The 231816-nt window shown below is 39.4% G+C and overlaps 1 protein-coding gene and 1 long non-coding RNA gene across 3 annotated transcripts; one reads left to right on the top strand and one right to left on the bottom strand.

Moving 5' to 3' along the window:
* Positions 1 to 53275: 53275 nt before the first annotated feature.
* LOC148153483 (uncharacterized) lies at positions 53276 to 57798 on the top strand. Its single transcript, XR_015761615.1, has 4 exons — positions 53276 to 53400; positions 55785 to 55868; positions 56459 to 56551; positions 57420 to 57798. It is a non-coding gene; the product is annotated as an uncharacterized LOC148153483 (long non-coding RNA).
* A 7011-nt stretch (positions 57799 to 64809) lies between these two features.
* On the bottom strand, positions 64810 to 195493 carry cdh11 (cadherin 11, type 2, OB-cadherin (osteoblast)). 2 transcript variants are annotated; one of them, XM_088001544.1, is made up of 16 exons: positions 194835 to 195493; positions 139540 to 139591; positions 107488 to 107859; positions 105314 to 105453; positions 103642 to 103936; positions 101522 to 101641; positions 95462 to 95629; positions 89592 to 89779; positions 77298 to 77411; positions 77000 to 77139; positions 76697 to 76830; positions 74195 to 74316; positions 73965 to 74082; positions 69282 to 69533; positions 67932 to 68083; positions 64810 to 67843 (listed from the first exon to the last, which is right to left on the bottom strand). In XM_088001544.1, the coding sequence occupies exons 3-16, from the start codon at positions 107636 to 107638 to the stop codon at positions 67478 to 67480; spliced, it is 2460 nt and encodes an 819-aa protein (XP_087857670.1). In that variant the 5' UTR covers positions 107639 to 107859; positions 139540 to 139591; positions 194835 to 195493; the 3' UTR covers positions 64810 to 67477. The 2 variants fall into 2 exon arrangements, with proteins under 2 accessions (XP_087857670.1, XP_087857671.1); XM_088001545.1 differs by lacking the exon at positions 139540 to 139591.
* Between the last annotated feature and the right edge of the window lie 36323 nt (positions 195494 to 231816).

Raw genomic sequence — 231816 nt, 5'->3', positions numbered from 1 at the left:
AGGAAAAAGTTTGGGGACCCCTGCTCAAAAGCCATAAAGCTTTCAGTAAGGGTATTTAGACTGTTTGGAAGTAAGTGAAAGCAAAAGGGTATGCTGTTGATGACTGTTTCCCTCAGAAAATTTTTTTTTTTGATTCAGCTAGGTGGTTAATGAAACAAAAGATGTCTGATGGCTTAAGAAACTCGTCTCCTCTTTTCATAATGACGTTGACCGGAAGGGAGAATGGGGCAGAAATGTTGTTCTGCGTCATAAAACCTCACTAAGTGCTGGAGCAGCAATTCTTTTCTAAATAAAGTTTCTTTAATTTTCTACAGAAACCAAAGATTTCATATCTGGAAGATTGTTGAAAAACATTAGGTATGAAAACATAAAGTTAACCGTATTAAATATGTACGCTCCAGTCATTTCAAATCAATGATGTGTTTTTTGTTGTTTTTTGTTTGTTTTATTTTAGAACAATTAGTACGTTTGCAATTGAGTTGTGAATGAACACATGATTTTAGGGCGGGACGTTGATGATTTATGTTGGGTACCAGTTTGTGGGGGTTAGTTTGTTTTCCTTTTCAGTTCCACCGTTTGTCCACCAGAGGGTGCCGTCCGGCTGTGTTTTTGTGGAGGGCTTGCCGGTAGGTCCTACTTCCACACCTGTGAAGAATCATCATCAACCCCACAGGAGTATTTGAGCAGCAGACTGCCAGCATCTCTTTGCTAGAGTGTTTGCTTGTTTTTGGTACACCAGTCCCCCCCGTTGTTTTGCTAAGCTTTTCTCTTGTCATCGTTTCAAGTTTTTTTGTGTACCAACCTCTCTCTTGTGAATCTTCTTCAGGACGCCTTCAAGTTCCTCCGGAATATTCTCAAGTCCTCCAAGTTCTGGATGAAATTCTCTCGTGATGCCGTGAGTTGTACTCATTGGTTGCCCAAGCTCCAGCAACCCTCTCCTCCGTGCAATAACCTTCAGCCAATCTCCAGCTGGCAGTCAGCTCCGCTGTTCCTCTGTGCCGTCGGAAAACTTACCTGTCCGCCCTCCAACGCCTCAACCATCTCCGACCAACCAACGCCTTCAGTTTCCCCCACAATCTGGCACCGTGCCCCTTCCTCCACCCTGAGTCAGCGATCCCCAAGTAAGAACCAAGCAGATCTCTTATCTGAATTATTTCCCACCGACATTGAACTCGCCACCTCTCTCTCTCTGTGTGCAGTTTCACCTGGATTCCTGGCCAAAGTTCCCCACCAAGTTGTATTGTTTTTTTTGTGTGTGCTCAATTGTTAAATATTCTCACTTTTTCAGACTTTCCGTGAGTGTTTCTGTATGTGGGCTAATAATATAAAACCCAACATGACAATTTAGATGGATAATTTGGAGCCACTCGTATATCTGAGAAGGATATTGAAAGATATTGTGACTTATAATGAGGTTTATATGTGTAGTTCTAAACATGGAAAAAGTAGGCCATATTAGTTGGCTCACTCTAAAGAGAATTACATGGATTTATTTACATAACTTGATCATATCTGGGAACCATTTTGAGAATGTTTCATTAAACTTTATTTTTAATTTTGGCTTTTTGTATGATAAAAGCAGAGAAGGGCAAAATGAGTTTTGGTTTTGGTCTAGCAAAGATGGCAATTAACATGAATAGATAAGATTAATCATTTTCCATGAACCTTTTTAATTTATTCCTCTCTCTTATTCTCCCGTTTCATATAGGTACATCCCTGTAATAATGATTTAAGCTATTTTTTATTTTTGCCAAAATCATTTTTGGCAAAAAATTACTTAAGCCATTATTTTAGGAAGATGACTGTCCACTAAGATACACATTCAACATATCCACTGTTTTCTTAAAAACGCATAATGCAGTGGTTTCCAAACATTTTCCTGCGCCCCCCCCTATGGATTACAAATGGCTGTCTGGTTGAAATGACGCGTGTGACGGGGGGATCGACTTTTTTAGGGGAAAAATGAATGTACGTAGCTGAAAATGGACACCAACATCAGTAGCCTACAAGGTACTTGGTAAGCTTAAGGTTCTGTATTGATTAGAGGTGTGCCGATCGATCGGTAACCGATCATAATCGGGCCGATTTTCGTGAAAAAGTGCATGATCGGTGATCGGCGATCATTGGCTCTTGTTGCCGATACCGATCATCTCAATTCGCAGCCTGCCTGTGCAGCTGGTCTCCTCTTTCCTTCACTCTGCGCAAACGCGCAGCAACAAATCCTAAGCGATGTGGAACTATAACGCACTGAGTGAATGGGGAAGTTTGCGTGTTGCGGCGGAAAATTGAAGCAGGTCAAAATGCATCAACACAACGAAGCTAATACGACATAAAACAATGAGATACTTGACATAAAACAATGAGATACTTGACGGAGTTTGGCTACATCGAGGCTCACTGCAGTAAAAAAGACATACGGAGGATCAGACAGCAGGTAAAGCAGCGCACAGCTACAAACACTCACCTGGATTAGCATGACTGTCAGAAAGCTAAACAAATAACCCGGAAAATTATTTAAGTCTTCGAGCTGCGATGTCAGACGCTGGTTCTGCTCTCCTGTTGAACCGCTGCTACGCTACAGGTAGTAATATCTGACAGACGGAGCTTCGCTTCTGCTCCACCTGGTAGTGACTCTCACACCGAACCTCTGCTTAAAGCTGCAGCATCTAACTTAAAAAAATAAATTTTACATGCGTATTAAAACTTTCGTTGTCCTAACATGAGACAGATAATCTCTAAAAAAATAATCCATCTCCTCCCTGATCTGCATAATTACTCCGCTGAGTCAGAAACAGCCAATCAGAACTAGCAGTAATCAGCTAGCCGCCATGCTAACAGGAAGTTTTCATTCAGTAACTCTGGATTGTTTATTGTAATGGATCCTGTTTTTGCCTTTGAATGTTAAGTTTTATACTTGAATTTTTTTGGCAATGTTGAGAGGTTTTATTTTGGCTCTTTGCATTATTTAGTCTCTTCAGAGCCTTCATATGTTATCAGTCTGTTAAAGATAGTATTATCAATAGCAGTGCAATTTGCACAATGCCTGTTTTGTTTAGTTTTCTTCTTGAAAAAAGTTATTAAAAACAAGTTTTTGTCTAAATTAAGGTGAATTCATGATTCCTTTTTCCACATAATGTAACCAGTAGTGTTTATGATAAAAAAATAAAAAAAATAATGTGATCGGTATCGGTGATCGGCCCTCATGGGTGATCGGTATCGGTACCGGGAGGAAAAAACCTGATCGGCACATCTCTAGTATTGATATTAGCTAGTCATCTGTTAGCTAACATGACCTGCATCCAGCAGCTTTACTCAACTCAGTCGGTTAGTTTGGAGGGAAAAACTGTGAAAAGTTCTGCTGTTCACGGCAGCAAAAGTGCGTTTTGCTGCCGTGATCCTAACACACCTGTAGCTCCGCCCAGCAGCAGCAGGTCTCCTTCACAGGTGGAAACCAGCGCGAGCGTCGTAGCGCTCATGTTGCGTTTAAAGGCGGCTCGGAAAAACAGGTTACAACATGTTAACGGATTAAACAGTTTTAACTGCTGATAAATGTGACAGAGGACACAAATATGTGAAGTGTGGAAGCCTCTACTGCAGGGGTCCCCAAACTACGGCCCGCGGGCCGGATCCGGCCCGCCACGTCATTTGGTCCGGCCCCCTGAACAATGCCAGATCCGGCCCGCCTGCTCATACCAGAGAGCATTCAGTGTTTTTTTTCATATATTGTATTTTCTGGTTTATATGTGGATTTTTCTTCAACCACCAGGGGGCTTGAGCAGATGTGAAACTAACTTTCCCTCAATGGAATATATACTAGTCAGTCCCAGTCACCGTTTCACTCACGGTTTTTTCCATTTGCATTCTGGGTAAAAATCTATCAAAGCGCGAATGTGTCGTTGCCCCCCACCCCCACCCCCCCCCAAAGACAGAACAGCCCTTCTCCTCCAAACCCCCCACCCCCCATCAACAAGAATTTTCTAAGGTCTCTTTCTCCAAAAACTAAGACCGGCCCCCAACCAGAGAAACGAACAGCTATGTGGCCCTCGCAGGAAAAGGTTTGGGGACCCCTGCTCTACTGTATCAAATTGACAGAGGAATAACAGAGAGTTGGCCATTCTAAGGTAAAAACCCAGCGCAGTGTTCATGTTTTGTTTTTTTTCATCCAGACGGCTTCCCGCGCCCCCCCTAGGGGGCGCGCCCCACAGTTTGGGAACCTCTGGCATAATGGATGTTACTGTGGATGTTTTAAAATCGGTACAATTTAGCAGTCTCAGTCCTGTCACCAAGACCTATGTTACTATTAAGCTGTCATTTTGTCAGACTGCATCAGTAAGAAGCAGAAATGAAAAATACAGATGGGAAATTGGTTGCCTTTTTCAAGATCAAGAAACCTCTAAGCAAAACAGAAAGGAGACACAAGGAAAATGTTAATATACAATTATAGGGATTGGTTTTATTATCAAATTGTTACTTTATTTTATTCATGTGGGGTTCAGGATATGTTGTACTATTCAATAATTTTGAATACTCATTCAAATGAGCATCATTTGAATAGATGTACTTTTTGTAAATAAAAATCCCCACTATTACTTTATCTGGTTTTGTTCCATTCATTGCAATCTCAACTTTATAAACGTTGCTTTATTTTTTTTTTTTACCTGGACCTGTTAAACCTGCAAATTGGACCCCGTCACAAAAATGTCTAAAATATGAGTTGGTAAAATTTTTACTTTTTCACTATTAAGCCCACAAACATGTATAATGAATATTTTTTTTATAATTCAGAATACCTCTTTACAATTACTTACAAAAGGTTGAGAGGTTACTAGATTATTTATGCCACTCCAAAAGCAGTTTCTGTCATCCACCAAACAAACGGACACCATAGCACTTCTGTGGTGTCATACCTTTTATTGTCCACCAGGAGGCAGTGTTTGCATTTGTCTGCCTTTGGTGGTGTTTCGTGCAGGATCTGTGTCTGTGGGAATTCCCACAGAAACGCAATTAGCCTTCCTGCTCTGTTAAACACCTGCCTTGTTCAGGCTGAAATCCGCTCCTCCATGGAGTCTCTGGCTCATGTCACGGTGCTAGATACAGCCATTTGTTGTGGGAGTGTTCAGAAAGTGCAGCAACAAGGTCCATCCCACAACTGGTGTTGGACATAGAATCTCTCACAGATTGATGCCTCAATCCATCTTGATCCCTCACCGCTCTGATCTACCTGAGACCTGATTTTACTGTTTTAGGCTGAGAGTTTTTGTTCTTCCTCTGGGACATCTTGGATGTTCTCCCTGCCTTTCCACTTGCTCCAATCTTCATTCTTGATAAGCCCATGAACAATTTGGGGGTGGCAATTATCCAGTTCCACGACATCAGTTTTATCACTGATCTAAGGTGTAGCAGAACAAATCATGTCCATTTGTCTCCTTTCTAACATCTTCCTCTGTATTATTAAGGTGGGTTCTTCAAGGTATCTATTGGAACCAGTCTGTTGACATCGCTATGGGTAGAAATGGCAAAGAAATATTTTTTCAGTCGTTCTTAGTAGATGGGGTGACATTTAAGAAATGTAGATCAGAAGACCAAAAAATATGCATATCTTTCACTTCTGTGCTCTAGTTACTTGTTTTTTGCTGCATTTGTTGTTGGTTGTGTCACTGGAAAAAAAAATATGAAAAAATTCTTTGGACGAAGGGATGATGGTCAGTTAATATTCCTGGCACACCTCCATTGTCCTCTTCTCTCTTCCAGGTTTCTCAGTGGGGTGTAGCACTGCTGCCTGACCCAGTGGAGGCCTGTACCAGACGTGCCACACCATTCCTCCACCCTGCCACAACCTCATCACAACCCCTCCATCTAGATGACAACTGACTGAACCGCCACATCATTGTCAGATTTCTCTCAGTCTGCCTCAGACTCTGTGACTCCCCTTCATCATCAGCACCACTCTGCTTCGCATCACTACAAATTAGAACTTTGTGAATTTTCCTTGAAAACAACTTTGAGTAAAAATATTAAACAACTTGATGAAAATGTGGAACAGGGAACTGCCTGTAAGAGATTTCTCCAAATCTGTTGAAAAACATTCAACCCACTGTGAAGTTAATAAGTCTGGAGACAAGTCCTATGATGAATATTAAGTGATCACTGTTCAGCCTTGTTCAGGCTGAAATCAGCTCCTCCATGACATATTCAGTTATTACAGAAAACCTCAGATTCCACAAAAGTAACCAAGAGGACAGTAAATCTGAAAAAATAGTTTGCATATTTGGAATATGAAGTTGTATTGTAGGTTGTCACAACAATGAAATACCAAAGCAGACTGAATGCTGCACCACATGTTCATGTTGTATTATCATCTTGTACACCAGACTGAAAGGCAACACTGAAAATCAAGCAACCTAGCAAAGTATAGTAAACGGATTCAGTTTTGTTTAGTTATATATATATTTTTTTATTACATGGAGGATTTTCTGTGTTTGAGACATGCTTGGGCTCTGGCAGCGAAAAGCAATAAATCGGTGGCTGGGCATGTTGCGCTGATATCCTGGTTGCAAAACGCCACTGCGCTGCGCTCCTTCTCTTCCTCGTTCTGCGAGTGTGTGTGTTTGTGGATCGGCAGGTCCCCCACAGTTGGACCATTGCTGCTCTGCTCTGTTTACATTAGTCTCCCGGATTTCTGCACAATCGTTTTAAAGTCGGACTGCGGCGGCGTCATCCACCTTCATTGAAGCGTGTTTGGGGCGTGGCAAGAGGGCCATGCCTGGTCCTGATGTTTTAACTTGTATTGTCTATTGTTAATTTCTATTTCGTTACTTATTTTGTTTACAGCCCTTTTTGTTCTTTATTTAGTCGGGCTGATATTGTTTTCTTTTATTAGGTTTAAGGTTGTTATATTGGTTAACTGTTTTTGTTTGTTTGCAGTTGCTGAGGTCCGGTGTTGGTGTGGTGACGGTGTCTTCCTCTTCTGCGTGCTGTGATTCTGGAGTTTGGGTTTTCTCACTGCGTCTGGTGTTAAAGGTTTTTTTTTTTTGTTTGCTGTGTTTGGTGGATGTCGTCCCCATAGCGCCCCCTCCGGCCGGTAACCTCAGCTACTGCAGCTCTTCTACTTTATTTGACTTCCTTTGTTTTTCATTCTTAAACTGGTTTTAAAAATAACATTTAAAAGAAAATTAATAAATGGTTTTTGTAAACTTTAAACCGTCTCAGATGTTTCAATCCTTCGCATAACTGAACCTGTGTGCCTTAAACAAAAGGTCATTCTCTGGGTGAAATTCCCGGGGTGGTGTTGTTGAGCAATCTATTAAAACTAAAATTCCACAAAATCTGAGTTCCATCTAGTGTCGCCACAGGCAGATAGTGCTGAAAAACTTCTTTTACAGAAAAAGACTACCGGAGTAATGTGCGGTATGATGTCAGGCTTTTCCTCCATCCAGCTGATAAGCGACACTTTGCTGTTGAAGCTTCTAACCTGGCAGCTTTACGCTCTTATAAAAATACTATTAGACAACATCTGAAAACGAAGTTAAAGCTTCAGTCTGAGGATCTCTGCCGCAGTCTGCATGTTGGTTCATCCCGCAAAAAGAGCCGCTGTTGAGTCAGCGGAGCGTCCTGATGCGCATCGGGATGGAGGAGCAGCAGGAGGCAGCGCTGAATTTAACAGTAACTAAACGGGATCCGTTCATAAAAAGTTTGATTTGTGATGCACAAACCAAAAGCACCATTGTGTCTCTGGTCACTGTGATAATTTGACTATATGCAGCTGTCCAGCATATCATGAGTAGCCGGTGTTTGAGGGAAAAAACAGTCACACCTGATTTGGTGCAACTTTTCAGACTTTAATCCGCTGAAGAAGTCTGGGATGATGTTCTGTTTCTTATACGTTTATTCCTGCTTAATAGACATAAAGCGATTTTTTTGTCAATATTTGCTGTGAATATAATACAGCCTGTAAGTTGCTATGAAGTTCGCTTACGTTTCTATGACATCACTGTGAGGAGTCGACTTCTACTCGACTTTTATAATTTTATAGTCCACCTTAAAATATATGAAGTTTATCAACCATAATAACGCCCCTTTAACATTTCCGCCTGCCCCCTCAGGTATCCATGGCTAGAACCGGCCCGGCCTGAAGTATAATTTGGTTCCAAAGAAAAAAAGATGGAACCCTTCCACCATCAATCTCCCCACTGTGTGAGGACTGAATGGCTTGTTTTAATGGGTAATATTAAAGTTTGGATATTATTTTAAAGTTAGACGGGCGGCATGTTGAAAATTGAAAATGGTTTATATTACTTATTCCTTTACTGAGAAGAAAAACAATAGAAACTGCATCCCCCATAACCACTCATTGGTATATACTCACTCCAGAACTGTTTCCAGTACATGATGACCAAACTGCAACACTGTATGTCTGTATTTGTATAAGCTCTCTGCTCTGGTGTTTTCATCCTTCAATGGCTGGCTCTTAACAGCATTCTGTCATGTTGTTTGCCTTCTGTTTTATTTTTTCAAAGTGATTCTCTCCCTAATAAAGAATGAAAGGGCAGCTCCTACCTGTCCTCTCTGATCTCAAGTGTCTTTTTCATGTATAGCAGAGTAATTGGACAACACACACATAGTCATGCACACAAAGGGCAGTCAGATCAAAGGTCTGACGTCCAGCTTATTTATCAAACCCAACTTCAATCAGTCATGTGCCGGCAGAACAAATATGGGTGAGAATTTTAATAGAAAATTTAAATATGGCAAGACCAGGGGAAAAAAAAAAAGATTTACTCCATCTGGGTTTTGATCTGCAGAAAATATTAATATGTAGAAAGTCCAGTTGAGTTAATTGCAGGGTGTGTAATTAATTGCAGTTAATGACATTTTAATCGAAAACCTATACAAAATAAGCAACATTTTCAATACAAAAACCATTTTTGCAGCTAAGTTATTCATAAACAGACATAAAAAACCCCAACAAAGATATGTATTGTTTTTAATCTGCTATTTAGGTTATTAAACCATCAGATTGGTGCAAAGTGATTCATTAACTTCTTTGAAAAGATCTTTATTTAGAAGTCTGGACTGTTGACGCAAACGTTGCTGCTGCTACATATTTAGCATTGAGATGCTAAGTTTAGGCATGAATAGCTTTGCTGATTGGCTAACTCCTAGTAGTACAACTTTAACACGACAGTCTTATCCTGTCATGATTTGCAGTTGACGGTGAGGACAAACACAAGGCAGTCCCAGGTTGAAGATGATAAAATGATGATGATTTAATGACGAATCCACAAGTAACTCCAGCATACAGAGTTACTTGACAATAGACAAGGACCCGACCAAGAACAAAGACAACAGGTGGACTTAAATACACAAGGAGGGTAATCACAGGAACGAGACACACCTGAGAAACCATCAGGACAGGAAGTCACAGAGACTCACAGGAGAACAGAACTAAATAAGCTCAGAAAAAACCTAGAAATAAACACACAGAAAGCACAGATCTCAACATATCCAGTGTCCCTTCAGATTGTTTTTGAAGCAAAAATGAATCCCTAGTGGGCCAATAGAAGCAACTTTTTCATGTGTGTATGTCGCTTGTATGTCTGATTTTTGGGTGTACCAGAAACACTAAGATTCTGGCTCAGGACTTTTATATGTGGAAAAAAAAAACGAAAAAAAAAACGTGATTAATTGAATTCAAATTTTGAATTTATTAAAAAATCTTGGCCTTAGAGTATATTTCTCTGGTCAGTAAATGCAACTTGTCCGAAATGGTTTATATTCTTTAAAAAATATTTTCAATTTAAGGAAGTTGTGTGGCGGACTTGATGTTTAAACTTCAGATAGTTATTTATGCTTTCATTTTCTCTCCTCTCTCTGTTGTGATTCCATTTTCACATGCACCAGTGAAGAAGTACTTTATCATTTTCAATTGGTCCAAAACTCTGCAGAAGGTTTCACATGACTACTGTTTCTATTAAAATTCTCAACCATATTTGTTATTTTATTTATTTGCCTGTTTATTGTATAATTCATTTTGAAGTCCTGACAAACTTTGAAGGCCTTCAATGCCAAGATTCTTCCTGTATGAATGATTTACTACGTCAACATTCCTCAAATCGAGCCCTCAGGTCCTTAACCCTTGTGCGCGCGAGGACTGAGGCAAATGATACAAGTTTTACTTGTGTGGACCCCATTTCTACATAAAAGGGTTAAAAAAGTGCTTTGTAAGGCATTTTTTTTCAGCCGTGAAATATTCTGTTTTGTGACTTGAATCCATGAACGATGGATCAGCAGCAAGCACTGATTCGACTGATTCGACTCAGTTCTGTTTACTGAGGTTCAATGTTTGATTCAGCAGGAAAAACGGTTTAATATGATGACATAAATTAGGAAGACTGAAGGAAAAATGTTACCCATATAAATGTAGCATAATAAATGTCGTCATTGTGTGGTGGCATACTCACCTTTGTATTTCAACTCATTTTTAGATTCAACAGCCATATTGTTAGATAAAAATAATTCCCAATAAAAATGATAAAATGATACCTCCCTTCTTGAGATTGAGCCGCACATCTTGATACCTTTTTTGTGGGAGTGCACATAGCGGTATAAGCCACATTAAAGGTAACGGTATTAAAACAAATAAATATGTCAATAAAGAGACATTCTGTTAGGTGTAGGATAACAGGTGCCTTCCATGCATTGCATAGGAGGGAGCACAGAGCAACACATTGCACTGCTCTCCTATGCATTGCTATGGCAGGCCCCCTCCAAAAAAGTACTTTACAGTAACTGCAAAATTTAAACATAAATAAATTTGCTGTCAAATCATGTATCACTTTTAGGGAACACCAACTCTTTAAAAAAAAAAAGAAAAGAAAAAAAACATTTTCTGGACTTGGTTTGAGGGGCTCTGGACGTCTCCCAATAGTCAAGATGGCGGTTTTCTCCACAGACTGTTGTCTCCTGTTTCCCAACTAATTGTCAGGGACAGCCTGGCAATTTGGCAGGTAATAGCAGAACAGCCTTTCACTAATGGATTCCTGACCAGAAAATGAGACTTTGGAATCGTAGTGACAAGATGACTGACAGCTAAATCAGTGTGCAGACGGAAGGAGGAAAGGTACGTGTATGAAACAGAGACCGTGGACACTGATAGCCCACCGTGAGAAGATTAGATGAACAAGAGTCCACAGGACATATTTGAAATGAAGCAGGCGCATCAAATGCCAATGCAAGTGATGTGTTGGTACTAAGTAAAAAGGTATTCTCCATCAGTTTTGCTTCTATATACCAGTTTTACAGCTGCTTACAGATTCCCTTTATTTTATTCCCCAGCAGGTATTCCGGTTTCAGTGTGTTTGTGTTAGTCTCTTCTGAATTTAACTTTGACCTTTTTTAAATTAGACAACGTACAACTAAAAGATAAATATCACCACTTGATGAGCTATACCAGATTACAGCTATTAGGTCATTAAAATCTGCAATGACTTTTAAGTCACTTAAGAACAGTTATGGATTGAGACAAGAATAATTATAAAATGTACAAATGGAGGAGAAAAGAAAAACTCCACCAATTTCTGGACAATTGTAATTTTTGTTGTGTTTTGTTCTTTTCTCCAAACATATACTAGATAATGAAGAAACAACCCAATGCTTAGAGGCTTTGAGGTTTTAAAATGGCAGACTTTGTGTTTGAATTTAACTTATTTACAGAGTAAATCTGAGCTGACAGCACCACATCACTCTAACCCACAGTGCTACACACAGATACTAGATGCAGTGGGCTCCTACTTTTGCCATGGGACGTTACAATTTTTTTTAAACTTTGAGGTCTGTTTCCTCTCTAATTCTATTCTCAGAGCACCAACATTCAAATGGCCTTTTTTTTTTTTAAATCTTTTTTTAAGTTTATTGCTGTGTTTGACGATTATTAGAAACCTTACCATCCACACTTTCAGAATCTGTAAATATCTCAAATTTTCCTCAGGAAGACTTGTTCCTTGTTCCAGTCACAAATACTTTCTTGAATTGATAAGAGTTTTGAAAGCTTTACCTTCATGCTTTCCTTTGTAAGAGAACGTGCTTTGTTCCTATAACACTTAAATGCAAAATAATACATTTAAGGACTTTGAGTTTGTTTTTGCTGTTTTTAATACAACATCAGTGCAGTCAGAATTGGCTGTCATGACAAGTCAAATACAAACAACAAATGGAGAAAATCAATTTGTCCACTCTGTGAATTTCTTTTCTGTATGATTTCAGCATTGTCATGGTAAAAATGGCTGTTTTTTGCATTACCTGTTCAAATAATTTAAAGAAGATATAGGTGAGGTAGTGATGAGGCTCACTTCACCTCTGGCGACGCTGTGTCACACACACACACTGACCGATGCAGGCAGTCTTTAGTCACATTTAATTACACATGTTGACGTCACGTTCCACAGTCTAATATATTGACTGAATGTGTGTGCGACAAATTTAGTCTTCCTAGTCAGCAAAAAATGTGCAGGGTGAAGCAGAAAGTACCGCGTCCCACAGATGACTGAGCCCAGGACGACTCTACACCTCAGTAATTAACGCCGTTGAAGCAATTAGACTCAAAAATGAAGGCAAACAAGGACAATTTTTACAACAATGATGGAAATATTTGAGGAAAAGGATGGACTTCACATACAAATAAATTATACACAAGTTTAATAATACAAAGAAAGGTCAGCTAAAAGAAAAAAGAATGAATAAAAAAAATAACAATTTGACCTTATATGATGTACTCTTATTTTCTTGCTATTGTATTAAGGAGTTGATGAAAGCACCTTAATGTTTTCAACAAGGTGAAGATAGAAATATAAGCTTCATTTCATCTGACCACATCACTGCACACAGCATATGAACAGAAGTACCCACCAAGTCCAATGAGACCCTCTGACTCCACTGGATACAATCAGAATCGATACACTGAAAGACGACTCAAAGGAAAGTCTGAACTAAGTTAATCAACGTTAGCATTAAAATCCAGTGAAACAGCCAAAAAATCAAAACAAAAATGTGATATAATGCTGTTTATTACCAATTTAAACCAATTTATTACTAAGTTGCTTTGCTGTTTGCTGTGACATAACATGTTTTCAGTGATTTATTTTCTGTTTAAGGTTGTCATACTTCCTAGCCACATCTTTTGACAGAACACGGCGAACCCTAACCCTACAAGGAGGCAGAAATGCTTTAGCAAACCACGGGGGGTGAACGCCGTTGCTGCTGGGCCGTCATTCAGACAGCAGCAGATGGAACACATATTACAATAAGTCTCACTACAAGCATCGACTGATGTAGGTGTGTTGTAACCATGATTGGGCCCTGATTGCTTTCTTTCGCCCACAGCAAAGGAAATGACGGCTAGAAGCAGCAGAACACTTTACAGAGGAATCAAGCGTGTTGCTTCCAGATGAAATCCTTGCCCAGAAGGTTATTTTACAGAAATTTACAGGCAAACATGAAAAACCTTCAACTATCATCTTCTGAGTAAATTGGATTTGCTTTGCCAATTTAGCATTCTTCTGCAACACAGAAAATAATCCTGTTTTTTATTTTTTATTTTTGGTCAATATAAAAAAAACATGAATCCTAAATGCTGTATTTGTTTCTAATCATCTCTCTTTTTTGGAACCTTCCTCTTATTTTATCTCATGTTTTTCTGCTGTCTTGTTCCACAGAGAACTGAGTCACACAATTGACTGGTTGTTTTCTAAGACTCATTCAGATCTTGTTCAGACCCAAATCCACAAGCATCTGCTCATACAGATTACATCAAGATTTGTTTTTACATGTAAGTGGATTTACTAAAAAAAAAAAGTTGAATAACCAGATTTCAAAACTGCTCTTAGTATAACCATGAACCCTCTATGTGGCTGCAAGGCTTTCTTTCATCTAAATATTTAGTCATGTTGCAGCCAGAAACGTCAGCATATTTCAGCAGGATTTAATTTAGGACTTACAGTTCCAGTTGTCCAGTTCCTGATCATGATGTTCAGGTTCTGTGTCCCAGAGATGATTGTGTTCTGGTCCAAAATGTGCAGATTGATACCAGAACAGAAGTTAAAGCTGTTGTGTAGACAGCATCATCGTCCACAGTGAAGCGTGTCCTGCACCGACACGCCAAGCGAAGAGGAAGCCATTACTCCAAAAGAAACATTAAAAAGCCAGATTGCAGTTTGCAAAAGCTTTTTTCATCAATCAATCAACGTTTTTCACAGTTCTTTAATCCAGTTACAAAAAATAAAAAAAATAATAAGCTGATATATAGGGATTAAAAAATATTAATTGTTCACAAAGATAAAATAAAAAAAACGTTTGGGCGCTGGTTCCATATAACTTATATCATCTACTTAAACTTAACAGGACACATACATTTCTTAAAGCTGTGCCATAAAAATATACATCACTTAGAAATTATGCTGTGTCTATGTGTTAAGTGATGATTTTTCTGGATTCTAAAAGTGGCAGTGCTCTTTTCTTCACCAAGTATTTAATATTCTGCGTTGGGTTTTTTTTATGGCAGCAAAGATCAGGTAGTATGTTGCATGTAGACTTTGTTTCCCATTTCTTAGTCTATTTTTAGTTGCAGCACTTATTCTGCCCTTCATCCCTGCTTTTCCTGTACTAAGACTAAAAGATCACTCTAATCTGCCACTTTTTTCTTTTCGATTCTTTGCCACATGCTGTTAATCTGACAGCCTGGGTCAAACGTACTGACCCAAAGCGCATTGCTAATTTGCCCCAAGGGAATCTGTTAAATTACTCCAACTGCAGGAGGTTGAAGATGTACATAACTGTGGTCTCAAACTCTTCAAGGTTACCCACTACTTAGCTCTACGGCTTCCAGCTGTTAACAAAAGACGTTCTGCCAGACAGGCAGTTGCCAACATGGCCAACCATGTGACGTGTGCATGAGGTCAAAGGTTACGGCTACCTGAAACCGTGATCCTGGAGTCTCGGAAGAAAACGACGGCTGTTTGCTTGCCAACAACTTTTAAAAAGAGTCTTCATTTAAAGGTTGTATAAGAACTCGGTGCAGTTGCTAGCTAACATTTAAAGCTAATCATTTATCTGACATTCTTTTTGTTACTAAAAAAGTTTTTCCCAGAGCTAACAAAGTGTTAACAAATCATCTCAAATCTTAGACCACATCTGAGTACATATTGAAATAGAGTGACTATGTGCTTTAGAGACTAAAGTTTACACCTTAGCTTGCCGACACAATAAAGACAGAGACTTGCTGACATGCTGCTGAGCAGAAAAAGATCAACAGATCGACAGAGAAGAGCCCTTGGGAGACGTGTCGAGGCGAGTTTGTACAACGTGAAACATAAAAACACCTCTTCAGTCTGATTCCTTACCTATGTGTCTCTGAGGATCTTTAGTAAAATTTCGCGCTGTCCGTCTCGGTCTGGAATGTGTTGGTTTTGAAATCTGAAAATAGCAGGTAAGTGCTTTTCTGTGTCATCCAAGGTGGTTGATGTTTTACCACTTTCTTTTCACTCTTGTAGCTCGACGGTTTCATTTAAGACACACATGGTTCAGTGTAAAAAGCAGCAAGGTGAACAAGTTGTTGTACCTTAAAGGGACAGTATTCTGTAAACTTGACTTTTTTACCAGTGTGAAAAACTGATATAAATTTTGTTAAAGAATTAATACAGAAGCAATGTTGTGAGGACTTCCTCATGAAGATGAGTTTAAGAAAGAGTAGGCATTTTTAAAGGGACAAAGGTCCAATTTCAAGGTGTTAAATCAAATAGTAAAATTTATTTTAAGTCATGGATCATATACATTTTTATAACAACTGAAAGTAACATAGTTACTCTATTATGCTATAAAATGGTTAGATGTGCCTGGAAAATGCATAATGCTGTCCCTTTAAAAGAGCTTAAGCTTGGAGGAAAATTTTTCTAGTCCTTACCAACAAGGAAGCATTAAAGGTTGAAAAATGAAAGACAGTAATAAAAAATTGATAAAATTATGAATATTTAAAATATTGAGAAATGAAAACATGAAGCATCTTTTCATAATTCCATCCGAGAGTCCACTGCACTGAACCCCACTGAAGCCTCCTGGTTATCCCACCAAATATTGATTTCTGAACTCTTCCTGAGTTCAAACAGTATTGTTGTTTCTAAATGAATATCAACTTGTTTTCTTTGCACTGCATCTTTTTCCTTATTTTGACCTGCAAAAAAAATACTACATTTTTGCTTGGAATTTCAGAGACATGTTGTCAGGAGTTCATAGAATAAAAGATCAATGTTCATTTTACTCAAACATATACCTGGAAGAAGTAAAATCAGAGAAACTCATCATTTTAAGTGGTCTTGTTACTCTAATGTGAGTGAAACTCAACCTCGGACAAAACATGAGTGTATAAAGAAGTTGTAGGAAATGTTTATTAGAATTATTAGTTATAAGATGAGTTAATAACTTGCCTATACTTTTATCGGACAACACTAAAGATATGACGCATGCAACCCTACTCTGTTTAAATTTAAAGTTCAAAAATTAGGTTAGAATAAAATGTATTCTATAAAGGTTTATTTCTGAAATAATTAACAAATTATCAGTTACTCTGAGTTGACATATTAATTACTAGCAAAATCAAAAGCATCACTTTGTCCACTAAAAATCAGTCCCAGTTGTATTACTGTCAGAACTTTTGTTGACAATAACCACTGTCTTCCTGTCATAAATCATCGATTTGACACATTTTGTCATTTGGAGTAAAAAAGATGTAAGTTTGCAAGCCAGAAAAACATCCCAACTTTAAAGTAAGGGGATGGTAGCTGCATGTTGTCAGGTATTTTGCTGCAGGAGAGCCTGGAATCATAAAACAGAAAACATTGAACTGTTTTAACTTCCCATAATGGGACAATTTCTCCACTTTATCAGGTGTTTATTGGGATTTATCCAAAATCCCCACATCTATCAAGGAAACTGTGTAACCAACTGCAGAGTGGTGATTAGGAGCACCAGGTCATCTGCTCATGGTCTGTTAACCATAAAGAAAAAAACATATTCATTTTCCTAAAATAAATCCAACATTTCCAAACGGGACCGACCAATAATCACTCAGTATGAGTACATTGTTTGTCTACCCCAGCTCCTCTGTGACAAGGCTTGGTTTTTAATATCTGACTTTTGTTTGTCCGTGTAATGCCATCTAAGCTCATTGTGGGAACCCCAGATTAATTTCTGGGCCTGAGATGAGTGTGGAATTATACCAGAGGAACAGAAGCAGAGATAAAGAGAGAAGGGAGGAGGGGGCTTTGGGTGTGAAGCTGACACAAACAAATAAAGAGACAGACAGGCCAGAGGACAGAGACAGGCACTATCAGGGGAGAATTACTGTACGTCATAAGCTTACAGGCACAAGGCTCTGACAACTCTGGTTATTGATAGAACAACAAACTCCACTGTGTGCCAAAAAGAAAAGGTCACAGTATTCAACTTATGGTTCAGGAGGCGTATATGTCACCTCCTAAAGCGCGTTGAAAAGGGTAAGTAATCACTCCTATCTCACTGCTTTCACAGCCAGTACTTCCACAGAACTCACTGTGAGCGGAAAACAGAGCTCAACCACACTCAAGGAGAAAACCTTGAAAAAAAAAAATCTAAAAAAAAAAACAAGCACTGATATGTTTGCTAATTCTGAAGGACTCCAGTGTCGGCTGGCTGGTCGGCGAACACCAACTAAATGAAGCAGATTCAGTTGCATTTTAAATGTCACAATTCCTCTCTGCATTTTTCCAGTACAACAAATATCACAGAGAGCAATTGAGGAGAAAGAATCAGAGGGGAATGTTAGGAGCCTCATGAACTCAGCAAAATCTTATGTTAACTAAAGTCTGATTTAATCCTACAGATATATATTTTTCTACTTCTGGAGAATGTCAGTTATTTTACTTTGTATTGTCAGGTTGGAAAAGGTTTTCGTGCGGACGTGGTTGTGATACTCGTTCTAGCAAGGTGCGAGGTAGGGACTTACTGGCATTGTCTAACAGGCAGAGTTCACAGCAGCTAACAGTTTAGGTCAACAAGAGCATCTTCAGTTGCTGCTGCCCTCTAATGAAATACGTTTAACCTAATATGAGCTCTGAATAGGAAGCTGAAGACTTTAAGATGGACTCCATGTCTTACTTTGAAGCTAGAAAGGAAGTAGTTTAGAATTGCTTTCTTCTGTTACAGGGTCGTCTTACGGAGACCTGTGGCTACGCTCTTTTCACTGTGAATATAAAACATCAGTCTAACAATTAGCAATTCGTTAACATTTTCTTCAAAGCCTCCAAATCAAAGGGATTTGTAAGTATTTCCTCAGAAAATCTCAAATGTTCTATAGTCAAGTTTGTCTGGAAAGTGTTTTAATAATTCACACTCTCTGTGGCAATAAATGCAGTTTCAGACACAGTAATCCATCATTTGCCCTTTGGATGCAAAGCAAAAGCAAACATTATTTTCTTGGTTAGACCACCTAGTTTTAATATTTATATTCAAGTGCTGACTTTTTCAGATATGAAAATCCTGATGGTGTTTACTCCTCCACAGCATGGCTGAAGCTGATGGAGAAAGCTCAAAAACTTCCTATGTGTAGATAAAAACTCCAAAGTTCTGGAAAAGTAAAGGAAAATTGACTTGTGCTGTCATGGTTTGATCTTCTCATCACATGCATGACTGCTTTTTGTTTGAAGGTGTGTCCCACAGTATTGGATCATGGTAGAATTACCTGGGGAACTGACTGCAGGGAAACAAGTCAAAGGCCACACTGAAAGATGTACTTGAATTTTCTCCAGTTCTTAAATATTCCAGGTTGCTTGCATAATTTGTAGAGTGTTATGTGGAATCTGCCTCCAAATGTGTAGAGGTCCTCAGACTTTGTTAAAGTATCAACAATGAAAATGACTCTTAGAATGGAGAGAGGTGTCAGTGACTCATGACCTCATTGACACAAGACCTCATTTCCACCGAGCGGTTTGATACGACCTAGTTCAACCCAACCCATACTGCACAATTTCTGGACTCCCTTCAGTGGTAGGTCCAAAAGTCAATGGTACGGTTAGGATGGAGATATTGGCGTCACACAACACAGTCTGTTGATTGGTGGGGCATAAAAATGTCACTGCTTGCGATGAATTTGTTGTCACACTGCCATGATGCCACATTAACCATTTGCCCAGTGAGAATCCAAGGTTACATTCACACTGTAGATCCAAATCCGAGTTTCTTTTCTTGCTCTTATGCAACCTGTATCTGAACAGTCTGAGCTACACAGATTTTCCAGGCCACTTAGATATGTGGTCCTAATTCCAATGCATATCTGATCTTTACAAAGAGTAAAGAAAAGATCATCTTAAAGACTGAATTTTATGATCCATGTTTAGAAATTAAGAGGTCTATATCAAATGAGAAAAGTTCAGCAAAAAGATATATCTACTCGAACACTTTCCATTTTCTGGCTAGTTATACTTTGCTTTTACAACAAGGTTTCTCTATAAGCAGACCAGATAGTCTGCTGTGTTTCTATAGTTGTGTAAGCTTATCTGAAATCTGGCGAAAACCAAACGAGCTACCATGGGTCCCCTCAAAAACTTGGCTCTCAGTTGATGTGAAGGTGAACCCTGGTTTGCTGGGTGAACACTGGGAACACATCAGAAGAAAGAGAAAACATGTGGTCTCTTATAAATATGATTTACAGATACGTGTAGTATCTGAAAACACATAAATCCTCTGTGAAACCAAATCGCCACCTCATAGTTTCTCGTTGTTTCCTGTACAGCTGCATTTGTATCATTTACATAGAGCAACAGGCTGGTCCCAGAGGGCGGCTTTGTATGATGGCACCTCTAACAACCAGCTGCTGCGACTGCATGACAATGTCCAGGCAGTTTGGTACATCCAGTCCAAACGCAGCGACTATCCTAGTGTGAAAGTTTTTCACTCTACGGTCTTCTTACACAGAAAACACGTAATATAACTCGTCCAATAGTTGAAAACCTACTATATATATATATATATATATATATATATATATATATATGATAGTTGACTACATTTGTGGCTTGATATTCTTCTGTTATTACCAACAGATTTTCCATCTATACCCTCAGTAGTCATCCAAAAGAGGCAACATAAATAAGAACAGCACCCTGTTACTTTTTGATTCCCTTTCCTGAACATGCACAGAAATGACCAAAGGGAGAGAAGATGAATTGCCCACCCTGAAATGTCCACATATTGTGTCTGTGAACGCTCCATTTATATCAAATATAACATACAAAGGTTTGAGCTTGGCTAGATCGAGTCATTTGATGAGTTCCAATCTATCTGCGGGGCTCTTCATCGGAATCAGACAGCTTGCTTTAAAGTGATGGATGACTCTGTTATTTTACCTATAGATCTTAATACAGCTGTTGACGGTGTTGATCATGCTCTCCCACTCGTCTCAAGCAAAGCATCAAAGCTGACTCAGCATGTGGAATACTTCTCTGCTGTGCCAACCTTCTCTCATCATCTTCATTATCCAGTTGATTGAATGCTTAGTGATGAGAATAAAAACACGTATGCAGATTCTAATTTCATTTTGCTTTGCTGCACCTAATGATCAGCGATTGGCCAGATTTACAAAGTGACTGCTCTTCTGTCACATCCACTTACTTCTGTACTGATCCTGTACATTCTGCAAGACAGTTCAGTGCACTGCACTGATAAATGCATGTAAAAAGTCTGAAAAATGAGTTCATCTTTGAAGCATCATCTCACACTGAAGCATTTGAGAGAGAGACAGAGAGAGAGAGAGAGAGAAATATCCATTAACAGAAAACATATGCATCTATAGATAGATAGATATCTTTGGTATGGTGAACAAACTCCTCACACAGGCACGCCCACTAGAAGGAAACAAACACACCAAGTGTAAAACATTAATTCTTTTGGCTGAGAGGTTCCCAGGCATTTTTGTTTCAAATGTGAGCAGAAAATAATTTGCAAGAAGAAGAAAAGCATTAAGTCCTGATTTCAAACTGAAAACGTAAGCACAAGTATTAAAGGATTTGAGAACAAAAGACGAAATCCTGCTTTCAGACAGAAAATGTGTGCTCTCGACTTATGGCAGGAAAATTTCCCCATACATTTATTCTTATTTACAGTTATTGTGCTTTATGTTTCATTCATACTCAAAAATGGACGTTGTACACTTCTACTTATTCTGTCACTAAAGGGACAGGAAACAAGGACAGAAGGAGCCACACAGCAAGGTCTCGTGATCAGAAATCGAGCCCACCGTTACCCATGGTAACCTGCTAATCACGTGAGGCCCCCAGATTGTGCTTTTCAAACATTTTATGGTGTCATTACGTAGCACCATGGGTAGACAAAACATTGTGGCAGTGGAGCATCTTCAGGTCCAGCCCATGAAAATTTTAGTTTAGTTTCTAACAAATCTTACAGGGCCCACCAGGGGGCTCTTCCTGGTTACAGCCACAATGTCTCTGGACAATTGAATAGAATAATTAACTTGTACTTTTTTCATAAATAAAATTTTCTAGTAAAATTTACACCATGTTGCATCAAGGCAATAATAGTAAATATTCAGAAGTCCTATTTCTACTTTTTTGTGTGTTTATGGGAAGAAACATCAATTTCCATGTATAAATATGCCTCCTTTTTGAATGTCTGTGTTAACAAGCATCATCGTCATCATTGTTATCATCATCACCGTCATCATCATCATCATCATCATCAAATTAGGCATCGTTGAGAAGGATTACTAAAACAAGAATGCATACATTTCTGCTGGCAGCAGTCTGGTTAACTTCACCATGCTTCCCCAGAAAGCTGAGGAAGCTCCAGCTGTGAGTCTACAGAGATCACCCTGTGGTCTCAACAACATGCATTTAGCTCAGCCTTCTCGTGCTCAACAGCTGAAACACTCTCATCCTCTCCCAGAAAGCCTCCCACGAATGACAGCTAGCAGGAGACGGCAAAGATCAAAATTAGCTCCTCTAACAGTCGAGGTCCATGCTGTCATCATAACAACAGTAATGTCACAGGCAATACTCTGAAGGTTTCATGAGTAGGCAAATAAATCAGTTGTTTCCTCTATACTTCAGAATGAATTTTTAAAGTGTGGGTATATAAATGATACACTAATCTGGATCTATGATACAAAGAGAATACAACTGACATTATGTCAGGATACCAAATCTTCATTTGCTCAACAAATCATTTCCTTAGCATGAAACCTTTGTAGACTAGCCTCATTAGAAACAGCCCATTGTTCTGCTCTTTGCTTCCCACAGAGGGGCTTTTGAGAAATGATTGCTTGCTGGAGGTATGAATTCGACTGAAGTTTGAAATGACTTGATTGATTTTACCCAGCCACTGAGATTCATTGAAATTGCCTCAAAACTTTCAACTCGGCCAAGTTGCCTGTTGATGCATACTCTACACATGTAATGTTCTTATGGCACAACGTTTGCCGCCATCTAGTGGTTAGAGTGTGAATTACAGTCAGTTGCAATATAGATGAATTATGCTAGTTTGAATGACTGTGATCATGGACCAGAATAATTTGTACCAGAATGTATTTCATTTTAAAGTCTTAATTAATATAGTGCTAGTTTGTAAAATTCAACTTCTACTTAAAGTGGAACTTACAAATACACGCAAGGGGGTTTCGTCACAGGCCTCAGGGAAAATACGTTACACTGGTTAATTGAGAAATAGAATAAAAAAAAACAACCATCCAATATAAGTTTTGTTGATGTTTAGCAACAGTGATTTATTACAGGAACCACCAACTAAGAAATAATAATAGTTAGTTTGATACAGATCAAATAACCCAAAAAATCCTTCAAAAATGAGGTTAGTTTCTCTTTAATTCACTCAGTCCATGTAAATGTCCAAACTTTTCCGTCCCTTTCTTAATGTGATTATTGTCCACAATCGAGTTCCATATGCGGGGAGAATTTCTCCGCTTTAATTCATAGCCCCAATCCAAACGAAATCCAGCTCGTCAACCCCCGCCCCCCAAAATGAGAAATAAGAATGTGGTACCACCAAAAAATCCCCAAAAAGAAAAGTAAAGTCCAGATCTCACCGGGAAATCTTTCCTTTCCCTCCCCGGTGGCGTCTTCTCGCACCGTCGGCGTCCTCCGGCAAATTGGCGTCCACTTGCAGCTGGCGGCAGTTTCTGAGTACAAGCTCCAATTTAGCTCCGACAGCGCACGATCCGTGGCGCTGGGGCGACTTCTGATTGCTGTTATCTTATTTTCCTTTGATCGATCACTTATCCAAACTTTTAAATCACATCAAGTCTCCCGCTGCACGGACTGACGGTGAGCGTCTTCCTCTCTGATTGCGCCGCCCCGCGCCGACGCACACGCCCCCTTTTATACGCCAAATCTCAGTCACACCTAAAATCAGCATGACCTGCCCAAAAAATCAGTTTTACAAGTGGAAATATGGAATAATTTTTATACAGAAATAACAGCAACTGTTATCCAAATCACCGTTACATTTTCTCTTAAATGTATTTTATATAGAAAAAAACAAACATAGTGGTTATGTTACAAGTTAAACATCTTTCATAAATGTATATACACCAAATGTTCTATATTCAATTGACATATCTTTACTTATTTTAGCATCAGTTTGACAGTAGGAATTAAACAGTGTTTTTTTTTAAATTTTTTACTGAAACTGAAATCATGGGGGTAACTACGGTGGCCCACAGGTGCAAGTGTGCAACAAAAGGAAATAATAGCTACAAAACCATGAATGATGCAAACTCCAAGACATAAAAACAAGGAACACATGAAACAAAAAGCTACAAACAAAAAATGCTGCAACCACGGGAAAGAGAAGCAAAATGAAAATGACCATGAAGAGCAAAAAAGAACAGCAAATATGAAATATGATTATGATATCTGCATTCAACAACATTCTCACTTGTAACCTATTAGTACCAGTATTTTATTGAAAATTTCTCCTAAAATTTCTCCTCTGTCTTCCAGAGCTAATAAGTCAGATAAAAGAAACTGAGATCCTCCCCCACCCCCCACCTTTTTTTTGAACATCGTGGATGTTTGTTTTACACTCCTGGCAACGACTTTAAAAAGCCACAGTGGAGAGCCTGACATGCTGTTAGAGGGAGGGAGCTTAAATTCAATGCTTGTGTCAGAAATATTCCATTTGCATGTATTTGAACCAACACTAAAAAAAGAAAGGTGAGGGGGCAGGCAGAAAGAAACGGCTGAGGAAGAGAATTTGCACGTGGGCTTTTGAGTTAAGGCTTGTGTGTGTGAGCAGAGGAGATGAAATGGGTTTGGTTGTAATTAAAAGCGCAGAAGGAAAAAGTCGCATTCCTACTTTTGACAAGAGCAAAAAGCGTCATATAGTCTGGGGCCACACACCAGGCTTGTTAAGTCACAGTTCATATCATAGAAGCAAGAAGAAGAAAACTGAACGAAACTAATGGAAATGGAATAGAAATATTTCCCTGTAATATAGTTTTAAAGGGGCAGTAATATGTATTTTCCAGGCACAAATTGCCATTTCATAGCACAACCAAGTACCGATGTAAATTTAGTTCAATCTGGAAACTCAGATGGAGAAAAGAACGATTAAAAGATTTAATGACAAAATTAATAACAGTTCTTTGGCACCTGGGGACCTGCAGAAGATTTGAGCTGTGATTTGCAGTGAACTCGGGTGAACATCCCTGAAGTCATCACATCACTCCTCTGTTAACCTTTTAACGTGTTTACCAGCGTTGCACTGAGAAGAAGCTCCTATGATAAGCTCAGTACATTATAGCAATTAGCAAAAAAAAAATGTTTGCTCATTTCTGCTGGCTAGTCTGAAGGAGCTGAGTGGTGGGGAGTGATGGGGGAGGGCTGCTCTGTGGGGCAGAAGGTTAGAAACTGAAGCAAGGCAACATTCCAGGTATTTTTTTGACGAGAGATTAACATCATAAAATGATGGAAAGCTCAAAGCTGATTTTACATAATGCTGCCCCTTTAACCAAAACCAAACCATACGTATAATCCTAACTCCTAACCTTTAAAGACCCAGCATAAAGTCTATCGGTCTTCAGAAGATTAGAATTACCCTTTTACCATCTAAATAGGCTACATAAATGAGTACACTCACGCATACAGAGTACAGTACAGATGTCAACGTGATGAGGTGAAATATGTCCGTCTGTTTGATGTTTCATGGTTCAACCAGATGGGAGAGTGTTGGAAGTGATCAAACAAATGATAAATGGAGGGAGTGTGAGGGGACAAAACAGCATGATGAAGGGTAGTTGTTGAGGGAGAGATCAATGGAGAAGATGGAGAGAAGAAAATCTCTAATACATCATCTGTTTGGGGATTTAGTAGACTTGTTAACATTCTTAAGATGGGAATAAAAGCATGCGAGGAGCATCAGGGATATAAAACATATGGAAGATAAATGTGTTTGGAGAACAAAGGGAGCGTGGTGGGAGGGACGGGCCTCCTTCAGAGCTGGCTGCTCTGTGCTTAAGAAAAGTCATAAACCCATCCCAGTTTTTATTTAAAGCATATATATATATATATATATATATATATATATATATATATATATATATATATATATATATATATATATAAAACCTTTGTGAACCAATAACTACTAAAAAAAAGCCTGCTACATTTGCTAGTTTTACAGATTTTATTAAGTTGTTTTCTTTGATTATTTTCTGAAAGTCATTTTCAGTTGACATCTTTGTCTATACTGCAATGATAAAAAGGGTTGATCCTCTTTCAGTTTTAGATTTTTACAAATATAGACCTAATACAAAGGATCTGATTTTCAACAAGTTATGAAATTCTTTCAATCAAACCAAAATGAAAAAAATGCCTTTAGTATACTTGATGTTTCCATTGGATTTACAGTGGGGAAAATAAGTATTTGATACACAACCAATGTTTCAAGTTCCCAGTTTCCAAGGAATGGAGAGGTCTGTCATTTTCATGGTAGTTACACCTCAACTATAAGAGACAGAAACATTCTTCAAATAAGTACTTGACATAATAGAAGATATAACTTAATATTTGGTACAGAAACATTTGTTTACAATTCCAGAGGTGAGAAGTTTCCTTTAGTTCTTGAGCAGGTACATAGGTCTGTCACGATAACGAATTTTGCTGGATGATAAATTGTCGCAGCAAATATTGCGATAAACAATAATATTATTGTTTTGAAGTCATTTTCAAGTATTAGTGATGGTATAATATCACAAGTTCACCCTGTCAAAGATCAATAAACTAGAAGTAGAAGATATTTTAAATATCCAAACTAAAACACCAACCAAAAATAACAAATAAAATGGAAATAAAAATCACACAACCACAATCATCAATTAAATGAATTATAATGTCTCTATAAAAATGGTGGTTTTATTTAGGGCTGTTGTAAACGAATATTTTAGTAATCGAGTAATCTATCGATTATTCTTACGATTAATCGAGTAATCGGATAAAAAAATTCTAAAATGAAATATTGGTAAATCTGGCATAATACCGGTGTTACTATCAGATATCAATATCAGTCCAATTTTTCATATTTGAGCATCCCTAACAGTTGCTTTTTTGTAGTTTAGAAAACTAACCTGTAACAATAATAGCTCACTTTCTAAGTTAACCAGAAGAAAAGTTATAGAAAAATCTGAAATTATATTGAATTTAATAACAAAGAGGCAGGCTCACAAATATGCTTATAAAAAATGTCTACAATCCAGCTTTTAGTTTATGTATTCATCTTCAGTGAGTTTAATAGATTAATTAAACTCACCTTGCCACCTAACCTGTCACGCTTTGGGTTTGAAAATACGGGAAATGCCGCCTGGAGTGGGAGGAGAGGGCGAATGAACGAACATGGGGTGGAGGGGAGGAAATAGACCAGCGGACTGACGAACCGTTAGACCGGGGGACGAACACGGGGGGAAGCAATACGGGATATTTACGACACCTTCACTGGTCACACTCAGAAACTCATCTACCAGCCATGTACGATGCGCTCCGCCACCCGTTTCTTCTGACCGGGATATGAAATTTATTGTGCGGTTCGTCGGTAAAGCTACATTTACACGGTAAGCATCAGCTACTCAGCCGCCCGCCCTGTTCAGTCTATCCGCTCACCTCAGCGCTCTTCCCGCCGTTCGCGTTCAACCAGCAGCCCCGGAGGAGAAATGCTGCCGTACTCCAGGCATCCCCCCAGTCATCTTAAGGATGCTTATTGGTTCCCCAAAAACGATAAAAAGTCGGGCATTATCATCAATCCATAAAATCTCCACGGGCCAATCTTGAAGATTGGACTTTATGCCGCTGAGACTTAGCTTTTGTCAACAACTCAGAGGCGGAAATGAGAGCTCCGCGCAACGCAAATGAAGTCCCGGCCGTTTCAGCCCTAGTTTTATTTAACTATGGGGTGGAACTAGTTTTTTTACACAGTGTTTACAGTATTGATTATGGCCATATTCAGTAAATGACAATGTGAGCATTAATCAGGCTTTTATTATATTCACATGTCTGTATCTGATCAAATATTCCAATCATAAAAGTGTTTTCATTTGCTATAAGTAGACTATCATACTTAAGAAGAAAAAATGGCTTGAAAAAACATCACTCTGAATAAAATTAATCTACATAATGTTTCATTGAATGAAACTGAATAATATTTTAGTTCATGACAGTGTAAAATCTGTTGTTTTTACACTTATCCCAGCAGGATTTCATTTTAAGCTCAGAACAATTATAACAGAAACTTATAGGTATAGGTTAAGAAAATAAATTTAAAATATTCTAGTTTTAAAACTTAACATGTCTTGATTGAAATAGCCTAATTATAGTTTTAAAATTAGTAACTTATTCTGGCCTATTGACCTTTATGTTACCTGTAGTCACAGCAGATGGTTTGCTAGGATCGTTTGAACTGCCCTTTGTCTGTGTGGGAAACAATCAGGAGAAGTTCCAGCTTTTCACACTAATTTGTGAAAAGCCATAAAACAGCAGGAGTTCATGAGAGTCTCTGCTTCCATTTTGTTTAGATAATGGGGACAAAAGGCCTTAGATCGTGACTTGAAGGGAGTTTTAGAGAGGATCAGAGGCAGCTTCTGGTTGGATGACCAGAGGTACGCCTTATTTGAATACATTAAAGACAAAAATATGCCTTTACTATAAAACTTTGTACACAGGAGTAACAAATCAGATTTTGCTCTTTGCCACTTCTCCAAAGACGTCTTTGCTTTCTGTTTGTTGTTTCCATCTTTTGTCTTTTTCCCTCTCTCAGGTAAATTCATGAGTTGTTTGTGCTCTGAGTTTTCTGATGTTTTGTGATGTGCTTTTGTGGTGATAGTCTGTCTTGAATAAATGCTGATTAATGTGACGCTGTTATCTCTGTGTGATCTCAATCTTTGCGCACAGCATTTTCTGAATCTGGGCATAAGAGAGGATATAACGAGTCAAAACGTTTTAAAAAGGGTTAATAAGTTTTAGAATTTTTTCCCTCTCTTAATAGTAGACATTTTTTTAATCATCAAACCTACTGTACTTAGTAGGTATGACATTTCCTCAATAGGTCAGAAGAAATTTTAGAATTGAATATTTCTGTAACTGAAGAAAAGTTAAGTAAAATTAAAGTTAAAAGGAAAGTTTTGTTTATTCAATGAAATCAGTTCAATAAGTTTTTTTTTCTCATGCAAGAAGCCTCAACATGTGTTTATGGTAAACTGTGAGCAACAGGATGTGAACGTCACTGACCCGTTGAGACCCGGACAGAGCTCACAAAGTGATCTGATACAGTACCAGAATCATCTGAAATTATTTTATACATTCAGAGCTCATTCAAAATGGAGTAAAAATTCAAGTCTAAAATACTTTATTGACAATCTTGTCCGGTTCCTTGTGTGAACCCAGACATTAATATGATCAAACCTGAGCTGGATCATTTTACACTGATTATAAATTTATACATTCATTAAAACACAGTTTGAGGTTCATGAAATTTTATCCATGAACCAAAAAAGAGGGCATTCATATTTTATAATTTATTTTTGCCATTATGACCTACTTATAATAGCAAGACAAAAAATCTAAGACAAATAAACTAATTGTGGATTTGAATATACTACCATGATAAAAAAAAAACATTTTGTGGTTTGTGAGGCCTATGCTCTATTTGTGCAAACAAACAACATGTCTGCGATATCATTGTTGCACCTCTAATCTACAGTAATTCTAATAATTGGGTCTTAAACAACAACAACAAAAAAACTAACAATATTCAGCTATTTAGGTTATTTAAAAGTTAAAAGGACTCTTACAATATCTGTTACTATCACATCAATTATTAAAAAAAAAATAAAAAAGTTTGATGTTTCATCGTGGTACATGTGCCTATGGATAATTAGGTAGAGCCTTGAGTTAATTAACCTCATTTATGGTGTTGAATCTGTGACTTAAGAAAGTTGTAATTGGAAGGAAACAGAGTTCAGCTGCTATTAGGAATCCAGACTTCAGAGAGAGATTGACTTCTTTAGAGGTGATTTCATCTGGCTTGGGACCAATAATATATTAAAGGCACAGACCTCTTTCTGTCTGCACAACAATAGTTCTGCTTTAATGAGCCCAGCTCCCTGAGGTGTCTCAAGGAAAGATATTAAGGTGTGTAATATATATCTGGAATACAGAATGAGTAATTGATTTAATGATTCAGTCACAGCCTACATTAAGCTATTAAACACTTGTTGATGTTAATGGGACCTTGTGCTCACTCTGACGACCCTGACGTGTTGTTTGAGATATTTTCACTTTTACTTTGGAATGGAGATTGAATATGTTACTACATGGATATACAGTATTGATGTCATTGGCCATCATCAATACTGTCACAAGCCAAAACCAGGTGATGTTAGATTTAATTTCACTCAGACTGAATTTTGAATTATCTAGACTGAGACACTAATTGGCGTTTTTTGAAAGTTTAAACTAAAATGCCACGGTCTAAATGCACTTTTTGTAGCATGTACTGTCTCTTAGTTTCAATAAACAATGAGAGTCCAGGGAAAGTTGTTTAAGTAACTGATGGATATTTCTATCTTTTGGATTATGGCAGAAAAATTCCCCTGTTCTTCCCCTTTGTTTCGGTCACCTCCCTTTCTGGTTGGTGACACGTCACATTCAACAGGTTGAGGGGACCCATCGGACCAAGACAATCCAACACACTTAATGCCACAGATCTCCTCAGAAGGACTGCTCCGACGTCCTTGTAAGAAGACCAGATCACTCAGTAGAAATATGTCGTGAGGCTATCTTTAGAGCCATCATGATAATCAGGGTAACCTTAGATTGTCAAAAACTAAACATTAGGTGGAAAATTGACATATTTATCTTGCTGTATCTCTTTAACCTCTAAGAGGAATATTGTGGTACAGCTGACCTGAAAACAATTACCACAGCTGTGGGAATGTTACTCTGTCCTAAAAGGGTTTGCTCTAATGGTCATACCAAACAAGTTCTTTGTCTTCATTTACTCCTAATACTGAGGATTGGATGTTCAATTTAGTGCATGAAGCTGCAGGTACACTCCCACCTTTTCATTTATCTTTTAACAGAAGAATCAAAATGTCCATTTTTAATCCTGACTTTGGCGACTGAAACCTCACTACACAGGATCTTACTGCCTTCTGTTGTCCTTTCTGTCTTCATGTTTTAAGCAATTAACTATTTATTGCTTCAATAGGTTGTAGTGAATACTTTCCTTTCTTTTTCTCATTTCTATAATTTTTTCATGTTACATAAAGGCATTGAGACACTGGAATTAAACTACAACATTCCAGTAACCTCTTTTTTTTTTGGAGAATATGCGTTAATGAATTAGATGTTTTGTTAATGCTTGTTTTAATAAATGTGTAGTTTTGCTGTTGTGCAAAGTCAGTTTTAACTCGACGAGTTCTCAAAGCAAAGGCTCATGACTACCAAGGGCATCGCTGCCTCTGGATAAACAACGCTCCTCAATTTTTCATGAGGACGGTGTTGGTATTAGAATGAATGGTTGTGATTTACAGCCTGTGATTAGCTGATAAATGGGGAGCATGGCTGCAGAACTAAAAGCCCTCCAGCTATCTGGAAGAGTTGGTATAATCACATATGCTTGGCGGTTTAATATCAATACAGTGACTGGGAATTTTCTCATTCCAGGAAACAAACAGAAATAATGAATAAACGGCAGAATAATTGTTAGAGGTGTTAAATGATAGTGCTGAATAATTCAAAGTTTCTCTCAAAGCCAGAGTCTCAGAAATTGATGCTGTCATACAATTAGTCACATTACCTGTGTTTTATTATTGCACTTGGAAATTTACACAGTTTTAATGCTGTGTGTAGGATCCTCTCTGGAAACTAATATGTCTTCAAAATGCTTTCTTTGCACAAATGATTGTTTTCTCAGTGGCTTTTAATAAAACGGATTATGTCAGGAAACTCAGGGTTGTAAGTATTTGAAGATTATACATTTTGTACTTGATGACATTTATGTAGCAACAGTCATTTCAATAATAGAATTTCTCATATTTTGCTCTAAGATCAGACATAGTGCTTTTCTGTTTTCTTACAGCTGAAAGTGTCACCACAGTTTCTACAAATATACATAAATAAAGCGTAGATTTCACTCTAACAGTATTTTTCCCTGAGAAGAATCTCTGGAGGAGATTCACTCTTTTTGTCCTTGATACTAATTTAGGAATTGGCATTTGCCAATAATTTAGTTTTTCAAAACGGAAATGAATTTCAAGCCACATTTTATATACATTTTAACACATTGGTATTACATATTGCAGATTAACAGAAGTACCTATTTTAACCTAAAAGCCTCTTTCTTGCAGAGAATTATCAACATTCTTGTTTTGCGTCTCTAGCCTGCATGGGCACATCAACAGGTACAAGCTTGAAATTTCACATGACTGAATAAAGCCGGTCAATTGGCTGGATGAGGACAAACAATTTTCACCTTATCGCACAAATTCATAAGAAAAGAATGGAGAACGACGTTTCTAAATTAACACTTAAAACAAATTGGCTTCCTTTAAAACTGAGAATCGTTAGACATGTTTGGTTTGAGACAACAAAACATTTTTAGAAAAAGTGCATACCTTGACGGGTTTTGATATTGGGGTATATGGGCGGGTGCCCAGGGCAGCATCAGAAAGAAGTGTGACACGCAACAACTACAAAATAAAATATATCTTATCTGCCAGTGGTTCCCTGAACAAATTTGCCAGTACTTGTATGCTTATGGAATGGAGTAGGTTCCCTTTGGTTGCTGTTGTGCACTGGGAGACTGCATTCCCTACTTTCTGCTACAAAAACAGAAAAACAAATCAGGTAATTGCTTCTATTTTAATTGGTTGGAGTGCAGTAGAAGGAGGGCTTGTCCAGAGAACCATTCCTGCAGTAGGGATGAGTGTGTAAAGAAAATGAATGGATGGAATTTGAGATCATTGCATGTAGGTAACGTAATGTACGTGGAGCAATTTAATGCACAAGGCCATAATATGTAGCATAGCAAAGATATCTCAATTAACAGTGTACACCCAACCACAGATAGGATGTTTTGCAGTTCACACCTGATTAGCAAAGAATCCTACATCCTATAGATCAGGGGTGGGCAATCCTGGTCCTGGAGGGCCGGTGTCCTGCAACTCTTAGATGTCTTCCTGGTCCAACACACTTGAATCCAACAGCTGAGTCTCCTCCTCAGTACAGTCAGGTTCTCCAGAGTCCTGCTAACAACCTCATTATTTGACTCAGGTGTGTTGAAGTAGAGATGGATCTAAAAGTTGCAGGAGACCCTCCAGGCTTGGAGTTGCCCACCCCTGCTATAGGCCAAAAACATGTCAAGCTCGGTCCTGTTGTCCCATTGCATTCACGTCATCAGGTTGGGTTCATTCCCTCCTAAAACATTCTCTGTCGACTAAATTCTTTCCATAATGTGCCGACAGATCAGCCATCATTATTTTGTGGATCATGTTTAAACAGAACTTTCAGAGTCCAGAGGGATTGTCCACACCTCTGAGTGGACACCTGATGTAGAACAGTCTCAAAAGCTTCTACACCATCTGGAAGCAGAGCAGAAAGATCACAACTCAGGAATGGAAGCTAACTGAACAAAAGAGATCCTTCCACTGGAGAAAAAAAGCTTGAATGCCTCTGGATATAAAAACATCAGTATTCTATAGGAACACTGAAAAATGTGAAGAACAAAGGTGTACTTCTTAATTAGTCTGCAACAGTGACTGAGGGTAACAGGCACTAATTAGACAGCAATCAACACATAAAGTCTTATATGATTAAATTTGATCTTTTTTATGATTGAAGGGGCTATATGTTTTAATTAGCTTGCATTAAAAGATTGGGGATATATGTTTTAATTAGTCCCGTCTCCTGTGGCCCAGGGCCTCTGGGTTTAAACATTAGGTACAGTGTTAATCAAACCTGCAGAAATGAGATAATTGTTTTCATACAGCAACTCTCTTGTGGTAAGACAGAAATAATCTTTTCACTTCTTACACTTTTTGTGTTTTTCTGTTCGGAAGTCAGCGTGAGCTACAAGTGAGAGTTTGCTGTCCTACTTTGGAGCAGACACTCCAAAGTTGACTTCTGAGTTTCAGCAGGTATGCACACCGTACACACTATGCAAGTCTGAGACTGCTATTTCAGAGTTTGAGCTCCACTTGAACTGAAAAAAAAAAAACATACAAGAATATTTTTCTGGTACCTTCAATGGCGTGGATGTGTTGAAGTTACTGACTCAATTCAACCAGGGGCGCTGCCAGAAATATTGGCCCCCCTGACAAAAATTAGATTGGGCCCCCTGTGCAGTTGCTGTTACAATTTTTTGAGTCTATTTGACCCATAAAAGCGTCACAATTTTAAAGGCTTGCATCTGCCTTGCTTTCTTTGGTTCAATACTGATAATTAGCACAATGTTTACTGCTCATGAATTTAACATCCAACAGTCCACATCCAGTATGCAAGTAAACCTACTTGCTTAATTTTTTTCTATTAGTTTTAGATACTGAAATGTCTCCCCACGAGCAACAGTCTACGGCAACGTGCAACTACACATAAACAATCTAGACTTCTAAAAATGCTATGTAGTTGCATTTTATTCAAGCTGCAGTACATAACTTTAATAAAAAATATGTTTTCTCCATATTTGTGAAAGTTGTCAAGATGTCGTAGCAGTTTGTTATGAGACAGATAATCTGTGAAAACAATCAATCTCCTCCATCTCCTTCCTGAATTACTGGTTAAAGTAATGCACCATTCTGACCAAAACAACCAATCAGAACAAGTAGGACACTCTTAGCGCTGTCAATTAGCCTCATTCACTCACTGCTAAATGTGCTGATGGTGCAGAAACAACTTATCATTACAAGAAACTGCTTATCTGCCATCATTGGTAACTATGGTAACTAAACTGAGCATTCACAGTTTGAATCTGCACAGCTCTGTGCTATGCTAGCTACAGCACAGCACAAATTGAGGGGGAGGAAGGATGAGCAGCACCACAGGAGATTGTGATTGACAGCACTAAACCTCTCCTGACACTGACTGGTTGTTTCTAGCACTGGGAGAAAGCAGAGGAAATAGATTTTTCACAGATTACCTCTCATACCATGCTGTCACAACATAATGACAGTTTTAACAAATATGTGAAAAAAATATTGTTACATACTGGAGCTTCAATTTCACCCAGGAGAGGACGGGTCAGGAGGGACGTGGGTTAGAGCTGCTGCTGACTGAGTCATTTGTTAAGTGGTAAAAGGCACAGGGAACAAGTTAAATATATGAATATGTTGGTAATTTTTTTCATTAAAACATTAAATGCTAGTGAAATGGAGGCAAACAGTAGCCTGTAGCTAAGCTAATTATGCTACAGTTACAATTATGCTAATTTTTCTCTCTTGGAGAAAAACTGGGTTATAAATTAACACTCTTGCCTTTTTCTCTCTCTCCCTCTATTTTGTTTTTGAAACCCTGATTCTATAACTTTTCTTAGCAGCATAGTAACTGCTACAGTCGCCGCTGTATTCAGCTGCAGCTTCTACCAACTGTAGCTGCATACGTCACTGTTAAGCTCCAAGCAGGAACGAACCATTTAACGCAGACATGAGGGTTCAGGGCAAATATGGATGTGTGTTTTTTGGTCTGGGAGGGGTAACATTAAACTTTTACTGCTAAAAACAATCTTTGAAAATACAATATGGTTAATTTTGTATTTGACAGGACCCGTATTTTTTATTTTATTTTATGTCTATGAACAAAATAGAAATGATTAAATTGTGGAGGGCCCCAGGCTGGTCAGGGCCCCTAGAATCGTCATCAATTTTCACCTCTTTACCGCGCCCCTTCATTCAAACTCCGGATAAATCGGAATGCCGATTTATCGTTTCAGACCTGTTTGAAAATGTAAAACATAAAAAGTCTTTAAAATAAGAATTGAAGGTATGTTTTTTTTTCTTTCAGCTTGAAAAAAGCTTTAAATCAGTTCAGTCTGGACTGAGTGCTTCAAGAGTCACTGCTAACCTAGCTAAGTTTCTCCTTTTGTCAAACTACTTTTTGCATGCATTAATCTAGATTAACATTTTTGATGTAAAATGACAAAGTCAAATAAAGCCCTGTCGCTACACTACCTGAGGCTTTTACTAAGGCTTTGTTAACCAGTAGATTACTACAACTACATCTACACATGATGGCTGTCAATAAACAGTTAAGCCCAAAATCATTTATACATTTAATAGTATGAGATTTAAAATATTTTTCACACAATCAGTTACTTTGTCTCTGACAAAAACATTTATCAGAAGAAAAAGACTATAAGAGGAGTAGCAATAATGGGGAAAAAAACCTTTGAAGAAGACACTGAGTGCAACGTCCTTCACAAAAGAACAAAAAAAACAATGGAAATGTCAATGGAGTAGCATCTGCCTTTAGGATCTCTGTTTTGCCTTCAGAAAGAGACCACAAGACATTTCTTCTGCTAGCGGTAGACTCACTCATTTGTTTTTGGTTATTTTTACCCAGATTACCTTGCGCTATAGTCGCTTCCCCCTTGGAGCGGTCTCCGGTCTGCCTGGCGCTCACATTTGCATCCAAACCAGTTTGGTTTGGTTCAGTTTACTCCAACCAAACCAGCCTAGGTTTGTAGACGGACCAGAGCTCACTTTTTGGGTCAGAGTTCAACTTCACATTCTCACCTCCCCAAATGATCCGAACTTTGTAGATCTAGACTTTGATTAAAGCGGTCCAAGCAAGGCGGTGTGAATGCCTTCCAAGATGTGCCTGATCATTAACCTAGAGAGCATAATAAGTTTGATAAGGACATAGATTGGTCATGTGAGTTCTGCTTTCCCAAAATAGAGTGGGAAAATGTCCAAGTCAAGCTGTAGGATAGTGATACACTGAATGGTGAGACTGACTCAAAAAGTGCTTCACTAAAAGGTGAACAGTTGAACAATCATATTGTTAAGTATGTTTTCCTTCTAAAGCAACAGATTTCATTTTTCTAAGAGTTTCAAAAGAATTTATCTTGTCCTTGGCTTTTAGGGGTGTGAACACTTTTTGGAGCTATAGTATATTAAAAAAACACCTGTTATGTAGAATAACATGGCTGTATGAAATGCATACAATGTCCAGTACTGGAATTATCAGTGCTGCTAATGACCATAATTTGAGTAAGAGAAAACATATGCCTGATTGCTCATTAATAGCAGACTAAAATGATCATAAATGATGGTTGTGGTATTATCCATCTCCACAATTTCTGTTGCTCTGCTCAGGATATAATAGAAGGGGATAATGGCTCCTCAATTATTCATATTGCCCCAATGCTCTGTGGAGGATACTGTCACATGGCCACTATATGTCTTGATCTAATTAGCTGGAGGAGAAATGGAGTGAGCATGATGAAGAGATTAGAGATCAACAGGCTTGAGATGAGCCTGTGTGAGAAAAGGGATGGAAATGATCAGGAAATTGAAGTCAGAATTAATGTTTTGCCTGGAAACCTTCTGAAGACTTTTCAAACACTGGTTGCTTTAAAGTTATGTGCTCTCTGAATCCACAGAGTTATACAGATCGTATTTGTCTGTGTATATGTCTAACAGTAAATTAGATTACTTTTCTGGTTAATGAAGCAACTTGCAATGAGTACGCCACAATCACATCAATCAAATCATTTCAGCAAGAAAGGGCAATGGCTCCTGTCTCAAGTCCTCCTTAAGTTTAAGGTATTAAGACCTTAAACTTATTGAGACCTTAACCCTGTTGTTACAGTCTCAACAGGTTTGAGACCTTAATACCAGGAATCACACCTGTTATTAAGCTTAATAATAACAGGTTTACTGATGTCAGGTCCTGGTAAACTACTAAGATCTTAAACATCCTGGTAGCATATGATTTTTTAAGGGTTTTCATTTACCTCGTGAACATCAGTAACATGTTGATAATGTAAATATGTTGCGGGTTTTTACATTGTCACCACCTACTGGCATTGGATAGGTATTGCATTTGAAGTAGTGTCACCATATTCTATTTTATTCTATTCTATTCTATTCTATGCTCCCTGACTGTCCTGATAAATGAAATAGCCAGTCAGGTTATGTTAATCGATGTCTCCTGCTTTTGCTTCCTTCCTCTCCTCTCCATAGTTCAATTACATTCATCCACTGCCATCCATCACTGGAATGAAGCTGGCTGTGGGGCAAAATTAAATGTGTCAATTTCAATTAGCCAGTGTGAGCCAGCACAGGGGACAGAGGTGACTATGGTGGAAATTGGTTAGTGGAGAGGAGAGATTCAGAAGTAAAGGCGGGAGGCGCCAGCGGCTTTCTGGACTTCAGATCCTTTGCCAATCTGGTGCAGTTCCTTCCTAAAAGGGTTAACATTCCTCAGACTATTTCATATTTTGTCATTATAAGTTCCAACTTGAACGTGTTTTAGTGGGACTTCATGTGATAGGCCAGTGGTTTCTAAACATTTTCTGGGCCCCTCATATGGAGAGTTGGACTCCTGCTCTCTAGTTGAACGATGTTTCTAAGCGCTGGGTGGGGGGGGAGGGGCTTCCGGTTATACGATTTGTGTCAAACTCAAACACCCCACAGCGCATACAGCGTTCATCGTTTATTTTTTTTTTGTTTTGTTTTTTTCATTCATCCATACCGCTTCCCGCGCCGCCCCCCCTGCAATGGCATGGCGCTCCTCTAGAGGGCGTGTCCCACAGTTTGGGAACCTCTGTGATAGGCAATGGTAAAGTAGTGCGTGTTAGAAATAAAAGGAAATACAATTTTTATAAATCTGAAAAATGTGGTGAACATTTGTAAGTATTTTGTCCTGGTGAGAAGTTAGTTTCCAATTGTGCAATTTAACAGTTGAAAAATAAATCCTCCTAAGGGAGACATTTAGAAAAAAAACACAAAAAAAAACAACAACTTGTCATTTGATTTAAAAGTTTGATGTGTTTTTTATTTGTTTTTTTATTTGTTTTTTTTTTTAGCAAAACTGCAATGGAAACACTTTTTCATGCATCACATGAGTCACATGATCAACAACTGAATGTTGCCATTGGTGAAAACTGCGATGAGGAAGTGAGGAAGACAACAACAGGAAGTAGTAGGAGGATCTCTGTCTTGTAGAAGATCTACAAGACAGAGAGAAACCATTTAAAAGTTTGGAGTCGCTTCTCCGTAAAGTATCAGTCTGTTTCGGTTTAAAGGGATGTATATATATATACGCGCCAGTGTATATATATACACTGGCGCGCATATATATATAAAAAAAAAAAAAAAATTCCCCTCTCACCCTCCGTGGGTGGTCTCTTTCATCCTCTGAGCTCGGGTCCTCTACCAGAGGCCTGGGAGCTTGAGGGTTCTGCGCAGTATCTTGGCTGTGCCTAGAACTGCACATTTCTGGACTGAGATGTCTGATGTTGTTCCTGGGATCTGTTTGAGCCACTGCTCCAGTTTGGGGGTGACTGCCCCGAGGGCCCCGATGACCACAGGCACCACTGTGGTCTTCACCTTCCAGGCCTTCTCCAGTTCCTCTCTGAGGCCCTGGTATTTCTCCAGTTTCTCATGCTCCTTTTTCCTGATGTTGTGGTCACTTGGTATTGCTACATCCACCACAACGGCTTTCCTCTGTTCTTTATCCACCACCACAATGTCCGGTTGGTTCGACATTACCATCTTGTCTGTCTGGATCTGGAAGTCCCACAGGATCTTAGCTCGGTCATTCTCCACCACCTTTGGGGGTGTCCCCCATTTTGACCTCGGGGCTTCCAGTCCATATTCTGCACAGATGTTCCTGTACACTATGCCCGCCACTTGGTTATGTCGTTCCATGTACGCTTTCCCTGCCAGCATCTTGCACCCTGCTGTTATGTGCTGGACTGTCTCAGAGGCCTCCTTGCACAACCTACACCTTGGGTCTTGTCTGGTGTGGTAGATCTGAGCTTCTATTGCTCTGGTGTTTAGGGCCTGTTCCTGGGCGGCCAGGATGAGGGCCTCCGTGCTGTCCTTGAGTCCAGCTTTCTCCAGCCATTGGTAGGATTTCCTGATATCAGCCACTTCAGTTATTTGTCGGTGGTACATCCCATGTAGGGGCTTGTCTTCCCATGATGGTTCCTCCAGCACCTCGTCCTCTGTTCCCCATTGCCTGAGACATTCGCTGAGCACATCGTCCGTTGAGGCTTTGTCCTTGATGTATTTATGGATCTTAGATGTTTCATCCTGGACAGTGGCTCTCACACTCACTAGTCCTCTGCCTCCTTCCTTACGGCTCGTGTACAGTCTCAGGGTGCTGGATTTGGGGTGGAACCCTCCATGCATGGTTAGTAGCTTCCGAGTCTTAACATCCGTGGCCTTCATCTCTTCCATTGGCCAGCTAATTATTCCGGCAGGGTATCTGATTACTGGTAAGGCATAGCTGTTTATTGCACGGATCTTGTTCTTGCCATTGAGCTGGCTTCTCAGGACTTGCCTTATTCGTTGGAGGTATTTGGCTGTGGCTCCTTTCCTTGTGACCTCATCGAGGTTGCCATTTGCTTGTGGTATTCCCAGGTACTTGTAGCTGTGCTCTATGTCTGCTATCGTTCCCTCTGGGAGTGAGACCCCTTCTGTGCGGACGACCTTCCCTCTCTTTGTAACCATCCGGCCACACTTCTCTAGTCCGAATGACATCCCAATGTCAGTGCTGTAGATCCTGGTGGTGTGGATCAGTGAGTCGATGTCTCGCTCGCTCTTGGCGTACAGCTTGATGTCATCCATGTAGAGGAGGTGACTGATTGTGGCCCCATTCTTAAGTCGGTATCCGTAGCCAGTCTTGTTGATGATTTGGCTGAGGGGGTTCAGGCCTATGCAGAACAGCAGTGGGGACAGAGCATCTCCTTGGTATATGCCACATTTGATGGACACTTGTGCAAGTGGTTTGCAGTTGGCTTCAAGGGTGGTTTTCCACAGCCCCATCGAGTTTGCAATGAAGGCTCTTAGAGTCCTATTGATGTTGTACATCTCTAAGCATTCAATGATCCAGGTGTGTGGCATTGAGTCATAGGCTTTCTTGTAATCAATCCAAGCGGTGCACAGGTTGGTGTGTCGGGTTTTGCAGTCTCGGGCGACTGTGTGGTCTACAAGGAGTTGGTGTTTGGCTCCTCTACTATTTATGCCGATGCCCTTCTGTGCCGTGCTCATGTATTTATCCATGTGTCCGCTTATCTTAGCCGCTATGATGCCTGACATGAGCTTCCATGTTGTAGAGAGACAGGTTATTGGCCGATAGTTGGATGGGACTGAACCCTTTGAGGGATCCTTCTGGATCAGGATTGTGCGCCCTTCAGTTAACCATTCAGGGTGAGTCCCATTCTGTAGCAGCTGGTTCAGTTGAGCTGCCAGTCGCTCATGGAGGGCAGTGAGTTTCTTTAGCCAGTAGGCATGGATCATGTCAGGCCCTGGTGCTGTCCAGTTTTTCATACCCGAGACTCTTTCTTGGACATCTGCCACAGTGATGGTTACCGGGGCTTGTTCAGGGAGGTTGCTGTGGTCCTCTCGTAGAGAGGTTAGCCACTGTGCCTTGCTGTTGTGGGACGCCTCCCTTTCCCATATGCCTTTCCAGTATTGTTCAGTCTCCAGCCTTGGTGGGTCTGCTCTGTTGTTAGTACCCTGCCATTGAGAGTACACTTTAGCTGGTTGGGTGGAGAAGAGCCGGTTGATCCTCCTGGCTTCATTCTCTCTTGTGTATCTCTTTAGGCGGCTGGCCAAGGCTTGGAGCCTTTGTTTGGCAGTTTCGAGTGCTTCAGGTATGGGCATCTGGCTGTACTTCTTGGGTACTGATCTTTTCATTGCACCCCTTAGGAGCTCTGACAGCTGGCTCACTTCCCTCCTTGTTATCTTGATCTTAGCCTCTAACCGTCTTTTCCATGATGGATATTGGGTCTCATGGTTGCTCTTATAGCCGAGCATTTCAAGGATCACTGATGCTGAGTTGTATATCAGCTCATTGGTTTCTGTTATGGTGTTGGTAGGGATTGTTCTCAATGCTGCATTCACATCTTCAATGAGACTTTCTGATGGTACTTCACTCAGCCGTTGTAATTGGCGTCGGGGTTGCCTGGTGTTCATTCGGGCCACGATTCTCTCTCTCAGGTCAGTTGCTGTCTCGTTCAGCTTTGATAGTTCGTTCATTACTGGGGCTGCATACCCAGTCTCGGGGTGGGGAGTAGTTAACTCCCCCCTGACCTTACCTTTGGGCTCCTCCCTTATGCCGTAGCATTTGTGTTGTACCTCGTCAATCTCAAGTTGTGATAGCAGTTGCCGTTTGCGGATGTTGGAGCACTGAGCTACTAGTTGTTTGGCAGTCATTGTAGACTGTGGGTGTCGAAGTAACCATTCCACCCTCAGTCTTTGCATGTAACCCCTCTGACTAGGGTTACTTGAGTAGTAGCACTCCAACAGATCCATGTTTTCGTCTCTCGCCCATTTCCGTCTTGTTCCAGTAGCCCATTTTTCATCAAGGTGCTCTGGTTCCCCAGCACCTGACGCAGACCTTGTTTGGCCGGGCGACGTCTGAGCCGGCATGTCATGCTTATCAGTGTCTCTCATTGTATGAGGTAGGCTATATAGCTCCAAGGGTCTTGCCTAGGGACCCACACTGCATAGCTCAATTGCACTGTTGTAACTTGCCCCAACCTGGATTCGAACCCCGGTCTCCCGGGTGGCAGACTGGTGTCCTACCCACTGAGCTATACAGTCAGCTATATATATATATATATATATATATATATATATATATATATATATATATATATATATATATATATATCGCGCTGCCTCCCCTCCATTTTATGTGCTCCATTATCGCAGCAGATCCTTTAACAAGCGGCCTTCCAGAAGTGGTTCGCCGTTATCGGCCCGGGTATTAAAGCAATGGCAGTGCGACAAGAGCCTCAGCAGCTTCACTCAGCACCGCTCATGTGGCAACAGAACTCTCCTGGCAAATAGACGAGAACAGCTGATAAATAATCTGGCCTTCATAGAGGACTGGTGGGGGAAAATAATACTAATTTCAGCCCACTTTTCTCTCAGGAGCCTCTTGAGCAGACCGGGTTTAGCCGCCTGCTGCCCCCTCCTCTCACCCCGGTCCTCCCTTCTTTAAACCGAAACAGACTGATACTTTACGGAGAAGCGACTCCAAACTTTTAAATGGTTTCTCTCTGTCTTGTAGATCTTCTAATTGTTATTCATAGCTGTGTCAGGAGAGGTGGAGGAGAGGAGAGAGCGGCGAATGAGAAGGGGACGATGGAGGAGATGGAAACGAAGCGCAGACGGGCAGACAGGACAGGCGGATGATGGGGAAAATTTAAGGAGTTTAAATTAAAACGACGATCTCAGACCATCAAAAGAAATTAATCAGGAAAAGAAAAGAAAAACAGAAATTGATGAGACTGGGAATGAGAATTTACCCTGATCTAAGTCAGCCTAATGCTCACCTGTCACTTTGTCTTTCTTCTTTAAATGCTGCAGTTTTCTGATTCAAACTGACTTTTGTGTTTAGATGATATCAGAACAAACTTAGAACACGGATCAAAATAAAAACTGAACGGGGCATCAAGATGACATTTAAGCAAACTCATTTACAATACAGTAACATTTTCTGCTTTTATAAATAAAAATACTAAGAATGCCTGGATCTTATTTGCTCGTGTTGACGGGTAGATGAACCAATCAACATGTGTCTCTGCTGAACTCTTTTCCATCAAATCCTGAAACGGCCTTGAAGATTTTTTCAAAGCCAACATTTAGACAATCAGACAAGCGGATTGTTGCTTCGGCTCTGACAGCCTCCTGTGCTACATTATTACTGCAGCATCTGAATGAGTTTAATAAACTCATGAATGTCTTGAACCTAGAAGAACAACTTTCTGTCTTGACAAGTTTGTTGCCAACAAAAGGGTTTTTATACCCACAAATATTGCAGATAAGCAATGATTGTAAAAACATGAACATTTGTTGTGTTCTGTGTTTAGTCCTGTTCCTGTCCTGTCTTCCCTGTTGATTCCTTCCCAGGTGTCTAGTTACCTAATTTCCCTCCCTGTGTATTTAAGTTCACCTTTTGTCTTTGTCTCTTGTCGGATCCTCGTCAAGTCTTGTTGTTAGTCTCCCTAGTGTCACGTCTCTGTTTCCCCCGAGCTGCTTGCATCTGGACTGTTGCAAGCTGTCTCTACGTTAAACCTTCATCTTCGTCTTCTTCAACCTGGGTCTCAGCGTTCTTTCTCACCGCAATCAACTACAAATCATGACAAAATTGTCTTGATCAAACCTCTTTTAGAAAAATTAAAGATGAATGCTTAAATAATGTGGATAGGCCAATATTAAGATTTTTAGCAAAGTTTACTGAAAAATAAACAGTTTATTAAGAAATTGGCCTCTTTCTGTGCTTTCCAGTCAGACTTTAGATCACACCACAGCCCCAAAACTGTAATGGTAAAAGTTAAGCCATGACAAGTCTTGAACTTTTGTTTTTGTGCTATTTAATCTCAATTCCAATTTTTACACGAGTGATCATCACATACTGATTGAAAGACTGAGTTTTTGAGAATTTATTGTTTCATTTAACTTGGATGTCTTAAATTGTAGTTTCATCCACAGAGAAAAAACTTTCAGTTGTTAGATTTTGTTTGACAAGAGAAATCCGAACTGGCTAAGTTCAGTTACGCAAGTTGGATACAAATTCGGTCCCTGAACATCTGATAAGTTTATCTCTGGTTTATAAAGTGGAACTAAAATGATGCAAAGTGATTACCAGACGGCAAAGCACCAAAAATTGGAAGTGGTTTGATTGATATCATTTTCTATGTGTTGGCAGCTGAAATCTGTGAATACTTGAGAATTTTTAAAAGTGCCTCTTTTAAGTTTTCAAACCCCAAATGTACCTTAATATGAATCAATAGCATCTTCACACTATTGCAGAAAACAATATTTACAATCTTTCTTATCTCAGGTTTTGGATATACAGCCAATCAGTGCCAAGGAAACTGAATGAGGCTTCTAGATTGGCTGTTTTGCAAATTCTGACCAATAGAATGTAAAGTGCAGTGTTGTGTTCAAGACCACCTAACCCGAGACCAAGACAAGACCAAGACTTTTAGGGTCCAAGACCAAGTCGAGACCAAGACCGAGGGGAGTCGAGACCGAGTCAAGACCAAGACCAGCGCCCCACGCTACATGATACTATAAAATATGACATATGATCAAAATTACTTCTCAAATTGATCTGAAAGATCCATATTCACATAAAAACACCTAGATATTAAATACTTAATAAAATTAATCAATATTAATTTTGCTTCCATCTCTGTGCTACAATCCGCGGTGGTCTCGTGCAATCCTTAAAAAGATAACGCCCTGGGTGTTTGTCCATGTTGCTCATGTCAGAAACCACCACTGTCTGCACCATTAAACATAGCAATTGAGGCAATGCCCTGACGGTAAATAACGCTCAACTATGAACACTGACCAAGGAGCAACAAGCAAGAAGTAACCACTCACAAGACGCTCACCGTAACTGTTCTCACCCTCTCTCCCACTACATGAAACCAGGTAGTCTGACACCATGGCAGACTACCATTACAGCTGCCACTTTGACCGAAAACAATCAAAGAGCAATGTGCATGCTCTGCGTGCTCTTTCGTTCTTGTTTTATTTATTTGTTAATTAAAAAATATCAATGTACATAATTAAATAAAATAATGATAGCTGCTGCAGTGTACGCAGGGGATTACAAGAACAAAGAAGAGTGTTCTGTCAGGTCAGCATATGCTGTCAGATCGTCATACGCTTAGCACAAACTCACGGCTATATCTGTCAGACACGTCTTTACTATATAATTTATTTAATTAGCAACATAGAATCATGACGTAGATCATCATACACTTTATTAACAGTTGAATGGCATCTTGACTTAGCGGTTAAGTAGGTTAATGAGTTTTACATGGGGCGTGTGTTGTAGCTGACTCCAGCTGCAACCAGACCCTGCTTTAAATACAATTTGAAAAAACAATGCATGTATATCTATATAGTTATCATGGAAAACAATTTAATGACTTATTTTCATCATAACTTGTGTATGGTGAGCTGACAACTCCTCTGACTGTCGGACTTCTTAATGCGCAGGCATGGTACTCACTGCATGTATGCTATTCTGGCAGCGTATGGTAATCTAATGGGCTCTTTGCACCTACGGCGTTGACGTTACATCTCCAGGAGCTAATGCGGCTCACTTGTTTCCGCTTTGAGTTACCATGACTTGTAGAAAAGACTAAGTCGTATTTCAGATGCAAAAAACGCAACACTATGAACGTTGTTGTCTTCCTAATATGAGCTTTTAAGTTTTCATTAATTTCCAAGCGATCCTGAATTAAGAAGATGGTGGCTTGTAAATATTTGTCACTACCAGTTAAAGCTAACGCTGCACAACACAAAGTTTGCAGCCTTCACTTCACTCCGGATCAGCCTAAAAATACCAGGGATACGGATGATAAATAAAGGAGCCTCTCTGAGTTATTTCCATGGAATCACTTCTGTATTCAGCCTGAAAAAGTGAGTTTATGGGAACGAGAGAGCAGACCAGAGCCAGACAGCCAAGCAACTGATCCGCCTGTACATCCTGCTGTAAACACCGTCCTATCTGAGCTCTTCACAAGAAACATGCAAAGGTAATAAAACGAAATAACACGGAGACATGAAGCAACGCGGTCATATTTTTCTAAAAGCAGCAACTTTGAACCTGAACAGCTGAACCAGATCTCTGACACCAGAGCTGCGCTACTGTTAAACTATGAGGCTTGTTGAGCTTCGTCGTGCTTCAGAAGTAAAAAGCCCGAACCGTAACCGAACCCCTTTAGTCTCACACTAACGACAATAAACACACAGTAAAAATATTGTCCGTTAGAATGTTTAGATACTTAAATAGCACATTTTTACAAGAACAATGTCCGAGAATATTGCCTACTAGCATCAGCTAGTAGGCAATATTCTAGCTATTTGTTAGCCACAAAGTTTAAGTAAAACTCACCTTCGTATCACTAAATGTATAACGAGGCATACATCTTAAAACCTTTCTCCAGCTTACTTGTTGGGGCTTCGGATTGATGTACAAACCTTGGCCAAGCCCTGAAAGCACCTATTGTAAAAGGCCATTTTCAATAGATCGGAAACAATCGAGCCGCTTTTCCCCAAACGCGGAAGCTGAGGTGCAAAGAGTCCATAGAACGACTCTCAGTGACACTCCAGTCCTATCTAATAAGCACAGAGACGAGCAGATGAATCGTACTGTTCCTGAATGTCACATCACTATATTGCAGACTTTTGGACACAGCGTTGTCCCAGATATGCAACAAGTCAGTCAACACCTCCGCACAATAATTCAGCGCAGTGAGTGACAACTTTTTTCATCACAAATGCTTATGTGTCTCTGTACAGCTAGCTTTGCTAACATCACGTCAACGGAGCTTACCTTTCTTTGAGCTAATTTTCTAAGTGACGAAAAAAGGAAGACGTTGTCCCCACCGTCTGTGAAACTGCCTGGATGTTGAGCTAGCTGTGGCCATCGGATTTCTTATGATTTATGCAGCGCTATTATATTACTGACGATTAAACATCTTATGCCGCTGAGAGGAAACCACTGCGCCTGTCTCAGAGCGCCGCGTGCAAGTGAAAGGTGGGGAGGGGGAGGGGAGAGAAACAGAAACACGTATTTGGCAAGTCACATTATTGGTTGGATTTTAATCGGTGTGTTTTGCATCCACTGAAAACAAAGATGTTAACAAATAAACTAGATAGTGTGCTGTATGTTTAGTGATATTTTAACAGTTGCGTCTCGACTGGTCTTGAAATAAAATGCCGAGTCCTCAGCGTCCGAGACCGAGACAAGACCGAGACCAAATGCGGTCGAGTCCGAGAAGAGACCGAGACCATCAAAAAATGGTCTCGAGACCGGTATCGAGACCAAGACCGTTCTCGAGTACTACAACACTGGTAAAGTGGCCTTAGGCCTGGGTCAGAGCTTCTGAGATTCAATTTTTTGTTTCTTTTTTAAAATTGGACATAAAGAAAAAACAATCGTCAAATAGGCATTCTGAAACACATAAAGGTGGGAAGTCGGAGGGGAAATATGTTTTATCTTACAGACACATATTGTGATTCTAAAATATCATGTGTATGTAAAGCAGAAGTCGGTTTCTTATTCCATTCAAGTCACATTTTACAACAAAATCTAAATTAAATGACCACCAACTGTATGTTACACATCTTGAATGATTTTCAATGTTGGTTCTTTTGGCCTGTTTAAAACTCACATGAACCAAACAGGAACCATCCTGCCACACAGTGAATACAAAAACAAAATTCAGGAGGAATCTGTTGACATTTGCTGTTGTGCTTTGTGGTGTGCACTGTCTCTGGTTTGCAATAAACCTTGACTAAATTATTTTACCATCTGGATGACTGATTGAAATTACTGTCGGGTTCAGGCACAACCAAACTGCCAGCCTCCCCTGATGGAAGTAACACCAAGAGGGTTTCAGCTGGGGCGTTTGTGTACCAAACACAAATAGAAGAACTTCAAGGATGGGTACATTCAGCGCTTATCTTAGTGAATCTAATGAATAAAATGTCAACACATTAAAATGATAAAGTGCCAGCATAATGACGTGAGGATTTGACTCAAAGAAGCAACACGTTTGGAAAAATAAAAAAACACACAAAACAAAAAGGTGCTGAAAAGGGTCAGTATTGAAAGCAGTTTGATTGTCTCTGTGCGGCTGCCTGGTTGGCTGCTTGGAGTTCTTTAATCTGCTTAGGGTCTAATTGTGAGTAATGATGCTATTGGCTGATATGGTATGCAGCTCAGCCAGCCCCTCTGTGCCTAGCCTCCGTATCCAACCCATCTGTGAGTCGTGCACAGGAACGGCAGAGCCAGTACCAGCACACACACGCACACACACACACACACACACACACACACACACACACACACACACACACACAGACACACACACACACACAAGGAGCGATTGGTCCCCACAACGTAGTATATGTCAGGAAAATCGTCCCCACAAGGTATTACAAACAAACGCGCACACACACACACACACGCAAACAACTGGCTCACACCAACATTCAACATTTATATCACTGCAGTAATCTCCTCTTTATTCATACACACACAAATACTCACCTTGGTAACTGTTAGATTTGGCTAATGGTAAAGCTAACATGAGCCAACATATTGCTTTACCTTTGAATCTAAAATGCAGATTCCAAGGACTTTAGTTCATTGAAAAAAGCCTGAAATATGAAGGAATGTTTCTGAGTACTGGTAATGAGGTGGTGGAGGTGGAGAATGCTTCATCTTCACCCCCTCATCTCAACAAACAGAGCTCCATCAGCTAACCCTCCACCCCCTTTTTCCAGTCGGAAAAATTTGTCAACAGGAAAACAATTTGTTGAAGACTCCACAAATCCTGTTGTCATGGAAGAGTGGCAAGAAAAAGCCATTGTTAAAAGAAAGCCTTAAGAAGGTTTCACTCAAAATTTCACAGAAGCCATACAAACATGTGGAAAAGGATCAGATCAGACCAGAGTGTTAGGACCAGACTAAGACATTCCTTTTTTTAATTAGGAAAACGGTCATAATATTGCAACAAAATAGAGACATAAATTTACCAGAAGAAAGTTGTACAATTTAGAGAAAATAGTAACTTTGAAGAGAAATGAGGTTATCAGTATCTGAGGTGACCAGCTCAACAAGTCCATGTGGTTCTTTCAAAGTCCTGCTACTGATAATAATTAGATGCCATTGATGAAGTTCAACGTAGTTCCTTATTTTTAAAACCAAGTTTAACTTCACAAGATGCTCAACATTTCTTTTTTCGACACAGTTTCATGTGCACTCAAAAAAATGAACTTAGGGGGTTATTACATTAATAAAAGAATATCATGTACTTTTAACACAATAATTTCATGTTTTAAACAAAAATGTGATAAAATCATGTTGAACAAACAAGAAATTCATCAACTTAACGTTTATGAAATTGAATCATGTTGAGATAACACGATTCATTATAGTCAGACTGATCTTGTGCTGGAGGCGACGAGCGAGATCACGGCAGGTCCCGCGAGATCATGGGAAATCACACGAGGCCCTGCGAGATGATTGTTTTTCGTGCCAGGAAAATGCCAGCTGCAGTTTAGAGAATACTAAATAGCAAGCTATGGTAAGGAGAATAATTAAGAATGCTAAAAGAGAATACTGGAGAAATTTTTGTAGCACAATAGGGAAGGAAACAAAAATAGAAAAAATTTGGAGAATGATTAGAAGAATGAATGGCATTAAAAGAGAATTTGAATATCCTATATTAAAAGTAGATAATATAAATATAATTAAAGATGATGATAAAGTAGAAATATTGGCAAGAGCATTCAGTAAAATCCACAGTTCAGACAATATTAGTGAGGAGGGTAGAAAAGGAAGAGAAAATACAAAACTCAAATATAAAGATGTGTTGCGGAATGAAGAAGAAGCAAATAACTTGTTAAATGTTGAATTCACAAAAGCTGAATTGAACTCTACATTTACAAAACTTAAAAATACAGCACCAGGTAAAGATAAAATATGGTATAGAATGATAAGTCAGCTCAGTGAAAAATCTAAAGAGATAATATTGAAATTATATAATAAAATTTGGGAGGAGGGGAAATTACCAATGGAATGGAAAGAATCAATTATAGTACCAATAGCAAAACCAGGGAAAGATAAATCAATACCAGAAAATTATAGACCAATAGCTTTAACATCAAATTTGTGTAAAATAATGGAAAAAATGATTAACAATAGACTAGTATATTATTTAAATAGCAAGGGGTATATAGTAAATTATCAAAGTGGATTTCGAAAAGGGAGGAGTACTAATGATCCAACATTATGTCTAGAGCATGAAATTAGAAAGGCACAAGTAAATAAAGAAAATGTGGTGGCAATATTTTTTGATATAGAAAAAGCGTATGATATGATGTGGGTAGAGGGATTATTAATTGAATTATATAGGTTGGGCATTAAAGGAAAGATATATCAATGGATTAGAGACTTTTTAATAAATAGGAAAATTCAAGTTAGAATCGGTGAAGTAACATCAGGAGTATATAGAGTAGAGAATGGTACACCACAGGGGAGTATAATAAGTCCGTTATTGTTCTCTATTATGATAAATGATATTTTTAAAGGTATTGATAAAGAAATGGGATGTTCACTCTTTGCGGATGATGGAGCGGTTTGGAAAAGAGGGAAGAATTTAGATTTCATTGTTAAAAAATTACAAGATGTTATTAATGAGCTAGAGAGATGGGCATGGCAATGGGGAGTTAAGTTTTCGGTTGAAAAAACAAAAGTAATGGTATTTACTAGGAAAAAAATAAACAGGGAAGTAAAATTAAAATTATATAGTCAAGAGTTAGAGCAAGTAAAATGTATTAAGTTTCTAGGATTATGGTTTGATGATAAACTAAAATGGAATGTACATATTCAGAAAGTTGTTGATAAAAGTAAGAAAATTTTAAATATTTTGAGATGCTTGGTTGGCAATGATTGGGGAGCAGATAGGCAATCTTTGAAACAGGTTTATACAGGTATGATAAGAGCTAACATAGATTTTGGTTGTATTGTTTACGGTTCAGCAGCAAAAGTACATTTGGCTAAATTAGATGTAATACAACATCAAGCATTAAGATTGTGTTCTGGAGCATTTAAAACCACACCAAGGGCAGCAATGGAAGTAGAGATGGGAGAAATGCCATTAAAATTAAGAAGATTAAGGTTGGAATTAAATTATTGGTTAAATTTGCAAAGCAATAATTCAGATCATCCAGCTATGGAAATTTTAAAACCATGTTGGGAAAAAGAAACAAAAGAAATGGGGAGTCTTAGATGGACAATTGAAAACAAAATAAAAGAATTTAACATGAATAGTCTGGAAATTAGTCATACAACACCAACATCAGTAATACCACCATGGATTTTACCAGAAGCAACAGTAGATATGACAATCATGGAAAAGAAACAGGATAAATCTTTCATCATTGATAGTAGTTCAGTACAGGTACATTTAAACAATTACTATCAGTATATTCAAATCTATTCAGATGCATCAAAAATAACTGGAAAAGTAGGAATAGCGTTTGTAGTACCAGAATTCAATATAAGTATAGGAAAACGAATTACAGACGGATTATCAGTATACACAGGAGAAATGATGGCAATTTTATTGTCCTTACAATGGGTAGAAGAGATAAAACCATTAAAAACAATAATCTGTTCAGATTCAAGATCTGCATTATTAAGTATTAAAAACAAGCAATTGGATAGTAGAATGGACATTTTATTAGAAATATTTCACACATTATATAGAATAAAAAATATGGGTGTGATAGTTACTTTTGTATGGGTTCCAGCACATATTGGAATAGAAGGAAATGAGAGGGCAGATGAAATAGCAAAAGGGGCAATTCAAAATCCAATTAGCATTAAAGTTAAAACAAGTAAAGCTGAAGGAAAGAGTATGGTCAAGGAAAAACTGATGGAAAAGTGGCAGAAAAGGTGGGATGAAGAAATAACAGGAAGATGGTATTATAAAATTCAGAAGAAGGTTGAAGAAAGAAGAAAGGGTAAAAGAAATAGAAAAGAGGAAAGAGTGATAACCAGGATAAGATTTGGGCATACAGGACTTAACTACTCACTTTTTAAAATTCAAAAGCATGCAACTGGTAAATGTGAGTATTGTGGAGAATGGGAAACAGTAGAACATGTTATTCTAGAATGTGATAAATACGAAAGAGAGAGAAGATGTATGAAAAAAGAGTTTGAAAGTATTAAGGAAAAGTTTATTTTAATAGATATTTTGAGGAAGAGTTTGGAGAGCAAACATATACAAATAGTTATTAGATTCTTAAAGAAAACTAAGATATTCAGTAGAATTTGATAGAGTAGACATAAGAGTTAATGTGTGGATGGGTGTATGTATGAGTATATATAGGTATATATATACAGAGAGAGCGTTAGACCAACGCGAGCCACACTCCATACCAGTAAGTGGCGGTAATGCTACTAGTAAGTTTGTTGCCAACCGCCAATAAACACAAGAAGAAGAAGAAGAAGAAGAGAATACTAAATTTTCCTGGCAGGATTGTGCACATATCAGTGTTGCTATGTTTGGTTACGTTTCTATGTAATTGATGTACTCATGTCAGTGGCTAACATGTGTTAACATCACATGAAGTGATGGTTAGCTGGTAATTAATCAGCGTTTTTCTAACATTTGCACCATTTCCTGCTTGCTCCATGCTTGTGTCAAAGCACAACTGAATTGAAGTGGTTATTGCATTTATAAAAAATAACATGTTTAACAGAATTATTTTATGTTTCAAAGGCAAATATGACAAAATCACGTCAAATAAACATAAGATTCAACAACCTAGCGTTAATAAAATGTATTCAAGTTGAGACAACGTGATTCAATTTAGTAGGACTAATCGAATAAGGTCTAGCGAGACCCGGAGATCACGCGAGACACTGGCGAGATTACGGAAGATCACGCGAGATGCTAGCGAAATTACGGAAGATCCCGCGAGATGCTAGCGAGATCACGCGAGATCTTGTGTCTGGGAAAACTTCAAACTGTTCTTTCAAGAGAAGCGGGAAGATTCCTGATTTGGATCTGCTTAATTTGAAAAAGGTAAGATTCAGTCTATTTTCATCCGTCTAAATCAAAATAAAAATCGAAATAAAAAGATGCAAATAAAATCATCAGACTTTTTAAAAAAACATTTTTTTCTATGTTCAGTCACATTTCTATGTAATTGATGTACTCAAATCATGCTAACATCACATGAAGCAGTGTAAGGGTCACAAAGCTGCTGTCAAGACAAAAAACGGACCCCATAAATGTCACAGTTTTGCTCCTCCTCAGGTTGTTAAAACTCCCTGGAAAAAAGTTGGACTGATGTAAATTCAGCATCTGGTGCCATACAAACTCTGAAGTCTGAGGTTTAGTGGATTTTAAACACTGGGGCCAAACATAAGTCTATTTAAATGTTTTTTTTTATTATTATTTTATTTCAGTACTGTTATTATGTAGGTAAATGCAGAGTGGACATTGGATACACACACACTTTTGTGGCTTTCTATCGTAATACAGATTCTTCACTTATTAATAATAAAAAGTGTGGCAGTATGCCTGTGGCCTTTGAACGCACCACACAAGTGCCTAAATCTAATTGGTTGTGGCGCTGCCTGCCTGTATATAAAGGACCCTCCCTCACCTGGTTGACATGACGTTGTTTTCCTTCCGGTTCAGACCTCGGTGTTTGTTGGTGCTGCACGCTAGGTAAGGCAGGCTTCACCTGCCAGCTTATTACTTGTGATTTATTTACATTTTCTGTATAACAGCTGCAAATTAATGCGTGTGCGCAAACGATGCGCTTAACGACGCTCTGATCGCCGCCGCCTGTACAAGCTCCACGTTTCCTCCTTCCTTTTAGAGGCACTACATAAAGAGCTCAGTGGTAGGTGAAGTGCTGGAGTTTGGATGCTTTTAGATTCCATTTCTAACATTTATTTTTGATAGCCGCGGCTGTTTGTCCTTGGCCGGCTGTTTGCCCGCTGTTCTGGTTGTCCTCGACCGACGGTCCGCCTGTCAACTGGATAACCTGTCGACTGCCTACCTGTCGTCCTGTTTGCTGGCTTCATGCCCGCCGTCCTGGTCGGCGTAAAGCTGGCTCCTACTCGTCCAGTGTGGCTGATTTGGGCTGATTGGTGATCAGCTTGGACTATCTTTCTACCGCCGCTCTGAGTGGCGTCTGCTACAGCGGATCGGTTTCTCCCCGGACTGACTCTTAATTTGGACTATTGCTGCTTGATTGATTGTGGGCTGAACCGCATAATTGTATTGTTTGTAATTTGAATGTATCTTTCCTTTATATTTTTTGGACAGGAACGGCCAGCTCGTGGTGTTGGTGGTGGACTTTCCGGGTGGTGGTACTCCTTTTGGTTTGGTGCACGATTTTCTTTTGTTTTGTTTGCTGTGTTTTTCTTTTAGGACACTACCCCAAACTGCACTCCTGTCCCTGAGTTGCGCAACACTGACTTTTAATGTGCGAGTGGTTTTAGACTAGTGTTTTTGATTAAACAACAATTGTGGAATAAATAAAAATTGTTACATTGTGAGATTGTCTCAAGCCTCATCTGTAGCGGGTCTGTGTGCCTTAAAGGTAACTTTTTAGTGGAGCTGTTGCAACCAATTATTAAAATATTGTTTTTAAACTTAAGTTCCCAATTTTTATCACACTGCTCCCGCCACAAAAGTATTAAATTTGAGTCAGAGGAACCTGCGGAGACCTTTGCTGTTAGAGCTTTAAATGTGCTTGCAATGTCCACATAAATGTCCACCTGCTAACTATGGATTTCTAGTATTGTTTTCTGGCTGAAACACTCAGAGGATTGTCCATTATTCCTATTAGTCCATGAACAGGCTTTCTTTTTTTAAATACATATATTCCTCTGCTCTAAAGATGTATTTTGTTATTGTACTTGTTTTTCCACAAATAATTGTAGTTCAAAAACAATTTTTAAGTTTATCGGTTTAATTTTGAAATGTTGAGGTTTTGATTTTTATGTTTTATATTTGTATTGCTTTCTACCATGTTCAAGTCACCACTGTTCTGCACATACATGCTTGCATGTGCCCAGTGGTTATATTCAGTTTCAGAACAGCTGAAACACTGGGTGCCTTTAAATCTCAACTTAAAACCCACCTGTTTAGAGTTGCTTAGCTAAATTAGGCTTAGTGCGGTTTTAATGTCTTCAATGTTTTTAATGTTTTTGGCTTTACTTTTTATCTGTTTCACTGTTTATTAAATGTTGCATGACTCTGTGTTTCTGTTTTTAATTATGTAAAGCACTTTGAAATGCCTTTCTGCTGAAATGTGCTGTACAAATAAAATTTGATTGATTGATTCATGATGCATTCAAGAGACTTGTACTAAAAGTTTGAAAGTTCAGATACAACTCTGCTCACGGTGAATTACATATTTTAATGTTTGAAAATCTGATCTCCTTCAGAACATCACCTGTCTGTTATCCACCTACATAAGCACTGGTGAAGGGGGTCATCGGCCATCAAGTTTTAGATTGCAGTGGCTAATGGTAAGTTTTGCCAGATCTAAAATGACTGAATCTAGTGTTAGAGCGATTATAAGGGTTCAGCTAAACTTGTATTTGGCAAGTCAGTTTTATTTGTCTTTATTTGCGTGGGGATGTGGAACTGTAAGGAGTGTTGTCTCTCTCTGTCTAGTAGATATGAGCTGCTATCAGCCCTGTGCTAGCTACAGAATAGTACAGAGCAAGGGGGAAGAAGGATGAGCAGCAACATGAGATTGGGATTGACCGCACTAAAACTCTCCTGCCACTGACTGGTTGTTTCTAGCACTGGGAGAAGGCAGAGGAAATAGATTTTTCACAGTATATCCCCCTATACTGTACCCTTGTTTCAGACATAAATATTTCTTAGGTGACAGCTTCAGTTAGAAGTTTAAATAAAATGTTAAACTTAATTTTAGTCATGGCATAATGAAAGGAGAATAACTATTTTAAAGATCTTTCAAATAGGCTGCAAGCCACTGATCACTTTCGTTGTGACTTCCTTTGAATGTAGCTAAGTTTTCAAGTGTGTGACCCTATAGTATACTGCTGGATTTTTGCGGTTGTTCTCATTGTTTTCTGATCTGCATATTTAGGAAAACACGGCTGAAGTCAGACGAGGGTGGATCCTAAAAGGCCTGTGTGCATACCTGAATGAAGATCCAGAGAAGCTGGAGAAAGAGTACATGGTATGTTAATTTATCTTTGTGTCCACAAAAGAGGTGATGATAGTTGGAGTTAACTGGACTTCCTGTGAATTACCAACAAATTTAAAGTAAGAGAAGATCATTAAAACTCTTCTTTTTTTTTCACTTGGGTACATTCAATTTTAATTTGACTTTTGAGATGCTTTTAGATTTCTCCCACAGAAAAGGATAATCATTAGTAAGATTGATATAATTACAGTTATTGTTAAGTGGGTTTAAAATGAGGATTTTTAGGTGAGTTAAACTCCACAAAAAGATCTTTGGCCTGTTTTATTTAGCCTTTTTTTCTAACAGCATTGTTTCATACGCAGACAAAAATATTAAGTAACTTTACCTAAGATGTTAGTACAGATCTATTTGGAAATAACTACCACACATAGTCATGACATTTCCTCCATCCAGGAAATAAGACAGGTTCTTCATGTATAAGATGTTTTTTTTGTGTACAGAGTCAGGGCTTTGTTTGCACATAAGTAGGACTGGTTTGGAATGACAGTCTGTGTGGTGGATCCTCAGACTGTCATTTCAATTGAGGAGAACAGGCCATGGAATATGGGGCCTATTTGGGATTCATCCCTTCTCTTCATGTTTTTCCATATGAGACAATATACCATATTTTCCGCACCACAAGGTGCACCGGATTATAAGACGATTTTTGTGAAAATGTAGAAAATATGGTACCTTTTCTAAATGGGAAATCTTACCACTGGACTCACAATTAACACAGACAGGTCTTTGATGGACCTTAGCTGTTGGTGAGTCAGCCAAATAAGTGTAAAGTTATTTTTTTATTTAATGAGATGTGAAATCTCTCCCTCCCAAATACCCCACCCATGTTCCCATCATCAAGGTGCACAAATGGCCGAGACCGTCTGTGGAATCTGTTATCCGACCGGAGAGTGCAGAGCCTGGCGATGCCATTGAGGATGTTGGGATTCTCCTGGACGGAGTGGAAGTGATGAACAACTTGAGCAATCTATCTTTACATGTTTTTCCAAAGACCGCAGTCGAAAACTAAATTTTAACTGTTACAGTTCGCAAAGTTGAGCGAATTTACTGACACTTTTTATGTTAAGAATTTGATCTATGCTAAACACAGCCCAGTTTTTTTCTGAAAAAACAAAACTGACCTTTTGTTGTTTATTTCAACTTTCAACTCAGCTGTTTTTTGTGCTGTGTAAAAAGAAAATGGATAACAATTTTGAAAATACAGTTCATGTTGTACTTTTTCTCATTGTTGAGTGTTCTTTCTTCTTTCAGTGTGGTCTTAAAACACTTCACTTAATAGCACTTAAGAAAATGTCTTTGAATTAACATAATTCAATCATGGAAAGATTTTCCACACGATTATATAGCTTTCTTTCAGCATGAAGCATGTTTGTTCAGCTAACTTAATTTTCATGAGTTGGATCAACTTAATTAAGTAGTGTGAAGGTATCACTGTTAAATAAGTTGGTCTGGTTCTATTAAATTACATTGGGTCCAACTAAAGTAAATAAGTTGAATCAACCACAAAAGTTAAGTTGAGCCAACACATTGGCTTTAAATTGGAGTAACATAATTACATAGTGCTGAAATAAAGCAAAGTAATCAGGTGGAAAATCTTTCCATGATTTTTTTATGTTAATCCAAAGAGTTATTTCTTTCAGTGTGGGAACTTATTGTCATATTACTATTACTTTATTCTCATTCTATTAAACATTAAGATAATATTATGACTTTATTTTTGTTTTATGTTAATTTTATCCTGGTATTATGACATCATTCACGTAATTACAAACCATGTTGATCTGACATGCCTGTTGTGTTCCTTGGTCTTCATTCTCTAATGATTTGTAACAAACCTCAGGCCTACACAGAAGATCTGGATTCATAATGAAGTTAAATTTAACACAACAGCAGACTATTCACTAGTAGCACATTTTCATAGTGATGTGAAGACACATGTAATATAACATATTACAGAGGTTCCCAAACTGTGGGGCGCGGCCCCTAGGGGGGGCGCCGTGCCATTGCAAGGGGGAGGGGGGAAAGTCGTCTGGATTAAAAACAAAAAAACAAAACATGAACACTGTATGCGCTGGGTTTTTACCTTAGAATGGCCAACTCTCTGTTATTCCTCTGTCAATGTGATACAGTAGAGGCTTCCACACTTCCCATATTTGTGTCCTCTGTCACTTTTGTCAGCAGTTAAAACTGTTTAATCCGTTGTTAACATGTTGTAACCTGTTTTTCCGAGCCGCCTTTAAACGCAACATGAGCGCTATGACGCTCGCGCTGGGTTTCCACCTGTGAAGGAGACCTGCTGCTGCTGGGCGGAGCTACAGGTGTGTTAGAGTCACGGCAGCAAAACGCAAAGAACTTTTCACAGTTTTTCCTCCAAACTAACCGACTGAGTTGAGTAAAGCTGCTGGATGCAGGTAATGTTAGCTAAAAGATGACTAGCTAATGTCAATACAGAACCTTAAGCTTAATAAGTACCTTGTAGGCTACCGATGTTGCTGTCTATGTCCAGCTATGTACATTCATTTTGCCCCTCCAAAGAATCAAATCCCCCACCCCGTCCTTAGAGAAAGGGAGTCTCTAAGAATCCTCCCCCCGACTGACCCCCTTCACACACATCGTTCAACCAGACAGCTATTTGTAATCTATAGTGGAGCCCCAGAAAAAGTTTGAGAACCACTGACATATTACATGTGTCATATTATATAATATATGTAACATAAATAGGTTTGTGGTCATAATGTGGAACAGTTCTAGGGGTATAAATGCTTTTGCAAGGCACTGCAGTGAAATGATCACTTCTGAAGTGTGAATAAGTGACTTTTAGCAGATGCTTCAATAATCTATTTGAATTCTTTCAATCATGGCATCACCAGGACAAAAGAAAGCAAAAGGACCAAAGAAGTGTGGTGTCACTTCTCCCCACTTAGACTGCCAGCAGTGACGACTCTTCAGCAGGAACATGGGGGATTCTGTGAAAAAGAGATACTGATTATGGAAATGAGCAGGCTCCCTTTCTGAAAGATTAAACAGGTCACTGATTGCTTTTACATAACTATCACTCGCAGACACACACACACCTGCTAAGGACACGGGCTCTGTCCTTTTCATGGTGCTTGGTGTTATTGTTTCTCCTGTGTGATAGTGCTCTGTGTGACAAACCGCACACAGGAAAGCACAGCCAGAGACGGAGACGCTACATCAAAGAGTTGCAGTTTGATTTATCAAACCCCAGAGTCAATTACCCTCATTGTGCGAGGCTTTCCTCGATTCAATGATGCTTCTTTGTCTGGCAGTAGAAGAAATCTGACTGTGTGACTGCATTGGACTGAAAAAGTTCAACTTAATTTTCTGACATATTGCCACCCAAGAGGCTATTAAAAGTTCTCATTGTTCACAATAGGCAATAATTTAAATTTACATGCTTAATAGGTAAGAAGAGAGTGACACAAGTGAGGCTCACCTCACAGATGAATGAATGAAACGGTGTGCTTCCTCTGCAGGCACCTTTTCAAGAACCAGGTTAGTCTGGGGTAGTTTTTCAACCCCGGTAGGTAAGTAGGACTTATTAGATTGACCCAGAACTTAATGCTTTGTAGTGAGAGAATGTTAAGCAGGTCTCACAGGTGGAATATCTCCAGCATTTGATTTGGAACATCACTCTCTGATGTAAAAATTTCTGTTAACTTTTAACTAACAACTGGAGTTCTGTATTGTAGTATGCAAACACAACATTTAATTATTATTATGCAAAACTCACATTATTTATTCCGTTGTACTTCCATTGGGTTTTCTACTGCGTTTACAAACAACCCAACAAACAAACTTAAAAGATAACACCCAGTTGGCAATAAGTTAATGTTTTTTGGTGTCTGGAAAACAAGTCTTTTCAAAGATCTCCTGATAAGTCACAATCGATGGGCACCGTCCCGTTACCTAGCAACTCCAGCAAAACCCAGCTTATCACCTAGCAACCCAAGCTGACCTTATCTGTGTTAATGAGGAACTATTTGTTTAAAAAAACATAATAGTAGTTATTTACCTTGTTATATCTGCTAACTGTAAAGGATCACGTGAAGGAACCTACTTTGCAGATTACAGATCATTTTTGCATTGGAAGGAATCAAACCAGGTTTTGGGTTTGTCCACCTTTAAAGACATCCAAATCTAGAAAAGCTAATTCTCCAGGCATCTAACTAATGTAAAGACTTTCTAGCGAGGTGTGCTAGAAATGAATAACTACATTACTGACTGGCTGACTGACTGGTGAATTAACTTACCGTGTGTCTGTTTGTTGTGCACTCAAGGACATCCATTTGGTTTGTACACAAACCTTTCCATACACATACACACTCTCACATCTTCTCTCCAGAGTGACAAGGAAAATATTTCCTTGTTTACTCAAGTGCCACTTCATGATTAAAAACTAATCAGGCTTCATCCAGACTGGGATACCCCACATACTGACACAGACTGAACTCTAATTATCTTAACGGGAGCCAGGAGTGAGAGGCAGAGACACATGTACGGAGAGAAGAAGGATGAAAGTAGAGCTGTGAGGACCAGGTGAAATGTGAAAGTCAGATCTAATAGGAAGTAAGATAATGTATGGCTTGTGTCAGATACAAAAGATCATAAATATGATCGAAGGCCAGAGTCATTTACTTTGTAGGTATGGACGAAGATGCTGTCCAAGCTAGGGGACAATATTAGAAAGTCTTCTGCACACTCTGCTTGACTTTCTGGCCAATCACATGAGCCCGTACAGTGAAAGACTGATCCATCCTGTTGACTTGGCACCTTCATGTGGTGGAGGGTGTTGGGAAGTGCCATTTAAAGCACTGAGTACCATTGACTGTTATTGATTGTTCAATAAACTTTATTCATTTTTTTCAATTGCCTTCTGTCTAAAATCATGACAGAGAGCTTGTGTACCCCTAAGAAAATTGGAGCTCATAGGGTTTTTCATGGCTTGTACTTGCATAGTGCTTTGCTAATCCAGAGGACTGCAAAGATTGTCACACTACATTCACACACTCGTTAATATGACAAGCATTGGTGGCAAGCTACTGGATAGTAGTCACAGCTGATCTGTGGCACACTGACAGAGGCGAGACTGCCAAACACACCGAGCCATCTGACCACTTCTAGAAGACATGGCAAATTAAGTGATTTGCCCAAGGACACCTAACTTGGACAAGAGTCCAAGTGAAGTGGACACTTTCCCGCTTAGCTAGCACCCAGCAGGAATTGAACCAACAAACTCCTACCACAGTCACCACCATTGTCCCAATGGCAATCCCAAGGCAGATTGACTGAATCTTTGTTTTGACCTGCCATGTGATCCAGCTTTGGCTCCTGAGGTCCGGCTGCAACAGGAAGCCTCAACGTTCTGCACACAAGGTGGACTCTGTCCTACTCCAGATTTGCCCAAAGCAAGAGGAGCTGGAAACCTTGATGGGCTAGAGCAGGGCTGGGCAATCCTGGTCCTCGAGGGCCGGTGTCCTGCAACTCTTAGACGTCTCTCTGGTCCAACACACATGAATCCAACAGCTGAATCACCTCCTAAATGCAGTCAAATTCTCCAGAGTCCTGCCAATGACCTCATTATTTGACTCAGGTGTGTTGAAGTAGAGACGCATCTAAAAGTTGCAGGAGACCCTCCAGGCCTGGAGTTGCCCACCCCTGGGCTAGAGAGTCCATCTTCTGGTTCCAAGAAGGAAGGTTCTTTTTTTAAGATCATATTGGCTCTAATAAGCTTTATTTGATAGTGGTCAGACAGGAAAATGGGTAAAGGGGTGGAAACTTGAGGTAAAGTTCATCTGGATATGGGTTGTGTGCTGTTGTGCCGCAGGGATAACTGCAGCACAACAGCACACAACCATTTATCACCTGCTCCTACAGTACCTGATGCAACACTTTAGTAAGTGCTTAGCTAAGAACCAAAACCTGGTTAATGACATGACTGTTGCCACTTTGCTTAACTGGCCAGAAAAATGGACTGACTTGAACCCTACTGATGTGGTCAATAGTAGAATAGTTAAGTTGGCTGATATTTTTGCTAGAAATTAGTTTTTGTAATGGCTTTAAATTATATTCTACTATTCAGAAAAACTGAATGTTGAGTTGTCACTAACTTTAAGCCATAACCATAAAAATGGTCCAATATTAACACTTTATTATTGTAAATAAATGAACCGAATAGTCAAACTGAGAGCCGCATAAAGGAATCAAACATTCCAGATTACTGGTTGATTATCCCAAACCGTTCCAGAGTAAACTCTGATGTGATGACATGTGGTCAAGAAGGCTACACTTTGATGGGAGAGATTTGGTTCACACACTTGGAGTCATGGAGTTTGGGTTTTTATAGACTCAAATGTTCAGACACATTTAGTCTTATATTAAAACCCCATGAAGAAAAACACAAAACAGGAAAACTACAAAATGTAAAAGCAGCCCAACATTCACTCATTTTAGTTTGTGAATATTTTCAGTGCTACCACCGGAACACAGTTCAGAAGGAGTGGATGCAGAAAATGATGGCATAAATCTCACTAATAACACCTTAATGACCGTGAAAGTATTGGCTTAGGATTTCATGAAGGATGGTGCAGCTTTTTGAACAGAAGTCTGTTGGAGTGAGAATTGCTCACAGCTAGTGATTTGCAGCTGTTTCCAACACCTACTATTGTTCTTGTCTTTTAATTTATTGACTTTGAGTCCTGTTTTCATTTGTAGTCAAAAGGCTGTTCACTGAATATTTTTGCCACTGTTTTTGTCATGGAAACAAACACTGATATATCAATAATTTTACATATAAACATACATTTCATCCCTGCATTTTATTGTATTGAGAAAAGCTTTTCCAATTTTGCTGCATTAGTCCTTTCATGTCCTGTTCCTCCTTAGTACAGCTCAATCTGATGAGCAGGACTGATGTTTAGCCTTTCCTTTGTTTTCCTCTTATTGTCTCTTTCGTTGTTCAGGCAAAGTGCAGTGTGACCTTTCTCAGCTCTGCCTCCATCAGTGTAACCTAATGAATGTGTTTTTATCTTTGACGGAGAATTACTCCACAACTCACTCTGACAAGGGCTTGAAGCACCAGGATATAAAGTTGGTTTCTCGGTTTGTAAAGTGTTGACCTCCTCACACAGTAACAGATTCTCTCCTGCTTTGGGGATGGTTGGGTGCTGCTTTACTTTCCTCTCAAAGTCCAAAAAGAATTGGTTGTTGATTGATGTTTGGGAGGAGAGGGCGGAGACTGGAATCAAACTCACAACTCTCCTTGTAAAAAGCTGCATTCCTTTTATTCTTCCTATGGATCTACATACACAGATCCATAGGAGACGTCAGTCAGTGTCTTATTCAGGCATTGCAGCGGCTGTGTGTGTGGTGTTCTGGGGAAATTGTAGTCTGTGGTTTTACAGAAGAGCTATGGATTCAACTCGTTCAAATGACGCACAACTTCTTTGGAACTGTGAAGCTGTGAGTGTTATGGTGGAGCTAACTTCACGTTGTCTGAAAAAAATAAAACCAAGCCATTATCCTCCTGTCTTTTTCGTCATTTCTGCCAGTAGTAACATCTGCCTGTTGATTATGTGATCTGTGTGATGCAAAAAAGTGTTTCAGTTGCAGTTTTGCAAAATACATCTATTTCCATATTGCTGAAAAATCACCTCTTCCTACAGCAAAACGTTTTATTGAGAAACGCAAGTTTTTTTCAAGTGGCATGTTCCCATTAAGCAAATTCATCTACGTAATTTCAATTTGTGTAATTTTATGATTAATGGAAACTGAGCTATTTTAGCTCTTGAACTTTTGCAGTTTCTTTTATTTTTTTGGACTGAGAATCTGATTTTATGTCCCCTCCTGGGTAGAACACCTGAGTTAACAGCGTTGTATGCTTCCTACCAACTGTCAAAATATTCACTAACATGATGTTGGTCACAAGATAAATCCAGTGGATTTGATTATTAGCTTCTATTTTCCCTCTTCTATTGGAATCTAAAATTCAATTTTTTTTTTGTATCCAAACACTGCTTTCTATGTTGACGTTCTTTCTCTTTAATAAATAACTTGGAATCTGGAATTGAAGTCACTGGAGGTTGGGTTTTCCTGAGTCATAAAACCATACAGTTCTCTATTGATTCCAATGGTTCCAGCCCACGGAGTCCTAACGCGGTGTTGTTAAACAAACTGCTAAAAAATTAACTACCACACACCCTCCATAAAAATGTTATAAAAAGAGCATTTATTTCAAATTTTTTCTGCTTCTCAGATTGAAGCACATAGTAAAGCAACAATACAATGTTCTGAAAATATAAGTGTGATGTAACTTTTTTTTTTTAAACCTTCTTATGTTTTTGTTGTAATACTGGAATATTCTGAATGTATACTAAAATAATAACTTTTAAAATTGTACAAATCTGTACCATAAAACTTGACAGAGAATTAAAAACGAGGCGTTCTCTCACTGCAACAAACACAGATTGCTAGTTTTTCCTCAGGAACAGGGAGAAAGAACCAAGAAATGCAAAATAATGGAATGAACAATGTGAAATACAAAGAATAAAATAAGAAAGGAAGAAAATATTGTGTCTGCGCAGGCAAAGAATAATAATCAAAGTTGATATTTAACTTTAGGCAGGGAATTTCTTACAACTTTCCAAAGAAAAGAAAAACAAATGATCTTTTATTTGGTGTGAGTTCATTAAACAGTAAGAACACTCAAGTGTCGTCTGCATACAGTTAAACATCAGTTTGTTCCTTTGTAGCTGCAGCCAATGAAGTAACTCTTACTGTAATAATAATGATGATGATAACAATAACAATAATAATAGAAAACAACAGTAATAATAATATAACATTAAAAAGAAGGTGAACAAAAACACACACTCTTAAAAAGGATGTTCGGGTGTCAACCTTTCCAGGATTCCGTCACCCCCTCTTGCCCCACAATTTATGCTTAAAATCAACACATGTTGATGCAACATATGTTGCAGGCAACACACTACTGCTCTGGAAGTGTTCACACCCCCGTTAAAGTGCCAGATTTCTGTGATGCACACAATGAGACTTTGCTAAATCTTCCTGACATTTGCTAATTAGCATATTTTAGGTAAGTTTTACAAAGATCTTACAGAAAAAGAAGTATCTAATTAGGCAAAGGTATCAGTGAGGAGAAGACAGGAAAAAACAAAGACATTAGTGATAAACCAAAGCACACCATGGTTATTAGCCATTATGTAAAATTTTACTTCAGCTTAAATTCGACAGCCCTCACCTTTTGTGGACAAGAAAGTTCTTAGAATTTGTGCGATTTGGAAAGTTTTCCAAAGTAGAGAGAGAAAATGTTGTGGAAACAAAATGTGGTTTTCTGATAAAATCATACCAAAGAATTCTAAATGGTGAAATTCAATCAAAAGTTGGTTCAACTGAGTATAAGCTTAAGGCTGTATCCACTTATTCACACCTTGTTTTTAGTTGGATTCTAAGGGTTCAATAATAAAGGTCTCATTTTTTTTTAACACCACAAGAGCACGACATTTTACTAGAGGTGTGTTAACTTTCGACAGCCACTAGGAATGTGGAGGGGGTGAAAAAGTTTACATTTACTTTGCTGGGCTAACAAATCAACAGCACATCCTTGTTTAAGAGCGGCCGAGGCGCAGGTTGTACCCTCAGAGTGATTCGTCATATGTCCACATGTTGCTCTGTACACACTAAACAAGCAGAAGAGTTTGCTTTCTGAATATACTCTTCAAGTAAAAAAAAAAGAACTTAAAAAAGGGAAAAAAAGAGAGAATGCACTGGGTTGCAAGAGTTTCTGTTTAAGTTTAAGGCGATTTTTAGAGCTCACAGATTTTTACCCATCGTCATCACTGGTGGACTGGGAATATGGCGGTGATCATTCGTTGGTCTGCTCAGGTCAAAATGGGAAACAATTGCTGATGGCAGGAGTTTGGACAAACCAGGTCTGTGGAATAGAAATGTCTTCTCTTCTTAGAGAAGACTCAATCACTAAGGGAAAAAAAATCCACAGTTTGGAAATGGAGATACTTTTTCAGTTCATTTCTGTTTGGGAGTAGAAAAAAAATGGGTGATACTTGTGAAGCACTATCACGGATACTCCTACAGCCCACGTGTTGGTGCAGCTACCAAAGCTAGTGGTCTCGACCTTCAGTCTCTGGTTTTCGTGTGTGCTAACCCCTAGAGTTGTTGTTGAATTATTATAAGGCCACCATACTGTGAAGATGCTCTGCTCATCTTCAGAGTATCAACAACCCGGAGTCGGTCAACTCATCTGATCTGTGGTACCTGCTGCTTTCAGCCGACAGAACAGCATGTTAAACTTCTTCAGATTTCATCTGGTTGCAGGCAAGTTGTCAGACCCCATAACACACTTTTTTTCTTGCTCTTCCTCGTCTGCTTTAAGAGAGAAACAGAATGCAATATGCCCCGCAGCTAAGGGAGCTGTTAAGAGAATAAAATATCTCCCTGGCTGCCACCTGTGAGGAAGTACATGAATCTAGTCCACAGAAGTATATGCTATATCCAACATGGCACACTAACATGGTTCCCATCAAATTTTCTCTTAAACAGACAAACTGGTGACAGAACTCTCAGCCCTGCAAAGCTCAAGTCTATAGAAACAGTGGAAAAAATGAACCATAGAAGATACAGAAGAGATTTAAGAAAAAGAAAGGGCAGGGGTTCAAGTCAGCGTCCCTCTACCCAACCATCCTGGGGGAACCGCCATGCGGAAGGGAGGAGCTGTTAATGTTTAGATTGGCATGAACTAGTTGGTTATAACTGGAACGTGAATGAACCCTCAGTCAGCGCATCCTCATGGAATCAATGAATCTGAAATCAAGGGGTCGTCCTCCACCGGAAAGACCGCTGTTAAGAGTCCTCGCCGTCGTCCTCGTCGAGAACCGAGCAGTCTTTCGTCCCGTACAGATCGGCTAGCTTCCTGAACCTTGGCCCCCAGCTCTGCAGATAGTCATAATCCAAGTCGGACTCCGTCGTGACCGACTCGAGCGAGCTCAGCGAACCGGCCAGCGATCCCCTGCCCTCGTAACCGTAGATCTGGATGGAGTCGTAGGGCGGCGCCGTGGGGTCGCCATCGGCCTCCGCGATCCGAGTCTTGATGAAGTCATCCACATCGACGCTGTTGGGTGCCGGGCGACCCACTCCAGGCCTGATGGGGTACTGGAGTTCCGGTTTGATGTCTTTCCTTGGCAGGAAACCGTTGGCACCGTCTGGGTTCTGGGTGAAACAGGGAAGCGGTAATAACATACAAACATCGACAGAAAGACGGGGAAGACATCTTATTGCTGGAGCAACTCTTCCTTACCTGCAGTGTCGCGATGTCGAAGGCCTCTGTGTCTTCCTCACCGCCTCCTTCGTCATCATATGTAATGATATTCTCTCTGATGTCCTCCTCCTCAAACACTATCAGTGGCTCCTTCTTCTGACGCCTCAGCGCGACAAACAGAACCACAATGGCTGCCAGAAAGCAAAACACCACATTAAACAGCCTGTTTTGGCATTGGATATGTCTTTCAAATCCGAGCAGCAAATGAGTAAACGCTGCACTGCAATGAGTGTGGATAATTGGCATACCCTTTGGGAAGGCCCATTAAAGACTAATTCATATTTATACTACTGTGATGCACACATACCCATTTAATTGCTTGTAATTTTCAAATATGTCTTTTGAAGGTTTTCGGATGCATCCTGCTAATCTTAGAGCGTGGCATCATATCTCTATCTCAGCTCTAATGAGGATGATGTATCCTAAATCAGTCAGCGAAGACCAGGAAGATGAAATGATTTCATCTGCAAACACACTTCCAAGTTGTCTTTGAGGTTTTGGATTTGTGATCAGAAGATACGAGTATGATATAGTGATGAAAAAATAAGTAATAATAGAACCAAAGTAAGATTTGGTTTGCTCAGACTGATTAGTACGATCTAATGACACCAAGATCCACAAACCCAAAGTAGTGGGTACCTGTGAACTGATTGGTTTTATAAAATCTTTAACAGTTGAATTTCCTCATCCCACCACCTTCTGCCAAGTTTTCCTGCAGGACTGGATTGTATTTGTATTGTATTTCACCACCTGCATTCTCACAAAATAATGCTGCCACCACCATGTGGGGAAAGGAGTTAAGGGCGAAACTGTCAATGACATTAAGTCAAAAAGTTATCGACCAACTAAATCAAGTTGGATAATAACACAAGAATATGAGACCAAATAATCCTGTCGCAGCAAGACTCGAGACCTGTGTTAATGTACTTAAGGTTATGAACTTAAGACTTATTCAGGACGAGCGGACACACTGACTGCGCTGAGGTATTTCAGCTGCCTGAGCTGCGTGTTGATATGCTCTAAAAAAACACTCTGCACATTTTTTCCCTGGATGATTTGGTATGTCCGCTGAAATAACAAACCTTTGTGACCCAATAAAGTTTAGTGCAAAACTGTTAAAACGATCATTTTAGAATAAATTTTAAAGCAATGCCAGAGATTTAATAACTGTCTCAATGATTATTTATTTACAGAGTAAATAACCTAAAACATATGGTGTGCTTTTATAGTTCGCCCCTTTTATACTGTCATCCCCAAATAAAATTCAATGTAATCACCCTTAGATGTCCAACATAGTTCAATTTGGTATGTATTTTTTTGGTTTCTTACCGAGCAAAATGACAATGCAGGCTAGAATTGCAATCAGAGCACCGGTGCTGAGGCCAGCAGGCAGGACATAGGGCTCCACGTTACAGGAGAGGATGGAGTCTTTGCTGTCGCAGGAGCAGACTCTGATGGTCAGGGTGTTGGTGCTGCTCATGGAGGGGAAGCCATTGTCGTTTATTTCAATGGGAAGGTAGAAGACATCCTGGGTCAGTCGGCTGAAGCCTTTGCGGAGCACATAGATGCTGGCTGTGCTGTCTGTAGAGGAGAGAAGACATGCAGGTGAGCTGGCTAAATAACAGTAAGTGACACAAACATGTGCACTTAAGGAAAAGAAGGAAAGTGATTTCCTTCCCATATCTGCTCAGCAGCTCAAGTGGTTGAAATGCCTGAATGCCAGGGTTTGAAGTGCAGAGTGAAAACTTTCCAAACAGTTTATTTCTGACGGGACAAACTGTAAATAGTGCTAAGAGAGTTTTTTTTTCAAAATCAAGACAGTTAACAGATACCCTAGATCAGTGTTTCTCCACCGTGGTCCTCCTCCCCCCTGTCCTGCATATTTTAGGTGTTTCCCTTCTGCCTCACCTGAATTGTATCTCTGGGTGATTAACAGGCTTCTGGAGCACCTGATGGTCATGCAATCACAGCTGTTCTGGAACAGAGGCTCATCTAAAACATGCTGAGCAGGGGGGAGAAACACTGATCTAGAGAGATGTACCTGCACTGAAAATGAAGACTTAATCTGAAGATTTTCACATTTTATTTCAGTAATATGAAAATAATATAAGAAAAGTAATATAATAAAAGAGTGGAAGAAAAAAAATGCACAAACTAAGAATTTTATAGCAGGGGAGGTATGTACAATATTTCTGGCACAAAGTGCCATTGTACAGCACAATCAAATTACTATGTTGCCTTCAGATGTTATGGAAATGCTGTATATATAAAATACGATTTAAAAATAAATCATAGTCATTTCTGATGCCTTGAAATTGGGGCTGTGTCTCTTTAAGAACCTCCTCCCCTTCATCACAGTGATGCTCCTCCATGGTGCCGTTTACAGCTGTTCTATGGAGCTCAGTAGATGCCCAGTTCCACCAGGTGATTGCTAATTGCTGCTGCTAGTCTGAGAAGCTGAGGTGGGAACAAGATATAAAGTTTAATAAGCTGATTTTTCATAATCCTCCTGGTTTAAATATTGTATTCTTATTCGTGCTTTCATTATTTTGAAACAACCTGCGGATTTCATTTGAAAAAAGAATGAATGTGAAGGGTTTCTGTGTCATGGAAATGAATAAACTACATACTATATTTTTTGCATCATGGGAATTACCTATAATTTTACTCATCAACCTGAAGTGATGGGTTTTCTTGTTTCCTAAGCAAAAATGATATTTTGCTGTCAACTTTTAATTTTTCGTTCTTCTTTTTTAAATCCCATCTGTACTTGTGTCCATCAGCACCAAATCTTCCTGTTTCAACAGCTGAAGGTTCCAGCTGGTTTTGTTTTAGTGCCAAAAACCTGATGGGCCAGAAGGAACAGTTATAAAAAACAATTCTTATAATATCATCTTCCTTTAATCTTGATTATTCTAATAATCAAGATTAGAGAACTGGGGTCACTACAGTTGTTCCGTATAAATACCATCAGTATTTATAGTTGGTTGTGACCCTTGTTCATAAAAGCTATTGGATTCTGAAATATCACTAGTTGGTATCTATAAATCCTGCTTGAAACAGAGTTTGTAGCGCATTTACAGCACTATTCATAAATAGTGCTGTAAGGTCAGAGGTCATAAATACAAGCGGGAACCAACAAACCCTGCAGGTTAAAACAGCTTCTAAATTACTCTGGAAATATTAAGACGATCATTTCTAAATGTGTTTTGTAAGCTCTCTCTCTGCAGTATAATCTAAAAGAAGAACTTTAGAGTGCAGTGGAGAAAGGTTTAGTTGAACAGGAGTGGGAGCCTCTTTGACTGGACCAGCTGGGAACCGGCTGGGGACCAGCTGCTCCTCCCCTGGTCCAGCAGTAAAACTGCTTTGCCACAAAAGCTCACATCCCACTGATCTGATTCTGGAATTAGTGGGTTTAAGATGGCACGTACATATGTCGTGTCATCTCTCTCTCAACTGCAAAGAGTGCACCACACATGCTGGGCAACGATCAGCCTCATGCAAACCCACAATTACAGCTTGCCACCAAAGTGCTTCCAGTCTTAAAGCCAGGTCTCCACTGTAAAAGAACCAGCTCCTTCTGTTTCCATGAAGGATCATAGCGCATTAAAACAGTTCAACTGCAAAAGTCTGATTATCGGTACTTATCCCAGCATCTATTCAAGTAGTTCCCTGATATCACCACCTTAATGTATTAAAACAGGTTTCATCAAAACGTGGTGTTTGTGAACGCCACACAGATCCAATCTGGTGATCTGAAGCTGAAGTTGAACACAACTGTTGGAGTAAGATTAATTAAAACCACTAAAGGACTAACAGTGTTAATGAGCTGAGTCGAAAATAGTGTTTATGGAACCAGTGAAAAATAATCAGCTGTTAAAGCAGCTCTAAGCGTTTTACCTGCTTAATCTGTGAGACGATATAACCAGCTGGAAAATAAGAAACAGCTTGAGGTCCTCTGATGCTAGTATGACTTTTATTTTTCTAAGGCTTTTCTGGGACCAGTGGCCTTTATTTGCAACAGATAAGATGGGAAATGGGCAGAGAGAGAGAGGGAGAAGACATGCAGGAAAAGGTGCCAAGGTCAGGAATCAAACCCTGAACACCTGCGTCAAGGACTCCGTATAAGAGGGACCCACTGTACCTTTACACCAGGCAACACCGCTATTCTTCTGTTTCAAGTTACACTTATTAAAAGTCAAACTAAACTCCAGAGGTGAACATGGCGCTCTCAATGCTTTGATTGGCCGCTGTTATCCAAGGGTCTGTTTCCATGTCCTGACAAACAGAGTTCTTTCCTCTGGTCCAGCAGTGAATTGCTGCTAGGTCAGTCCATAGTTTCAGGGTCAGAGGAAGAGTATAGAGGTGGGCGATATGCGCTTCAAATTTTATCATGATATTCAGCGGTATTTATTGTGATAACACAAATAGTGCTTTTAACCCTCCGACAGTTTCAACAGATGGGGTTCATTGGATCCGAGAGCTTTTTACCATGTTGCACTAAATTGTTTTGTGTGGTTTCGGGAAGTGACGTTCTGATGGGACACCCCCAATCTGCGCTCCTCCTAAAATGTCACGGTAAGACCATGGAAGGGTTAAAACCATCCCCATTTAGGCTGCTTCGGTACACCAGTTGTAGAAAGAAGTGTGCCATCTTTGGTACACATACTTAAGGCATACTTCAGTCCACAGAGGTCCAGGCAAACTCCAGGTGGACTCATTGTGACATCCGCAGAACACATCCTCGCAAAGGTAAATTTTTACGCTTACTTGGTGTCACACAGTAAACAGCTAGGTGGGAAATGGAACTAGCTGCGAGTTGGCGAACCAGAAACGGGGCGGGGCACCCAACTAGCTCATCAAACTTTACTAGTACGCTTGGGTGTGTTGGAGTCTTTACAACCACACCCAGGCCTTTGCAGAGATTCTGGACTCCCTTAGCCTACCACACACATCTGCAATACACAGACTGTTAATAGCCAGCGTGTTTTTGCATAGCAGAAAAATAAATCTACACCATTTGCATTCACAATCTATAAGGAACTTGTTTTTATTACAGTTATTGCAGACTTGCCGGTTCCATATCCGTAATGTAATAGTGTAATGGTGTCAAGAAAATATCTAACATACCATTACACTACCAACACAACCAGCCTGTTTCATTGATTCAGGGCAGCTTTCATATTGTTTACGCCAAATTCTGATCTTACACTCTCAGTGTAATAGATGAAATGAAGTCTCATTGTCATAGACAACTGTTTTCTAATCCGTTATTGTCTGACCTTGATGAGCTAGTACAGACTTTGGTCTCAGTTTGGTGTACTTAGCTGATAGCAGTGGCACCTGTTGGGTTTTCTGCTGCTGTAGCCAAACTGCCTTAAGGTTTGTTGAGCCTAGCTTTCTAAAATTGTCCTTCAGTGACATATTTCTGTCCGCCCAACAGCTGCTTGAGTGTATTTTTTGTTTCCATATCTTTGTAAAACCCACAGTCTAGAAAATCCCAGAATATGAGCGGCTTTGAAATACTCAGACAAGCCCAATGAGGCACCAACAACCATGACACATTCAAAGACTTCAAAAGCTCACAGGTAAAACATGTTTTTACACACAAGGCTCTCTTCCCATGACATTTCCTCTCTTATCCGTTGTCTTCTCCACTTCCCTTAACTCTCATTTCCCTTTCTATTTTGTCTCTCACAGCTCTCACAAAACCTAATTCAATCAGTCGGCCCCCCAAAGATACACGTACAGACGGACAGAGACCCCACCACAATTAATATGGCCCGCAGGACATGTGCGCATTCATGAGTGTGCGGGAGAAAAATTCAGAGCACCTGCTTATTTCTACGAGGCACTGTAAGCCTCCATCTGGTCGTGCTTTGATCTAATTTGGGTGAAGGAGGGGGGAAGGTGTTGAATAAGAGACTGCAGAGGAAGAAACAGGAAGGCTGACTGCAAAAATAAAGTGTTGGAGCAAGAAAAATAAAGAAATCAGTTTCTAAATTGATTTACCTCGGTTGTCTTTGAGTGAGAAGTTCTGGTTGTGGGCGACTTCGGGAGCAAGGCTGAAAGTGAAGTGTTGCCGGTGAGCCATCTCGTCTTTGTCCACAGCGCTGACTGTTTCGATAACCTGCATCGAAACAGTCAGAAGGAGACTACACGTTGATACAAAACAGTCACCGAGTGTTTATGCCTTTCAATGCTGAGGTGTTCTCTGCACTGTCTGGTGCCGATGAGCGTACCTTGCCTGGCGCCACATTTTCACACATGTGGACTTCGTTGTTTGTGGCAAACTCTGGGGAATTATCGTTGACGTCTTTCACTTTGATGTTAACTCTCACTTTGGTGTCTTGGTGGTGACCGCCTGTGTTGCACATAAAATAATCAGCACCCTGTTGCTACCAGGCATATATAAAGCAGAGTCAAACACATAGAAGTGAGAAAACCTTCTGTTCTTGAATCTGTGATTGTGTTTAGAAATCTATTCTTGGCATTGAGGGAAAATATTGTTTTCTTGCAAGATTGTCTGTCAATCAGACAACCTCTTAGAATTCTAAGAGTGCAACAAGCAGCTAATTATTTCTTCTGTCTACCGCGCACTGACTCATATCTATTTACAGTAATATGTCAACGAATTCCCCTTGAAATCTGAACATATTTTCATGGTGCAACTACAAACCTTAATGTACAGTGGACCCCTGACTATTCTCTGCTTAATATTCACCGATTCTCTTAGTCAGGGATTTTTCTGTGGAATGCAACTCAAAATTATTTGTGGAAAATTTGCATATTATATCTAAAATATTCTAATATTTGAAGTAAAAGGCAGCTTTGGAAGATGAAATAAGTAGGCACAACATTAATTAATACACTATCAGCTGGAGTGGGCAAAGCAGTCAATCCAGGAGCAGCATTCATTTTCCTTGCAACAAACAGGCTGCACCCTTAAGAGCAGAGTTAAGTTAGACAGGGGATGCTAGCTTCTGCTGTAATGTTAAAATGATTTCCACTGTAAATATTAATGATTAAGGTATATTGATGTTTAAAATATTCAAATATTCAACTCCAAGTGTTTTTAGAGGGGGGCCTAAAGTATTCACGGACTTCAGCTGTAGGCTGTGGTCCCTAACACCTGTGAGTACCAGGAGTCCACTGCTGGTTATCTATGTGATGGACCAACACCAAGTCCATGTTGGCCAAAAAATATAAAGAACTAAGAAATAGTTTTAAGAAACACTAGTTGTATCATTTTTGTCTATTTTTTCTATAATATATATTAGCATAGTGTCCAGAACAGAACAACACTAATGACACAAGGAATCATTTTCTATTTAGTTTTTTTTTAAATGTTATCTTTAGGCTATAAACTACATGTTCTTTCTTAATTTTTCCATAAAACGGAACAATTAAGAAGTATGAAAAAAAATGTAAATTAAAAATTGGAAAAATGTATTTAAATTGAAAAACATCTGAAAACGATGTTGTTTTCCTTTCACTTATCAGCTATTTACTTAGACTATATCTAAATCCAGATAAAATACACAGATATTTGTGGTTGCAGTGCAACAAAATGTCACAATCATGTCAAAAAGATGAAAGGAATGAATACTTTGGTAAGAAACTGTTTATATTCATCAACACCAAGTTTGTCTTGATAAGCAAATGTGACAAATTACGAATATCAAACAGAAGAAAAAAGGATGGGAAGTATTTCTGTGTTGTAGAAATGTACATATTTGCTGAACTTGTCAGCGTATGTTTTCCACTACCCTGTAATTACTGGTCGTTTATTTAAGCTTCCCAGTGCCTAAATGTGGTTAGCATAGCCTGCAATGCTTCTAACTTTGTGGGCGACTAGTCCGTTTCCATCTGTCCGTCTGGCGTCGAGCACGCCACAGGGAAACCACATGGCGCTCTGCTAGCTTGAGCCCTGGCCACAGAATACCAGGGTGGGGCCACGGTGGCCTGTGAAGATTTCTGGCCTTAAAACCAAGAAGAAAAATCTTCCAAGTGTCTGTGGGTGGACAAATCTAACTGATTTTCTTTAGTTTTCCTTTATATACTTTTTTACTTTCCCTTTACTAATAAGGGATTCCTGCACCACTTAGCATTGACACTGTTAATGCCAACAATGTGCTTCTTCTCAAAATCAGATATTTGCGTAACATCAAATCGTTGATCTATAGAAACATCTTAAAATGTGCGAATGCTTTAGTTCTTATTTAATTTAACCCTTTTATGGTTTTTTGTCTCATTTCACAAAAAACAAAAATAAAGTCAAAATACTAATGGTACTAATTTAGCCAAAAGCTGTATTTGAAAAACTACATACAGCAGTCTTTCAAAAAAACATAATTAATCTTTTTTTCACTTTATAATGGTAGGCTTCAAAGAGTTTCAAGACAGATTTATAACAGTTCCCACATTAATGGGCAGTATTTCTACCTAAAGGACTTTGATTCTACCTCAGTTTGTTCGGTATTTAAGTCCTTTCTCAGCCTCAAATCATGATGCAAACTGTCAACTTTGATTTTACAACCTTGAAGAATTATGTAAGTTCTGAAGGCAAAGGACTGGAATTATTCTGTTCTTTTGCCTTCAGAACCCTATTAAGTCGTCGTGGCATAGAGTCAGCACAGTGACAGAGACATTGTACCAACATGTTGGCCCTTAAGTTCAAGGATAAATATTGTTTTGTTGGGTTAAGGTTTGATGATTTGACGTGTTTGCTTTGGTATGCATACCAATCTCTGTAGCTGAAACTGAAATGTTGTGCCAGGGTTGTGTTTCTCGGTCCAGCGGTCTGTTCGTGATGATCATTCCGTCTTCTGAGATGCCGAAGAACTGATCGACATCCGTGTACCGAGGAATCATGTATCTGTTTGTAGAAAGCATGTTGTATAACACAAGACTCACCATGTTCATTAACTTTACCACTTGGCGTATGTTTTATGTCACACCATAATCTCAATTTTTAGGTTAGACAGATATCTATGTGCTCTGATCTGAGTGTCTTTGTGCATGGTCACACATTGTTTTATTGTTACCTGACAGGATTGTTGGCAACATCCGTGTCCTTGGCGTGAACCCGTCCCACCGGGGTGCCTCGAGGCGCGTTCTCCTCCACCTCGAAAGTGTAACTAGAGGCTATGAAAACGGGAGGCTCATCTGCGTCCTCCACCGATACCTGCAGACCAACACAAACAATCGCTGAAGGGCTCCTGTGATGTTTGCTCTATTAAACCGGCAAATAAATATGCACGCCTCGCTCTCCTAGGCACACCGTGCACCCAATGAAATGCATGCATTATTGACTTTTCTGCTCCTTTTCACACACAAAACTACCTTGATTGTGGCTTCATCCTTGTAAGGTCCCCAAGCGAGAAATCGAGGGTCTATGTGTGGGTTGGACCCCTCCACCTTCAATGTGTAGGACCTCTTCGTCTCAAAGTCCACTTGCTGAGAAAGTAGAGACAATGGATTTTTATTATTATTATTATTATTATTGCTGCAAATACATACAATATTGTTGTTTATTCCAAAGAACAGAACTATGATCCATCCCCTGCAGAAGCTGCGTAGATGTTGCAAACTGCATGAATGATCAGTGCTGAGCTTTCATGTTCAGGTAGGGGGAGCTGTTGCCACATGAATAAACCGAAGGAGCTTCTGTTAAGAACCCAACAACCAAAAAAAGAAAAAAAAAAGAAAAAGAAAAACCCAGTAACCCAAATAGAGACTTTGATTTTAAAACTGTTCCTGGTGTATGATATGGCATCATATGACAGGATTATTTCTGGAAGTGAATGAATCATTGGATTGTTTCTGTTCTGGCTGCTTTCATCATCAGATGAAAAACAACAGTGGTGTGTTTCTAATGAGCCAGGATGAGGTCTGGGAGTCTGGGATGCTGCGTGATGAGGAGGAACAGAAACGCTTTCCGTCACCGAGAGACGAAGCAGGACCACGACGGGCCGTTTCCGCCTGCAGAATTAGGCGGAATTTAATCAGTTACACCTTGACAGTGGAGACCGGTGTATTAATCATCCACTTTTTATACACAGCTTGCCAATATATCAGTTGATATATCAGTAAACTCCAAGAAACCTCTGAGGTGCTGAATTTATTCACATAGAAGTCAGGATCACTTCACTTTTTACATACAGTATCCTTGATGCAGAATCAATTTGTGCCCTGAGGGGGCTTTTTCTTTTCCCCCATTGTGCGCATATTTTCCTTACACATCACATTCTCATCTAGTCATATCAAAAAAGTTGCACTGCAATTACAAAGCAATGACCCTTGGCTAAAAGGCACAGTGGATGTTACGCCTCTAATGATCCTCTCTCCTGATGTGCAGAGTCTACACTGCTGCAGGGAAAACTTCTAAGTCAACAATTGTTCTGGCAGTTACCGTATGATGCAATACCCAAGAGGTGCTCTCTGCTAAGATTGCAAGGCAGCGTGCTTCGCCAGCAGCACTTGGCAGCAACCTCATATGCAGTTGTAATCATAGAAAGTGACACTCTTTTGGGTGTTATTGTTTGGTCTTAAACAACGATCCTTTGCCACAAAGACATAGACGCTATTCCACCTCCAAATGGTGATGCTGAACAGGATACATCCTAGAGCAGGTGTGCTCTTTTACACCAGGGCTCCTGTGTTTTTGGTAAACGCTGATTTGGAGTAGCTCCGTCATGTCGGTTCTGATTTGTTCTCTTTGTAGCTTTTGTTCATCAGTTCTAAAAAGCAGGCTTTATGGATGCAGAAGGAAGAAATTCAAACCATCTTCAACCAGATTTTAAGATGAGCGCCAAAAGCAAATGAGGTGGACTAGGATTGATTATTGTCACATTTACATTAAGCTCTTGGACACAAAGAAGTTCTGTGTCATTGGCTCTAACCATGATAAGTGGTTCTATTCTATTCTGGTTATAAAGTTATTTTACTTATTTTACATAAACAGTTTCCCATAAAAGCAGCAGCTCTACATCTTGCCCTTTCAGTCTGCCTGCCCAGAGTTTAATGATTTAGAACTTTTTAAACTCCAGGCAGGCAATGTTTAAATATTTTGCCCATCATGAGAGAAAGTTAAAACAGATATAAGTACATTAAATATTTTGCCTCCATCCTTGATTAGAGAAATACATTTCAGCAAAATGAACAACTTGCTAAATTTTCTATGTCTGTTTAAAACATTGATGAACATTGATGGTGTCTTTTCTTTGAGGTGCTGAGGCCTGGAAGCATTTGTAGATTTTACTTTAGGTCTGTCTTGCTTGTTTTCAGTTGTATCATTGGGCTTTTAATATTCAAAGAAACAATGTTGGTTGGAAACACTCTGGGTGTATTGGAGGCACCCCTTCTTCTACTGTTACTTCTGTTCTTGTTTGTCTCTCTCTTCCAACAAACAAATCTGTAAGAATCAATTTCTGCTAAATTCCCAGAAGATTTGGAAGTAGCTTAGAAGATATTTTAAATTTATGGCAGCATATCCATTGTTTGCCTCTAAATCATTCAATTTAAGGTGCTGCGCAATTGAGGTTCACTTTTCTAGATGTAGGATCTGATATTTACCATGGAATTCAATAGAAACCTCAACATTTTTTAAGTTTAATCTGTCAGCCAAGTCATATGGTTTGGCGCTTTTTTTGTCTGCGGTTTCATAATTTTAATTTAATTATCAAATTATGGTTAATGTGATGCAATAGCTTCTGTAATGGGATTACGTTTACAGCCCCATCCATTGATGCTATCCATGGATCCCCAGCTGAGCCCATTTAACTGAATTCCACACTGAGGATCCCCTTTGAGTCCTCTGCCAGATATCACCTTCTCCTACAATGGAAGTCTCTGGGAGATGTATCTACAATAGGGAGGTTTCAGTTCTGGTACCAGCAAACCACTCAGATACTGAAAAGAAGGAGTGATCCAAGAAAGGAATGACGGTCGAAGACAATGAAAGGGATTGAAAAAGAATGGAAGAATGAGGGGAGACAGGAAAGAACAGAAAGACAAGAAGGAGAAAGGATGCAAGAAAGGAACTCATAAGGGACACATGGAAAGGAGGACAGAGGTAAAGGATTAAGGAAGGACTCATAGAGGGCGATAGAGGGATGACAGAACAAGGGATGTAAAGAAGCGAGGAAAGAATTAAGGAAGGAAGGACAAGCCAGCTTGTATTTTCGGGAATAAAACACATTACACTGTGATCTGAATGTTATAAGCTGCCACTTGATTCTAAAGGTTTAGGTCAAGACTCCATAAAGGCCAGTGAGGTTCTTCCACTACAAAATGGCTCATCAATGCTTTTTTGGATCTTGCTTTATGCATTGGTGAACTGTCACTGTGGAACAGCATCTGCCTCCTTCCTAACTGTTTCCACAAAGTGAGAACACTCTGCACAGTAATGCACACTTGAAACCATTCAGTCAGGCAAGATGTGTTCTCCTGGTAGCTACCAAAACCAGACTTTGTATAGTGGCATGTTTCATCACTCTGGAGAACATATCCCCACCAGTCTGGTGTTCAGAAAGCTTTAGAGAACCACACCTGTTGCTTTTAAAGAGTCAGGTGCAACAGCTTATTCAGGAGACCTTACGAAGCTCTCTGTAGACTCTGCTGAAGATAAACTAAATGCCACACAAAGTCTGGAAGTGTGTAGCTGTTAACAACAGAAAGTTGATGAACTTTGCACACTATGTGCAGCTGCACCACCCACTACGTAATTTCACGTTTCTAGACTGAACTGCAGTATAAGTGTTGTTAGACCATCAACAGTTGACTGTCGAACATTTAGAAGCCAGGGAATTTCAGAACTGTAATCATAGCGTACTCTGTTACCGCCTCATGCTGCAATTCGCCAAGTTCCTGAGGGGAACTAACCCTTTCACAGATGTTTGCATGTTCTCCCTGTAAATGGATGGGTTCTCTCTAGTGCTCTAGCTTCCTTCCACAGTCCATGAACATGACTATTATCTTAGTTGGTCTCTCTGAATTGCTCCTAGGTATGAGTGTGTACATGCACAGTTGTTTGTCCTTATGTCATTGTCCAGAGTCATTGCCCAAAGTCCAATAACTCTGGACAAGTCATTGTCCAGAGTGCACCTGGCGCTGGTACCACTAGGGATAGGTACCAACCTAGACAATGAATGGATGTTTGTAGCATTCTTCATGCCTAAGAGATTAATTTTACACAACTGTGGCAATGGAAGAGGTAGGAATGCCTTCAATCAATGATTTGATGGAGTGACCAAATACTTTTGGCAACATAATGAGTATTTCCACTCACTTTAAGTGAATACATTTCGTGACAAGTGTCTAAAAAGCCACTGTATGCGAAAAGGAAAGCGCTTTAGAATGTTACTGTAAGAATCTGAATGAAACAAGAAGCCATTTTCTGAAACTGGCATTATGCTTGAAATCATCTTTGGTCTTGGGTTTGTCTAGCTTTTAGCTCCACAGACCCAAACCCATTAACGAGTGAGGACTCATGAACAAATTTAGAGCCAGAGGTTCTGAGTTCTGCAACCTGGATGGCTAAATAAGGCACATTAATATGTGCTGGAGGCAGGTAATCCTGTTTATCATTCATAAAAGATCCCGAATCCAATCAAGATTACAACTCCGAGGGAATAAAGTCCACCGTGTTCTATGTGATCTAACACATTATCAGAAAGTAACACCTCCCCTGAATGGATTGTTGCGCACTCATCCAGTTGCAGATAAACATGTTTAATACCATGATGACAGGTACAGTTGAAGAATAGATGTGACCCACTTCTTTCATTTTCTCATTTCTGTCCCTGCCTCCCTCTCTTTTTATCACCACCCTCTCTTTATTCTCTCCCTCTTTCTATAATCAGTCTGATATAATGATAATAATATTCACAATAATACCCCTCCTTCTCCCTATTGCTTTCTGCAGCACACATACACACGCTGCTCCTTAATATTCTGTGGACTGCTTTCGTCAGGACACAGTTGAAAGAGAATAGCTGATTAAAGCTCATCCCCGTGTGTCTGTCTTTGAGGAGGAGAGAATAGAGATTAGTGAAGGCTACTCTTGATGCTGATTTGAAAGTGTGTATAGGTGGAAGTGCATGCATGTGGTCGTATGTGTGTGTGCATGTGTGAAGGTATGCGCTTGCTTTTAATTTCATGTGACGATACCTTCAGGGCACAAAAGGTTTTGATTTCCCCTGAGACGAATCAAGACCCAATAATTTCACATGCATGCATGCACACTCTCCCCTGCGTACTTTCAAGTAAAAATGGCGTCATCAGATCAAATGAGGGGGGATGGAGTGTGGAGCAGCAGAGGTGGGTGTGATCATCTCATTCTGCACTTACACACTTTTAATCAGGATCAGGCTAATGAGCTATTATTCCAAGAGACACAAAGAACTGCAGTAATGGGCTGATGTGTGGCAGTTTCGACAGATCTGTTTATGATCCAGCGCTGTCTTCAAATCACCATCAGTAAGATCTCACTGACCAAATCAAGATAAATTTACTATATAACAACTCAAAGGTCAGGGTATGTTGCAGATGGCCTCCCTGAACTAGCTAACCAATCAGCAGAGGACCAGAGGACTTCAAACTTTAATCCAGTGGTTTCCAAACATTTTCTGCGCCCCCCCCTATGGATTACAAATGGCTGTCTGGTTGAAACGACACGTGTGACGGGGGAGGGGGGGGCATCGACTTTTTTGGGGGCAAAATGAATGTACGTAACTGAAAATAGACACCAACATCGGTAGCTTACAAGGTACTTATTAAGCTTAAGGTTCTGTATTGACATTAGCTAGTCATCTTTTAGCTAACATTACCTGCATCCAGCAGCTTTACTCAACTCAGTCGGTTAGTTTGGAGGAAAAACTGTGAAAAGTTCTTTGCGTTTTGCTGCCGTGACTCTAACACACCTGTAGCTCCGCCCAGCAGCAGCAGGTCTCCTTCACAGGTGGAAACCCAGCGCAAGCGTCGTAGCGCTCATGTTGCGTTTAAAGGCGGCTCGGAAAAACAGGTTACAACATGTTAACAACAGATTAAACAGTTTTAACTGCTGATAAAAGTGACAGACGACACAAATACGGGAAGTGTGTAAGACCCTACTGTATCAAATTGACAGAGGAATGGCCATTCTAAGGTAAAAACCCAGTGCATACAGTGTTCATGTTTTTTTTTTCATCCAGACGGCTTCCCGCGCCCCCCCTGCAATGACACGGCACCCCCCGTAGGGGGCGCGCCCCACAGTTTGGGAACCTCTGCTTTAATGCCTGCTCCAACATTTAAGGTCAAGACATTAAAACTGACAATGGGCAGCATAAAAGATAGAGATAAAAAACTTCTTTGGGTTACCAAAGATCATTTGACCCTTATGGCCATTTCCCTCTAGTACCTCTATACCACATCTCAACTCGACCCTACACAGCTGAGGCGGATTTCCACAACAATTGAGGAACAGCTCTGGGCTGCTGGCTACAGAAGTAGCCAGCACCTCACATTAAAAATCAGTGTGAGGTGATCTGTACATAACAACAGTTTGGTGTGCCTGTGACTTTCTGTATCACTCAAAACAGGAGAGAGCCAGAAAGGGATTGCAGGCGACCAGACAAAACACTCTAAGTACAGGAGACTGTAGGACGCAACCAGTGACTTCAACCTCTAGTCAGTTGCTGACAGTTTTCTGGCATTGCTTTTTCAACCCCACTCGGTACACTTGGAACCCCAGCGAAGTAGGTTCTCAAAAAAGGGGCCGTTACCAAAAACTACCTGTTACTAGCATAAATCCCTCAGGTTTCTCATCATCAGAAGCACTAGCTTCCAAGTCAGCAGCTGTAGCATCTAGACTACCTGAAGCAGTGACACTAACTGCTGTAGCAAAGTTTTTTTTTTTTAATGTACTTCCAGATCCAGTGGAACTTAGCTACTCTCTCTGTTCTGCCTCCATAGACATGTCCAGTGCAGTGCAGCCATCATTCTCTCCTCCCAGTGTGCTAACTTCAACAGCACCCTATTCAACATCATCAACAAGATTATCTCCATTGTACACAGGTCAGTCTTCAGCATCCTCAACCTCACCATCGCCCCCTGTCTTGTTCAACAATCTCTTCATGACAGGATCCCTCCTCCCATGTCTACACCTTTCCTCAGATACCAACTTATATCCACTCCAATTGTTCTGTACTCCTCTGATTAGTTTTCTTCAGGCAGAGGAGACTAATCATCCTTTGATTGAAGGTTGTCAATCAGACGATGTGGGATGGAGCGCAGAGGTTATCTTCATGACAGAATCCCATCATCTTGAATCTACACCTTTCCTCAAGTACCTACTTTTATTTGCCACAATTGCTCTGTGTTCCTTTAATTATTTTCCCCTCGTTTTTTTGTCACTTAATCACAAAGTACTTCAGCTCCCTGGTTTTATTGTTCTTGGCTCAGTTCTCCTGTTATCGTCACCCTGGTTCCACATTCCACCTCCAGTCTGCCTGAACTGGAGCAAAAAAAAAAAAAAAGACCATTGTCTACTGCATCATTCAGAACCTGAGATGGAGCATGTGCAAATATGTCCCTTAAACAGCAGGGAAAACATACACTGAACATTCTGATAAAGTGGTTAAAATAGTTTACAGGAGCATCTGTGCCCAGGTAGGGTGGGACATCCCACAGTCAGAGTGGGAGGGGTGTTGAGCATGATAACATTAACATTCTGTGGGATCTGGATCCAGACTTTACAAACAGGGGGTGGACATCCAACCAGATAATGTAGCAGCAGATAAAGAGCATAATGGAATCATTATGTATTTACAGACAATGATTCCAAGAGTACAAGAATCTCACAGAGGAAATACGAAAGTAGTGAGCGCAGTGGGAACAGGTCCTATGCCAGGGGTGGGTAACTCCAGGCCTGGAGGGTCTCCTGCAACTTATAGGTGTGTCTCTACTTCAACACACCTGAGTCAAATAATGAGGTTGTTAGCAGGACTCTGGAGAACCTGACTGCACTGAGGAGGAGATTCAGCTGTTGGATTCAAGTGTGTTGGACCAGGGAGACATTAAGAGCTGCAGGACATCGGACCTCCAGGACCAGGATTGCCCACCCCTGTCCTATGCAGTGTCTTCAAAGATAACATACCCCAGTGGTTAGGACAAAAGGATAATTTTTTCTCATACATTTATGAGAGTTTCTGTAAGTCAAACACAACATGGTTTTCTATGTACTTGGATTCAACATTCAAGACTATTTTGACCAATATATCTGTGGAGGTTTTACTGTACATTTTCAACCAGCAGTTATGCCTGTCCCTCCAACAAAAACCAAAAGGTATATGAAAGATGAAGCTGCCCCTAACTTTGGTATGGTAATGGATCCCATTTTACATACCCAGTGTCTATTCTTTCACATTGTGAACACAACGACTCCAAACACAAATCCTTGGAGGATCCCAGCAATGATGGACATTGTGAAAATGACCTGAGGCTTAGATTTTAAGAAAAATGTTGTATATTATGAGAAGATTTCTCTGTAAGTTTGGCAAAAAAATAAAAAAACATTGACAGCCTCACCTGCACACTGTATACAGTATAATAAGATCTTGCAGTACAAGACCTCCCAGTGCACAGAACACCGTGATATTACTCCTAAAGTCTATCTTTTTAAACACTATCCAGTTCCTGTGTTTACAGTAAATAAATAAATCCTTGCTGTGTGTCTGGTGAGCTGGATGCATTGTCAACCACACACACAGAGACACACACACACATATTAGCCCTTCATTTTGATGTAATTGCATGATTTGCATTCAGATTATTTTGGTGATTTTTGAATGGATCTTTAAAAAAAAGAATAAAACTTTCATTCAATTTTTTTTATTTCTTTTTTTTTTACATTCAGTTACAGGAGAGTAATCTGAATTTTAGATATGCACCGTTCTGTCACAGCCCTCTACTGTTGGCTTATGCCTTATTTATGAGTTACCTGTATTGCTCCAGGGCGGAGTAATTATAGTTGTTGATAGAGGAGAAAGGAGCATTATTCATTATTATCACTAACTCATTTCCCCGCGTACTACTGGTGTCATGGCTGGGAGGAGAGCCCTCAGCTCTGAGCGCTCTCAAAGCCTGGCTTCAGCACAGAGCTGAAAATGGATCGCTCATGCAGAAGGTTGTGAAGCGGCATGGAAGAAGAAGAAAAAAGAAAAAAAACATGAGGACGACTGGAATCGATTATTGCAGCAAAAGATTTTCCCACACCATCAGAGAATACAAAGTGGGGCTCACTGCGCTTCTGAGCAACGTCACGACTGTCTGGGGAGGAAACACAGCTAACCACAAATACTGTGGCTGCCATAAATGGACATCCTGATAAATATAAAGTAGATATTCAAATACTTTGAATAATTAATTGTACATACTGTACTGTTTGATAGCTAGGATCAATTGGAATGCATGTGACTGAATTGAAATTATATTTTCATAAAGTGCCACGATGCGACATTCTTGTGAAATGGAGCTATATAAATGAAACAAATTGAATTGAATACATCATAAAAATATTCCTTAATTAAACTAAGGTGTAATTAGAAGGAGGAAGGGAGAGAGGGACGAACAAAGAAATAAACAAACTTACACATATGGAGAGCAGGAAGGGACACGGCTAGCAGCGGCGTTGCCAGGTTGGGCCTGGAACCCGTTCCAAACTGCTTGACATTCTAATTTTTTTGGTGTTTGTATACGTATCACTCTGTTCACTTTTCTTTTGATTACATATTTTCCCCAGCCCCTCTGTTCAAGTCCGCACTCAGCTGCACTATAATTTGTTGATCATCTCAACTTGTTTCCCAAGCCACAGATGATTTTCCTTATCTCACCATGAGCTCCTTCCAGTCCATCTTTCCTGTTAGATCCTCTCTGGTTCACTGTTACCTTTCTGGCAGAAGTCATGCAGCTCTTTGTGTTCCTTTTTCATTTGGAAGAGCATTCTATGTAATAAATCTTCACCTTCGAGCAAAGACTACCACTTCCCAGTGTGTGCTTGGGTTCAATTCCATGATTGCAAATTTGAAACTTTTTAATATATTTTTGTTCAGTCAACAACAACAAAAAAAAGTTGATTAGTTGAATTGTACAACTGAAAAGAAAAAAGAGCAACAACAACCTGAATAAATATATTATAATTTCAACCCAAACCTTAAAGTATTTTAGTTACCAAAACAGTACTTAGGTTATCTAGACCTTAACCGTTATTGAAGCTACATTGACAAACTGATATGTGGCAATTTTTCTTCAAATTCCAGATGCTGTATGAATGTGACTTTTAAAATGAAAGGTAGGAGAAAGAATGTTTAATATATTGAGTTAACTCAAGTACATCTTATATAAAGAACTGAAAACTCTCCACTCTCTCAACATAGAAACAATAAGCAACAGCATTGAACCCGCACTCAATTCAGCAAGACAGATAAAGACTTCTCAGATGAGTTACAGTATTTTTCTACCACACAGCTCACTATTACAAGATCTTTGTAGTCACTTCGAAGTACAAGTTGTCAATAAATTACAGTTTAAATGCACAGATGCTTTCAGGTCTCTGAGAGCAGAAACAGAGCCTCGTTTTTGAAACCACAATCTGAGAACAGCCGGCTTCTGCTGCTTTGTGCTTTCTCATTCAGCACTAGAAAGAAACTTTATTGATCATTTTGCTAGTGTAGGCAGCATTGCAGTCAGCAAAAAAATAAAAAAATAAAAATAAAAGGTCAATGTGTATTTTTGAAAGTAGCTCTAATATATTTGCTATTCTCTTCCTAGTCACCAGACAGGGTTGGACTTTTCCCTCACCTTTGCTGACTGAGGTTTAATTCTCTCAAGTTGGGATTTTTTGTTTGAGAAAAATATTAACTTTACAGCTGGAATCATGAAATGGACACATCATTTAGGTTTTTCATGACAAAATTCCAAACTTTACTTCCAGACTCAAATTTTCAGAGTACTCTGACATTTGTTTGCCAATTGTTAGTCTTAATAAAAGATGGATGAATGAATGAATGAATGAATGAATGAATGAATGAATGAATGAATGAATGGTTTGATGGATGGATTGACAGGCTGCACCATAGCAGTAAATATTGCAATGATGATATCAGGTGCAGTATATTTTTCTTTCTTGTCTTTATGTGCTTCAGCTTGTCCCAATATGTAAATAATCGCATGATAAATTAAAATGAGCTCAGTAATAATATTTTTTTAAAGGGCAATATTGTGTACAGAGACTTCATAATACATTTTTTTTTACGGTTTTGGTTGTGTGTGGATTTGATTGCCTTTTCATTTCTTGTTTCTGGTTGTTGTTTTATATTGATAATCTACAATAACTTCCAGTTCCAGTGTTGATTCTTCTGTCCAAAGTAGTTTATTAGTATTTGGAAGGGAAAACTTGCATTATTATGCCGTTACCATTATATTAGTTGAAAATGGTCACAAGATGACAATATTATCGTTTACTGCAAAATTTGTTATTGTGACAGGTATATATACACGCTTCCTACTCTGTGTGACTTTAGCATTTTTTAGTGACACCAGTTGTGTCTAGTTTGAGCTTTTGCTGCTGCGAGACTCTGTCCTACTGGCTAAATGTGCATCAGCATGTAAAAAACAACTTCAGAAGTCTTATGTTTTCAACATTTGGACTACAATCCCTTGGAGGGCTGCCAGGGGGTGCTGTGGGATGGAAGATGAGAAAAAACATGCAAATAAAAAAAACAGAATCCCATAGTTTTTTTTATTCTTAAAATTTTCATCATCATTTATGTTTTTCATTTGTCAATCATTTCGTTTTCTAAAATATAAGTTAAAATAATTGATTTAAGTGTTATTTCTGATTGGCTACCAGTCAAATTCCTCAAGCTGCTTTGCTCTACAAGCCAGCACAGCAAGCAAGAAATGGAAAAGTTTATGACAAGAAAAAGACCAAAGGAATAATCCAGCATCCCTCTGCTGCAAAAAACCATAAGGACTTTGGGATGAATTTTTTTATATATTCATATATTTATATATGATTAATGTAAAATATGACATCATTTCTTATAATCAAAAGTGTGTTGTGTTGAACAATTGTACTATCTGGTAATAAAGTCATAATATATTATCTGATAATAAAGGTTTCTGCCATAGAACTCATGACCATCTGAAGTCAGAAGGTGTGATGCAGCATAATTATGGAATATTGAATAAAAATCATTCTAGTTGATGTTTCTTGAAATATTTTGTAGTCTTGTCTGTGGGTCCACAAAGGGGGTCCATGGCAAGAAGTTAATGATGTTTGGGGGGCCATGGCATGGAAAAGTTTGGGAACCCATGTATTGGTCAACATTTATTGCACTCCAAACACTCTGTTGTGATAAAACTATTGTGCATAATGATATTTTGATGATGATTCATTCACAATACATGGTGCTGCCCAAATGGATGGAGAGATTAATAACTCAGATTATGGAAGAGAACATGGACCTAGAAAAGTTACATCTAATTCCAGACTTTTCTAAACTGTCTAGCAATCCACAGCAATCTCACAGCTAAACGGTTTTATGTGTGAAGAAGACGGCAGAAAGTCTCATTCTGGTCCTCCCTCTTATCCCTTACCTTCTTCAGTTTGATAACTGCCTCTCTGGTCTCTGAGTTGGTGGACAGCTCAAACATGCTCATCCCATCTCCATCTATGAGGCGATAGTTCACAAGTCCGTTGTCTCCCATGTCAGGGTCTTTGGCCTTAAGACGGCCCACCTCCTCTCCTGCCACCTTGTCCTCTGACACCGACATGGTATACACACCTGGTGGGGTAAAGAAGAAGAAGAAAACAAAGAATCAGAAAATGTACTTGCCGATGAAGGCCAGCCGTGTTATCTCGTAGTCACGGCTTGTTTTGGTATTCAACACCTTTGGAGAATTCCTGGCCGGCTGTCAGCATGTTTACTGGCTGTGGCAGGGTCAGCTTTGGAGGGCAGCAAGGGATTAACACGAAATATACCATCTGCCTCATATGGCCCAAAGGATATTAATATCTCCTGTGGTGTCAGGTGTGTGTGTGTGTGTGTGTGTGTGTGTATGCGTGTGTGTGTGTGTGTGTATGCGCGCATGGGTAAAGGCACAGACTCCTGATTTTCAGGATGCAAGCAGGAGGACCATATGCCTTCCTTTATCCTTCCTTATCTTCCATTTCTCATCTTCCCGTCCCGCCTCCTCCTTCTGCCCTACCCAGAGGTTTTCTTCCTTTCTTCCTGACATTTTTCCTCCACCTCTGTTCCTCCTGTCGTATAATTCCCTTTCTTTTCTCTGTGCCCATCATCCCTTTTCTGTTGTTTTTTTCTCCCTCATCTCCACCTGCCTTTCCGAGAGAACTTATCATTTTGACTTGTACATCATTAGCGTGTTTATCCCGCTTGCCCAGGTTGAGCAAATCATTCGAGTCATGAAATTTCCTTGGTCATGAGGCGACTAAGCGTGTGCATGTGGAAAAAAACAGAATCATTCCCGGGCCTGGACCCATCCGGCTGGAATCCCCACCAGATACCCTCAAGCGCTTTACTTTTTCTTTGCCACATCTGCATCGATCCTCACCTAATCCCTCTTAACCTTTCATCTCCCTCCCTGTTCCTGCCGTTTAAACTTCCCTTCATGTTGATTGACTCTGTCCTGCTAATGTCCCCCTCCACCCCTTCTCACCTCGTCTTCATCTCTCATTTGCCTTTGCCCTCTCTGGTCTCTCAAATCTTTTCAGTCATCCTCACCTCTCCTCCCCCTTTTGGCCTATTTCTCCTCTGCCTTCCTCTCCCCTCCTCAGTTCTCTTCTGGGTAAAAGCTCATTTCATGCTTGCCCCCACCACCCTCCTGCTTCCTCGTCCTTGCCCTTTTCCTCTTGCTCTTCCCCTGTCATATCCTTGCTTGTCCTAAGTAGCTTAACTTCAGTGGCTTGTGGCAGTTGATTTAAACATTGTATGACAGAACACACAGCCGACTTGGCGTACCTGGCTACAGGCGAAAAGTGTAGCGCAGCGCATACAGTACCAACATTTACATCCAAATCCCACATTGGGAGAAATATGCTAAATTTTTTGGATGAATATTCATCGGGAAAAAGTGTGTGACTTTTTATGCAGTTCTCAAACTTTTTTCGTAAGGATATGTGAGGCCAGCTGGCTGAAGTAAAGAAACATTTCTAATACTCTGAACTGCATTGTTGCAGAAATTTGATTTAATAGACTACAAATTGGTTTGCTTGTCTTCATATACAACTAGAATCATACATTTACATACACTGTATAAACACTTCCTGTTTTAGGTCTGTTTGACTTAACAAAATTATATTTGTTAAATGCCAGAACAATGATTGAAATATTGAATTAGAGAATTGTCTCTAAAAACCAGCCCCTTGTTCTTTGCTTCGTACAGAGGGTACCGACCCTCGCCTATTGAGAAGCAATTGTTTGCTGGTGGGGTGTACTCTTGAAGTTTTGAATGACTGGACCTGATTTTATTCAGTCACTAATGTTTGGGCGTGATTTATATAATGCATAAACTGGATTGTGAAGGAAGTTACGCTATGAAGCTTACCGGAAAACACAGTAGGAATGGCACCACAACATGTTTACCAGCAATAAAATGTCTCAAACATTCTCCTTGTTCTGGCTATAGCTGCTCAATAGTTGGAAGCGTGGCTAACACGGACCAAACGGCTTCATGCACTTCATCTGTTGCCATTGCCAAACTACAACTACAATTCTGAAACAGCACAGAAACTTAATGTCATTGTTCACAACTCCTCCTTCTGACCGCTGATTGTCCAGGATGAAAGTCATCTCGAGAAACGGAGCTCAATGAGACACATCCCAGACAAAACACTGAGGGAAGATGAATATTGAACAGAATTATGTAGGAAGACGACGGCCAGGCAATGCATTTTGAAAGAAATGCATATTAAACTATGTAACACGTCATCGATTCTGGTTATCCTGGTTATCCTTCTCACCGTAGTTTACTAGACTATTTTTTACCATGCCTCCAGACAGAACTAGTGTTTGTAAACCCAGCTTGAGTCTGGCCCTTGGTACTTTAACCGAAATGTTGAATCAGCTCTCCTTGACATGGTCACAAGACAAATACTGCACCATCTTGTTTGTAGGGAGGCATCCTCCACCACTTCTCAACACCAGGCATGGGTTGAACTATGCCACACAGAGCTCTATGTGATTGGTCAGACATTTGTGGACGTGTTTCATGCAGAAATGTGCTCAGACAGCAATGTTGGTATTTCATTTCATCTATTTCTCTTTCACTATCTAGTTTTTGTATCTGCACACAACACAAATACTTTTGAGAAGTGTTTAACAAATGGTGAGAAATTACGTGGATTTGTACAATTCTTCTCAAAAGTACCTAAAAAGACTGTTAAATGGCTAAAAGCTCCTGGACAGAATGTGAAAAGTCATTGTCCACAAAGAAGGCCGTCTCCAGATGTGGAAGGCATTGATTGATGTCAATGTCTTGAACAGAGTCGGACCCTAACCAGACAGAGCACCTCTGGGATACAGTAAAGTAGAGATTGTGAAACAAAGCCTCTTGTCCAACATCAATGTTGGATCTCACATACAGAATTGTCAAAAATTCCCATAATAAACTCCTAAATCTTGTGAAAAGCCTTCCCAGAAGAGTTGAATCTGTTATAGCTGCAAATAACAAGTCGACATCAACTTAAACCCTCTGGATTAAGAACGGGATGTCAGCAGGCGAGGCAATATGGTGTCAATTCAACACAAGGTAATAACGTATACAGAAAAATGTTCCAACAGTCATTATTTAGCTGTCAGTATTTTTGGTTTATCATTAAATTACCTTTATGAAATGTGTCTGACATTTTATTCCAAATATGGAAACATTTCAGTTTTTATGCACGAATGAAGACATGTTGTCCTTCCTGCTTTTTTTTCTCTCTTTTGGGTCAAATCTGGCAGGAAAACTTTCCATTAAAGCTCCAACATGTTTTTCATTTAAACAGTCCAGTCATGTTAGGGGATTTTTAATTGAATCATTCTGGTGGGTTTCATAAGAGAAGACAGCTCTGTAACAGCAATTTCAGAAGTCAGCGAAGGTAAATGAAACGCTCAAACAGAAGCCTGTAGACATCAATCAAAATATATTCTCTTCAAACAGCTTTTATGCCCTGCGTCGTTCCCCCGCTGTTTCTGTTGAAGCGGGAATTAGAGAGCACTGGCTTTACAGCGCGGTGGCACGCGTACATTAACAGTATTTAACAAAACCATCTTGGTCGTCGTAAGTCTAATAAAAACTGAAGTCACGGAGTCACAACACTTCTCATCTTTATTTTCCCCTCCTGGCTTCTAATAACCCCCGTCTGTGTCATGATGAATTTTCTGGGGGGTGCTTGATAACGAGGTGAAAGGCAGAAAATTGTAGGACATGAGGGGTGTGTTAAAAACAGATGAAGCCTCAGAAAAGTGCCACAGCCTAATGGAAACGGGGGAAAAAACACAGAACCACATAAGGAAGTCTAGCTTTTTATACAAAACCGCATATGTATTACTTTTTATCTCCCCTCATTCTTCCTCAGGGTTTGTTGCAACTTTATTAGTACCCCAGTGCTGGTGACAAGCTGAGCTGGAGGCGTGTGATGTTTTTTTTTGGCTGTCACTTCAGTGAATAAAGCACCCAGTGTGGCTTACTCAAACGCACGATATCTAAATAACACCTTGGCATAACTCATCACCATAACTCAAACGCAGACGCATGATATGTCGGCAGGGAGTGTTAATTCTGGTTTTTGTCTTTTCTGTTTTTCTTCACGTCTCGCTTATCTCGTTTTTATCCTTTCGGTGCCCTCACTCAGTCAACCCCGCTGCTAAATAAGTAATCACTGTCCTCATTCTCACCATCTGGGAGAATGTTCTTGCAGGTGGTTGGGCTGCTTCGGCTTGTTTTCAAAGACGGGGGCCAATTTCTGCAGTTCTGTGTTGTTGTGTGTTGTTGTGTGTGTTGTTGTGTATGTTGTTGTGTGTGTTGTTGTGTGTTGTTGTGTGTGTTGTTGTGTGTTGTGTGTTGTCTCACATCCCAGATGCAAACTGCTAGAGATGCACTAAGTGCTGTCATAAGCAGAGGTACTTTTGCTAGAAATGTAAATCAAAGACAATATTTAAGGGAAATTAAAAGTTGCTGTAGCAACACAAATGTCTTCATTGGTTAGTATTTTGATGTTGTCATGGTTAACACTATGAACATTTCTGCCACTGTCTTCAAAGACATGTAGCTAGCTACCCCGAAGCTAGCTGTTTACAAACAAACATGTCTCTGTTGATGGGACATACAGACCTTCATTTCATGTGAAAGTAGAACACAAACCTTCTGGAAAGTCCTTTTAAGCCCCTCCCACTGCAGTACAGTGGATATTTGTGGGGCTTAGCGACCACATGCTAGTGCCATCAGAATGGAAATTATTGACCTAATTTTAATTTGTAATGCAGCTGAAATTGGTCACAGTGACAGACAGACCATTCCAATTTGATAAAATAAAATAAGCAGTGTATGTTATTCATTGCAACTTCAAATTAAGCTAATCTCTGAAGAAGGAATCAGGGATGTATTGAAACATCCCATCTTTTAAACAAATCTGTAAAATATGTAATAGTCCTAATTTATACAACTGCTACGGAAATTAAACCAGAACCTTTTTTTTTTTCTTTTAAAAAAAAGGGACAAAAATGGAAATGAAGTATTTAACAGAGTTTTATCTTTAAAAGCCCTTCCCTTTTACAAACTGTCACACAGTTTAAAAAAAGTAGGAATGTCAGTGTGGAAACTTCAAACACCTTAAATTCTGAAGATAGCCTGCTGAAAAATAAAAATGGATTCCGGTTGTCACGGCCCCGCAAAATCAGATTTTAGCTTCCCTTGGTAGGTCGGTGGAGGAACTGTCAGCTTGTTGAAGCACGAAGCAACCGGAGTGACGACTCTGACAGGCTCTTTTCCTCTCCTCTGCAGCCTACCTAGCTGCTTCCACCAGCATCCCTCTCTCTTCTCGCCTGTTCAGTCTCTCCACAGGCTAAATCCTCATCACTCCCTTCTCTCCCTTAATATACTCTGTCCATCCATTCCTGCAGCTAATTTCTGTCTGGAGTTCCTTGGTTTAGAGCTACGGAGGGAAAGGAGAAATGCGGAAAAGAGAAAATGGCAGAGTCATGCAGATGGCTAAAACTAGCCGAAGGGGGGAAAAAAAGATGAAAAAACAGTGTTGAACAAAGACGAGGGAGTTGGATAAAAAACAGAGAATAGCAAAACAACTGACTGGAGCTGGAGTGTTCAAAAAAATATGTTTGTGAGTTCTACATGATTTCAATCATTTATTCATACTTCCAACACAGTTGCTGTAGTGGAGGTGAAATGATGGCTAAACAGAGTGTGATATATGTGGATAGTACATAAAGACAGTGAAGAAAAGAACTTACTCTGTGGGAACTTTGGAGGGTTGTCGTTAACATCTGTGAGGGTGATTTTGACCTCGGTGGTCCCTGACAGCCCCCCCATGTGGCCGCCCATATCTTTGGCCTGGATGACGACGTCGTATTCCTGCCGTGCCTCACGGTCCATGTTTGGCAAGGCAGTGCGGATTATACCTGGAAATGAAACAATGCGATAATAAAATCTGAAGGATTTACTGGACAGTATAGCTGACAGAAATAAAGAGCTTAAAAACATGACAATAAAGATTTCATTAACTTTATGGAAAATGTTGACATCTAAGAGATTTGTAAAAAAAAAATACAAATCTCGTATATTCCACCTATTTGTGGCTCTAACTCCAAAGTATTCACAGAAAATGGATCTATTCACAGATTCTGTAGACCATGTCTAAATATTTGAAAGAATTGTAGGTTAGGAAGCTAAGATACCTCAGCGCAATGCTACTTGATGTGCTAATGGTTGGTGTTTGCAAAGCGGCCAATCCAGAAGTGCCCTTTCTTTTCCTTGACACTGATTGGCTGTATCCTCAGAGCAGAGATAAGGAAGATGGTATGTTAGCTTTTAAGATGGTTTGCACTGTGAGATAATAATGTAAATTTACTGTTGGACCTACAAAAATTGGCAGTTTTAGTAGATTTAAGTTTCTGCAGATTTCAGCTGTTTGGTGGTTGTGATCCCAAACTCCAGTCATCACCGGTGGTCAACTGTATGAGTTACAGTCCTGGCTGAATTAAATGGAAAGAGATCCAAGCGTCTCGGGCACTGCTCCATCTACTTCCAAACTGCAAAGTAAATGTGCAAACATGAAAAACAATGGGTCGTAGGATTGATCCTTGAGATCCACCACAGGTTGTGAAATTGTAGAGGTTTGTAACTCATACTGACAGAAACACTTGTGGCGAAATATGAGTGCAAAATATCAAGCGCTGAGTCTTTAATTTTAGACCAGGATTGAAAAAGTTAAGATGTTTTTCAGTGTTGCAAGGATAACAAAAACTAAAGCACTCAGCAACAAGTGTCTGTGAGCTTCCTTTTGACTACAAGGAACCCAAAAACCAGAATAAAAGTTTGTAGTTATAGATTTAACAATAAATAATATAAAAATATAATAAACAATAGGATTGCAAAGATATATCTTTTTCCAGATTCTGAGATAGGGGGCTGGTTTGAGTTCTGTTGTTACCTCAGAACAGGAGTGCATGTTAGATTAACAGCTGGTCAAAAACAGTCTGCTTTAAACAGCCTGGCAGGCATCTGGAGCCTGTAAGAGTACTAAAAATGTAAGATAAGCCAACTGTGGAGATTAGTTCAGTTTTAAGTCATCTAAAGGGAATGTTATCTTGAGCACAGGAGGAGGAGGACATGAGGGGTGCTGCACGCCTTAATTCTGCTAAGGAGATTTTGTAAGAGAACTCACAAGGGTAATCTTTGAGAATCAAGGCTACAGTTTGCTTTGCTACATTATTATTTCTTCGCTGTTGCCATCTTTACAGTTTTTTCTTCATCCTCAACTGTTTCCTGGTAAGCTAACAAGCTTAATTTTAAGTAGGAGTGTGTGTTTGTCAGACTGCCTCAGAATACTTGGACTAAAGTAAAACTAGCAGTACATTTCACAAACTGACTTTGTCATAAATGACTATGAGAACATAATCATAACATTTTATTTGTTGATTTATATTTGGAAACAAAGGTGATTCACAGCATGCAAACAACAAAAAATAACCTTGTATTTACTAAGTAGATTAAAGTCAGTATAGTATAGCGCTACAGAAGTAGCAGCATGAAGCAATAAGTTGTTTACCATCCATCCATCCATAAAACCAATAATCTTTGATGAAGGCTGAGGTCTTATTTCTATTTTACATTTTTAATTGACTTTCTTACATATGCAACATTTTTGAAAATGAAAAAATAAGTATCCATAGTATTCATATGCTTGCTTCATAGCGAAGATTTTAGCTAGACGGTGCTTAGCTGGTTGTAGTTGAGCTAGCTATAGCTTCTGACTGGAATCTGGTTCCACAGCTGAAACATCAACTAGCCCAGTGTGTTTATGTTTCTTTACAGTGAGTTTAGTGATATCTAAAATGTGTTTGGCCACTTTTATCACAACACAGCTTATAACACTTGACTGGAGATGATAATGGATAGTGGACACCGTCCATGGAGTTTGTGATTCTGGGTGATTCTCTGAATTCGGTGCTTTTGGGGTCTATGTCACTTAAAAATATACCACAAAAAAACAATGATTTTGAACACTGCATCTATTGAAGGACTCTTTGAACCTCCAAGAAAACATGTCTCCTCACCTTATGCATGAAATCCCAAATATTAATACAAATTTCTTTGCTGCTTAGGTTGCTTTAAATTCAACCCCGTAACGGGATAATTTCATTCCTCTATGAGTATAACTCTAACACAATTCAACTAATTCTTCCAGTTCCTTTGAGATCACCTGTCCCTTCATCAAAATAACTAATTGTAAGTATATTTTATTTGTTTCTGAATCATAATAATTAGACTGATCAGTAGAATATGGCAACTTGATGTAAAAGCGCTTCTCATAAATCATGAAAATACACTTAAAAGTAAAAATTAAATCAGGCTTTTTATGTTTATGAATAATTATTTAAACTTTGCATATAGTTCAACAAATATTAGTCTAATATTTGCTGTTATTATAAAAAAATTTACAACAATGTATCGTGTTATGGGGTTGGACCCATTGTAAAAGTTGACCAGACTGTAACGGGGTTGAACACTCAGCCTGGCTTAACAACAGTCCAACGTTCAACCCCGTAACAAAACCACTGTTTTTGTAACAGGGTGGAAGATTTTCACTAAAAGTTGCCATAAGTCTACATCAGCTAGGGTATGGAGCAACATATGATATGATGAAAACAAGAAATGAATATGTGTTTCAAAGACCATTCTTTACTTTTTCCCAAACAACAATAAATATCATTTACATGCATAACCGGGTTGAAAGGTTGAGCTTGACGATGGCGATATTTGGGTAAAAAATAACCAAATATAAGTAAGAAACTTTGCTAAAACTCAAATCTCTTTACAATGTGAGCATGAAGAGACTTAAGTGATGTCACTTCCAGGGTGCAGAGGAAATTGGACTGAACCATTATTTATAAAATGGTTGGTTGGTGAAGACGAGGACGCATGCAGACCCAGGATGTAAGTGAAAATGATGAATTTAATGGTAATTGCCAAGGTACAGGAGAACGGAGAACAACACAAGGAACATCTAACGGTGGAACAGACGGCACAGAGAAACTGGCTACACACGACAAGGTACCGATGAAGAACACAGACAACAGGTGGGATGAGACACACCTGGGAACAATCAAGGGCTAACAGGACAACACAGACTCAGGGAAACAGGACTAAACACAGAAAATCTCAAAACAATAATACAGAAAAACACGGATCATGACACATTATAATTAGTTTGCTGTTATGGGGTTGAACAAAACTTGAGGGACAGGATTAAAAAGTGCTATTTTATATATAATTCATGTATTTTTCTCATATTTCTTTTATTTAGGTTAAAGTAGACCTAAAATGTTTATAATGGTACAAATAACTTGCAGTTATTGACTATTTTTATTAGTTTTATTGTCATTGAAAAATGAACATTGGTCAGTGGGGACATGCTCATTTGGCTGACCTCTACACTTCAACAACCCATAACATTTTTCAAAACATAATTTTTTTAAATATATTTGCATGTTACATTACCAAGACACATGGATATTTACATTTCTTGATTTTCTCAAAAAATTTTATTTGCATTCCATGAAAATCTTTGAGTTAAACCTGAGGGACACAAAAGGCACCGAATTCGGAGAATCACCCAGCTGCATAAAAAGGGAACAAACAGGTTTCAGCTACTGACACATTTTGGGTGAACTTAGCTCTGTGCTTTGGGATTTACTCAATAATTAGTTCAAGTCATCTACTCTGTGATGTTCAGTACTCCTTATGGCTTAATATGAGCAAATAAAAAGAAAATTACAAGATGAAAAACAAAGAGGAAAACATCACATTTAAAAAAAATTAAAATAAACTTTGAAAAGAAAAGTAGTACACTTTTGTTTTCAATTCATAAATTTCTCTGCTGTGTCAGGTAAAATAAAACATAGGAGCCTGAAAGTCTCCATTAAATTAGCATAATTTAAAAAAGAGCAACTACTGCTTCATTCAGTTCACGTCTGATGCCAGAATTACCAATACATACCCTGGTATGTGTATAATATGCAACAACAGACATTATTGATATGCAGAAAAGTTTAGCCACATACAAAACAACAGTTTAAAAAAAGAAGTGGTAAAATATTTTCTAAACTGAGAGATTTTGCAGATATAAATATTTCCAGGTTTGAAAAACCCTAACGGCAAATTGTGAGCTTGGAATTTTCTAAATAAAACTGACAGATATTCTCACAATAAATCTGGCTCTGTTATATGTTAGATTGAGCTCAAGAGTATAAAAAGTAAACTAAAGAAAGTATGTTCACCATATGTTTATTTTATGGGATGTAATTTTAATATAATCCTTCAAAAATGTTCTTTTAATTATTCCAGTGCTTAATCATCAAATAGAATTAGATATCCCATAGACTCACAATGTTTGCTACCATATATAATTGTTCTGCGCAAGTATTGTTTATATGCTCATAAAATCTAACAAGGTAATAATTTCTGCAAAAAACTAATTTAAAAAGCAAAAAAAAACAAAAAAACAGTTGCTAAGCAACTTTAATTTGAGATATTTAATTTGAAAGCGAACCCTTTTTCCTCCATCTGTTAGATAAATATGAACTTTCATGCAGCTTTTCCCATCCACTATTTTTAAGCTGCAGTAATCTTTTCTGTTCATTTTAATGATCCCCCGCCACTCTCTGTCCGTCTCGCTCTCTCTCTCCCCGCATGTCCAACTGCAGAGAGGCTCTCCGGTGTCATTTTACTCCAAATGTGTGCGTATGTGTGCGACAGCATGAAAAGCTGATAATCTCCAAACCAATTAGAAATGTGAGCTATGGATTTGAGCCAGTCAAATACCCAACACTGGTTTGATTAGCTAGATTTACTCCGCTCAAATCTCTCCGACTCTCTGTGCCCTAACCACTCTTTTTCCATGAGCTCACTCTCTCTAAACCAATTTCTCTTCTCTAACCTCTAGCTTGCGGTTTATTTTCTGGCTCTCTCTCTGACCTAACAGATCTCTGTGTCTGCCCTAACCTCTTGCCTTACAACCAATTTCTTCTTTTAATGCAAACTCAAATATTAGGCCCATGCTCTGCTGGGAACAGGCTTGAATGTCCTCTGGGACTTCTCTCTCTCTCTCTCTCTCTCTCTCTCTCTCTCTCTCTCTCTCTCTCTCTCTCTCTCTCAGTTCTGCCTTCCTCTCTAAAAACATGCAGGGTTATGCGATCCCTGAAGCGGTCACTCTGCAGCTTTGTACATGAAAAGTGGTAGAAAACAGAAATGTTACATCAGTATGTTGTGAGTGTGTTGCTGTGGATAGCATTAAGGCACGACTTTTTTTCACTGGACATCTTAGTGTGTGTGGAGTTTCTGTGTTCTCCTTCTACCTACAAGGTATTCTGTCTTCATGCATTTTGGGGTGAACTATAACCATGTAAAAGTTTTTCCATTCAACCAAAAAGTACGCTTCTGATACGGGTATCTGTCACAATGTGATAAAACAACGAAACACAAGAATCAATTAAAACAAAAATCTATTTTTTTTATTTACATTTCCTTTAAAATGTCTTGTTAAAAAATATGCCCTTATCAACAATAAATGGAAAGTCTCAATGCAATCACCCTAATCTTTTGTTCAATCCACAGGTTTTTATCAGTCTGCTTAAATTGTTGTGGCCCTCAGCCACCACCAGGAGGGTCCACAGCTCAGGTAGAGCCCCACTTCCTTACTACAAGTTAGTGGACTAACTTGTAGTAATTAATTTTGCAGAGCTCTGAGTGTTAACTCCAGCAGGACCACACAGTCTGGCTTTCAATCTCACCTGTTTGAGGCTCCACAGAAAAGTACGGCTGTCCTTGCAGAATGCTGTACACCAGCCTGGCGCTGTTGCCATAGGTGGGGTCATCGGCGTCTGTAGCCGTCACCTGCATCACCGACGTACCTGTGAGATGGACACGCGGAGGCTTGTTCACTGATTTTGTTCAAGAGAAGCTCAATCAGCTTTAGCTCACCTAGCAGCACCAGCTGGACAAAACCGCTGCTCTAACACTCGGACACACAGCAGCTGCTGCTCTCCGCCATTATTTCTCTGCATTTCATCATTGTCGGGTGGAAATATTCCATCTCCGATGTCAGTGATTTTTATGTTTTTAATAAAACATTATGAGGGTGGACAGAATCCAACAGTCCCTGAGCTTCGTGAAAAACCTTTCATAACCCCAAGAAAACTTTGTAAAATGCAAAGATGTTGAGCTCAAACAGCCATTACTTTAGTGCCCAGAAAATTGGCTATTTTCAAAATGATGTGCTTCGCTTGCAGCAGATCCCTGCTAATTCAACATGACACAGTGAAGCTCTGCATTCAGGCCAAGTGAATTAAAATGCCTCAAATGTTAAATAATTTGCATTATCTTTGTATAATTGCTGAAATGTTCTTTTAAAAAATAAAAAATTGGGACACAACTCTTGAAACACGACTCCAGACTAACTCTTTGAACTCACTGCATTGCTGTAACTTTCTATTTTATTTAAATCCACTGCCACTAAATTTAGATGCGCACAAATATTTCACCGCTCCTGTAAAAGTGACACTGTTGTCACATGACATGTTTGTATTATCATTATTATGCTGATATTTCTCACAATTTTAAGTATTAACAACTTCATGCTTTGGTTTGGTAAAAATGTGCTGAAAATGTCCAAAAACGACTATTGTTAATGTCCTAAGGTTTCATTTTATTCAACATCATACAGTTGCTATCCAACAAAAACACATTATTTTTATTTATGCAGCACTGTGAAAAAATGAGACAAAATCAATTACTTGTATCAGCCTAGAGAGGATAGCAAGATCATTTCTACTGTGAATCAGTGAACAATCAGAACCATGAGAAACATATCGTTTGATTCTTCCAGTGCATTTTACATAATTTAGTCTGAATTACTCTGCAAGAAACTCCAGCAGACACCAGACAGGTGGAAGTGGAAGTTTGACTCCCTGATGAGCAGACCACAGATTGGGGCTAAAGGTTTGTGGGTCTGACTAGGCGATCATCAGTGAAGGAGCACCAAAGGGGACTGAACTCTTATTGTAAGTTTTCACTCTAAAGAGAATCAGAATCAATGGGACAGTGTATGTCCCAGAAGTCTGGCAACCAGGTAACATTTCACTGGTGAACCAAACCATGAACACCCTAAGGCAGCGAACTGAGCATCAGACTTAGCATTAGTAGGTAAATGTGAGTGGAGGCAATAGGTGGAGGCTGAGGACTTTATTTGGGGGTAGCGGTTTTTCATTCTGGATGTTGTACAGAGAAAAACCTCATCAACTGTGCTTCCATCACAAATGAGTGCATATCTCACCCATTTGTGGGTCTCTGTTGGTATTCTGTTGAAAAAACACAATTTTACTATTTGCTACTGCTATGTTGTGCGAGCTCTGGTGGAGCCAGCAGCAAATTGTCCTTAAAAAATCAGAAGCAAACCAACATCCTCCTGCCACTTCCCGATGTCGTCTTTGTTGTTTGCACCAGTAGCAACCTCCGGCTGTTGATCACGTAACTTGTGAGATGAAAAAAAAAACTGTTTTGCAAAATACATCAACTTCAATGCGGCCAAAAAACACCTCATCCTAGCGCACAAACTTTTGAGTGAAAAACTGGAGCTTCTTCAAATTTGGGTTGTTTCCATGAAGCAAATGTATTTTTGTCAATTCAATTTGTGTAACTCTATGGTGAAGAGACATGAAATGTGCAACCAAGAAAAAGCCTGATTACCATTATCAGATATTGTTGCTATGTGGGATATTGGCCTCACTCTGGATCCCTGAGAAACATTACCAACAAACAAAGCAACAGAACAGGAAGACATTCCAGGCTTGCTGCTTTTTTAACCATCAAACCTTGCATTTCTCACTTCTCTGATGCCTTCTAAATCACTCACCAACATTGGACATCTCAGGCACCCTGGCGTAGTATGGTCCATGCAGGAACTCTGGTGGATTATCGTTGATATCCTGAACTTTCACTATGAACTCCGATGGAGGTTCCAGTGGCTCATTGGTGTCCCGGGCCACAGCCTGTGCTGTCAGGGTGTACTGGGCCTGCTCCTCGCGGTCCAGCGTTTTCGTGGCATGGATGTTGCCCGTCTTGTCGTCAATGACAAATATCGTTCCTGCGCCTTCACCAGACAGGATGTATTTGATGGTACCGTCGCCTTTGTCCACATCTGAGTGAAGCTGAAGACACAAGAAGCAAACAAGACAGTCAAGGACAGGAGGGTTAAATGTACGAGCATAAAGAACGTCTGAAATTCAGGTTTTGTGGTGAGAATAGAGACAGAAAAGGGGAATAGTGAGTGACAGGAAAAACTATAAGAAGAACAGGCAGGCTGCCTGACAGCTAGATGGGAATTGAGGCTCTAATTTCTAAACTCTTCAAACCAAAGGCCTGACAGAGTGAGACAGAAAGGCTGAGAATGTTCTGTACCAGACAAGCAAATGTCAATACAGGAAGAGATAAGGGAATACTCCTACAAAAGACGAGGATTATTCAACATTCAATTTTTCGGTCTTTACAGCCTCTTTACTATGAAATAAGCTGCATTGCGGATGTCACTTTCAGTTCTCTATGAATGCCACTGTTCTCTCCAAGTCATGGTGTTGTTGAGGAAAACCCCCAATCGCTCCACATGAATGTCAGCTTGACCCCACTCTTTTACTTGTGTCTTACTCTCAATGCTTGCTGAATGGGAGGACTTCATTTAAATCTCACTGGGAGCTAGCTGTCACCTTCTGAAGACTGCACTGTGACTGCCACTGGACTCACTGAACGCATTAAGGTAAACACCTACTGTACTTCATGGGACGGATGACGTTATAATGAAAGGAAATACAAGAGAGGAACCTGTTAGATGTTGCAAAAGACTTGATGTCAGGGTCAAGGTTCACTTTCCTGCAGCAAAGTAACCAATGGAATAGTTTACAGCAAAGCACGTGTACAAAGTCCAGACCTAAATTCAAATGAGAAATTGTGACAAAACTTCTTCTTTTAGAATGTTTTTGGTGCTAGTGGCCTTTATTTGAAAGTACTGGGCGTAGAGAAGAAGGGAAAGACATGTGGCAAAGGAACGGACACTGTCACAGCTCTGTGACAAAACGTTTAAAAAAAAATCAGTGTACAGATGCTCCCTACCTAAACTTATTGAGGTACAGCCAAATGATTTGGAATTGTTATTGCCGCTAAAGGTTGTTTTACAAAGTTTCATTGCAGTGGGACTTAACACAAATGATTACCACTGTCCACTGAACTTGAGTTATTCTGTCATAAAGAAATGTCTGCCATCCCTGGATGTGCAAAGCTTGAAGAGCAATAGCAAAAAGACTTTATAATTCATCTTTTGCAGTTCAAAGTATTGACATGTCTGAGATTCACAAACATTTTTAAAATAAAAAACTTTAACTTTTCTTCCACTTTCCAGTAACAGTTTGTTATTGTAACACTGCAAAACATATTATAATGACAAGTTTTTGCAACTGAGAGCTTGGTGATTTATGTCTATTAAGATATATTGGCAGACGTTGAAGTATTACGGGGGTTGTTTGTGGAAAACTTACCCTCCCCACCAACACCGGGTCAGGTCCGGTGTATTCCTCAATGACAAAGAACTGATTCCAAACCCATCCTCGTTTGGACCGGTGCAGTACCTGGCCTTCCTTCCCTGTCCTCTGTCTATGTCTGTGCAGCGATAAGTGACCTAAGACATCAAAGCGTCCACTTAGATTAATACATATTACACAAAGAAAGGTTAGACTTGAAAACTGACAGCATATTCATGATATTATTACACACATAATGTTAGAGGACAAATGAAAATACAAATTAAAGTTACTTTATGAGGAATGTATGAACAGACACTGCAAAAACTGAAAGAAAAACAATTCTGAACTTCATAAACACTTTGTTTATTTTTTCAGAGATGAAACTTAAAAGTGGGCGAGAAGCTGTAACCTCCAGGGCACGGAGGTCTGCTTTTGAATTCTGGGTCACTCGAGCAAATCCCAAACCGGGACGGTGTGGGTGGACTGTATGAAGAACACACACTTCAATGAATTGTGTTTCAGAAGGCTCTAAGGGAGGCATTTAACCTCTGTTTGTTGCGGTGCAGCTGCTTTGTGGTTAAGCAGAGCAGAGTTGGGTTTAAACTGAACTAAATCCATGCTGCAGCGTCTGACTGCAGGGATGGGCAGCACAAACTGCAACAAGCTGGATGCTCTGAGTGAAAGGTTGAACATTTGAATCTCACAAACTACTCACAAGCGGAACAGAAACATTTGAATTCATGTTTTTTATAATGCTAAAGAACATCGATATAACAGGATGTGAACAGCTGGATGCTTAGGTCCCTTTATTTACTTTAACTCTGCACTAGATTCATAATACAAATTGCACTAAATACGAACAAGAGCAATTCCACCCATTCAGTCCAGTAGACTGAATCTAAAAAACGAGTTTTTATGTGAACTTGAAGTGGGTTTTTTTTTGTGCGAAAGTAAAGTAGTTAGTTTGAATTTTGCTGTTTCCGTCAACCTTTTGTAAGACGATACTTGAAAATGCACTTAAAAACACTTAGATGAAAATATGGCTGTAACAGAAAACATCAGGTTCTGAAAACGTTCAGCACAAGAACCGATTGGAGGAATAATGCTGCATTGGTGTTTCCAAATTAATAAGTTATGCAGCAAATTGTAAAACGACGCATCACATTAAGTCGTTCATTTGGAGACAAAACGATATAGCTCATGTTAAAATGATGAGAAGTGGATACAACAACAGAGGATAAATGTAATAACTTGTATAAACACATTCATCAGAGTGAAAACTGTTATTTTGCTTTGTACTCTCAACTTCCCAACTCTTACTGTCCAACAAAAGGAGTTAAAAAACAATTTAAAGAATTTTGTTTGAAGACAGGAATTTTTGGCAATAATATCAGACAGAGCTCAATAAGACACAGTTAATTCTACCTTTAGTGGGATTCCTGACCCATTTTCCTGTTTCCTTCCTGTGCACCATTAAAACCAGGTTTCTGCAGATTAGATTTTTTTAAGGAAAGAAAATCCTTTAAAAATGATCTTTTTGATCTGGTTGACCTTTGAGAACACAGGCAATTTGCTCTGGATGTGACTTAAACAAGTGTAAATATATATGGGCCGACTTTCTATGCCTGGTGGTCGGACAATCATTCAGCCATCTAACGCGCTTGTGAGTTAAAAATGTTACCTAGTTACCATATTACATTAGGTGATATGCGTTATTGGAAGACATTATAAAGAAGAACTAAACACCAACTATAAAGTCTATAAAGATTAAAAAACTGAAAATAAACAAATAATCCTTACCCCGGTGGGGTCTGGAGGCCCACCAGGCTTATAATGAGGTTTACTTATGTGCATATTTCCAAAGATCAACGGTATTAAGTAGATATTGTTGATTAATGATAATGTAATGATATTAAACCAATGTTATTATTAATTTAATTGCAACTCTTGTCTGCTTATACAATTTTCTGTGAATTCACAAATTTATTGCAAAAATAAAATCTTAATCCTGAGAAATTAATCAAATTGTCAGGACATAATATCATGCAGTACACAGAGCTGCCAAGAGTTGAGACTGGTGGATTTAGAAACAGTGATATAACTCACTTCACTATGACAGAAATGTTCCAGCAATCCATTTAAAAATTGGTGTAAATAGCATGTACTTGTAGCTTGTTTTTCAGTCCTACCTGGATGCCTGTGTCTGTGGCTCCTGTGGTCCAGCGTAGCATGTCCTTTCCTGGTTCCTAACGCAACACTGCAGAGCACTGAAACTCCCAGCAGCACCAGGAGGACCCTCAGCAGCCCGAAGCCCTGCCGCTTTGCCATCAGCACCGCCATCTTGCCTAACCAATGGGACTATGCGCTCGGCTCTCTCCGACTCTCTGCTTCCTCTCAGTGGAGCTCCACTCCCACCGAGGCCGAACCCCGATTTGTTTTCTGAGCGAAACGTCGATCAAGAGTCTCCTTGTTCATTTGCTGGGTCGGAGCTCAAAGCTGCAGATTCTGATCACTGATGAGCAACCTCTTCTTCCAACTTGTCACTTCTGTCTTCAGAGAGCCTAAAGGAGAACAGAATGGAAAAAACTTTGTAAGTAACACCAGGTTAATTAATATTTAACACAAAAAGCATACCTTTAGCTATAAAAGCCCAGACATTATAAACAGACTGGCAATAGAGGGAAAACGGCTTTCTAAACGATTGTCGGCTTAATTAGGACAATGTGCTAATTATACAGGCAGTGTTGTCCATAAACCCATTAGCTTTAATTCAATTAGATAGAGACAGATTTGTTGTAGAGCAGACAGTTCATGTGACAGCCGGTCACCGTGTTGCTGGTTTAATTACTGCCGTTTCAAAAGCGTCTAAAGAAACACGACAGTGAAGAGACAGTCACTGAAGTGTTACAGTGTACACTCCACAGAGCTTTTTCCACCGATAGGAGCTTTATCGCTTCAGCTGCACACTTTGCTTGAGGTGATGATCTGGCCTCTACGGCTCCACAGTCAATGAATCAGCAAAACTGAGACTAAATTTGATCTCTACAAAACCCAACATGTCCATTAACAACCCTGAGCTGTGAAACTAAGAACCGCTTGCTCATGGAAGTAACCCTAGATGGATATCAGTCAGCAGTGCACCTTTTTCAGCTTGGCAGTTGACAGAAATCTGTGTTTTTAATGTCTTCATGGTAGGCTAAATGTTAACATGTTTATTGTCATTATTTGTTCAATTTTACATGGTCAGAATAAAAAGTTACATGAATGAAAGTGGAGAACGTCTTATGAAGTCAGTCAGTTGCTATTAGCCTGTGATATCTGGCTGATTTGCAAAGGCCTCCATTATAAAATAACTTACATGGTACAAATTTGGGTAGTTAAATGAAAAAAACTAAAAGCAGTACCAGACCAGGTGTAAATGAATTGTGAAAACATTGAGAGAACACAGACTAGCTAACGGTTAGCCGCTAAATTTAGCATCTGTCTTGGAGCTTCCTATTCCCAGGTTTTTATCAAGTCACTACTTCATGTTCATTGTCGTCATGGGTCACTTTTACATAAGCAGCATAAAAAAATAAATGTGCAAAAGTAATTTCATGCCACAAAATATCACGATTAAACACCTTAAAAGTGGAGCGCGTCTTATGAAGAGAGTCATTCAGCAGTTACCTGGAAGTTTGCACCAGGTGTAGAAGCTTCCACTGCTTTAAATTACTTGTGTGGCACAGGTTTGGGTAGATGAATGAAAAAAAGAAAGAGTAATGCTAAAGTTAGCCTCCGCTTTGAAAGCTAACCTCCACTTTGGAGACTAGCTTTGCTTCCTTTTCCATTTTTTTTATTTGAGTCTTGAATTAATGTTTGTCATTATTTGTTCACTTACATGAGCAGAATAAAAAAATAAAAGTATAGAAGTAATCTCACAACGTGAAATCTCACAATAAATCACTTTAATGTTTCTTGTCAAAGTGAAGGACGTCTTATGAGGTGAGTCAGCTGCTGCTACCTGGTGTAATCTGGCTGATTTGTAGAAGCTTCTGCTGCTTTATGAATGAATTGTGAGAACATTGACAGAACAGCTACAGCTCGCTTCTGTTTCGGATCCTCATTATCCCACCTTTTCTTTTTACTTCATTTGACCATCTCTTTTTTTAAGATTTAACACACTTGACTGGTCAACTCCACATTAGACAATTCAACAAGAAGCAGTTATATTGTTTTACAAACTAGTTTGAGGTTTATGAAACACTTATTGGTGAAAACACAAAATGTGCATTGTCAACGTTTGTTTTAGGTTTTTTTAATCGTCCTTCTTTATTCGTGGTTGGGATGCACAGAGACACTTTGATATGGTTAATAATTGTTATTATTGTTATATGATGATATTTTATGCTGGAACAGTGCCTGCTGCTCACTGAGAAAAGTAAGAACAACTTGTGGTCACAGGAGTCTCCAGTAACACCAACAAAAGTTTCTAGAATTATTATTAGTTGCTTTAGTGTGAAAAAAAATGCTACAGAGGTAAAAAAAAAAAACAAAAAAAAACCTCAATATCTATAGATCCATAATTACAAATGGAAAAAATAACATATAGGGTCAGTTATGTTTCATACTTGTTGCAATCAGTTTTCTGGTTGCACACCACAGATGGTTGCCTAATTGGGAGACAGAGTGGATCAGTGATAATCAAACAAGCAAAATAGTGCATACTTAGAGATTTACTATTTACTGAAATATTTCCTCTGATTACAGATTCTCTAGACAAATATTAGGCTTGTTGGTTGTCCTTGTTTTCCATCCCTCTGTTGTCTCTATCCTGAGATCATCTCCTTCCCACTGACTCTCTGCCCAACTCATTCTGAGGGATCTCAAGGTCAGAAGGTAAATATAGTTCTACCACAGATCCGATCAATGCCCACAACGCCTCAATCCATCTATCAAACTTCCTCTCCATCCCGACAACACCACAATGCCAAGACACTTGAACTTCTCTGCTTTTGTCAAAGACTAAGAGGAAGCAGTCCACTTTGTTCAGTTGAGGACCCTGGCCTCCCATTTAGGTCCTTGTCTTGTTCCAGTGAATACAGTACTGTCTCATACATCCCTATTTAATTGAGATCATTTTCACCGTCCTTGGTATATTTGGCAATACATCACTTCAGTAATGGAGAAATTATTATAGTGGCAATGTTCGATCAAAGAAAACATCAACAGCACCATAAACCTGCAATCACTTATTACACTTATGTGACTGCATGTTTCTAACTTCAACTATGTTAATGTTAAACAGGTCTGCTACACTTTGAACTTCAGACATGTTTGCAAGCTTAGGGTCAGGTCAGCAGCTGGGCCAGTCGCACTGAATTATCACCAACCACAGCAATAAATTGTGCAAGTTAGTATTGATCTCAGCTACAGTGTCAAAGTTTCAAACCCAGTCAGGATTAACTGAATACCAGCAAAGAGCTAAAGTAACGTTATTTACCATGGAAGTCTGACCTCAAATCTCAGAAAATTGCCACATGTTTGATCTGTTTCTAGTTGCAAATGGACAACAACTGGGAGTTATTAATGATGGTCCTTTTGAGCAGGCTATCTACCTTAACAGATGGTTTTTCCTCAGCATTTCATATATTTAAGCACAAACTGGGGATGTTGACATGCTGATGTTGGATAGTACTGTCTGTGTTACTGATTTAATGAGAAACAAACTGTCAGAACTGTAAGTACACTGAATATTTTTGCAATTTTTACGATATATTTTGCGTGGATGCCATATTAGATTTGACGATCTGACATCAGTTGATTTTTCTAAAAATAGCAAATTCAGAAATTTCACCCTCCAAATCAAGCAGGAAGCAGCATTATTACTCCAAAACAAAAAGCAGTAGCTGGCTTAAGGTCTTAAATTGAGATGCTCTTCTTTCTTCTCAACTCTTTCTTTGACTCACAGAATGTGGATGTGTTTGGTGTGTGTGTGTGTGTGTGTGTGTGTGTGTGTGTTTGGAATTTTAAGCTGATGAGAATGTTACTTTACGGATCGTTGGTTAGCATTAATCACATTGCCAGCCGGCTATGAAGTGTTGACAGTTACTCCAGTACTGACTCATCATCTGTCTCTTTATGCTCAGACGCTCTGTGCTTCTGTTTGTGGATGTAAATGTGAGCATGTGCTGCCTGTCTCTCACTCATCCGGGCCTTGAAGCTAGTTCTATGAGACCGCTAATCTGACACCATCCTGGAATTGAGCGAAATAATGTCGCAAAGATGTTGAACATTCCATACTGAACATTCAATGATTTAAATTCATTGAAACAAACACAAATTCAGAATACCACTTTTAAGAAACCAGATTAAAAAGGCAAAAGATAATAAAACAGTAGATTCGGCCAAGACCTCGTCAGTAAATTTTGTGCTGTGTCAACTCTAAGACTTAATGCTGTCATTTTTAAGTCTCATTAATGTATTTAGCATAAATAGTGTTCCTCTGTAGCTTGATTTGCATTTGGAATACCTTTTTCCTTAGTTGTTAAGTTAAAATACTGACAGTAGTGAGGATAATGACAAATCAAACATGGCGTCATGTAAAAACAAATCATTAAACTTAGAGAAGCTAAGTAGTTCGTTTCTCTCAAGTGTGTGACTAATAAAAAATAGTGGGACTCTTAATTTTCTAAAGTGAGTCAATTGCAGGATCTGTAGTTAATTAATCAAAATTGATAACCACAGATCGGCAAAATAAGCTACATTTTCAATTCAAAAACATATTTTGCTGCTAATTTGTCGAATAGATAAAAATATGAGCTCAACCACAGAGATATTTGTTGTTTTTAATCCGTTATTTAGGTTCTTCAGCCATCAGATTGGTGCAAAGTGCTATTCTAACCATTCAACTATCAAGTGCTGAAGGAACCCCTGATCATTCATGGAACGTCTGTAGAGGTGTGGACAGTGGACGTTGACAGAGCATTGGGTGCGTTTTAGCACAACTTGAACACAACAATAGTGTTCTCTGGCGTCTTATCAGGCCATTTTTTGAAGCAAAATAAACCCCCAGTAGTCCAAGAGAAGCTTTGTTACCTACTGCTGCTGATTGCGGATGTTGATTTACAGGCATACCAGAAATGTGAATACAAAAACTTTTGCTCTGAACATTTGTATGTAAAAACAAAAACAAAAAAAAAATGTTGAATTGTGTCAAGTCTATATTATTTCTTCACTGCAACAGCGGTTCTTGGCAATATACCTTAAGTCACTGTAAAACCTGTTTGTTGAAAACAACCACTTCGCAGAATAAAACCACATGAATATCCAAGAAAGAAAGACACCAGGTTGCTAAGCATCCAATCTGGACATACCAGTGTTTGTTATTATTCTCCTATATCTTGAAACTGCAGGTCTTTTGTCAAACAGTCGTCGTTTCTAGAAAATGGATCTGGGTTTCCTGGCATGCTCAATGCTCGACTGAGCGGCAAAGAGTCAAGCAGAGAAGAAAAGGCCTACACAGAAACCTCCAGTGAAGATGACTCCCCAGGGCAGGCATGCCTCTTGGCCAGACGATTTCCTCCGTCTGCACACATGACTCAAGAGTCACATTAGAGTAGTGAACAGTATGTTCGAGCATGTGTGTATGTGTGGGTGTGTGTGAGCATACATGCAATTCCCTTCAGTTTGAAGCAACGTTGTGAATCCATGAGTCAAGTGTTTGAGTAGAGCACAGTGATTCATTGGCTAACATTAAAGCTGGGTGTGTGTGTTTGAGTGTTTTAAACAGTGGTCGAAGCACTGGGGTTTAAAGCACCATCTATCTGTGTGATGTTCCCCACTGACTCATATATCATCTAGGCACATATAAGCCCACATGTGTGTCTGATTCAGAACAACCACTTCTGCACACCAAAATATAATTTGTGCATCCTTCAAAATGAAAAGTGAAGTCGATGTTCTTCATGTGGCCGAGTGTTTCTGCTGTTTGGTTATTACTAAAGATGGTGTTGAGAAAACAGAACGTATGAAATTATGGAGGTTATTGTTCTATAACTTTATGCTTTCTAACTGTGTAACATTAAAATTATATTTTTTATACACACGTTTGCAAAACCTCTTTAATAATGTCATCACTTTCCTCAAAATATGCTAAAGAGAATCCTAAACTCATGTTTTGATAGTAGAAATCCAAGATGGCACTATGAATCGTCTAACAAGCGACTCTAAAAGGAGTATAAAGTTTCATAATTGGTATCCATTAAAAATGGATACCAATTATGAATAACCCTTAATGTCCTACATTTAAAATGTCCGCCTGATATTTTTGCCTACTTTAATTGTACGCAGTTCTTTAAATGTCCTGTAAGTAAATATATTTGTGCATTTATCTATAACAACTGGAACTTTTAATATATAGCGAGTTATTTTCATAATTTAGCTGAAAGGGCAACGTCTCTCCTTTCAGAAACCATTGGAATTTTTCAGATGGCGCAAATTGTGGTGGAATTACGGTTCTACACATTTGGCTCCGTTTGGACTTAGAGCAGTGGTGCCCAAAGTTGGTCCTGGAGGGCTGGCATCCTGCATGTTATAATTTCATTGTATTTGACTTTTTTGTATTTTTTTCCTATTTAAAATGAACATGGCTAAAACCTAAACCAAGTTCCCAAAAACTGTTTGCTTCTTTAAGACTCTCCATAGTCGGTGTGTAAGTATTGCCTGTAATGTCTTCAAATAACATAACTCCCTTGTCATATTTTTAAATTTCCTGTTAACATTTTTTAACACACAAACATGCTGCACATTGATGATGTTGTCTTCTCCAGAGTGAAGGGTGATGCTTTTAGTTTTGAAATCATGATTTTCCAAGTTTTTTGTGACTGGAAATGATTATAAACAGGAACATTTCACCTCCATATCAGCCCATCCATGTAGCCAAGTGTCTTTTCATTAACATTTAGTTTTATCTTTGGAATTAAAAGTAACATTTCTTATTTTCTTCTAAACAATTTCCAAACAGCTAATAAATGTATAAAATCTCAAAATTGTTTTTGGATTCCTAGTAGTCAGCCTTAATTCAACTAAACCTGCATCAGTGATATCGATTGAAACTTTTTATATCAAAAATATTCTGCATAAGCCTTATGTGTGTCTGCCTGTTTGATCCATTTAGCATTATGGATCGTCCCTTTCTGCTTTTCACACTGACTGGCCTTTCATTACTCTAGAAACCTGCAACAGCAGCCATTACAACAACCTTGGAAAATGTTTCTGAAGTATAGAAAGAACAAAAATACTTGACTCTAGGTGTTTTTTTCTTTTTGGTTCAAACTTTTGTTTTTTGCCTTTTTATATTTATTTTTTTTACTGAAGGCACCAGTAGAACAAATATGATTTATTTATGGATGTCTGGTATATGCATGAATACTTTACCAAGCTTCATTTTATTTATTCATTTTTCCAAACAAAAAATGGGAACAAATCCAAATATTGACAGATAATGTAGAGATATTCCTTTTTTTTTTAATAAAACTTTTTTTATTTATTTATTTAGTTTTATCTAATTTCCTTTTTCACTTATCTTTCCGTACAATTTGGCAATAATGCAGAATAAAATCACAGTTGGATAGAAAATATGTCTCAGAAAAGCTTGGTCTAAGTTGTCTCTTCTTGTAGGAAGAAATGTTGCTACAGGAATAACAAAAGAAAAAAAACAGATTTTGTCAGAAATTTGTTTTTACTCACAACAGACCAATGCTCACTGTTTTTATGGAATTTATATAAAACTGTAAAAAGACAAAGCTTCACATGTAGGCAGAACTAAACAGTATAAACTGCTGGGTTAAAAATAACCCAATTTGTAACCCAGCGCTGGGTCAAATAAGGACCGACCCAACGCTGGGTTGTTTTAAGTCAACTGGGTTGGGTTGATGGTTGACCCAGCACATTGGGTCATGGCAACTAACCAAAGGTTGGGTTAAATTGACTTGTTTAAATTTGTTAAATTGACCCAAAATTGGGTTGAAACTCATAACCCAACACAAGGGTTATTATACCACCATAGTTGGGTTAAAAAAACAAAACAAAAAGATTTATTTACTTTACATTTCACTATAAAAACAGGATTAAAAACTATCTGAATTTAAAGCTTCTTTCATTTCCACATGACACATATATAGAGCCAGCAGATTTCATTTACAAAAGTTACAAAACATAAGTTGTTTCAAAAGTATATAGTTAAATCACTTCTACTCATTTGGCTACAACTCCAGAAGTATCTGTTACTCCACATTAGAAAACATTTCATGTAAAAAGTCTGTTTTAAAGCAAACTACAAGTAAACCTTTCAGCCATTAAACAAGGAGCATTTTTAACGACACTTTAGCATTTTGCCTGTCTCCCTGCATGGGGACATACGGGTTCCATGTTGTCACATTTTGTAGATGCGCCACCAGGTTTGTCCCAACCTGATGGAGAGAGAAGACAGAAAAAAACAGGCCATTAGTGATGCACTTATTTAAACAGCAAACAATTTGAGCATTATTCAGAGATGAAGGTTGACTTACAGGCTGGATATCAATGAAAACATCTGAACTTCCAGGTTGATGGATCTGAAACTTCTCCCAAATGAGTAAGGTGGAGCAGGGAGGAGAACTGGCAGCAGCTGCAGGGCAACATCATCTTCTGTATCAAACATAAGTTAGTGTTAAAATGGTGCATTAACTAGAAAGCATGACAACATTTTAGAGAACATTTCTTCTGAGCTTCAATACCTTGAGGGAGCAGACTCATGTTCTTGGCCACACAAAAGGTCTTCGTTGAGAACAATGAGTTTGGGTTTCGCTCAATTCTGAAGATTCAGGATGTAAAATTACAAAATCTATCAGAAAAGACAAAATCACAAATCAAACTTTAAGAATGACTGAATTCAATCTCACAGCTGTCTCCACTGCAAATAACTTGTAATTAGCCAGCAATTTAAAATGTTCAGAGTAATTTTATGTTCCTAAAAATAAATATAGCACTTAATGAAATGACATATAGAATTTAATTTAGAAGAAAAACTTAACACGAACTTAGTGTTGAATAACTATCAGCACCAACTTTAACTAAATTTATTTGTAATTAATAGTAACAATAATAATAAAATGAGCAAACATTAACATTAGATATTGTCTTAGTTTTGCTTTTAATTCGTTGCCGAAAACCAGCGGGAGTTTGAAAGCAATGTGCCGGAGACGGTCGTTCTCTCTCGGCTTAACGAGCCTTACCGAGCCGAACCCGATGACCCGGTCAACTGACGGAGCGGGGGAGACGAGCCGGCGGCTGCAGGGGAGCGATAAGTCCGAACACGTCCGAGCATGTTTGTAATTAAGCTATATGTTAATAAGCCGAGCGCATAATTCCAGTTTACACAACTAATAACTTTGCAAAAGTTATTTTATTGTCAAAAAGCATAATATACCCACATTATTAAAGCTCTGCTCGCTCTCCTCCGCCATTACTGCTGGTGTTCAAACACGTAGCCTCAGCCCGCTGAGGATGCGCGCGCATATTGCGAAAATCGGGGGACAAACCGTCAACTATCATTTATTTTAAAACCAAATCGATTTTTAAAAAATTGACTATGTTAAGTTACGAACAAATATGATTGAGGTTATATTAAATAACTGAATTTAACTTACTTGACAAATTCTGCCCTTCCCCTTCATCTTTTTTTTTATTCCCCAACAGCCGTGTTGTAGCAACACCGAAGCTCTGTCAGAGCAACCTACCTAATCAACATTTTAAATAACCATAAAAATAAATATCAAACATGTTCGAAATAAATTCTATTTATTTATAAAATCCTATTCACTGTTGAAACTTTATCTTCTTTTTACTTACCATGTCTTAATTCAAAGTAGAGAAGTCCGATATGCAACGTTCAGTCTTGTTGAAAATGGAGGCTTATGAAGAGGGGCGTGGCTTCTTCCAAGTTTCGTCTTTAACCCAACCGATTGGTTAAATCTACCCAACACCTTACCGAACGGAAGTGTTCAAGCTGTAGACTTCCGGGAAATTTCTGACCCAACTCTTGAGTTATGAATTTTGACCCAATATTTGGTCAAACTAACCCACCCTATGACCCACCAGCTTCAACCCAGAAATTGGGTTATGAAAATAACCCAGTTCCAGTTATTAAACAAAGGTGCCTGTTGTGGCCATTTATGTAAATTTTGTGGATTGTAATTTTTAACAATTTATTTTTCTTCTTTAGACAGAATATATTTTAAATTAGCTTAGAACCAAAATCTGTAATTAATTTGGATATTTTAATTGTTTAGATTAGGTTGGTAATTGTTAGACCCTCCCATTAATTTGACACTGGGTGCTTGGTGGGGGTCTATTGTTTGGCAAATGTTTGGTGTGTTGATGGGAGGTTTTTGTAAATGATTTTTTGATCAACTTTTTGTACTTGAAACATCAAATTAAGTTTACTTTCGCTTTCAGCTAAGTTGTAAGACATTTTAGTACTTATTTTGTCGCTATTTTATTTTTGTTTTTTTACAAGAAATAAAGAATATATTTTCTCAAAACAAATCAAGTTGGAAGTGCATGCAAATCAAACCACCTCAGGGTTTCCCCCAGTGTATTATAGGCCTGGCGGCCCACCATCCTTTACTAGCCCCACCGCAAGGCTAGGCCTTTCTTGTTTATGTTTTTAGGAAAATAATAATAATAATAAAATAATAATAATAATAATAATAATAATAATGATAATAATAATAATAATAACTTTTTTTTTAAGCCGGATTGCAAGCGTCTCTGTTGCTCTGAGCGCTTCACTTGCGGAGCAGACTTATTCCTAAAAGATATGTTTGTAGAAGATAGGTTTATAGTTTATGCACTTAAAACTGGACCAATCACACCGCTGGCGACCCCGCACGCCTCCTTTCACTCAAACTGGACACAGGCTGACCTGTATGGCTATTTACATCCACCCCCTGTGAGGAATTATGATTCTTTCCAGAGGTTTTGATCAAGGTAGGACTTTAAAGACCACTCTGGTTAGCTCTGGTTGCGCAGCTCTACTTGAGCTGCAGGAATAACTTGTAGTTGCTTTAAGAGGTGCATTGAGCGAGCGGTGACAATGATTTATATTGTGAACAAAAAATTTGTGCGGCTTTTCCATCTCAACATGCTGCCCAGGGCCGGCTCTGCCTGCGCTGATAAAGTTTATCTATGTGTCCCGGTTGGCCGGTGTATTAGTTAATGAACTAGCGCTAACCTGATCATGCAGTTCAGTCTGGTGAGGAGCTTTCGCGCTTTCCTGTCTGTAACGCATCACGCTGATTTTATATTATTATATTATTATTTTTAGTATTATTTTTCCAGTTACACAATGCATCATACTGTATCAAATGTTTTGTCTACTTAGTCAGACAGAGTTAATGCGCGCGGCTGCGTGGAGATCTGAGAAACTCGTCCCATAAACTTGACCAACCAGAATAGTTTCTGTGACGCTTATTAAAACTCAACAGACACGAAATGAAAGACCTACTAAATGCACATTGGCAGCATTGAATCAAATCTCCCGTTTGTTGCGCAGCAGATTACCTCCTCATAACAGGGCTGGTCCAAGGCTGTATGAGGCCTGGAGCAGAATTTGATTTAGAGGCCCCTTTTGTTGCTAAAAACATCAGCACCTTTAACAGATGTGTTGGATTTAGTCTGAGAGAGGGGGAATAGTTTAATTGACCAACCTAAAAAGCAATAAGTTATAATTACAGTTTACTAAATTGTATTTGTGAACAAACAGAGCTCAAACTTAAAGATTAAACTCACAGCATCAGATTGTAGCTATGGTAACAAAACTATGAATATTGTTCTTTGAACTTTTACAAAGTAAACTTGCCAGCTCCTTAAAATCTTACATTTAAATGTTAAACAATTTAAAATCTTTTAATTTATGTGTGCTGAAATTGAATCAAATTTATCAGCATTGATCATCTCAATAAACAAGTGTTACATTCATCTGTCTGGTCTGTGTTAAAATGTTAGCATTTATGGAGCCCCTGAAGCCCTGATGGAGCTGCTGACTTAATTTGGATTAAACAACAGTGCAAATAATTGATATTCATTTTAATTGTATATTTTGGTTTGTTGTTTTTAAGACTAGTTGTGGGTTTAAGTAGTGTTTCACTGGCGATGTTTTCCTGTAACGTATAATTACTGAGTGATATATTTAAATTTCCTGTCACCTTAACATCTTTTAATACAAAAACATGGTGGACCACCTTGGCACCCCGACCACCAGGCTTAGCAAGTTTTCTGGGAGAAACCCTGCACCTGTTACCACCCATGGCCTTTGTTGGAATTTTGGTTTTTGAAACATAGAAGGCCACGACAGTGCCTTCTAAAAGAATGGAAGATATAACCAATTGTAAAACCTCATAGAAGGTTTTGAGCAAAAATAAAATTTCTGTAACAGGACTGAGCAGGTGTAGTCAGTATAGAGTGAACCACAGATTTTGTTATGTAACTGCTTGTCAAAAAATTAAAGCAGAGCTGGCCAGCTTGGTCCCATGCAGTCCATCACCAGGTTAACGCCACACTACAGTAGGGTGATTCTCTGATTTATTGCTGGATTCTGACAATTTGTTTCAGAATCCAGCTTTGAGATAGTCATGACAAGTTGCTGCTGACATGTAATGTGCTGGAGCAGCTCAGAAACTAGTCTCAGGGGTTTACAATACAGCAAACAAAATCTGTCTGGCAGAAACAAGATGCTACTGTGTCTAAAAGAAGCAGTATGAAAACTCATAATATTAAAAATGTTGGGATAAGCTAAGAGCAATTTTTCCAATGACACCTTAACCGTAAAATGTCAGCATGTGACTTCATTTTGTAAAGTCGGTTGAAGGTCCAGTTCATATGGGAACGTTTTATTCTAAAATGGGAAAGCTTTTTTCACTGTTTGTGCCCTGTATCACCATGGAAACAGCCATTTAGAGCAGTGTTTTTCAACCACTGTGCCGCGCCACACTAGTGTACCGTGAGTGATCGTCAGGTCTGCCGTGGAAATGATCCAATTTCACCTACAGTATTTTCCGGACTATAAGCTGCTACTTCTTTCCTACACTTTGAACATGCGGCTTTTCTGTGGATTTTTCTTCAACCACCAGGGGGCTCTTTAGCAGGAAGTGAATCATTGGAAGTCAAAATTGGAAATCAAAGAAGAACGCACTAATTTTCATTTAGAACCACATGCTAGCAGCAGGAACGACGGAGAAATGTTTTCAAACTCATATGATGCAGCTTCTAAGTTGAGGAGTATCGATCTGGCAGAACAGGAGGGAAATAAAGCCGCTGCACGTAAACTCGGCGTGAACAAAACGGGATTTGGAGACGGAGAACTGCGTCCTTAATATATCCAGCAGCTATTAGGATGCAGCCCTCTGCTGCCCTCTGCTGGGTCTTCATGGGAAACAGAGAGTGGCAGAGATACCAGCGGCCTGTAGCCCGGTGCAGCTTATATAAGTAAGTTTCCAGGGGGGGTGTCCAAAAAATTTGAAGGTACGGTTTATAGTATGGTGCGCTCATAGTCCGGAAAATATGGTGATTGGTCTTAAAAGATTTTTTGAAAACGAATTAATTATCTGCAAATGATGCCACCTTTGAGTGTCTTTGATGTAGTAGTGACTAGCGGCGTAATCATGTCATTTTATTATCACTAGATGGCAGTAGGTACAGAGCATTTTACATTAAAACACAACAGTGTTGTGGCTGTTCAGGTGTATTTCTGAAGTGGACATGTTAAGTGCAATTTGAAATAAGAAATGTAAAATATGATAAAAAATAAATGTTTGTGTTTATTTGATTCCTATTCAAGACACTTTGATAAGAATGACTATATATGTAATATAGGCGGCTACAGAGTATCTGTTTGTATTTTTGGTTGGTGGTGTGCCTCCTGATTTTTTCAATTAAAACAATGTACCTTGGCTCAAAAAAGGTTGAAAAACACTGATTTAGAGAACCCAAAACTTTTCTTTAAGAGTGTCAACCCGGTGTCCTCGTAAATTCCTCTGGACAGCAAACATGTACCTTTTGTGAAAACGCTAACGTATTTGCTCAACCTCTAACTTGATCTTTAACCCCAAATACATCATACATAAGAACAACAATGGCAGATTACACGTTTGTGGAAGACTCCACTCGAGATTTCTTGTCTGCCATTCTTGGCTAACTCTATATCCATCCATCCATTTTCTTACACCCTTATCCAGGGGTGAAAGTAGTTTTAAATTCTTGGGGTTACTATGACAGAAGTGTGTGATCAGTGATTCTTGAGAATAGGGACAAAATGGGTTTTAATTTTCCTATAATTTTTTTTATTTCTCAACCTTATGTATGCAAATATGTCAAATAATGTTTAGGAAATGTAAAGATGCTAAGGTGCAGGTTCCGAGTTGCAACATTTTTTTTTTTAAATTACATTTTTAATCGACCTGACCTAGAACTTTGTCATCACCATTTGACAAAAATAAATAAAAAATAATTTTTAATGACCCTATTAATTATATTTTTATTCATTTTACAGACAAATGATTCTCAAGAAACAAAAGAAATATTATTTAAAACCAAAAACAAGAAAAAGTCCATCTGATGGAGTTGACAGTGCATGACGGAGTTGACACAGAACTGAAGGTGGTGACAAACTAGTGAATAAAATGAAAAACTTGGTACATGTGAAGTAATGCAATTCATGTAAAATACATTAAAATGAATTAATTGCACATTTAAGTGAGATTTGACAACAATTTCACTGAAAGAGTCAGAAAAACTGATGGAGTTAAAAAGAAGCCAAACTACCTCAATTTATATGATGTTATTCTGAAGGAGGCCATATTGTAGCTCATCAGGTCCATAAAATCTTTACATTAAACCAAAATTAAGCTTTTATTTCACAAAATTTCATCAAAGTTTTGTAAATTGTCAGTTATGGAGTTGACACATTATGGTTGTGACAAACAACTTAGGAATAAAAACAAGAAAAAACTAAAGAATAACTTAAGCTAACCGGAGCTAACTAGCCCTCCTAGCAAAGGAAGAGAAAAGACAACGTCATGGGGTCCTCAGAAGTTCTGGTGCCCCCCAATAATGCCTGATTTTTTTTTACATTCTTTTCATTTCTGACGGTGTTGACAAAAACTAGGGACAAATTTCAACGGAGTTGGAAAATATCTAAAAATTATTTTTATTTCAATTTATCGATACTTTTATAATTATTTATAGGACTACTTATACTTAATTGTCACAATATATAATTTTAGTATTTCTTTAATTATTTTAAACTATTATAATGTATTGAGTTCTGCTCCTGGACAAGGGCTTTTACAGGCATCATCCACCAACTACAATGTAAAAATAAAAAAATATTCAGCAAATAGCTGGAAAATATACATTGTTGTGCTCACATGACCCAGGTTAGTTGAGTCAGATATTTCAAAAAATTATATTTTGTGTATATTTTATTCAAATTTTGTGCTTTATCCATAGGACCTGTTTTGTCCCTATTCTCAAGAATCCTATATATATATATATATATATATATAGCATAGCCTAGCATCATGACATGTTTGTTCTGAAGATGCAGCTTCCACTTCTCTTCCTAACATGGCTCCTCCTCACCCTGACTCTCACACTGACAGGAGGAACCTCAGAGCTCTGTTAGGTTAAAGCTCATCTTCTGAAGTTGGGATATTTTTCCTCCAACAGGATCCAGAGGAATCACCTCAAACCAGATGTTGGACTGGATTTTATTTCACTGTCATTTGTGAATGTTAGAGCCTCATTTTCAACAGTGGAGCTATAAAGGTTTTCATCAACTAAATAAGAGGCAAAGATGGAGGAAAAGCCTCTCAGGCTTTTAGCTCAAATCAAGATGCCAGAGAGCACCAAACTATTTTTTTTAAATATTAGACAATTAATTTAATTTCACATAACTATCGCGGTAGAAGCCATTTGTTTGTTAAATACTTAATGAAACATATTTACAATGTTTGATGTTTGTTGTGAATGACGTGATACTCACAAAGAACGAGGTAATTAGTCCAGCTCTACAAATTATATGTACCAATTTGTCGTTTAATGAACGTTCAGAAACTACGGCGGCTGTAATGCGCTACAAAGGTAAAATAACCTGAACAGGTGATCAACTCTAAACCACTCTCACCTTTTTATTCTCTCTCTCTCTTTGTCATTAAAGCACACCCGTTGCCGTGGCAACTGCTGGCTCCTCGAGCCCAGCACAGATTACGTTAAAAACATTAAAACATGTTAAAAACATGTCACGATATCAGATTTTCAGGCTTGATATTTATTTTGCGATTATTAATAAGCCTCTCATGAACACAGCGGTGGCTGATTAGTTCATTTTAAACTCCTGCTCTGCTCGTTATTTTGGTAATGGAACCGAAACGCACAGAATTGCGCAACACCTTGTTGAAATGATGATGATTATTATTTTTGTTGGGTCATTAATTTGAGCAAGTTTTTTTTATTTTTTGTTGTTGTTGTTGTTTCATAAAGTTCTGAACGTTTTGATAAGCCAATCAGAGGAGGACCTGGTCTCAGCCTCCTGGCGGCGTTCAGTTTGTCACCTGATGCCGAGATCGACTCAAAACCTTCCGCTATCGACATGTTGCATTGCTGCTCTAGCAAAGAACAGTTCAGAAACAATATGAAATGGGGAAAAAGTTATTTATTAACTGTTTTAGATTGTTCTTGAAAAACTAATCAGTCATGGCTGCTCAGTGAACCCATTGAGTTTTTTACCGCAGACAGCCGCTCCCCTCTCTTGCAGGTACTGCGAACCCCCGCTAAATCTTTTAGGGGTACGCAGTACCCGGCCGTACCCGTTGGAGGTGTGCTGGTGCCCATCTCCAACTATCAACGGGCGAGAGGCGGGGTCACCCTGGACAGGTCACCAGTTTTAGCTAACTACACTTAGCTAAAATAAACTAAACAAAACAGAAAAACGCCAAAGAAACTCCTTTAACTTTTAAATAACTGGTATGGCAGCATTTTTGGGTTCATAAAATAAAGAAAGAGACAGTGACGGAATGAGAGGCAAGACCCAAACTGTATAAACATTGTGAGGATACCATGACAAGCTAACCTTTAGCCACAGTTAGCTTGTGCCTCATAGCTTCCCAGACATAGGAAGCTATTTGTTCTCAAGTCACCAATTTTTGTTCACCGTTTTTTTGGGCATTAACACAATGCTATTCTGATTATGAACATTTTTAAAAAACACAGTTTGTGATTTGTGAAACTTTTACTTTATTTGAGAAATTACTAAATAAAAATACTACAAGTGTAGTGAAATGTTTCCTAAACCTCATCTTGTTTTCTCGATCTCTCGATGCATCAGTACACTAACACCAAATAGCACTAACTCTAGGACATGGTGGTATTTTCCTTTTACAGCATTTCTAATACTCAATAAAAAGCAACAATTTCCCATCAGTGCCAGCTGCCACTTAAACAAACATCTCATTCATGTCCTGCTGACTACTTTATGAGACTTATAATGATTTCATAGTTTATTAGTGGGAGTTGCTTGCTACTTCATTTCACTTCAAACCTTTTCATCCAGAGTGTTTGAATCCCAACTGTGTGGGTGTGTGTGAGAGACAGACTGACAGAAAACAGGGCTTTTGTGTTCAACAAGTAAAATCTACTTTAGCACAATAAACTTTTATCTTCTCGATTAATATTTTTTTCAATGACTACAGATGGATTTTAATTCAGGTTGTAAAATGTAGAGTATCAGCAGGATATATATTTTCACTCCCCTTCAATAATAAAACAAAAAGGTTTTCACTTGTGGTTAGCAGATGAGTTAAGCCCATTATTATCTACTGAATGACCTTGGGCTTTTTAAATCACAATCACACCCTGATCAACACTTATAAAAACCTGGATGTTTTGGCTTATAACCTGATACACATGGACCAATAAATGTAAGTGTGTATGTATAAAGAGTCACTGAGTTTTAGGCTTCGCCCAGTGCCACACCGACACTGATGGACTCCAAGCCATAGGCAAATCTTAAAAATGATCAGAAGATATACAAAGGAAGGCTGGACTTCATAAAACAGTTACAAAACTTTAAAAGCATATCTAAGGAACTGAAAATAAGGGATTTTGTTGAAACTAGTTCACTAAAGTTTAAAACCTAAGTTTCCCTAAACCACAAACAGACTAAATCTAATGTTTGGACCTAACTCTATAGCCACTAGATCTACTAGTTTTCCATGAAATATTTGAACCAGATGGTAGTTTTTTATACCCTTAGTTCCTGGAATGAAAAGATTAAAAAGATTAAAAATTCAAATTAGCTACTCCAAAAAAAATCTGCCAAAGTCCCTGAAATTAATCCCAAGTACTTTGCAGTAGAAGACAGTACTTCTCTTTTTTCCTTTTTTAATTTCTTTTCTAAAATGCAGAATTCAGAGTGTAGGCAAAAATATAATAAGTAAAGAGGCAAATAAACCACAAAATGTGGTGGAAGAGTTTCTAGGACATTGAAAGAATTGGACCCCAAATATGCAGATTGAAAAATGAAGTTATGATTTAACATTGAGTTAAGAAAGACATATTTTTTTAAAAATGTTTTGTACTTTGTCAGTAACGTCACTTGCAAAATTAAATTAAGTTCAAGTTAATAACCAAAGAGTGTGAGGCAGAAAGGAGCAGCAAGGACACAGAGGTCTGAAAGGCAGAAAGTCGGTACATTAAAGTTCACTTTTGCTATCTTGTTTCGGAGGCTGGCTCTTTGTGGTCTGTTAAAAGCTTAAAAACAGAGCGGTGCTGAAAACAGACACCCAGCGTTTAGCTCACACCACGAAACCTGAGGCTTAATTGCCTTTCAATTAGAGGAACTAATAGAAGCGTGTCTTTTTATATGTGTGTGTGTGTGTGTGTGCGTGTGTGTGTGTGTGTGTGGTAAGGCAATTACAATGAGCGAACCGCAAAGCTTTCTCAGCATTCACGAAAATAGGTATTAATGAGAGGCTAGTAACTCTAACACACACAGAGCCAGTTTACCGCAGAGCAGAGCGGTGCTCTGCATGTATCTGTGTACGTGTGAACGATTGAATGTCTGGATGTAATGGTTACTGATTTCTATTAAACAGTTAATAAAATTCAACTACTAATTGCTACCCACAAGACCTGCAGTCTGCTTCCTTTGTTTTCACACACACACGCGCACATCTACATACGTTTGTTTTTATATAACTATGGAAACCGCATGGAGTCAGCTCAACATTTCCGTTAAACTCCCCAATAACCTAAATCTAACTGTGATGCCATTTACAGTGGAGGGATGCTGCACTGTGTGCTGTGCTGAGTGTGCAAGGAGGATTCCACGGAGAAGAGGCGACCGCGCTGAATAACTGCATTCAGTAGTAGTAACACCTAAAATAAAACTATTTTTTACGTCAGGGTATCTTCGTGTTGAAAGATATCATAGTCCAACACGTTGTGTTTAGGCAGTTCTGAAACTTTGAGGTCTGCCTTATCACTAATCTGCCAACATTCAAATGGCCATATCTTCTTCATTCTATTATGGTTTGGCATCATTAGAAAGCTTGGAATTCACACTTTCAGGATCTGTAAATGATTCAAAACGCCTCATATTCAGGGGCTTCATAGGTATAAATTTTGATCAACAGTTATGTAAAGTTCATTTCTGGTAAAATATTAACTTATGCAAAAATATTGATTATAAAAAGTCATTTATATATGTTTATATATGTATATGTTATATAAAACTTTTATATATGTTTTGTTTTAATAAATCAGAAGCACACACTATAAATCCAGATAGATGGAACACCTGTGAACAGTGAAGTCACTGACATGATTCTGTGGTTATTGCTGTGTGACGCATGAAACACCAACAAGGAACGCTCTGCAAATAGATTTGGTAAGGATGAGCACGACTCACAACCCAATCCTGTCACCTGCTATCCGTCAACATAAAGGTAATGTGCTTAGTGTCATGCAGCTTTGATGGGGTTCTGATGGAGAAAACAGTCAGAAAGGGATGGGTTTCCACGGCGAAGCAGATCCGTTTCCTCTTTTGCAGAGAGAAAAATGTATGCTATTGTGTACAGTGGAACCAATATGAAAAGACGTGGTTGTTTTAGTGTGAGAAGAGGTAAACAAGTGTGTTTTTGAGTGGATCTGATGCCGTGTGACTTGGAAAACAGCTTAGATGTATATGAAACAGGTCAGTGGCTTCATGAAGTGAACTGACTGCATGTTCCCCTCAGGAGCAGTTCAGCCAAAGGCAAGATAATTTACAATGCTTTGTCATCTACAGACAATTCTATATTGTGTGAAAAAAACAAGTTGAGCTGGAAGTTCAGAGGACTGAAGAAAAAAAAAATCTATACCAAGAAAAGGAAAGAAAAATATTCAGCCAGAATATTATCTATTAAAGTATTTAAAGGTGCACATAAATGTCAATTTTACTTTGAAATCCCTAACCCTAACATTTAAAAGACAATTTGAGATTATTTAAAATCCTATCATATTTGCTGATGCAAAAAAGCTGCAATTGTAATTTTAAGAATTAGCATTATCTTCACACCCATAATAGTAGACGGCAGTGCAGCTTTTTAAAAACATCATGTTTCCGTTCACAATAAAATAGCAGATAAGTGCAAATTTTGTGATTTATTTCCAACATGATCAGACTTTGCTTTCCCTGTTATGTACTATTGTCTGCAGTTTTTTATTGATAAAAACTTTTGCTGACTAACTGTTAAAAGAAAATAAGCAAAGTTATAAAGATTTGCAGGAGTAACAAAAGTGTAAATATAAAAAAGAAAATTGTTCCTCACTTTTAAACTGATAATAATAGTATAACTATTCTGAAGAGAGACTCTTCATTTAAGATTCATGCTAATTTCTACATATATCAGTGAAACTGATTATTTTCTGTACAAATTTGACCTTGCTTCCAAGCTTTATGGCCTGTGGTTTGTCAGCACAAAATGTTTTAACGGTATTTGTGAAGTATTTATTTGTACAAAGAAAAAGTGTGAATTCTTAGGTTTCCTAAAGATGCTGCTAATGTCTCACCTTGTGCTTTAGAAACCCAATAAACCCTGTTCAGCTTCCTCGGTTGGATGTATTATGGCACTCTAAATTAACTTTAAAATTGAAATTAAACATTAACACAACTAAGACAAATAGTTTTTTTTTTCTTATTGCAGTTGTTTTCCTCAAAGATTTCTCCTTTGGACCGTGCAGACCTTATGAATGGATGTTTTAAATGTATGCCAGTGAAACATCAGTGCTGCTCGCTCCATCATTGCCACCATGACAACAAATTAGGCTGTATATTACAGTAATTTGTGAACTGCTAAATGAACGAGGCTGATAATGAAGATGACAAACAATATGCTGACAGGACGCACACATTTATGACTCTTGCATTGTACTAGCTAGCACCTAATTAACCACAGTGCCATTTGCAAAGACTGAATTCATCTGCAAGAACATTATTTTACAAACTCAAATGAGGGCTACGTGTGAATTCTAAATTTTTGTTTGTTTATTTAGAACGTTTTATTTCTCGTCCTCATTTACAGGAAATCACACTCATTTCAATGGAAATTGTATGTAATTTGTGGTAAATTATGCACAATCATAAATCTTTTCTCATAATTGAGACAAAGGTTGCCTTTTATACTCATTTGTAAAAAAATGCTATGTAATTTAATTTTTTCTTTTCTGCCAATTATTGTGGCTAATCTCCATCGTGGCATCTGCATAATTTGATGCAGACAGACAGCTGGCTGCAACACACATCTGGTACAGTTCTGTTGGCTTTAACATGCTTGATTTAGTATTATGCAAACTCTGTATGACTACCCCCCTCCCCCCCAAACTGCATTTATTTGCAAAGAAAGCAAATAAATAAATAAATAAAAGCACAATATTTTCAATGCCACCAAACAACACCAATGTAGAAAGAGGCTTATAATGGGCCTGAAAGGATCAGGGGGTGTCCTCACGCCGCTGTTCCTTATTTGGCATTCAGAACCATAATCAAATCGTTTGAGCTGAAAACAAGTTAATGACCAAGCCAATCAGCTTTCCTAAATGAGCGACCGGAATAGACACTAAAACTACGGGAGAGCTGATGAGGCTCCGCAGAGCTGGAGGGAACACAATGCACTTCCAATTAGGCTGCTGACCGCCGCTCGTTGGATATCAGTTTGCACGGAAAACTTCGCTTTATTGGCTTTTTACTTCAATGAACTCCACAGCAGAGACGTTAACAGTTAATTATAAAGACTAATCTTTGACATACCTCTCATAAGCATTAGAAGTACCCAAGGAGCAATGCTGTGTGAGGAATTTGCTTTGAAAAGCTGTTACAATTGTGACGTGTTTGACCGAGAGAGGAAGCCTTAACTGCATTTCAGGATCTTATTCGAAAGTCAGCTGAGTTATTTAACTCTATTGTCATCTTCTCCTTATTACTTTGGGTACCAGTGTTATTAGCTTTGGCTATTTGCTGGCGTGTTTGATCCATTGATTGTACAGCATTGATTTATTATAGATTATCTGTAATCTAGGTCAAATATATACATCAGGTTAAAACGTGGTGAAGAGAGCTGAGCCGAAAGGCAAAACCCTCAATTTACAGGTCCAACAGTCTATGGTCACAAAAAACAAGGAACGAAAAGGTTTCTCATTTTAACATGAAACTTTCTCCTTTTACCAATATAAAACCCATCTCATAAAAACAGTTTCTAGTTTCTAATTTTAACAAGATATAAACCAGTTAAGCTATAACATGAAACTCTCCCGTTTTAGTAGGTTTTACATCTCATTAGAGCGAGAAGGTTTTCTGGTTTTACGCCCCCTGAATTTATTCCAGAGTTTTAGCAACTAAATGCTTCCATAAATTCCTGACTTACAAAGAGTTAGTTATTTTGGACCAGGTTCATTTGGAGAACTTTCTCCCTTAAATGAAATCCTCAGATGAAAATCACATTTTGTAACTATTTAGCTTTTCTTTGGGTGACTTTATATCTGCTTGGTTGTTGATCTGCAATTTTCAGATGGTGTTCTAAATGCTACTTAAAGGACATTCAACCAGATCAAAATATTTCAATACTCTGATGCTAAGCATAATGTTATCACTTATACAACATGAAAAAACACAGAAACCCTTCATGCTTCAAAGTCAAATCATCACACCTTCTGATTAATTGTGGTAACATATCTGCTCATATCTCCCAGTTGTTATCCTGTTTAATATGTTTAATAAGTTTATGACATCAAACTCCAGTTGCAAATTTCTGTCAGGTGGTTTCGTTATGTTTTGTTTCAATTAACTTTCAAAATGAACAAGCTAATGTTCAAAAAATCAAAGTAAAAAAAAGCGAATGTGGGTGCATCAAAGTCGACTTTAGTGCATAAATTAAATGGAATGCAGAAAGCTTGGTTATTAAGATATAAAAAACAACGTATGTTGATGGGAAACATTTAAATGCGACAAAAAGCAAAAACAGCAAATTTATTCACGCCACCATAAATATCCTCTCCGTTCTACCCGTGTCTTTATCCTCTGGCCCAGGTCGGCAGGATCCATCGTCATAAATTATAGCTTTGCAATATGGACGTATTCTGACACTGTAATTACTGAGGAACACTGTAAGGCTAGACCTAAGAACAGAAAATCCACATGTAATTATGTGGAGCTGCACAGCAACAGAAGGTTTAGTTTCATTCAAACTTTGGTCTCACTGGGACAAAAATGGCCCGTCAGATTCTCAGCCACCATCAGCCATGTGAAGAACACATCTGCACAGGACTGACGGCTCAAGCTGTTCAAGACGTGCGCATCAAGTGGTGTCAGCAGAAGGTCAGAGTTCACCGTCATGCGCTCGCTGCATCACAGGAATCCCGACACTAATAGAACGGCCTTTAATCTACGGCAGAGGAAAAGATAAGAAGACAGATAAGTATGTCAGGAGGTCATCCAAGCAAGCAGGAAACAACATGATCTGTTGAATAATAATCCCACAGGAACGATTACGGCTCTTGGAGCAGAGTTGGAAAAGGGCTGAAATTTATCTTATGAAAAACAGCTAAAATGTGTGTGAGTGTGTGTTTATGTGGTTTTGAACTGAGGGGGAGAAGAAAGATGGAGCAGGAAACAGTGGCGTCTGGAAATGATTTGAGGCAGAAGGAAAAATAGAATACTTTGGATTCTTAAAGGCTTGAGGAGAAGGGCTGGATGACCACAAAGGAAGGAAAAAAACACGTAGGACAGCAAAACCAAGTGACCACATAATCACTGGGGGAACAAAGAAAAATAACAGGGTAGAGAGCAAAATATGAAGATGGATTTAAGACCTTTTTTTAAATCTTGAAAATAAAGCACAAAGGATAGAGCTTCTGCAGACATGAACAAAAAAAAAAAGGTGATTCCTTTACTTTACAGTCAATTCCTGCTCCTTTGTTGCCCGATGCTGCCTGGGGAAAGCCTGTCAATAAACAAAGCCATTTGCACGAATGGAACCACAGGAAAGAAAAAAAGGCTGGCGTTGCCATTCTTACCTAAAGATTTGCAGTGATGGCATCAAAATGCAGATACGCAAAGCAGGTTTTGAAAACATTTGCAAAGAGACGGCCAGAGGAATAAAAGGAAACAAAGAGAACATGAAGAGTGATGGATAAAAAGTGGAAGATGGAGGAAAAGCAATAACCTGAGACGCTGTTGGAGCAGCTTGAGCTTCTCTCCAAAAACCTGTTTTACACGGCAGCTGTGAAACAGTTTATTTTCTATCCCGTCTTAACAGCACTGGCTGAGTGTTTGACTTTTTTTTTTTTTACATTTTGAGTGAGGGCTGTGGTTCCAACACATGTAGGGAGTGCTACATGAAGAGAGGATTCAAAACCAAACGGGGGAAAGAGAAGCACCAACAAAGGGAATGAAAAAAAACAAAGGCCTCGTTTGGACCTGCCTGACTGAAGCATTGTGCTGAGCGGTCAGAGGGAACCGGGTCATCTGTGGGTCATTAGATACACACAAACACCAGAGACGGATATGTAAATGATCTGATTTACAACTCAGGAACACGTGAGTCAGTGTCTTAAAGATGCATTATTTTGGATTACACACATTTTGTTAAGTTAAACCAAAGCTTCAATGTCTTCTGTTGGAACTAACAGTAATGTCAAACTCAAAAACCCAGGGGCCAAATCCGGCCCCGCCATGGCTTTTTATGTGGCCCTCTGGGCTCCAAACACCAAATTATGTCAATCAGTCCATCTAGTTTTTTGCAATCGTGGAAATGTCCACATCCCTGCAGTTTTTCGTACTAACACATCATTGAGAGTTTATTGAAAATTTTTTCCCTAAAAATGGTGAAAAACATTTGGTGATACCTCCCACCAGCAGGCGGCACTATGTACTTAATTTGACAGTTTCCTCAGTCTTACTTGACATCAAGTTGTAATCGATACAGCAAGTAACAAAAAGTCACATTTACTGTCATATGTAAGCAGAAATATTTCAAAATTCCTCGCAAATATTTCTAGTGGCTCCACAGAATCAGTGACTTTGAATAAAAAAAAAAAATCACACAAACAATCATGAAGTCCTGTAGGTACGGATCAACGTGAAAAGATGTTTGATATCATTTAATAATCAGAAGTATCTTTTAAATAGGTTTTATCAATACACACTCACACAACTGGCCCTTGAAAACATTCATTGTCTTGATATGGGCCAAATAAAAATACAGCCCTGCTCCAACACAACGTAGGCAACTGCAATTGAGATTTATTATGACTTTTTAATGGGGTCCATTCTGCCACTCATAAGCAAGACCTGCGGACTGCGCCACTCAGCAACTGGTTGCACTATATTATTTTTAGTAGCGTCAGAGTAAATGGGGACTGATTGCAAATGCACAATATGCGATTCTAATGTTTTCATTACAAAAATGCTGAAAAGTAGGTAAGTTGTGAATAATATCTTTCTTGATATTATACAATCTGCAAAGCTAAGCCGAGGTTCTGGTTCTGTGAGTCATTTTTACTCGTTAGATTACTTCGGTAATTGCATCCCACCTGAGCTCTGATTCCTATGTATTTGCCGTGAGAACTATAGAAATCTGTACTCCACGGAGGATCATTGAATATGCTAGTTGCCAATCAGTGGGAGACCCATTCATCTTATTAGCAATGCTTGTTGAAGCAGCTACACCAACGGCCCCGTACGGCGCTGGGCCCAGTGCGGCGCTGGGCCCCGTGCAACAGTTCCACGCAGCTGCCAAGCCGCCACAGATGGAGGACAAAGTGGGGCCGGCTAAAAAGAATTGATGCTGCTTTCAAGTTCCTGGCAAACATGTGACTTTCGGAGGGGAGCAGATAATGGATGGCGGCAGAAGCAAAATGAAGAGATCAACTAAAATTGCCGAGCAGTAGGGGAAAGAGAGGAGGAACATAGGGGGATTTGTGTCCATGTATGGTTAGCCATGTGTGTTCATGCTTTAGTGAGCTCAGAGTCTGTTCCAGCATGATGAATAGGGGCTAGAGATATTAAAATATGAGACAGAGAGAGAGAGAGATATGAAAGAGGAAGCTGAGAGGATAGGAGGTGGAAATCCGCTTTTTCCCCCCCATTCTTCCCGAAAGAGAAATGAGAGACTTAATCCTTGGGGGCTTACATTTGTTTTTTCCTCTCTATCTCCCTGTATTTCAGTATTCACTTTTCTCTTTTTGCTCCACCTGATCTTTGCATTTCTTATGGCTCTGCTTGTTTTTTGTTCAGCTCTGAGCGCTGTCATCCATTATCCATATTTGCATCTCTTCTTTCTTTCCTTCACATCCCTCTATCCCAAAATCCCTCTTCTCTCCCTCCATCCATCCATCCGTCCATCCACCCCACTCTCCTTCCTCATCCTCCAACCCACTAGATACTGATGCAGACTTTATCTCGCTAGGTTAACATTCTCTATTAAACAAGTAGAGTCAAAATAAGATACATTCTTTTTTATATTTATTAATAATCAATATGTACGAGTGAAAAACACAGATTTAGGTCAGACTGTACTATTTTTTCCTTCCCATCTCGTGGAAACCCAGTGCAGGTGGCTTTCAGGAGGTAAGCTTGGCTGACTGTAATCTCATATTGGAGGGTGGCTTCATTTTGTGCATCCTCTGCACAGCTATAAGCATTTTCCCATCCATTCCAAAATGTCATTTTGTCCTCGTAGTGGATCGTTTAAGCTTTTATATTAAATACTGTTACTTTATCTCATCATTCAGGGCTCCCAAAAAGCTGTGGCGATGACATCATCACCGGAGCCGCCGATGCATAAATGACACTGAGGATGACAGGAAGTAGAATCCAGCAACGCTCTGTTCAGTTTTTCATGTCTCTACCTCTGGCCACTGATTTAAAATGTCATGATCTGTGGTTGGTGGTGGTGAGGATAAATGCAACGAGTCCAGGTTGACATAATAAAGATGATTTAATGAAGAATTCACGGACAAACTAAAGTCAAGCAGCACAGGGAGAACGGACAGCAGACGACAACAGACTTCGACAAACACACGACGTTTGACGAGGATCCGACGAGAGACAAAGACAACAGGTGGGTTTAAATACACAGGGAGGGAAATCAGGGAACTAGACACAGCTGGGAACAATCAACAGGGAAGACAGGACAGGAACAGGACTAAACAAAGAAAACACAGAACGTATAAAACTGAAGTTTTGCGATTCTTGACACTTCATGTGTTTAAATTTCTGAATGCAGAATGAATATTTTCAGTAACAGTCCAAATTTTCAAAGTGAAATCATACCTTCTTTTCTTTTCTGTTTTTTTTTTTCCTGTTTGCACATGCACAACCACACCAGCTGAAAATGGAACAAATGCTTCAATTTTGGTGCCCGATGAAACCGAATCTACCAGACTGGAAAGATATAAGAGCTGGTGCTCTTTTACATTTGCTGATCTAGAGAACCACCGACTGAAGGGTTGTGATCATTTTATGATCAGCAATTTATGCCAAGGCTTAAGTTCACAATACCAAGAAAAGCTGATCAATATAAAAAGATACAAAAGTAGCTTTTCACTCCATATTTCCATTAGTTTCCCATCTCTGCCCTGTTAGGCCAATCGACTCCTATGACGTCTGACAAATCAAACAAAAACTCCTCTGACCAACCTCCTTTCAAACAATTATTATATTATTATAGTCATAACTATTACGGTAGATTTTATGTAGGTGACAAAAATGTCTTTGACTTAGTCGTCACTGCATTTCTAATATTGAATTTCCATACAGACACTGTTGGAGCAAACTTGAAAACATTTGGTATTAAATGATCACAACTAGAACAGACACAACATGTCAAATGATCAGAAACCCTGATGAAGTTTAAACGGGGGAGAAAAGTGTGTTTAAATTCTCCCCAGGTTTTCCACAGTATTTTATTGATGTGTGCCTTTTCTATATCTGGCTCTCAATCAGTCAGACAGCTGGATAATCAATAGTGGTAGAGGGCGTTAAAACTCTGTGTGTGTAAATCCTGGGGGAAGAAAAACATCTTCTCCCTAATTCCTGCTCCTTATCTGTCCTTCCAGACACCCATCAGTGTCACATTCCTGAAGATATATGGACCTGATTGTTAATGAGTTTTAACAGCATCTTGCCACTGTGGAGAAGCTACTTATCAGCACTGCTTTTATGTGTTAAGTCTGCCTATGCAGCAAAATGCTGGACCTCACCTTTTTTTCTGCGTATTGAAACTCACTCTTGGTCGCTTCTAAATGGCAGCACTATCATCAATAATCAAATTACTCCAGAACTTGAGAGGACTTGAATAAATGCCCAAGTAATGAGGTTTGTACTCGGAGACAGAGCCATCTTCATGGTTGGGTGTATCACACCCAGCAGATCTACGGTGGCCCTGAAGTGTGAACTACATCAACAAATTACTAAGCACAAGTACAATTTGAAAAACACAACAACATTAAGAAAACGGAAGCCGGAGGTCCCAGTGGGACACAGAAGACATCGCTGATTGGACGACAAAACTTCTGGCCTTAGAACCAGAAGATATTCTGCCTTAACGCATTTGTTGAACATATGAATTCAAATGTAGCGACCGCTATCCAAGAATATTTAATGTCAGGACATACTACAAAAGTGTAGCCTCATTCTTTTCACAGTTTGGGCAGTACTTAGCGCTGTGACTGTCTTCCTGTCTATCTTAACAAAGAGAGAGAGTGAATCCCAGAATAATTTCCGTTCTAAAGCCAAATGTTGTCGTCTGATCAACGATGTCTCAGGTTTCCCACCTCTTCCAATTTAACGTTGTTGTGTTTTCTTAGTTTGTAATAGTGCTGAGATAATGTCGTTTTTTTTTATATATATATATTGTGTTTTACAATTTGTAGTTGTGTTTAGTGATGTACTGAAGTGGTTTGCCCTTCAGGGCCACCATACAGATCAGACCTGTAGATCATTAAACACTGTTTTTCTCATCTGTTTTTGATGTGTTTGGTTAAAACCTCTAGCAGAAGTACAACACAGTTTCAGGGGGAATTCTCCATTCGGTATCCAATGTTTTGTAATCGTACACTGCGGCTATACCCTTTATGTGCAATGATGCTGTTGTAAGCATTTCATTTCACTATGGTTAATGCCTGCAAAGTCAGACTACAAGCCGAAAAAATACTGAATACGTGATGTGCGTGTAAACACATTTGTGATAGAGGACTCCTTCTGTGAAATGCCCTTAAATGAAAGCGTGTGTGCATGCATAAGTGTGTGTGCGTGTATGTGTCGATGTCAGCGCAGCTTAAGTTTTTCCTCCTCCTCCCCTTAGAGGCTTCATTCTACAAAGTCTGAAACTTTGGCTGAACTGCCTGTGAGCTGACACAGAGCGTAATTACAAACTATTATAAAAAAATAAAACAGGTGGAGTCAGAAAGAGAGAGAGAGAAAGAGAGTGGGGGATGGATGTTGGTTCTAATGTCCTCATTTTGTTGTCTCAGTGGCTGAAATTGGTCTAGAATGAAATAACAGTGAAACCAGCCAAGAGCTGCCACATAAACACGCTCACAACAATATATCTGTTGCTTTCTTTCAGCAGCAAAAGGTCCAAAGAGGAAGGCACTTATCTACGGGAGAGGGGGCTGGAGATAGTGTGTGTGACCTGAGCATTGCTCAGATAAGCTCTTTGTTCCCTTTCTAATTCTCCCTCAAACAAGGAAAATCCACAGAGCAACACAGAATCCCTTCGTCACTTTCAAAGTTACAGCCGAGGTTATCTGGATGGACGCTTCATATTATGGGATATGTGTTTTATCCCTTTATGAAGGCCAAAGGGCTAAACATGCAATCAAAACGTAGAGATAAACCGTTTGGAGCCAACGAGTTAGGATTTGGCACAAGCTGCTCGGCTAGAGGAACCGGGTTGATCTAAGTCAGGTTTAATTAGAATTACAGGAACACCAGGAATGAAGCGTTCACTGGGTTCTGAGCCTCTGAGATGTTATTTACCACATATTTCTCCTCTTGGCTTGGAAAGCGATCCCTGGTGGGTTTAATGTTAACTTTTAGCTCGACTTTTAGCATTTCCTTAGTCTTAAGTTTGGTTTTCCTGTACAGAGAAAAATAACAGTAAGGAAGCAATAGCAGGTTGTAGTGTCAGCTATTTTTTTTTTACCTTTACCTTCTGTTTTTTTTTTTTGTTAAGTTTTTTTTTCATTTTTTATAAAAGGCGAGAGTTGGTTGTGAAAAGTTGTGGTTTCACAAACCACAAAAAATGTTCCAGCATAAAATTCCTACTTTTCAAAGTCCTTTAAAGGCGAAGCCAGAGAGAGAGCCGAGTTTTCTCTGGCTGAATGTAGCGGCGAGTCCCGTCCCCCCTCCCACACCCGTTTCCTTCATGCTTCACCTCCAAATTTCTTTCTCCATTGAAGTAAAATCATTATCACACGAATATGAAACAGCTGACGCAGACATTTTTTTTAAAAAGTGACTGTGAACACACACTGTCTTTATCTATACCTTTACTGTGAATTCTAAATGACTACTCATGTATATATGAGTGCATAGTTTGTCTTGGTGTCTCTGCGATGGACTGGCTTCCAACGACCCTGGAGATATGCAAAAGATAAGCAGGGATAGACAACGGATGGATGAAAACATTTAAATAATAGGTTGCACAGTAGTTCAGTTGTATCTTTTGCCTCGTGGCAAAAGGGAGCCTGGGTTCAAGATTAAGCGAGAATGTGTGTGTGTGTGTGTGTGTGTGTGTGTGTGTGTGTGTGTGTGTGTGTGTGTGTGTGTGTGAGTTTCCTCCCATACTACAATTTGTTTTCTTTTTTCTTTTTGCTATTTTTAACTAAATTGCACTTTTTTATGCAAATGCACTTAATTTCTTTTCCCTCACAAAATACAGGCTCATACCTATTGCAGGGCATTACGCTGTAATCATTTTTTAAATAATTTACATCATAAGAACAGCATCGCCCCATTTAAAACATTTTTAAAAAGCTCTTCTTAAGAATCATAGTCTTGAGATCTAAAATAAGTTCTTAAACCTTCTACTTTTGCAGTTTTGTATTATCAAGTTGTGTAACACTAGCTATTTAGAGTCAGTGGCATATTTAGTTTAGTGTCTTGCATGTGAGGCTCTTTGGACCAGTTTCAGTTGTAAGACTAAACAATGCGGCTCTGCAATTAGCTGCTCAGCCTGCCAGTCACTGATAAGGATGGTCTGGATTGATTAGATCTGCCTGTTAATACATGCAACCCTTTTTTATTCAATTCAGTGTTTTGGAAACATGCGCCCAAAGGCCTGATACATTGTCAGCTACATTTTAGAGGCATAAGATAACATTAAAAATCCATTATTTACAAATGCTATTCAACAAGCTGCTGCAGGCTAACACAAGCTCAGCAAATTTGAATAATTTTCTATTAGCCGTGAAGGACATAACTCATTACTAACAGAGGCTGAGGCAAGAAGTAGAAAATATTTTTTTGAAGCATAAATGAGAAAACAGCAAAGACAATGTATGAATGAAAGCATCTCCGGGTAAATGGAAAGCTGAATAGGTCAGTGGGTCTCCCGCGTCATTGCCATGGAAAATCCTTTTGATTCTACAAACAGACAGCAGCCAAAAATAAAGAGTCGTACCTTTAATTCATCAGTGTTTGCTGAGGAAGACGAGCTCTCTTCACAGAACTGCCTGAGAGAAACACAGACAGGGAGGAAACCTGTTACTTACATCAAAAAGTACTGAAGAGAAACAGGTCGAGAATATGGAGGGATGAATCTATGATAAATGTAAGTAGAGATGCCACTGCTTTACAGTATTTACACAATAATTTAACAAAAATTAATGACAGAACATTTTTTCTTCAGGTTAAACAACATAAGTTTTTCACAACCAGAAATGTTTCCAAAGATGTTTTTCATGAATGCGTCATAAATGTGTGGAAGCATTTCTTTTTTTGTCAGCTGACCTGCAGTGTGCAGCCACATGTGGGGGAGTGGCAGTGCTCAAATACCAGCCACAGAAACTTTGGTACATTCTCTGGCAACTCATTAAAACCTTTCTTTTTTTCTTTGGTTTCCTGTATTTGTTTACAATTATACTGAAAAACCTTAAATTGCTTCATGGTCACTAGACTATAGTACTCACAAATGAAAATAAATTTAGCTACTTAGTAAGCAAATGAGCTACATTAGACATTATTTAGCATAACTCAGACTGTTAGATGGTGTCAGGGTGCTTCCAATAGGGTATCTGGTATGTCTTGAATATGCATCAACAGGCAGTAGCGGCATAAAAATGACACACTGGCTGTTGGGGTGGCATAAAGAAAATATGTGACAAAACAAACAACAAAAAAAAACCCCCCATAACTTTTAAAATGTTTAGATCTTGTTACCAACATGACTAGACTTATTATTCAGCTCTGCATATAAATGTAATTACTGGAAATAATACAGACCAAGTATATACAAGGACATAAAAATATTTTACCCTCGGTTTTCCAAAAGTATAATTACAGTTTATAATGTCTATTTTTGTTTTGCCTACTGAGACACAAACTGTCCAAAATCCAAATGGACTTTTACACAGTTACAAAGAAATCAGTGGGCAGTAATGTGAATTTTGCACTTAGTGGATCCCCACCTATTCACACACTGGTATTTTTCTGTGGAACATTACTCTAAATTATTCCTGGAAATGAGCTTCTTTTGTAACTTTTTTTGTTAAATACTCTTAGAAGCTAATTTTAAAATGAGTAATTTCATACAAACCTGGATAAAAACTCTCAAATAAATCATTATCTTCTCTAGCAGAAGAAAACTGTTTAAATAGAGAAAATGTAAGAAATAAGTCACTGAAAACAAACATTTTTTTCATTTATTTAAGGAAACTAAACATTTTTTTGTTTGTTTTTTACTTGAATTTTACTTGAACAGATGTCACTGCCCTTTCATCCATTACATTCCCAGATCACCTGGGGTGTTTTAGGGGTGAGAGACCGAACAGGACTTTCTACTGCCTCCATCACTTCAGCTAACAGGAAGCCCTGGGGTGAGCTATTTAACCCAGGTGGGTCTCGGTGGAGAGGTTTCAAGGCCAGCGGTTCAGCTGAAATGTGCTGCGAAGCTGCTCCCCTACATGAGTGAGAACCAGGCCACTGAAGATGAAAATGTGTGATTTGTTCATGAAACCGAATGAGTGAAGAAGGACATAAAAAATACATCAGCAGGGGTTTATTCCCTGTGCGTTTGGTATTACGTTATTATTGAGGACAGACAAGTCATGAGCGATGGAACGTAGCAAGGAAGACATTTTGGCATGACGCAAAAGTTACATTTGAAAAGGGAAAAAAGCTGAATTTATCTTCATCTACATATTCATAAATGTACAGTGAGAGATCACACAGCTGGGAGGACGTACGCTCCACTCTGCAGTCATTAGCCATCCTTTCATGTTTTTGTTTTTTTATGCATTCAGCAAAAGGACTTGTAAAAAAAAGATTTTTTTTTCTTAGAGTTTTGGCTCTTATAATATTCAGATTTACTATTGATTAAAAAAAGGTTCATAAAATGAAGTGCTTGATTAAAAACAACAGTTTCATTATATTTATACACATTTAAAAATAAACATGTGTGATAATATCTAATTGCTATAATATGAGACAAACATTCATATTGATGCTAACATAATTTATTGATTAATTTAGCATTACTTCTTTAATGGTTGGATAGATAGTCCATATAGTCAACAAAACCGTTCATAATTATCACCACTAGTCTTGTGCCTACTGGTGACTGTATACAGTAACAATAAGCTGTTAAAAAATCATTGAATTTCTTTGAGTGTCTGTTTCCAGACTAATCCATTTTTGCTGTGAAAATGTAAAACAGTGGCGTCTTCCTTACTTTTTTCTTCATATGCCTAATTAATAAAAAAAGATGGACCACCTTGTTCAAATATCATAACAGCAGCAGCGCAATCAAATTTCTGCCTCATAAACTTCATCATGGAGCCACAAACAGGATGATCTTGAGCAGAGCATCATAACATATTTTCATTATTCAGTGTAAGTAATATCCATTCAATGCAGTGACAGTCATTATTATACTATTGTCATAATTATGTAGTAAATTATCTATGCAGAATTTTTTGTTTGTTTATCAGCAACACTGTTGTTTATCTAAAGGTTGATTGTTTGCAGAAAAACTTTTTTATGATTTAGTAAAGATATTAGTTTTAATTATTTTATTTTAAGGCATAATGAAATCATTGAAAAGGGTAAAAAAATGTTTTGTTTTTTTTCAATTAATTTTTTTTTCAGGTTTTTTTCTTTGGGATCCACCATTATGAAAATTCGGGTGATATGCATATTATTATTGCCTTTATGGCCAATAAACAATATTAACCAATAATATGCTAATTTAATTTAATGTTAATTTTATTTCTGCACACCACTGACGTCATGTCAGTTTTTCTGTTTCAGTTAATCATTTGCTGCATCACTAACACAGTCACATGACCAAACAAATACCACATGACCAGCCGTCTCCACTGCCCCTCCGGAAACAAATGGCAACAAGATGGAACTGTTGGTTGCTAAAATTGGCCCAGCTTTGCTTATCAAACCGATACTGATGCTTGTGCCGATATATTGTGCTTTTAAATAATACCGTATACCGTGTAATACCAATAATACCGTAATGGTATCACTGGTTCCTACATTGAGCCAGTTAATCGTAGCACAGTGATTGATTGGTGGACTGATGTGGCGTCCCTCAAAGCTCCATTTCTGGATCACTTTGATTTGATCTACATGCTTTGTCTGTCTCACCTCAAAGTTTCTGATCTTGTTTGATTATCTTGATGAAATACCTTCATACTTGGCTCAACAAATGACAGCAGCCCATTTCAATCAACCAGTGTTTTCAAAATGCAGCATAACAATGAGAGGGTGGGCAGGATTTTTATCATTTCAACACAGAAAAGACAGAAATCATTGTTCTAGGTCTCACCATAAAACTATACTCAATGTAACTCAAGGCCACATGTATCACATCACACACAAAAGAATATTGTCAGAATTAAGAGTTTACTGTGAAAACAGGACACTGAACCTTAACTTAATCCTAATGTCATATTTCTTTTAAAGTAAGACTTTGCCATTGGCAAGGAAAGCCAGTTACTTTGTCTACGTATTGAGCTATATATGTAAACATTCATACTGATAGCAAAGAAGGAAATAGATGCTCATCTGATAAACTGATGAAAAACCAACATTTCCCTGAATGTACAGATTAAGTGTTCAGCTGCAATGATAAATATTTTTGCTTCATTTTTCCTAATAAACTGTTCAGAGCATCATGCTGCTATCACATACTTTCATTTCTTATCTTTAAAGCACTTCAATACACTGCTGTTCTTCACAACAACAAACACCCAGAGGCCAAACACCACAACTTTTGTTCTCTTCAACAACTACAAACAGGATGGGGACTATGGATTATAGCCGCAAGTCACAAAATAGCTGAAGGACAGAAGCACACATCATTTTTGTATTTGATCAGTGTAGAAACGTTGCCAAACCAGCTCACACTTGAAGATACACATCATTTGCGCACACACACAACACGCATCATGTACGGGTGTAAATAGGCAGCTGGAAATCTAGCCATTTGTGTGGTGCCTTATCATTAGCTAAAAGGCCTAAAGCTGGAGTGAGACCAGAATAATTATTGTGATTATAGTCCTCTGTGGCTGAGTTCTATCCAAATATGTTACACACGCTCAGATTAAAATCTGGGATTTCATGTACTGCCCAAATAAAGATGCTGGGAATTATTGCGTGATGGAAGCCAGCTGGAACATCGGCACAAAAACAGAAAAGGGAGAAGTGTCAAGCAGCCATTAGCTCCAACAGGACAGGCAGTCTGAAGGGTTTCTTTTGAAAACTGTGCTATAAGCTACACAGCAGAGCAACTGGTAGCACAGCTGCCTGCAACGAGAAGGTCCTGGGTTCCAATCCTGGAATCCTGGAAAAGGCTTTGCCTATTCTTTCCATGTATGGATGGTATTCCAGCTTTCCAGAAAAGTCGTTAGGGTAACTGGTCTCTCTAAATTGCCATTTGGTGTGAGTGTGTGTGTGCATGTGTGTCTGTCCAGTGTGTCTCCATGTTGACCTGTGATGGACTGGTGACCAGTCCAGGGAGAACTCCACTGTTCACCCAATGGCTGCTGGAGTTGACACAGAGGTCAGATATCAGGTGACCTTCAGCTCACGTTCAAGTCACAAAATTGTCGCTTCAGTTCCCACTGGTCAGTGTCCTGTACCTTCTAGATGTCTGTCTTCACTAGGGACATGTCTGAAGGTGCTTCCACTCCAGCCCTGTTTAGTTCACTTTAATCAAATTCTAGTTTGTTTGCCCAGAAAGTCCATTTTATTCGGGAAGGTGTGAATATGCAATTAAACTCTGACGTGGAGCAAAGAACCCAGGTTGGATGCTGCTGCTCTCTGCACCTTCTAATTGTCTCTTGGGGATGAATAAAGTTTTATTGATTTAAATTGAAACAGTGCAGTGTGAAAGCAAACTGCACTAACTGAAAATGTAACAAATGTAATTTTACTCTGTAATGGAGCCGAGTCTGTCAGACACCCTGAGTTTTGCAGGACACCTGTCCTCAATGACCCAAGAGGTCTGAAAATATTCCTAACTCAAGTTGGGGCAGAATTCAGGACCTGAACGGTTCCCTTGAAGGCTCCAGTTACTCCCTGAACCGGCTGGTTTATGTCTCATGCAACCAAATGGGAGCTTTATACTGGCAGAATGAGAAAAATTTGATGGTAGCTGCACAGCTCAGCCAGGTGGGCACAGCTGGAAAACATCACACACACTCTCTCACACACACACGCACGCACGCAGGCACACACACACACGCATACACACAGGCAGGGACCAGTGGATTCCAGCTGGTTCTGGATAATCCATGCACTGGTATGCATTCACTGTTGCAGGGGAATACACACAAACAAACACACACATGCACACACACATTAGTAGTGCTGTATTTAGGCTGCTGAAGAGGTACCCACACATTCGGACATGCTTTGGGAATTTTGGCGTGAGTCAACAAACAGGTTTGATTTTTGAAACCCGTCTAAAAATGGCATCATTTTATTAAAATAGACATCCTTCTGTATTCTACTAGTGGATTCTTCTCTTCCACACTTCCTTTTAACTCGTGTTTGGTGTGCAGTTCCTTTCATATATTTCATCTCCAGGCGAGCATCCTTCTCTGACTCGCCTCCTCCTCCCCCGCTGCTTCTCGCCTCTTCACTGACTCATTCCTGAGTTTAAAATAAAACGCTGCACAAGGGATGCAGGTGCAAGTGGCGGCCAGTCATTTTACAGCAGATTGGCTAGTCTTCCTTCTCTTTCCTTTGTTTCCATCCTTAAGCTCCGATGACCCTCACCCACGATGCTGCTGCTCATACAGCACTTGATCTAGTCGACAATGCTACAGTCTGTTTCTCGGTCAAATGATTCCAAATAACTGGTAGATAATCCTTAAAGATAAAGTGCAAAAAAAACCCAAAAACCTTATCCTGCCTTTGAAACCTAAAATGGTTTCATTGTCTAAATCTGATTTAACGTCAATTCATTCCTTTGTGTTTAGTTTCTTAGTTTATTGTGGGTCTTAGTTTTCTTATATTTCCCTGAGTCTTTAGTTCCTTTTGAGTCGTAGTCCAGCTCCCTCAGTGTCTATTAGTCTCTCTCCCTCTGTTTCCCCTGCCAGTGGTTTTCAACATTAGCAGAACATCATCAAACTTTTGCACACATTTGTAACAGAAGCGTAACTTCAGACTCTGTAGCTTCATTTCTCGTTGTCCATGTGCATTTTCTGTATGTTTTCTGTCTTTATTATTAAACCTTCACTGTGATCATGTCAAGCTCTTTTCTGCTTTTAGTCCACACTTAAATTCACACATGACAATGTTAACTGTAGGTCACAATAGTGTTGTTGGCTGATAAATTTGTTACAGTGGTTCCCAAAAACAATCGACGGTTTTGAGAACATCTGAACTCAACTTAGTTGAGTCTGGTGGAGATGGAAAGATGGAACTATGGCATCATAGTTTAAAAACAGAACAATGAAACACTGAAACTGGCATTTTTAGAAATATATTCACTCTGGACCCACAGTCTTAAACAACCGAAAAAATGTTGTGCATCCACGTAAGATGCTACATTTTGACATAAAGTTTTTGCATGTTTTCAAAGAGTCATGTCTTTCAAAGCAAGAACATGCGTTTATTGCCCTCACTACTGTTCACAGTGAAGCGACCTTCAGGGACGAATTCATAACTCCCAATCCCCTCTGCTGTATGTTGGATGGCCAACGCTGGGTGACATGAGTTTTGTCATCTGTATCTGCCCACTAGAGTCTTCCACAACTCCCTGCAGATGTCTGTGTGCAGTCGAGATTTAAGTGTGTAGGCTGGCAACGTGAGTCGACAGTGAGAACAATACCAGCATTCAAAAGGTGGCATTAAATATGCAGAAATGAAGGTGGGGGGCGGGGGGGGACACACATTCAGAGAAGTAGGTGAAAGCGGGGGAAGGCAGCGCCTGAACAAAGTTAACATCAGGAAGAGGGACCGAACACATCAAACTCTGGGGAAAGAGGTTAACCTGAGGCACTTTGTTACAACAGCAAATGTCCCCAAATTACATCCTGTAACAGAACAACATCAAAAACCTTTAGAGGCGTATTGCTGAATATGCGGTGTGAGAGAACAGCAGCGGCAGGTTTGACTTTAACGGCGGATGTGTTTATGGCGTCTTTCTTTTAAATGGGTTTTTGGAATTAAGCCTTCGTGACAAGATGGTGAATTGTGTGTATTTAAGTTGTGCCACTTAATGCTCTCCCCTCCTGTAAAGCCTCTAAATTATTTATTTCATGCGCTCTAAGCATAATATTAAACAATGTTTTCCTGAGAGAACACCGAGCAGCCCAGATATAAGTCCAAGTTATTTAACTCCAAAAACCACTTATTACAGCAAAACACACATACAAAGCATATTGATAGCAGTTTGTGTGCTTCTCACTTTGTTTCCTGGACCCAGATTCAGTTCTCTGCTTCAGCAATGCAATATTGCTCATTTCACTGAAACCTGGCCATGTTTTTTTAATCAGCGACGTGATATGAAATCCTTCTTGCACCCTTGAATTTCCACTCTGTTGTTCGGTAAGAGGCTTTTATTAGTCCCTCGTGGCTCCAGACAGCCCAAGTTGCAAGCCATTTCCATTGTGCATATTCATTTTTGCTTCTCATTTGATTTTACTGGTAATTTGTCTTTTTGATGTTTAATACAGTACAAATAAAATAAAGAGGTAACCCCCTCCCCCTCCCCAACCAAATGTAGCTCCTTAAATTGGTTTTCCTTGGACTGAGCAGTGGGCTATAGAGAAAAATCATTTAAATTTAATATTAAGTGGACAATATAAAAATAAAGTACGGCACACAAAACTGGTGAAATGGAATATCTTGATTTCATATTTTCATCTGTGCTTTAATTAGTATCATACAAGGCATTTCTGGAACAGCTTCGCCTTGTTCCAGGTGAATGGATGGAGACAGGCAGAAATCCAAGCTGAAAATGCCTCCAGCTACACTGGATGAGCTTCAGTCGTCATCACGGTGAAGGTAGACGGCTCTGGTGTTCACCAGTTACATCTTCTTTCTCTTGTAGATCCATTCATGTTTATTTAGCGTTTATATCCGAAGCAGTAAACTGAACCAAAGCTGCAAAATTTGAGGAGACTTAAAAGTTGAAGGAATACGACAGTAAAACACAGTAACAGGTCAATATGTGCCCAACTGACCTGTTTCCTGTCACAAGCAGAGTCGAGTCATCAACATCAAAATGTCCAACAATGAGTGGAAAGCGAGCATTTGGATCAGGGCTGATTACTGCATTCATCATTCCACATTTTTCCACAAATTTCTGACAAATCTAGTTGCTCTATGTCAACGGTTCCCAAACTTTTTTTCTGGGCCCCCCTGTGGATTGGAATAGGGAGAGTTAGACTTTGGTCTTCTTATTGAACCGATGTGTGTCCAGGAGGGCTGGGGGGTAGAGAGACTCTTAGAGACTCTATTATATCCTTCCACCCCTCACCCCCCCAGCACACACAGCGTTCATCATTGTTTTTGCTTGTTTAGTTTTTTTCATCCATCCTGTGCCCCCCCTTGCAATGGCACGGCGGCCCCTCAGGGTCAACAGTCACAGTTTGAGAACTTGTGCTCTGTTATTGTTGGTAACAAGTGCAATAAATCAGCTGTTGGTGAGCCTGTTTAAGTGAAGAACTACAGACCCAGGTTTCTGTATCATTCATCCAATTATGTGTGTGTGTGTGTATATATATCTTTTATATTTGTCTTGTGTCATTATGTGTCTGCCATTATTTTTTGTACTAATTTGCCCTCTTTTCTTTGGCAATTCTACATAGATATGATATATTTTAGTCATAATGTAACACTGGATCTATTTCATTTCCTATGATAATTACTAAGTTTTACATTTTCCTGTCTTTGAAAGATTCACATACTTTTACTTTGCCCCGAATACAGATTTTTTTTTTGTTTTACTTATTTTTTTAATTCTTAATCATTGACTGTCTGATAAGCAAATTTGCTGCAAGTCAGATTTTTCATATTGAGTTGAGGCTCAGTGTACTGGAATCATGACTTTTTTTGTGAAATAAATTAGCAGTTGTTTTTATTTAGTCAGAAAACATCATTTTCTCACTTCATCATAATTTATTTTACGGTGTCACATTATTTTCTAATTGCTGTTGAATGGTATGGAATTGGGAGTTCTCATGTATCTTAATGTATTGGGTTGTTGGCAGTGTGTCAGATGACATGTACTGACCACAGAGTGGACATACCCAACCCGGATTTGCACCCCCAGTTTTGCAGCTCACACCACTGATCAGATGGGGCCCGTCTCTAAAACACTTCAACAGAAGATATTTTCTGTGCTAAAGCTGGAGAGTTGCCACTTCATATTACCTCCTGATGGATATAAATAGATAATGAGCACATGCTTTATGCTGACTAGCTTAAAAAACCGGCAACTGAATATATAAACACAGACAGTTTTGGGTTTTAACCCAAATGCAGCCTCACATAAATCAATCCTTATGCTGCAGATCATATAAAACATCAATGCCGTGTCTTTTCTTTTGATGCTGTTTATGACTCTCATAACACACACACACACACACACCCACATACACGCAAACACACACTGAAATGAAAGTCTACACAATGTGGGACGATGAGTTCCATCAAAACAAGACAATGACGGCACTCGTGGATAAAACTCACTTTACTGTACATTCACACGTAAACACCACAACACACACACAGCTAACCCAGATCATGGCAACGTGTGTTACGAAGAGGAGCGATATCACGACGTTGACACGTTGTCTTAGAGAGAGGGAGAGAAACGAGCTGCAGTCACAGGATTGACGGGGAGGAGTGGAGGGATGAAGAGCAGGAAAAATATGGATGATGAATGAAGTCGGTGCTCCACAAACAGAAGAGACAATAAATATGTTTTACACATTCATGTCTGCTTGGCTGACCCACTTGTGTGTGTGTGTGTGTGTGTGTGTATGCACATGCTCACTTATGACTTTTCTCACTTGTCGATGATTTTCATCTAGATGGTTTACTTCATGACATGGTCTCTTACTCACAGAGCCGCTCAGCTGCTACAGAAATTCGTACATGCATGAATATATAATGAACTCTTACAACTTTATCGTAACACAATCTGATATTACCCTTTAGAGTCTGCTTCTAGCATTTAAAACCATCAGCCAACTTAAAATGTGACTTGAAAAACACTCCTTTCAAATCCAAACGTAACTGACACTGACGCCATATTTCAGATATATAACTTCTATCAATTATACATTAAAGGGAGGAAATGTCCTCTTAGTGCCAGGAATAATAACGTAGAAATGATCGCTTTCCTTATGACTTCCATTTTTTTGTGCTGCTAGCTGGTAATTAGAAAGTCCTTCAAACAGAGAACTGGGCAGCCATTCAAAGGCTGGAAAATTGCAGTCAGGCTTCAAACCTTCTTAACGTGTGATTATGATTATCGATGGAACAAATAGGACTGCTTTATACAGTACTGTAATGATCATTTACAATCAGCTAATCCCTTCCATTCCCTGTGATAGACCCTGAAAGGCTGCTGGGCAGAGAGAGTGTTAAATGTAGAGTGAAAGCTTTGAGTAGGGTGGCTCTGACTGTTTAATCTCAGGTTGATTGTTGACCGCAAATTTAAGTCTAGCTTGTTAGACAAACATTGACATATAGTTCAAACTAATTCCACTATAAGCCAAAGTGGTATCCCATTTATTATCTTCCACTTCATCAAGTTTGGCTGTAGAGGCAGCAGAGCAGACTTCCCACTTGTATCTGTAATCTCGTTCTTTCGACCACTACCCATAGATATATGGTCTTTGTGACCATAGATGAGTAACAAAGGTGAATATATTGACTGGTTAAAAGCATAGTTTTATTAGTCTTTCAAACATCATGAAGGGAATTGCTGATTTATTCTAAATTAATGTGCTGGGGGAAGAAAAAGAATAAAGGCTTAAAAATCACAGAAAAATTTAGTTTGGTGTAGAAAAATCTAGAGTCACTAAAACTGTTAAATAGCCTTTTATTCCACAGTTAACCTCCCCACCCGTTGGCATATTTTTCTCTGGACCATAACTCCAAACCTTTTGCAGAAAATTTTGTAGAGAATATCTAGAACAGGGGTGGGTAACTCCAGGCATCGAGGGCCGGGATCCTGCAACGTTTAGATGTGTCTCTACTTGAGTCAAATAATGAGGTTGATAGCAGGACTCTGGAGAACCTGACTGCTCTGAGGAGGAGATTCAGCTGTTGGATTCAAGTGTGTTGGACCAGGGAGACATTAAGAGCTGCAGGACATCGGACCTCCAGGACCAGGATTGCCCACCCCTGATCTACAATATTTGAAAGAAAATGCAGTTTTGGGAAGCTGCAATAGCTACGCACAATGCTAGCTGACATTAGCAGACATTTGCACACAAGCTAATCCAGGAACACAATTCATTTTCCATGATGCTGACCCGAAAGTTAATTTATTTATATAGCACATTAAAACAATAAATGATGACACAAGTGCTGCACAATTCAATAAGATACAGCAAGATAACAAAAAGAACAAGAAAGTAAGGTTAACACAGAATACAAATATACTCCATAACTGTCATGGCAGACTGTAGATGTTAGGTTCTGCAGTAGTAAAACGGTTTCCACTATGCATATTAAGATATATTTGGTGTTTGAATAAATAAAATAGGCAGCTATAAACATTTCAGATTGGTTGTGGTCCCTAACCCGTGTGAAAACTGGGTCAACTGAACCTCAGAAAGGAAGCTATGGAGCTAGCAGTAATAATTACCCAGTTTTATCCTCGTAGTGCTAACAGACCAAATTTATCTGTCAATTTTTCAGTGTGCCTGTTTTAAAGAGCATAATTCCTCTGGAGATGTCGAATTTTGAAAAACCTACTTCATTTCTTATTTCAAAATAGTGTCTCAAACTCAAAGTTACACAGGATGCCAAGCTAGGCTACTCGCCTTCGTACTGGAGGCTAATAGTAATAGCCTCAGACTAAATTATATGCTAACAGCAACTGATTATCACAAATGCAGACTGATAATAAACCACCCAGAGATTTCCTATCATGAGATTTTTTTTTACACCCCAAATGGGAACCTGAATACAATATGTATTTTAATTTAAAAAAAAAAACCAAAAGCAATGTATTTTGGGATTTGTTTTTTGTTAGCCTATATTTTACCACAAACTTGCTTATAGTTTCAGTTCAACCAGAAGTTAGGAAAAAAAATCTTTTGAATGCTATTTATTTGAGATCTTATTGAAACTCTAGAGACTCAAGCACCATGTTATTGATAACCAGGTAAATGGTATTTTTTTCATGCTTTGGGTATATGAGTGTTTGTTGTCTTTGTGATAATTGCTGTTTTTGATGCACATTGCCCAGGCAGGTATTAATTTACCCCCCTCATCACTGAGGTTCATGTAAAAACTAGCCTTTCCCCATCTTGCCCACTAATTAGTGAGTCTAGTCAGAGTGCTGGATGCCTACACGCTCAGTGAGCCTCCTCAGAGGAAAGTGCAGTCAGTTCTCTGAATCACTGCATTCAAATGGTCTAGTGGCAAAAGAGCAAAAATGATTGAAAAGCAAAAGGAGGAATTCATGGGGCTGGATGAGCGATGATAAATGTATTAACACCAGATGACATTTCCATCACCACCTCATCGATCACCTCAGGGACATTGGAAATGGTGGCCTGTGTGTGAGTGCCTCTGTCGTATGCAGAAGCACACAGCTAAAATGAATCTCCTACACACTCGCACAGGAAGACAAAAACATGAGTCAGGAAAATAAATAAGTAAAAGAAGTCGGGAGCAGGGCTAAACAGCGGTTGCCTTACAGCAGTGTTTCTCAACCTTTTTCAGCCCAGCGCCCCCCTATCCATTATCCAGGTCCCTCACCGCCCCCATCAAAGAATTTGCAGGCTACTTTGCACTGAATATTATTTTATTATTAATATTACTATCACTGTTGTTCATGTTTGATTTTTATAGTTGTTTCTGGAGTTATCGTCAAAAATAATTTCCCAGAGAACAAAAAAGCCATGGGAATAAAAATTATTTTTACAGGCGTTTAAGAAAAATGCAGTGAACATTCAACTTAAAATCTGTAGGCCTAACAGCAGCCAATCAGAGTGGAAAAAATATTCTTGTTCTTTGCCATTTTCTAGTTGTTAAATATTCCACAAAATGATCAGATATAAGATGTTCAACATGCCAGTTTAAACTTTGAACTATTTGCAAAACGACTGAGCTCTGCAGCATTAAAACATGGATAGAACTGTAACTTTGTCAATCATAACTCTTCTTCTCTTCAGTGTTTATGCGACTTTCTGGTGGCGCAGCTCTGTGATGCCTTCAGGAGAATGGGACATCAGAGTATCATTCATAAAATTTCACCCACCACAGTTCTGGTTTACACATTGTGCAAACCAGAACTTTCAGTGGAAAAACAAAAGTTCCAGATCCTTTTAATGCCATACAAATATGGGACAGGAACATGGATTATATCTTTATGTAGACCCGTCGATTGATTTATAGATTAATAGTTCGTTGCGCTGGTCTATGTCATACGGTGGCCCTGAGGTGCAAAACACTACAACATTAACGAAGCACAATTACAAATACAAAAACACTTCAACATTACGGAAAACACAACGACATTTCGGAAAACACAACGACATTAAGAAAACGGAAAAGGTAGGTCCCAGTGGAGACCTAAGAAATCGCTGATTGGACTACAGCTCGTTTTACTTCTGAACCGGAAGTTTTTCTGGAGACCCTTTTCACAGTGATGTCAGACAATGGGCACCGTAACTCGAAGAGATGTATCTTTACTTCTGGTGTGATTTTGCCTCGGGAAACCTGACTGAAAAATTCACGGATACTCATTATCTTAAGGATATACTAAAAGGTAAGGTTAATTACAACAGCATTTACGTGTTAGCCGTTATTACTCATTGTCAATCCACCATTCTCTAACTGTATATATAATAAACAGCCTCCGATCGGAGAATAAACCAGCTAGCAGCAGCTTTAGCCACAGTTAGGAAACATATACACGCCTGCCTGTCAGTGCTGTGTTGTTAAGTTTCACTAAAATCACTGACATTTTCCAACAGTTGTTTAGAAAAGCATTTTAAATATTGACTTACTGGGAATTACTTAGCAATAGTAATTTGTTAGCTGGCTAACATTACGTAGCCTTTCTGTTTTGGAAATAGAACGTATTTAGGCTCTAATCTTAATCAGATTTTTATAGTATAGACTGGGGTTGCCGCCTGTCACGTAAAATGCATTATCGTCACCCTCCTCATGTCATACGCTAGTTTCACCACCCTCTCAGTAGCGACATTACCTGTAGTCTCAAGTCCAAAACCCGACAGTTATGCTAAACTGAGAAGTCAAACTCTTGCTAAGATAGAGACACGAGTAGGAAGATAGATAGATATTAAAGTTTCATTGGAGGAATGTGATGAGCTCTACTCGCATATGTTGGAGCCTATTAACCATTAGATTAATATATTTTTTGCTAAATTAATTTTCGCAGATCTAGGTTATGTGAATGATAGATCTATTGTATATTTATTTATGTATTTATTTTTGCTTAGACCCTCTTCCTTGTCAGTCAGCCTCCTGCAGTGATTAACAGGCAGAAGCAGCTGCTGGGGTTGATCTGATTGTTTGGTGGAGGAGTGAGGAGTGAAAAGGTTTTTGTACCACAAATTAACGTTTATATTTGAAGTCAACTCAGACATTATTTTTTGTTACTTTTATAAGTAAAAGAAACCCCTTTCAAACAGGACAAGTCTCTGCGAGTGCTTTTTATTTTTTCTTTGAGTGAGTTGAAAACCTCCTAAAAGACTACTCTTGCATTTTTTTTGGACTTTATTATGATGCAAGAGTGGCCATAACAATATATATTAGCTCATTAACTTCACATTTCTCCAATGAATATTTATCAAAGGTTATGATTAGAAGGATACATTTCTTTTACTTTGTTGATGATTTTTGTGTGATTTTGTTGTCAGCACATTCAACTTTGTACAGAACAAAGTATTCAATGAGAATATTTCATTCATTCAGATCTAGGATGTGTTATTTGAGTGTTCCCTTTATTTTTTTGAGCAGTGTATATATATATATATATGAATCCATGTACAGTGTTTAATATAATTATTACATAGATGTGTAAGATTTACACAAAAAAAAGCAATTTAAATGTAAAAGTTGCACATATGTAGATTACTGAAGAGAAGCTATTTACAATAGTTTTTACAGAACTGTACACAACATCAATTTATTAATAGATACATATTGATATTAATTAAAGGATAGATACACAAAGATTTCATTTCTAACAGCTGCAGTATTGAGTGTTCATCCAAGAAGTGTGACTTGCAGGAGCAGGGAGGCTCTGTACTGGTTTCTCCTTTTAAATCAAGAACCCCATGATAGTTTGACTAGGCAGCAGATGTCCCACAGCTGATTGACTGAACCTGCCATGGACAGAGGAACAAGACCATCCCAGATATGGTAGGCTAGGTAGGCTACTGTTGAGAAAGATGAACAAAACAATATGAGAAATTATGAATCAGATCAGAATATGTAAATTATTTGGCAGATAGCGCTTAAGTCAATATTTAAAATGCTTTTCTAAACAACTGTTGGAAGATGTCAGTGATTTTAGTGAAACGTAACAACACAGCACTGACAGGCAGGCGTGTATATGTTTCCTAACTGTGGCTAAAGCTGCTGCTAGCTGGTTTATTCTCCGATCGGAGGCTGTTTATTATATATACAGTTAGAGAATGGTGGATTGACAATGAATAATAACGGCTAACACGTAAATGTTGTTGTAATTAACCTTACCTTTTAGTATATCTTTAAGATAATGAGTATCTGTGAATTTTTCAGTCAGGTTTCCCGAGGCAAAATCACACCAGAAGTAAAGATACACCTCTTCGAGTTACAGCGCCCATTGTCTGACGTCACTGTGAAAAGGGTCTCCAGAAAAACTTCCGGTTCAGAAGTAAAACGAGCTGTAGTCCAATCAGCGATTTCTTAGGTCTCCACTGGGACCTACCTTTTCCGTTTTCTTAATGTGTTGTGTTTTCCTAAATGTGTTGTGTTTTCCATAATGTTGAAGTGTTTTTGTATTTGTAATTGTGCTTCGTTAATGTTGTAGTGTTTTGCACCTCAGGGCCACCGTAATGTCACGACTCTCCTGTTTCAGAGTTTTCCGCACCGTCTTTTTTTTTTTTTTTTTTTATCCCATAAGGCGCGGAGCGGTCGGGAAAAGCAGACTGACTAAGCCTTTTAGTTCCGGTATTCTGATGATTAAAATTCAAAAGAGCTGCGGTGCTACGGCTGCATACCAGATCACTCTCCAGCCCCGGCTCCAGACGAGTTTAAGAGGGGGGCGGGGGGGCATCGACTTATTTTGGGGGGGCAAAATGAATCGACGCTGAAAATAGACAAGGCTACTGTTAACAAGCTTAAGGTATTGCTATTAGCTAGTCATCTTTTAGCTAACTTTACCTGCATCCAGCAGCTTTACTCAACTCAGCAGTGATGAGCTTCCTGAATCCGGGCTTCGAGGCTTGTACCGAGTAAAAAGGGGGCGTGGCCGATGAAGCCCCGCATCTTGGCTTGTGTTGTCTTGCTGAAAACCACGTGACTGGCAACAAACGAGGCCTCGCATTGCATGGGTCACGTGACTGCTTCATTTTGCGTGTCAGTTTTCAAAATAAAAGCGCGATGAGCCTTGCTGTGTCATGGGTTGTTGTCCATTTGGTCGCGCATCAGAGGAGGATATTTGTCTTCAGTGGCCAAATAAAATGAACACTGACCAACATATTTGATGTGTATTGATGGCACTCATCAAAATGTTTGTTACTGGTTTTCTCTATTGTAGATTATGTTTTTTTTTGTGATTTTATGATGTAAATCTCTTTGAACTGCATTGTTGCTGAAACGTGCTACACAAATAAACTTGATTGTCTGAAATGGAGCCAGCAAGAGGAAAATCTCTGACATCTAGGAATTCTTTGAGATTATACTCACAATAAAATTCTTCTTAGATAACAATAATTAACCCTCCACCTCCCAAATTTCTCACCTTCTGCAAAGTTCCACTATTATTTGTAGTCTGATTAGCAAAGATATATCAGTCTTGCACAGCAGAAACAGATTTAAAACTGTTGCAGAACTAAAATTCAACATGTCGCCAAATATAAGGGATCAGAGCCAATTAGAAATCCAAGAAAAAGTGAACACCCCAACAGACACTGCACTCTCAAGACATTAAAACATCAAACGTCTTTATTGTCAAATCCGTCTATGACATAAAAGAAAACCCAACACAACCACTAACGTTCAACATAAACCAGGATTAGATTGGCTACAAATAATTGTAATAATTAAAACATATGACAATTAAATATGGTTTCGTTGGTTCTCTTGTTACTAAACATGAGTTTGATGAAAACTTTGTGACAATATTGCATTTAGTAATTTTTGGAAGTATGATCCACCTGGGTGACGAGGCTGTTACAGTTTCACCAGCAGATGTCACTAGTGAGTGATGAATGAAGCATCGAGTAACGAACCTTTTTGCAAAGCAAAGGGCTGGAAAGGTTCATTGCTTCATGAGGCTTCATTTGCCCATCACTACAACTCAGTCGGTTAGTTTGGGGGAAAAACTGTGAAAAGTTCTTTGCGTTTTGCTGCCATGATTCTAACACACCTGTAGCTCCGCCCAGCAGCAACAGGTCTCCTTCACTGCCCACAGGTGTAAACCCAGCGCAAGCCTTTCAGCATTGATGCTGCGTTTGAAGGCGGCTCGAAAAAACAGGTTACGACGTGTTATCAACGGATAAAACAGTTTTAACTGCTGAAAAAGGTGACAGAGGACAAAGATATGGGAAGTGCGGAAGCCCCTACTGTATCAAATCGATATAGGAGACAGTTTGCCACTCTGAGCTAAAAACAACACACAGCTCCAGTCCAAGGGGGGGCACAGCTGTCTCTGGGCAGGTGTTCTATCAGATCATCATACCTGTCAGAATAGCATACATGCAGTGAGTACGCATGCCTGCACATGCGCGTTAAGAACACGGGCAATGTCCCCCAATGCCCGCCCATGCTGCTGGGCCTGTCATGCTCTCTATTGAGGCATCACACATGGAGGGATTTCTTTATTTAAATGGGTTCATTTTTCTAAGCGATACACAGTGAGGGTATCATGACATGTTTATAAGAACGATTTTCTCTCGTCCTTCCATGGAGCGGGCAGCATCCAGATGATGAACATTAAAACACTTTTTAATATAATTTGCTGCTTTGACATGATCACAGCACTGCCAAAACATATGTACAAAAATCCTCAATAAAACATAAAATATTTGAAAATCAGACACCAGACAAAGTGAATCACAGGAATGTCATCAGCCGGTGTAACACTGACCTGATGCAGTGAAGCTACTAGTGGCAGGAGAGGAGCTGCGCCAAACACTGAATAGAAGAAGAGCTGCCATCGATACAGTTGCAGCCAGGCATGTTTTAATGTTACACAATACAGTTTTACCAAGTTGCTCAAAGTCTAAACTGTTGTGCATATAAGGTGTAAAGTTTACCTTCGACCAAACGCCCCCAAAAGAATCCCAGCGCCCCCCTTTTGTAAAAAATTTCTGCCAGCGCCCCCTGCTGTCCTCTGAACGCCCCCGTTGAGAAATGCTGCCTTATAGGAAGAAGGTCCAGAATTCAAACACAAGCTTCCTTTACCAGAAATGTTCATGCCATCCATAACAGCGTTGCCACGGTCGAAGAATTCCTTTAACAAAATGAAATCTGGATATGTAGGTAATGTTAATTTAGTGCTGTTTGCCACAGCAAAGGAAAAAAAAAACAAATCAAAAATCGTTGAAGAATGACTCAAAACCATTGTTTTATCTTGAGCTGAGTGTCACTATACTACACACAGACCTGTTGCCATAGCAATTGACTAACAGCAACTCCACCGATGTGTCAAGATTCACCACCAAAAAACACACAAACATTTCCCACACCAAAAACAAAACATTACAGTTTTATGTTTTCATGCTTCATGTTTATTTTACAGTTATTAATAAGTGATCATCTGATAATGGCTGTGGTTGATTAGCTAAATTAAACACCTGGTTCTCCTGTCAGAGTTGGTTTGTGGGTTACCTTTTTTATACTGAACCAGAACACAGCATTCTGGAGCACATCTACATGTAGAGGTTGTCAAAGTCAAGCTAGCATAACTGACCGACTTTCCTCTTACACGCTATTTTTTATTAATTAAAACTTTTTCCTGACCTTGTTACCTAGTTGTTATAGTATTGACAGTTGGTAGTAAAGCATTGTATTCCTTCTTCTTTTCTATATCACGCATACTTTATGATTTAGCTCGTTAAATTCACAACTTGACAGTGAAAACCAATGGTGGTCATCGTCAAGCAGTTTTTTGTCCTCCATGATGAGCATGTGATGTCACGTTGCATCTTGTCTATGTTTACTTTTTGTCACATTGTTTTATTTATTTGGTTTCATTTATGTCTTTAATTGAAGATAACTGTATGCCTTTGAGCAAAGTGAACATGACACTCAGCAAGGATAAGCAGGTACAGAAAATACATGGATGAATGGAAGAGGTTGAGAACATTTCAGATATTACTCCAGACCCACACACCCCTTAACCGACCATATCAATTCATGCTATGGAGTGTGCAACTCTACAAAATACTAACTTTGTGCTGCATAAACAAACTACAACAATTTGCAGGGAGCGTGGAACGTGAACTTTAACTGAGTGAATGCGCTGTCACATTCATATGTAATTGTATTTGCATAATTTCTCCATGCATGTAAATGTAAGACGGAGAGGGGTGATGCTCCCTCTTGACAGGCAGGATGACAGTCAACGCCGCACTCCACACCAGGCGCGGCGTTCTGATGAATAACCTGAGCCGGTGCGGCGGCAGAATGAGTCAGAAGCACGGTGTGGAACTGCCCTCGGCTCCCCGACCTCCGCTCTGGCCTTTCCTCTTCCTCTGACGGTCGGTCTCTTGGTATTCAGCAGCCGCTCTCATGCAGCTCAGGCTCTCTTATCTAAATCTCCATTCAGTCAGAGAAAGAGACAGAGCCGGGGAGAGCGAGCGAGGGAAAGATAATGCAGGTCACTCTCCAATGACAACTCTAAAAGGCAACTGGGGAGAGGAGAGCGGAGGGCTGCTGAAAAGCATTATATGGATTTCTGTTCTAAGCTGGGTTCGTGGAACGCAGGCAGACTTCATAAGTAGCTTGCAATGAACATTACTGTACATCTGGTGCTTTATAGGCTTACACTGACTTAACTGTTTGTTTCAGCGGTTCTGAGAGCATCTGGCATCGATGAATCAATAAGGAATACCGGGAATGCATGTTGAAAATGAATAAAATAAAATGAGGAACTATTAAGCAAGAAAGTCTAAGTCCCCTCTGTAGTCCTCATCTGATGGACAAACATTTGTTATCCTTAGCATTTTTTGTGAGTTGCATTAGTTTATTATTACAGAATAAGAAAACAGTGGAAGGTCGAAAATGCCATGCAATTTATGAAAACAAATACAAAAAAATTGAACTGTACCATACAAATTATAAGACATAGCTGTAATATCTCAAATCCACAAATATTTACAGATCCAGATTCTAAAAACATGCAAAAGTGTCTATTTTAATAGCTCAAACACCAAAAATGCCTTGATATGAATGAATATGACCAGTGGAAACCATCTTAGCATCACCAGACAAGCTAACATCCACAATTTATCTTATCATGGCAGAGCAGCCAATTAGCAGACAACAGTCGAAGTTCTGAGGCAGATGAGAACGTTAGCATAGTTAGTCGCTAACGGCCAGTTTTGGTATTTTCACTGTGTTTATATATATTCTGTTCATCGTTCTGTCACCATTCATGTTTTTTCACCAAGTTCCCAGACAAACCATTTACAAATAGTGAAAACTTTTTCATTGCTTCTCCAAGCGAATGGCCATCCCAACAACAGGCCTTACAGTGAAGGGCTGACTGTCATTTTAACTTGGGCACAAAGTTAAGCTGCTGTCACTGTGTGTATCTTTCCCCATGTGTTGGCTTATCTAAAAACTAAGCTTGCTGGATATCAGGAAAACATGGAACTGTGATGCCATTGCCGAATGTTGAAATGTTGATGAAGATTGAGCCACATTTTCCTGACTCTTTTCTTTTGATTGCATCTATACAATGTGCCCACATCTGTCTGTGAGCTCTAGCGTCTCAACACCTATGATATCTGCAGAGTGTGAGGATCTCAGCCCAACATACACTCACATTGCTCTTGATCAGGCTTCATAAAACAATGTCAGTTTGGAGATGACAAACACTTTTGGTATTTTTAATTAGAATTTATCAATAAATAAAAATTTGTATCATCATAAAAAAAATTACAATAATGCCAAGCGATACGGTACCCGCCATAACTCATTATAGGCAAAAGTGTACCAAAAAGATGTTCTATAAATTACATTAGTTCTACAACTATAGAAACAACCAGCTTGAGTTTTCTATAAGTTTTAGAAAAAGTTGTGGCTCATATGAAATTAGCAATTCTGAAGCTGGACACTGGTCTTTCAAAAAGGTGTTTTCACACCAGATAAGTCTGGTAGACTCTATTCGATTGGGGACCGACATTGAAACATTTGTTACATTTTCATCTGACTGTGTCAAATGAACCAAACTGTTTGGAAAGCCTGTTCCCCTCCTCACCTGTGGTGGTGCTGCGTCAAGAAACAATGAAGGAAACAACATAAAAACCTCTGAAAAAGACACCAAGCACAACTTCCTCACAAAATGTCAACAAAAATGACAACATCAGATTTTAGTGGTTGTAGAATTTCTTTCTGTTCTTTGGCAAAAGATCACTAGCCATTTCTAGCTCGTTTGTTTAGGTTGTATTTACCCAGAATGCTCTGCGCTGTAGTTTGCTGCGTGCAAAATACAGTGGTCTTCTCCAAAAAAATTCTCCAAAAGATTCACATATGTAGTCAGAGTTCACTTAGGTTGTTAGTCACCTTAGTGAGTTCACACCTCCCCAAGTGAAGGTAAAGGTCATTTTATTTATGTAGCACATTTTCAGCAACAGAGCAATACAAAGTGCTTTGTATGAACTGGACTTTCTAGGCAAACAAAATAGAGTTTGATTAAAGCGGACTAGACAGGGCTGGTGTGAATGAACCCTAAATTTAACAGCATTTTGTGAATCTTCTAATTGGTTGACACAAGAAGAAGACAAGTTCATTCAAATTTGTATTTACACAGAAACACTGCAATCGTTTTTGATGTCTTAATTTGGAGAAGTAGCAGTAATTGAAAAGGTCTATTCAATATGAGGATTTTTATTCCATCATTCAGCTTCTCCCATCAGCTCAGTCATTCATTAATCTCTCTCGTTTAACTCTCCATCTCTTCCGTACATTTACCTGCCTCCCCACTTTAGCTCCCCCGCCTCACCAGCATTGCCTCCCTCTCCTCCTCTTAACCCCAAGGCAGGCAGTAAAACTCCACACCAAATTGAATTTGGCATGTTCTCAAACTGCTTTCGAATACAAGCGCTGTGAGCGCACGTCAGTAATGTTTTCACTGTGACTCCAGATTTATTTATGCGATGATGTCGGTGCCACCCGAAGCGGCTGTAAAAAAGATGTGCCAGCTCTTTAAAGGAAGAAGTAAGCATGTTAAGAGCAGAGAAATGACATGCTAGTGAGCCAAAAGCAGGAGGATGTGGAAACAATGCGGACCTGTTGTGGGTGTGAGTGTACGAAGATGCTTGACCTTAGCGAGTGGGCGGGATGACAATTCTACCTTTCTGCACCGTTTGCTGATTGATCCTCTCTTTGTCTTTGTCTTTCCACAAGTTTCTCTTAAATTAATTTCCCTCCCCTTTTGCTGTCAGCCCGCTTTAGTGTGAAGTCAGTCTTGATCCATCTCTGTTGTGCCATCTGATCTACTTGGCACGGTCTTAGCAAGCCCTGCTATCCCAGCTAAATGAATGTTAAAAGCCTATTGGGTTTCTTTGCATTAGCTGCAATAGCTCTGTCCTTATTCGGGTAATACGATGTGCTGTGTGTGTGTTGGTGGAGGTTGGGGTATGTTCTACGCAACCTGTGTGTGTGTGTGTGTGTGTGTGTGTGTGTGTGTGTGTGTGTGTGTGTGTGCGCGCGCATTTGTACGCAACGTGATGCAGTCTTTTCATTTAGGGAAGGAGACGCAGTCAGCAGGTTATGACCTCTGCCAGAGGGCGAACCTGAACTGTAACCTGACATGAAATTGATTCCAAGGTAAAGTAGCAGAGTGTGTGACGCGGCCACTGGTGTGAGCTTTTTGCTGTGTGTTCTATTAATAGACCATTAATGCAGTTATCAGTCAATATGTAATGTACTGTATCCATCACTGAAAACCAGTTTCTGTCCTCTGGATGTCTTATGTCAGAAATTGTCAAGAGGTTGTGCATTCTTGGTAAATCATATTCTCCTTCAAAATAAAATAGAAACATTTAAGAATGAATAAATGTGGATGAAGTGGGGGTGGATGATATGGACTTTTTTTTATCACAAAATGTTGTGGTACTATTGTGATAATGATAAAAGTGACAATAAATCTACTTATTTCTTTTCATAGAAAGAAGCAAGATTTGTGTCACTAAAAAAAAATCACAGTAGCTACATTCAATCATATTTCCAACTTCATAGATATTTACAGATACGCTCATTGAACAAACAATGGAGGAAATGCAAAAACTAAAAGCTCCCACATTCTCGAGCGTATTCATGCTGGGAATATCTACACTCCACACTGTAACTGGGAGACAGTGTGGAGTCAGAATGTTGTGTTTCATTTTGGTCTAATATCCAAAATGAAACACATCAAAAACAATAAATAAAAATGAAATTAAATTTACGCACAATGATAAATAAAAAGCATCTCGAGTCTCCAAGCAAAATTGTCCTTAAAAATATGAATCAGAATGAAAGTCACCGAGCTCATTTTCATTTATTATGCAATTCATTGATTAATTAGCTTCTGTAGTTGTTTCAAATGTGTGTATTAATAAAATTAAGGTATTGTTGCTGTTTGAACGGCTAAAATATGCAGATATATTTATAGGGAGAATTTATGGGCATCTGTGGAAATGAATCCCTGTGAATATGGGGGTCTGCTGTATTTTGTTGTGGTCTGCCTTCGGTGCTCTTTCCATTCACAATGTGCGTGGCTTTCCTCGCTCATCCATCGGTAACATTTACTGATCCATACCAAATTATGTTCAAATTAGACTCTTCCTATTGGGAGCATTATGTGGGCATTTAATGTGTGTTTTTTTTAATCAGTCAGAGTAATTTCCTCAGTTACTTGTCATTGATTACTGCGACTCCTGTCTGCCATCCATTAGCAAACGATATTGTTGCGTTAGCATCAGTTTCCAAATGGATTTGGGTTCAATTTGTATTTGGCTTCAAATCTAAATAAAAACATTTAAAAAAAAGCTGCACCAACAGGTTTTTGTGTTCAGATCGACCCGTTGTACTCTGAAGGATCTCTGAGGAGCCGACATAGGTTCTGCATTAAAGTCGTTTTAAGGGCCCACTCAGAAAGAGTCCTCCTCTTGGCAGTAATGACTGGGAAAATCACTTGCAGAGAGGTGAACAGCAGCACCGACTGGATCAATAAAGAGACTGCGGTAAGAAAATAGGGGTCACCATAATCAATTAGACTCTTAAGTGTGGCTTGAATGATGAAACATCAGCAGATGGAGAATCTCAATCAATGCCTGTGTAACTTCTGGTGTCATTTTCTCATATATTTAACTTAAATCTGTTTTATATTGTAAGCTGAGAAAATTACAAGGCGGTTTAGATGCAACTCAAGCCTCTGTCAGATCATAATTGCAAAGATCACCTTGTTGTTTTGCTTCACTGTCCCAACATGCACTGCTTTGAACAAGCCAAGGAAGTTTTTATTATTATTTTGAGGTAGTTGATCTCAGGGTTACAGGTTCAGAAGTGTCTTTATCTGGATTTCCAGAAAATTTAAACAGATTTATTTTTTTGCAACAAAGAAACAAATATCTGAAAAAAAATGAGTAGTGTAGCCCTGAGTCAATTCCTACTTTTATTTTGTACCTACATATTATCATTTCATCTCTTCCTACCAACATTTTGTGGCATTTAATCCCTATGGCTACCATTTTATTGGTTTCATGTTTTTATTGATGCTTTATACATGTGGACAACTTGCTAGTATATTAGTTTAGTACATATTTACAAAAAGGACAAAAAACTATTAACATACACTATGGTCAGGACTTTAACGTGCTCATTTTGATTAATTTATTATGTGTTTTCATTCTAAATAGTTGGTTAAATGTGTAGCTTTGAGTTGGCGACCACATTCACTGTGCAGGTACAAAATCTCCTCAGGGCTGGTCTGAAATATCTACAAATTATTTCATGATTGCTTTGAAATGTCAAGTGGAAAACAGCTCCATTTTGTACAAACATTTTGAAAATTTGAAAAGGTGAGACACATTCAAAGCTGCAAAGGTTTTGGATGCAAATGGTGCAACATGAGCAAAATGACCAGCATCTATAGCATCTATAGCCAAAGCTCAGGGCATTGAGACGAGTCTCTGCATGGCAACACTGATGTAAGCTAATTTTGAAAAAGAAAAGAAAAACAGTGAAATACACTAAAGGTTGTTCTGCTTTTCTCATAGATTTCATAAGCAAAAACTAAAAGGTGTTTTGAAAATCACTGAGAACATAATATGAGCTAAATCCCTCTGAATCTCATGGCTTTCTCTCTTTCTTTACACTTAAAAAAACCCACCTGATCCCTCTGAGTGTCCTGCACCAAACTCACCTGAACAGAGGAGCCAATGTCAACAGAAATCACACTCCGTCTGTCAAACACCAGCGCAGCACTATAAATGCTTTATGTCACAATCTTTGTCAAGCACCCCCTCTACACCAACCGACCCAGCCCTGTATCACACACACACACACACACACACACACACTCCCCCACACACACTCCCCCCCCCCCCCACACACACTCCCCCCCCCCACACACACACACACACACACAGACTCCCTCAAGCATTAGCCATGGAATTGAAAAGCCACTTCAGAAAAATAATGGAGCATTGGCAGCCCTACAGGGAGTGTTGAGGCAGCGTGAGGGAATGGGCTGCTGACCGGCCGTGATCAAGGTGATCTGACCTGTTTGCAAAGGCAGCTGCTGTTGTTGAGGCACATGTATTCATATGATCCAGCACATGTTTGAAAGAGACAAAGAAAAAAAGTCTTGATCTGAACTAGTGAATGCCAACGTTTACAGTTTTACAACGAATCATAAGCATTTCTGACGACGCATAAACTAGATCATTTGATGAAATGTGCACTGCAAACTATTTGTCAACTGGATTCAACTGAATTGCATTTTGATTCGACTTTGTGTTTACCGCAATGAAATGGATTTTATATTGATAGGAATGAGTTGAATGAATCAACTTTCTGAGTATTTCTAGATCAATCTCAAATGTAGGAAAAACAAAAATGGTAGCGAAAAATCAAACATTTTAAGATTAATCTGAGATATTGTCTATAAAAAACAAGAAAACTTCTGAACTTGAAAAGTCAAAAATTGGCTAGAAAAAAAAATTACATTAATATCAGAAACTGAGAAAAAAACTTGGAAATTTCTGAGTTTCAAAAGTTTAAAGTTGTAGATTTAATTCCATCTACGATGGCCACAATATGCATCGTAAAATAGTTCCATGAGAAATTTACACGGCTTTCACTGGAAAAATGCTGTGCATCTTTGTGCGTTTACACAATTTAAGATGGATAACAACAGTCAGCTGCTACTCGATTATCTGTAGTGTGTTGAGCTAATCAGGTTTTGTAGCCTGAAGGCCACAGACGACCTTAAGACAATACAACAGAGTGAGTCATCACAGTGAGATGACTATGATCTTTGGTCCATCTAGAAATGAACGAATGTGAGCTCATTCATTCATTTGTCATCCAAAAGGACCACCCATTGTACATATACACCAAAATGGCTGAGAAATAATAAAAATAAAAAAGGTCGCAATGGCTTAGTCCAAGCCTTGAATGGTGGTGAAATATTTTGAGAACTTTGAATAAGAAATGCTGTGAAAACTGAGTAACTTCAACAAAAAATATTGAATGAAGTCCAATAGAAAACAATTTAGAGGTATGACCGCTCTGCTTGGACGTAGATGTTACTTGGTCAGTTGATCGCGAGGCCCAACACACGGACAGATAAGCTTGCCCGCATTGCTTGGAGAGATGTGTGTGTTGCTCAGTAATCCCATCTGCCTGTCATCACTACTGAAGTACCACAGCTTCATGCATACACAGCAGAATCTGTCACAGATCGTCTTTAAAAAGCCTCCAGGGATCCATAAAGAAATCCACTGAAAGATAAGGTAGGAGAAGACGGGGCCGAGATGCTGGGGAGGTCCTGGCCAGTAGATGAGCACTGGGATAAATCATTTAAAACTGGAAGAAAATTGTATCAGAGTAACAAAATGTCATATCACTCAAGATTTCTTCAGTAAACAGAAAAACGAATCCCAACGAGAATGTTTGAATGTTTGAGCCTCTGCAGACGTGACTCTGTCTTTCTGCACTGGATTAAAACTAAAATCTGATTGTCTGTCGGACAAACATGTTTGGATGAGCAGGCTTTTATGGATCAGCATATTTGATGGAATTTGACAAAACATAAGGTTCATTTCATGTTTCACAACCGGTGACTGTATGATGTTTTTATGATGTAAAGCACTTTGAACATTCTTGTTACTGAAATGTGCTACAGAAACAGACTTGACTTAAAACGCTTTGAAGCTGATAAAAAAACACACAAATAGAAATTAACCCAATTTAATGGAATTCCAAAGTAAGTGTATTCTTCTACATTGTTGTACAATATTAGCAGATATGACTATGAAGCATCAAGAAACTTTTTAAAATGTGGTTTTAGGTGTTGAAAGCTGAGTTGAGTGGCAGGTCTTCTGATTTCAGGTCAAGTCTAAAGTATCGTTGGGCATTTATTGAACCGTATGTTGATTATCGTGATATGATTTGGATTTATTGTTGCCACAATAAATTCTGATTAATGATGCTTAACTATTTCTACTATTGCTGTTATCACACAATATTTATCACAATAGTACCACGAAACATTGTGAAGCTTTCAGTCTATAACCCCCCCCCGTTTCTACAGTCAGTAAACTTTAGTCGTCTGGTCTGAGACTCTTGTTCACGTCTCTGGCAGCTTTTGTTGAAGGTGTAGTTATGTGTTGAAGCTACAGACGCTTAATAAAAAATAGAATAAAGTTTCATCTCTAGCACAGAAATGAAGTTTATTTTGATTGTTTTTATTTGTGATGTTTTTATGAGATATGATTTGCATGTAATTTCTTAAGTTCATAGCCTGATTCATCACATTTTTTACCAGTCCCACAGAATCTCACTGCAAACCTGACATTTTGTTTTTTAAGGAACTCCAGCCGTCTAAACTGATGGAGCCGTCTCTGCCTTCACTCAGCCTGAGCGAAGGCGACTTTTCTTCCACCCTAATCAGTCCAGCAAAGGGACAGATTGGAGGCTCAGTAATGGCCAACAACTTGAGGTCAGGTTCAGCTAAGACTTTAAAGTTTGTTATTATCTGCTAGTTTGAAAGACCAAGAATGGTTTCATCTCATTTCGCCCGTGTTGTTGCTAAGATTTCACAAAATGGTTACAAGGCAACACAGTGCAGTAAAATAAAGCTCCTGTTTTTTAAAATGATAAATAAATGAACTTTGTGCGCGAAATTTTATTTCCAATTAGGACCTAAGATGTAGTTTGAAATTATAATTGCAGAGAAACAGAAACTGGGAGCTTGGCGTTTATCAGTAATTATGTTGAGGGACATGGCGTTTGCCTGACAGTGTGTGTCTGTGCCAAGCACACACACACACCCACACACACACACACGTTCCTTCAGTGGTTTTCTTTACTTTTCATATTTTCAACATGTTCAACAAGCCCACTCGTGTCGAGCTTTCCTGTCACACACCCAGAGATAAAAGGGGAGACATCATTACCTGTGAGACGGCATGATGCCATCTGTGTGCAACGCCAAGCATTCAAACGTTTTTCTATCTAAGAAGAAAAAGAAAGGTCAGATCTAATATGAGCCATGAGTGCATGAGACGTCTCAAATTTCATTTCTAAATAAAACAAACAATTATTCTTCAAAAATACTCAATATAATTACACTAACGATGCAAACCTTCACCTGCAGAAAACCCCAAAGTCACACAGTAAGGCCTCAAAGTGCATTAGAGGTAATGAAGCAGTACATTTCATTACCTCTAATACAATCCAGTAGTTAATGTTATAATGAAAACTGTCATTAAAATATACAGACGTTTAAAAGAAACTATGGAATCAAAACTACATCAAGAGCCAAAGCATATTAAACTTTATTCAAGTATTTCTAACTGTAAAAAAACAAGCTCAACACACATTTAAAGATACTTTTTTAGCACAAGTAGAAACAACTAGTGCTTTCCTGTTTAAAAACCAAACAAACCACGTTACAAAACTCTGTCTAAAACATGATTATTAATACAGTGAGACCATGGTACGTGTTTGAGAGGTTATCCTACCATGAGAGGCTCGTAGCCTTGGTCTTAACACACCAACCTTCCAATCTCAACTAGCAGTAAAGACTTTTTATTCCCGACAAACGTTCTGGAGTATTCTAATGCTGCCAAGACTCTAAAGGTTGTGAGTGAAATGTCTGTATCACAAAGAGAACAGTGAATGGAACAGGAACCAACAGAACATACAACATCATAAAAGGATACACATTTACATAACAGTCCACTCATTTGTTAGCCATTAGCTGTGTGCCTTCACCTCCTCCACGCAGCTCCAGTAAACACACCATTAAATTAAAATGAGTGTGTCTTTAACCGCGGCTTACTGTTTTGCAAATGAGTGATGCCCTCTTCCTCCCTCTGTCTGCGTGACACACAAAAAGCTCTTTACTGATCCACAGCATTGTCTGTGACATCCACCCTCCACCAACATGCAGCAGCAGGACGGTTCTGTCCAACACTGGACCACCCACACTGTACTGACCCCGGTCAGACCCACACACGTTGCTTCAACAGACTCAAGTGATGGAGACACCTGTGGCATCCATGGTGTCCACGTGTTGATGAAGATGTTTTAAAATGACTAAAGTCCTACGACCATTTTTTTTTTGTCATAGTTTCAGGTAACCATAGCAAATGATAACCTGAAATTCAGGAAGTTACATTTAACAGTTTAAAAGCTTCTTTAAGCCCAAATAAACTCTTCAATGCTTTACGTACTGAGGCATTAGGGTTAGGCTTATTTAACTCGTTTGTGGAGAGTTAAATATTTAATACTTTCTCAAATTATTTTTTTTCTTGTCACCACGCTGCTTTTACATCTAAATGTTTTTATTACATCTTAGTGTTAGAACACCTGTTTACAAGTGAAAGATAATTAAATCGACCCTCTTCTAAAAAGTGTTTGTAGTGAATAACATAATCAGAATATTTTTTGTATTTGTTCCCTGAACAAACAATGGAAAATGTGTGGTGATGATTTTTTCCCTCAGGCCCTTGAAGATTTGTCACAGTATTTTAACCACCAGGTCCCTCAGCCAGAACCATGCCATACCTTAATAAATATGTAAAATTATTATAAAAAGCAAAATCATATGAAGAAGGAGTGCTTAAGGAGATATAGAAATGTAAAGTTCAGTCTTCTATTGTTTTCATAGTCTTGAGCTATTTTTAACTTTTCAAATTTGATTTAATCTCCCTTTCATGTCTTGATTTTATACGCCGATGAATACGCGGTTCTAATATCACAGCAATGGCTTTTTTATTCAATTGTCTGATTTCTGTCAGGACAAAGATGAGCCTATGATCACAACAAAGTTAAATCTAAAGTATGAATTATGGCTGTCTAAGACATTAAAGAAGTAAAATTGATACTTTTCTGTGACTGCAGAAATAATGACTGAAAATGTTTTGCAAGCTGGCATGTGGTGCAGAGCGGGCGCCATGTTTATAGACACCATTAGTCCTCCAACTGTCTGGCTTCGCTGCTCCGTCTCAGGACCAAGGCTGCCGGTTTTGTCCGACTTGGTTCTCTGTGCCTGCTTGCTCTCTGTTTTATAAAAGAACACTTGCATCAAAAAATCTTATAAATATTTGCTTCCCTTTCCATTAAACAAACCAACACAGCCAGTTATCCTGAAAGTTACTGAAGTACAGACGAACTGGGAGAAAAGCTACAAAATTAGTCGTGTGAATGTAAAGAATCTAAAGTATCTGAACGATGCTTTGCTTTTTTTTCCTTTGTCTTAAGTATTTGCAGCTCAAATGTTTTGCTGACTTTTCAAATGTGCGGCTCCTTTGACACAGCGGTGAATGATAGCATGACCTTCCTGCTAGTAATTAAGATGAACATGAGTACTGCACTTCACGGAGGAATTTCTCATTTAGCATTTGGCATCCAGATGAGGCACTGAATGGGCAAAGCAAATTCAAATAAAATGATTTTACAGCTGAAATAATAAAAAAAGGATCTTTTATTTACTTAAATCCTAAACCGCTGAATGATTTTCTTTTCAGGGAAAAAAAGAGACAACAGTCTTTCAGCACATTTAAGATGTCCTTGCTTTCAAACGTATTTATGAAAAACTTAAGAAAATGTTTTTTATCGTCTTTAGAAACTTAGTATTCCACCAAAAACAAGCAAATAATTTCTGTTCCTCATGTTGTTCACATTAGAGTTTAGTTGAAGTTACAAAAGAAGAAAAAATAAATAAAATGGAGAAACGGGGGGTGACTCACTGTGGAAAAAGATGGAAATATGTATAAAAAAATATATGAAACATGAGTAACAGGAGCAGGGACTGAACCCAGACTTCGCTTAGCATGCACAGCCAACACAGAGCGCCAAAAATAGCTCAGTGATCTGCCAGAACCACACAAAACTGCATGCAAGTCGAGGAACCAGGGGCCCCAACCGTGGAAAACTCATCAAATTAGGAGTCTGAGGAGGCCAAGATGGAAGAAAGAGAGAGCAGAGAAAAAGAAAGGAGGCCATCAAAGTGGGTAGTTTGAGTGTGTGATTGCTGTCAGACTGGGTTTGTCTCAGCAGAACTATTTGTAGCTTAGAAACTGGCTTCACAAACACACACCCACGCAGGAGAGAAAAAGCAAAGCTGCACCGGCCTCACTTCACTTCCCCCTTTCCTTTAACCTTGTTTCTCCCTTGTTCTTTGTCATCTTCCTTTATTTTTACAGCAGACTCTTTCTTTCCTCATTCCATCCCCATTTTTAGCCCTCTCTCTTTTGCTTCCTTATATATATATATATACACACACACACACACACACACACACACACACACACACTCTGGAAAACGCTGACTATGATCGGCTGTTACAGTCGAACCTCAAATAGTCCTGCAATTTCTTTCCCTGAAAAGATGTGACTGAGGAAACATGAGCAACATGTTGGAGCCTCCAGGAGGGTAACAATTTTTCCCTCAAATTTTAAACTGCGTATTATCGTATTTACTCATCTTTGTTGTCTAAATCTGTGCTTCACCGCTTCCTACTAGCTTTTCAGCTCCTACTTGTCGATTTCCACCATTTGCACTAATGTGCTCTTATTTATCTGGCTCACTAATTTGCTGAGACTCAGACACTTTGACTCTCACATTCGTCTCTGCATGTGGGCCTTTTTTACTCAACCCATCATTATGTCAGACAGATAAAAAACAGGGCTAGTTGATATCAAAACACCCTATCATTTCACCAAAGACTTTAAGTTTGAAGTGGTTTTGTTTTAGGTTCTTTTGTTAAGCTGCATTCACCAGCTGTGAATTTTCAGTCGCTCTAGTCTTGATTTTGGAACTTTGAGTTGACCAACGCCGTCTAAGATGGTGAATTTCTCCATGGAATCAGGAAACAGTCAATCCCCCCTGGTAGCTAAATAACTTCTAATTAGCTTTGACCAAACTCACTATTTATTTCCTTCTCTTACAAGTTCATTGTGATTGGACCTCCTGCTACAGGTAAGAGAACTATTCCTCAAACCTCATTTCAAAATCATCTTTTAATCTAATATATCCTGCTCCGACCTTTTCCAGGTCAAAGGTTTTCAGAAATTGTGTATCACAAATGAGCCACAACTCTCTGATCGGCGAACCTCCAGTTTTCCACTGGAGTGTTTCCAGGTCAGGACATCAGTGTTAAAGACAAGACAAGCAATTTCTCCTGTATTGACCATGGAGCCAACGCCGGTGACCTGAATTACACACCTCTGTTTGGGTTAGCTATGCTTCTGTCTGTCTGCTCATCTTCCTGCTGTCTGTCCTCTGTTTGTTTTCTCTCTGTGTGTGTGTGTGTGTGTGTGTGTGTGCCTTTGGGCCTCAATCTTTTTATTGTTCTGGACAGATAAAGAGATTGGGTCTCAAAGAAAGAAAAAAAAAGAGGTCTGCAAATTCACTCTCTCTCTCTCACACACACACACACACACACACACACACACACACACACGCACACACAATCAGAGGTTTCTTCGGATGAAAGGGTCATTGTGGTAGCACAGCCACAAATCCTGGCAGCACTCAGCTCTCGACAGCTAAAACACACCCACACCCACACACACACAATTCTTGCAGAACAAAACACTTCTTGTCTTCGAACCGGAGAGCCTGACCCCGTCTAAACACACAATGCTACACACACAAATAAAAAACACTTTGACTCACTCTCCATTGACTTTTAATCATTTCCTGCACCAGAGTCTCTAATGCCAAAATGCAAATTTCATCTGCGTTCAAAATTCTGATCAGTTTTGAAGCTGCATTTCTGCAAGCAAGTGCAGCCCCCCCTCCTCTTCCTGGGCACATGTGCACAGACTAAAGGTGGATTATCCTCATTTACAAATCTATGGCTTTGTGACTGACCCATCAGCAACAGTGGTGGCAGCACAACCCAATGAATAATTCAACGCTTCCTTAAGGGTTAAAACAGGCAGAAAATGTGCTTGTTAAGATCATAAAGAGCAGACAGCAGACACTTTTAGAGACACATGACATAAAGAAGACCGCTGAGAGGGGCTGAAGGGACAGACAGATGAAAGATGATGGGGTGGAAGAAAAATACAGATGCAGCCAATGGAAGTTTCAAGCCAAATGACCACAAATGGTCAATGGACTGAATCCATAAAGAGCTTTTCTAGTCATACCAACCACTGTTGCTCTTTGCACATCCTTCAGGACAGACGGACATCAAAGCAACCTATGAGAGCATCAAAAAACAGACAGCTGGAATCCTACGATCATTTCTATAAAGTTGATTTATCTGTAGAAATGCTCATAGGGTGCTGAGTGGTTGGCTACAAAGACAGATGCAAACCAAACTTGCTATTTTATATTACTTTGATGAAGAAAGAAGACGGCGATGAATAGCAGCTGTAAGGACCAGCAGCCCTCGGTGTCTCCACAGACTTTTTACAAGATAAGTAGATAAACATTCTCAAGTAAGCAAGATTAATAAGATGCAGTCAAATATTCCATTATAGCACAGGCATGGGTCTAATTATTAGTAATCATGGAGGAAATGCCCCACCATCAGGTAGCCTACCATCTACAAAAAAAAAAAAAAAAAAAATAGTGTAAGCATCTAGACCAGGGGTGGGCAATCCTGGTCCTGGAGGTCCGGTGTCCTGCAGCTCTTAATGTCTCCCTGGTCCAACACACTTGGATCCAACAGCTGAATCTCAGAGCAGTCAGGTTCTCCAGAGTCCTGCTATCAACCTCATTATTTGACTCAGGTGTGTTGAAGTAGAGACACATCTAAACGTTGCAGGATCCCGGCCCTCCAGGCCTGGAGCTGCCCACCCTGGTCTAGACTTTTACATGCCTTTAGGTCTGCTCCGTTTCTAACATAGTGGTACATGTCACGCAGCATGAATTTATTAAGTTGGTGATTTCATCAAGGTTGTGAGGGTACGGGTCAGTGTCTAAGCTAGCCATTTCCAACTTTTGTTGGAAATGTTTGTGTGAATGCCACAAACAATGTGCCACTTCCACAGACAAATTATCTCGACTTGAACAAGTACAAGCTAAGGCTACACTGGCAAAAACTACTGGGGAAAACAATCGCAGTTGCTCCATTCAACAGCCTCGTCTCCAACATCCGACATTCTGTCTCAACCTGATTAGGTGACATGATTACAGAGTCAACAGCCACACCAGGGCTGGGCCGTGTGGTCCTAATGTACTTTTTGGTATTCATTCTGATAATGATGAAGGTGATGATAAAGGTACTTGTTTTTCCACTATCTGTGTAGGACAAATGCATTTTGTCCTAAAAAGAGGACTCCTGTCTTTTAAATGCCTTTAATCACATTTCTTAATTAATAGCATTTCTTGGTGATCTTATGAATCCAAAAATGGAGGAATTATCCAAAGCAACAATTCTGACAAAGTTGTTGGTTTTTGTAACTCAGAGTCAAAACCAGAACTTTCCATGGAGACACAGCCTTACTACAAATGTCTTCAACCGATGGACGAGATAAAACATTCAAACGTTCCTGAGTGAAAACCTTATAAAACAAACTAAATCTTTTTAGTAGACATGTTCCCTTACAAGGAGTTTTAAGTACAAGGTTGACGAACAAGGACTTTCCAAAATGACATCATTTCATAATTTCTTCTGAATTTGACATCTTCCTGGTTATATGTGAAAATAAGAAAAAAAAAAAAAAACATGACTAAAGGGCCAAAAATAGATATACAGATCAAAATGTAGAATGAATGTTAAAACATGTGGGGAGCTAATCATGTTTGTCAGAGCATTTCTATGAATAGCTGGAGGTCACAAGGAGCTCTGTCAGAAAGGAAAACTGCGATTTGTGTCACCTGTGAGCCGACACATGAATGAAACAAGGAAGAAGAACGAAACACCGTGCCCCAGAGAGAGCGAAAATCTACAACGCCCTCCTTAAGGAGAGCAAAGTAAATCAGTCAAAAACAAATCTCTTCTCCGGATGCTTTCCCAACATCATCTCTCCCGTCCATCTGTCGCTCTCCTCCCTCTGTCTTTTTTTGGCTTTTTCCTCTCTGTCCTCTCTCAAACCTTCAATCTTGCTTCTCGTATCCACCGAGGCGTATGTAAGCGAGTGTGGCAGGCCTGGTGGCGGGGTGTGTTACAGCTTCAGACTAACATGCCCCCCTTCACCCTCTTTCCCATCGTATCCTCTGCAAACACATTCAAATTCAAAAGGCCAAAGAAGTTTGGAGAGCGACGCCAGATGTTCCTCTCCTTCTTCTCTTCCAGCTCGCTTTTCTTCTTCCTCACTCATCTGGCCTTTTATTCCTTTTACAGAGCCCCCTCTTTATCCTCTTCCATTTCTGAATTTAATAAGAAAAACCTCATCTTTTCTTTCTGTTGCTCTTTTCTTTCTTTGTGCGAGCCATTTATTTGCTTTCTCACTCCACGTTGCTTTATCCTTCGCTTCCAACCATCTATTTGTGTCAATGCCGTCTAACTCTGCGGTCCATTGACTTTTAACTCAATCAGCTGAAAACTTTAAAAGGAGCAGAAGCTTTGGGAAGAGGGAGAGCATTCACAATCATATCCCTGATATACGGAATGTGACGGATGTTCCTTTCCCCACTCTGCTGAATTCATACCGATCTCATTGGGTTTAATTGATGCAGTCACGCAGCCAAAAAAAAAAAAAAAATAATATCTTTCTTGCGTGAATATTTTCTTTATTAGCCATCTGGATCCCCAATTTTTCCTATTTATCACCTCCTCTCCCCGTCTCCACAGCCACCAGGTTGCTAATCCCCCCTCCGTCTCTCTCTTTCTCTCTCTCTGAATCTTATTGATTCTCTGCCGGTGTGTGTTTGTTCCTCCTCCTTTTAACTGTCAGAAGCAGATAAAATCTGCCGATGTCCCCCAAACTTTATAAACCCAATCTCTGTCTCCTGCAAACCTCTTAGGAAAAGCTGAGCACGAATCCTTAATATGCAAAGCCAAAGCAGATGGGAACCAGAGAGAAGTGACTGGGAAAGGGAGAGGGGGCGACTATTTGCACACCTTTCCATTTTTATCATCTCTCAAGGTTCATGAGTAAGACAAAGCTGTATTAAGGTATTATTCTGTCTATAACGACTTTAACAAAGTATTCAAGCCCTTAATCTTGTCACATGGCACCAAAAGTGTGTGTTGCATCGTCTCTGTATAGTCTGGAATTTTAATTGGTTGCGTTCACCTTCCTTTTACTGACTGACTTATAATCAGACCAAACGTCTCTTCTTGTAGGTCAATTAGAATTAGCATTTTTTTCTTTTGTGAATAAATTTTTCACAGTGATGAGAGAAAGAACATGTCAGATTTATTTATTAATGTCATCAAACTGTAAGTTGATACAGTTTTTGGTAGCATAGTCTTTAGCAGCAAGTCTTGGTTCAAATCTTTTTTGTTTCCTCCTCAATAGCCAAAGCTTCTTGGAGTTTTGGCACAGAACTGGTGGAGCTCAGTCTTTTCAGATCTGCCCTCAACTTATACATAAGATCAGGACTTTGTGTTCTAAAGCCGTTTTCTAACCACTTTGGGGTTATTGTCTATTTGGAAGACCTATTTGCTTTTTAGATGTTCCTTCAACATTTCCACATAATATTCATTCCTCATGATGCTAGCTGTTTCATGAACTCACCCCACTACTTTTCAGTCTGGATGGTACGAGCATCCCAGTTTTTCTGCCAAACTGGGAGGAAAACAAACTTTAGTTTTATTAGACCTCAGGACATGTCTCCAAAAATGAAGGTCTTTGTCCTTGTGTGCATTGTTCTGGATTTGATTTGAACATTTGGGTCACAAAGCCCATCTCCTTCTAGAGTGGTACTCCCATCACGTCTATACATGCTTACATCTCCAGTTAACTCATATGCGTCAGTCGACCCATCAGAAGTTCCTAAAGAAATGACATCATCCTTCGGGCTCTCCATCATTGTTTGAAGAGATACAGTATGTAAAATTCTGATTGTGAAGACTTTAATAATTAAATCTTTGACATATTCTCTTTCTCATTATTGCAGCATTTAGCAAATGGAGATAAACAAGAAAAGTTTGGTTTTCTAACTTTAGACGTTGAGGAAAAACAAGGTGTTTGTGTCTTTTAGTTTGGTGTATGTAAACTTTTGGTTTTAACCATACACTGCACTTGTCCCACTCATATCCAGCCTCCACCCATGTGCCCAAACCCAGCCCCCCTCCGTGCCCCTTCCTCCTTCTGTCCATTCAAGTATTGATTTAGCTGTCCATGATATGTCACGGTGATGGACAGCTACTAATTGGCCTAATCCAACCCCCAGGGGCATGTAGATCTCTGGCTGATCTGGAAACAGCTGTCCTATTGTGCAAGCAGCTGACACTGAGACCCTGGGGACCCGGAGAAGCAAGAGATGGGGCGATAGAGAGAGATCTGCTCACCTCCAAGAGCCAGTGTTTATTCTTCAGAAATCTTACGGTTCCTGCTGTTCTTACTTCAAACACACAGCGTCATCATAGCTGCTGTCTTTACATATTTTAAAGGCTCAACATGCATTTCAGTTGAGCCTCACACTTAAGCTACACCTGCGTACAGGAATATAAAAGACAGTCGGGTGGAGAACTCTGTGGAGTAAAAGACGGCTCTGGCCAAGCGGTCGGACAGAAGACGCTCTGACTCAAAGGTCGGCATCATGTCCCCGTCAGAGAGTCCTTGAGCGAAACACCGAGTGTCTCACATTTACAGAGGTAGACAGTCGTCCAAGAGAGGAGAGGAGCTGGCCTAAGCACACCCAGATTAGCTCTGCTCTATTGAAGAGGCAAGAGGCAGAACGCAAGGTCTTAGCGGATGCTGTTAAGCAGAGGCGCCTTCAGCCAGGGATGCAGCCCAACCCTCAACCATCACCCCAAGCCCATTTAGCCCCGAGGGAGGAGTGGGGGTCACTGTTTACATTCAAATTAGCCCGTGGAGACCTTACGGGACGAACATTCTGGCTTAAAGGCAGGTCATGATCCGCTCATCTGGCAGCCATTAGCTGTTTTTAAGCTTTGAGGCAGATTTTATTCATAATGATAAAGTGCGAACATGGGTTTGATTTTAAGGGAACATGGCTTGACTGTAAAGCTGGAAGGGCTTCATTAAACATGTAAAGCCCACCCTCAGAGTTACTCCAGGTTTTTTGAGGTTAAAAAACAGGAAGCTTGAATGAGTTTTGCAGCATTAGGGCTGGAAATCGGCTTTGAAAGAAATTAAAACTTTTACTGGATTAAATGGTGTTAGAACAAAATTTCCCATGTTTGTCTTAAAAAAAAAAAGTTGTTTTTTTAAGTTTCTTAGCAAATATTTACTTTTTAATCAGGGCTGAGATTGCTGTTCTGAATCAACACAACAATGTGTTTTCTCTCAAAGGTCCACAGAGTCCTGTTAAAACCAAACCATCATAAATAACTTCTAAACATTTCCTGCATATAATGAGAAATTTCTCCAGTGATGTTGAGCTGGAAAATAAACAACTTTGTTCAGGAGACAGTAAAGAATAGAAAAGCTGAAATAGTAATATGTAGCTGAAGACTTTCTGACTCGACTGTCATATTTTGATTTTTTGGACTTTTCCACATTTGCTTCTTAAGCTAATATCATTTTTTCGGGGAGGTTGCAAAGTATCACAAGGCTCTCATCATACTAGAACCGAGGTTTCGTAAGGATGATTTTGTGCTTCAACAAACGACTGACTTATTTATTTTTGATTGCCAGCAATAGTTAGCAGGATTAGGAAAAGTAACATCTAACAACTACTAGAGTGGCAAAGTAGTTTTAACAGTATGTGCAGGGTATGGATGAACTGGCATTAGGTGGACACAGACGCCATTTTGGCTACATTCATACCAGAAAAGTACAAACCATCACTTTGCTCTTGGCTTCGTTCAGAGGATCATCAGCTATTGAGAAACAATTGCTTGCTGGAGGCCTGGCTATCATTTGACCTTGACTTATGTACCATGAAGAAAGCTGCACTATGAAGCTTGTTGGAAATTGTGTGCGCTTTAAACAACCATCCCCTACTATGAAGAAAGAAGTGCAGAAATTGAACTGAATAGGAGAAATTCCACTGAAGGGAAATGAGAATCGAGCAGAACTGTGTAGGAAGACAATGGTCAGGCTAGACCAGAAGTGGCTTCACATAAATTTGTATCAAAAGTCTACAAAGCGCTAGGTTTGTTTACTCTCATGGAACCAAGTTTTCACTTCTTAATTTTTTTCCATCTTCAAACAGATCTGATTCATAGTTAAAATAGTATAGAATAAAAGTCACATTATATGTGGAAAGGTTTTTAAATACTTATTTCCTTACATTACAACAACATGGCCTTTACCGAGGCAGACAGGAAAAAGAAAATTGATCAGCAGTGTTGCAGACCCACTGCACTTATCATGCATGTGTAATGACCCTAATTACCCTTCTACATCACATTTCACCCGACCTGCCCTGGAACCACTGACACACCGCCGACAACCTGACAAGCAGAAGACACAAGAGTCATTGTGGTAAGACATCGTCTCCTGTGAACCGTCCCCTCCCCGTCCTCTGCGTTCCGACTCAGTTCTCGGACACGGTTGCTACTTAATAATAACCCCCTCCTCGTTCCCCACATGGCCAGGCCAGTTCCCCTCCCTCCTTCTCCAGGTTAACACAGAGAGCCTTTTGTTCTTCTGAGCTGCAATCTCTTACCTCACTAAGCCCATAGTCTCAATTTCAAATGGCCTGAGCAACCATAGAAGCTGAGATGAATGACGACCAGATGTTACTTCCTAAGTTTAGAGGAATAAAAATATATTTCTAAACTTCATTTTAAAAAGCAGATAGCGTCTTATTTCTTAATGTTCAACATCAGGAGGCAGGAGGAAGGTGTCCTTAAGCAACTCAACCTACTTTTTTCACACTTTCAGAGGTATTTGAAAAAATGCCTCTGAAAAATACAGTAGTTGAAATATAAATAGAAAATGGAAATCCTCTCAAATCAAATATATCGTTTTTTCCTCCCTCAAAATGTGGTAGCAATATATTTTCTTTGATTTTTTTTTTCTTTTCACTTTGAGAAAAAAACAGGTGACATTCAGCTCTTATTGCTCCAAACTGCTCCTAAAGATTGTTGAATAAAATATCAATGTGCATAAAAATCTGCACTGTTTTCTAATGTAGAAAAAAAAGGTCAAAACATCCATCTAGGCAGTCATTCGTCCAGCTACCTTCCTATTAGTTGCTTTACATTAACAAAAAATGACTTTTCTCAAAAAATTTACTTTCAAGGATTTTGTACAACACATATTTATGGTAAAGATTTGCTCCATATATTTTAATGCTGACAACGTCTGTGAAGAAGTCGCATCTAACTGAACTGTGTTTTTAGTTGCACCTTAAAAGAGAGAAGAGTGACTTAAGCTAATCGTTTTGCTGCATGACCAAGCTAACTAGCTGTAGCATGGAAGCGGAAAGCGCCATATTCTGCTGAACTTTATGAATTCAACAAGAACAACATGTTTATGAGCAGAGGTCGTCCAGGTTGCCTAGATTGTCTATATTGGAAAATAATTGTTCTGACTTCAATTTAAGTAGATCTATCAAGTATTTGGTATGTGAACAACTAAAATAGGCAGCGATCTGATGGATCATGAATTTAACTCTTCCTTAGCCTTGTTTCTAACCCCCACAAATAATCAGGACCCACTGTATTACATTTACTAATCGAGTTTGAACAGAAATATAGTAGGAGAGGGGTGTAATATGGCATAGCATATCAGACGCTTCATTATCTAAACATTTGTACACATAGCAACTATAATAAATTCTGACTTGATAGCTGATGGAAAGCTTTCTGCTTTGAAATCAAGATGTGTTCCTGTTGAGTTTTCTGAACTGCACATTGAAAATACAACCTCAGAGACCAAATACTACATGACAGATGTCCAACCTGACTTAACTGCCTTCCAAGTCAACAGATTTAGATTTTCTAGTTGTAAAACTCAGGTAAAACTCTACCTGAGTTTACTAAAGGTAAAACTCAGTGATGAGGCTAACTATCCATATCAACCGAGTTCTCTTCGTTCTAACGCAGTAGCAGTCATACAACGAAGATTTCACAGCATAAAATCAGAAGCACAAATCAACTGACAGTTACTGAAGAAACCTCTAACTTTTCAAGCAACAACTCTGAACCTCTGTTAATGTTCTGGCCAAACATTTTGGCGTGAAACTTCAAAGCTCCATCTTTTGAGCACATAGAAAACACTTATGCTTTCTTTGCCTATTTGAATTTCAATTATGAATTTTACTGGGTTTTTTCACTCTTCTTCCTCCCCTTTGGAGGTACATTTGCTTCTAATACAGATAAATCAAGGCAACAGCCATGTAGCCATCATGCATCGACTCACAGAGAGCTTAGAGTTCACCTTCTCACCTTTCGGATGATATGGACTTCTGCCGACAGGCTGCCTGGAATAACTTTCATCTGTTGCTCTGGTGATGCTAACACTCAGGTGGACGGGAATGCGCAAAGACTCTAATGCTGACCTTGCATGATCAGCTTTAGAACTACATATGAAAGCAACGTGCAACGACCCCTCAGTCCCCCTGCCACTAACACACACACACACACACACACACGCACACACACACACGCACACACACAAGCACTGACCTTGTTCGTTCAACCTTCCCACTAGAGTATAAACAATGTTGACTGAATTTGCTTTTGTAACCGTCACAATAAAAATAGACGAGGTGACAAATCCGATGTCACTCTAAATGAGCACCGAAAACTCAAATGTAAAATGACTCGAAGGAACTGCTTTAAAAATAAACCCTGACCAGAGTATCTGTCTGCATTTCTCACTAACTACTGGAATATGTTTAAAAAAACTCATTAAGATCTTATGATGGATCAAAATCCCCAAGCAGCAGAGGTCAAACATACAATCAATGGCTCTACCACATTTAATGTTTTACTAAAGGTCCTTGGATGTTTTTATCATGGCTTAAAAATCCAAATAAACTTTGGTTTTAATTGTGATCGTTACTTATCGCGTGTATTTTGTAAATGGCTATCCTATTAAATCTCTCACTCTACTATTAAAAACCGGGGTTGGGGGGTAGTAGCCAGTTCTGGAGGCAGCTATATTTGCTTATATAGTGAAAAAGAAGCGCTACGTTTCACATGCAGCTGCAGACAAAAAGCTCAGAGGGAAGATGACAAGTCGGATGAGAAAAGGGATGTTAGTTTGTATGAATTATGCTCTCCAAACCCGTGACTCATGGTCAGGGTTTGAGATGCAGGGGCAGGCAGAGAAATATAGAAGCAGACGAGCTGTTCACAAAACAGAACAATTTATCGTGTCCAACAAGGACACCGGAGATGTCCAAACTTCTTGCCAAGTCGGCCAAAGCTGCCAAGTTCAAAATACTCAAGGGTCACAAAAACCTGGTTTAGTTTTCAGATTATAAAAGCAACAATGAATTTATCATGATTCTTTTTGGTCATTTTAAATAAACTCATTCTGTTATACGAGTCGTCTCTTTGAGATCCAAGATATCATTTACAAGTCAGACAAAAGATACCTTTAATTATATATACTTTATATCTAAAAAGAGGTTTGCTTCTCTATTTAAAAAGGAATTTGGTTTCCTAAATTTTTTGGGATTGTTTTCTCTGTTTGTCCAGACATAATTTTTATTTGACTAAGAACTGGATTATGGATCAGCATTAGTTCAAAACTGTCAAAGATATTTTTTTCTAATTAAGTTCAATTACCGTACCTCGCCGTTAGTTGGAAAGGTAAATGAACGTTTCACCAAGAGCGGGATTTAGGAACACCGCCGCTTCTGCGTTGGAGCCAAGACGGTTTCTACTTTCCATTTTAACAACATGTTTGGTGTTTGAACCTCTACAATACGCAGCTTTAACCGTTTTCAGAGGGGGTGTCAAGTATTTATGTTTTTCAGCTAAAACTTCAAAGAAAGAAACTTCATTTGTAGAAAAAGCCTCTCAGTAAATATTTTCAAGTGCAGAAGTTTACTAAAACAGACACAGAATCCATAATCCTGGCGTGTCACTGCTGTGGCCTGGTCGACAGGAACAGTCTAATCAGACCGAGCCGCATGGGGCGAATTCAAATCAGCCAAATAGAAGGAAGGAACAGAGGGGCAAATTACATCTGCAGGTGCTCTGACAAATCACTCAGCCATTTTATTTCAATGGTCCTAAGAAATCTGCACTAAAAACTAAACCAACCTGCCTTGCTGCTGAAATGTTCTATACACATCAACCTGACTGACTGATTCATGTGCATGGTTAATAATAGTCAACACTTTTTCCAACTTACCATTGATGGTGTATTTAGCAACTTTTCAGACCAAAAAAACAAAAGAAATCAGAATTGGCAGGTTTAGCTTTTTGAAGATCAGTGACTGGCCAGAAAACTGCACCCCTAATTACATCCAATATTTACTGTGATGCCCTGGTGACCCGTCCAGGGTGTACCGCGTCTCTCACCCAATGGACACAGGAGATGGAGACCGGATATGTGTAGGTATAAGAAGTAAAATAAAAATGAACATTAAAAATGATCCGAGTCCAGTTCCCTGGGGGTCCAAAACTTGTACAATGGAAAGCTTAGCCTCCTAGAAAAAGACTTTACCAATGATTAGAGAGAAGGTTAGAGAGAAGGAGGAAAGACAGAAGAGAATGGGAAGATAATAGGAAAAAATAATAATAAAAAATGAGGAAAAAATAACATACAAAGAGAGAGAGAAACTAACAGAATGAGACAGCTGGAAGCAAAAGAAGTTATTGTAAAGGGGTCAAGCTTGCTGTGAAGTTTTGTCCTGAAGGTAAGAAAACAGACTTGTACTTACAGGAGGTGTGTGTGTACGCGTGTGTAAGAAGTGTATGAAGGCAGGCGGATTAAGGATAACACCTCTGCTGTGCATTCGCCAAGCTGAACCTGTGAGTCACAGGGAAGTTTTAGAGAAGGAGGCTGGTTCATTCGTACTTATGAGACAGGAAAAGAGACGTCTGTAATTTGCGCCCGTTTAGCGTCTGGCTAATTTAGCAAACGTGTTTAATGACAACGCAGCAGGTCTCTATTAGTGTTTACGTCACATTGCATATTCATGAGGGAGACTGGCTTGCAATGCATCTGTGCTGCAGCCAGGTTTGTTTCTGGGAACATATTGCTGGGTTCATCCACGTCACACCAAGGATGAGCACAGATGAGAGAGGAGGGGAGTGGAGCGGGAAAAAACTAGAAGAAGTACAGAAGGGATGGAGGGATGAGAGGGAACAAGAGAGAGAGAGAAAGACAGGAGTGGATGAGAACTGGTAGATAAGTCTCAGTGTGATCAAAGCGTTACTTTGACAGCCAGAGCGAGCCTCGCCAGCAGGCTGACTGGTTAATGTTAGCAACACACACTCTCACTTTGAAATATTAGAATATGAGATGGTAAGAGGCTTCATCTTGAATTTCTCTCTGTGACACTGATAAAGTCGGCAAAGGTGGACTGCATTCAGAAAATCCATTTTGAAAAATTAATCACTTTTTGTTTGCAGCAGATACATGCGAAGCATCTGCGTGTTGATGCTTTCATTTGAGTCCAACGCGTGTAGAGGCAGTGGAAGGACAACGTCCCCGAGCCTTCATAGACGAGGGTTGTGGTTTCAAAGCCATTAAAATGTTTAACTGTCTGGATTAAAGTCCTTTAAGGGTCTTCTTCCTTCCAGATATTTTCTGTTTTACCACAACACAAGAAGAAACAAACAGAATCAAATAAAAAGTATGGACAGAGTTAAGTACATCATGCAGTGCTCTAAACTGTCCGGCTAACGGGCTAACAGCTATCTTACTGTGTAAGCTAGTTTTCAGTTGCTCCATTTAGCCCTGTTGTAATGAACAAAGAAAAACAATAATCAATCTCAGCTTATACCTTTTAGATTTGTAGACCAAAGTACAACAAAGAACTTCAAAGTTCAAAGTTAAGGACTAAATACCAGGACGGCTCAGGACCAGAATGATGACTGATGAGTCAGGAGCTGCTTATATACGAGACTCTCTCCCTAACTTTCCACCACTCTGAGGATTTATTTGCTTTACTAAGCACATAGTATGACATTTTGAAAGAAAGAACAATTTTGGGAACTGAAAAACATGAACGCAATACTACTTAGCATGACTTTAGGTAGCATTTTCCTTGGCACTGATTGGCTGTACCATCAAGAGCAGAAACCAGAAAGACCGTAGAGGTTAGCTTCTACAGTAGCGCTAAGATGGTTCCAATGAGCTGATTAATTAGGGTAAATGTAGGGCCTGAACTATTAAAGGAGCCAATTATAAACGTTTTTAGATGGGACCTCGAGTCTTCATGGATTTCAGCTATGGTTCCTAACCCCTATGAACATTGGGAGTCTTGTATATATTTTCAGCGGATACAACAGTTGCTTTTGAAAATATAAAAGCAGTTATATAATCTACATGTTTCTTAATTTTAGGGTGAAACTACTGATCATGTTTTTCTCATCTAAACATGTCTAAACATTCACTCCTCTTATAACACAATGCTGCTGTAACCAGCTAATCTGCCGGAGCAGAAGACAACCATCCTGCTGCTTGGACAATTTGGTGCCGACTCTCTTTTCATCTCACTATTCATCCTGCAACAAGCGCCAGAGAATTCTTCTCTGCAGATCACAAGCTTAGAGATGCCATTGATAATAGTATAAATAATGGAGGAATGGAGCCGTGTAATCTGGTGATTAAGCCACTTATTTTCCTGAGCTCCTCCTCTAAACATGACATGGGAAGGGGCTCGGCGACAATGTGTTGCGTGTTCTGCCTTCCAGCTTTATGTTGAGAGTCCTCATTATGCAGCTATGTCTGTACACTGTCACCCACTTTTGTTTTTCCCCCAGTTCAGCCACAAAAATAGAAAAATAATGGTCAGATAACGCACGCTCCTGACCACACAGAGGTCATGCTTGCGATGCTTTTGGTCTCTGAATTTTCCCACAAAGTAAAACTACCCATCAGCCTCTTTATCTGCATGTTTCTTTATCCTCTCCTCTGATGCTGCACCTTCTATATCATAATCAGATAAGAGCTACGCAGCATTTGCTTTTTTTCTCCCCTCTATGCGTTTAACATCTAGTTTCACCCTGTGTGCTTGTGTCAGCATGTGTGGTGTGAAATTAAATTCCTTGTACAGCAGGGCACACACCTGTTTGGAACAGATCTGCCAACCACCACCACACACTGAACAGCATGGGCCGAAGCAGATGAGGCGTTTACTGCCTGTCTGTACAGGTCACCTCTACAAATGTGTTACATCTGCAAAGTCAAACTGCTAAGAAGGAAATGAAATAGTTATTTAGAAGGTAAGCGTTCGCAGTGGAGAGTCCACAGGCGAACCAATGGCGTTGTATTCTGGTCTTTAAGGGTAAATGTTCGGTACAGTAGACACCTGTCAGTGTTTTCTCTAGAATATAACCCCAAATTTACCTACGTGCTAGTGTTACATTATTTCAAAACATTCAAAAGGAAATGAAGTTTGGGAGTATTGGCTGGTGTTTACAAAGTAGCCAATCATGTTCTTTGGTCGGCTGTAACCCTGAGAACGATTCTGTGTGAAATTAGCTCAGGATTTTTACAAGGTGAACTTTGAACATGTGAGCAAACAAAAACGTCAACTGGTCCTCGGGAAGGCTGAACACGAACATACCAGTTAGTTTTATTGTTATCGCTCCATCCTAGAATAAATGTGCAAACTCGGCAATTTGGATTATAATACCCTAAAATATTTTGCCTAATAATGAGTCAGAGATTGAGAAGCTGAGACCATTACGAATGACCGCTCCGCTGGTGGCTGCGAAAGACTAAATGAACACACAGTCACATGCTCACACACAGTTAATTATTGTACAGAATAATGAGAAGAAAACGACTCATTAAATCTCTCCTTGACCCGCACGCAGAAGCTCGCCTCTTTTCCTCTCTTTCTCTCCTTTACGCTCACTCTGCTGTTCTTCAGACAAGCCTGTCAAAGCACATGGCTTTTCAGCTGTGAAATATTAATTGGTCTTTAAAAAAAATAATAAAAAAAAGAAAATCTTAGTGACCCCAATCCAGAATAATCGCAATGATGACGGAAAGCTAAAGGGAAAAAAAACAAAAAAAACAAAAGACCTTCTAGAATTCATAATTGAGAATTGAACTTTCTTCTTGACCTTCATCTCACATCGTTTTTCATCGTCCCTCCCCACTGAAAACAGCGTACCAAAGCACAAATGTGGTTAAAATTATGCATGAAGAAACAACCTTTCTTTTCTCTTCCCCTCATGTGACTGGTGTCATGAGATGAGCCGCCACCTGACGGCACCAAGCGACTGTCAGGGAAAACAAATTACCCTCGATAACACAGATCTGATTCCCCCCCAAAATAAAAAAATAAATAAAAAGACCCTTTCCGCATTAGAAATACATGAATACTCAGGCTTTTATGTAGAGGCATGCACACGGTCTGCTCTGGTCAATATCGATTTTCATTGTACTTAGATCAATAACCTGTCCAAGCTGTATTCTGATCATCAATACGCCAGTCAATAAAATCACTCATTAATCCTGAATTAACATCGATCGGGGATGGTGTGTTATTGCAGTCGCACCACAGCCGCCGTCCCCTGGCGATAAATCCACACAACCTGGCCCAAGTCGTTCCTTACGGCGAAAAGGTCAGAGAGGAGCAAACGTGGACCGCTTCAGAAGAACCGACACCTTTTTAAAAGCAGAGAACCCACAGTCTTCATCTCCAGTGATGGTGTCAGCTCGTTGCTCTACGTGCCGACCCACACGACCCCCACCCTCTGCTCGACTACGTTGTGACTTTGCTTATTGCTCAACGCGGGCGTAGGACGGCTTCACAAAAGTATCACGCTGCCGCTTTATCAAATCGAGTCCAGTAAATTTGATACGTTTCCTCATTTGCTGATTTTTGCTTCATGTCTGATTAATTTCTTGTCCTTTCTGTGCTCTCAGAAGTTGGACTCATTCCCGGCTGTGAAGAAAGGAAGAAGGAAAAAAGGAAAACACAGGAGTGCATGAACTTCAACTCGTGGGCAGTAATTCCAGGTTGCTCTCACGAAGAACACTGAGGGAATAATTGAAACCACATGAGCACCAGGAAAGAAAGAAAAACATACAAACTTCATGCTAGACGCCACTGAATTTGTGGCACAGAAAGGGAAGTATGGTAACGTGGCAACAATGCTGAGCGAGCGGTGTTGACAAAAAAGAATCAGCAGAAAATCATTTCCTTGCTCTTTTTAGCTGGAGACAAATGCGTCTTCGTTTTCTCCCTTTTCCCCAGGAGTAAAGGTCAAGAACACTAATTAGCAACTCTGTCATTTAATCTGGCTGAGACCAAAGATTACAAATATAATCTCACTGCACTCTGGATGTTATAAATCAGTGTTACGTCTACCAAGATTTTAACCGGTTCAGTTCTAAGCTTGGGTCAGAATGAAATTCTCTCTCTATAACCTTGAATAAAAATCTGGTTTTATGGTTTAATGCAATTTTAAAGAAAAACATGCAACATTGTCGGAACGAGTAGCAGTTATTCCTACTGCTGCCAAGATAAAATTAAATATTTATTACTACATGTAGCAAAAATTTGTCAATTTAACATTTTTCTTGGTATTTGGATCCATATAGAGGATCGGCAGGTTGGCACCTGCCAACCTGCCGATCCTTAAGGAATTCTCTTAAAATAAATATTTAATTCTCCTAATCTCATAGAAAATCATATTCTCGTAATATTATGAGTCTGTACTTGCATTATTTTGACTATAATCCCGTTTTATTATTATTCTGGTAATGTCACTGTCATAATTTTATTACTTTAATCTCATATTATTACAACTTTATTTTTGTCTTATTACTATTCTTGTATTATTACAATATCAGTCATGTATAATTACAACTTTATTCTCATTGCTATGATTTTATTCTCAAGTTATTGACTTTGACGTACAAATTTATTCACATATGACTTTATTCTATTATTATTAATTATAACTTTTGTACTATTTTGACTAACATAGGACTATTCTCATAATGACGATTCATGTAACACTATAACTTTATTCTTGTAATATGATTTTATACTAGTATGATTTTTTTCTCATATTTGACTATGTTCTCATAACATTGTGACTGGCAAAATGAAAAACCTTTTTTTTCTTAGCCTGGCCCTAATACTCTGCTGTACTCCTTTAGTTTACATACAGTGGAAAAAGAGCAGTTGCTTTTTTTTCAGCTACCTAACGACCACTTCGCATCAACATGTTGGGGAGGGGTTAATTGATTTTACTCATCAGTCTGGCATTTTATTTCAAGAACTTTAAGGCCTGTCCAATACTTAGCAAAAAGTAAGAAACGTGTCTCCTTGCAAGATCAAGAATGATGTTTCCTTTGATAGGACTTGTGGCATTTCTGTTCTTCCATATAAAGCTTGAAAACTTCACATTTTTGCTCAGTTACACAATAGTTATCAGACACCTGGGAAAAAAAAGATTATGCCTATATGATGTGTGTGAATATGAGCTAAGAGAACTCCCAATCGCACTGGGAGTGGGAAAACATTTTTAGTTTTGGCAGAGTCTAAATCGGTCTGTTAACTTGAGGGATGGCAGAATGAAAAATGTCCGTGGTTTTGAAACAGTAACTTTTTGAAAAAGCTTACCACTAACTGGTCTATGCCTATTCTGCTCTAAATAGTCGAACATAAAAGCAAAACAGAAGCTGCTGTGTAACTGTGACTCTGCTTTCTGTCAGAGCCGTGGACTCAGATATGGCAGCAAAACAAAATAAAGAACTGCAGCAGCAGAACTCAATTCCCCTTGAAAAGACCCCCCCACACACACATCCCTCACATACACACACCTCCTATCACCTCTCACTGGGAGGTAATGTGAATGTGAAGGTAACAGAAACCATTCACAGTGGACATGCTTATCCAGACAGACTGGATTTGTGTGTGTGTGTGTGTGTGTGTGTGTGTGTGTGTGTGTGTGTGTGTGTGTGTGTGTGTGTGTGTGTGTGTGTGAGAGAGAGTGAGTTCGGGGCAGTTCGTGCAGATTGAATCCTGTATCCCTGGGGAGCCTAACTACCTCTCCATCTCCCTGACCAGCGCTCTGAGAGAAGGAGATTGGTAAAGAATTAGAAAGAAAGAGCAGAAAGAAGGAAAACAAGCAGAGCAGAGCAGCTCAACAGCGCCCTCCATCGGTACCTGGACAAGGTTCAACACTTCCAGCCGTCTTTACCGTCTGTTCTCTCTCCATCCGTTTTCTTACTCTCATTAGTGTTTCCAGACTTTCAAATGATTGAAAAAGGAAAAGGTTGTTGACTTTCCTTTCCCTTTAAGACATTTAGTCTCAGTCAGTTTAAAACCTCACTAATTTGGCTGTAAACCCCTTTGAATGTTAGAGCCAGGTAAAAAAAAACAACTAAATTTTACACTAGTGATAAATGTCAGAATTGCACAGCAAAGCAACAAAATTAGAAGTAAAAAGTGAAGTTGAGTTTTTTCACAAAATACTTTTTTGTGCAGTGCCGCAGTCAATATTACAGCAGGAATACAGACTGACACGTCGGCTCTTTGCTAACTGGTGGGAATACTGCAGAGTATTTGCCTTGCCAGGTTTTTGAAACAACTCTTATGAAAAGTAGCAAATCTGATGACATTTCTGTGTTACACTCTGTGCCGTTTATTTATTTTTTTTGCTTTTTTTCCCCCAACTGAATATCAGCAAAGAATCTGATACGTCTCCCCCACCCCGCTTTCTTCTGTCATCCAAGCAACATTTCTACGTTTGGTTCAGCTTAAACACGGCGTGAAGATTCGTGGTGAGGATATCGAAGCGTCTGTCTTCCCTCCAGACGATCGCTTCCACAGATATGAAAAAGAAAACCAACTTCTGCTGGAGCTGTTCTGTACCTAAGTGAAGACGGACAGCTTCTCATTGTGTTTTTTTCTTTTTTCGTCCAGCTCAGACAGAAACGACTCCCATCCTGGAGAACTGAACGACAGACGTTACTGACAGAAGTCACGCTGCCCTCGTCTTCTCCTAACATCCTGATGGGAGTCACGCTCTGGTTTTTAAAACCTAAATCTGTTTCTCTGATCCCGTACCTTGTTGTTTCTACTCAGCGCACCACATCCTCTAAAATTCATCACATGTCCTGTTTCTGTTTTCTGGCCTCCAGATGCTTACCAAATTACTCCAAACAAAGTCATTTTGGGAGTAAAACCGCAGGAAGAAAAATAAGCCAAAGAAGTTGACTAATCTGGGTTTTTCCCTGGTGGAAAATTGCAAATTTAGCTGATTTACTATTCAGGCCTGATTTTTTTTCACCCTTTCTGTCTGCTAAGGCTTGAGATTTAAATCTTGTTGGGGGGTTTTAGCCACAAACCACTCAAGCACCAACAGGTTAAAACAGCCTCTGTACATTTTGTAGTGGAGACTTTTTCAGAGACTCAATGTGTTTTTCATCAGCTCCCATCTTTACCAATACAGCATTTCATACTTGACCATCCTTAAAGGTGGCTTTGTGAAATAAGTCCAGAAGGAATTGTAGTCTGGAACATTCACAGTTTTGTTTTGCCATACAAACAGACTTTCAGGTTTGTTGAATGTGACAATAGGTGCCATTGACCATGGGCGTTACGTCACCTTACATCAACTCAAACTCACCTTGAGGAGGTTTCAGATCCTATTACAAACAAATCATTTTCTATCATCTACTCACAGTTATCTTGGAGGACAGGTGGCTACACATCACCATAAAATATTATCCACCGGTATCAGTTTTGGCTTTACTTTTCGCCAGATTTTTAATATCTCATAAAGACAGTTGACCCAGATGGGTATCAGAATCCCAATCATTCAACATTGTATGTACCTGTATAAGTAGATTCAATTACACGAGTTGGAATTCATGAAGTGACCTAAACTCCAAAATGCTTTGACGCTATCTGCTAGTTAAAAAAAGCCTCTTTGGTCGTTGACTTTGTGAGTTCAGCTGAATCGCAAATCTCAAGCCTAACTTTTCCTATCCGATGGATGTTTAACGTTCAGACTGTGCTAGAAAAATGACATCAGTGTGGGAGAAATCTACAACACATCCGGCCAATGGACAACGCAGAAGATACTGAAGAAGATATTACCTTTTTATTCCATCTTAGCTAAGTCTAAATGTTTATTCATAGCGTAGAAAAGACGTCCACAAGAATACTGGTGACTGAAACGGGAGACAAGCTGCTAACCACGGATTTGAAGAATCAGGTCAAACTTTCACTGTGTTGTATTTGGATGAGTATCAAGACCTATAAGTATATTAGAGAATTAAAAAGGTTTGGTACATTAAAATTTTGCTTTAGTCTTCATTTTTAAGGGAAACATGGAGTATAAATCAACCAATCTCAACAAAGTATTAAACGATGTCTGGCTTTGAAGAATTCAGGCAGATTTTGTTTTCCTAAAAAAAATATTTCTAAGCGTCTCTTTGTTTCTGTGTCTCAACTGTTGGACAAAGCCTTTTTTATATTTGCAAGAGAAAACAAAAAGGGCTTGCTGGTGTGAGAACCTTCTCACTCGAATAAAATACAACAGCAGCAAATGATTTTCTCAATGGCTCCCACCAGACCGGAGCGCAAGGCAGAGTCGGCAGAGGGGAGAAAAGAAGGGGGTAGAACAGAGGGACAGGAAAAGGGATGGGTGGTAAAAATGTGGGGGTTCTGGGGCTGGTGGCAGAATGGGAGGGGGATCGTTTTCAAACTGCAACTGTTTGAGAGACAAAATGCTGAAAACAAAGTCAGTGACATATTTAAACTGCACAAAGATGGATAACTGCAAACCTTTTGCTACCACAACATCACCGTGGAGGTAACGGGGCCAAAGGTCTGCTCTATATATTTTCTGGTTCCCCTTGTCCAGACAGTGTCAAATTGGCTGTAATTTAGCAGAGAGCAAGTTTTGTTTAGTTTTTCTTTTTTTTTTTTTTTTGCTTTTAAAGCGTGGCCACCCTCAACCTACATAACAGTGCAATGGTCCCCATCTGCTTAGCCCCTGTTCAAAACTTTCTGGCAGTGCCCCTGTTTCCCAAATATCCAGACCAGACAGAAAATTCAAATTGCTCAACAGCAACGGAGGGAGTCGGAGCTGAAAAGACGCAGCGCACCAGACTCTCCTGAGTTCCAAGCAAAGACGAAGCTCCAATTATTCAAGTCGATTTTAATATCAAAAATTAGGGAAACAATTTTATGTATTGCTCTTAATCCATAAAGCAACAATATATATAGATTTTTAATGAGGTGTTTTGTGATATAAGTTGGGTAAAAGCCATAAAAGTAGCTATTTTCTCCCCTAAATACATCAATATTTTTGCTTCAATGCATCCAAGCCGAATAGGTTTGTTTTATTACTGGAGGCCCGAATTGAATAAAACTTGTGCGTCGGAGCCGCGGAGGGGCTTCAGCAGAGACGCTCACAAAGTTAGTCCAACAGCAACGCATGGAGCCGGGAGTCAGGCGACAATCCCGGCTCGGACATCTAACCGACACCCGGTGGCTGATACCCGACTGATAAATAAAGACAATTGTTGGGATTCAGATGAAATGTCCTGACCGGATCCTATCAGGAATCCAGAAGATTACATCTGCAGTGCTGATCCAGAGTGGAACCAGAATCTCCGTAGCATCCCGGGAACCAAAACCTTTCAACTGGTTTGCGCAATTACCCCCCAGAGGAGAGAATAAAACAGCTGAATGGCACAAAGAAATATGCACACAATCAAAATAAAATTTAAAAAAACACCCCGAAAAAAAAAAAATCAAGCTGCTTCTTACCTTGAAAATGAAAGACTCCCGTGAGTCTCCAAGGGATTTTTCCTCCAAAACATAGAAGTGGTATTGCTTCTGTTACCAGATGTCCAACACATCCACTTACTGTAAGCCCTGGGTTAACTGTTCTGCTGCTTTTTGGACGGGAAAGGTGAAAAATCAGAGCGCAGGGGCCAAAAAGATACAAACAGAACCTTAAAAAAAACCTCAGCAGGTTCTGAGATGATTTTTTTTTTTTTTTTTTTACAAAAGAAAATGCAGCCGGAGCAACCGTGCGTCTGGATAAGGTCCCGAAACTGAAGTGATGGAGAGGAGAGAAGGTGTCCGGGAGCGGAGGTGGTGGGGTGGGACACAGAGAGAGAGAGAGAGTCGGGGTGGGAGTGGTGGAGGGAATCACCGGAGCATTCCTCCCTCCTTCGGGTATGAAAATCCAGTCCGTGGCGTTCCTCCGTCCTGTCTCCGTCCTCTCTCCCAGAGAGTCAGCAGCGATGTGAGGGAGCCGGAGCGGAGCGGCAGAGCGGCTGCACCGAGAGAGGGAGGCGGGAGGGAGGCGAGGGAAGCTGGGGAGGAGGGAGGAGAGCGAGCCGCGCTGCCAGCCGGTGGAGGGCAACCTTCACTCTGGATTAGTTCTCTAAAACATGTAAAACTCCCCCTCGAAAAAACTGTTGGTACGTATTTTAATGTTTCTGTTCTAATTAAAAATTAAGCTCTTGCTTTTCTTTATGACCAAATCAACTCAACACCCCTAGTGTGGCGGGGAACCCCAACAGGAGGGTCATTGATGCAACAGTTCTTTGTCCTGATAGGCTGAAAGCAACTCCAAACTGCTGCTGTACATACCGATGGTCTCCCATGCAGCCAATGAGAGGAGAGGAGCAGCGGGAGACTGAGCAGCTATTGGCTGCATGGAAAACAAGCTCTAATTTCTCTCTCAGCCAATGAAAACGGAGGCACAAAAAGAGTCAAATATGATTCTTACTTCAGAGATAATAGAGGCTCTCACCTGCTGAAAGGGTTAGCACTAATGCGCAAAAAAAACATTTTTATCTAAGAATTTTGACTTCATTTTCTGAATTTTGACATTTTTCTCAGTTCTTTCAAGATGTTTCAGCTTCGCAAAGTGCTTTTCTTTTCAACCACTTCAAATATTCCCTATAAGACAAAGTCAGTGAATAGGCATATTTTCTGACAATAATTTGGAGTTATGTTCCACAATCTGCAAATAAGTAAATCAGTGAACACTGAACTGTAAATAAACAGGAATCCACTGCATGAATGTAGTTGTTTTGTGCCTGCTGTAAACCAAAAACCCAACTCCCATCAGACTTGGTCAGCGGCTGATAAAGCCCATCTACTCGAGTCCTGCCTGTACCCTGGTGACTTCAATCAGCCTTTTGACTGACTGCCAGATGCTCTGATGACTGCCTGATGACACTGAAGCCAGTGTTGCAACTCCATGCCCTCTGGTGCCTGGTCCTTGGTAAGCGAATAATTTACTTACCCTTCATTGGCCTGCATGTGCAGCACATTACATCCAAATCGGATTATTCATTGTGGGTGATCAGCTCGGCACTTAACTCTTTTTGGCTGCGACTGTAAATACTAACTTTCATTTCAGTGAGGTGATTAAGGCGTTCCTCTCTGCTTAGCTTCTCCATCTATTCACTGATATGTTTTGCTTTAAAATGTTCGATACATTTTTGAAACCATAGATACATATCCTTTAAAGATAAATATATTAGGCTTTGCTGTCTTGATCTCTGGGTTCTCATGGTAAACCGGTGCAGCCTCCTTCAGTCAAATGGCACAGCCAATAGCCTACAATTTCTTTTAGGAATTCAAATTTCCGCCCTGTAATTACCTGGGCTGCACTAATTAAAACAGCCTCTGATATGTAACAGAGGTTAGGATTTAAAGTAGAGCTGCTCAGAGGCTCTAGATTAGGATAATTAATGGTTCTTGAACCAATAGGCATTTGGTGTTAATTGTGCCATTGAAAATAGTTGGCCTCTCATTCTAACTGCGGCTCTTTTCCACTCCACTGTCAGTAGGGGAAACATTGTATTGGGGGGGAAAGAGTCACAAAACAGAATATAGATATATCTTTGCATATACAACACCTTGGAAAGGTTTTTGCTCCTTTCAGTTATTCAGTTTTATCCATTTAAAGAGAAGCTAAACCTCAAATAAACAGTTTTTTGCAGACAAAGCTGCATAAATTTGGCATTAATGCAAACTGTATCATTTTTGTGTCTTCAATTCTACAATAAATGGCCTAAAACTGGCTCAGTGCTGCCCTCTTTGGGCGTCACGTGGCCACTGCAGTCAAATTTTCCCCCTCGTTTCTCATTCAGGACAGCTGCCTGCTACAGTGCGATTGGTGCTTTAACGTGTTATCACTAATAAAGTAAAAAGTAGAGGTGTGCCGATCGATCGGCCACCGATCATAATCGGCCAATTTCCGTGAAAAAGTGTATGATCGGTGATCGACGATCACGGTCTCTTGTTGCCGATCACACAAACTGAACACCTGCATCTCATTTCGCAGCCTGCCTGTGCAGCTGGTCTCCTCTTTCCTTCACTCTGCGCAAACGCGCAGCAACAAATCCTAAGCGATGTGGAACTATAACGCACTGAGTGAATGGGGAAGTTTGCGTGGGTGGCTACATCGAGGCTCACTGCAGTAAAAAAGACATACGGAGGATCAGACAACAGGTAAAGCAGCGCACAGCTACAAACACTCACCTGGATTAGCATGACGGTCAGAAAGCTAAACAAATAAAAATAAAACAAATAAAATTATTTAAGTCTTCAAGCTGCGATGTAAGACGCTGGTTCTGCTCTCGCTGTTGAACCGCTGCTACGCTACAGGTAGTAATATCTGACAGACGGAGCTTCGCTTCTGCTCCACCTGGTGGTGAAAAATAAATTTTACATACGTATTAAAACTTTCGCTGTCCAACCATGAGACAGATAATCTCTAAAAAAATAATCCATCTCCTCCCTGTTCTGCATAATTACTCCGCTCAGTCAGAAACAGCCAATCAGAGCTAGCAGTAATCAGCTAGCCGCCATGCTATCAGGAAGTTTTCATTCAGTAACTCTGGATTGTTTATTGTAATGGATCCTGTTTTTGCCTTTGAATGTTAAGTTTTATACTTGAATTTTTTTGGCAATGTTGAGAGGTTTTATTTTGGCTCTTTGCATTATTTAGTCTCTTCAGAGCCTTCATATGTTATCAGTCTGTTAAAGATAGTATTATCAATAGCAGTGCAATTTGCACAATGCCTGTTTTGTTGGGTTTTTTTCTTGGAAAAAGTTATTAAAAACAAGTTTTTGTCTAAATTAAGGTGAATTCATGGTTCCTTTTTCCACATAATGTAACCGGTAGTGCTTATTATTAAAAAAAATAATCATTATGTGATCGGTATCGTTGATCGGCCCTCATGGGTGATCGGAATCGGAATCGGCAGGAAAAAAAACCTGATCTGCACATCTCTAGTAAAAAGATTAGTTTTTTTTTAAAAGGTCGCTAGAAGGTTCTGAAAAGTCGTTAAATACAGCAACAAAGTTCTAAGTTAGCAACAGTGCTATTCCTTGTCCTGACCATGGCCCTGCTTGACCACCTCCACTCATACTCACACTTGACCAGGCCCTTCTTTATCTCTTAGCTCCGTCCACTTTGGTGAAACTTTTTGGTTAGTTACATTTTAAATGTTTCAGATCATCAAACAAAGACAAGAGAAGAAAACACGAAATTGTTATCCTCGTAGCATAATAGTCTAAGTCATATTTTGGCTGGAGTGTCCAAACTCGAGGATTCGGCATGTTCTTCCCTCTGTCTAAGATTAAAATTAGTGCGGCAAAGTGCAAAAACAGGATAAATCTATCATGCCGTATTAGAGCTATTGTAGATTCAAAAAAGGAGGAGTACATTTCATATTAACCTCAAAATTATGGAGCATTTTTTTCCTCATTTTCCATTTTCAAGCACAGAAATGTTCTGTTCTTTTCTTTTTTTTGGAACATTTCTGAGATCTCAAATCTCAAAATGTCTTGAGTTTTTTTGGTAGAAAGTCACTCCTCTTTTTTCCATCTATAAAGTCTGTGATACGTTGTCAGATAAATCTGTAAGGTTAAGAGTAAAAACCTTTTAACAGCACTCCAGTTAAAACCAAATGTGCCATGTTGTGATTATAACCAAACCTGGTTTTTGTCCTGTATGACAGAAGTATTTCAGCTGTCATTGTCTTAACAAGCAATTTATTGATGTTGTTTCTGGTGATAAAGAACATGTGGAACCTGGAACTGGTGACATTTGAGTCTTAGAAGTACAGTACTGACATGACGTAACATCACTTTTGCAGTTGTACATCTTTCTAAGAAACCTCTTCTGCTGGTTTTCTGACAAAAAAAAAGAGAAGCTGTTATGCAAACTACAGCTCTTTGAAATATGAAGACATAAGAAGACAAAAACCCAAGCTGAAAATTGCTCAGCTCAAATTTTAGGCTCTAATGGCAGATGCCTGAAAGACCCTGCAATAGAGCTGATTTGCACAAGGTACTCATGGGGACTTTTATTCAGATGGCAGCCGTAGATGATAATACATATTTTTATTACAGCATTCACTCGGCCTTTATTACACCAAATGCAAAATGACATAATTGGATTCAAATAAAGGGTGGATTGTCGGAAGTAATTAGGAGGGTATATTTGGTCATAATGAATGAACATGCAGACAGCTGCAGTCTTTTTGCTCATAATCTCTTCATTGCAGTCTTTCTGTTCTGCAGACAGATTTAAATTAGCTCCAATAAATAAGTCAGTATATTCATTAAGATAATTCACACAGTCTCCTAGTCTGGCATCTCCTCTGTGTTACATCTGAAAGTGCGAAAAAAAAATTATTTTTTTTCTTCACTTTTTTTTAAAGATTATTTTTTCTTCTTATTCACCCCCGATTAGAACGGATTGAACTGTTTCACCAAATATTAACAGGAAACACTGTGAATCAACTCTTAAAGGCTCAAATGTGAACATGTAGAATTCTAATGATATTTTGGGGGCATAACAAAAGTTTTAACGTGTTTAAAATTCTGTCCTCCACGCGATCCAAGGCTATTTCCAAAACACAAAATTAAGGTGGAAAAATGATGAAAATCAATGCTAAAAAAACATCAGAAATATATTTGTTCTGATTGGTATTCTTCTACATTTGCTACCAATTCAAAATCAAGAACATTTATTTCTAATGTCAGCTGTCTAGTCAAAGTTCATCCACAGGTTTGAACCTTAAGAACAAGAATCTACCTGACTGGGCCGACTCTGGCCAGCCAGACTGAAGCTCCATCTCGGAACTGCAGTTTCCTAACTTCAGAGCTTCTGCCTCACAGAGCAGCCTTCCCCAACGGCTCCCCCACTCAGCTCCTCCAGACTAGCCAGAAGCAATTAGCAAACCCTTGGTGGAACTGCATATCTGCTGAGCTCATTATAGCAGCTACTTCCCACTGCAATGCTGGTAAAATGTTGCTGAAGAGAGGAGAAATGTGATGACTTCTGGAGAAGGAGTTTCAGAAAGAGCAGGAGTTTTTTTTAAAGAGACAGGTCTCATTTCAAAGTGTTAAATGACAAAGTCAAAATTCTATTCTAAGTCATATTTGATATATAGATATATATATATAGTCTTTTTAAAACAACTTAAGTTAGCATAATTACTTGATTGTGATATAAAATGGCTCTATATGCCTGGAAAATACATAATACTGACCCTAAAAAACAGCAATCTTCAACAAATCTTAGTATAAACTAGAAATGTACACGCACAAGAGAGTTCTTTGACTTGTTTTTTATACAAATTTAGAAATAAGTATGATCGCTGTTTCCCTAATCAAAGCTAGAAAAACGATTTGATTGAAATCAAAAGAAGGATGAGACACGTCAGCTCACTGATGCGGCTACGAGTTGGCCGCTACGTTTAAAAAGCAATCATCTGTTTCCCTGGAATCATGGCATTATATCAGTCACTCTCGAACTTTTTACAATTAAACAACCCCGCATTCAAATAGCCCAGCCTATGAATCAAAACAACAAAAACATTTCATCAATAATAATAGTCCATTGAAAAGTCCATAATTGGGCGATCAAAAATAAAGTTCCGTCCTCGCAAAAAAACAACGTTGGGGCCCAAAAAAGGTATCAGTCTTTGTGCACACAAAAAACAATAAAAAAAAACATGGAAGGGTCTCACCGGGACGGAGTCTGTGTACCCGGGTGGTTCCCTTCGTCAGGCCTGGAACGTGAGCGCATCGGGTCCGGTCCTCGCCCGGTGTGGCTTTATCTTGCCTCCAGAAGACTTTTGATTCCTTCAGTTGTTGATCTGGCAACGCATTTACTCCAACAATCTGGTATCTCCGGGCTAATCTTTCGAGCTCCCCGGTCCGTCGCTCGGCGCCCTTTTCCAGCGTGCTGCCACACCCACTTCTCTCCCTGATCCTTGTTCCTTTTATCAGTTCCGGTAAAAGTTGTGACCCAGATATTTTTTTACTTCGTTGACTTTCACCAATAAGATACATACATACAAGACATCCTTGCATACATATCAATACAACAAAAATTATGTGTATTTCATTAACCCATGCTTTATTCTCGGAGGTTAATTTTAATTTTTTTTTTTTGCTTAAGATACTTTATTTCATTGTGATGTCACAGATCCATTGAATCATTTCAACATTTTGTGATGTTTTTTTTTAATTATTTTATTTTTGTAAAAGGACTTGACACAATTAGCCAAAATAATTCACACTGAGGAATATCTCCTTATCTAGAGGCCCTGATTGAATCTTTAGGAACCATCAAGGTGTTGCATTCAGGTTCAATGTTTTGACTTTCTTACATCATTCATATGTTTTAAATATAATTGATCTAGAACTGGATTTTCTTCAACTTTTTGTATTAGATCGAATAAACTAAAAAGTTGTTAATTATATTCACTGTAAATGAACCTCAAAGAATATTTTATCATTGACATCTATTGATTTCTATTGATATCTACATCTTTCAATGTTTTAAATAAAATGTCTTTTTACTTTATGTTTAATCTGAGATTATATTGATGGATTATTTCACTTAGTTCTTTTTATTCCCCTGTGAATTGTTCTTGTTATACTTGTACATTTTCTGCTCTGGCAGCTGAAGGAGGAGCAGCTCATCCTGCTCTCTCTCGTCCTTACTGATAACTTTGCCTGTGAATTATTTTTAAAGTCACAATTTTCATAATTATATTTACATTATCGACATCATAACTGGATTACTCCAAACCTAAGGACTGGGAGATTTTCTCACTTTTATTTTTCATTTTTACCTTACTTCTCTTCACCTCCAACTTGAACTAGGGCAAAATGCCCCCGTCCGACCCCAAGGACATTAGCAGTATTCTACAAAGACTTCAGTTTTTAGAAATGAAGAAATGAAGGCTGGAGGTGAACTTTGACATCAACGCTACCCGTGGAAATGAAATAACTTTTCCTCAAACCAGTGTAGAGGTCGTACACCCCGCACCAAGCAGCTCACCCTGGATCGCTCAGGGCACCAAGCTGAAACAAAAGTCTCACACTGCAGATCCCATGAGACGACTAACAGGGAGAACACCTCACCTGGACGAATCAGCGTGGCCGGCTCTGAGCCGAAACCCACCTTCAACGTCAACACCTGCTCCGCCAAAGAATAGCAAACAAGCAGCTGGAACCAAAACGGCTCCACCGACCCCAAGGACAAAGCAACCAGTCCAAGCCTCAAAACATTCTAACTCCATGGGAATCCCACTGAAAAACAGATTTTCTGCACTCCAGCCTGAGCCTCTGAGTGAAACCTCACCTTCAAACATCAACAATGAGGCAAAACCATCACATCCACCCCCCAAAGCTCTGAAGGACAAAGTGACCACCAGGAAAACAAAAGATATGCAAAGAGTGCTTATTGTTGGAGATGAGAGAGTAAATGGAGTCAGTCATGTTTGCAACCCCAAGAAAACGAGAGTGATTTCTTTTCTTGGTGACACTGTATCTGATTTACTCTCTCTAACCACTGATCAGCCAAATATTGAGACTTTAGTTGTGCATGTTGGAGCCAACGATCTGGCAAAGCAAAAATCTGAGATTCTGAAAGAGGACTTTAATATTCTTCTGAGCACTATGGGAAAATTAAAAATGAAGTTATTTCTCAGCGGTCCAATTCCATCGCCTCAATGGGGAGACGAAAAACACTCCAGGCTGGGCATGATAAACAAATGGCTGATTAAAACCTGCTCTGCCAGCTCAGTGACCTTCATCGATGACCTCTGGATCTACTGGCAGCGCTGTCACCTCTTTGGAAGAGGCGGATGCAAGCTTAACAAACATGGAATAAGGCTGCTCACTGCAAACATTTTTCATTTTATCAACAAGAACAACAATGTGACCATCGCTTCAGAAGAACCAGCTCAGGGATGTCTGACTAGGATGGAGCCCAAGTGTCCCAAAACAAAGTGCTGGGGACAGAATGACTGGTTCCTCTCCTCCTTCCCCCCTCCCTCTCTGCTCCTACACGATACCTTTGAAGAAATGTCTTCCGGACCAGACTTTCTCAAATTTACGGATGGAATGGATCAACAGGTTCGCCTCGGCACGACTCTCCTTGGCACCAACATAGCAGACCTCACTTCATCTAAGCCACCTGCCTCTGACCTCCCAGAGGATCCAACACTCTGCATTTCTGAGGTCTGAGACCGGGGTCCAGATATTATCTTTACACCCGTCTTCCTCCAGAATGTGTCTGGCCCCCCGGCACCGCAAAACAGGACATTACCTGTCCGGATCACAAAAGAAAAGTTACCAAAAACAGAAATACAAAAAGCAGAGGTCTTAATTCAAACCTCAGACTGATGAACTTTCAGCCTCCAAGTCACTTAAACTGGCTCTTTTAAACACCAGATCTCTCTGTGCTAAAGCTCCATCAATTAATGATTTCATCACCGAGCATAATATTGATGTTATCTTTCTGACAGAAACATGGCTGAATGACAATAATGAACCAATCGTACTAATTGAATCAGCGCCTCCTACGTACAATTTTTTAAGTGAGAATAGAAAACAAAAAAAGGAGGAGGCGTGGCTTCAATATTTAAGAATATCATAAACTGTAGTAAAATCTCTTTGGGTAATTTCACATCTTTTGAATATCTTGGAATCGAGGTAAAAGGCCACAAACAAACTTTGACGCTAACTTTATACAAAACCCCAACATATGTGGAAAATTTCTTTACGGACTTGAATGAACTTCTATTTCTCTTATGCATTGATTATGATTGTTTAATAATTGTTGGTGATTTCAACATTCATGTTGACAACCTGAAAACCGAGGGGCAAAAAAGCTTTTTAATATATTAGAGAGTTTTGGTTTAACAACATGTCAAACAAGCAACACACACTCAAGGACACACACTGGACCTGGTTATCAGTGAGGGTGTGAATATTTCCAATCTCTCTGTAACTGATGTCACTTGTCGGATCACTTCCTGTTATCTTTGACAATTCTTTATCCGTTAACCCACTTGGACAAACAGCTACTATCACAAAACGTTCTTTCACAGAAAACACAGCAGAAACATTTAATCATATCTACTCTTCTTCCTCGTCCTTAAGCTATAATGACGTAGATAAGTTGGTAGATGATTTTCAGATATCATTGATTACATTGCCCCCATTAAAGTGAAGGTTGTGTCTGGTAGGAAGAAATCTCCATGGAGAAATGCACAAACTGTTCTGTCTGCAAAACAACTCTGTCGTAGGGCCGAATGGAAATGGCGTAAAACTCAACTGTACGTTTATTATGACATCTACAAAGAAAGACAACGTAACTACACTCTAAGAAATAATCCTGTAAATTTATAGTAACATACTGGCAGCTATAGACGCCAGAAGTTTACTGTAAATCCACAGTTGCTGTACCGTAATTAATCTTGACGGTAGATTACCGTTCTTCCATAGAACGGTAAAATACTGGTGTCTATAGCTGCCAGTAGTTTACCGTTTTTTAAAAGAACGGTAAAATACTGGCGTCTATAGCTGCCAGTAGTTTACCGTTCTTTCGAAAGAACGGTAAACTACCGTTTTTCTGAAAGAACGATAAAAAAAAATACTGGTAGCTACAGACGCCAGGTTTTTTTTTTTTACCGTTCTTTCAGAAAAACGGTAAAAAAAAAAAAAAAAAAGCTGGCGTCTGTAGCTACCAGTATTTTACTGGACATTTACCTTTTCAATCCTGTAATTACCTTTTAAAGTGGTGTACTGTAAGTAAATACTGTAATGACGCCAACACACCGCAGACGTAGTACCGCCAACAGGGTTTATTAGAAATAAGAGCGAGCAGCTGCGCCTCTAACAAACCGTTACACTCAACTGAATAGCTTCACTGCTAAAAACACACTGAACTCTCCGCTCTTCCGGTGTTCTGTCAGCATTGGTCCGGGTCCTCCCGCTCCCCTGATCCCTCGCCCAAATGACAGGTCCATCACATGTGAGTGGGAGTCAGCAGTCAGACAGGGGAACCCCATAACACTCTACACATAACAGTGATCACAATGCAACTTATAACAAATACACATAACCATATGAAGCCCAGCAGAAGTAAAATACAGAATCGTTAAAATACTACGGTGGCCGACAGGTGCAAACACACAGCAAACGAGAAAAACAAATACAACAAAAAATACATGTAAAAAATATATAAAAATAAGTGTTCCAGACCACTAGAGCTTTGTGTCCGACTTCAGGGTCTGCATCCTTTCAAGCTTATGGGCTTGAGAAACGACCCGGTCTACGAAAGTGGGGTCCTGCGAAGGCAGCGCATTGCAGAGAGAAGCTGTAGCCTTCAGCTAGCTGCCTAGCCTCCACCTCGGGTTATGTTGCTTAGCAGCCGTGACACAACATGATTTAAACAATGTTTGTAGATGTACAAATCTCACATTTCTGCTCGGTTCATCAGTGCATCACCTAATTGCAATATCTGTCCGACGTTTTCGGAGACGTCTGCTCCCGCTGTATTAACACCCAGCTCCCCTCGCCTGCTGCCAGCTGGTCCAGGTTTAGTATACCACGGGAGAACACCTGACTCATTTGGGCTTTCCCAAATGACAGTTAAACACATATATTAAGTCAGGTAACATCTAGTTGTAATATTTTGGTTCACTCAAATATTTAATACATTCCTGAGCAAATCGTTTTGACTGATTAAAGTTAAGTCTAAAAATATATTAGTACAGTACAGTCTTAGTTTTACGATAGAACATTAATACCTAACCCAGTGTAAGCTTCTTAGAAGTGCTACAATTGATGCGGTTCTAAAATGCATAATCAGAACTTCACATAACACAGAAGAGGATGTGATAAGTAACCGTCAGAACAGAATTTTTATTTAAAGGCACCAAACCACATATATTTCCAGTATATTCAAACATTCAAAATGAACACAAAACCATTCCTCAGAGAACTGGTAAAAAAAAAAATAGGCCTTCAAAGTCAATATATAGTTTCACTAACACTGGAATAAAAATTGAAGACTTTCAGTTTACAGCGACATAAACTGGGTTTAACTCATTAATTTCTACAATATTATGAACATAACAGTTCTTAAAGAAATATCCATGCTTTGGTTATCACTAAACAAATCAAAGAAAAATTACTTCCAAAACCTAAAATTCAACATGGCTGAAATAATGTGGAATTCTAACAGGGTTTTAAAATGTGAACTATTAATGGTTTTCAAGAGTCCAAGTGGCACTTACTTTATTAGATGCAGATGAAGGCACTGTCCAACATGGAAAAAGAAAAGACAATATAATTTAGATCCTAAATAATATGGAAACAGAAATATTTCAAATAAAAGAAAAAGACAACAACTAACCTGAATGAGATGCCACTCAAAGTCCATCATGTTTTTGATGAAGGTGGAAACCTGAACATTGACCGTCACTTTTTCTTTTGAATGGTCTTTCCTGTGTTTTTGGATACCATCTTCCCATGACTGGCTTTTGTGCCCCTTTCTGGGTTAATCCCAATGAAGCGACTAAAAAACAAAATTAAAAATGGGAAAATTCCCGAGAATACAAAAAGTGAGGCATTTTGAATACAGCTGGTACAATATATAAATAAAGCTGTTTTTAATTACGTAAAGAGAAAACATCACCACCTTTGTCAAATGTTAATCATAACTTGCTTTAAAACCATGTCATTGTAAAAAAAAAAAAAAAAATACAGGAATGTATTTACCGTTGAATGAACCAGTCTTGGCTGCCTCATTGGAGGCTGAAGATGAAGAAGATGGACAACACTGTGCTGTCTGGAATGTTGGCTGGACCCTCTCAAAGACAATATGGCCTTCAATGCTGACCATGCAGAAAACTGCTTGCCACAGGGACTGTAATAAACCAAGTCCTTAATTGGAAGAACATAAAACAAATCCTCTTATTGATACAGTATGCATTTAAATGATCATCATAATAAATAGTGTCCACTGTCAGGTAAAGTAAAAGCAAGGATCTTAAACTCCTCAATTGTCGTGCAAGTCACATCAATGTTGAAAACTGTAGGCTGGATTAATGTACAGAAGTTGTACAGAAGTTGAATGAGAAGTGTGCTTTCAAAGTTCATCAAAAGCTACCTTGGATGATCTGGTGAAGTGTCTTTGGTGCTGCTCTTGTTTTCACCAACATGCAGGAGGACGGGCTGTCCTGGCTGCACGGCAATGAGGAAGGTTTCAAAGCTGGCTTGCATCTTTGACATAATGATAAGGAGACAAATAAAAATTATTAAATATATTTAGTAGCACAGCTACATTCAGATAGCAAACAAAGACAATAAGAAAGTGCTTCTACAAAGCAGAATCATTAGAATAACCACATACCTGCACATATCTGAAAACATGGTCCACAGTTTGACATGAGCTGTTTTGGATTCTTTTTGTGGCCTTTGGATGTAGGACGAAGCACATGAACCCACAGAAGAATGCCTGGTTTTCCCAGCCTGGAGGAACAACAGGATAAATAGCAGACACATTAGGATAATAAATACAGATTTTAAAGAGAAGTGAGCAAAATTAACCAGACCCAACAACATACTTTGTCCACCCGGTTTACCCTGGAGAGCATTTTTTACCACCTACAACATAAAGCATAAAAATGTCAGAAATAATTACCATGAACACAACTCAGACATTAGGCATTATAGAAATTAGTCAGCTTATAGAAACATTCTGGAGAGGATTTCTTCTACCAACCTGTCAGAAGAAATGTGTTGAAGTCATCATAACAGGCTTCAGTCACCAACATGAAGTACTAATGAAGAAAAAAGAGGCAGCCAATGTCATTATTTATGATTATTATTTATAGAGACAAAAACATTTTGGCTTAGCTTTGCTCGCATAGATCAAACCACCGGTCCAGCACAGCCACTCTCCCCATTATGCCGTCTATAGCCGAAAACTTCAAGAAAACGACTCCGCAGCTAAATAATGTTAACTCAAACTGCCTTTCTGACAGTTTTAATGTTTGTTTAACCACCGACACCCCGTGCTACACCTGCTTGGCTAGCTTTAGCTGCTAACAAAAATAATAACCAAGGGTGCTCACGTCAAGTCCTCGAGAGGTCCTGCAACTTTTCGATGCATCTTTACTCCAACAGACCAGGATCAGCTCCGAACGGACCTGCTAACCAGCTTTTCATTTGATTCAGGTGTGTTAATTGGAGCAGGGAAGCATCTGAAAGTTGCAGGATAGCAGCTCTCAAGGACTGGACTTGAGCTCCCCTTATTTCAAACATTGTATGATGCCTGTAAAATCCCTCGTCCAGGAGCAGAACTCAATAGTTTAAAACAATTAAAGAAATACAAAAATTATACATTATGACAAGTATATAAATAATTATAAAAGTATCAATAAATTGAATTAAAAACAATTTGTAGATATTTTCCAACTCCGTTGACATTTGTCCCTAGTTTTTGTCAACACCGTCTGACATGAAAAGAATGTTTAAAAAAAAAAAAAAAAAATCAGGCATTATTGGGGGGCACCAGAACTTCTGAGGACCCCATGACCTCTTCCTTTCTTTTCCTTTGCTAGGAGGGCTAGTTAGCTCTGGTTAGCTTATGTTATTCTTTAGTTTTTTCTTCTGTTTTATTCTTAAGTTGCTTGTCACAACCATGATGTGTCAACTCCATAAGTGACAATTTTCAAAACTGTGATGAAATTTTGTGAAATAAAAGCTTAATTTTGGTTTAATGTAAAGATTTCATGGACCTGATGAGCTACAATATGGCCTCCTTCAGAATAACATCATATAAATTGAGGTAGTTTGGCATTTCGTCAACTCCGTCAGATGTCAACTCCATCAGTTTTTGTGACTCTTTCAGTGAAATTGTTGACAAATCTCACTTAAATGTGCAATTAATTAATTTTAATGTATTTTACATAAATTGCTCACATGTATCAAGTTTTTCATTTTATTCACTAGTTTGTCACCACCTTCAGTTCTGGGTCAACTCCGTCAGATGGACTTTTTTGTTGTTTTTTGTTTTAAATAATATTTCTTTTGTTTCTTGAGAAGCATTTGTCTGTAAAATGAGTAAAAATATCACTAATAGGGTATTTTAAAAATCATTTTATATTTATTTTTGTCAGATGGTGATGACAAAGTTCTGGGTAAGGTCTATTAAAAATGTAATTTAAAAAAATTTGCAACTGGGAGCCTGCACCTTAGCATATTTACATTTCCAAAACATTATTTGTCATATTTGCATACATAAAGTTGAGAAATAATTAAAAAAGGGGAAAATTAAAACCCATTTTGTCTCTATTCTCAAGAATCACATGATGATTTTAACATGGAACTTACCTTTTTTTTTTTTAAATAGATCTTTATTGAAATACAGAATACATAACAGTATAAACGCAGCATATATTGTGGTATAATGTCCGCCAGGGAGTTACAAACATTCAGACAATACATCACCATTACATTACATAAATGCATTAAAGAGAGAACATTAAAAAGACAACATAAAGACCAAAGTTTTAATAGCTTTGGGGAACTTACCTTGATAAGCTCCAGACAAGACGCCATACTGCTGTCTCCCGGGCAAACACGTGACGTCACAGATACGTTGCGATTGTGGGGGCAACTCTTTAGCAAACACCATCTCTTTAGGGAAACTGACAAACCTATCTTTGAATTTGACTAAACAAGTGTTTAATTAACATTGTATTTTTAACAAACAACACCAGCACTGGTATTCTAACATTTTTGATTATGCTCTGTAGATTTCGATTCATTCCCTAAAACAGGGGTCTCCAAACTAAGGCCCGCCTCCTCATTTGGCCCGGCCCCCTGAACAATACCAGAGAGCATTCAGTGTTTTTTTTTTTTTTTAACAACCAGGGGGGCTCTTGAACAGATATGAAACTTAGTTTCCCTCAATGGAATATATACTAGTCAGTACCAGTCACCGTTTCGCTCACGGTTTTTTTCCATTTGCATTCTGTGTAAAAATCTATCTACAAACGCGAATATGTCGTCGGCAGTAATCCAGCCCCCCGGTCCACAGTTTTCTAAGTTTCTTTCTCGAAAAACTAAGACCGGCCCCCGACCAGAAAAGGGAACAGTTATGTGGCCCTCACAGGAAAAAGTTTGGGGGCCCCTACCCTAAAACATTTATTATGGAAAGTATTTTTTTTTCTTTCCGTTTAATATTGTCTTTAAATGCTGGTTCTCTAAGATGCAAATACAAGTAAAATGTCTTTCCTGGGGAAAAAACTATATTGTACAATTATTTTACGGTAGTTTACTGCCAGTCATCAGTCTTGATTGTGACAGCAGAAGAAGACATCAAATTGACAATATCCTACCGTATTTTGGAATAACAGTATGTTACTGCTGGAATTCCACCGTAAATTTACAGCCATTTCTAAGAGTGTATCACTCAACACTAAAACATGCAAGAGAGGCTTTCTTTGCAGATGTCATAAACAAAAATATTAACAATGCTCGAGCTTTATTTGCAACAGTTGACAGGCTCACAAACCCTCCTATGACGTCACCACCTGAATTTCAATCTAATGCCTGCAACAAGTTTTCCAGTTTCTTTTCAGAGAAAATTTTAAAAATCAGAGGATTAATCTGGACATCCACTCCAAAGCCAGTACCAATGCTGTGCCCAAACAAAATAAATGCAGGAAAAATGACCCAATTTCAACTACTTCATTATAAAACCCTAGAAGAAATTATAAGTCAATTAAGCTCCAGTTCCTGCTGTCTGGATGTCCTACCCACACATGTCTTTAAGAAAGTCCTGCCTGTTATTAATGATCTGATCCAAATAGTAACTCATCGCTCTCTTCAGGTGTTTTCCCCCAGGCTTTGAAAACAGCAGTTATCAAACCACTGATAAAAAAGAACAATCTGGACAAATCACTACTGCAAAATTACAGGATGACCTCTGACCTCCCATTCATCAGCAAAATTATTGAAAAAGCAGTTTTTAAACAATTAAATAACTTCCTAACAATAATGAATCACTTTGACTCCTTCCAGTCCGGTTTTCGTGCTCACCACAGCACGGAGACTGGCCTAGTCAAAGTGTTCAATAATATCCATATAAACACAGACTGTGGGAGAACCACAGTGCTGGTTCTGTTGGACCTCAGTGCAGCTTTCGACACTGTTGACCATGACATTTTACTGAATCGACTGGAGAGTTGGGTCGGACTCTCTGGTCCAGTGCTCAACTGGTTTGAATCTTACATAAAGAACAGGGATTTCTTTGTTTCAATCGGAAACTTCTCAGAGAGGTCAAAGGTCACATGTGGGGTACCCCAAGGTTCAATCCTAGGACCCCTCTTATTCAATATTTATATGCTCCCACTGGCTCAGGTTATAACAGGAAATAAGATCAGCTACCATAACTATGCAGATGATACACAGCTCTACATTATGATGTCACCAGGTGACTCTGAACCCATCCAATCACTGAACAGATGCTGAGAACAGATAAATGTGTGGATGGGCCAAAACTTTCTCCAGCTGAACAGAAACAAACTGAAGTTATCATCTTTGGACCTAAAGAAGAGCGAACTAGAATCAATGCACAGCTTCAGTTATTACAACTGAAAACCAGCGATCAGCCCGAAACCTGGGAGTAGTGATGACCTCTGACCTGAACCTTCAGAGCCACATTAAGTCAGTCACAAAGTCGGCCTTCTATCACCTGAAGAACATCTCCAGGATTAGAGGACTGATGTCCCAGCGAGATCTAGAGAAAATCATCCATGCGTTTATCTTTAACCGTATTGATTACTGCAACAGCGTCTTCACAGGTCTGACTAATAAATCAATCAAACAGCTGCAGCTGATCCAGAACGCTGCTGCTCGCGTTCTGACTAAAACCAGGAAGATGGAGCACATAACACCAGTTTTAAAGTCCCTACACTGACTCACTGTAGCCCAGAGAATAGACTTTAAAATACTATTAGTTTATAAATCACTGAAAGGTTTAGCACCACAATACATTAAAGATCTGTTATCGCTGTACCAACCGTCTAGACCCCTCAGATCTTCTGGTTCTGCTCTGCATCTGTCATGAGGTGTGGTTGAGGTGGTGAGGAGATGACGCAGGCGGACCCAGGATGTACGAATATGATGGTTTTAATAAAGATGATGCTCGATCAGTCCAAAAACAGGCAGCACGGCAGAGAGACAGGCACACAGCCAAATACCGGTAGCAACTGACACAAAGGACTGGAAACGAGAGCTAACGCTATCCAGGACTTAACAGTTCTACTGGAGCGAACACAAGACGTAAGACAAACGACACTGACTACGACAAGGATCCGACAACGAACACAGACACAGATGAGTTTAAATACACACGGGTAATCAGGGGAAATGAGACACACATGGGGAGCAATCAACGGGGAGGACAGGACTGAGACTCACAGGAACAGGACTACACAGGAAAAAGTCAAAAATAAACACACAAAAACACGGATCTTGACAGCATCCCCAGAACCAGAACCAAACAAGGAGAAGCAGCATTCAGCTTCTATGTACCACAGATTTGGAACAAACTTCCAGAAAACTGTAAAACAGCTGAAACACTGAGAGCCTTTAAATCTCAACTTAAAACCCACCTGTTTAGAGTTGCTTATGGCTAAATTAGGGTAAGAGTGTGGGTTTTAATGTCTTCGATGTTTTTAATGTTTCTGTCTTTACTTTTTATCTATTTATGTAAAAGTGGCGAGTGATTGAGGGTCATTGCGCGCACAGAAAAACCCTGTAAACTCCAAACTCTAACAGGTAAGAAAGGTGCACAAAAATCCGTGTAGGACGGCGAAGTCCTAGCGCAAAAATTCACGTGACAGGTGGACGGAGCCTCGTGCTGCAAGGTTGGAGACCTTGTCCTGTTAGGCGACGGGGCCTGGATAATACCTGGATAATACCTGGATAATACCTGGATAATACCTGTGTTAAACAGACGGCGGAGTCCGGCGACGACAGGCGCTAAATACTGTAACAAAAGTATATTTTTATCTTTTTTTTTTTTTTTCAAAAAAATCTTTCTCTTTCTTACTGTTTATTGAATGTCACATGCTGTTTTTATTTTGTTTTTTTTAATTATGTAAAGCACCTTGAAATGCCTTGCTGCTGAAATGTGCTATACAAATAAAATTTGATTTATTGATTGATTATACAGCCACTTCACTCAGACTTATGGTTTATTCAGTACATTAACAAAAGATGAGATGATTCTTCTTAAGATTTTGGTTGAATGTTTCTAGTACATTTCCAGATTTTTAGGTCTGATTCTTCTTCGCTTTAACATGTTCTGCTTTAGTCACACTTAGAGCCACACAGCACCTAATATGCTGTCAATGCTGTCATGGCTTACATGCAAGTTAATTAAATTAATTTCATGATCTAAGGCAGACATGCTAAGAGACATAACTTTGCTAGGACTAAACAGAAAACAGAAAAAAGCAACAAGAAAAAAGATTACCAGAAAATCCGACTCCATGGAAGGAGATGGAAAAAATATTTAAGATGTTTAAAAATGTCCTATTTGAATTTCTCAAGTCGGTTTCCTTAATTTTTTTCTTTTCCTTTAACAGAGGAAATTTTGTCAGTTTTGACGAATAAGTAAAACATTTCAGTCCACTGGAATAAGCTGATGTGGATAAAATATGTCCAAAGTCATTTTGTTGAGGAAGCAGTTCGGTTACTGAAGCAAACTGAACTGAAGAAACTGTTTCTGCTCCATCGGTCCCCGCTGCACCTCTCAGACTGAGGAAAACCTTTTAATAACCACATGACTACAGACCTGGGACACTTTGAGAATAATCACCAGCTGCATGTGCATGTAATCGTCTGTAAAGAGTGGATTGTGTACTGAAATAATGCAAACAAAGAAAAACAAACGTATAAACTTCTAATGGTGGTTCACTGCCAGAAGCCCACGTCTAAAGACACCAGTGTTAGAAAATATTAACATATTTGTCTAGATTATTGATTTAGGGGCATTAGTTGCCTTCTCTGCTGGAAGTCGGGCTTTAAGCAAAGGGAGGAGGGAACATCTGCACTCATTGGCTCAGCCAGTTCCTGGTTCCTGTTTTCAGGCTGCAGCTTGACTACTGTGTCGATCGGGTCATCAAAGAAAGGCCATTTACCCTGGTGATGATGAAGAGAAACCGATAGAAGACTGGACACACACACACACACACACACACATGCTCATAGCTTATCATCGGTTTGGAGAGTTTAGACTCAGTCAGCTGCTACATGTCAACAATGATCATTTTAATATTTATTCAGACGGTGTGTGGAGCAATCCACCTGATGGTTGTTTGGAAGAGTCAAAGCAAAACTTCAATAAAAATCAACTACAGACTAGAGCTCACGTTAATCGCTGGTAAAACATTCAAGTTTAGGACACATGAAGGCCAAAATATTCTTTCATGTCTCTTAAAAATGTAAGATGTTCCGGTGACAAAGACATACTTCACTGTGCGTCTTTTTGTGTTTTCCCAAATGGAATAAAGGCTCATGAATCTCAAATGATGTTTAGAGAATCTCTGCTCTGTGTAGTATGACCCTTTGAAGATTTGATCAAGTATTTTGGATTTGGAAATGATCAAATGCCGTCCAGAGTGATTAAAGCACATGAAAACATCAAAAAGGAAGGTACAATGCATATTCATGTTTACTGGCTTTACTGGCTACCCTGCTGCAGTATACTTGCTGAATGATTTAAAAACTTTTATATCATGGTTTTTTAAAATATTTTTCTTCTGTGGAGGTGTGTGGTCCGACCTCTACTTCCTCTTTATTGTGTGGCCTGGTTGATACACTCTAAAAAGTGTATCTGGGCTGCAGTTCATCTTATTGACTTATTTACATTAATTTCCCTTAATTCTTTTGCTTTTGCTATGACAACTTACTTTTTTGTGTTCATTTAACTCAAAACTTGCAAATCTTTAACCTAAAGGAACTTTTCACTTTGACTTTACTTAAAACAATTGAGTTCAATGCCAGTTTCATATCCTATTTTTGACCAACTCAATTTATTATGACCATCAAACTCGATTCATTAAGTTCTTCCAACTCAATTTGCTAAGTTTTTATAACTTAATTCATAAGAGGGTTTAACATGATAAATTTAAGTCATTCTTACTCCAATCATTTATTTTCTTCTAATAAACATTTAAAATCTCTTTGATTTAATTCTACAGAAAGTCAACTCAAACTTTTAAGTAGTTCCAAACTAAATTTTAATACTCTTTTTACAGTGTCATCTAAATACACAAATCTTTTCCTTAAATGACCTTTTTACTTTGATTTTACTTGAAATAATTAAGTTCAATACCATATTTGTATCCCTCGTCTGACACCATGACTCAAGCTTAGCAGGGTCAGATTCCCTGGTAAGCGACTGTGGTTCTGTGGGTCGAGTCATTGTCTTGTGATCAGAAGGTTGTAGGTTCGATTCCAGCTTCCTCCTGCCACATGTCAATGTGTCCCTGGGCAGTTATCCCCAAGTTGCCTGTGACTCTAGTGTAAAGTGGTTAAAATGACTGGAAAAGTGTTGTATAAGTTAATTTAGCATTTTTGAAGTAAACTAAATTATTTGAGTAAGACTGACTTAAATCTGTTATCTTAAACATACTTAATACATTTGTTAAAAATCAATTAAATTGAGTTGGATGATTATAATATATTGAATTGGTTAAACTTAATAAATTAAGTTGGATAAACTTAATTGAACTGCTTGTTACCTATAGAAGCAATTCAGTTAATATCTTCTCATCCTGGAGTGAAGCATGTCTAATTCACCTGTTTTTTATTTTGGGTTTTTTTTGCGTCATTTTAAAAATTTGCTCAAAATTCATGGAAGTTGGATGGAAACATGGCTGACTGCTGATGACAACTTTATAGAACTAAACAATCAAAAATGCTGCATGAAGTGAAAAAAAGATTTGATAAGAAAAGACCTGATTAGAATGCTTTGATTGATTTGATTACAGGCGACCCTGTCATTTCAGATTTTAATTGAATATTAAATCAAGGTAAGTATTTCAATTGGCATAATTGACGTACAATAACATAAAAAGGTGAAATATCATCAACTTGGACACTTTTTAATTTGGTATTTAGCCTTTTAATGAGGAGCATTCGAGGTATACGCTTTGCTCAGCAGGTGGAAGTTTTCTATGGCAGCCGGAGTCGCAGTCGGAAGTTGAACGAGGTCCGGAGCCGAAACACAAGCCTGCTGTTGTATATGCTGACCCACGAGCCTCAGACAGTGAGGAAATATTCACTGTTAGTGAAGCCACCCGCAGACTGCAGACACACACACATACAAACAGATGGACACGAGGAAAGGTTGAAAATAACAGACACACAAACTAAAGATCAATGTAAACACAATGAAAATTGTTGGAGTGAGCAAAGTAAGAGTCTGTGGGCTGACAACTTAGCAAAATATCCTCTCATCCTCAAGGTGAGGTGACAAATGACCTCACTGTTTGGTATTAAACTTGGAGGAGGCAAAAGCAATGTAGGGTAGTAGACATCTAGGTTTGTATGTGTGTTGGAGCAACAACACAGATTAGCCCTGCAGGTAACTGTTCCCATGGTTGAGCCTGACTGATGGTAGGTGTGTGTGTGTATGCGTGTGTGTGTGTTTACATGTTTTACCAGTAAAAGTCGATACATAACATCATTTCTGCGAAGTGATTCATTTCCACCTCGTTTCCATGGTAGTGGTTTAATGTGTTCAGTCTGTTCACAAGTGTTTTTCTCTCTGAGATTTAGCCAATAGAAACAAAAAGCAATAGGTTGAGTATATCAGAAGAGCACAAAGTTAGTTTGGGACTTTGGCCGAATCTGTTGTGTAGAATTACGGGAGTGTTAAAGTGATCCCAGAGAAAGTCAGCAGTAGGGGGCGCTGCGTGGCTCAGTGGCAGAGGGGGGTGCCATGTACAGAGGCTGCAGTCCTCAAAGCAGCTGTTCACAGTTCAATCTTGTCTTTTACCTTAAATGTTTGACCCAAATCAGACAGTTTAAATTGTAATTATCCCTGTTAGGAAGGTAAAAAAAGAAAAAAAAATTCAAATATTGTTATTTTGAAGGTTCTGGTGTTGTGAAAGATATCCTGCCTTCTTCCAGTACCACAGAAAGCATATTCATCCGTTGTCAGGGAGCATAACTACCCTGACGTCCTGCATCATGGAGGCCATTGAGAATCTTTAAAAAATGATGGAAGGCAATGTTAAATATGTTATCTGATCTACAAAACATATCTCTTTGCAAGATTTTCCATTAGTACCAATTCATCAAAAGCATATTTGAAAGAACGGCTCCTCAAATCTGGAGTTTGTGGGAGGGTTTTTATCCCTCCCACAAACTATTTAAAACCCCATCACTCTAAGTGGATAATTTACTTTTCCTCTTTCAGCCCAGACAATTATTTAAAATTGATAACAGTCAGACTTAGCAGAAATGAGCTATAAACCATCGCACACCAATATGACCACATCATAATGTTGAAAAAATTCACTCAGTTTGACATGCTTCACATTCTCACACCTCAAAAACAATATAACTATATCCAAAGTTTAAAGTAAATGAAAAACTACCACCTCTCTATTCGGACCGTTTTCTGGAGTTAAGAAGTTTTTACTCTGCTAAATGCAGTGGAGAATTACCTGGGTTTGTAAAAACAAAAGGGGGTCGTTCAGTGGACATTGCCTACTTTCCATCATTTTGACTGAACTATGATTCCCCTGAAACTAAGATCCTCTGATTCAGTGTAACTGAATCTAGCAGGGACTGACAGGCTCTGAGTTTTAAAACTAAGCCTGCATGATCTCGGACCTAACTCCCTGGTTTTCCTCCAAAGTAAAGATAGTTCTAATTTCTTCCATAGTTTAACTGTTTTCCAATCTGTTCCCTTTCGATTTCTCTATAAACACAGCAGAGAAACACTAAGAAACACTAACACATTCCCACCGACAGCTGAGGATGATACATAACTTGAACCTCTTGTTCTTTGAAGTTCATCTGAAACAAAAGTACAAACACACACACACGTCTAAAAGTCTCGTTTTCTTATGTTTTGGTTGTGTGTGCCGAGGCAGCCTGAGTGATTATGCGGAGATTATGGACGGGGCTTTTTAGGGCAGACGTGTTTGTTTTAACTTGAGCCTGAAGGCTACGATGGGCTTGAGGGGGATAACGAGAGAAGGGTTTATGTTTCACTTTATCCATTTAACCTACATCTCACTTATGCTTCTTTTACTTCCTCTTTTTGTCATGGTTTACCATTTTGCCACTCGCTACTTTTCAGATATTTACTTTTGTTCGATCTTCTTGTCCCAAACCATCTGTGTGCCCTGTTGCGTTCACTTAATAGATGCCTGCAGTGACCAATCAGTGGCCTGGGATTTTCTCACAGTCTGCAGTAATTGAATTTAGGCTGTTGGCACGGTAACTGAGCTGGGAACGTCGAGGGAGCTGAAGCCGTATGAAGGGGACTGAGGGTGGCAGATGGTTAGAGTTTGATTTCGAGACAAAGAAAAATATAAAAACCACAAATATTAACCCAGACGTCGGAGAGACGCATCGATCCATTTGTAAAATCGGTTTGTTTCTTCTCTTTGTTCAATGCAATGCCTTTTTTTTCTCCCTACACTGAAAACAGAAGAGTTTGTCCAAACTCAAGCTAGGATTGAGGGATGGATATAAAGCGTGCTTACTAGACAGTGCAAATCAGTGACAGAGGATTATTGAGGCAGAGGGGCAAAGAGGGGCAGTTAAATGGAGAGATCTTGAGATGGAAGGATGCAGAGGGAACAGAGAGCAGCCTTGTGCATGAGCTGGCAGTAAGGAGCAGAGCTGCATAGCAATCACTTGTTTGCTAAGCTCTAATCAGCCAGACAACACTAAACATTAGCTCACCTCCCACACTCTAGACTCATTTAATCAGGGCGCTAACTAGTTACATTAGACTCTTATGAATAAATACAAGGTGTCTGCAGAAGTAAAAGGGACGGCAGTTTCCGACGGACTCAACAAGACGGACAAGAGAAACAACTTTTGAACATGTAAACTAAAACTCACCCGGTTTGAAAATGAATGAGGTAGAACATGAACAAGACAGGAAATTTGTTTGAGGGTTAGAGATGCAGACAGCGCGACAGAAAAGAGGGACGGCAACAGTAAAGAGTAAAAATTCAATTAGTGTGACAAATGTTCTAATAATTAACAATCCAGTGGTTTCCAAAATTATTCAGAAAAAAAGGGCAAAAATGATATAAACCCTGATTGAGACTAGCTTGGCAACTGCCTTTCTACACAATTATGCTTGATTCTCATCTCCCTTCACTGCTTCATCTCAGATTTCTACCGCTGAGTTCAATTCCTCCAGTAATATTTCAACTGGGCCAATCAGCAAACAGGTGGAGCCATGAACAATGGCGTCGATTTTCTGGGCTGTTATAGAATTTTTGTCTGTCGTTGTTTTAGCAATGTCAGCGGAGGAAGTGAACGAAGCCGTTCAGGCCATGTTGGCCACGCCTCCAAATATTGAGCAATTAAAGTTAGCACAAGAGGAATGTTTAAGATATTTTATTGCTGTCAAATATGCTGTTTGGATCAACACGGATGGTTGCTTACATCCTACGCAAATTCTGGCGTATTACATACAGTGGGGAGAACAAGTATTTGATACACTGTTGATTTTTCAGGTTTTCCCACTTGCAAAGCTTGTAGAAGACTGTAATTTTTATCATAGGTACTCTTCAACTGTGAGTGATGGAATCTAAAACAAAAATCCAGAAAAATACAATGTATGATTTTTAAATAATTAATTTCCATTTTATTGTGTGAAATAAGTATTTGATCATCTATCAACCAGTAAGAATTTTGGCTCTCACAGACATGTTAGTTCTTCTTTAAGAAGCCCTCCTGTTCTCCACTCATTACCTGTATTAACTGCACCTGTTTGAACTTTTTACCTGTATAAAAGACACCTGTCCACACTCAATCAATCAGATTCCAGCATCTCCACAATGCCCAAGACCAGAGAGCTGTGTAAGGACATCAGGGATAAAATTGTAGACCTGCACAAGGCTGAGATGGGCTACAGGACAATAGGCAAGCAGCTTGGTGAGAAGGCAACAACAGTTGGTGCAATTATTAGAAAATGGAAGAAATACAAAATAACGGAAAATCTCCCTCGGTCTGGGGCGCCATGCAAGATCTCACCTCGTGGAGCATCATTGATCTTGAGGAAGGTGAGGAATGAGCCCAGAACTACACGGCAGGACCTGGTCAATGACCTGAGTAGAGCTGGGACCACAGTCTCAAAGAAAACAATCAGTAACACTCTACGCCGTCAAGGATTAAAATCCTGCAGTGCACGCAAGGTGCCCTTCCTCAAGCCAACGCATGTCAAAGCCCGTCTGATGTTTGCAAATGACCATCTGAATGATCCAGAGGAGGAATGGGAGAAGGTCATGTGGTCTGATGAGACAAAAATAGAACTTTTTGGTTTAAATTCCACTCGTCATGTTTGGAGGAAGAATGATGAGCACAACCCCAAGAACACCATCCCAACCGTGAAGCATGGCGGTGGAAACATCATTCTTTGGGGATGCTTTTCTGCAAAGGGGACAGGACGACTGCACCATATTGTGGGAAGGATGGATGGGGCCATGTATCGTGAGATTTTGGCCAACAACCTCCTTCCCTCAGTAAGAGCACTGAAGATGGGTCGTGGCTGGGTCTTCCAGCATGATAACGACCCAAAACACACAGCCAGGGCAACTAAAGAGTGGCTCCGTAGGAAACATCTTAAGGTCCTGGAGTGGCCTAGCCAGTCTCCAGACCTGAATCCAATAGAAAATCTTTGGAGGGAGCATAAAGTCCATGTGGCCCAGCGACAGCCCCGGAACCTGAAGGCTCTGGAGGAGATCTGTATGGAGGAGTGGGCCAAAATCCCTGCTGCAGTGTGTGCAAACCTGGTCAAGAACTACAGGAAACGTCTGATCTCTGTAATTGCAAACAAAGGTTTCTGTACCAAATATTAAGTTTCATTTTTCTGGTGTATCAAATACTTATTTCACACAATAAAATGGAAATTAATTATTTAAAAATCATACATTGTATTTTTCTGGATTTTTGTTTTAGATTCCATCACTCACAGTTGAAGAGTACCTATGATAAAAATTACAGTCTTCTACAAGCTTTGCAAGTGGGAAAACCTGAAAAATCAACAGTGTATCAAATACTTGTTCTCCCCACTGTACATTACATCCAAATGTTAAGTAAATGGGTAAAATCAGAACCAATCGTTAAAAACTTCCAGAGAGTGCAGGAAGCAATCACTTTTCAGTAACTGGGGCTCCTGACCCTCTGTACGAAGCAAAGCGTGGCTGGTTCCTACTAGGCTAGATTGAGACTGTAATTGCTGTCTTTATCACAAAAGTGACACATATTCCAACAACGTGACAGAACTTGATGTTTCACAAAATACATTTTTTCTCATGTTTTCACTTTTTTTCAACATACTGACATATATGGAAATTTAGGACACTGTCAGCTGTAAGTGAGTTTGTTCTAAAGTTGAAGGACTGTTAGGCGCTGTTCAGGTTTGTCACCGCTCTCAACCTGGAGTGTCGGCCAGAACACCACTCAGGCCAGGATTCAGCTCAGGACCAGATGTTAGGATGAGGTGCACCAGGAGTTTAATGAAGACACGAAGCAGGATCCTTTAACTGTTCTGTATTCCAAACTGTATCACAGATAATCCAATGAACACGGATGGGCATAAATGTGTCTACACGAAGGTGTGTGTGGTTTCCTAGAATAAACAAAAATACAGAAAATAAGTTCAAGTTGTCCTATCATTACACCATGCTATTATACCTTAGATAAACTAAAAAGGAAACCTCTAAGTCAATATTACTAAGCAAACTTAGGCAAGTTAACTCCACAGTTAACTAATAACCATGTCTCTGCTCCACTGAGAATAGATATGCATGTGCGACACAATGCTCTACAATACACACGTAGCATATAGCTCGGACTTAGCAACAGGTGAAATAATAGCAAACAAATAAACTTCAAATCACTCATTTAGCTGCAGTAAACACTCAAACATTGCAACTTACTCATCAATGACGCACACTCTTAAGGAGAACACATATCTTGTGGTCTTTCCCACGTGTTAGCACAGCGGCTCGGTTACCCAAACTTCCACACCAGATACGTTGGCTACGGCAAGGTGTTGACGTCATCACTGCCCTAACTACGGTATCCCTTAAGGGACAAAAGTAACGCTGAACAGAAAACACATAATACAAAGAGTAATACTCAACACCAAACTTAAACTATATATAAGGGTCTTTTGAACAGCCGCCCCCAAATGTGTACAATACATTTGCTCAAACAAAAGACTCTAGATAGGGCGACCTTGCGCCTGGGGGTCACTGTCCTCATCAGGTATGGCAGGGAGGATCACCAGCCGAGCCACAGGTCGAGTGTAAGTTCTGTCCTTAATCTTCACATCTGCTGACCTGATGTGTCCATCAGGACTGGGGTGAACCTTGACGATGTGACCCACGGGCCAGAGAGCCCTGGGCAGATGAGGATCCACAATCATGACAACCGTCCCTTCTCTGATGTCATCTGTAGAGGTTTGCCATTTCTGGCGGGTCTGAAGTCCAGGTAGATATAGACGAATAAACCGTGCCCAAAAATGGTCAGTGAGCACTTGGGCATGCCTCCACCGCCGACGGCTCAGAAGTTCATCTTTGGAGTAAACCACCTGTGGCAGTGAACCATCCCGCCGCCCCATAAGCAGGCAGTTTGGTGTCACAGGATCCGGATCTCTTACATCGGATGAGACATAGCCCAGCGGCTTTGAGTTGAGGATCCCCTCTACTTCCACAAGTACTGTACGGAGGACCTCTTCTGTGACGGGCTGAGCTCCGACTGTAGCATATAGTGCTGTCTTCACAGAGCGGATTTCTCGCTCCCACACGCCTCCAAAGTGCGGAGCTGCAGGAGGATTGAAGTGGAACTGGATCTTGTGTGGAGCTAGTAGTTGCTGAAGTTCCAATGTCATGGCTGAAAATGCTTCCCTCAGCTCAGCATCACCTCCTCTAAAATTTGTGCCCTGGTCTGAATAAAGCTCAGCTGGTGTCCCTCTTCGCGAAATAAACCGACGCAGAGCCATCAAAAAGGAGTCTGTGTCGATGGAGGTCAGTACATCCAGATGCACGGCTCTAACAGTCATACATTTAAATATTATCCCCCATCTCTTTTCCAAACGGCGGCCTACTTTAACTTCAAAGGGACCGAAGCAGTCAGTTCCAGTGGAAAAGAAGGCTGGCTTGAAGAGGCGGAGTCGAGCTACAGGCAGGTCAGCCATTTTAGGGACAGTAGGTCTCGCCCTCCATCTTTGGCAATCTGCGCAGATCCTCTGGAAGCGCCGAATTGCTTCTCTGCCTTTTAGGATCCAATAATGGCGCCGCAGTTGTGCAAAAACTCGTTCTGGTCCGGGATGCCGTAGACGACGGTCACAGTCCTGAATGAGCAGCTTGGTCACTGGATGAGAGGGATCTAGAACCAGCGGGTGAAGGTTGCAGAAGGTTAGGTCCTCGGCACGACGTAGACGGCCACCCACTCTTATCAGTTCTCCACTTTCATCCAGCTCTGGAGACAGTGTTAAAAGACGACTACTTCTTTGAACTGGTTTCCCTGCTGTCAGAAGGTGAAATTCATCCGGGAAACTCTCTTGTTGAGCCCTCTTAATGAGAAGCCTCTCTGCTTGACGGTAGTCCTCAGCAGTGGGACAAATGTCCTTTGCCGCCCCATGAAGCTCCTGTACTGTTGCATCCAGCAGCTCCTGCCAGGTATGATACTGACTCATGTAGGCTGGGGAGGCAGATGTCACGGCACAGAAGGTTGATCTGCGAAGCTCAGATACATCTGGGGAGACTTCAAGGGTATCAGTGGGGTCTTTCGGCCACTGATCTCTCGGTAGATGTAGGATGGGAGGACCGTGACTCCATCGGTTTGGTCTTGCTAACTCCTGCAGTGTTTTGCCACGTGTTATGTCATCAGCAGGATTTTGGGCAGATTCCACATAGCGCCAACTCTGCAGATGAGTCAACTCCTGGATTTCAGCAATGCGTGTGCCCACAAAGACTTTGAAGCGGCAGGATTCAGATCGCAGCCAGGTGAGCACCGTGGTAGAGTCTGTCCACATCACTGTTTTCTCAATATGCAGAGAGAGCTCACCCTCAATAAGCTTAGAAAGCTGAGCTCCCACAAGCGCTGCACATAGCTCCAGCCTTGGAATGGAGTGCAAACGTTTGGGAGCTACTCTGGAGCGAGCCATAACAAAGGATACATGTGCTTGATCATTCTCTCCCATCATTCTAAGATACGCCACAGCACCATAAGCCTGCTCTGACGCATCACAGAACACATGCAGCTCTCTTCCTTTCACCTCCCAGGCTACATTAGTGGGTAGGTATGGTCTGGGAAAACGGATTTCAGGAAGGAACTGCAGCTCCCGTTCCCAGATATCCCACTGTTGAAGAAGGTCAGGTGGCAGCTGGGGGTCGTCCCAGCCCCGATCCTTATCCCACAGACGTCTGACTAACATCTTAGCTCTGGTGGTGTATGGTAGTATGAACCCCAGTGGATCGTACTGACTGGCCAGTACTCTGTAGATGATGCGCATGGTAGGAGCCTCATACTGGACTGGACGGTGCTTATAGCCAAGCATGTCTGAAGCGAAGTGCCAGCTAAGGCCCAGGGTTGATTCTGGGCTCTCCATCTTACTCTCTGCAAGCCAGAGCTCAGCACTGTCTGATCGATCTTCTTCTGGTAGGTGACTGATGGCACATGACTCATTGCTGGCCCATTGCCTAAGGAGAAATCCAGCCGATGACAGTAGAGCTCTTAGTTGGTCAACTAGTTCTCTGGCCTCGGCAGCTGTTGGCACACTGTGGAGACAGTTATCCACATAAAAACATCTCTCTATGGAAGTCCTCACCTCTTCTCCTGGCCGACTGTGGTCTTTGGCATGGCGTTGCAGAGCAAATGTGGCACAACATGGGCTGCAGGTGGTGCCGAAGGGTAACACCTGCCACTCGTACACTGCAGGTGGTTCCTCATGTTGTAGGTTACGCCACAGGAAGCGCAGAAGAGGACGATCTTCAGGTAGTAAGCGGACCTGGTGGAACATAGCCTTTATATCACCACTTACTGCCACGGCATGCTCACGGAACCTTAAAAGGACCCCGAGCAGAGAGGAACCGAGGGTGGGGCCAGGAAGGAGATAATTATTCAGGGTTTGACCTCGGTGCTGGTAGGAACAGTTGAATACTAGTCTATGCTTTCCATTGTGGCTGACGAGGTGGTGAGGAATATACCACGCTTCATCTCCTTTCTCCAGCTCTTTAGGTTCCACTCTCAGCACATATCCAGCCTTTATCAGTTTGTCTATCTCTGCCTTGTAAATCTCCGCTTTCTCTGGATCTTTGCGAAGCCTTTTCTCCACTCCTCTCAGGCTCGGCATGACAGCCTCAGGTGTGGCCTGCAGGAGAGGCATGTCTTTACATCGCAGCAGTGGGGTGGCATAGCGTAATATGCCATCGACTTCCACTCGGGCTGTTTTAGCCTCTAGGAGGTCCAGAGCTTGATTATCTTGCTTGGAGCGTGTCACCATTTTATCACTCCTAAGAGGGATGATATCTGCTCTCCAGAGCTTCTCCACATGTCTCATTAACTCACTCACTTGAGGGGGAATAGAGGTGACTAAACACTGCTGTGATCTTTCAAATTGGTGTAGAACGCTGGAAGGACCTTGTAGTGTCCAACCTAACCTAGTGCGGACAGCAGCTGGACCTCCTGGTGGACCAAGCCGCACAGGTTCTGTAGGAGTAATGAGATGTGGGTGGTCACTACCTATCAGGAGCAAAGGCTTTATCTTCTTAAAGGGCTGGATTGGCAAGCCAGTCAAGTGCTTGTATTTCTTCCTGAGTAAGTCAACAGGGTAAGTGTGATCTGCTAAGTCAATACGTTCAGTGGTGAAAGCATTATGGATGCGGTATTGAGTCCTCTGCCTGTTTCTGGGGGATACAGTGAAGGAAACACAGGATCCATTAAGTGTCTGAACATCCTGACTGATGGTACGTAGAGGCAAAGACTCTGGTGTGCCCTGAAGTCCCAGTTTCTGAGCTGCTGAAGGCAGGAGCATACTTCTTTCTGACCCATCATCCAAGACTGCATAGGTTTCCAGAGTTCTGACACCATGACGAAGGAGAACAGGAACTACTTTCAACAGAACTCGGCTGCCCTCTGTTGGTCGATCGAGATACAACACCCCTGTTGGATTCTCACTTCTCTCTTGGCTGGGTGATGCTGGTAATGGCCCCTTTGATGGCCCTGTGTTGACATCATGAAGAACTTGTAAGTGTCGGCCCCGGCACAGGTTACAAGACTTCTTCAGGTTACACTGTGCAGCATGATGTGCACGTGCACAGCGCCAACATCTTTTGTTGGTCCTTATCCAATTTGCCAGCTGTTCCTTTGTCAGTTGACTTATGGCTGCACATTGACTCAAATGGTGCTCTTTAACGTCACAAAAGGCACAATAAGGGGGTGGCTTGGCTTTATTCAGTGAATTACTTGGTGGTTTAATGCTTTGAGATAAGCTGTCCGCACCATGGAGCACAGCAACTGACCGTTTCCCAAATCTTCCTTCTCCTTTCAGGCTGCTTGGTTTCTCTCTTAGTCCTCTGGCAGGTAGTTGACCATCATAATCTTGACACCAAGACTCATATTTTAACCAGTCCGACAAATCAATAAGGGTGTGATTACGTCCAGACTGCTTAAACATGCACCTGCGGAATTCCGCTCGCTGCTCAGGGGGTAGCTTACTAAGCAGGCGAGCAACATGTGAGCCACAGTATAGCTCCACCTCTCCCTCAGGACCGAGCGTCTTCAGCATGCCAACCAGTGACTGGATCTGGAGAGAAAATTTCTCAAAGGCGACAACATCACCACGCCGGATGTCAGGTGAGTCCATCACAGCGGCAATCCTCCTCAGGGCCAGTTGGTGAGGCTGTCCAAACTTCTCATTTAAGGCCATCATGGTATCTGTAAATGGGGTTGGGGAGTGAAGGTAGGCTTCCGCTACCAATCTGGCATCCTCCAACTTTAGATGGTCCACTAAAACTTGATATTTGAAGAGCTCTGGACTGTCAGGTGGTAGTAAGTTCTCCAGAGCCATCTTCAGGTGGGCGAACTCACCAGGGTCTCTGTGAAATAGGTTAGGGATGGTTGGACGAGGACCATGATAGGCTGTATCTGAGCTGAAACTTTGATAGGGTGGCCCAGGATTTGGAGAGGTTGTTTGGGGGGCACGAGAAGTCTGTGGAAGAGGTGCTTGCTGAATTGGTTGCTGAGGGGGAGCAGCCTGAATGCTCATGGGCCTGTAATTGGTTGTGGAGCTAAATCTTGGAGTGGTAGCTGAAGGATGTGTTGATCCATACTTCAGTGGGTTTACTAGAGGAACCTGACTGCTGGTTTGATAGTTATTCCTTGTCTGTTGATAACCTGAGGCCATTTGTGTTGCTGGTTGAGCTGATGACTGATTGCGTTTGGTTAGCAAAGCCTCACCTTTCAAAATCTGAAGCTCACTCATCATTTTGTCCAGGCGCTCCAGGACTGGTGTTTCCTCCTCATCCTCAGTCATCCAAGCTGGTGGTGGTGGCGGTGGCCACTCCTCATCCTCATTATTAACAGGTGGGTCAGAAGGCTGGAAGCATACTGCTCCTTTAAGCTGTTCCTGCTGAGCTTCATGGGCAACATTCATTATTTGTAACATGTCAGTCTGTATAGCTCTTAAATGTGCCAGGTCTGCTGAAATGCGCTGCTGTGACTGCTGAAGGAGGAACCTTTCATGCTGGAGCTCTTCTAACTCTGATCTTAGAGCCATAGCTTCATTCGAGGTGGGAGGTAAAGAACTGGGGGGGGTAGAATGTCTCCATATCCTTGCTGGCCTTTCATCAGGGACTAGCGATTGGGCTAATTGCTCCTCTTTGAACCGTAGCAGACTCCCTACTGCATAATGTGTTATAGGTTCGCTGAGAACCGATGCCTCAGCAGCTGTTGGGGAAGCATATGGCGAGGTGAGGGGGGTCTTCTCGGCCAGTCCCTCCTGTGTAGCCATCCTTCCTCTCTCCACTCTGTGTTGGTAAGAGTTGAGACCATTGAAATCAAGCTCGTAATCTTCATAACGTTGTGGGAGACGAATCTGGCGTTTAGGACGTGCACCACTTCTGAAGTCCTGATTTTCATCCATCTTTACTAGGGTAAGGCAGTGAATCCGGCTCGAAGGACCATTAATGTAAGTGAGTTTGTTCTAAAGTTGAAGGACTGTTAGGCGCTGTTCAGGTTTGTCACCGCTCTCAACCTGGAGTGTCGGCCAGAACACCACTCAGGCCAGGATTCAGCTCAGGACCAGATGTTAGGATGAGGTGCACCAGGAGTTTAATGAAGACACGAAGCAGGATCCTTTAACTGTTCTGTATTCCAAACTGTATCACAGATAATCCAATGAACACGGATGGGCATAAATGTGTCTACACGAAGGTGTGTGTGGTTTCCTAGAATAAACAAAAATACAGAAAATAAGTTCAAGTTGTCCTATCATTACACCATGCTATTATACCTTAGATAAACTAAAAAGGAAACCTCTAAGTCAATATTACTAAGCAAACTTAGGCAAGTTAACTCCACAGTTAACTAATAACCATGTCTCTGCTCCACTGAGAATAGATATGCATGTGCGACACAATGCTCTACAATACACACGTAGCATATAGCTCGGACTTAGCAACAGGTGAAATAATAGCAAACAAATAAACTTCAAATCACTCATTTAGCTGCAGTAAACACTCAAACATTGCAACTTACTCATCAATGACGCACACTCTTAAGGAGAACACATATCTTGTGGTCTTTCCCACGTGTTAGCACAGCGGCTCGGTTACCCAAACTTCCACACCAGATACGTTGGCTACGGCAAGGTGTTGACGTCATCACTGCCCTAACTACGGTATCCCTTAAGGGACAAAAGTAACGCTGAACAGAAAACACATAATACAAAGAGTAATACTCAACACCAAACTTAAACTATATATAAGGGTCTTTTGAACAGTCAGCAGTAAGTAAAAATAGTAAAAAAATAATTTAATTAAATTATAATTTCAATACCATAATCTCCATCAGAATATCCTTTCAGCCATTAAAGCTTTAATAGCTGCATTCAGACACTGTTCAAGTCTCTGTGAGTGGGTGACTGAGGCAGCAATACTGAAAAGGACTTTGAAACCTCAAAGACAACAAAAGAAATATATAATTGGTCTGCTGTAAGCAAAAAGACTCACAGTGACAGTAAATCTGACAAACTCGTAGAAAAAACACCTTGAAGGAAAAATTCACAAAATAATGAGCATCTAAAAATTTGAGAATTCATCCTTCGTGTTTAATGAGGCAGTGTGTGTTTGCCTACTGTCATAACTTGTTCTAACTAAACTTCTTAAAGACAAAAAATTAGTCTTTCTGGATTTCAAGTCAACATTGACTTTCTGCTTTGCAGAGGGTTGGGCTCTGCACAAGTCGAGCCAAAGTTCAATTTTATCATGTATTTAAAACAAAGTTGACCAAAATATTGCACAGGTATAACACATCAGAAGTGTAAGCAAAAATAAATAAATAAATTTAAAAAAAAAGAACCTAGAGTCATTAAGTGATGGATTTATCAAAAATCATATCTTTTTCTGATCTGTGAATGCACCATCCCAGGCATTATCAGGCTACGCTTTAAATAATCTTCAGTTTATGAAACGACTCAAAGTTTACTGTTTGAGCACCAATGAGATGCCGCAGAGGCACAGTGAGAAGCTACTTTAAAGAAAACTACATTTTTCAAGTCCAGACTTGTCTTTGGTGAATTCCATCTGTGAGAGCAAAATTTTCAACAGATAACAGGAAGGCCACGAAGAGTACAGTAACATTTCTGTTTCAACTATTTGACCTGTCACAATGTCATAGTGGGACAAAGTTAAGGTAAGGACTTGTATTTTCTGATAGAGGTATCGACGGCATATTTTGGTCGCACCCCTGTTCTCCCCTCTCTCATACTGTTAATACAGGCACTGTATTTCCTTAAGATGTTAAGGAGATGTCTGTTAGTATTGTAACAGTATATCTATTACAGTGACAGAGTAGAAATGAGCGATAACGCCTTATGATGTTTGCTTTTCTGTGTGACTAGAACTGCTTAATTGATCCTCTTCACCAGACAAGTGGGAGTCACCTGAACACAGCAGAATAACGCTTCTCATTAGCTATAGCTAATGAGAAGCGTTATTCTCATGTATCCACATGTATACATGTAAAGCAAAGTGCTTGTTTCATGTAGCAGGACAACTCTGTAATTTTCTCTAAACCGCAAAGAGAACACGCTATGAGCTGAATTATTTACCATGACATGTCAACACAGACAGGAAACAAGCTAACGTTAGCCTGTCTGTTAGCTTCTGAGTAAACAGCACAGGGAGAAATGCTGACCAAAGGTTTTTCTGTAGAGTAAAACAGTCCTTTAGAAGAAAGGGTAAGGCTACACATGTTTTAGTTGAAATGTTCAGGTTTGTGAAAGTTAGTTTTTTTTTTTCTTTTTATAGATTTTTTGCACTAGTTGCCTGTATTTAACAGGAAATTGGCAGGAAATGGAGTGGAGAGAGAGAAAGACATGTAGCAAATGACTCAAAACCGGGAATCGAACCCAGGATAATCGCGTTAAGGATCACAGCCTCTGCACATGGTTCTCTACCAACTTTTGTTGAAGCAGATCTGCAGTCTCCAGAAATTACAGGGGGACAAAATGTTGACTCGCCTAGCAAATAAACCCCCCCGAAAAAAAGCCTCCTTATTCGTAAGTTGATATCTATTCAGATTTCAACTTAAATTATATAGTTTTTAAGAGTACTTAATCTGAATAGTTTTGTTTCTTAAACAGTGTAACCTTCATGTGAAGCACATTACTATTTTGTTACAAAAATAACTGAATGGTTCTGGTCTTTGTCAATACAACTAGGGCCGTGTAATTTTATTGATTGTACGAATCAATGAAATTGATATTTATCAATATTTTTTTCCTCAGAAAGTTTAGATTTTTCATCTGTGAGTATCAATACATTAAGTCTTATTCCATCCATCGTGTTCCAAGTGTCACTCTGCTGTTTTAGGGCTGGGTGATATGGTCAAAATGTAAATATCAATATTTTTCTTCTTAATCTCCATACTGGACATATTTTTTGTGTAA

This window comes from Poecilia mexicana, unplaced genomic scaffold (genome assembly GCF_051168715.1).
Source record: "Poecilia mexicana isolate PSO_F unplaced genomic scaffold, ASM5116871v1 scaffold_20, whole genome shotgun sequence".
In the NCBI taxonomy this organism is placed as follows: Eukaryota; Metazoa; Chordata; class Actinopteri; order Cyprinodontiformes; family Poeciliidae; genus Poecilia; species Poecilia mexicana.
This window is presented reverse-complemented; position numbering and strand designations above follow the sequence as displayed.

Excerpts from the sequence above, each read along its gene's own strand:
- cdh11 (XM_088001544.1), bottom strand. The coding sequence starts at position 107,638 with ATGGCGGTGCTGATGGCAAAGCGGCAGGGCTTCGGGCTGCTGAGGGTC. Across the intron at positions 77,140-77,297 it reads AGGATGAAGCCACAATCAAG|GTATCGGTGGAGGACGCAGA; the intron begins GTAGTTTTGTGT and ends GTTGGTCTGCAG. Across the intron at positions 74,317-76,696 it reads AGTTTCAGCTACAGAGATTG|GCGGTCACCACCAAGACACC; the intron begins GTATGCATACCA and ends TGTGCAACACAG.